General features: G+C 43.9%; 1 protein-coding gene across 2 annotated transcripts; it reads right to left on the bottom strand.

Annotated features, from left to right (window-relative positions):
- Nucleotides 1–37210: 37210 nt before the first annotated feature.
- On the bottom strand, nucleotides 37211–202147 carry ZC3H12C (zinc finger CCCH-type containing 12C). Of its 2 annotated transcripts, none has more exons than XM_073662437.1 (6): nucleotides 202018–202147; nucleotides 58369–59126; nucleotides 54021–54160; nucleotides 50652–50886; nucleotides 44387–44493; nucleotides 37211–43978 (listed from the first exon to the last, which is right to left on the bottom strand). In XM_073662437.1, the coding sequence occupies exons 2-6, from the start codon at nucleotides 59055–59057 to the stop codon at nucleotides 42600–42602; spliced, it is 2550 nt and encodes an 849-aa protein (XP_073518538.1). In that variant the 5' UTR covers nucleotides 59058–59126; nucleotides 202018–202147; the 3' UTR covers nucleotides 37211–42599. The 2 variants fall into 2 exon arrangements, with proteins under 2 accessions (XP_073518538.1, XP_073518537.1); XM_073662436.1 differs by lacking the exon at nucleotides 202018–202147 and adding an exon at nucleotides 108021–108141.
- Nucleotides 202148–243892: the final 41745 nt, after the last annotated feature.

Raw genomic sequence — 243892 nt, 5'->3', positions numbered from 1 at the left:
AGACATGATGTCCCAGATGTGCTCAATCGGATTCAGGTCTGGGGAACGGGCGGGCCAGTCCATAGCTTCAATGCCTTCATCTTGCAGGAACTGCTGACACACTCCAGCCACATGAGGTCTGGCATTGTCCTACATTAGGAGGAACCCAGGGCCAACCGCACCAGCATATGGTCTCACTAGGGGTCTGAGGATCTCATCTCGGTACCAAAGAAGTGCCACCCCACACCATTACTGATCCACTGCCAAACCGGACATGCTGAAGGATGTTGCAGGCAGCAGATCGCTCTTCACAGCGTCTCCAGACTCGTGTCACGTCTGTAACATGTGCTCAGTGTGAACCTGCTTTCATCTGTGAAGAGCCCAGGGCGCCAGTGGCGACTTTGCTAATCCTGGTGTTCTGTGGCAAATGCCAAGCGTCCTGCACGGTGTTGGGCTGTGAGCACAACATCCATCTGTGGACGTCGGGCCCTCATACCACCCTCATGGAGTCGGTTTCTAACCGTTTGTGCAGACACATGCACATTTGTGGCCTGCTGGAGGTCATTTTGCAGGGCTCTGACAGTGCTCCTCCTGTTCCTCCTTGCACAAAGGCGGAGGTAGCGGTCCGGCTGCTGGGTTGTTGCCCTCCTACGGCCCCCTCCACGTCTCCTGGTAGCGCCTCCAGCCTCTGGACACTACGCTGACAGACTCCGCAAACATTCTTGCCACAGCTCGCATTGATGTGCCATCCTGGATGAGCTGTACTACCTGAGCAACTTCTGGGGGTTGTAGAGTCCGTCTCATGCTACCACGAGTGTGAAAGCACAAACAACATTCAAAAGTGACCAAAACATCAGCCAGAAAGCATTGGTACTGAGATGTGGTCTGTGGTCCCCACCTGCAGAACCACTCCTTTATTGAGGGTGTCTTGATAATTGCCAATAAATTCCATCGATTGTCTATTCCATTTGCACAACAGCATGTGAAATTGATTGTCAATCAGTGTTGCTTCCTAAGTGGACAGTTTGATTTCACAGAAGTGTGATTTACTTGGAGTTATATTCTGTTGTTTAAGTGTTCCCTTAATTTTTTTGAGCAGTGTATTTCTGGATTGAAGTCCTAAAACTGGTAGATTGAAAAAAGTGGTGAGTTGGTTAAATATCCAGTCAAATACGCTTTTGGAGTGACAAAATGGCAACTGCAATAAACCTATAAGGTGCAGAATCAATGGATGAATTAAAATGTCCCCTTACCTGTCAAACACCACAGCGTCACTAGTCAAGACAAATGCCTTTGCACTGAGGTAAGACGGTTCTGATCATTGCCCAAGAACAGGATATTCATCCATAAGGTACATAGTTGAGAGGACGGGGTTCTAATACCTTGGTTTAAGACCATCTGAGCTTTGACCAATATATGAGGTCTAGATCTCTTTTTGACTGAGTCACTTCCTCTTGTGAAAAAAAAAAAAAAAGTGGTGTATCATAGGGATGATGGTTATCACTTGGTTTTCTTAGTTTCTTTGCTCGAAACCTAATCTGTTTGCATTTAACCATTTTAAACTAACAATCTTCATGGTTGGATTGTATTATTGTATTATCCATTTAAGTTGCGGAATTGATGCAATTTTAGAGAATGGGATAAATGCTATCATCTCTAAATGAATGATCATGGCTCTTCTTTATAGTGAATAGCTCAGACCTCTTTTTTTTTTTTTGCCTGTTCTAGTTGTTTCAGCTCTTAGTACTTGACTAGGATGCGGTAACCATAAATTCTCTAAGATGGAAATCTCAAACTACAGTTCTTTTCGGCTAAAATACATTTCTTTGGAGTCCTTAATGTTACGCCCTAAGGGACACTCCAAAACAAATGATTGGTGAAGTCGGATTGAAATAAAGTACTTGTGAAGATCTGAGGTTGTGGGTTGTACTGATCACCTAGACATGGTAACGATGCAATTAGTTTTATTCCTTCTGTCCATGGTAATACAGCAATTCCAGGTAAAGGGCCAAGATAAAATTCTCTCAGTGCTGAAGTTTCCAACCCGGGATCAGTAGTTTCACTGCCCCCGTACCAGGTGATATCTACTGTCTCCCAACTTTTGGTTGGCCCACAGCTTTTGGTATCTTCTGCCGGTATAGTCTGCAGTCACAGCCTATGCTCCTTCAGTCGACCGTTATCACGACCGCAGCACGTGAATTCCACTCCAGCCAACCTCTGACTAAAACATGTGGCTTCTTTCCTTTCTCCTTGGGATCAGCCCCCTGAATGGGCAGAAGTTTTCACTCTCCCCCTGTAAACATTTGGTTTTAGCTCAAAGAAAGAAGAATGTTCAAGAAGCCCAGCACCTGGGACTGTATGCGAGACCCCCTGTGGTGACTGCTCCACTGCGTCTGTCCCCATCCACACAATGCATGGGAGAACAATGGAAGGATGACTTTCCTGATTACTAAACTTGGGTCTGGCCTTATGTATGCATGAGATCCAGCCTGCACATCTTCCTCTGCTTACTGTCACTGAATGGAAACATTGATTCCTGAGGCTGAACTGACAAGCAAACAAATCTCTAATAAAACACAACAATAATATCGACGTAACTGATGATCCATGCTGGAAAAAGTCTGCATCCCTTAGAGCCGTAGACTTCGCTCTACGTGCATTGGTCCAATAGACTTAGAACAAAGCCATATCCTCACAGTACTAAATATTTCTTCTAGTTTCTGGGACCTCTTTGACATTCTGGGATGTTTAATCTACACATGATGGCATAGAGTTTGGTAGATAATTTATGGTCCAGATCTTACTTTAATGGGAAATGTCAACAATGTTGGATTTGATGTTCAGTAATATTTTAAGCAGGTGCAGTTGCTGGGACCATTGGCCACTAGGAAACCTACTCGCGGTCTTGTTAGGGTTACCAGTTTCGTTGAATCACTTGACTTAAGCTTCCATTAACATGCTAAGTCTAAGTACCAGTTCATATATATTTCAGGTGATTTAACAAGTACAGAATATGTAATTAAAACTGAGGAAGATAACCAATCATACATATAAGTGAAGTCTATAAATATAAACCCTATCTGGAAGGAAATGAAATCGTAACCAGTAAAAATGCTTTTTTGTTTCTCTTGGTGCTTTTTTGTTGGAACTGAAAATTGATCAAGACTGTATCTTGAATGTGAAAGTTTTTAGATGATATTCAATCTACCTTCCTTTAAGCGACTGTCAGCACAGAATGACTGTTGAAACCAAGTACAGGCGCTCGGTGCTTCATGGCGGGGGCAAATATTTATATACACCTTCCCACTTTACTGATACCCAAAATGGTATAAGTAAAAACGTCCTCTCTGGGTGCAAAAAATAAACCCTCACACAGCCCCATATCCTGAAAGATGTTATGGGTCTTGGAAAATGGCTACAAGCAAAATATCCTTTTTTTTTTTTTTTTACTAATTTCCATTTTTTTTTCACCATCTAAAAAATAATTATGCACACAGTGTATATATTTATTAGGCAAATGAGTATTTTGATCACATGATACTTTTTATACATGTTGTCCTACTCCAAGCTGCATAGGCTTGAGAGCCAAATACCAATTAAGTAAATCTGGTGATGTGCATCTCTGTAATGAGGAGGGCTGTTGACTAATGACATCAACATCCTATATAAGGTGTGCTTAATTATCATGCAACTTCCTTTCCTTTGGCAAAATGGGTCAGAAGATAGATTTGACTGGCTCTGAAAAGTCCAAAATTGTGAGATGTCTTGCAGAGGGACGCAACAGTCTTGAAATTTCCAAACTTTTGAAGCGTGATCACCGAACAATCAAGTGTTTCATGGCAAATAGCCAACAGGGTCGCAAGAAGCGTGTTGGCCAAAAAAGGCGCAAAATAACTGCCCATGAATTGAGGAAAATCAAGCGTGAAGCTGCCAAGATGCCATTCACCACCAGTTTTGCCATATTTCAGAGCTGAAACGTTACTGGAGTATCAAAAAGCACAAGGTGTGCGATACTCAGGGACATGGCCAAGGTAAGGCTGAAAAACGACCACCTTTGAACAAGAAACATAAGATATTTCTTGGCCCATTCTTGACGTTTTATCTTAAGACTGATTTTTCAAAGGTTTTATGGACTGATGAAATGAGAGCGACTCTTGATGGGCCAGATGGATAGGCCAGAGGCTGGATCAGTAAAGGGCAGAGAGCTCCACTCCGACGCCAGCAAGGTGGAGGTGGGGTACTGGTATGGGCTGGTATCATCAAAGATGAACTTGTGGGACCTTTTCGGTTTGAGGATGGAGTGAAGCTCAACTCCCAGACCTACTGCCAGTTTCTGGAAGACAACTTCTTCAAGCAGTGGTACAGGAAGAAGTCGGTATCGTTCAAGAAAAACATGATTTTCAAGCAGGACAATGCTCCTTCACATGCATCCAACTACTCCACAGCGTGGCTGGCCAGTAAAGGTCTAAGAGAAGAAAAAATGACATGGCCCCCTTGTTCACTTGATCTGAACCCCATAGAGAACCTGTGGTCCATCTTAAAATGTGAGATCTACAGGGAGGGAAAACAGTACATGCAATGTTAATCGACAACAGATCAAGCAACTGACAATCTATGGATGGAAGGCTGTTGAGTGTCATCATAAAGAAAGGTGGCTATATTGATCACTCATTTTTTTTGTTTTTGCATGTCAGAAATGTTTATTTCTAAATTTTGTGCACTGATATTGGTTTACCTGGTGAAAATAAACAAGTGAGATGGGATTATATTTGGTTTTTATTAAGTTGCCTAATAATTCGGCACAGTAATAGTTACCTGCACAAACAGATATCCTCCTAAGATAGCCAAATCTAAAAAAAACTCCACTCCAACTTCCAAAAATATTAAGCTTGGATATTTGAGTCTTTTCGGTTGATTGAGAACATAGTTGTTGATCAATAATAAAAATAATCCTCTAAAATACAACTTGCCTAATAATTCTGCGCACAGTGTACATAGCTGGTATCTGTGTACACGTACTGACCTGGGGAATCATGGGGGGTCAGTTTTACCATATAGTAAACATGGTAAATAAAATACACAAAAAACAATTGTGGATTTGCCCTTTTTTTGCAATTTCAACACGCTTTAAAAGTTTTCTCTTTTTTTCAGTACACTATATGGTAACATGAATGAATGTCATTCAAAAGTACAACTCATCCCACAAAAAATCAAGCCCTCATACGGCTATTTGGCCGGAAAAATAAAAATGTTCTGGCTCTTGGAAGAAGGGGATGAAAAAACAAAATGGAAAATTCCTGGGTAGTGAAGGTGTAAAGCACTATCTGTTGAACTAGGACATTCTTGGAATCTTTCTTAAGGTGTAAGATCTTACAGTGGTGCTCCCTCCCTATCAGAGGATTCCTTGGTCATCGTCTCTCAGGTGCGGTCGTGGGTGAGGGGAAAAATAATTTCTTACTGGTATTTTCCTGAAACCCATGACAACACCCCTATTTATTCCATCCCTCTGGTTTATGGTTGTGGAGGTTCTCAATCTTCTCACAATGAAGAATGGGTTTGAGTGAATGTATAAATAACAAGGATAAAGATTATAATTTGGGTGACTCCTACTTGCCTTCTTGGAAACCACATTGAAGGAGGAATTGTGAGTTTCCTTTTTATTTTGCGCTCTTGGCTTCCTGTCCAGCGATAGGGGCGGATCCCACTCAAGTACTGTCACGGGTTTCAGGAAAATCAAATTACTGGTAAGTAATTATCATTTTCATCAGACGACCCCTTTTTAAACATCTATTACTAGGACCTACCAGTGATGTAATCACACCTAGCCTGGTCACATGACCGGAGATTAGCTGTTAAAATAACATATTTGATATTGGAAGCTGCAATTATCACAAGCCCATTATAATAAGAAGTAAAAAGCAATTAAAAGTCCTATAATAGAGCGTAAAAACATACTGTATTTTGCAGACTATAAAATGCATCGGAACATAAGCTGCACCCCAAATTTTTGGGATGAAAATAGACCAACATTTTATTAAAAATAGTTTTCTCTATCTTATAGTCTGAATTTACGGAGGTGAGATCTCATTCTGCGCATGCGCCACCTCCGGCGGCCATTTTCCTGAAGTCCACCGCCGGGACATCAATGGGCAGTGCGGGGACTCTGCTCCTGCCTCAGAAATATTCTTGAAGCTCAGGGCCCGCACCCTTGCACCACCAGGACATCCCTTCCTCCCAGCCTGAGGCCTGCAGCATCGCCCCATTCCTGCCTCCACCGCTGGCTTCCTGCAGTAGCGACCTCCACTCCGCCACCCCCCTCCCTGGTAAGCTACGTTCGTATTATAAGACGCACCCCCATTTTCTTCCCAAATTCTGGGGAAAATACTCCTGATTTGGGGATGTTCCGGTAACATACAATTCCTTGTTGAAACAAAGTAACATCCGGAAGTCTCAAAACAAAAAACAATATTTCTAAAAAAAAAATTTAAAAAATTCATTGTAAACTAAACCTTTATAGTTATATAGGGATTGAACGTTAAAACTTCCTTAAAGGAAGAGTGTAATGTATCAATCCCAGTAAACAACACAGGTGACTTTAATTCTATAGTGGGAGAAAATGACACTCTGAATTCAGCTCCAATAGGGGAAATCTAATAATTCGTATTCTCTGTTGTCTCACTGAGAACCTCTGGTGCTAATGTACATAATCGAAATATCAATAAGACTCCCAATTAGGAAGTGTTCAGTATCTGGTAGAATATGAATGAGGATCCTTCTCCAGGAATTCTATTGTTTCCAGGTTTTTGCAGGTTTTATACACCTAAGGAAATGTTTATTTATTAGCTCTTCTAGAATTGTTCTATGACTTTGCAGAAACACTCCAATAAATAAACTACAAGTTGCAGTATGTAGGCAGAACAGTGCGATCAGTCTGATGTAGGATGAATAATCACAGGCGGAACATTGTCGAGTGTTCATTTCTCCCACTACAGAACGCCAGTGACATGGGTTATGTGCTGGGATTGATACGCTATAGTTTTTAGCCTTTTTAGAAGATTTGATCTTTGAATCTTTTATATAAAGATTTCATTTACAAGTAATTTTTTTTTTATTTTTATAAATACTGCTTTTTGTTTTGAGTCTTGTGGATTGATTACGCAATATTTTAACAAGGAATCACGTGTTACCAGAGTGGCCCCTGATTACAGTAGTTGTGTTTAGATATCTTAGAAATTTTTACTTTCTATAAAAGGGTGTTTTGATTGCTTTTTTTTTTTTTTTTTTACTTTTTTTATTTATTATAATGGGCTTGTCATAACTGCTGTCTCCAATTCTATGCATGGTTTAACATTTGATCTGTGGTTATGTGATCAGGCTAGGTGGGAGGTAACATCATTGGTAGGTCCCATTAAAGAAGTTGTCCAATACTTTAGCATTGATGACCTATTCAAAGGAATATCTGATCGGCCGGGGTTCAACACCCAGCACCCCCGCCGATCAGCTCTTATCGGTGTCGGCGGCCACCGGCCGGAAGTACTCACTTGCAGAGCTGACAGTCTTCTGATAGTGGCCGCCGCATGGTACTGTACATCCACCTCCTATTGATTTGAATAGGAGGTGGTGTGCAGTACCAAGCCTTGGCCCCAACAGAAGACTCTGCAAGTGAGTATTTCTGGTCGGTGGTCGCCGACACCGATAACAGCTGATCGGTGGGGGAGCCAGGTGTCAGACACCGGCCAATCAGTTATTCATGTCCTATCCTAAGGATAGGTCTTCACTGCTAAAGTAGTGGACAACTTCTTTTAATAGTTGTCTGTTTTTACGCCTGATGGACGTATCAAAAAGATTCCAAAATGCGTTGCACTGTTGAATACATTCAAATTTATACCTTCTTCCAGTACACCGGCATTGCCATTGGTATTGTTGAGATTCAGTCTTTGTCATGGTCTCATTCTATAGTGTCCGTTTTGGCTTTATAGTAGCTATAGGAGGGCAGCGATAGATGGAAAATAAGTTGTAAGGTGCATTGAGCTGCTTGGCCACGCCAAGAAAGCATCCAAGGCCTGTACTTGGACTGAACAGTATTTTGTGTTGACAGAGTCTCCTTAAACATCTGTCTTTTGCGCTCCATAACTGGATGGCGATGCACTTGTGGCCACGAAGCTACTGCCCCGAACTCGGCAGCCCCATACATTCCAATGAAGCTGTCGAGTTCGGTTCCCGAGAATACAACTCATTCCACAAAAAAAAAAAAACTAATAAATTTACGACAACTTCTTTTTCAGAGAGCTATGCCTTTTTTATTTTTCAGTTAAGAAACCTAAGCACCAGAATGGGCTTTATCCTAAACCCGTTTAACCAAAATGCCGGACATGCAGTCAGTGACTGCACAAGAGCGGGATGTACTCAACAGCCTATGTCCCACTACATAGAAAACTTCAATCCTATCCATTTAACCTTTTAGATGTCAGTTAAGAGTGACCATGATATCTATGTGGTTAGTGAAAGGACTCGCCTTATAATAATGGTACAATTACAGGGTGGAAATTGGATGCAAAGAAAACTTTTTCCCCTTAAAAATGGCTTTATCGTGTAAAAATGTGACAAGAAGAAAAATCAGTTAAAATTGCTGTATCTCTAACAACTAATAATCACCTACACAGTGAACTCTATAAAAAAAATAATTGAGAATTGCTGTTTTTTTTTCCCTTGGACCAACTCCCAAATTAAAAAAAAAAAAAAAGACCGAAAAACTATCAAAAAATGACACCAACAAGCATACCCCTCACACAGCTCCAATATAAAAATTATCGGATGGGTCTTTGAATGAAGAGACTCCAAAAAATTTAATTTAGTCTTCATATTGTGCAAAAGCAGTAAGACATATAAAATGATCCAAAAAGTCTTCTAGAATGAAAGAACAATTCATCCTGCAAAAAGAACCCCTCACACGGTTTAGTAGATAAATCAAAATAAAAGTTTCCAGACAATGGTTGAATATATGTTTGTTTTTTTAATCCATCCCCCCCCCCCCTAGAAAGACATGTCTGGTAGCAACAAATCGATGACCAACAAGTGGGATAGGTCTTCAGTATTGGATCAGCTGTCATTTGCTCCCAACAACCCCTTTAGTAGACGTTAAATAATAGGTTACATGTATCTCAAAAATGTGCCATTGAAAAATACAACTCATCCTGCAAAATAAAAAAAAACAAAAAAACAACCTAATATTCTATAGTAACATTGATGGAAAAAAACTTGTGACTATTGCAATGCAAAGATACAAAACAAGATAAAGTTTGGCCCTTACGGCCTCAAAGACTGGTCCTTAAGGGGTTAACAGTAAATCAGGAATTTGTGTTGATGACATGGTAATGACTATTGAGCAAACACTTGCACACAACTCTAAGAAAATGAGTAATTAAAAAGCCCATTATTGCTGTACAAGCAATTAGACGTGCAGAGAATATCAATGATGAGCTCCTGCCCTACATGTACAGACTCCGACACTGGGCCCTTGGGCTTTCCTCAAATACCTGATTTTTTTTCTAGCTTTTCACTCCTTGGCTACCATAGGTCACTAACTGGATTCAATTTAGTGTGATCTCTAATGGGAAGGATCCCATATAGGAAAGAAGAGTTAAAGTGAGCGTGTCATCAGAAAATGATGCTAAAATCAAATTGTTATACCAAATGTATTCTGAAAACATTTTTGATGCATTTTCCTAGTTTCCATATCACTATATACAAAAAAATGATTTTTCAATTTTTACACTGGATACTAGACATAAAATTAGACTCTTCCTGTTCTTCGCATGGACATTAGCAGCAATAGACTGACTCAGGGCCTATATATATAGAAGTGTTATCTGATCATGGTCTGATCTGGGCAAAGGTCATTGTGAATGGGGGAGGTGATCTGTGCTATTACCTGTTGTGAATGGTGGTTCCCTTGTTATTTACTGTATTGGGCCAATTCTAGCTTCCCTGAGATGAACATTGAAATGGTCCCCTATTGTGGCTGCTATGCAGTAACATATCCCACTTTGGGGCCCTCATACAGTATAATGTCCCCCATTCTCACCCCCACACAATAATTATGTTCCCCATTCTGACCCTCATACAGTACAGTAAAATGTCCCACATTCTGGCACCTATACAGTATATCCCCCCCCATTCTGACCCCCATACAGTACAGTATAATGTCCCACATACTGGTCCATACAGTATAATAGATCTTATTCTGACCCCATACAGTAATAATGTCCCCCATTCTGTCCCCTATACAATGCCTCCATTTGAGTTCTGCATATAGTATAAAATCCCCTACTATGGCCCCCATACAGTATAATGTTCCCCTCTATGGCCCCCATACAGTATAATGTCCCCCTCTATGGCCCCCATGCAGTAAGCTGTCCCCCCCCCCCCATGGCCCAATACAGTATAATGTCCACCTCTATGGTGAGTTTTACATAGAAATAAAAAACAAACAAAAAAAAAAAAGACTAGCTGCTTCTTCTTCCTCTTCCATCTCCGTTATAGGCGGCACAATGCCGGGACATCATTACTCCACCTGCAGCAGGATATCTGATGTCACCAGTTGATGCTGGCCTCTGATAAGTTGGTGGTGTATATACAGTTGTGCTCAAAAGTTTACATACCTCAGCAGAATTTTTCATTTCTTGGCCTTGTTTCAGCGAATAACAAAAAAAAAATTCTCCACTCATGGTTATTGGTTGGGTTAAGCCATTTATTGTCAAATTACCGTGTTTTCTCTTTTTAAATCTTAATGACAGCCAAAAACATCCAAATGACCCTGATCAAAAGTTCACATACCCCAGTTTTTAATACCGTGTATTGCCCCCTCTAACATCAATGACAGCTTGAAGTCTTTTGTGGTAGTTGTGGATGAGGTTCTTTATTTTCTTAGATTGTAAAACTGCCCATTCGTCTTTGCAAAAAGCCTCCAGTTCCTGTAAATTCCTGGGCTGTCTAGCATGAACTGCACACTTGACATCTCCCCAGAGTGGCTCAATGATATTGAGGTCAGGAGACTGATTTGGCCACTCCAGAACCTTCACTTTGTTCTGCTGTAGCCAATGACAGATCGACTTGGCCTTGTGTTTTGGATCGTTGTCATGTTGGAAGTACGTCCCATGCGCAGCTTGCGGGCTGATGAGTGCAAATTTGCCTCCAGTATTTGCTGATAACATGCTGCATTAATCTTTCCTTCAACTTTACCAAGTTTCCTGTGCCTTTGTAGCTCACACATCCCCAAAACATCAGCGATCCACCTCCGTGCTTTACTTTAGGAATGGTGTTCCTTTTATCATAGGCCTTGATGACCTCTCTCCAAATATAACGTTTATAGTTGTGGCCAAAAAGTTCAATGTTGGTCTCCTCTTTCCAAATTACGTTGTTCCAGAAGTTTTGAGGCTTGTCTCTGTGCTGTTTAGCGTATTGAAGGCGAGATACTTTGTGGCATTTGCGCAGTAATGGCTTTCTTTTGGTGACTCGACCATGCAGCCAATTTTTCTTCAAGTGCCTCCTTATTGTGCATCTTGAATCAGCCACACCGCTAGTTTTCAGAGAGACCTGAATTTCAGCTGATGTAGTTTGTGGGTTTTTCTTTGCATCCCGAACAATTTTCCTGGCAGTTGTGGCCGAAATTCTTGTTGGTCTACCTGACCATGGTTTGGTTTTTACAGAGCCCCTGATTTTCCATTTGTTAATCACAGTTTGAACGCTGCTGACTGGCATTATCAATTCCTTCGATATTTTTTTTGTACCCCTTTCCTGTGTTATACAGTTCAACTACCTTTTCCCGTAGATCCGTTGACAATTCTTTTGCTTTCCCCATGACTCACAATCCAGAAACGTCAGTGGCTGGATGAAAGAGTCTGTTTGGATTCCTGAAACTCACTCAGCTTTTATACACACACACTGATTACAAGCAAACAGGTCACAGGTGAGGATGTTCCCTTTAGTAGCCATTCAAACCCATGTGTGTCAAATTCTGTGCATGTTGTCAGGCCAAAATCACCAGGGTATGTGAACTTTTGATCAGTGTCATTTGGATGTTTTTGGTTGTCCTTAAGATTTAAAAAGAGAAAACACAGTAGTTTGACAATAAATGGCTTCACCCAACCAATAACCATGCGTGAAGAAAAAGTTTTTTTGTTATCATTCATATTCTCTGAAACAAGGCCAAGAAAGGAAAAATTCTGCCGGGGTATGTAAACTTTTGAGCACAACTGTAGGTGTTGCGGGGCAAGGAGCCAGTGACTCTCTGCTCTACAATAGTTTTCAACCAGATGTGCATCCAACTGAATAAAGAGCAGACACTGCCGGGTCTCCCTCCGCCATGGGCCTGCGATCATTACACTCCTGTCGGAGATTGAGACAGACTGCTCCCTGCTGATCAGTGTCTCAGTTTGAGAGGGGAGTAGCAACATTTTGCCAAAACCTGTAAGCCCACTCAGACTATTGCCTGAGACAAGATGCTCATTTTGACTCTTGGCAAGAGCAGCTGGTACTGACTATAGAGGTGTTATCAGTTACCGTACACAGCAATTATGAGACCATAGATTTTTATAATAAATCTGTGACCGCTGCAGCTTTTTAAGTACTGAAAATAGCAGCTGTACCAGACCTGCTTACTGGATCAAGTTTTATAATGGGGTGAAATGGTCACAAATATATCTAGCTGTTGTAGGAAATAATCACAATGCAACAATTGTTATCATAAAACACGGCGAATCCCAAACTGATCTCCAACCTGTTCTGGCTTTCAGCGTGAAGATACACTAGTGCATGCTGTGGTACAGATGCCAAGGCTGTTGTACAACACCTATAGGGTATAGGTCGTACTATTAAAATAGTAAATGTACCGTGCAAGGTATCATGTGCTGTCCTATGGCTGCTGTGGCAAGCACTAGAATATGTCAAATTGGTGGGAAATCAGACACGGCGGCTACTTTAACAATATAATTTGTCATGTTTTATGACAGCAGTTGTTGTATGAAAGAAAGCAAATATTTTCTTTTCAGAGACAGTAAAATATGTGCCAGAGTGAACCATATGTTCTGCGGCGTCTGTATCCATGATGTGTCAGATCCAGCACAACAGTGACACATCGTAATATATTCCGATATTCTGTTAGGGAATTCTGTGACTAGACGAGGTCATATGTTCAGGATCCTCATCTGTTAGTCTGCATGAAGAGCTTGAGATTAAGGGCGCAGTGGGACGGCCGTATAAATCGGAACGCAGTGCACAGACTGGCCGGCGGCTCTCCCGATACGAGCTTCACAGCTTCATGTAGTACTATGCAGCTGTCACGCTCCAATAGGGAGAGCCGTGGCCAGTCCGAGCACGGCGTTACGACCTCGGTTCAATTTATAAGGCCGTCTGACTGCGCCCTAAGAGTGAGGACTCCTGAACAAAAGAGACAAACGAACAGCAAATATAAGAATGGGTGCTAAATCAGAAACCAACCACAGGTATAAGAAACAAGAAAGCATCACATAATGGTAAGCACATCTGTGGTAAAAATAATAATTTTATTTGGAGAAAGAACCATAACAAATAAAGCCAATTAAAAGCAAAGTATCCCCAAAGACCACCGGCATGTATGGCAATGACCATAAAACACAAGGATCCAGTCTAAATACTGCACAACACAAAGAAGTAAATACAACCCTTCAAAAATACATACACTGCTCAAAAAAATAAAGGGAACACTTAAACAACACAATGTAACTCAAAGTCAATAATACTTCTGTGAAATCTACCTGTCCAGTTATGAAGTAACACTGATTGTGAAACAATTTCTCCTGCTGTTGTGCAAATGGAACAGACAACTGGTAGAAATGATCGGCAATTAGCATGACACCCCCTATAAAGGAGCGGTTCTGCAGGTGATGACCACAGACCATTTCTCTCTTCTCATCTTTTTTTGGCTGTTGTTTTGGTCACTTTTTCATTTTGCCATTGCTCTCACCCCTAGAGGTACAGTAGCATGAGGCGGTGTCTACAGTACAACCCACAGAAGTTGCTCAGGTAGTGCAGTTCATCCAGGATGTCACATCAGTGTGAGCTGTGGCAAGAAGGGTAGCTGTGTCTGTCAGCACAGTATCCAGAGCATGGAGCAGATACCAGGAGATGTGGAGGGAGCCATAGGAGGGAAACAACCCAGCAGCAGGACCGTTACCTCCTCCTTTATGCAAGGAGGAACAGGAGGAGCACTGCCAGAACCTTGCAAAATGACCGCCAGCAGGCCACAAATGTGCATGTGTCTATGACTCGTCCAGGGGAATGGGGATGACTCGGTACCCGGGCCTTTAGCCTGGCCTTTAGGGATGTCGCGGTGGTTGGCTCCCGGGCCCGTACCCTGCAGTCGCTCCTTTAAAAGGGTTGGTTTATTTGGTTTGTTTAGTTTATTAGAGTTCGTGACGCCACCTGTGGCTTCTGATGAGGATCACCAGCGCTACGCAGTCCACTGAGGCCGATGATAAGGCAGCTAGATGGTATGGCTCCCCACAGGTGGAGCTAGGCCTCAGGGCAGTGTATGAACAGGGAAAGCAGGACTAAGAGATCCCGCCGGGTCAGAGCAAGAACAGGAACAGACACGATAGTCACTTCAGTACCTTTTACTGATGGAAATTTAGGCACGTCCCGGAGCACTGTAGGGTGAAGGGTGCATATCAGGATCCTCCCCAATGAGCGGGTTTTGGGCCTCCTGTTTCTTGCCTCTGCGTAGTAAGTTTCTGACCTGCCTGGAGCTAGGCCTAACTTTGTCTCTGTCCTGCGCTGGCTGACCTTGTGGTAGGGCCTTTTCTTGGAGTACACGCTCCCGACTTATGGGGCCTATGTGTCTCCTGGCTCTGTTACGTATCAGCACCTTAGCGATCCTGGGACTTATAGTTCTCCAGGGATTCCGGTTTATCTTACTGGGTCGTGGAGATCCCGGTAAACTTCGGACCCGGTGTCCGGTAACTATTTCGGGGTGAGCCAGTTAAGCTCCTCTGCCCCCTATGTACTAACTCTCCTCTCGCCTTCGGCCTACTCGGGCCCACACTAGGCTACTCACACTAACGGCAGCTCGCCGCGCTTCACCGATCTTATGGCGCCGGCACACCTAAAGCTCACTGCTCTAAGCTACAACTGAGTCTGGACTGTGCTCCACTGCAGACTGACCTCTCTCAGGCTTTCTGACTGCAGGAATTCTCTCAACAGACCGAACTGCCTGGCTCCACCTTCCCTATTTATCTATCCCTAACGGGCTCCCTCTGGTGGTCTGAGGTGGAAGGTGGAGATGTGTGAATGGTTATGGGGGCCTCTTGTGGAGGAATCCATCAATACACCCTTCTAGGATTTGTGATACCAAGCACAACTGGGCGTCACATCTGCACAAACAGTTAGAAACCGACTCCATGAGGGTGGTATGAGGGCCCGACGTCCACAGATGGGGGTTGTGCTCACAGCCCAACACCGTGCAGAACGCTTGGCATTTGCCACTGAACACCAGGATTGGTAAAGTCGCCACTGGCACCCTGTGCTCTTCACAGATGAAAGCAGGTTCACACTGAGCACATGTGGCAGACGTGACAGAGTCTGGAGACACCGTGGAGAGTGATCTGCTGCCTGTAACATCCTTCAGCATGACCAGTTTGGCAGTGGGTCAGTAATGGTGTGGGGTGGCATTTCTTTGGAAGACCGCACAGCCCTCCATGTGCTTGCCAGAGGTAGCCTGACTGCCCTTAGGTACCGAAATTAGATCCTCAGACCCCTTGTGAGACCATATGCTGGTGCGGTTGGCCCTGGGTTCCTCCTAATGCAGGACAATGCCAGACCTCATGTGGCTGGCGTGTGTCAGCAGTTCCTGCAAGATGAAGGCATTGAAGCTATGGACTGGCCCGCCCATTCTCCAGACCTGAATCCGATTGAGCACATCTGGGACATCATGTCTCGCTCCATCCACCAACGTCACGTTGCACCACAGACTGTCCAGGAGTTGGCGGATGCTTTAGTCCAGGCCTGGGAGGAGATCCCACAGGAGACCATCCGCAACCTCATCAGGAGCATGCCCAGGCGTTGTAGGGAGGTCATACAGGCACGTGGAGGCCACACACAATACTGAGCCTCATTTTGAGTTGATTAAAGGACATTACATCAAAGTTGGATCAGCCTGTAGTGTGTTTTTCCACTTTCATTTTGGGGGTGACTCCAAGTCCAGGCCTCCATTGGTTAATAAATTTGATTTCCATTGATGATTTTTGGGTGATTTTGTTGTCAGCACATTCAACTTTGTACAGAACAAAGTATTCAATGAGAATATTTCATTCATTTCGATCTAGGATGTCTTATTTGAGTGTTCCCTTTATTTTTGTGAGCAGTGTACATGTACAAATAAAGATTCCTATAGAGAATTATAGCCTGTGTACACAATATAATAAAATCAATCCCAAGAAAAGGAACCAAGATACAGTCATGGCCGAAAGTCTTGGCACCCTTGAAATTGTTCCAGAAAATGAAGTATTTCTACCAGAAAATTATTGGTCTCATCTGTCCACAAGACTCTTTCGCAGAAGGACTTTGGCGTACTCGCGTACATTTTGGCAAACTGCAGTTTGTCTATGTTTCGGCAGTGGGGTCCTCCTGGGTCTCCTGCCATAGCGTTTCATTTCATTCAAAATCTTCAAATGAGAAGGTGTGTCCAAACTTTTGGTCTGTACTGTATGTATATATATGTGTGTCTATATATAAATATATGTCTATATATATAATATATTATATTCGATCGTTGTGGTCACATTTCACCTGATGTAGCTGCTCCACAGCAGCGATATTTGTGGGGTTTATTCCCACTGACATTACACTGCCTGGTATATTGGATCCCACATTCATGGACCCTATTCATTAGTGGTATACCCTCGCCACCTTTTTCTGCAGGTATTTTGTGTTATATATCCTTGTTTTTTTTCTTGGGATTAATTTTGATATGCAGTATTGTGTACACATGCTATATTTCTCTCTAGGCATCTTTATTTGCACATGTATATAGGGGACTTACAATACATTGCTATGTTAACCATTATTTGACAGCTTCTGTGATGTACTACCCAATTTGTATATTATAATTCTTGGTGAGATATTTATCTGTATATACTAGACCTTATTGAGAGTATTATCTGTTTATGCATTTTTGAAAGTTTGTTTTTACTTCCTTGTTGTCACACAGTGACAAGGGACTGTGGGCACCTATCCGATCCCTCAAATTAGGGGCACCATAGCCTATTCCTGTCCCCTGGATGGTGAAGACACCGGGGTCTCGTACCTTGCTTTGGTCCTATCTTAACCCTTATTTGTTCCTACCCCCAGCCAGGGAGGTGTGAGGCCAAAGTGTATTGGAAAACACTAAGCAGACAGACTGGGGTAAGCAAACATGGATAAAAGAAAACTACAATAATACAAATACACTCACAAATCAGCAGAGTGGAAATCACGGGAACAGTAGGAGGGGTAAACCAAATTGGGGAGGATTAGGATAAACACACAATACTAGATCCACGCAGATATCTCCTGTAAACTACATCAACCGCCTGCTGCTAGTTCAGAAGTCTCCTTTAACAGCAAACCAGGAAGTTGGAACTATCACTGGCACCCCACAAGTGCCAGTGGCAAGCATACATAACAGAGGGGAGTGGCCAACACAGAACAGCTGAGATAATTCAGGATGGAGAGCTTCAGGAGATCAACTGAACTGATTAACCCTTGCAATGACAGAGCAAGAAAAAACTACACAGTTTAATAGGATGGCAAAGCAGTTCTAATCAGTGTAGGAGTTTGTGTAACCAGACGCCGTGATCTTCTGGCTCCTCTCTGTCGTGGTATCCTTGTGACACTTGTATTCTGCAGTATTCAGTTTGTGGGTTAAGGATAACTGAAAGTTTGGTTTAATGATTTTGTATTTTCATCTGACCCATCTGGTACAGAGTAATCTCAGGCAATTTCTACAATAAAATCACAACCCAAAAAGGCTCGTACTAGAAGTTGATACTAGTGATGTCATTTAGGCCTCATTCAGACATCCATCTTTCGTGATCGATCAGTGACTTTCACGGATAGAAAAGAAACCCCTTATAGTCTATGGGACTATTCACTGTCCGTGTTTTTTCGTGGTCTGTGTGTCCGCAAAAAATTACGGAGACATGTCTGTTTTTGATCAGAGTCATGGATTAAAATCATCCATTCAAGACTAAGGGGCAGGGAAAATCACAAACGGCACACGGATCGCATAAGAAAAAAATCACTGATTAAAAAGGGACACACTGACTAAAGATGGGTGATAATCTGATCTATAACACTGGTGAATATGAAACCTTAAACTGCGAGGCTTAGCCAATCAAACCACATGATCGTGCAAATTTATCAGTGAAGTGAAGATTGCGTCCTTAGCAGGTTTTTGCTATTTAATCAGAGAGCAGTATAATATAGGGCAGGGTAGCCTGATTCCAGGGATGTGTCTCTTACTGGACTGTGTGCTGTAGTTTCAATACAATCAGTGTTTTATCAGCAGTAGATTAACACTGCAGGACTAGGTGTCATGTGCCAGGCAGTCCAGGTAATCTGTGTAATCTCAGCCCTCACCACTGATTGGCAGTTTGCTGACAACTCACAGTGTACATAAGAAGCGGCCAATCAGCATTCTGAGCACTGCTATATCCACAGCAGAGAAAACTGATTATATCACAACTGCACCAAGCAGCCCAGTAAGTGATACATCACTGGAATCAGGCTCTCTGCCCCTACATCATGCTGCTCTCAGATTACATAGGAAAAACCTGGTGACAGATTCCCTTTAACAACAGATGACAAGACAATTTTTTGCTGAAAACTTAACTGGCTTAAACCTTCAAGGGGCAGAAAGGGCCCTACAGCAGCTGCAATTGTAGTCATTTCGCACATGGATGTAATGTCCTAAAGTTGGGGATTGCAATAAATGTATCTAGTATTTTATATGTTACTTTGCCTCTTAGACCAGCTGTTGTACTGTACCCTGGTCACTTCATGTACCAGATCTCGACACATTACAGAGTTAAAGAAGCATCCCATTACAATTTTTATGGGCTAAATCTGTGTGAATGTACGAGTGTAGGTGCATTAATATACTCACCGATCACCATCTTTTATACTTTACAGCGCCATTTTGCTCCTTTTCTGCTTCATGTCACTGCAGTTACAACTCTCTGGATCACACAGGGCTCTATGTGAGAGCCGGAAGTAGCTTTTACAATTTAAAAGCTTTGCCCAGTCTTAAGATACAAATCTGAAGTCTATGACATGTGAATCCTCACATTGTGCACACTGCGCGCTGTGAGGATTCTCTGGTGTGAGCACTGTGAACAGCGGTCACTTGACTGAAAATATGCGACATGCATACTCCTGGCCACATTCCGACTAGATGTTCGCGGCCTTGCTCAATGCAAATGTACTGATTGAGGCTGGAAACAGTCTAGTTGGATTGTGGCTGGGAGTATGCATATCATTGTTCCTGGTGCTGACACTGGAGAATCCTCACAATGTGCAGTGTGTGCACTGGGGGGGATTCACTAGTCTGCAGTCACATAGTGACTTGTAGTTTAAGACTGGACAACCCATTTAAGTCTATCAGAACAAGGCTCCATAGACTTACCTTGTAAAGTCACTTCTGGCTCACACAATAACCCAAAATGTGAGCCGGCAAGTCAGAGTAGTCACCAAAGCGGCGCTGGCAATCTGCGCAGACAGTGATCAGTGAGTATATTCATGCACTTACTCTACATATACTGTACATTCACACAGATTTTGCCCATAAAAATTTTAATGGGAGTGCTTCTTTAACATCACCAGTTAGCTAATTAGTAAGCTGCAGAAGGATGGGAGTAGATAAGTTCATAAAAGGTTCTAGTTACTGGTTGTTGGGCAGACCAGCCGTGCAGCCAAGATCCGCCAGGAACCGATTATTAAGATGGCTGAAACGTCAACGAGTGAGAAAAAGCGAAGTCCACCATGGCTGTGCATCCAAGGAGGAGAAAGATAATAGTTTTGTCCTGGTCTCCCACTGCATCCATCTGTCATGGATACTGAGGAACACAAAGGGAAGGCTTCCTGTGAAGCTGATGAAAATTTTGCCCCAAAACACTTAAGGACCATATAACAAGGCAGCTGGGATTCTAGAGGCCCACTGTCATGGAGTGACTAGGGACTGCGGACACCTACCCAATCCCTCAAACTAGGACCATCCTAGTGTGTCACCCTACCTGGATGCCACAAGTGTAATAAAGCTGTGTCTGAGAGCAAGGGGGAGGTTCTCTAGTCAGGGGAACATTAGCATGCAATGCCTCCTGTCTCAGGCCAGTAGGGGGAGCTGGCTGCCCCTATAAAAGCTGGTACTGAGAGCAGGGTTAGAGAGAACTGGATGGCCTGTCTCAGCTTTGAGACGTGTCCCAGAGCAGGGACAGAAAGTTGATTGCACCTAAGAGGAAGTGTGGCAGTAGGAGAGAGCCACAAGCCAGAGACAAGAGGCGAAGAGAGCCTGTCTTGGCAGAGAAAGACTTAGCTTTACCAGACTTTGGTGCCTGAGGCTGGGAGGATTCCACATCCCCCAGCAGAGAACCAGTCCGCAAGGGACTGTACATTCCTTGGCCTAAGAAGCCTGGAGGCCCTGCCACAACCGAAGGGACCAGTAAAGCCGTACAAGGTTGGGAGCAGAAAGGAACCCACGTCGCAGGCCATACAGGCGAGAATACACGGAAAGCTCGGAAACGTGGGCTGTTACCCTATCAGGAGGAGATAGCCAGAAGGAGCGCAGAAAGCACGGTAGGCCCACACCCTCACCCTGACCAGGGCCAATTTCCCCGTTGCTCTCAGACATCCAGGTCCCCTCCTAGCTGGGACTGTTTATGGGTCAGTTTACCTGTTTCAGTAAAGACCCTGGACTGCAACCTGTTGTCTGTGTGCTCCTTGCTCCTCCAGCACTATCAGCACTGGGACTCTCACTACCATCACTCCCACCATCCACTACACTGCCCTGGGGCCGCACTCTTCCCGTGGGGAGTCACAATACCCTAGCTGCACACCTCATCAGCCCCAGCGGTCTGCATGCAGCGGCGGTTCCTAATAACCGCAATCCACGGGTGGCGTAGTCGGACATTATCAATAACACATAACGGACTACCACTGGCCTGACCACCCTGAGCCACGGAACCGGGTTGCCACTACTACTCCCATCGTTTCCCTAATTGCCCGGATCCGAGTGCCCCACGGCCCAGGGGGCGAGTCACTAGTCTATCCCTGTCCCCTGTGTTACTCCTGAAGGCAGAGACGTCGGGTTCACGTGCCTTGCTATACTCCTATATAGACCCTTATCTGTCCCCTCCCCCACCCAGAAAGGTGGGAGGCTGAAATGTAAAGGATTATACTAACCAGACAAACAAGGGAAGACTGACAGGGATAAATGAAAATAACAATCATAGAAAATACACTTACCAAACAACAGAGTGTAACACAGGGGAGTTATAGGAAGGAAAAACCAAATAGGAGAGGATGAGGATATACACACTAACAAACTCCAAACATCAATCTCCTGAACAAATCTCCAAACGCCAACTCCAAACACGAGCTTCACCCCGAACTCCTAATTCCCAAGTGCCAGTGGTGAGCGTATATAGCAGAGGGGAGTGGCCAACACTGAAGAGCTGAGACAATCCAGGTTGGAAAGCTTCAGGAGCTTTAACTGAACAGATTAAACCTTGCACTGCCAGAAAGGAAAAAAACTGCACTGTTTAATAAGATGGTGAAGCAATTCTAACCAGTGCAGAAGTTGTGAAACCAGACGCCGCAATCTTCTTGCCCCTCTCTATCACGGTATCCTCGTGACAGTACCCCCTCCTTCTAAGAGGGACCTCCAGAACCTCAGGGCCAGATTTATCTGGGTGTGCCGCATGAAAAGACCGGACCAACCTGATCGCATGAACGTCAGATGCTGGTACCCACACCAAATCCCAACACACAGTTCCGGACCCACTAAACATCTCCGATCAGCCATACTCTTATATTTGTTAAAATAGTTTTTATTGTGGGGATTTTTAACATGTAACAGGGGAAAAGGGGAAGACATAATAAATATACATAATGAGAAATACATATTAAGATTAATAACAATGTAAATTGTCATCCCAACTATCTAAGGGGGAAGGGAAAAACAAGGAAAAAAGGATTAAAGAGGGAGGAAAAAAGGGGAGAGAGAAAAAGGAGAGAAAGGAAATAGGAAAGGGGGAAGAACAAGGAAGGGAGGAATAAAAATAAACTGGAAAAGAGGGAGGTGGAAAAGAAATGGAAAAACAGGGAAAAGATTCATCTGAAAAAAAAAACAGAATGAAACCTCATAACCAAATCAATACCAAGCATACCTCATATAGAAAGTTTGAAATATGTATTCTACAAAGAAAAGATCATACTGGCTAACAATCAAGTTTTATCAAGAACATGGTAGTCCGCATTTGAAGGAAAATAGAGGTTCCATGAAGACCATCTGATCTCATATTTTGAAAGAGAGTTATTTTTAAGAGCAAATGCTAATTCAAAGGTGCTGTGAACTGAGATTCTGTCAATAATATCATCTATCGTAGGGATAACAGATGATTTCCACTCATATTTGGACCCCATCTTCTTCAAATTATCAAGAACACACTGATGCAATAGATGAAGAAAATTGTTCCTCCTGAAGAACGATTCCTATTGAAGGAGCAGAATTGAGGATGAAATCTGTATGCCCCGAAGAACAGTCGATGAGGGCCAGAAAGAGCATGTGCTCCAGTGGATGGCAAGCGCTGCATCAAGTGGCCTCTCCTCCTCTTCCGCCACGTCAACATCACACACAGTACAGTCCTCAGAGGTGGCACCCCAATTACCTTTGTTTTCCCCTGCGTCGCAACTCTCCAATCAGGGAAACTGACTGTGGGGAACCAGATAGGTGAGTCTGCAGAGCTGTTGACACATTCTATTCCATGGGCATCAGAGGTCTGCTCCAAAGATTCACAGACTCAAGAGGAGGAAAGCATCTGCACCGATGCCCAAAATTTTTTTCAGTTGGATCCGGGGCTGGACGAAGTAGGGTCCAAGCAGAATCCAGACCCTCGTCACCAGACGTTAACCTCTGGGGGTGGAGGTGATCCTGATGAAACTCAGATACCTGAGGCGCACGCAAACTTTACTGTGCTGTCAGGGCAGGAAGAGGAGGAGGGCGACTCTCAGGGCGAGGGGTGAGAGAACAGAGAGGATGACGATGAGGTTGTAGAAACCACTTGGTGTGAACCCACACGCACGCAGCTGAGTAGCTCAGCAGAGGAGGTGGAGGAGGAAGACGAGGAGGTTACGTTGCGGCCTCCCGCACAAACACGGAGTGATGCAACCACGACAAACACGGCATCCTCAGCCACAACTCTGGCAGCGGTCGCGGGTCTGCAGTTCGCAGGGGCGGCAAGGGTTGCCTAGTCTGGGCCTTTTTTGAGACCGCAAAGGATGACCCAACCCACGTTATCTGCCAACTTTGTAAAAAATGACTCAGTAAAGGCAAACATTTTAATAATTTGGCTACTGCATGCATGAATTGGCACATGCGCGATCAACATGTGTTAGTCTGGGAATCTCACTGCACTAAATTGCAGACTAGCGGGTCTTGCCAACCACTGGCCGCTCCACCAACCACATCTGCTACTTCTTCCTCCTCCGTCACCGTGGCAAGTGTTCTCACACAGGTCTCTAGCTGCAGAACCTCCACTTGTTTACCCACTACAGTTGGGGTGAGTGAGAGCCCATCAGCTGTTGCAGAAGTAGACATACCTGCTGTTTTTGTTTCACCAAGCACACCACATCTTTCTCAATCCACCATAACATCTCTGCCTGCACCTCACTCATGGTCCAGCAGTTTGTCGTGTTCACCCTACTCCACCCTCTCAGCACAGCAGCTAGCCTTCGGTCCCGCAGTTGGGGTCATCGACTTGCATCACTACAGAGGTCTTTGGGCCTCCCTTTTAACCAGTTTATATGCGATGTGCCGACACGTTGGACTTCCACGCTGCACATGTTGCAGCGACTGTGGCAGCAGCAATGAGCCCTAGCGCAGTATCTACTTTTGCATAGCCTGGGCTAACCCAGTACATTCGAGGTGTAAATCACATTTGCGGAGTGGGCACAGATTAAGGACCTCTTCACCCTTCTGCACTGTTTCGAAATGGCTGCTAAGATGGTTAGCGCTGACGATGCCGTCATCAGCATCACTATTCCGGTCATCTACATGCTGGTGCACACTATGAATAGTCTGCCGGAGGAGGTGGTGGTCCTGGAGGAAGAGGAGGAAGCAGAGGAGGATGCGGAAGGGATAACAATATCTCTAAGTTCCAGACTGTCGTCGCACAGGCGGGTGCCAAGGGAGGGTGGACTACAGCGATCAAGGGGAGTTCATGGTACCAGAGAAACTGTGAAGGTGCAGGAGCCGATGAACAAATGAAGGAGGACGAGGAAGAAGAGGTGATGGGCGCGCAACAATCGGGAGATGAAATGGATAATGATCCCCTCTATGTTGTTCGTGGTTGTCCGGAGGGGACGGAGGAAGCATGCTTCAGTGTTCAGTGTTACCCCGCCACCAATTCACCATGGACATGGACCTCATGGAAGAGCCAGACACATGAGCAGCTTCTTGCTGCACTATTTGCAACATGATGGCCATATTGTTAGGATTAGCAATAGTGCTTACTACTGTGTTGCCACTCTATTAGATCCACGGTACAAGAGTATATTTGCCAGATGCTTCTTCCCCTGGAAAGGGACACGGGCATGCTGCAGTATTGAAACACACTTGTAAACAATCTTAAGAATAGTTTTCCCCAAGACAGCAGTGAGGCATACAGTGTTCATTAAAGTTGTAGACTTCCAGCCCTGGGAACTTCGAGTCATCAACGCAAAAACATTAGCAGCAGAAGTGTAAGTGGCAGAAGCAATTTCTGTGAGTCGTTTCACACATTTTTTAGACCAGCCTGTGAACCAACAGAACAGAGGTACAAGTCTGACACATAGTAAACGACTGGACAGGATGGTGCAGAAGTATCTCAAGCTCAATATCAATGCCACCAGGGGGGTTGGACCCTTTTGGTATTTTGGTCTTCAGAAATGGAAGAGTGGCCTGAGCTCGCCTGTCACGCCTTGGAGGTTTTGTGATGCCCGGCAGCCAGCGTTCTCTCAGAATGTGTCTTCAGTGCTGTTGGTGGTGTCCTGACACATAAGCGCATCCGGCTGTCCCCTGAAAGTGTAGACCTCCTAACTTTCATCAAGATGAACAAGTCTTGGATCTCTAAGGACTTTTGCACTCCAATCGCAGACTGTGCAGACTAGGCGATGGTGCAGTTTTTAGTGTGCTGCATTGATTTCGTGTTATTGCAGTCTGTGACATCTTTGTCATGGCTTCTGAGCCTGCTGTTGCTACTACTGCTGATGTTATCAATAATTTTTTGAAATATGGAGACTCCTGATTGGGTCTCCATCTGTTGGGTTGGATGTAGTGGAAGGGATGTCAGTGCCCCATTATACTATTTCTACTCTGGTGAAATCGATGCCATTTTAGTGGTATGTGGCAATAATTTTTTGAAATGTGGAGACTCCAAGTTGGGTCTCCATCTGGTTGGTTGCCTGTAGTGGAAGGGGTGTCAGAGGCCCATTATACTATTTCTATTCTGGTGCAACTGATAACACCCCATGTTGGGTCTCCTTCATGTGTGTGGCCTGTAGCAGTAGGGCTCCCAGACCGGCAGGCCTGCACTTTCTTTCAGTCAACTACCTTTGTTACTATCCTTCAATTTTTCTAGCAATAGTAGTTTATAAAACTGATATTTGTGCCACCTGAGTGTGGCTGAGCAGAAAAGCAGCTTGAGCTGTTGCATGTGGTATCAGGGCTCCCAGCACAGCAGGCCTACACTGATCCCTCACCCAGCTCGTCTTAATTTGAACCTAAATTCAAAGCTGTAAATGCTGGCCCAGACCCTGATGTATGACCCATGGCTGACCGCTGCTGTACCATTGTAAAATTTTGACTGTGGGTCAATTAATGCCACTTTTTCTGGTGTCTACCCCTAATTTGAGCTGTTTTGGCAGCTTTTGCCCGCCCCTGAAGGTGTTGTCTATGCATTTGGTTTTGCCTCCCATTGAATTCAATGGGCTTTGGATATGTTCGATGAAACGCTCGACGAACTATTTGGGTAACATCGGGAAGTTCGCCGATCAGAACCAAACCGAACCTTGAAAGGTTCGCTCATCTCTGCTTGTCAGTAGATTCATGACAATGGTTATTCACAGCGAACTCAGCTAGAGGAAAGTAAGAAACCCAATCTTTCTGATTCTCGGACAAAAAACAACTAAGATGTGTCAAGCCCATTTTTTTTTCTTTAAACCAACAAAATTTCACACAAACCAAGTTTTAGAGTATATGTGACCATAGTCAATTTTTGAACAACCAAATTTCTACACTAGTAACAGGCCAATTTTGTTTTTTTGTTTCATACCAATGAAATTTCACCTGAACCAAGTTCAACAGTATATATCAGTAGCGATGAGCAAACCTATGGATGTTCAGGTTTGCCGGGTTCATTGAACATACAGTAAAAAGTTGAGCTTGGGTCCGAACTTGACCTCGAACTTACAAATTAACCACTTCTCAAATGAGTCAGCAACTGATATTGCAAGACAAAATAGCCATGCATGACAATATAGACGATCTATAATTGGAATGAGTAGTTAAATCCTTTAATGGGCTTTAGGCCCAGCCACAAAGTTAGAGTAAAATGTATTTTTTCGGCACGCTACTCGTACATACATGGCTGCAGAGTACACAGAGGCTTTTGGGTACAGTACCCCCACAGAAGGTAATAAAAAATTTCACCCATAGAGCATGTTTCCACATTTATCCCACAGAAACTGAGGATAATTTGCACACTCAGACAATGGCTCACAGTACCCCCACAGGCAGGGTTGCCGAGTACACACAGCGGCTTAAAGGCACATTATTCCCACAGATATGGATTCAAGAATACACAGTTTTCAAGAAATGAAACTTTTTTTATTGAAAATATTGTTCCTAAAGCAAACTGTGTGACAAAATATCTTTGTTGTAAAATACAAACAAAAAAACCCTTGATGGTAATAATACATTTTTGACCAAACAAATTTCTACACCTGTACCGGCACAATTTTTAGGTGTTTTTAAAACCAACGAAATTTCACACCAAACAAGTTTTAGAGTATATGTGACAATAGTAAATTTTTGGAACAAAAATATTCTAACTGTACCAGGACAAGCATTTTTTTTTTAAATTTGAAGCCACTGTAATTTTACACAAAGCACATTAAACTGTATGGTTGACTTATTGAATCCCTAAAAATGTTTGTAATTTTGTTTAAAACTTTTCTATACAACCATAATGAAGTAATAACCATGTTAGGCCCCCTTCACACGTCCGTTTTGTATGTTCACATGCGGTCCGTTTATAAAGACCACAAATACGGCCATACGCACACCAATTTTATTAAATAGGTGTGCCCACATGTTAGATTTTTCACACGGACTGCAGACATGTCAGGTTTTTTTTGTGCAGCACGCACAAAATGTGTGCTGCACGCATGCACAATGATGGCACATGGATGACATTGTACCGGCGCCTGGGAATCAGTGGGGTACACTGTTTCCCAGTGCTGGCTGCTGAAGGCTGCTCTCATCATTGTCCCCTGCTCTCGCTGAGATCAGCATGAGCTGTAGACAATGCGGGAAGTTGTATTCAGCACCCGCAGAATACATGCTGTGTAAAATAAAGAATGAAATAAAATAAATGGCGTGGGCTCCTGCCAATTATACATACCCAGCAGAAGTAAAGCCGCCCGCTGGGTGCTGGTATTACTAGCCAGGAAAGAGCCATTAGCCAAAAATGTTCCCTGGCTATTAATAACAGCTCACAGCTGTTTGATTAGCGTTTACTGGCTAGATTACAGGGGGACCCCAGAAAAAAAATTGAAGTAGGGTCCCCCTATAAAATCTACCCAGCAAAGGCTAAATAGACAGCTGCGGGCTGGTATTAATAGCCAGGGAAGGGCCCATGAATCCTGGTCCCCTCTGAGGCTAATAACATCAGCCCTCAGCGGCCCCAGAAATGGCGCATCAATAAGGTGCACCAAATCTGGCGCTTAGCCTCGGCTTTTCCCACTTGCCATGGTGTGGTCGCAAGTGGGTAATAGAGTTAGGGTTCATGTCTGCCTTGTATGAGGAGACTATGTGTGAGGAGAATATTGAGGATTATAATGTGAGGAGACAGTATGAGGGGAGAAAAGTGTGAGTGGGCACAGAATAGAGACTGATAGTGTAAGGGCACAGCCAGGAGGGAACAGTATGCCAAGGACGGGGCATGTGATGAGGGGGCAGAGTATAGAGACTGGGCCCTATAGGGTGGGCATAGTATGAGAGGACAGTGTGAAGAGGGGGCCCAGTATGGAAAGGAAGGGGCAGTGTGAATGGCATGTACCTTAAGAGGGACAGTGTGTGGGTCATATTTTGTGCAGAGAATATATTGAGGGGCAATTATATATTTAGGGGCTCAGCGTAGGGCAGATATTTTTATTCAGGAGCATTAAAATGACATTGCTATTTTTAAAGGCATCGCGTAGGGATGGGCTGCAAAAGACCGGAGAAGATGGAATTCTGCAGAGACAAGCTGTTGCTGTGAAACCTCATCATGGCGTCTGGAGAAGATGAAGAAGAAAAGAAAGAGAATGACTCCAGAAATGTCACCTATCAGGTACCTGCATGTAAATGTTTTTTTGTGATACTGACTAATTCTCTTGTTTTTATATATGCTAGGAGCATTAAAGGGGCTGTCCAAGTTTGTGATAAGTCTGCAGTCATTGTAAGTGACTGCAGACTTCTGAATTCTCACAGTGAGCACTGCGCGCTGTCAGGATTTTCTGGTGCTGGCGATTTGCATACATGTGGTCACGTCCCAACTAGACATGCGTGTCCTCAGTCAATGAAGGGGGGTGGGGGTGAGGGCGCCAAACTGAGTTCTTGTCCTGGGTACTGGAAAACCTAGATACACTTCTGATCATAATGATAATAGTAATTTAAGAGGGTTCTAGAGAAATGTGAATAATTTAGTGGAGATTTAGCAATACTGCTCTACATTGAGACATGATAAAATTACTCCAGACAGACAGAACTGCACCAGTCAGGGTCTTATCTATAATGGGTGCAGGGATTGCAGTCACACCCAGGCCCTGCAGCCCATGAGGGCCCAAAAAGTCCCTTTGGCCCATACGAGATGACCAATATTATTAAAGACCCATGATATTTGGAGATTTTGCATTACGGCCGATGAACTCTAAGTTACATCACAGATCACAGTGGTGCATGTATGATCAATTTAGCTAATCTTACCAGGCCTGTTAAGAACTTTTATCTTCCTTATGACATCACTCACGTCACTTGGTTTTTATACCTTAAGAAAGGCGCCGGTCCAGTGCAGAAACGCTTTGGTATTAACATAAACCGTTTTGGAATCCCAAGGCTATTCATTCCCGCAGCGCAGCCCACCTAAACGTTCCAGCCTCCATTTTTGTCATTATACCTCTGAAATAACCCTTTCCTCCAGCCACGAGGCAGCAGAAGAGGCTTTCCATGCCTTTATAGGTGTTGTACCCGCATACAACACCTTTAGGTGAGTGCTACCATTGATTTTACCTATCTCTTGCCAGACGGTGTTGCCCTATTTTGTGTGCGCTTCTGTCCCTCTCCAGAGCTTCCCCCTTATGACATCTCTCGGCATACTTTACCATTATTTTGAACCAGGATAATAGCGTTTTACTCCTACTAGTCATTTCCTATTTTTGAGATCCTTTTCTAAACTACTGTATCTAGAAAAGCATAAAAGTGTCAAAAGACTTTTTCATTTAACTGCATTTTTGCTTATTTTGGTTATACAAATAGCGTTTTCAGGAAGGAAGAGGATTTGGTTTGGAAATCTCTCCCTTGATCTTTTGTTTAGTGATAGAGAAAAAAAATTTGTTCTTTCTTGTAAATTGTCAGTGTTTAATTCTGTCTCAATTTGCAAAAAAACAAACCACAGCAAAAGTCCAGGGTACATGCCTTGCACTGTAGTCATTAGATCTTTTTGACACTTTTTGTGCCTTTCTAGATGGTTTTGAAAAGTGTCTTAAAAATCGCCTAGTTCTAAAATGCACAAAATTTGGGATAAAAAAAATGCCAACCAAGTGGTGGCACAAAGAAGAAAGGTCTCTAATTCAACAAGCAAGATGCCTGTATGAGAAACCAAAATGTACACCAGATCATAAGTTCTATCAATCGGGCCAAATCTTATGCCACGTATTACTGCTTGCTTTTACAATATAAATTAAAAATAAACACAAACACAAGAAAACCCATTGTTGTCTACCCTCACAATATTTAACACAGTTTGTAGCCTTGTCTGTCTTTGGTGTCCTCATATCATTAACAAAGCACCGGGAGTACCCAATTGAAAACCAGTGTGTTTAGTATAGCCATATTTATTTTACCTTTAACAGGTACCCTTCCCTTAGGACCTCCTGTAGGCACAAGCCTCTTGTGCCCGTCCATGTTCTTGTTCCTGATGGCACTTAATATATTTCTGATCACTGCATGTATAAATTAGGAGCACAATAAAATCAAATGACTTTTCCAGAAGGTGAATTTTAAAAGATTTAATAATTTGTTCATCCAATCAATAACAGTGGCGTCGGCATATAAGTTGTATGAAGGTACAGCACTATGCATTGTAATATACATAGAATTGGAAAAAATATATATTTATAAAAAGGTTTATTCAAAAATACTTTATAAAATGTCAACACTTAGGAATCTGTAAAATGGCAGCCTATCTACGGTTAGATATCAGTCACTTGATAGCTATAACATTGAGATTCAAGTTGATAAATACATTGTAAAAAGATAGTAAAACTGGGTCATATGGCAGTTTTACATTGGCAAATGTCTCATGAAGACATCTGCATATCTTTAGAAGTCCTGATGGCCAAAACTGTGGCACAACAAGCATCTCATCAGCTCATTATCATCCCTTTAGGAGGACCTACAAGGTTCACTTAAAGCAAGATTAGTTGTCTGTAGCCAACCCAGTAACAGATCCCATGTTGGGCAAATTGGGCGATAAGAATTGTTGAGGTCGATCTTGGCCAGCATCACATTCTCAATTTCCCTGTCTTTTTCTAGCTGGTCTCAACATAAATCTCTGCATTCATTCTATCTGACTGCAGATTGACAAATCCTGTCAGTCTGCAATATATACACTGTCAGGATTCCCATGTTTTTAGCTTGAGTGGTCAGTCTTGTGGCTGCAAATATGTGATTTGCAGGTCACATGCTGATTAGCAACTTTTCTTGCTTCTTACAATGTTCTATTGAGAGAAGCGGATGAAAAGCTAATTGGCTCAACCGCTCGAAAATAGAGAGGAATCCTGACTGTGTGCATATTGCACACTGGCAGGATTTGGCAAACTGCAGTCACATTAACTGCAGAAATTTATGTTGAGACCATGAAAACCCTTTAAAAGAGGCAAGTCAGTAGGTTTTTAGACACTAAACCAAGTCTATATATGTAAAGCATCTGAAAGGTTGACAATGCCTAAACCTTTGTGTAAAAAGGTCAGGAATCCATTTTCTAGAAATCCAAATGTTCATACAAATGAGGGTGGGCTTGGCCTGCACTTACAGCTCTATGGCATCTCTCCCTCTTCCCTGTTTCTCCTCCCACTGCTGGCCTCCTATTACTTTCTGACACGTCACTCTTCTTTGTGACCTGCTCCCCAACCCAAAAGCTCATAGGGCACCGTCATTCCCAGGGGCGACGCATGCACAGTAAGTCCTGATGACATTACGAGAGCCAGATTATAAATCTGTGCATGCGCCGCCCTTGGGAAAGACGGCTCTTCTGCGAGATCTTGGGTGGTGGAGCTCTCACGCAAGGTGTAGGAAAGACTAAGTGCAACACGAAGGAAAGGGGGAAAAGGGGGCCCAGACTCTAGGGAAAGGGGGTAGTGGAGACCTCCTACGCTGACCTATATCACCCTGTCTCCCCTAACGTCCTTATATTAGTTCCGCACCAATCGCCGCACAGGAACCTCGCCCTGTCTTTCCCTGGAGTTAGGCCCTGGCTAGGGATGGGAGGGGATGAATGCTCATCGATCCCAACTGACATCTAAAGACAATAAGGGGGAACAAACAAGGGGAGACAGCTTAGCTTTAGTCGACTTCAGAGAGATGAACACACGTCCTCTTAGCACCAGAGAGGAAGAGGTACTGCACTAGCTCCAAGCCTTCACAAGGGGTCATGTGAGTATTACCTCCCTCTAGCAAACATCAGGTATTTATACACCCAGGCCAGGGTGTTAATTAGCAAGAGGAAGGTAGCCGCTGGGTCCTAGAGAGACAGCTTCTAAGAAGGTGTCTGTAATGCCAAACAAAGAGATCTCCTGCAACCAACTGCAGGGCGACTGTCACTTCTGACACACCCGTGACAGGAGCAGGTCACAGAGAAGAATGATCTGTCAGTGACTGACAGGAGGCCGGTGGCAGAAGGGGAAAGAGAGAGAGAGGCTGGACAGCTGTAAGTGCAGGCCAAGCTCCCCTGTGTTTGGGAGATGACTTACATAAACATTTGTTGATGGATTTTTGGAAACGGAGGCACAGATTTATAATACAAAGGCATAGACATAACCAACACTTCAGATGCTTTGCATGAATGACATTAATTTAGGGTGTAAAAATCTACTGACAGGTTATCTTTAACTGAGCCAATATAATTTTACCAAGATATGTTGGAGAAGTGACATACGCAGTATCAAAACTCAACAAAGGCATTGCAGAAGTTTTTAAAAAGTTGCCTGGGGAGGTTCAGATTACTTGTTGGTTCCCGGAACTTGTTTATACTGCCAAAATGTGAATCTACTACACAGTTCTTATTTATGATTGAGGACCATTGAATTGGAGCTTTACTTCAAAAACAGTCCCAAAATTCTTAGTTGTGGGGTACAGCTCCTCATTTTGACATTCCATGTGGACCCAACCTAAACAATTATGTAGATGTTGACTTCTTACATATCTTTACATTTAGGTGAATTAACAAATTATACATTTTGCATGGACCAGAAAAAGGTGCCCAATAGGCAAAACAACATATATGGCCCATTCCAAATTTTGGCAAGGCTAAATTTAGATGTCTGTGTAAACAAGGTCCAAGTCCATGATGTCTGGATCCGAACTCAACATCATCACATATGCCCATAAGACTTTTGAGGTCGGGTCAGTAGTTCCGCGGCTGATCTGGACAACATGGTCCTTTCTCAGACCTGGTTTTACTGATGTCTGAATTCGGCTTTAGGAGTTAAATTGTAAGCAGTACTGCTATATAATAACCTTGAAATAAACCAAGATGATCTGCAATGAGAAACTCTATAGTTTATTCCAAGAGACGGAAGACATGGGCTGGTGTAGATTTCAAAAGTCCCGGAGAATTACTCCTTTTACCCATGTAATCATACAGTGTGGTCAGTAATTAATAACTAAGCTGTGTGAAAGCCATAGTTGGACCCCAATGAGCAAGATCCTCGAATTTTTGTAAAATAAGGATTTTTTTTTAATTTTTTTAAAAATGGCACCTCCATTGATTTCATCATAAATTACCTAAGCAGTAAAATTAGCCTCTGGATATATCAAAATATAACTGGGAGATATAAGAAAATCATCTACATTTTTTTTTCGATGCAACAACCATATATTTTATGTCATAGTAAAATTTCTTTATACGGGAGGAAAAATACCATTTTCGGTGTATTTACTAAATTTTTGGGGAAATGTTACCATTTTTTATTTATTCAATATTCTTTACCAATAAAGTTTTCCATATTTTCTAGCATTGTACTTTGGAATACTGGATTTAGCTAAAAAATATATAAAAAATAGCCAATATAAGCATATTTTACAGTAATTATTTCTTTGGAATGAATCCACACAAAAAAATATACTTTACGATGGTGCTCGTCATGTGGAAGAACTTTCTTGGACTTTTATGTATCTCTCAATCTCAGTTCTTATGATTAGTGATCCAATCTCTCAGACCTCAAGTCATCATAAATGGTTTATGGGAAAAATCCTATAATCTTTAGAATATATGGGTCTACAATTCTCACTCTATTTTTCCTTTGGCTCTACAAGTTAACATTTTCTTATAATCAACCTTGGACTCATCCATGTACCCGTTGCTTTCACAACCATTATACTCAGACTAAATTCGGTTAGTATGGGTTGACATTCTAACATGTATGGTGGACCTCCAAACAGATGATGTCAGGGTTAAGAAAAGGACCAACACTTTGGAATTTTAACAATCAATCCTTTTGTTCTTTCTGGAGCCTGGCAGTGGCTCTCTCATGGGAATGTTTAGCCGAAAGCTCCTGTGTTCTCAGTGTATGGGGGAGTCGGGAAAGATAGCTGTTGGCCGCAAGATCTTCGGCCGTCACCTATCCAATTCTTCACAGCTATTAAAAGGAGGGACAATAAGAGATTTATTGACCGAAAGGCACTTCAATCTATGTCTTAATTCTAAAGCCCCTTCAGTGAAGCAAAAAAATTGTTGTGTATTTTTTTTATCAGAGCACCATGGTTTTCTCCTAAGTCTATATGATCACTGTCTTTTCATGTTTCTTTTTAACCGTACATTCTTATTCAGTGAGTGTTAGGCATGGAAAATACCTTCTAACCATTTCAAAGTAATGTGTCATCAGAAAATGATCTAGTGTTTAAATCCGGTGTTTGCCAATTAAAAAAAAAAAAATACAGTTAACACAATGTATTTTTCATAGCACAATTTTTATCAAGAACCAAAATTAGTAATCTTACAATTTACACACTGGCCACTGGGGCTAATTTAGATTTATACTTCCTGTCAATTCAGAAATTGTTTTCAGCGGGCTCATAATCATCAGAGGCAGGCTTACAATGACAGGTAACTCCTCTATACACAGGATCCACCATTCAGAGTAGGTGATGTCACAGCTCACCTCCTCCCCTTCCCTTCACAGTGACCTTCGCTTATGCTCATTAGATGCTTTAATATAAAAGATAGGATAAGTCTGTCTATTTCCGCTAATGTACATGTGGATTCCTGAAACAACAGGATGTAAGTACGAGTGTAGAATAGCCTGAGTGAATATTGCAAGATTTTTATTTTTAATACTGACTGTGGTATGGAGAAAAAAACATATAAAAATAAAATACTTAAAGGGAATCTGTTAGCAAGTTATTCCTATTCAATACGAGAGCAGCATAATGTAGGGGCTGAGACCCTGATTCCAGCGATGTGTCATTTGCTGGTCTGCTTGCTGTCATTTTGGTATAATCATTATTTTCTCTGTTGCAGATATAGCAGTGCTCAGAATGCTGAGCCCTGTATAACCCCGCCCACAGCACTGATTGGCAGCTTCCTGTGTACACTGTATATTTAGAGATAGCTGCTAATCATTGGTGGGGGCGGGGTTACACAGAGCAGTTGACTAGGAGGCACAAGACACCTAGTCCTGTAGTGATAATCTCCTGCTGATAAAACACGGATTGTATTGAAACAGCAATAAGGACCACACGCTGCAAACGGGTTTAATTTTACTGCGCTTTGTGCAAAACTGCCCCAACATCCAGATCCTGATCTTATTAACAGCCTATGGTCCTAATGATATCATCAGGACATACTGGCTCAGGTCCCAATCGCATGACCAAAGGAAGCAAAAAAAATCCTTTTTATAATCTTGTCTACTGTCAAAATAAGATAGGGGAATGAAATGTTCTTTCAGGCTGGATTAACATACAATTGTCAAAAAGTCTTTTGCTATTAACCTGTCCGTCTTACTTTTAATTTACAGTCTAATGGTAGAGTCTTCACTAATTTGAAGTGCTCCATTTAATGGAACTGCTCACCATTGTGCACAGTCTTATCAACTGGTTCAGGCTTTAGTAAAGCTCCTGAAGATAACGATAAGGAAAAGAATCAATACAGCTATTTCATTCTAGAATTCGCCAATATGTTATATTACTTGTTACATGCCAGCTATATACTAACTTTATAAAATAATGTTTTCATAACTTCAGCTAAAGAAACCAGTTAGGCTCGTAGACATTCTTGGAATCTTCTATAAGATATTGTTTTCTAGATGAGATGTAGCACGTCTCGACATGTTCGAGATTCAGATGGAAGCAGGTCCTTCAAAACTATGACTTGCTTATTTTTGGTTTATGCAATCTGTTATTAGGGGGCTTTCACATTGCGTTTTGTCACACGCTCGTTGGCCCTGTTGGAGCTTTACGTCCGAACCCCCCGCAAAACGTGATTCCGGTGTATGCGCCGATGGGGCCATAGAATATCATGGTGCTGACAGAGTGAACGTGTGCTCTGTTGTGCATCATTTTCGGTTGTCTACGCCTACTGGAGGCGGATACTCAGATGTAGTAGACTCCAACAGGCGTATACGCCCAAAAATGATACACGACAGAGGACTTGTTCACTCTTTCAGCACCATGATAGTCTTTGGCCTCGTTGGCGCATATGCCCAAATCCTGTTTTGTCGGGGGAAGGTTCGGACGTAAGCCCCGACGGGGACACCAAGTGTGTAAAAGAAACACAATGTAAAAGCATTCTTACTAGTGTGCTATTTTTATGGTGCAAAAGACCAATGGCTGGGTGCCAGAACGTTTAGTTAAAGGGGTATTCCCATCTCCAAGATCCTATCCCAATATATGTAGTAGGTGTAATAATAATAATATTAGCAAATATATCCAATTAGAAATGTAGTATAGTATTTTTGATTCATTATCTCTCTTTCCTCATGTGCAGGCATCACAGGACCTTAGGCTTCCATTGTTACGACCACTGATATAGTGACAGTTAGTTAGCTAGTTGCTAGTGGTCGTAACCGTGGATACCTAAGGTCCTGCGATGCCTGCACATGAGGAAAGAGACACAGCGAATCAAAAATACTATGCTACTTTTCTAATTGGAGATATTTGTTAATATTACTATTATTACACCTAACACATATTGGGATAGGATCTTGGAGATGGGAATACCCCTTTAAATACTGCATCCTTTGGGGTACAAGTCAGACTTTTTATCACTATGGAATTGAGTCTCCGTGCACGTATTTCTTTTAGATCTTACCTTTATTTATCCCTTTTTAATTGTAACTTTTATTCTAAATAAATCTCCTTTTTATTCAAATCACCTGTGAAGACTGAATCTCTGGAAGCACAATTTTTCCATATCTGTATAGGTTTATTCTAAGGCAAATTAAAGCCTTCGAAGGGTTGTTGAGTCCTTTGGATGGGTCATCAATATTATATCAGATTGGTGGGAGTTCCACACCGGAGACCCCCACCAATCACCCGATATCACTCTCTGCGACGGCTGGCTTCATGTGAAGATTGATGGGAGCTACAAGAGCACAGCCACATACACTGTGCAGTGGTCATTGCTGAGAACGTGCAACATCCTGCCGACACTTTAAAGCACACATGCCAAACTCTGCCCATGGACCAAATCTGATCCGCAGGGTCATTATATTTAGCCCGCGACTGCAGAACCACCACCCCTATGTGGGGCCATAATTCTGTATGGAGGACTATGTGGGGCCCATTATTCTGTATGGAGGACTATGTGTGGCTCATTATTCTGTATAGAGGACTATGTGGGACACATTATTCTATATGAAGGACTGTGTGGGGCCCATTATTCTGTATGGAGGACTGTGTTGGGCCCATTATTCTGTATGGAGGACTATGTGGGTCCCATTATACTGTATATACTGTATGGAGGACTATGTGGGGCCCATAATTCTGTATGGAGGACTATTTGGGGCCCATTATTCTGTATGGAGGACTATGTGGGGCTATTATTCTGTATAGAGGACTATGTGGGGCCCATTATTCTGTATGGAGGACTATGTGGGGCCCATTATTCTATATGGAGGACTATGTGGGGCCCATTATACTGTATGAAAAGCTATGTGGGGCCATTATACTATTTGGAGGACTATGGGGGGCCCATTATTCTGTATGGAGGACTATGTGGGGCCCATTATTCTATATAGAGGACTGTGTGGGCCCATTATACTGTATACTGGTTGGCTCGCGAATTTGTCCAAGTTTTTCATTTTGGCCTTCTGTGTGTTTGAGTTTGACATCCCTGCTTTAAGGCAACTATATGCCCCCTTACTAACCTGGTCCAATGTAACTGCACTGGTTACACATTTGGTAGGTACCCTGTGTACATGTTCCCTATAGGGACAATAGGTGTAGAAGGCCAAAAGTTATTGACTGTAATTTAGGAATTTCATGGTAAAATTGCCCTCACACTAAGAAACACATCAAAAAGCCTAAATGTGCAAGCTGTTTTAGTCCAAAAGGCGATCCAGTAAAAGCAAAAAGCAGCTTCCTAATTCTATTTAAAAAAAAACCCCACAATAACTTAAAAAAAAAAACAGAAATCCCTTTGCCAACTTATAATCTCCCTCATAAACACGATTATTAATTTTGGAACAAAGTTTGTAATTGATAAAAGCTGAATTTTCTAAGAATTCAAATGCAAATTATTTGAATGTTTAGAATTTTCGTAAACACCTTTAACATTTATATATACAGCAATTAGGAATCAGTCACAGTCTCCACTAATGTCACTGAATGCTTCACATGCTAATTCAGCCTGAAATGTCAATCTTTAGAGCTCAGACGAGCGGCTGTCTATATAAATGTGATATTTACCCATTTCCAAAAAAAATTGCAAAGATGAGTATTTTGTCTTACTTTGGGAAACTTTTAGACTCTACAAAACAGAACTGTCCTGGAATTAAGACAGCTGGGAAGCCTTGGCCTATCTATGGCATCCACTATTTGTATATATCCATCCATTATTTTATAGATGTATTTCCAAAATTGTACCATGTCTGCCTTTGGGCACTGTCTGGTATTGTAGCTCATCCCTATTTTAGTGAATAGAGCCAAACTGACTGCCAGATACAGCCTATGGACAGGTGTGGCACCGTTTCTGGAAAAAAAAAATAAATCTAGTCATAGACAACCGGTTTAATCTCTCTCTTAAGAATATCCAATTTATAGTCTTGTCCTTACTTGACTCCCACAATGTCAACATACTCTTGTTCTGCTGCTACCATCATCACCATGATATAGCTACATGTTGTTTTATCCCAGTGTGAAAATTGCAAGATTTCAATTTTTTTTTCCAGAACAAATTGTGATATGAAAAAAAACATTGCCAAATTTATTAAAAAATACATTTAACAAATATCTTTAATGAAAGAGGACCTTTCACTGTTTTTTTTTTCATTTAAACTGAGTAGTTCCTAAAATTGGTGCAGCTCCACTGATTCTGGAACAGTGCTCTTTTCTCCGCCCCTTCATTTCAAAGTTATACCACCCAGTAATAAAGGTGCAAATTTTCCCTTCAATCAACTGGGCGTATACCACAGCACTTCTCTGTGGGCGTTTGCTTTTTCTCCTTTGCTGCTGGCCAATCAAAACACGGCCGCACCCACAGAGGAGCTGAAGAGTTGGTTGAAGAGAGAATTTCCATAACTTTGGAACCAAAGAGAAAAAGAAGAACTGTTCCAGAATCAGTGGAGCATCGCCAATTGGAGGAGGTACTCAGTATTTTTACCTGGATTTTTTTTAATTTAAACTGTTTAAATAATAGGTAATTTTCTGATGACACATTCCTTTCAATAATATGATGAGAATGAAGTTATAGGCCACCAGACACATCTGGTGACACATGTTAGGGGACCAACATGAAACTCCATGGAGAACAGTCAACAAGTCTCTACCGACATCTACAGAAATGTTTCGAATTTTCCCGTACAAAAATGAATGTGATAAAGAATATAAAATGTACAAGGAATGTTTAGCTGCTCTTGGAGAAGTTGAGTTTTAGTTAACCTGTCACATTTTAAACCTCCCCAGAAATATTTTGTGAAAACTGCTATGAGTATTAACAAGAAAATTCTATTAGTAAACCTAACAAATTGCATCAAAAAAGTGAAGTTTTGAAATTATTTACAGTCCCAAAAATATAAAAAAATAATGGTTTATCACGATAACACTTGGAAATGTTCTGTCACTGTCTCCAAAAAGACACAAATTCCACATTTTTAAAAATCTATATATCGAGTACATTTTAGGAATGATTTGATGCAGGATGGGTCACAGACTCACTTGAACCTATCAGACAGATGAGACTGAGATCCCACCATCTGGATAAACAGAACAGGTGGATGTCCTCTTAAATTGACTTTATGGTCCTTCAACATGCCAAAGTGTGGGACAACTGGAGGAACCTTATGTCCTCTGTTAGGCCAGTCCGATCCTGACCGTATGATAAATTTATGATAAACTCTGCCTTTAGAGTTGTGTAAATTTCCTACATTCCACACCTAAAACTCGCCATACATATTATAAAAAATATCAGCTGGAATATCATCAATCAATCTTATGCTGAATGATTCATACTTTCGAGTAGACCATTAATATTCCAACTTACGCAAACAGACCATTTTGGCTGACATTTATCTTACGTGTACGGGCTCCATAAAGTCGGTCTGTCAATAGAAAATAACTGTTCAAACCAAGCATAGGCACTGGATGCACAATTGGCATGGCCGAGCAGTTTTGTGATCCTTCCCATCTAATTCTTTTGCATGGATCTCCACCCTGCTCTTCCTTGGTTGACAACTCTGGCTTTACAGGAGCACAGAAGAGGGTGGAGATGGAGGAAAAATAAATACGTGGGAAAGTGTATCGAACTGCTCAGTTTTTCTAAGGGTGCACCGAGCTCATGTGCTTGGTTTGAACAGTCATTTTCTCCTGAACAACCTTTCATCCCAATATCTATCTTGTCTCCAATGGTTTGTAGATCAGAGGCCCTGTACAACATGATAACATGTGATAATCCCATCCCTATATAAAAAGTGGGGAGTCTGTCTAAAATAATTAAATATGTATGACATAATTAAGGGTGCGTTTATGATGATCAAAGACTCTCCACATGTGAAGAGCTCAAAAAAGCAGAGGGATACAATAAAACTGTGTATAACACAAATTCCTCTGTATTAGATAGAATTACACAGAAAAATGATTCAATTAGTGCCCATTTTACAAACTGGATTGTAAAAACATAGGTTTCTATAAAGCAGACTATGGTTTAATTTATCTACAATTGATCATGTAGCACAATATCCTGTGTAAAAAAATAAATGTTATGAAACAAACAAACAAAAAAACGCTAAAAAAAATCCAATAAAAGTGCCGTACATTGTGTGTACATCGTCAATATATCGTAAGCAAGGTTAATCGGTAAATTACAAATCAAAAAAGCATAAAAAATAAATAGGTAAAAAATTAAATCAGTGCTGTTTGGTCTTTGTTTTATACCAAAAAAATATATATAATCCTATAATTTGAAGAATCTAAAGTGTTATAATGCTTAGTTCATGTAATAAACTACGTGCGTGATCAACCCACTATCAAAAGAATGAAATTTTCACTTTGATCACAAGCTGAACACTAGTCCTTCTTTTCTGTGGATATACATAGATATCATTAAAAAAAACCTCTAATCTAGAGTGGAACATTGGGAAAAAAATTAATAATAAATAGAAAAAAAAATTTATTTGGAAGAACTAAAGGATAATGTTAGTGGAAGCAGTTAATTTCTTTTACATGATTAATGTATATAAATTGTCAATTGTAAAAAAAAAGGAAGAAAAACGCGGATGTACGGAGCCATAACATGGGACCAATAGAAGTTTATTGGGCTCTAATTTACACCGTATTACGGGGAGCATTTTGCCCTTAGAAGAGTGGCTTCTCTTTGAAGAACATCTCCGTAATATGGCACTATATGGCAACACATAAGAGTCTCCGTGGCTCCATTATGTGTGCATGAGGTCTTAGTAAAAAAAAAAAGACATTAAGCTGGTTCAGTAGCAAATGAGAAGAGGAATAAAAAGTGCTTCTCTGAAAACCCCTGATGCACCAAAAATATCACCAAAAATATCAAAATATAAATAAAATATCTATGTTTATAAAATTAATGTTTGGCCCAAGCCAAAGGTTGCTGGTTATGTAATGTGCCAAGGCAATTACCCCCCAAAAAATAAAAACAACCTTTGCTTTTAGTACAAATGCAATATAACCCTGTGCTGTAACTGAGCGATCACACCTCAATACAATACTTGAGCACTGCTAAAATGTGAGCATACTGGTGTACATTGGAGAGGCATGGCTCAGTAATTAACATACATGATTTACTATATAACCCCCTTGCTGGGAAGGAGATTACAAATGCTATTGTAGCAAACCTCCTTCAGCATTAGCTGAACAAAAGAAATAAACTTCACACCGCAAAAGGTGTATAGTCTTTTTTTTGTTGTTATTATCTTCAATATCCACACTGGGATTTTTCCACCAAAATAGCTGCCGCAAGCTGTTGGGCGTCAGTCACGTGCGGATTTCTTTTCATAACTATTCGCACAAGTTCTGCTGGAAAGATGTTGCACAAGTTCACAAAAATCTTTTCTCTAGTGTTCGAAAATCTTTGGGGTTCCTGAGGGATTCCACAATAGGGTACCCTCCAAGAGGGATCTTGGCTTTCTGGTGGGCTTTGGAAAGCAAACTGCTCATAACACGGTTGGGACGGGTTACCCGCCATTTGGTAATTTGGTCGATAACCATAAGCAGCATCCCCATAACTCATTCGATCCCAGCTTCTGGGACTTTCTTGACTTAAGTAGGTCTTGTGTTGACGCTGTGGTGGGCTTTCGTATAGTCTTGAATCTGAAATGCTTTCCATTCTTGTAGACACCAGAGATCTTCCCATAATTCCATTCTTTGTCACAGGGGATTTTTGGGTAACATGGTACTCATTTGGGCAACTTGAACGAGCTGCAACAGCATGGTGCTGCAAAGACATATAAGGTGGTAGCGTCTTGTGGTGAAGCTTCACTTCTTGTTCATGCCCAAAGCTTTGAACTCTCGTTAAAGAGTCATGGTAGCCTTGCATGAATGCCTGAGAACCTGAACGACTGTGTGGATGAATGTGCTGGCACTTCAGATTATCTTCCAGTTGTGGATCAGGAGAGCTAACATAGGAACGGTCATTGTATCCAGCATAAGAATCGCTGCTCCCACAGCTCAAACTACCATCACTACTACAGTCAGAAGCCACAGAACTGATCCTGTAATCCGTGTCCAGTGAAAAACGCCGTTCTGGACTCCGGGTTCCAGAGATGCTGAGGTTTGAGTAAGCATTCATCATGGAATAATATCCAATATCCACTGGGGATTCACATTTGGGATACTGTTCACATGAGATTGCCCCATGGCTCTTTGTGGACATTAGCATTGGAGAATAAAGTCCAGGTGGTACTTGGTCCTGAGATGGTAAATGCACAGTAGTAAGTAAGCCGTTTCTGGATGGAGTTGTACTTTGGGGTTTCATACTTGATATACTAACTAAAGATGGCACAGACCTCGTCTCCAACTTATTTTTGGAAGGAAGCTTCTCCTCCAAGTCATAAGCCTGAGTTCTAATACTGGGGTCTGATTGCCTCTTTGGGGCTGAGCGCTTTACATCCGAGATGGTGTCGATCTTGGTGTTTGATGGAACACTATTGCTCTTGACCAAACCAACTTCATTGGCAGACTTAGTAATGTTGCTCCGAGACATGGCACGAAGTTCATCTGCTACTGACCGCTGAGGCTGGTTTCCTCTTTCTGGGTGATAATACTTGCACTTATGCCCATAGGTACATTTCTTTCCTAAGACAGCAAAATAAAAAAAATACATAAGATCTTTAGGCATCGTGACCCCAGATGACGCGCCTGATCTTAGAAAAGATGGATGACACTAGGGAGTCTTTATGGTCTCCTTTAAGCTCTCTACTACCATTCCTGTTACTACTACTCCTACAACCTCTACTACTGCTATCACCTCTACTTGGTGATTTCTGTCTTTTGGCATTTACTGTATGACTGGGGATTATTTGGCCTTCAGTCTAGACAAACATAGACACACAGCACCTAGTGTAAAATGAGGTCTCCAAACTCAGCTCCAAAAATGGGATTATTCAGTGTTGGACGTTTGGAGTTCTCCTGGGGTCGATAGTTGTGTCTGAACCTGGGAAACCTTATCATCTGGGTTATTGCTGCATATAACCAGTTACTTACCATAAGGACATGGCTGCTTCTTGTACTCAGGCACTACAGGCTTCTTTCTTAAAAAATTGTCCAGACTTGGTCCATGGCGACCTAAGGGATCATCAGGTGGCATAAATCTACCAAAAAAATATTTTTTTCATTATTTGATTGATATATGATACCTAATAATAAACTTTATTAATCAAAGTGGACTTTTAGAACTAAAACATTCAGGACTTTTCTTCAGCATTGGAAATCAAGGTTTTGTTCGGGGGACCCACTTGAATGGGGCTGAGCTGCACTTCCAGACATGAATGCACATACAGGGGGGCCACTAAGCCTAAATAAAAATTGTAGCGACGCCGAAGCTCAAGTAAGTATCATTGCCCCTTTACTGCAATGATCGTTGAGGGTGCTGATCCTTGAGATGGACCATTTATGGTGATTTAGTTTAAAGGGTTTTCTGGTTACCACAGCTGCAATTTGTTTTAAAAGACACAAACTGCTTTTTCACCATTTAGAGACCAGTGCTGCGTCTCCACTGCTCATCCCAGTGTTTGTTATTGTCTGCAGTGCTGACGTTATTTAGACAGCACTGCAGGCAATCACTGAGCTCTGCAGCTCTGAGTGGCTTATGCTATCTACTCGGGCAGAGCCACTGAGCTCAGTGATCGGCTGCAGTGCTGTTGACATGATGTGAGCACTGCAGACAATAATAGACACCTGGAGCAACAGCGGAGACTGAGCGTTGGACATGAGTATTGTGAATAAAATACTGTTTGTTTTTTAAAACAAACTGCAGCCAGGGGACTTAGGGTATGTGCACACACTGCGTTTTTTCTGTGTGTTTTCATTGTGGGAAAAATGCTGTATTTTCTTGTCTACTGGTTATGTGAGGTATTGCAATGCAACCCTATTAATTTGTGTAATGTCAAATGCAACCCATGGACAGGAAAAGTTTTTTTTTTAATTCTGTACAACCCTTTTAAAAGGGTTTTCCATTTTCTTTTTCAGAAAACCTGGTTAGGGTATGTGCACACGTTAAGTATTTGCGGCAGGAATTTCTGCATCAAAAATGCATCTCTTGGCAGGAAAACACTACTTAAAATATCATCTTTACATACGCTTTTGGTGTATTCTTTTTTCCCTTCCATTTCAATGGGTAAATATGCTACATAAACACTGAAAGAATTGACATGCTGGAGATTTGAAACTGCTTCAGATCTGCAAGGAAAAATTAAGCGTATGTAAAGATGATATTTTAAGTAGTATTTTCCTGCCAAGAGATGCATTTTTGATGCAGAAATTCCTGCCGCAAATACTTAACGTGTGCACATACCCTAACCAGGTTTTCTGAAAATGAAAATGGAAAACCCTTTTAAAAGGGTTGTACAGAATTAAAAAAAAAACTTTTCCTGTCCATGGGTTGCATTTGACATTACACAAATTAATAGGGTAGCATTGCAATACCTCACCAAACCAGTAGACAAGAAAATACAATTCAATCTGCAGGCACCATGTTATAAAGCTGGACGAGCCGAGTAGATTGATATATAGTTTTTTGAGAAGATATTCAGTATTACCCTTATTTTAATCATTTAAACCTCTGCTCTTTGTGGGATTTTGGGTCCAGTGGGAGGTCCTATCAGCGATTGACCATCCTTAGTCCAGTGGGTGGTCCTATCAGTGATTGACCATCCTCAGTCCAGTAAGCGGTCCTATCAGTGATTGACCATCCTCAGTCCAGTAAGCGGTCCTATCAGTGATTGACCATCCTCAGTCCAGTAAGCGGTCCTATCAGTGATTGACCATCCTCAGTCCAGTAAGTGGTTCTATCAGTATTTGACCATCCTCAGTCCAGTAAGCGGTCCTATCAGTGATTGACCATCCTCAGTCCAGTAAGCAGTGCTATCAGTGATTGACCATCCTCAGTCCAGTGAGCGGTCCTATCAGTGATTGACCATCCTCAGTTCAGTGGGCGGTCCTATCAGTGATTGACCATCCTCAGTCCAGTGGGTGGTCCTATCAGTGATTAACCATCCTCAGTCCAGTGGGCGGTCCTATAAGTGATTGACCATCCTCAGTCCAGTGGGTGGTCCTATCAGTGATTGACCATGGTCAGTCCAGTGGGTGGTCCTATCAGTGATTGACCATCCTCAATCCAGTGGGAGGTCCTATCAGTGATTGATCATCCTCAGACCAGTGGGAGGTCCTATCAGTGATTGACCATCCTCAATCCAGTGGGAGGTCCTATCAGTGATTGACCATCCTCAATCCAGTGGGAGGTCCTATCAGTGATTGACATCTCTCTCTGTGTGCACACTTCTACAAAGACAGCTGTCAATCACTGATAGGACTGCCCTCTGGACTAAAAATTTCAGAGAGAGCAGAGGTTTAAATTATTAAAATACAGGTTATACTGAATCTTTTCTTACAAAACTATATATCAATCTTTTCACCTCCCCCTGCTCTATAACATGATAGATTGAACAGCATTTTTATGATGACAGGTTTCCATTAACATGATAAGGACGTAAATGAAATGATATGTGCTGGCATTTGTCTCTGAATGCGCACGCCTTATTCACTTATATTACATCTTATTTTTTAATCATGGACACTCCGGGTCATCATATTAACCTCTGACGCAGAACAGCTTGCCAGGCCATCGTCTGTGTAGGAGCGGAGACGATAGCAGCCTCCACGCTATTTATAAAAGACGACTTCTGTGTGACATGACGTCTTCTACTTCGCTGTTCTATTATATTTCCCCCGCCTAGATTTTTTTTTATTACTGAGCCTACGACAACATCGTTCTGAATCAGAAGTGATAACTAATATTAGAACATTGAAGGATGCGAGTTACGGGGTCTACCTTATTAATGAATAGTCAGTGTCTTTCACTGAATTTCGAATAACGGCGTGAACGAAAAGTCATTATTTTTTACATTAGAGTTTGCAGTGCAGCTTATTAGAGGATTCATCCGATCCATGTTCATTTCCTCCCCAGTGGGTCACACCATATGGGAATTTGTCATATTTGACAAGTACCAGAACTATTGTTATTACATTCATGTAATGATTATCTGGATGCGTCAGACTTGAGCCGACCATAGAGGCGATGATGGAAGACCACCCTCCATCTATACTGGACACGTACACATCCACTGGTAGGTGCACCATAATCAAAGTTATCATTGCGCCCACAGGACAGATCATCAGTAAAGGCCCATTTACACAGGCTGATTAATGCCCATAAGCAAGTGTTGATTAACTATAACATACTTTTATGTACGCTCGTTTACCAATTGGCCTGTGTAAATAAGTGTTATAGGGAAGATATCATCAGATAAAGACCTAGTAATTAAATCTTTTTTTTGTGTGTTAAATGTATTTCCCCTATATCACAATCTCTATTAAAATTAAAAACTAGAAATCTTGTAATTTTCACACTGACCATTTGTTTTTTTTTTAGACTTGTACATGTGTTGCTTCCTGAAACAACAGGAAGTTACCGTAATCAGCCACTATGAACAGACTCTGACCCTATAATTTCCATTGAAGCATCTAATGAGCGTGTACAAATGAAAGGAAGGGGAGCAGGGTCAGGTGTGATATTGCCTATTGTGATTAGTTGATCCTGTGTTATCAGCTGTGTATAGATGTTACCTGTCATTATAATTCTGCTTCTGATGATAAGGAACCTGCTGAAAGGACCCGGATGGGTGGCTACAGAGTTGTGACCCAAGTCCTGGATGTCTGCTGACACATAGTGAGGTGAACTACAAGAATTAGGTACTATCCAGGTTGGGGTACACCTTGTCTAGGTGGGATGGCTTTTATGCTTTTTCAATCAAAACAGTATTAACTAAGTACCCCATGTTATCTACATGTACTATTACTATTCACTTACTTATTAAAGGGTATTTGCTCCTTCTCTTTTTATCTTAGGTTCTGCTTGCTAAATGGCCACAGCGTGAATGCACACCTATACATTGCACTTATACCAACATATGCTCTGGCTCATTTTTTGGGTTTTGTGAATGGACAGGAAGTATGAATGTAAAAAAAGTCCCAGTGGCTAGGTGTGAAAATTGCAGGATTACTAATTTTTTTTTTAAATAAAGATTTTGATATGAAAAAAAAGCATTGTCAATTTCTCTCTCTTTTTTTTTCTCGTAAATACTTTTAATACAAAAACCTTAATTAAACTGTTGATCAAAGCTCGGCCTTTAATAAAAATTGAAGTGAGACAAGTGATCAAGGGAGTATAATTGCCCCATTGCTGCAATCATCATTCAGGATACTAAACTTTATACCTGATTTTAAACCAGGCCAGTTTATTTGGTCTGTGTGGTTTGGTATAAATTTACAGACAATACATGGACCCACACAAGTCAATAAAGCTATTCACACATCAGTTTTAATTGACCCAAGTGCCTGATCTGAGAAAAACTCTTTGCACGTCTTATTCTGGTCAGTTTTGGTGGATTAGACTCTGTTATTCAGTTATGTGGGAGCAAGAAAATTGTGGGTACTCAATCAGAAGTGTAATATCCATGTTTAGGAACAACGGTCATCCAAATCTAATGGTAATAATCCTACCAGATTACCCAGCAGTGGTGGCTCCACAGCATAACTTGCAAGTACAAAAACTTTTTTCTACACTGTATTGAGCACTACTACAACTAAATTTGTAAGAATGGTAAAAAAATATATATATTTTTCTGGTCCATTTTGTAAATTTACTTGCAGTTCACACCTAGATAACCTACATATGAAAAGGGTATGCACGCTTTGTATAATGAATCCTGAATAGATATTAAATTATAGCCTGTATGATAACTCTACTTACCAGTAGTTAGAATATTCTTAAGTGCCATGTTAATATTTGACTACTTTCCCTATAGGTTTATTTAACGAGGCCCTTAATAAGTCCCTTAGAGGGGCGCCAGTTTAGTTTGGCTGCATCCCTTATTTTAAAGAGGTTTTCTGGTCAATTTTATAAATTTACAGTGGGAAGTCCAGAAGAAAAGAAGATGTATTCATTCCTGGATTCTGCTCCAGCTCTTATGCTCCTGAAGCCATGACGTCATGATCACCAGTCACCTGACCGCTGCGGCCATTTATTGGTGGTCATGGTCTCCTAACTCTGCAGGCATTCACCTAACCGCTGAGGCCACTAAATGGCTGTAGAGTCAGGAGACCACAATCATCAGTCACCTAACCTCTATGGACATCAGTTGGTGGTCATATTTAACTAATAGAAGTGACTGGTGGGAATGGTCTCTTGGCTCTGCAGGCAGTCACCATAATCCTGCAACCACTGAAAGGCTGCAGATTCAGGAGACCACAACCACCAATCACATGGAGGCTATAGCCATTGGTTGCCTGCAGGTTCAGGAGATCAGGACCACCAGTAAGTCACCTGATCGTTGATGTCACAAATTGGTTGTAAGCTCAGGAGACCATGACCACCAATCACCTGACTGCTATGACCATTGGTTGCCTGCACGGTCAGGAGATCATGACCACCAGTCAGACACCTGTCCGTCGAGGCCACTGATTGGCTGTAAGGTCAGGAGACCATGACCACCAGTCACCCGACCGCTGAAGCCACTTATTGGCTATAAGGTTAGGGCTCTTAGGAGACTATTGGTCATGATGTCATCGCGTGATGTCAGTGCTGGAGCAGGAAGCTGATGACAGGGGAGAGCATAGTTTTTTTATCTTTTTTTTAATGGCATGACTCCCAAATGTGAATTTTAAAAATAGATTGGCATGTGGAGCGTATTTGTCAACAGTCTTTATGTTGTCAAGAAAATCCAACCCAAGAAGATGTGAACTTTACGCAAATCCACCTAAAAGTTGGAGTTCCTCTTTGCTTCAGAGATGTTCCCTGATGGGCCTTAAATGGCCCAGTTTGGGACACTGCAATATTACTATGTGTAAAAACCACTGCAGGGATTCCCCTTTTCATAAGCCCTTGAACATTAGCAAAGATGTGGAAAATTAACCTAAGGATCCTAGAAAATAGATGGGGCCGTACATCCTTCCAGTCCTTCTCTTCCAGGTAGAGATGTGGTTAAGCAACACCAAAAGGTGGCCCCATTTTAATCTTCACTCTGTAGCTACGTCATCTTTATTTATAACCATTTGTCCCAAAACTGAACCAGCAATGGGTCCTAGAAGACAGGAGCTCAGACACTGCCCAGATACATTCTTCTAAATCCTCAAAAAATGAAATATTTGTACAAAACAAATACTGCAATTTTTTTTAGGACAAATGACTTACTTGTCATTGACAAATGAATACATGAGCAGCCTTTCATCAATGAATTTCTTCCACTCGGGCTTCTCATTTGCCAGATCTCTATAGTTATCATTTGACACGATTATGCCATCTGACTCAAATGCCAACTTCACTATGAAGCGATCATCATAGCAGACCACTCTCCTGCCCTGCACACGCCGAGATGGGGTAAACACCAGGATCTTGCCCTTCTCTAATTTCCGTAGGATTTCTTGATCTGGAAAATAACATTGTATTTCAATGCAATTATCTGCAAGGATTCTAATTGTGCTAAGCAGATAAAAAAATTATGCATGATCTATTGATCTGATTCAGGGCACTGATGCGTCCTAGCACAAAATGCCCCCTGTTGGAATTCTATGACATGTCGGAACTTTGTAGACGGAATACCCTTTAAAGACTCAAGTATTTATATTCCACAGAAATAATGTTTGATCATCTTTGTTTGGAAATATGCATCCTCTTGTTCCTCTATTATTCTTCCTGGAAACATAAATGAATTGACAACTAGGTATTCACATTGTTACTGTCAGCACTGATTAGATAATTTCCAGAAGGCAAAATAGAGGAATGAGCCAAAGCACAGTTCTGAGATATTTTTCATAAAGTAATGATTCTGGAGAACAAGTATTTATTAAATCAGACATGACAAGAGACCATTTTTAAAAATGACTACACTTTATAAAACGACCTGTCACTTGCCAACAATATGTAATTTTTTTGCCCGGTGTAAATCCCGCTGTTCTCCTGAATCTGGAGTCTACTTTCTTTTGCTCCTGGGCCTCTCCGATCCTGAGATTTAGCCTGCTCTTCACTATATAAAAAGCTAGTCTTTTTAGCCAAATGGGTGTATTCCTTAAGAAGACGGCTATGGAGAAGAGTTAAGAACCACGCCCACTTGGATACAAAAAATGGAATTATATACAGGTAAGAGAGGTTCCTATCTCAGGAATGGAGAGGTAGAAAAACAAACAAAAACAATGTTGGATTCAGGAAAAAAGCTATATAAATATATTACATATTTATGGAAAGTGACTGGTCCTCTTTAAACATTTTTTGTTAGAGTGTCTGCTTAGAAGTGTTGATTGGAGGGGATCCAGATCATGAGATCCCCACTGATCGCTGAAATTAAGGGGATGAAATGCTTAGCTTATACTCAAATGTAAGCAGAGCATAGACCTTCTTCAGAACCACTACGCCTCTGTTCAAACTTGAATATAAATTGAGCTCTTTCTTTCAAAATTCGGCCCATCAGTGATCGACACTACTAAACAGGGTTTATACCATCAAAAAATGTTTACAAGAGTAGAAATTTAACTAAAATTACTAGTAGGCCATTTCCCAGAGGAGCATTGCATGACCTATAAAACTCCTTACTTTGACTTAAGACCCCCTTGTTAGAAGCCTTTCACCCAGCCAAAGAAATTCTTCTGCTTTGCACTGATTAGGGGCAAACACCATGAAATACGTGTCTGCAGATTGAGTTTCCGGTTTGGCTTATTATCCTAAAGCCCCCGTCTCACATAGCGAGATCGCTAGCGAGATCGCTGCTGTGTCACGGTTTTGGTGACGCAACAGCGACCTCACCAGCGATGTTGCTATGTGTGACACTTTGCAACGATCAGGCCCCTGCTGTGAGGTCGCTGATCGCTGCAAAGTGTCCTGGACCATTTTTTGGTCGTTGCTCTCCCGCTGGTCAGCACACATCGCTGTGTGTGACCAGCGGGAGCAGCGATCAGGCTGGTAACTATGGTAAACATCGGGTTACTAGGGGCACACGCGCACCTAGTAACCCGTTGTTTATCATGGTTACGAGCCTGCTAAAGTGAGCGGTAACCTCCCGCTCACTGTAGCAGAGTGGTAACCATGATAAACAACGGGTTACTAGGAGCGCGTGTGCCCCTAGTAACCCGATGTTTACCATAGTTACCAGCCTGCTCCTCCTTCAGCAGGCTCGTAACTAGGAGCAGGACATCGTGGAAAGATTCTTTCCACGATGTCGCTGCTCCCCTGATCGTTGGTGAGCCTGCCTGTTTGACAGCTCACCAGCGACCACATAGCGACGCAGCAACGATGCCTGACAGGTCGTATCGTTGTCGGGATCGTTGCAGCGTCGCTAAGTGTGACGGGGCCTTAAGTCATGTGGCAAGGCCTTTAAAGGGTTGATATTGACTTTTAGGATTGCTACTTCCATTCTTCTCTAAAAAGGCCATAGTCACTTTAAGGCTGTGTGCCCACGATGCGTTTTTAATGCGTTTCTGCAGCGTTTTTGCAGCTGCGGAAATGCATTAAAAACGCTTGGCAGAAGGGCAGCAATGTTCCCCAATGATAATCCGCATGTACTGTGCACATGCTGCGGAAATTTCCTCTGCAGATTATCATTGCGGAAAAAAACGCAGCACTACCAATTATTTTGCGGAAGTGCTTCGTTTTCGCCGCCATTGACTTGCAGTAGAACGCGCCAATTCCGCAAGACTGCATCTGTACTGGCGTAATTGGCGCGTTCTAATGTGCGGATGGTACCCGGGTGTAGAGGAGAGGAGAGTCTCATCCACACCCAGGTACCATTAACAAATCTGTAAAAAAAGAATAAAATAAAAAATAAATATATATTTACCTTCTGGCGGCCCGCGCTGCGCTTCTTGCTTCCCGGCACTTCGCAGTGGATTGAAGGACCTGCGCTGACGTCAGAGTCATGTGACGGGTCACGCGACTCTGACGTCGGCAGGTCTTTCAATCCACCGCTGCCGGCAAGGGAGAACGGAGTGAGCTGGACACCGGGGGCCATCGGAGGGTAAGTATACATTTATTTTTTTATTTTTAACCATTCTCTCGGGTCACACTATATAAATCTATGCTGTTTGCATGGATTTATATAATGTGACCTAGTTGTCACAAGCACTTTCCAAGTGATGCTAATCGCTTGGAAAGCGCTTGTCAATCCGCATGCGGAAATGTCAGTGAAGAACGCTCTATGTCCGCATGTCCCTGGCAGGAAAACGCATGTACAATCCGCATGTACAATCCGCATACGTTTTTTTCTGCCAGGGAGATGCAGAAAGGTTCAGGAAAAAATCCTGAGCATTTCTGCATTGTGGGCACATAGCCTAAGGCCATGTTCACATATTCAGTATTTTACACCAGTATTTGTAAGCAAAACTCAGGATTGGGTGAAAAATGTAGCAGTGGTGACGTGTTTCTATTATACTTTTCCTCTGATTGTTCCACTCCTGGTTTTGGCTTACAAATACTGAGGTAAAATACTGACCAAATACTGACCAAATACTGAACGTGTGAACGTCGCTAAAATGATCAGTTTTAAATTTGGTGGTATTGGACATTATCACTAACCTGTAATTAGAGCATCCGGTCGAGACTGTTCCTTTCTCCAGGCAGGTACAAACACAGTAATATCTTTATGGCCTCTATCTTGGAACCAGGTAACAGCAAGTTTGATCCCACGGCAAGAAAATACTTCTTTATTTCCATGACTAAAACAGAAAGAAACTAGTATTAATCAATGTGGTATATCAACTTTGGTCAGACTCGACTACACAAGGACAAGAGAGTCTTCTTTTGGGCCCAGATTCAGTTGTGACAATGAGGATCAAACATTTTAAGGCTCCTGAGGCCCATCAGGTGAAAACTCATAAAGGATTGTGTCTGGTATGACAATCCAGCTCCATAAAAAATCAATAGCAACCATGTTTTTCTAATCCTGGACAACCCCTTCAAATGTAGACATGTACCTGCTTGGTTACTGATGGACTGCAGAACCAGAGAGTTTCCAGTGCAAAACAATGTACCGTAATTGAAAAACTGTAACATGGCTTTATGAACGAATGAAAGAATTATTGTAGTAAAACTGTTTGTGTGTAAATGGATTCTGGACCCTCAGATTATTTGTCTGATTGAGGGCACATATTTATGGCAACAGCCATCCTTAAAATGTTTTAATCACTCCACCCAGGGTGGAGATAGATGGAAAACAAGTAGGTGGGAAGGTGTATATAAATGATTGGCCGCACCATGGAGCACCGAGTGCCTGTACTTGGTTTAAACAAGGGATGTCAAACTCAAAACACACAGAGGGCCAAAATGAAAAACTTGGACAAAGTCGGGGGCCAACCAGTATACAGTATAATGGGCCCCACATAGTCCTCCATACAGAGTAATGGGCCCCACATAGTCCTCCATACAAAATAATGGGTCCCATACAGTCCTCCATACAGAATAATAGGCCCCACATAGTCCTCCATACAGAATAATGGCCCCACATAGGGGTGGTGGTTCTGGTGTGAAGTGCCAAATATAATCTCCCTGAGGACCAGAGTTTGACATGTGTGGTTAATAACAGTCTGTACTGATGCTGAGCTGTAATATCAGCTCACAGAAAAAAGAGCATAAATTCAAAAAACATCACAGAAAAAGGAACAGCCTTACCCACACAAGGTCAGAATACCAATGAACTAACAGGATGCAGTAGACCCACATGATAAATGTGGGGGCAACACTGGCGCAAAATACTGATGAAACGACCACTCACAGACCTACCAATTCATGGAGGATGTGGCTGGCTAGTATTAAAAATGCACACGGATGGAGCTTGCATAGGGCACCAGTCACACAGATACGTTGTGTGATCCACAGTGTTTGGCTTACAACCTATTGATGACGCCTGTACTATTAGATCAGGCAGGCTGCTCAGTATATAAGTACAACCCACAAAGACAGACACCCCAATTCACCCAACCAACACTAAAGGGCCTGGCTACACCCTGCATAAAAATGGAAAAATGTGCAATAAAAAGATGAAAAATAGTGTATAAGATAAATACATTACATGAGGTATTGGTCGATATTTTGGCTAAAATACGCAAGCCCACAACCCACGTCAAGGATCTCTACACAACATTCATAAACGGTTCACAGAAGGGCAAGAACCATCACAGAAATAGAAACAACCTCATCAACTCCAGGCAGAATTACCAATGCATTAACAGGATGCAGCAGATGCTGTTTCTTGAACTGCAATACCAGACATAGTCATTGGCAAGGGTGGCAGTGTTCCCAGTAAAACAACCTTTTACCGAGGTGATAGTGGTGAGGTGATCATTAAAGAATTTGGTCACAGAGATGTCCAAAAAAAAAAATTAAATAGTGAAAACATGCCTGTCAATCAATGTCATTGTTATGAGTCATTCCTCCTTTCTATAAAACTCTCAACCATGTTAAAAACTTTCAGCAGAATCCTCATCTGCAATCACCTCTTGTAATCCAACATATGAAAAGGAAATTACAAGAGCAATTTCGATGTAATGATTTCTTGTCTGGAGTGGGATCTCTTTGAGAACATTAGCAATTATACCAATGACTACTTATCACATGCATTTCTATTCAGAGCTGCACAGGGAATTGCCACAATGGAAAATAATTAATTGAACACCATGCGGATATTTAACGACATTTTTCCCAATTCTAGAATTTCAGAATGTCAGACAATAAAGTGCTTTACACGTAGAACAATATTCGGTCTGGAGACTTCTAATTAATTTTCTGAGTTTTAAGATTCAGTAATTAATAACCCAACTGATAAGTGCATTTACACTTTCACGATTATCGCGATCGAGTTCCTAGGAACGCTCATTTCACGGTAATCTTGCATTCTAGCAGTGCAAACAAGCTCACCGAACAAATCACTGAGATCACCGAACAAATGAGAAAAATGCTTGTTCATTGGGTGAAATGATCTTTTGGTTTAGCCAAAAAAACTCATAATTCTCGGCAACGCATAGTCCTTTTAAACAATAACAGGAAGTGTTCTGTGATTAGTGCTGCCGTCATGGGTGAACTGCAAGAAAAGGAGACTAAGGGACAAGGAAATAGCAAGATCCTGAAGTGACCGACGAGACAGAGGGGCCTTCCAGAAAAGTAAAGATTGCGTTTTATTGTTCTCTGTATGTTGATATTATTTCTTTCTTAAAGAGACCCTCCAGGCTTCCAATTACCAGGCTTGATTTGTGGCAATTACCTGCTTATCATTGTATCTCACTAGTAATTTAGTCATCTGTATTTTCTAATCAATCGGCTCTTGCTGTAAGAAATCAACTCTAAATGCACCAACTTTCTGGTAAACCTTTGATAGACAGGAGCAGCAAAGACATGGAGCACAGTATAACAGTAGGACTAAGTAGTGTAGAAGTGAATCCAGCTCTGGGATTAGCTAGCTAGAATCTGCACCATCCGCTTTTCCCTCTCCTCTCCCCTCCGTTCTCCACAGAGTATAACAGGCTGTGTAAACTGAGACCTCACTGAGCTGGCAGTCTGTCTGGTGTTAAGCAAGACAGATTTTAAGCTGGATATTTATTTTCTTTTCAGGACGGATAACGTCATCCAATTCTGAGTGACATAATGTAATAACAAAGGGACGCCGCACCAAGTAAACCTTGTGTCATCTGTCAGGTCAAAAGTATAATACTCTCTAAGGACAGATCAAATGTACACCAGACTACCAGACCATGCCACACAGGAGGAATATCTCCAATGTCAAATATTCTGACCTGGAGACAAATCATTTGCATCCCGATATCATCAACGATATTAAAGAGTAATTAAAATATTTTTTTCACGTAATTATAATTATTGATTAGTCTTTGGAAAGTTGTGAATCTTTTTAATTTACTTCATTACCTTATCTTGCTTCCTTTTCGCGTGTTTCCATGCTGAAAGGACTGTTTATGCTGCCTTGTTCATGCAAGCATGTTGCTGTTTTGAACTGCAGGTTTAGCAATAATCTGTACTCCTTTGTGAGCTCCTCTGCTCCCCTCTTCTATTGCTCAGAGAGGGAGAGAGTTAGTCATTTCGTGCCTGAGGACTGAGGAGTGGAGCAGAGAAGCCCACTCAGGGGTACAGATAATTTGTTAGACCTGCAGGTCAAAACAGCTACTCTAAGTGCATGAACAAGACAGTTGAAACAGCCCTTTCATCATGGAGTTTGGAAGAAAAGGAAGCAAGATAATGGAATAGATTACAAAGATTCACGTCTTTGCAAAGACTGATCAATATTTAAATAAAAAAAAGAAACAAAACATTTATTTACTCTTTAATAACAAAAATTCCAACTATCTGAGCAGTCTAACAGTAGTTAAATCCATAGTCCATCAACTTGGGTGGTATTCTCTGGTCCAACATGCATAAGGCTATAAACATGTCTGTGTTTCAAGGTCTGAGAACTTGCCATGGGTCTCCTGACCTGAGCTTGACAGCCTTATAAGTATGTACGAGACTTTCGAGTATGGCTCAGGGGACCAGTGGCCAGTCCGTACATTGCTGTCAATGCGTAGACCATGAAACACGGATGTGTGAAACTGGCCTTAGACATAAGGGAATTGAGAATCTGCATAGATAAAGTGATGGTCCTATTAAAGAAGTGGGGTTTCAGAGATGTCCATTAAACAGGGATTAAACTTCCCTGTTATGCTGATCGAGGCACATCTCAGAGTTCAGATCCTCACTTATCAATAAGTTATCACCTATTCTATGGATGGGTGGTAACTTGCTTCACTGGTCCACCCCTTTAAGTCATATACCAAATAACATATGAAGTGGTTATTATCTAAACCGGTGTCCACACATCTGGTGACCTGTACCAGCATTTTTGATCTCGCACATTTTGTGTAGTGGTCACTGTATCACTCACCTCATAGCAACATTGCTCCCATCAATTACAATTGGTCTTAGGTTTTCACTGTCATCTACTCCCTCCTGATGAAATGGGGATTCGGGTCTTTGAGATTCGAAAGAAGATGCTTCCCGTACAACAGTGTTACTCACAGCCCCATTTTGTTCAGTCTCGCTCTTGCTGCCAAGTTTGACAAGTTCCCCCAAAATGTCATTAATTAAAGCATTTGTACCCAACTTGTTAAGGACAAGAAGAACCTGCTCTTCCGAGTATCCCAACTTAAGTGCAAAGTCCAATTTCGTTTGGTATTCTTTTATGTCGTCCGGTGGTTTCTTTATCTCTTTCGAGCCCGTTTGATCATGTTCAATCTTAAGGTCTTCTAGAATCTCGTTTCTTTTTAGTATGTATGGCTCAATGCAAGGAGAACGACAGAGCTGTCTATGCTTCTTGGTCACCCGGTAAGGTTCTGCTACAAGTCTACTGGTCCGCTCAGACTCGTTATCAGAATTTGTGCTTTCTTCCGAGTCACAACTCGAACTACAGGTCTCCTCAGAGGCTTCTTTATCTGAATCATCCTTTCTGGAATTAACTTTATCCATGGTTGGCTTCCGCAGAATAGTCCACGGCACAATTGCACTTAAGTGTGTATCACTGGTCTCTGTGTAAAGACGCCCAAAGCTATGGCCAAAGTCATCTTTCAAGCCCATGAAGCCGGTACATGTGTCCGACTCCACCTTGTTATTATTTCTGAAGCCTTGATAAAATGACCTGAATTCCTGAAAATTAAAGAAAGCATAAATTAGACAAATAGTAACAGGATATTTCATACTGTAGTTGGGTAGTGGTCATTGAGCTGGTATGGATGGCATGGATAAAAGCATAATAGCAGTTGTATCAGGGCTCTTCTGCTTGAGGGTGCTAAAGTTTCCTCCATCACATAAAAAGACACTAGTATTATAAATGGAAGATGGCAGACCCAGATACAGTTTTTGCATTGGGGTCATGATTTATAAGAACCAGCCAAAGCTATATGATGCCCCAACTAATTTATCTCTGAAAACCCATTCCAAATTTAGTCATACATTTTTAAAAGCCATCATGTCCATTACCAATTATTCTGTAGAATTAGCCATTTCATCATGTCAATTCATACAATCTCCTTTTTCATGAAGAAGACTGACAGGAGGCCATGACCTTGCCCCCGTGGCTATCTATCATTACAGAATAGTAAAACGATCATGCTTATGCACAGCATCCACAATGGCCTTCTTCCCCCCTGTAGGTGGCTAACGGTCGCATAGTCGAGGGGAGGTATGTATCACAGAGATGGCTGTCCTCTGTGATGTAACCCGGAGTGTTGCTCTAGTGCATGTAAGCACTAAGAGGACTAATTGGTGCACCTGGGACCGGGTTACAGGTAGTTTGGAGAGCTGGGCGGGTCCAGCTACTCACATGCCTCACCTCTGAGTGTGGCTAACAACCTATAAAATGGAGGCCGGTTGTTTGGCACATGGTCTGTGTGTTTGGAGGGAGAAGGCCTCCTGTGTGTTGTTGTCTCCAGACCATGCCAGGATACTGGACGCTACCCAGCCTGTGTGCCCACACGACTGGCTAACCAGAGACTTGCTTAAAGGACACTTTACTTGATTTGCCTTAACTGAAGGCTGTTTGTATTCTTTTTGTTTTTGGTTTATGAAATAATAAACCAACATGGACTTTTAAAGGAACATGCTTCCTGTTTGCCTCCCGTTGCGCCCAAGTGAGTACAACCCCTACACCCCCTATAGCCCTCCTCTACAACTGTCCTGTCATTTTTACAGTGATCCTCCCATCATGTTAAATTCATTAGAAAAGGAGCACAAGCGTTTTGAAAAGGGCTGGTGAGTTTGGTCAATCAATTTTGAATAAAAAAAAAGAAGCTGGTTGACTGATGTCCCACAACTGTGGGTCCCATGCATGCCTATTTTTACTGCACCCTCAAATGATTGGGGAAATTATTGGACACAGTGGGATTCCCATTTATTTCTAAAAAAAAAACATAAAGGGCAAAAGCACAGGCAACTTCTTACAAAAACGTAGTTGTTTCAGGAGAACTTGGAGCAGAATGTCTGATTCTGCCTCTAGCTCCTCCCTCCTCCATGGAATTTTAAAAGCATCAACTGCCATCTCCTATCTGAGTAATGGGAAAATCTGTTTTGACTGAATACACATTGTCATAGAATGTTAAGACTGGAAGGGACCTCCGGGGTCATCGTGGCCAACCCCCTCCTCAATGCAGGATTCACTAAACCATCTCAGACAGATGTCTGTCCAGCCTCTGGAGACTTCCAATGAAGAAGAACTCACCACCTCTCGTGGCCGCCTGTTCCACTCATTGATCACCCTCACTGTCAAAAAGTTTTTTGCTACTATCTAATCAGTATCTTCTCCCTTTCAGTTTCATCCCATTGCTTCTCTGTTTCCATGTGCAAATGAGAATAAGGATGATCCCTCTACACTGTGACATCTCTATACCCGTGAATTGAGAGTTCAAAATTAGTCCAGGAGATGAAATCAGCAGATTTCTCTGATAAGATATATTACAATTATTGCTTATTTTCATGTGTACTATTGATTTATGAAATATAGCTTTCAACGATGGTTACTCTTTAACTACAGGACATATACGTTGTATTGTGGCTGATAATTTTCCAATGTATATATCATTTTGCTTGTATAGGCTGGAGACAATGACACATCAGATATATTGTACAAACACAACGGTCTCTTGGGAAACATCCACTTGCATCCAAACCAGGGACTGCAACAACTAATTGTACCTAATTAGGAAGCTTCTCCTATTAGAATTATCCTGAGCTTCAGCAGATTGCAGACATTCCCACTGCCTCTATCAGTTATGGGAAGGCTGCAGATGGCCGGGATGCTATAGAATACGGTGTCCATTTGTAAATCTGACATCTGTGTGACGACCAATCACTACGGGACCTGATGAGACACCACCAATTTGATTAAGTCCATTTGCTGCAAAAATCAGTAGAGTGTGGCCATCGCGTTAATTAACTAATGGGTAAAATCGACTAAAATTTAGAAAAAACTCTTTGCATGTTTTTAAATATATTATCAGACTTTGCAATAACAAAAAATTTGATTTCAGATTTGATATTTTTTACCAAAATGCACAAATTTTACAAAACTAGCACGTGCATATATTTTTTTTAATGCACCCAAACGGAGCATTTAAAACTACTCCAATTCAGAAAATTAGGATTAGTAATTCCCATGGCTCCTATGGCAATGGTATGGCTATCACTATGGTTGTATATTACTGCAAAAATCCTTATCAGGTGGTAACACGTGTTCCTTGTCATCTTGAGATCTGGATGTATCTTGTAAAACCTATATTACTTTAAATGGAATGTGTCATCAGAAAATGACCTATAGTATACACCAGGTTTTTATGTGACATGTATTTTTTAAACATTTTTGCCAATATTTTTTTTTCATATCACAATCTGTATTAAAAAAAGCAAAATTGGCAATCTTTCAATTTTGGGTCTTTTTTAGACTTTTAACTTCCAATCCTTTCAGGAGAAGTTTTCAGCAGGTTCTTTATCATCAGAGTCAGTATTACAGTGACAGATCCCACTTCTATACACAGCTGATAACAGGATCCACCAATCACAATAGGCGATGTCACAGCTGACTCCCCTTCCCATCACAATGACATTTGCACATGCTCATTAGATGTTTCAATGCAAAAGACATGGTTGGGTTAAGTACATATGTTGTTTCCTGAAACACCAGGAAGTTATTGTGTTAAAAAAGCCCCAGTGGCCAGTGTGTAAATTGCAAGATTTCTATTTTTGTTTTTAATAAAGATTGTGATGATGTGTAAAAAACATTGTCATTTAAAAAGAAAAAATACAATTAACACAAACACCTTATTTAAACAATAGGTCATTCCCTTCAAATTGTGACTTTCAAGTAGGTACAACATCAAAGCCGTTTCTCCATGAGTAAAGTGGATAAACCTACAAGCATGTAAAACAACATTTTCCTACAGCATGCCTGGTTTTCTTTTGATATCAGGGATTATAGTGTTAAAATCTTGGGTTTTCAACATCTCCTCTCCATTAAACACTTGATCTAGCCTTTGATATAAGAAATGCTGTTAGAACAGAGTTCTCTAGGGAAGTATTGTAGCCTGCAGGCATAACGTGACTGTAAATCAACATTTATCAATACATCTCAACAATGGAGATGCAACATAAATCCAGGAGTGCATGTCAATGTGTATGGGGAGCTAGATGTGGTGGTATTTCTGTATCACAGTATTTGCTGCTATCGGAAGAATACAAAGTAGCGCAGTTTTCTACGTGTACTCAAAATTATATTATCCACACTTCTGTGGATACTTTATTGCATTTGTTCTTACACAAAACCAGAAATTCTCTATAAAATAGAAGTGAAACGACGACAGAGACAGACTAGAGGGAACTGAGGATCATCCTGCATATTACTTACTGGCTTGTTTGCTCTCTTGACATCTCTGTTTTATCAAATACAGTGGCTTGCAAAAGTATTCACCCCCCTTGGCTTTTTACCTATTTTTTTTACATTACAACCTGTATTTAAATATTTTTTAATCCGATTTGTGTGTGATGCATCAGCAGTCTAAATTGGTGAAGTGAAGTGACAAAAATATAGGAAAAAATTTAATTTTTGGTATAAAATAAATAAAAATTGGAATGTGCATATGTATTCACTCCTTTTGCTATGAAGCCCCTAAAAATTTCTGGAGCAAGCAATTATTTTAGTCACATGCTTAGTGAAAGGAAGCCCACCGGTGTACAATCTAAGTGTCACATGGTCTGTGTAACATCCCTGGCGGCGTGCTGGCATGGCTTACCACCTCCCACCATGCAAGACCGCCATCTTACCTATCAATCCAGTACCTGCTGTGTGCATGTCTCTCATCTGATTGCTTAGGGCAGCGGCGCAGCTACTGCTTGATTCTTATAGTTACTGTGTGCGCACTCCTAATGCCTCCCTAGCCTATTGCTGTGAGTCACTGGATACTTAAACCCCCTCCACCCAGTAGGGGGTGCCTGAGCAACACTTTCCTTCAGTGTGTTCTGTGCAACTGAGTTGCCAGGTCCCGTCCTGTATCTTGTCTGTTTCCGCCCCTGGGGGCTGTATACCCAGGCCTGTTACCTGTATCTGTGACTTCTAGTCTGTCTCCGCCACCCTGGGGGCTGAGATCCCAGGCTCGTTCCTGTATCTTGTTCCTGGTTCAGTCCTTGTCTGAACTGTGTCCTAGATCGTTACCTGTTTGTCTCTATGTCCGAACCTTCCCTTTTCTTGCAGTGTCTGAACCTGCACCTAACTCCAACTCATTGTCTCTGAACTTCTGTTTGTGAGTTTTGTGTACACTCACTACTCCATTGTAAGTACCTTGTGTGTATCTGGTTCTGCTTGTTCACCGCACCTGCGGTTTTGCTCTGCTCTGCTTGTTCACCGCACCTGCGGTTTTGCTCTGCTCTGCTTGTTCACCACACCTGTGGTTTTGCTCTGCTCTGCTTGTCCACCGCACCTGCGGTTTCGCTCCGCTCTGCTTGTCCGCCGCACCGGCGGTTTTGCTCTGCACCGCCCTGCTTGTTCACCGCACTGGCGGTTTCGCTCTGCTCTGCTTGTTCACCGCACCTGCGGTTTTGCTCTGCTCTGCTTGTTCACCACACCTGTGGTTTTGCTCTGCTCTGCTTGTCCACCGCACCTGCGGTTTCGCTCCGCTCTGCTTGTCTGCCGCACCGGCGGTTTTGCTCTGCTCCGCCCTGCTTGTTCACCTGCACTGGCGGTTTCGCTCTGCTCTGCTTGTTCACTGCACCTGCGGTTTTGCTCTGCTCTGCTTGTCCACCGCACCTGCGGTTTCACTCTGCTCTGCTTGTCCACCGCACCGGCGGTTTTGCTCTGCTCCGCTCTGCTTGTTCACCACACCTGCGGGTTTTGCTCTGCTCTGGTTGTTTACTTCACCTGCGGGTTTTGCTCTGCTCTGCTTGTCTACCGCACCTGCGGGGTTTTGCTCTGCTCTGCTTGTTTACCGCACCTGCAGGCTTTGCTCTGCTCTGCTTGTCTACCGCATCTGCGGATTTTGCTCTGCTCTGCTTGTCTACCGCATCTGCGGGTTTTGCTTTGCTCTGCTTGTCTACCGCATCTGCGGGTTTTGCTCTGCTCTGCTTGTCTACCGCATCTGTGGGTTTTGCTCTGCTCTGCTTGTCTACCGCACCTGCGGGTTTTGCTCTGCTCTGCTTGTCTACCGCACCTGCGGGTTTTGCTCTGCTCTGCTTGTCTACCGCACCTGCGGGTTTTGCTCTGCTCTGCTTGTCTACCGCATCTGCGGGTTTTGCTCTGCTCTGCTTGTCTACCGCACCTGCGGCTCCGTTCCTGTGTCCCAGTCTGTACTGGTCCCTATCCTGCCTGCGTTCCTACCTGCCAGTACTCGCCTGTCTGCATGCCAGCCGTGCCTGCCAGTGCCCACCTGTCTGCATGCCAGCCGCGCCTGACAGTGCCCACCTGTCTGCATACCAGCCGTGCCTGCCAATACCCACCTGTCTGCATACCAGCCGTGCTTGCCAGTACCCACCTGTCTGTATGCCAGCCTAACCTGCCTGTTCCTGCATTCCCTGGTGTGGGTCAACAGCTGTGTCCGGGATCTGACCGGGAGTAGCACCTGGTCCCTCTGCTCGGTTCCTCCCTGGTTCACGGAGTCGACTGAGCCGCAGTGTGACGTTGGTCGGACCGAGTTGATACTTAGTTAAGCCCCTCCAGGCACTCCTCGGTTCATGGTCCAGTGGGATCACTAATCATGCTCACGCCAGTCAGTCCGGGCGCGAGCGTAACAGTCTGCCAGTATATACACTTTACTTTTTTTGAGAGGCAACAGAGGCTGCAACACCATTAAGCAAGAGGCACCACTAACCAAACAACACCATGAAGACCAAGGAGATCTCCAAACAAGTCAGGAACAAAGTTGTTGAGAAGTACAAGTCAGAGTTGGGCTATAAAAAATATCCCAATCTCTGATGATCCTCCGGAGCACAATCAAATCCATTATCATCAAATGGAAAGAACATAGTATCACAACAAACCTGCCAAGGGAGGGCGGCCCACCAAAACTCTCAGCCCAGGCAAGGAGGGCATTAATCAGAGAGACAACACAGAGACCAAAGGTAACTGTGAAGGGGCTGCAGAGTTCCCAAGCAGAGACTGGAGTATCTGCCCATACGACCACAATAAGCAGTACACGCAATAGAGGTTACCTTTATGGAAGATTGGACAGAAAAAAGCCTTTACTTACACACAAAAATTCTAAGGCTCGTTTTGAGTTTGCCAAAAGACACGTGGTAGACTCCCCAAATGTATGGAGGAAGATGCTGTGGTCAGATGAGACCAAAATGTAACTTTTTGGCCACCAAGGAAAATGCTATGTCTGGCGCCAAACCAACTAAGTGTCACATGGTCTGTCAGTATATACACTTTACTTTTTCTGAGAGGCAATAGAGGCTACAACACCATTAAGCAAGAGGCACCACTAACCAAACAACACCATGAAGACCAAGGAGATCTCCAAACAAGTCAGGAACAAAGTTGTTGAGAAGTACAAGTCAGAGTTGGGATATAAAAATATCTCAATCTCTGCTGATCCCCCGGAGCACAATCAAATCCATTGAAAATCCTAAGTCTGGCACCAAACCAACACAGCTCATCACCCCAAGAACATCATCCCCACAGTGAAACATGATTGTGGCAGCATCATGCTGTGGAGATTTTGGCAGCAGGGAAGGGGAAAATAGTCCAAGTCAAGGGGAAGATGGATGATACGAAATACAGGAATATTCTTGAGAAAAACCTGTTTTAGTCAGTGATTTGAGACTGGGACGGAGGTTCACCTTCCAACAAGACAATGACCCAAAGCATACTGCTAAAGCGACACTCGAGTGGTTTAAGGGGAAATGTGTAAGTGTTTTAGAGTGGCCTAGTCAAAGTCTAGACCTTAATCCAATTGAGAATCTGGGGTCAGACTGTAAAATTGCTGTTCTCCAGAGGAAACCATCTAACTTGAAGGAGCTAGAGCAGTTTTGCCTTGAGGAATGGGCAAAATTCCCAGTGGCCAGATGTGGAAAGCTCATAGAGACTTATCCAAAGTGACTTGCAGTTGTAATTGCCGCAAAAGGAGTCTCTACAAAGTACTGATTTTAGGGGGGTGAATAGTTATGAATAGTGAAGTTTTCAGTTATTTTGTCCTATTTGTTGTTTGCTTCACAAAAATGTTCTTTACATGAACTGATGCAAGCCCTCAAAAAACAGTGAAATTCCAGGTTGTGAGGTAGAAAAACACGAAAAATGCCAATGGGGTGAATACTTTCACAAGCCACTGTACTTTTATCCCCCCACATCCCCAAAAAAATGCACAAAACACAATTCATTAGCATCTTTCTAACGACTTCTTGTTGCAACATCCTTCTGTTACTAATCCTAAAAATTATGAATAAATTTCTAACTAGGTGTTACCATTCTCCTTGTCAGAGGGGTGTGTCTCTATGCAGACTGCACCGATTGGATAGAGTCGGACTGTAAGGACAAACCTCTAACTGGTAGCACCCAATTTATTCATACATTTCAAGGAGTAATAATGGAGGAATGGCAAAATGTAGGGTTCCAAGAAAAGATTAATTATTTCATGATGTATACAAATATTTTATAAATCACACATGTCTGAAGCGTTTAAAGGTCCAAGAGTTGAAATGGTCAATGTAATATCAGATTACTGGATTTTTCCAAAGCATTGTACATTATTTTGACTCTCCATCAGCCAGATTTGGAAATGTCTTTCATGGGGTCTAACACATTTTAAAGCACCACTCCAGCGTTTTTTTCTTTTTATTTCACAGCTGGGATGGTGATGAAAATCCAAGTCCCCTGCCCCCTGTCTGATACTCATGTTCTGGAGTTTTCATCTGTTTTCGCTGCTGTCATCTCATGTGATGCGCCAATTTTTGGGCAGCTGTGGGCTGGTATTTTTAGGCTGGGAAGGGCACAATAGCCAGGGATTTTACCAGCCTGATAATATAAGCCCGCACCTGTCTGCTTTACCTTGACTGGTTATGAAAATAGGGGGGACCCTACATCATTTTTTTTTTAATTATTTATTTATTTATTTATTTAATAGGCTAAACACCCATTAGTGCCACATGTAAGACACTAAAGGGTGCAAGTTTATTATATGTTTAAATATCTACAGTACATCTATCTATTCTATATAGCTATCTATTCTATATATCTATTAATTCATTCTATTTATCTATTGTATCTGTCTATCCATCTATTTATCTATGTATCTATCTATTTATCTATGTATCTATCTATCTACCTATATCTGTATATAAGATTGCTTTATTAGTTTGAAAACTCGATTTAAATTACATAGAGAATTACAGTATGTAAAAGATGATATTACAAACTCATTGCATATGAATTGCATATGCATGTCATACGGATGTCATAAGGATGTCATACAGATGCTAGGTGAGGGAAAAAAATCGCACACTCGTATAGCACTCACATGACTTTTTATTAAAAAAACAGGCCTGTAGTTGCTAACAAAGGCAACTACCTGTCTGTTGTATCTGGCTCCGGTCATTGATGGCTACTGACAAAGATTCAGCTGATCCCGGTCAACAGAGCTGCTGTTTCTCTTCCTGTTGATGGGGCGGGACTACTGGCGTAATGCTGATTGACAGCTGGCTTCCCCCAATTAGGCAGGGGAGAGCCGGCTGTCGGAGAACAGCGCTGGGCACAACAGGCAGGTAGGGAGCAACTACCTGCCTGTTAGTGTTTATGCACAATTTTTTTTGTCAGAAGTCAATGATATCCCCTTGAACCATATGGATTCCACTCGTTCAACTTTTCAGCAGCAACATCGGATTATTTTTATATGCTAATGTGAGCAAGCCCTTATAAAAAGATACAATAGATCCAGGTAATCTGCTCACCTGGGCGAGTTGTATAGGCACAACTCCTGTGAAAGCTCAATAACATTTGCTGCTGCCCCGTGGCTGGGGATGCACTAAAGAATGCTGGACAAGAAGAGACAATTCATGGTTTACGAAATAAGGATCCTTGAACCAACGATAGAAATAAGCATTTTTTTATTCATCAATGTGCTTCGACGGCGAACTGGCGTAATTTTCAAGTGGAAAAACCAACAGCGTCGAAAAGCATAATGTAATAAAAACTGCTTAGTTATATCGTTGGATTAAGGATCTTTACTTTGCTAGCACGACCTAAAACCTTGAATTGTATCTTCTTGTCAAAAATAGTAACTGAGCATTCCTTACATTTCTTTGCTTCTATCTTGGGTATCATCAATAATGCGCCGATACATCGAATTGATGCAAAATGTGCATCCAACAAGTGATGGTCACACAGTACAGCTCTCATCTCATAGAGCTGTCATAATACGCTAACATTTCTTTGATTTACTCAAATTCTGTAAAAATCAATGAAAAAAAACACTTACATGAAGCAAAATAAATGTGTGTAGAGGTACAGTATGGATCCATAGACTTCTATGGTCTCTATATTATAGCTTCTTGCAATTTCTATGAAGCCATAATATGGTCACGTGAAAGGGGGCCTTAAGGCGCCTATACACCTTCAGTAGCTATCATCCAAACGACTTCTCTCCCCATACAACATCTGTTGGGAGAGTCGGGAGGCCCCTAAACACAAATCAGATAGTAGTCTGGTCCCACTGAATTTGCTGTAATATGTATTGGCGCTTTCACATGACATGGGCACAGATCACATAGTTGCCAACTGTCCCTGGTCGAAAAGGAGTGGGGTTGGAGTTTATGAATATGTAAGGGTGTGACATATGCCTCTCCCTCTCTAAACAGTGTTCATGTAAAATGCTGATTTGTGACTGTTATCATATGTGGAATGTATAGCATTCTATGAGCACTAATGTGCTCAGTTAATGTATTGTAATATAGTGAATGTATAATTATTATTATTATTTATCATTATAGTATAATGTTCTTTATGTATAACATATAGGGTTAAGTGTAGGACATAGGTATAGTATAGGGTTCATAGTTTAGGTTAGTAGTGGGAAAGGCACAGTGGAGGGCACTGTAGTTCAGGAAGTTAGTTAAGTTCAGTACAGAAGTAGTTATGCATAACACCCACACCACAAGGGAATTTCCCAGTTGCGAGGAGTTAGAGCAGTTTTATAGAAAACAATTTCCAGGTTGCAGACAGTGAGGGGGAGAGTCAGACAGAGTTGGGCAGAGAGTCTGCCAGGGTGTAGGTTCTGCCAAGAACACCCGAGTTCTGGGTACACGACCCCAACAGCACAGGACTGGTGCGGGTCCTGTTCCATACCATATCAGAGAGAGTGGAGTGTTGGAGGAAGACTAAATGGACACGAAGACAGATTCCAATAGCAGGTACAGCAGTGGAGAAAGTGTTTTAACAGTGCAGGTTGTCAGAACAGAATGAGGGCATATTTGATACTCGATCTGGATGCCGGCACAGTCCTGGGCGCACAGTCCTGGGCTTACAGCCCACCAGAGGTGTTCAGAGGAAGGCCTCTATATCCCTCATGGGAAGATTCTCAGCTGGGTCGAAGATGTTGGATCTCAGGACAGGAAGAGGACGAACACTGGAAAGGCACATAACCAAGGGTATTTCATTAACTATGTCTTATTCTGTATGCTGCAGCCGTGTTTAGAAGAATTGCACGGTAAAAGTGAGTCTGTTAATCCGGATCTAAGATCTCCTGTCTTGTTTGAAGTTGGTTCTGGTCCCATGGACGATGTAACAGTGAGTATAAAAATTCCTCCATCACACAATACACTCCACTCTCAGTCCTTTATAGAAGAGGGGATACAGGGCGAAGAGAACTCAGTTCTGGCCCACAGCGTGTTGTTACCGGCCATGTGACCCCTCTTCATATACCCCGCACAAAAGCAGCCATTCTAAGTTGGCTTGGGGGTGTTGACTGGAGGACTGTGGGTAGGATGGGGGGTGGAACATAAGCACCCCCAGAAATGTTAGTAACTATGATAAGAAAGGTTTGTGATCATGTTACTTTGGAGAATAAGACGCATAACAAGGCCAAGATTTGAAGAATGCCCCCATATATCAAGTCAAACTTAGATTCTCTAACATTCTTTTCTAGCTAAAGCGTTTCAAAACTTCAAGGGTAAAATGAAGATAAATATGGAAACTCTTCTGATTAGGTGCAGTCCTCAATTTATTCACTGGAGCCCTCGACCAATTATGACAGCTTCTTTTAAGTTGGAATGTGCTAGTTTTTAATATGTGCAGCCTTCATACAAGAAAAGTATCTGTACAAGGAAATTCTATTCGGAACTCTGTTGCCAGGCAACCAACCTCAGTTGCTAGGATGCAAGTCCTTTAACATACCATCATGAATGCTATCACAGAAAAAAAGATTAATTTGGTATGAACAAAAGACCTATGAAAGAGGCTGGGACATAAGTGCGTCTGGTCTACGCTTCAAGAACAATGAAGCTGCCAAACCAATCTGAAAGCACCAACATCATTGTTCAATAAGTCCAGCAATGCATCGCCCAGCCTGGAGGAAGTGTATTTAATAAGGGCGATTTTTTTTAAATTTTATTTAATCTGCTCTAGAAAGTTGAGGACAACTTTTCTTCGGCCTGGGTGATTATGTATCAGAATAGATAACAGATGTTTAAGCATGTAAATGAGGCAATCTCCATGCAAATCCTATTATGCAAGAAAAAAAAAAAAGCTAAATAACAGCTAAAACAAATTAAAATGATGTCTGGAAATGCAACCCAGCAGAATATAAATGAAAAAGTTTTGATTGAATGTTAAAATTAAATATTAAAATAGTTTAAAATTAGTTTAGAAAACTTTTATAAAGTTTTTGTTGAATTTTATTATTAGTTGATCACATATTAAAATTGTATATTTCTCACTGTAAAGGGGACCTGGGGGGGAGATGAACATTTACAAAACAGCAGATGTACTAATAGAATTGCATTTTAACAGCTCGCTGCCTGAATTAACTGCTGGAGCACACGTCTGTCTATTGGGGGTCAGGAAATTTCAATATGAAAGCCCATGAAATTTGAAACCATATCATTAAGTCTGCGACAAATGCATTGAGCTGCCGGGGCCCATGGTCATCTTGCAAATGTGAGGGTCCTGAATATATTAAGTAGCATCTGTGTCCTCCTGCTTATTCCCTGTGGATTTTGGACCAGGGATTTATCTGCAGCTGTCTTTAATGGAGGACGGTTTTGCTTTTCATAATGTTTATAAAAGCACAAATGGCCGGTATTTTATATACCAGTCAATAGGGAAAGGATAATCTGAATTAAAAAAAATAATAATCGCATTAATTAATTGTTGAATTTTAGGCAGATTTGGTCCAGGCACAGAGACTCGAAAATCTCTCAATTTCCTCCATCCTTGGCTCTGTACCAGGATTGGAATACACCATATGATCATGATGACATTATATGGATGTACTGTGTACATTGAGCTCAATGACAATATTGCATACATATTGGCTGCTACATCGACGACATCACCTGGATAGGGAACCTATAATCCCCATTTGATATGGCAAATATCTTGATGCTTTAAAGAATCATGGTAAATAAAAAAAAATATGGACTTCAAATTTCAAATATCCCTATTGAACCCCATCTCTGGAAGCCTTATATGCAGTACATGTGTCTAGTGGAGTTGGTGAGAATTAATTCCCAGGACCTGGTTGATCGGCCACGTTAGTAATCTGTGGTCACTGGACAGAGAGTCCTGAGCACCGCTTTCCACCTCCTGGCATCTGGGGCTCTTATTTTGATTAGCTGGCCATGTGCGATATCATTGTTACATCACACACCCATGTCATCGTGCCAGGACAGCTAATCAAAAGTAGAGCTGTCAGGTAAGAAGCAGTTTTCAGTGTTCCTGTCCAGTGGCAACAGATTAATGACGTGGCCAATGGACAAGGTCCTGCGAATCTTTTTGCACCAACTCTAGTGTGTTTCATTTCTCTTGTGCTACTGTCTGCTTCTAGCATTGCTTGGCAACTTTTAGTGTTCTTTCCCAGGACACAATTGGGTGTCATGCCGGCGTCTCTCATGCCCTCTCAGCACTGGTCTACTCACAACATTCATCACTTTGCTTCCCTAGCGTCAGACCATCTTCCTGTACTGGCCTCTGCTCCTAGAGAATCTACACCTGGCTATAGGGAAGTATGGCCACATCATACAGGAATTTAACCCTGCTGTGTCCTACAGGGTTTACCTTCCCCAACGTATCCCTAAGCTGCAGCTCCTCCCACCACTCCTTGCCCAATCATTGGTTCCCAGTTGCTTGTCTTTGGATCCTGTAAGTGCATGTTTGTTCAGTCTCCATTGCTATTGTGCTGGCTCGTTTATGTTTATTCTGACCTCGGCTATGTATACTGAACCAGTACTGCCTGCCCTGACCCTGGATTGTCTGACCACATCTTTGCCTCTGTCCTCCTGTACCTCATACTCTGTTTCTGACCTTCTGATCAGCTGCTGCGACCCAGGGACTGCCCTGGAATGGTACCTGGTGTCTACCGAGTCCCAGCCTATCCTCACCATCAGGGGCTCTAGTGAATACCCGGTAGACACCTAGTCATGCCCCTCCAGGGTAAGCTCGACCTGTGATGTAGTGGGTCCACACTCTCCAGGGTTACACGGAGAGCTCAGTTTTCAGATCACCCTCTCCTCTAATGCCCTATTTCCTGACCACTCAACGGGAATTTGAGCACTGGGCTCCATCTGATGTCAAAACACTTAGCGCTACGCACAAGAAATCTTCCGGAAGTGCACATTTTTGGGGGGTTTCAGGAGGTTAAGGTCTGCACCTGGGATACCAGCTAAGCTAATGAGAAGTTCAGAGCCTTCCAGATGCTTCACAAGAGTAGTTCTAACTGAAAGTTGCATGGACAGGAAATATCTGACAGCTATTGTTCCAAGTCATGTTACGAAGTGGTTGTTGGGCTATATTTATTTTACTGCCCACAGTAGGAGACAACAGCGAGGAAAGAGTTTGTGTAAAAGGCTGGCTGCAGACAGTCTTAGCTGGATCTGTTACACGATTAAAGTCTATGTCCCATCACAGACATGAGATGGCCTGCAGAGCCCACTAATGTTAGGCAGCTTAGACATTTATCACCTATTCGCAGGACAGGTGGTAAATGCCTGATTCCTGGGGGCCCACTGCTAGGACCCCCATAATTACTAAAACAGGGGAGTCTATGCTCCATTCCAGTTCACAATTCATTGTCTATGGAACTGATGGGGAAATCTGAGCTCTGTACATGGCTAGCTCTACCAGTCTCAGTCTCAATGACTGAATGGTGGGACATGCGTGTGAGACCAAGATGCTTCATTTAATCGCACTTAGTGTGAGGAGGAATGGGGGAACAGAACCCTAGGTTTAGCGACTGTGGTCCCGGCTGTCAGATATTAATTACTTATCCTGGTGATAGGTGATAAACACCTAATGTAAAAAAAAAAACTTTAAAGGATAGTTCTGCACTCCAGGTCCTATTTTATAATTTACTGCCTATAATGTCACTGGCTTACCACTTTTCCAATATAGCTGGTAGTCCAGTACATAACTGATAACTGATACAGTCAGCAGATTACTAGCCGGTAATGATGAGCGAGCATGCTCGTTACATGAGATTTATGAGCATGCTCGGGTGTTTTCCGAGTATCTGAGTATCTTCAGCGTGCTCTGGTGTTATATTTTCGTCACTCAGTGCTCATGATTTGTGACCGTTTGACAGCTTTAATACATGTGAGGAATGCCTGTTTCTTAGGCATTCCTCACAGGTATTAACCCCTTAATAACATCTGACGTACTAATACGCGTCTGTGCCCTGGGACTTAAGAGCCAGACCCGTATTAGTACGTCATCGCGATCGCGCGCGCACACAGGCTGTGCGGGCGCGATCGCCGCCGGGTGTCAGCTGATTGTCACAGCTGACACCCGGTACTATGTGCAGGGAGCGGTCCTGCACCGCTCCCAGCACATTAACCCCCGCGATGCTGTGATCGAAGTCGATCGCGGCATTGCGGGGGCAAGGGGAGGTGATCGGCGATACTCACCTCCTCTTCCGGCTTCCAGCGCAGTCTGCAAAGGCTTCCCGGGTGTTGCCATGACGACCCGATGTCGTCATGACAACATCCGGGTCACCAGAGAGCAGGAAGATTGCTTGGACATGCGCAGTGCATCTCCAAGCAATCTTCACACTGTGCACTTCTGACAGCCTTCATGGCATAGGGATGGTGCTCCATTCCTGTGCCATGCAGGCGATCAGAAAAAAAAAAGTGAAAGTCCCAGAGTGGGACAAAGTAATAAAGTGTATAAACTGTGTGAAAGTGGAAAAAAAAAAAAAAAAAAAAATGTGCAAAAATATTATAAAAAAATAAAAAAAATAATATACCAAAAATAAAAATATAATGTACCCATCAATAAATATTATTATAAAAAAAATAAAAAAAAAACAATAAAAGTACACATATTTGGTATCGCCGCGTCCGGAACAACCTGTCCTATAAAACTGTCCCACTAGTTAACCCCTTCAGTGAACACGGTAAAAAAAAAAAAAAAAAAACGAAGCAAAAAACAATGCTTTATCACCATACCGCCAAACAAAAAGTGGAATAACACGCGATCAAAAAGACGCATATAAATAAAAATGATACCGCTGAAAACGTCATCTCGTCCCGCAAAAAACAAGCCGCCATACAGCTCCATCAGCCGAAAAATAAAAAAGTTATAGCTCTCAGAATAAAGCGATACTAAAAAATATTTTTTTCTATAAAATAGCTTTTATTGTGTATAAGCGCCAAAACATAGAAAAATTATACAAATGTGGTACCGCTGTAAACGTACTGACCCGAAGAATAAAGCTACCTCATCAATTTTACCACACGCGGAACAGAATAAAAAAAAAAAAACAATTCCTGAATTGTTGGTTTTTGTTTATTCTGCCTCCCAAAAATCGGAATAGAAAGCAATCAAAAAATGTCACGTGCCTGAAAATGGCACCAATAACAACATCAAGTCATCCCGCAAAAAACGAGCCGTCACATGACTGTCTGCCAAAATCTGGAAAAATTATAGCTCTCAAAATATGGCGATGCAAAAACTAGATTTTACAAAAAATGCGTCTTTTAGTGTGTGACAGCTGTCAGTCATAAAAACCCCATATGATTCTGGCATTGCTGTAATCACACCGACCCGAAGAATAAAGTCGTCTAATCACTTATACCGCACAAGGAACGGCGTCAAAAATAAACTCTTGGGTTAGGATTGTGCTAGGGTTAGGGCTGGGTTTGGGGCTAGGGTTGTGCTGGGGCTAGAGTTGTGCTGGGGCTAGGGTTGTGCTGGGGCTAGGGTTGTGCTGGGTCTAGGGTTGTGCTGGGTCTAGGGTTGTGCTGGGGCTAGGGTTGTGCTGGGGCTAGGGTTGTGCTAGGGTTAGGGCTGGGATTTTTTTCAAAAGTAAGAAAAAAAGATGACGATATGGCGACTAGTGTTGAGAGCAAGTGCTCGCTACTTGAGTTTGCATCGGGTGCTCTGGTATGCATTGAGTATCGTGGGTATTTGAGTGACATGCTCGAGTCTCTGCCCCATATGCTTCGCGGCCAAAAAACTTTACGGGGATTGCCTGCCATGCACGAGCGATCCCCGCATGTTTTTTTTTGGGTGTCTAATAACCGTGAAACATGCGGAGCAGGGACTCGAGCATGTCACTCGAGCACACGCTGTACATGGTGCATACCTGAGTACCCGATGCAAACTCAAGTAGCGAGCGCTTGCGCTCAAGAATAATGACAACTTATTCAATATGATGACCTAATGTAAACAAATTCTGTGCCGTACCTCTGGGTTCAAAATGTTCACTATACACCTTAATAAAATCCTTGAGGGGTATAGTTTCCAAAATGGGGACACTTATGGGGGAGCTCCACTGTTTAGGCACATCACGGGCTCTCCAAACGCGACATGGTGTCCGCTAACAAATTGAATGGAAAATCGGCTCAAATTGTTAGCGGACGCCATGTTGCGTTTGGAGAGCCCCTGTGTGCCCAAACATTGGAGCTCCCCCACAAGTGACCCCATTTTGGAAACTAGACCCCCCAAGGCACCTATCTAGATGCATAGTGAGCACTTGGAACCCCCAGGTGCTTCACAAATTGATTCGTAAAAATGAAAAAGTGAAAAAAAAAACACTTTTTCATTTTTATGAATCAATTTGTGAAGCACCTGGGGTTCCAAGTGCTCACTATGAATCTAGATAGGTGCCTTGGGGAGTCTAGTTTCCAAAATGGGGTCACTTGTGGGGGAGCTCCAATGTTTGGGCACACAGGGACTCTCCAAATGCAACATGATATCCGCTAACAAATTGTCGGCTCAAATTGTTAGCGGATATCATGTTGCATTTGGACAGTCCCTGTGTGCCCAAACATTGGAGCTCCCCCACAAGTGACCCCATTTTGGAAACTAGACCCCCCAAGGCACCTATCTAGATGCATAGTGAGCACTTGAAACCCCAGGTGCTTCACAAATTGATTCATAAAAATTAAAAAGTGTTTTTTTTTTCACTTTTTCATTATTACGAATCAATTTGTGAAGCACCTGGGGGTTCCAAGTGCTCACTATCATCTAGAAAGGTGCCTTGGGGGGTCTAGTTTCCAAAATGGGGTCACTTGTGGGGGAGCTCCAAAGTTTGGGCACAGAGGGGCTCTCCAAACGCAATGTGGTGTCCGCTAACAATTTGAGCCGATTTTCCATTCAATTTGTTAGCGGATACCATGTTGCATTTAGAGAGTCCCTGTGTGCCCAAACATTGGAGCTCCCCCACAAGTGACCCCATTTTGGAAACTAGACCCCCCAAGGCACCTATCTAGATGCATAGTGAGCACTTGGAACCCCAGGTGCTTCACAAATTGATTCATAAAAATGAAAAAGTGTTTTTTTTTTCACTTTTTCATTATTACGAATCAATTTGTGAAGCACCTGGGGCTTCCAATTGCTCACTATGCATCTAGAAAGGTGCCTTGGGGGGTCTAGTTTCCAAAATGGGGTCACTTGTGGGGGAGCTCCAAAGTTTGGGCACAGAGGGGCTCTCCAAACGCAATGTGGTGTCCGCTAACAATTTGAGCCGATTTTCCATTCAATTTGTTAGCGGATACCATGTTGCATTTAGAGAGTCCCTGTGTGCCCAAACATTGGAGCTCCCCCACAAGTGACCCCATTTTGGAAACTAGACCCCCCAAGGCACCTATCTAGATGCATAGTGAGCAGTTGGAACCCCCAGGTGCTTCACAAATTGATTCGTAACAATGAAAAAGTGTTTTTTTTTTCACTTTTTCATTTTTACGAATCAATTTGTGAAGCACCTGGGGGTTGCAACTGCTCACTATGCATCTAGATAGGTGCCTTGGGGGGTCTAGTTTCCAAAATGGGGTCACTTGTGGGGGAGCTCCAATGCTTGGGCACACAGGGGCTCTCTAAACGCTACATGGTGTCCGCTAATTATTCAAGCAAATTTTACAATCAAAAAGTCAAATGGCGCTCCTTCCCTTCCGAGCCCTACAGTGCGCCCAAACAGTGTTTTTTCCCCAAATATTGGGTATCTGCGTGCCCAGGGGAAATTGCACAACAAATTTTGCGGTCCATTTTTTCTTGTTACCCCTGTGAAAATAAAAAAAATTGGGTCTAAAGTAACATTTTTGTGAAAAAAGTTAAATGTTCATTTTTTTCTTCCACATTCAAAAAATTCCTATGAAGCACCTAAAGGGTTAATAAAGTTCTTGAATGTGGTTTTGAGCACCTTGAGGGGTGCAGTTTTTATAATGGTGTCACTTTTGGGTATTTTCTGTCATAAAGACCCCTCAAAGTGACTTCAAATGTGATGTGGTCCCTAAAAAAATAGTTTTGTAAATTTTGTTAGAAAAATGAGAAATCGCTGATCAACTTTTAACCCTTATAGCTCCATAACAAAAAAAAATTTTGGTTCCAAAATTGTGCTGATGTAAAGTAGACATGTGGGAAATGTTATTTATTAACTCTTTTGTGTGACATATCGCTCTGATTTCAGGGCTTAAAAATTCAAATTTTGAAAATTGCAAAATGTTCAAAATTTTCGCCAAATTTCCGTTTTTTTCACAAATAAACGCAAGTGATATCGAAGAAATTTTTCCACAATCATGAAGTACAATATGTCATGAAAAAACAATCTCAGAATCAGGGGGATCCGTTGAAGCGTTCCAGAGTAATTACCTCATAAAGTGACAGTGGTTAGAATTGTAAAAATTGGCCCGGTCATTAACGTGCAAACCACCCGCGGGGCTTAAGGGGTTAAAGCTGTCAAACAGTCGCAAATTATGAGCACTGAGTGACTAAAACATAACACCGAGCACCGCTGAAGATACTCGACGAGCACCCGAGCATGCTCGCCGAAAGGGTTAACAGAACATACTCGCTCATCACTATTAGCCGGTATAATTTATTCAAGCCACAATATGAAAAGCCTAAGTACAAAGATGGCATCATGACACCGGATGTTCTACCACCGTCAGACTGCTGTTATAGGAGGCGCTGCAGACTGCACATCTAGACTGCTATTATAGGGGGCACTTCAGATCTAGACTGCTATTATAGCGGGTACTTCAGATCTAGACTGCTATTATAGGGGGCACTTCAGATCTAGACTGCTATTATAGCGGGTACTTCAGATCTAGACTGCTATTATAGCGGGTACTTCAGACTGCACATCCAGACTGCAGTTATAGGGGTACTCCAGACTATACAGCCAGACTACAGTTATAGGGGGAGCTCCAGATTATACAGCCATTCTGCTATTGTAGCTGGCGGTCTAGACTACAGATTTAGGCTGATATTATAGGGGTGCTCCAGACTACAAATCTAGACTGCTGTTATAGAAAGCGCTCCAGACTGTACATCCAGACTGCTGTATTAGAGGGCGCTCCAGAGCTGAATACTTTTTTCAACTGTATACTGCTGTACTACCTTTTAACATGTCTAAATAAACGTTGTATTTTAATAAGCAATTCAGGGATATGAACCTATGCTTACTTTTAGTGCTCTAGATTACATATTCAGATCGCTGTTATAAGTAGAGCTCCAGACTGGTCTGTCAGGCTGCTGATAAAGAGTGTATGTGAACAGTAAGTGGCTATTTTTAACACTACTATAAAAGTGGAGCGAGCCACACATGTGGCCCATTCATGGCGGCACCATTTATGTCCAAGATGGGAATACTCGTTAAATGGAAATAAAATAAAAATAAAAAAAAAGAGAAAACATCACTATAAATAAATTCCTAAATTGGCAAATCAAAATAGTTTTCTCTAAGGATCTTATCACTACAGAATTAAAATGGCCACCTTCTTGTTACACTATCACAAACGCTATGTATAGAATGATGTACTCCCAGTGGATGTTCTGTTCTAATATATAGATACTGGATGTGCTGAGCTAAGAAGAGGCTCCTCACACTGCTGTCCACCCTATCTGATCTAATACTGGAGATACCAGTGGTGCTGAGGTAAGAAGAGGCTGCTCACACTGTTGTCCACCCTATTTATCTGGTCTAATACTGGAGATACCAGTGGTGCTGAGGTAAGGAGAGGCTGCTCACACTGCTGTCCACCATGTCTATCTGATCTAATACTGGAGATACCATGGATGCTGAGGTAAGAAGAGGCTGCTCACACTGCTGCCCACCCTGTCTATCTGATCTAATACTGGAGATACCAGAAGTGCTGAGGTAAGACGAGGCCGTATAGACTGTATAGCAATGTATAGACCTAGATACAGTCATATAGATCCTTTTGGCTTGAAGAATCCATCTAATATATTTGTCTTGTACCTATGTTTCTGCTATGTCAGGTGAAATGTTACTAAAACATTTAATAACATAATAGTTTCCTCCTGGTAGCTGGTTCTCAATAACACACTTCCAAATGCTATAGAATTGTACTTGTGTGGGTTGATCAATCCTACAAACTAGCATTTACTAACTATTAGAATAAAGATCTATAAAGAATATTGCTAGTAATCTGGCACATTGGTTGTGGCATTTATGTAAAATATAGTAAAAGGGACATTTTTGGCCAAAAACTGTAACACTTTGAAAGCCATGGATGTGGGGAGTAGGTGCATAACATAGAAATTATCTTTGGATCCTGACGTCCGATCATATCCTGCACTGATCCGAGGCCTTGAAGACAAATACAGTTTATAGTTAGGTTTGGAGTAAATTAATTGCTCAGAGTCACACATGGAAGTAATGGCGTGGCAATGGTAAATATGGGCAGCCTTGCGGATCAATGGTTAACAGTAGAGATGAGTGAATCAATCTGTGGAGGATTGAGTTTGAGTCGAATTTCCTGAAATTCGCAGTTTTATGCTTATTTGAAAATTTTGAGGTTAGATTTGTAGTTCGCAAAAAAAAAGATCTTGCCTGGCACCATTTCCCACACTGCTGAAGCATCTAAGAGTGGGCTATTTTCATTTTGCGTTGCTATAAGAGCCTCCCCATAATGCCCTGCAGCTATGACATGTAGCGGATTATCGTACCTTGTACAGTGGTGTTCAGTAGCGGGGTCATCACAGATCACTGGTTCTCAGTTGAGCACAGTTTGTACTGCAGAGTCTTTTTCTATCTCCAGAGTCATTGGGTAAGTCTCTCTCTCCTCAGCTGAGTCCTCTCGCTCTCCTTTTTCTGTAGAGTGTAATCTCTTATGATCAGTGGGATCTTCTCTCTCCTGTAGAGTGTAAGCTCTTATGGTCATCGGGGTCCTCTCTCTCTCCCTGTAGAGTGTAAGCTCTTATGATCACTAGGATCCTCTCTCTCCTCTAGAATGTAAGCTCTTATGATCAGCGGGGTCCTCTCTCTCTCTTGTAGAGTGTAAGCGCTTATGATCAGCGGGATCCTCTCTGTCCTGTTGAGTGTGAGCTCTTATGATCAGCGGGATCCTCTCTCTCCTGTAGAGTGTAAGCTCTTATAATCAGTGGGATTCTCTCTCTCCTATAGAGTGTAAGCTCTTATGATCAGCGGGATCATCTCTGTCCTGTAGAGTTTAAGCTCTTATGATCAGCGGGGTCCTCTCTCTCTCCTGTAGAGTGTAAGTTCTTATGGTCAGCAGGATCCTCTCTCTTCTGTAGAGTGTAAGCTCTTATGATCAGTGGAATTCTCTCTCTCCTGTTGGGTGTAAGCTCTTATGATCAGCGGGATCCTCTCTGTCCTGTTGAGTGTGAGCTCTTATGATCAGCGGGATCCTCTTTCTCCTGTAGAGTGTAAGCTCTTATAATCAGTGGGATTCTCTCTCTCCTATAGAGTGTAAGCTCTTATGATCAGTGGGATCTTCTCTCTCCTGTAGAGTGTAAGCGCTTATGATCAGCGGGGTCCTCTCTCTCTCCTGTAGAGTGTAAGCTCTTATGGTCAGCAGGATCCTCTCTCTTCTGTAGAGTGTAAGCTCTTATGATCAGTGGGATTCTCTCTCTCCTGTTGGGTGTAAGCTCTTATGATCAGCGGGATCCTCTCTGTCCTATATAGTTTAAGCTCTTATGATCAGCGGGGTCCTCTCTCTGTCTTGTAGAGTGTAAGCTCTTATGGTCAAAGGGATCCTCTCTCTCCTGTAGAGTGTAAGTGACTCGCCCCCTGGGCCGTGGGGTACCCGGAGCCGGGCTTTAGTGCGATGATGGGGGTAGTAGTGGCAACTCGATCCCGTGGCTCAGGGTGGTCAGACCAAATGCTGTGGCAGTCTATTTGTAGCTTCTGTCCTTTCTCTGGCCTCTCGTGCCCCACCAGTGACCAAACTTCTGTCCAGCTGCCGCGGATCTTTGCGGGCAAACGTTGGCCCCCGTTTCCCGCTATCCTATATGGTGCCTTCCTAGCAGGTTTGGCGGGGGGTCGCACCAATAGATGATCACGACCTCCGGTTCTAGGCTGAGGGATAATTTACCTCCACCAACTTGGGAATCCGGTACCCTTCCACGACCTGACCCTTCACCCGATATCACGCGGGTTTGCAACGGTTACTGTCCGTTCTGCTCTCTCTTAGGGTCCCTTTTGCCTCCTTGTTTCTGGAGCCTTTCTACTCCTCTGTCTCTCCTCTTTCCTTCCTTCTCCTTCTCTTCTTCTCCTCTCTGGCCACGGCCTTTTCTCTAGGCCTGCCTTCTGAGCAGAGCTCCTACAGAGCCTCTGCTCCTTGTCACCTCTCCACTGTACTGAACCACTGAACTAAGATGGCTCCCACCTTTTATCTGCTTCGCTGTGTCTGAGCTCAGGTGACCTGCACCCAATGAGCTCCTTCCCAAGCTCTTATGGTCAGCAGGATCCCCTCTCTCCTGTAGAGTGTAAGCTCTTATGGTCAGCAGGATCCTCTCTCTCCTGTAGAGTATAAGCTCTTATGGTTAGCGGGATCTTTTCTCTCCTGTAGAGTGTAAGTTCTTATGGACAGCGGGATTCTCTCTGTCCTGTAGCGTATAATCTCTTTTGATTAGCGGGATCCTCTCTCCCCCCTGTAGAGTGTAATCTCTTATGGTCAGCAGAGTTCTCTCTCTCTTCTCTCCAAGCAATTACACGTTTTCCAGTATTCACGTGAATTTATTCACCACAATCAAATTTTTGGGGAAAATTCAGAGAAGTCGGAGAATTTGAATTTTTGTTAAGATCCACTCATCTCTAGTTAACAGTGTTGTCTTACAGGTTCCAAATCTGAAAGCATGCGCAAAGAATTTGTAAGTATTCTTCATGAATTTGTTTGTTTTTTTTTCCAGGTTCCCAAAAAACATACTGATCAGTTCACTGGCCACTTATGTATTTGGCCACTGGTACCATAAAAGGAACAAAAAGTAAATATACAAGACACATCAGATCCATCTGTGAAATCCTTTTGAAGATGCTGATGTTAAAGGGTTTTCTGGGATTTTTAAAAAGTGGGCACAGAGTACAGGCAGTGATGATGCCCCATTTATCATTTACATGCCCACTGTAGCCAGTCACTAGCCTTAGTGTTGATGTGTGCAAAAATCATCACAGAGGACGAGCTGCAGATAAAATTTAGGAGGAACGTCATCACTATCATTATCGACAGGGACTAATATTCTTTACAGACTTTCCATGCTCTTTCAGCACCTGAAAAGTCCTGGAAATCCCTGTCAATTTTGGAGAAGATGCCTTTTTGGTATTAAAAATCATAAAATCCTGCTACCGCCTGTAAGTATAATGAAAGGTTTTTTTTGTGTCTTGCATAGAAGATTGGGGACTTACATACAGCATATGAGAATGCTGTAAAGTTGGGTGTACAGGTGCTGGCCGTACTTTATATGGGGAAAACCTGGTGACAAGTTCCCTTTATTCGCTCAGTGTAAAAGTCATTTAACAGAGAACTTATTGCAAAATGTCCAGACCTTCATGAAACATTTACAACTCTACACTTTACCTTTACAGCTCTCAGGGATCTATTCTCCTGTCTCTAAACCATACCTATATAAGGAATCATTCATACGAGTATATACAGTCATATGAAAAAGTTTGGGCACCCCTATTAATCTTAAGCTTAATGTTCTATAAAAATTGGTGTTTTTGCAACAGCTATTTCAGTTTGATATATGTAATAACTGTTGGATACAGTAATGTTTCTGCCTTGAAATGAGGTTCATTGTACTAACAGAAAATGTGCAATCTGCATTCAAACTAAATTTGACAGGTGCATAAGTATGGGCACCTCACCAGAAAAGTGACATTAATAGTTAGTAGATCCTCCTTTTGCAAAAATAACAGCCTCTAGTCGCTTCCTGTAGCTTTTAATGAGTTCCTGGATCCTGGATGAAGGTATTTTTGACCATTCCTCTTTACAAAACAATTCCAGTTCAGTTAAGTTTGATGGTCGCCGAGCATGGACAGCCCTCTTCAAATGATCCCACAGATGTTCAATGATATTCAGGTCTGGGGACTGGGATGGCCATTCCAGAACATTGTAGTTGTTCCTCTGCATGAATGCCTGAGTAGATTTGGAGCGGTGTTTTGGATCATTGTCTTGCTGAAAGATCCATCCACTTTGTAACTTCATATTTATCACTGATTCTTGAACACTATTGTCAAGAATCTGCTGATACTGAGTGGAATCCATGCGTCCCTCAACTTTAACAAGATTCCCAGTGCCAGCATTGACCACACAGCCCCAAAGCATGATGGAACCTCCACCAAATTTTACTGTGGGTAGCAAGTGTTTTTCTTGGAATGCTGTGTTTTTTTGCCACCATGCATAACGCCTTTTTGTATGACCAAATAACTCAATCTTGATTTCATCAGTCCACAGGACCTTCTTCCAAAAAGAAATTGGCTTCTCCAAATGTGCTTTTGCATACCTCAGCCAACTCTGTTTGTGGCGTGCTTGCAGAAACGGCTTCTTTCGCATCACTCTCCCATACAGCTTCTCCTTGTGCAAAGTGCCTTGTATAGTTGACCGATGCACAGTGACACCATCTGCAGCAAGTTGATGCTGCAGCTCTCTGGAGGTGGTCTGAGGATTGTCCTTGACTGATCTCACCATTCTTCTTCTCTGCCTTTCTGATGTTTTTCTTGGCCTGCCACTTCTGGCCTTAACAAGAACTGTCCCTGTGTTCTTCCATTTCCTTACTATGTTCCTCACAGTGGAAACTGACAGGTTAAATCTCTGAGACAGCTTTTTGTATGCTTCCCCTGAACAACTATGTTGAATAATCTTTGTTTTCAGATCATTTGACAGTTGTTTTGAGGAGCACATGATGCCACTCTTCAGAGGAGATTCAAACAGGAGAACAACTTGCAAGTGGCCACTTTAAGTAGCTTTTCTCATGATTGCATACACCTGGCTATAAAGTTCAAAGCTCCATGAGGTTACAAAACCAAAAAAAGTGCTTTAGTAAGTCAGTAAAAAGTAGGTAGGAGTATTTAAAACAAGAAAATGATAAGGGTGCCCATACTTATGCACCTTTCAAATTTTGTTTGAATGCAGATTGCACATTTTCTGTTAGTACAATAAACCTCATTTCAAGGCAGAAACATTACTGTGTCCAACAGTTATTACATATATCAAACTGAAATAGCTGTTGCAAAAACACCAATTTTTATAAAACATTAAGCTTAAGATTAATAGGGGTGCCCAAACTTTTTCATATGACTGTAATTAAAGTAATTGAAGTTTGCTCTAACTTTGGTCCAATGTATGGACCAGAATAATGCATTCAATGTAAAGGCAGCTCCAGCTCCTGGCCACAATGCGAATGAGCATATGGGGCAAATCAAGGTCCAAAGTTTTCCGGACGTATCAAATCCAATTTTTCCATAATGCTGTCTGAACCCGACTTGATTTTAATAGCTAACCAACCAAGCAGAGTAGAAGAGATTAGGCTACAATTACACAAAGTTAGAAAGCGGCGCTCAGCTATGTACAAATTACATGCAGCATCTGGTTTAGGTCTCACAGGACATATTGAGACATTGCCCCCAATATAATCACTGCCACCATTAAGATCTGGGTCTGTGCAGAGGAATAAAGGACGAAGAAGAAATGCCGGGTGAAAAGGTATGTTATACAAAACAGACATATTTTAGCCCCTTCGCGACCTTGGGATTTTCAGTTTTTGCATTTTCGCTTTTTGCTCCCCTTGTTCCCAGAGCCATAGCGTTTTTACTTTTTGGTCAACATGGCGATGTGAGGGCTTATTTTTTGCGGGACGAGTTGTACTTTTAAACGCCATTACTGGTTTTACCATATCGTGTACTGGAAAACGGGAAAAAAATTCCAAGTGCGATGAAATTGCAAAAAAAATGCAATTCCACAGTTGTTTTTTTTTTTATTTTTCTTTCCACGTTCACTGGATGCTAAAACTGACCTGCCACTATTATTATCCATGTCATTACGAGTTCGTAGACACCAAACATGTATAGGTTCTTTTTTATTTAAGTGGGGAAAAAAAATCCAAAGTTTGCTAAAAAAAAATAAAAAAAATGTCGCCATTTTCTGAGACCCGTAGTGTCTCCATTTTTGGGGATCTGGGGCCGGGTGAGGGCTTATTTTTTGCGCGCCGAGCTGACGTTTTTTATTAATACCATTTTGGGGTAGATATGATGTTTTGATCGCCCATTATTGCATTTTATTGCAATATTGCGGCGAACAAAAAAACGTAATTCTGGCGTTAGGAATTTTTTTTTCATTATGCCGTTTACCACTAAGTGGCGCTCATAGTAATCTTTACATGACAACCACTGCTGCATACCCAGGGTTGTCATAACCACCCATCGGTGACCCGCGATCACGTGACGGGGTCACCGATGGGCGGGGCTAATGCCGCACTTCCGGCGCGGCGATGTTAACTGCCGCTGTCAGAGATTGACAGCGGCATTTAACATGTTAACAGCCGCGGGTGGATCGCGATTCCACCCGCGGCTGTTGCAGGCACATGTCAGCTGTAATAATCAGCTGACGTGTGCCCGGTTCAGTGCGGGCTCACAGCCGGAGCCCTCACTGAACCGGGGGTGATGGACTGGGGCGTACTAATATGCCCTGGGCCAGTAAGGCGTAAGCCTATAAACAAATATAAATAAATCATAGTTAAATAACTCAGTAGCTCATTATATTAAAAAAAATGCAACCCCATTTAGGCCTTAAAGAGTCTGACACCCCAACAGTGCTAATAAAACAGTTTATAAGGGGGAGCAGTATAGATTTTATTGCTATAATAACTTTTAAAACTTGTTTTACTCCATATGCAAATGTAGGGTCTTCAGTGTACCCTTGGTGTGGCTAAGAGCTCAGTGCATCTTTACGCCCCCCTAAATTTGCACAAGTTTCCTGTTCCGGATTAACATTGGCCAGAGCGAGCGCTGCCTTAACTATAACTGTGGTCAGGATTGCGTGCAAACTGAGTATGAAGGAGTTAGTGGTGTGAAAAGTGTGGGGGCAGGTCCAACTTTCAGCATCGCCTCCTGAAAGCAGCCGCCACTCACTACACCCAGAAGTATAGAGAGTGGCTTCACAGAGGAGGAGAGAGTGGAGAGGATCAGTTGCATGGTCATCCCGTGTTGTGTGCATCACAGACTTGGTGAATGTAAGAGGTGATATTCATCTGTTCTATGATGCACTGAAGACAGGAGGAGCACGAAACTGATCCTCTCCACTCTCTCCTCCTGTAGACTTCTGGGTGTATTAGTATAATGGTGCGACAGCCACTGACAGGACTCAATGATGAAAGGGGAACTCGCCCGTGTATAGTGTGCACCACTGACTCCTTCATAGTCAGCTCTGCTTTTAGGGTTCAGGCATTGCTTTCTCTGGCCAAGCAAGTGCTATCAATCAAAATCAGGCAATCTGCTCAGTTTACAAATTGAAGGGTTGCAGAAGTGCACCAATCTCTTGGCAACACCAAGGGTGCCCCACAGCCTTCACATTTGCATATGGAATAAAATAAGTTTTAAAAATAATTATACTAATAAAATATATATATTTCTTATATGATTCTTAGATACTAAGTCCCCTAGATAACTTTCTAAATAGTTTAATTTGCATTTAGAGGATGACAGACTCCATTTGAGCCAGAAATTCCTTAGGTAATATTAATGTCCTGCCTGTGACACAATATAGAAAATATTCCCTCGTATTGACCTAGTAGCTAATCTATAGATACAACTTTGTGACCTATTAATGTAGCTAAAAATATAAAATATTAAAAACTTATCAATCCTGCTAACTTTACAACCCCAGTGACTAAGTTATAGGAGACGTAGCAGTCGCATCCAGGTTCTAATGCCCAAAGGGCACAAAAAAGCTCATTTAAGAGGCACCAGTTTTAAAAATAACACACGTTTGGTGGGGGCCCTGTTCCAGAATTTGCGCTGGGGAACAGAAGCTTCGAGTTACGCCTCTAATAATGATTACAAGAGAAAATAGAATTCCAGAGCAAACCTTTCAACTGAAAATCTGTACAATGCATTGACCTAGACCAGAGATCTGAGGTCTAAATGGACATTGGCGGGAATCAAAAACATTCAAGAAGGTCTTGACCTTGTGGTCAATTCTTATGAAAAGTTCTAAAATAAGAGAAGCTTATTACATTGTATATATGTATACATACATCTCGTGTATATAATTTTAATGTCCCCAATATTTCCCAGCTGAATAGAAATGTCAAGGTCTGTGTTGCCAAGTCCAGGCTTGGCTTATCCCAAGAGCCAAGTAGCCAATACCTCTCAAAATCTGTCACTGGCATCTGGCCCTCTTTTTTTCTATGGAGGTCTATTAAAATACTTATTGCAGGGCAATAAATATCATCGAATTGGCCTAAATTGCTCTGGCGTTTTCCTGAGGGCAGGACGGGGTTGGACAACAAGGATGGCATCTGAATTCTTAACATGTTGGACTCATCATGTTACCGATGTCAATAACTACAATAAAAATTGCTACCCAGAATATTTTTGGTTTACCATGTACCAATTTTTCATGTACATGTTTAAATACTTTGTAGAAAGTAGATCACATAGTAAATATTCTCAATGTAAGATTCACAAAAAGGTCTTCATATTGGCCACACTCATTAAAGAAATCAATATCCTCCGTAACGTCTATGAGCCATCTGTAGGGCTCCCATATGTCTCAGACTTTCAGGAACAGTTTCATAGAATTGTCTTCACTTCATGATGCTTTTTTTTATCCCCCCTTCAAGGTAAACTCCTCATGAACCCAAATTAAACACAACAACTTGGAATAGCTCTCACTAAGTCTTTTAAATCACTTGAAAACTGAAAAAAGGGAAGGGGTGGATTTTATGACCTGATCAAGTTGCTCCAATTAACATAGCCAAAATAATGGAAGCCCTCGCCATATGTCCACAAAACCTCAAGCTACTCGTTTTGTAACATTACTGAAAGTAACTATCACAATTTTCAGAGAATCCATCCAAAAATATATGTGTATAAAATAATGGTGGTCTGGGCCCTCAGGTTCTTTAAGATCGTGGACGTTTACAACCACTTCATCCATAAACACTTGTCTTAAGAGATTTCTTTAGAAGATATTTTATTATCTTTCTGTTTTTTTGCAGGATGTGCACTTTAACAATAACCCCTTTCCTCCGCAGCCAATTTTCATTTTTACAATTTCATTTTTTCCTTATCTTTTTCCAAAAGCCATAACTCAATTTCATTTAATATTATTTTCACTCTAAGTAGCCGTATCAGGGTTTGTTTTTTGTGGGACGAGTTGTAGTTTTAAATAACAGCATTAATTTTACCGTATAGCAATGGTCCCCAACCTTTCTGACTTTGAGAGCCACATTCAACTCTGAAAGAAGGTTGCGAGCCACAGTAAGCTCTGAGAGAGGATCCCGAGCCACAATAAGCTCTGAGAGAGGGTTGTGAGCCACAGTAAGCTCTGAGAAAGGGTCACGAGCCACAGTAAGCTCTGAGAGAGGGTCACGAGCCACAGTAAGCTCTGATAGAGGGATGTGAGACTCAATAAACTCTGAGAGAGGGTCACGAGCCACAATAAGCTTTGAGAGAGGGTCGTGAGCCACAGTAAGCTCTGAGAGAGGGTCGCGAGCCTCGATAAGCTTTGAGAGAGGTTCGCGAGCCACAGTAAGCTCTGAGAGAGGGTCACGAGCTACAATAAGCTCTGAGAGAGGGTTGTGAGTCACAATAGGCTTTGAGAGAGGGTTGCGAGCCACAGTAAGCTCTGAGAGAGGGTCGCGAGCCTCAATAAGCTTTGAGAGAGGTTCGCGAGCCACAGTAAGCTCTGAGAGAGGGTTGTGAGTCACAATAGGCTTTGAGAGAGGGTCGCGAGCCACAGTAAGCTCTGAGAGAGGGTCGTGAGCCACAATAAGATTTGAGAATGGGTCGGGAGCCACATCCAGCCCCTGCCCCCTCACAGAGGTGATACCCAAAGCCCCTATTGCCAGTATAATGACAGTCAAAACTTTTCCACAGAAATCACAATGAGGCAGTATACCAAAAATCTAGGGGTTCCCACCTTGCCCACCTGCAACAAGCACCCCACCACGCTGTCCCATCCAGCTTGAAGAACTTCCTCTGACTGGCAGTATCATCCTATCTCCAGCTTGCAAGACTTAAATTATTTCTGTACCCCCAAGGCCAGTATATGTGCATCCAGATTTGCTCTTCTGTGCTGGGCTGGACTCATAAGTCACCATCTGGAGACTAGCTCTTCATAGCTGTTTGCTAGACCTGGTGGTAGTGCACCAAGCTACAGACAGCCACAAGCCACATATCATGGGCCCACGAGCCACATGTGTCTCCTCAGCCACTGGTTGAGGATCCTTGCCATATAGTCTACTTTCCACTAGAAAACAGAAAAAAAATGCGGTGAATTTGTGAAAAAAAAAACAGCAATTCCATCATTGTTTTTTTTTTTACGATATTATTGTGCACAAAAAAATTATCTGGCAATGTAATTCTTCAAGTCAGTACGATTACAGTTATATCAAACATATAGCAACGCAAACCAAAAAGAATTAGTTCATGTTGAACTTGATGGACCTAGGTCTTTTTTTAACCTATGTAACTATGTGTCACTATTTCTGAGACCTTTTTTAATTTCCAGTCGCTTTTGAGCTGTGTGAGATCTTGTTTTAAGTGTGTGAGCTGATGTTTTTACGTATACCATTTTGGAGTAAATACGGTGGTTTGATCATCTTTTATTGCATTTTATGCAGAGGTGTGGCAACTGAAAATCAGAAAATCTGTCATTTCTAAAAAAAAATTTTTCTTTACGGCACTTACCATGCAGGTTAATTAATTTCATGTATTGATAGATCTGACCTTTAAAGGACACGGCAATAACAGATATGTCTTTTTAATATCTTTACTTTTAATGATGGAAGAGGGAGATGATTTGACTTTTTTTTTTTTTTTTTACATTTTTTAATAACTTATTTTTTAACTTTTTTTTATCACCTTTGGGGACTTGAACCTGTGATCATCTCATCAGTGGTTTTATATATATATATATATATATATATATATATATATATATATATATATATATATATATATATAGCAATACAACTGTTTTGAAGTATAAAGAGAAAATCATAGTCTCTTATGAAGCTCAGCCCCAGGTTGCTAAGGCAGCCCTTCAGTGCCCCACATTTGTGTTGAGGGGAAAAAACGACAGGCGCATGAAACATCTTGCCCACTGAGATTGACAGCGACATTTAAGCTTTTAAAAGCAGCGATGAGACCTCAGCTCCAATCACTGCTGCTAGAGGCAGATGCCGGCTGTGTAACATACCGACCATCTGCCGGGTATGATGCAGGCTCAGCTCCTGAGCCCGCGTCATACATAAGAACCCAACATGCGCCATTTATATACGATGGATGTTGGTAAGGGATTAAGGATAGATTTTGATCACCCAGGTCACTTACCCTGCAGTAAAATTGCTATATATTTCACTGGCAGCCAGTGAATAAGAATTTTGCAAGTCTCTTCATTTCACTCCAATAGAGCTGAACTGCAATACCAGACAAAGCTCACAGACATGTGAGGTGCTGTTTCTGGTAAGAAGCATCCATGTTTTTTCTAATCCTGGACAATGACTTTAGCATTGTTGCATGTAGAGTCTATTTGAGGAGTGGATTCAAAAGAAATGGGAATTACTTTATATATTAAAGAAGTTGTCCACTACTTTTACATTGATGCCCTATCCGTATGATGCCCTATCAATGTATGATCGGCCGGGGTCCCGCACGCGGCACCCCCGCCGATCGGCTTTTATCGGTGCTGGTCGGAAGTGCTCACCTGCGGGGCTCCACCGTCAAGTGGTAGTGGCCACCGCGGTGTGCTGCACATCAGCCTCCTATTCAATTGAATGGGAGGCGGATCTACAGTACACTGCGGTGGCCACTACCACTTGACGGCGGAGCCCCTCAGGTGAGCACTTCCAGCCGGCGGCCGCCGCCGGAGCTGATAACAGCTGATCGCACGCGGCACCCCGGCCGATCATACATTGATCAATGTAAAAGTAGTGGACAACCCCGTTAAGAAAGGAAGGACTATTACTTCTTCCGGAATCCACTTCTGACTTTCCAAAACTGTTTTGTGCTTGACCACCCATTACTTGGACATCAGCTACATAAACAAAACAGCGCCCCCTTGTAAAATAAGAACATCATGTACTCATTTCCCAGACAGGCAATGTTACAGTGATGTCATCGCTTTGGGAGGTGAGTATATGCTATTTTTATTTTACAAGGGGCACTGTTTATTTTAAGAAGGGGATGTTCATGTGGTGTATTTTAACATTAATGGCTTCTCCTTAGGATAGGTCGTCAAGGTCTAATCGGTGGGGATGCGACACTCGGCACCCCTGCCGATCAGTTGGTGTCGGAGGCGGCTGGAATTGTTCAGTTTTGGAGCTGCACAGTACAGCTCCGTCAACTGTATAGTGGCCGTGGCACATCTGCCCCCCTATTCAAATCAATAAATGACAGATGTGCAGTACCGGGCAGAGGCCACTATTCCGTCAACGGAGCTGTACAGTGCAGCTCCAAAACGGAACAGTTCCGGCTGCCTCCAACACTGGGAACAGCTGATCGGCCAGAGTGCCAGGTGTTGCACCCCCCGATATTAAAGTCCAGTCCTAAGGAGAGGCCATCAATGTTAAAGTAGTGAACAATCTCTTTAAGGAGTTTTGTAACGGACTTAAGGCTTATGGTTTTCAGTTTTCAGCACTGCCCTGGAAACTCAATAGTTAGTCTGCCCCATTTCTAAAAGATGCGAAACACCAAAATGTTATCAACAGCAATCTAAAATTTCACCAGAACCTTGATCAAATTGTGTATAGAAGTCTCATCATCTGGACTCTGATGTGAAAATACATCAGAGCATGAAGACAACTATGTTCTGAAGAATTGTGGGAAAGAGGAGGATAATCTGCAGCAACATGGTTGGTGACATTTACAGAAACTATGAGCCTCCAACACATTCTCATCAATGGAGCTGAGATGAAATTCCAAACACAACGCTGTGTTGTTTCTAGAAGAAAGTTTCCAGGTATTTCTAGTCATGGACAACCCCTTTAATTAACATGGTCAACAAACTATATGTATGGCAAACTTCTACTTTGTTGCAAAGTAGGCATCTAAAGAGGACCTGTCATCAGGTCAAAAATCATAGAATCACAGAATTTTAGAGTTGGAAATGACCTCCAGGGTCATCATGTCCAACCCCCTACTCAATGCAGGATTCACTAAACCATCTCAGACAGATGTCTGTCCAGTCTCTGTGTAGGGGGCTGCTGGGTGATGAAGACATCGGGTCAAGAAGTGGTTGTCAATTGTTTTTATATTTGTTATATGTTTATGTGATTTATGATAAAGTGTTTGCTGTGAAACCCCTACGGCCGATTATTGTATGCCGGGTCTCCTATGCAAGTTATCAGAACAGAATGAGGACACATTTGAGACGGAATCTGGACGCTGGCACAGTCCTAGGCTCATGGCCTATCAGAGGTGCTCAAGGCGAGGCCTCTATATCCCTAGAGGGGAGATTCTCAGCTGGGTTGCAGAAGAAGTGGATTATGTTGAGTCTGAGGAAGGGACGAGAACAAACATTGGAAAGGCACATTACCAAGGGGACTTCACTAACCTAAGAACTTCTCTTTATCTGTATACTGCAGCCGTGTATGGAAGAATTGCATATTAAAAGTGAGTCTGTTAACCCGGATCTACGATCTCCTGTCTTGATTGAAGTCGGTGTCGGTTCCATGAATGGTGTAACAGTGAGTACAGCAAATCCTCCATTGCAGCACACACTCCGGTCTCAGTCCTTAATAGTAGAGGGGGCATTGGGCGAAGAAAAGATAGTTTCGACACACAGCGTGATGGTAGCGGCCCCGTGTGCTCCCCTCTACATCTGTGTGAAGATTTCCATTGAAGGAGAACTCACAACCTCTTGTGGAGGCCTGTTCCACTCATTGATCACTCTCACTGTCAAAAATATGTAATCTGTATCTTCTCCCTTTCAGTTTCATTCCATTGCTTCTCGTGTTCCCATGTGCAAATGAGAATTGGAATGATCCCTCTACAGTGTGACATCCTTTCAGATATTTGTGGTTAACTGTTAAGTCTCCTCTTAGCCTTCTTTTTTTGCAAGCTAAACATTCCCAGATCCTCTAACCGTTCCTCATATGACATAGTTTGCAGTCCGCTCACCATCCTGGTCGCTCTTCTCTGAACTTGCTCCAGTTTTTCGATGTCTTATGGTGAAATGTTTCTCTTACGTTATTCCCTATATTCTCAGTCAGATTTTTCTCTTATGGTTATGATCTTATAATTTTTCTCAAATGGTCATATTTTTCTCTTACTTTATTCCCACCGCCCCCCTGAGTCTTTTTTTTTTTTTTTTTAAATATGCCATACAGTTCCAGGAATATGGGTTTGTTTTTTTAGTGATAAGTTTTATGATCTTTACAAGGGGGCATGGCTCACAGGGTAATTATGTAGAACAACATAAAAATACCCCCCCCTAAAGAATCCTGTGAGCCACGTCCCCTTGGTAAAGGCCATAAATATTAGTACTATTTTAAAAGGCCCATATCTCTGGAACCATTTGAGGGATTTCAAAGATACAAAGACTAATACTCAGGAGAGCAGAGGGAATACAGTAATAACAAGAATTGCGCCATTTTGACATGGTGATCGGTCATCCTTAAAAGGAATCTGTCACCAGGTTTTTGCTATCCCATTTGAGAGCAGCATGATGTAGGTAGGGGCAGAGACCCTGATTCCACCCATGTCACTTACTGGACTGCTGGTCATTTTGATAAAATGAATGGTTTCTCTGCTGCAGATCTAGCAGTTCTCAGAATGCTGAGCTGTGTATAACCCCGCCCACACCACTGATTAGCAGCTTTCTGTGTACACTGTACATGGACAGAAAGATACCAATCAATGGTAGAGGCGTGGCTCGACTACCTGACAGCAGGGTTGCTAGTCCTCTTTCACGATAATCTCCTGCTGATAAAACAGTGATTTTGTCAAAACTACACCAAGCAGCCCAGTATATTTCTGGAATCAGGGTCTCTGTCTCTACATTGTGCTGCTCTTAGATTAGGGGGCAAAAATCTGGTGATTCCCTTTAAAGAAGTGTCTTCCACTGCTAAAAATCTGATGACATGTTTACATAAGGATTGAAAAGTGAACCCTTTTGATCTCCTTTACTGTAGTAGACTTCAACAACTTTTTCAGGCTCACTGTAGTACAAATGATTGATTCTGAGATCTGATCAGCAACGCTGAATCCTGGGTTCCCATCCCACCAAGGACAACATCTGCAAGGAGTTTGTATGTTCTCCCCGTGTTTTCGAGGATTTCCTCCTTCACACCAAAGACATCCTGATAGGGAATTTATCTAATGGGGACAGTGATGATGATGATGTCTGTAAAGTTCTGTGGAATATGTTGGTGCTATATAAGCACAACAGAAATAAATGTAGACCATCTAAATATATCATGTAGGTTTTTGACCGAAGTTTATTCTGATTTCCCCATTCGCTATGTTGGTTTCGGTATTATTCCTTAAATAATGTACTTGTCAAGTGCAACATAAATGCTGTTACAGTATATCACTCGCAACTATGCAATTCCAAGAATGTCCCATAATATGAAGAGTTTGACGGCTCAATATCAGCTCGTACTTTACCGTGATGACTCACACTACTCAAAAGCCGTGAAGAAATAATTATGTATATCTATGTGTATGTGCAATAAGAGAAAATCCAGGCAATCCAGCACAAGGACAGACAATTATCTACACCCTGGTCAGTTGCAAATGTTGAGAAGTGTCACAAAAATAATTAAGGGAAATAAAATTCTGCAATGGAAAATCAGTAGCATTCATCCTAATAGAGTTGTTTTGGAATAAAGCTCAGGCAGATTAGTAGGACAGTCGCGGCAAATTCTGGAACTGAACTGTTGGGTTCACCCTTGTTCACACAGGTCAGATACGATACACACTGCAGAGAAAATTGGTGTAAATTGTCCAGGGCTGTACGGTAAGGTCCGGACTGCGACCCAAAGGGGCTAAAAGGTAGGTCCCCATGACTCGGAAGCATGCGTAGGCCGGGGGGGGTTCATTTTCTAAAATGCCATTTTATGGCACAGGATATGAGGGATCCTAAGATGGCGTTTGTCATAAGGTATGGGGCAGGTTTATTGGTGGTGGGGGGGCAGATATGAGGAGTGGAATAAACGAAGCCATATCCGATTGGTGGAGGGAACTGTGGTATATAGGGTGTAGGGGCAGTCCGTTGGTGGAGCAGCACCCCACCCTTTCTCCCTTCAATAGGAGTGTCTGCCATTGGTTTGTGGTTTTTTGGCCTTGATGTGGGTGTAGTGTGGCCCCTCGGTATGTCATAGCAGCTGGCAGGATCGGAAAGCCAAAGGGTGGTATGATGAAAGGGAGGGAAAGGACCCATTTGGGAGGGTCACCTTCTTTCCTCTGGTAAATGGTAAGGAATACTCAGGGTCCCTACAGGGCCAATGTCTCTGAGGGAAAATTGTATGGGGCCATATTTAGCAGGAAGGCCCCCGAATTGGCATGTTGCAGTTGGGGGCAAAGAGGGGCAGCTGATAGCACCAGGGTTTTATTGGTTGGTTTACAAAGACTCCTTTCCTTATATTCAGGTCAAGTTGATAAGAATACATTACTAATATGGTAATAAATATTAAGATGGTTAATGTTATAAAATAAAGGCTGCTGAGGCCATTGATCCAAATCCACAGTTGCCTGTAGTTATTGTTAGGGGGAGGGCAAGGGTAAAGGTAGGATGAAAAGGGGGAGAAGAGAGGTAGTTGGATGGGTAAGAAGAGGCCAAACAGATCAGCCTTTCCTCAGTCAAGTATGTCAATTTATGCTACAGAAATTGTCCAGTAGATTTCATCCCTTCCCATTGCTGGATGTTCATAGTTGGGCAGGGTTGGACTAGTCCACCAGAGAACCGGAGAATCCTCCGGTGGGCCCTGGCTTCTCCTTCAGGAGAGTTCATAGTGCAAACCTTGCAGCTGCTATGGGCTCTTGAGTGGGGGAGAAAGGTGGGCCCTCAAAATCAAATCCTCTGGTGAGCCCAATGTTCTTCAGTCTGACACTGTAGTTGGGTCCCGGTTCTGCTAGGCCCTTATTCACATTGAGGCCATTTTTGACACATGGTAAAGTTTTAATACTAGAGGCTAGGACCATCCTGATTGGGTACACCTTGGCGCTGGTGGGATGGTTTTTACGCTTTTTTTTTTAAATCAAAAACAGTGTTCACTAAGTTCCCTATGTGATTTATATTCACTATATCTATACTTAGAATTCACCATTTGCAAAGCAATAAACGAAGTTTGTGGTCGGTCTGAGCAGTGGATGGATTTGAATGATAGATAAAAGTGTCTAAAGATGCACTAATTTTAAGTTTACAGCACTTCTTAGTTAGTTTAGGAGCAATGTCGCACATGCCCCCTTTAAATCACGCACCTTTTTTATCACTCACTCTCCTGTCAAATGAGCAGCAAAAAATGTGTGAAACATCCAATAAATAAGTCTAAAACTTGATGAGACATAATGAGCACCCCACCCCACCAAAAAAAAAATTGTAATTGGGCTTCATGAAAAATTTTGCCTCGTTTGCCTTTGACGGCCTATTACTGACTGCAGAATGAGTTAACTTAGAATGAGCCAGCAAGCTCATTCTAGGAAGAGATGTTATAACTCTTATCTTTGTTCTTCCGAGCTCTTCTATAAAACACAATAGCAAAAATTATTTTTAGCCAAAAATATATAAACTTTATAAAAAAATGCCTGTGTCTCTTACTCATGAGTAAATCTACCACAGTGTTTTTCCCATAAACTGTTTGTCTCATGACAACAACTATTGTATTATATTGTGTGTGCATATATACACACTGTATATATATATATATATATATTATATACACTGCTCAAAAAAATAAAGGGAACACTCAAATAACACATCCTAGATCTGAATGAATGAAATATTCTCATTGAATACTTTGTTCTGTACAAAGTTGAATGTGTTGACAACAAAATCACCCAAAAATCATCAATGGAAATCACATTTATTAACCAATGGAGGCCTGGATTTGGAGTCACCCCCAAAACTAAAGTGGAAAAACACACTACAGGCTGATCCAACTTTGATGTAATGTCCTTAAAACAAGTCAAAATGAGGCTCAGTATTGTGTGTGTGGCCTCCATGTGCCTGTATGACCTCTCTACAACGCCTGGGCATGCTCCTGATGAGGTTGCAGATGGTCTCCTGTGGGATCTCCTCCCAGACCTGGACTAAAGCATCCGCCAACTCCTGGTGGTGCAACGTGACGTTGGTGGATGGAGAGAGACATGATGTCCCAGATATGCTCAATCGGATTCAGGTCTGGGGAACGGGCGGGCCAGTCCATAGCTTCAATGCCTTCATCTTGCAGAAACTGCTGACACACTCCAGCCACATGAGGTCTGGCATTGTCCTACATTAGGAGGAACCCAGGGCCAACCGCACCAGCATATGGTCTCACAAGGGGTCTGAGGATCTCATCTCGGTACCTAATGACAGTCAGGCTACCTCTGGCGAGCACATGGAGGGCTGTGCGGCCCTCCAAAGAAATGCCACCCCACACCATTACTGACCCACTGCCAAACCAGTCATGCAGAAGGATGTTGCAGGCAGCAGATCGCTCTCCACGGCGTCTCCAGACTCGTGTCACGTCTGTAACATGTGCTCAGTGTGAACCTGCCTTCATCTGTGAAGAGCACAGGGAGCCAGTGGTGACTTTGCCAATCCTGGTGTTCTGTGGCAAATGCCAAGTGTCCTACACGGTGTTGGGCTGTGAGCACAACCCCCATCTGTGGATGTCGGGCCCTCATACCACCCTCATGGAGTCAGTTTCTAACTGTTTGTGCAGACACATGCACATTTGTGGCCTGCTGGAGGTCATTTTGCAGGACTCTGAGAGTGCTTCTCCTGTTCCTCCTTGCACAAAGGCGGAGGTAGCGGTCCTGCTGCTGGGTTGTTGCCCTCCTACGGCCCCCTCCACGTCTCCTGGTGTACTGGCCTGTCTCCTGGTAGCGCCGCCAGCCTCTGGACACTACGCTGACAGACACAGCAAACCTTCTTGCCACAGATCGCATTGATGTGCCATCCTCGATGAGCTGCACTACCTGAGCAACTTCTGTGGGTTGTAGAGTCCATATCATGCTACCACGTATGTGAAAGCACAACCAACATTCAAAAGTGACCAAAACATCAGCCAGAAAGCATTGGTACTGAGATGTGGTCTGTGGCCCCCACCTGCAGAACCACTCCTTTATTGAGGGTGTCTTGATAATTGCCAATAATTTCCATCTATTCTCTGTTCCATTTGCACAGCAGCATGTGAAATTGATTGTCAATCAGTGTTGCTTCCTAAGTGGACAGTTTGATTTCACAGAAGTTTGATTTACTTGGAGTTATATTCTGTTATTTGAGTGTTCCCTTTATTTTTTTGAGCAGTACATATACAGTACAGACCAAAAGTTTGGACACACCTTCTCATTTAAAGATTTTTCTGTATTTTCATGACTATGAAAATTGTACATTCACACTGAAGGCATCAAAACTATGAATTAACACATGTGGAATTATATACTTAACAAAAAAGTGTGAAACAGCTGAAAATATGTCTTATATTCTAGGTTCTTCAAAGTAGCCACCTTTTGCTTTGATGACTGCTTTGCACAATCTTGGGATTCTCTTGATGAGCTTCAAGAGGTAGTCACCGGAAATGGTTTTCACTTCACCGGTGTGCCCTGTCAGGTTTAATAAGTGGGATTTCTTGCCTTATAACTGGGGTTGGGACCATCAGTTGTATTGTGCAGAAGTCTGGGGGATACACAGCTGATAGTCCTACTGAATAGACTGTTAGAATTTGTATTATGGCAAGAAAAAAGCAGTTAAGTAAAGAAAAACGAGTGGCCATCATTACTTTAAGAAATGAAGGTCAGTCAGTGCAAAAAATTGGGAAAAGTTTGAAAGTGTCCCCAAGTGCAGTTGCAAAAACCATCAAGCGTTACAAAGAAACTGGGTCACATGAGGACCGCCGCAGGAAAGGAAGACCAAGAGTCACCTCTGCTTCTGAGGATAAGTTTATCCGAGTCACCAGCCTCAGAAATCGCAGGTTAACAGCAGCTCAGATTAGAGACCAGGTCAATGCCACACAGAGTTCTAGCAGCAGACACATCTCTACAACAACTGTTAAGAGGAGACTGTGCAGCAGGCCTCCATGGTAAAATAGCTACTTGGAAACCACTGCTAAGGACAGGCAACAAGCAGAAGAGACTTGTTTGGGCTAAAGAACACAAGGAAAGGACATTAGACGAGTGGAAATCTGTGCTTTCGTCTGATGAGTACAAATTTAATATCTTTGGTTCCAACCACCGTGTCTTTGTGCGACGCAGAAAAGGTGAACAGATGGACTCTACATACCTGGTTCCCACCGTGAAGCATGGAGAAGGAGGTGTGATGGTGTGGGGGTGCTTTGCTGGTGACACTGTTGGGGATTTATTCAAAATTGAAGGCATACTGAACCAGCATGGCTACCACAGCATCTTGCAGCGGCATGCTATTCCATCCGGTTTGCGTTTAGTTGGACCATCATTTAATTTTCAACAGGACAATGACCCCAAACACACCTCCAGGCTGTGTAAGGGCTATTTGACCAAGAGGGAGAGTGATGGGGTGCTACGCCAGATGACCTGGCCTCCACAGTCACCAGACCTGAACCCAATCGAGATGGTTTGGGGTGAGCTGGACCATAGAGTGAAGGCAAAAGGGCCAACAAGTGCTAAGCATCTCTGGGAACTCCTTCAAGATTGTTGGAAGACCATTTCCGGTGACTACCTCTTGAATCTCATCAAGAGAATGCCAAGAGTGTGCAAAGCAGTCATCAAAGCAAAAGGTGGCTACTTTGAAGAACCTAGAATATAAGACATATTTTCAGTTGTTTCACACTTTTTTGTTAAGTATATAATTCCACATGTGTTAATTCATAGTTTTGATGCCTTCAGTGTGAATGTACAATTTTCATAGTCATGAAAATACAGAAAAATCTTTAAATGAGAAGGTGTGTCCAAACTTTAGGTCTGTACTGTATATATATATAATCTACTGTATATTGGTAAGTATATGCCTATGGTAAGTATAAATATACTGAGATTTTCAATAATTAATTCATTTACAAATATAAGTATATAAATTAATAATACAAATAAATTAATTATATTTATTTAATTAATTAAAAAATAATTAAAAATCATACAAATATTAGTAATTCTCACTTGCTAGTTGTTCCTGTAATGAAGGCAGTATACCGGCTTTGATACAAGATGCAGGAAATATAATGAATATGTAATAAAAAGCGGTGGTGCTGGATTCCCCCTATTTAATACCCATTGTGTGGCCCCGAGTGCTGTTGTCTGCTAACCTCCAGCTCACAAAGAAAAGATGTCCCATTGAACAGATTGGTTAATACTCAGAGGCAACAGATGTCTACTGGAGCTGCAGGAGATCGGCAACTGGTGGTCTGCCCATCTCCTGAAAACTCTCAATAGCCTGATGCATATGTTGGAATAATAGGGGCATGTGGCACGAGTGCAGCCTTTATGTTAACCCTTCATGCACCTGCCTCTACACCACTCATCTACAAAGACCTTTAAGAGTGTGGCGTGCTCCCTAACACAAATCATAGCCCCCTGCTGAAAGAGGGTCTTTTCATTGGACATCCCATACAAGCAGAACTCCCACTCCACTCCTACCAACCCCTCAACATATACATATGTAGCAGAGCTGAATTTGTCATTAAAAGCTACCTGGAGTCCAGAAAAAAACACATTCTATTACAATTTAGGCTTTGGCCACAACACAAAGATTTAGATTTGCCTCTGCTATATTGAGGTATAGTGCAAGAAAATGGGGTTGCATTGTGACCTGCAAGGTACCACGGATGAGACATGGAAGTTGAAAACAATCCAACTTATTCCAACCTTTTGTAACTTGCTTGTCACGTTTCTGGGTTGCAATGTGACCCCCTTCACTTGCAATCTTTGGAATAGTGACCTCTACTGCTACCAAAGTCGCTGTGTAGCCACAGCGTCCGTGGCAAATACAGTGGCACTGTATACACATGCACAAATATAAATGGTAACAGAAAAAAGAAGACATGGGACAAAAAAGGCACCAAACACACCGAATAATTAAATATGTAAGCAATATCGTGCAAAATTCATACAAAATTTTATTGTTCTCAGGACATTAGACACCACCATTAAAAAAACATGATTAAAAAACATATGAGACAAAAAAGGACAAACAGAAAAAAATCCCCTTGCAGAAAATAGCATATCAATGTAATATAATCTGAAATAGTGAGTGATTGATCTGTGCAAGATAGTCAATAATTGTGGTACAGAATTTAAATCCACCTAGTATAAGTATAATAACATGATTTAAATAAATCAATCAATAAAAAAGCACGATTTGCAAATAACCTCCAGACCCACTCTGTATCTAGTGATTCATACACAATTCTCACAAGGAGAATATCCAATATATAGAGTATATCCTAGAAAATGATACAAAAAAAAAAGAAAGAAAGGGAGAAGAGTGGTACCAGAATAGGGAATAAATATGAAAGTACCAACAATATATATGCACAGATAAAAAGAAGGAGATGTCCTTTCATATTCATATGGGGAAGATTCAGCACCTGCTCTGGGATCCATGTCCTCCTGTGCTCTGGGATCCATGTCCTCCCTGTATGGGGAAGATTCAGCATCTGCTCTGGAATCCATGTCCTCCCTGAATGGGAAGATTCAGCACTTGCTCTGGGATCCATGTCCTCCTTAATGGGGAAGATACAGCACCTGCTCTGAGATCCATGCCCACCTGTATGGGGAAGATTCAGCACCTGCTCTGGGATCCATGTCCTCCTGTATGGGGAAGATTCAGAACCTGCTCTGAGATCCATGTCCTCCTGTATGGGTAAGATTCAGCACCTGCTCTGGGATCCATGTCCTCCCTGTACGGGAAGATTCGGCACCTGCTCTGAGATCCATGTCCACCTGTATGGGGAAGATTCAGCACCTGCTCTGGGATCCATGTCCTCCTGCATGGGGAAGATTCAGAACCTGCTCTGAGATCCATGTCCACCTGTATGGGGAAGATTCAGCACCTGCTCTAGGATCCATGTCCTCCCTGTATGGGGGAAGATTCAGCACCTGCTCTGGGATCCATGTCCTCCTGTATGGGGTAGATTCAGCACCTGCTCTGGGATCCATGGTCTCCTGTATGGGGAAGATTCAGCACCTGCTCTGGGATCCATAGTCTCCTGTATGGGGAAGATTCAGAACCTGCTCTGAGATCCATGTCTCCCTGTATGAGGAAGATGCAACACCTGCTCTGGGATCCATGTCCTCCTGTATGGGGAAGATTCAGAACCTGCTCTGGGATCCATGGTCTCCTGTATGGGGAAGATTCAGAACCTGCTCTGGGATCCATGGTCTCCTGTATGGGGAAGATTCAGAACCTGCTCTCAGATCCATGGTCTCCTGTATGGGGAAGATTCAGAACCTGCTCTGAGATCCATTTCTCTCTGTATGAGGAAGATTCAACACCTGCTCTGGGATCCATGTCCTCCTGTATGGGGAAGATTCAGCACCTGCTCTGGGATCCATATCCTCCTGTATGGGAAGATTCAGCACCTGCTCTGAGATCCATGTCCTCCTGTATGGGGAAGATTCAGAACCTGCTCTGGGATCCATGTCCTCCTGTATGGGGAAGATTCAGCACCTGCTCTGAGATCCATGTCATCCCTGTACGGGAAGATTCAGTACCTGCTCTGGGATCCATGTCCTCCCTGAATGGGAAGATTCAGCATCTGCTCTGGCATCCATGTCCTCCTGTATGGGGAAGATTCAGAACCTGCTCTGAGATCCATGTCCTCCTGTATGGGGAAGATTCAGAACCTGCTCTGGGATCCATGTCCTCCCTGAAAGGAGAAGATTCAGAACCTGCTCTGGGATCCATGTCCTCCTGTATGGGGAAGATTCAGCACCTGCTCTGTGATCCATGTCCTCCCTGTACGGGAAGATTCAGCACCTGCTCTGGGATCCATGTCCTCCCTGTACGGGAAGATTCGGCACCTGCTCTGAGATCCATGTCCACCTGTATGGGGAAGATTCAGCACCTGCTCTGGGATCCATGTCCTCCCTGTACGGGAAGATTCGGCACCTGCTCTGAGATCCATGTCCACCTGTATGGGGAAGATTCAGAACCTGCTCTGGGATCCATGTCCTCCTGTATGGGGAAGATTCAGAACCTGCTCTGAGATCCATGTCCTCCTGTATGGGGAAGATTCAGCACCTGCTCTGAGATCCATGTCCACCTGTATGGGGAAGATTCAGCACCTGCTCTGAGATCCATGTCCTTCTGTATGGGGAAGATTCAGAACCTGCTCTGGGATTCATGTCCTCCCTGAAAGGAGAAGATTCAGAACCTGCTCTGGGATCCATGTCTTCCTGTATGGGGAAGATTCAGCATCTGCTCTGGGATCCATGTCCTCCTGTATGGGTAAGATTCAGCACCTGCTCTGGGATCCATGTCCTCCCTGTACGGGAAGATTCGGCACCTGCTCTGAGATCCATGTCCACCTGTATGGGGAAGATTCAGCACCTGCTCTGGGATCCATGTCCTCCTGTATGCGGAAGATTCAGAACCTGCTCTGGGATCCATGTCCTCCTGTATGGGTAAGATTCAGCACCTGCTCTGGGATCCATGTCCTCCCTGTACGGGAAGATTCGGCACCTGCTCTGAGATCCATGCCCACCTGTATGGGGAAGTTCAGCACCTGCTCTGGGATCCATGTCCTCCTGTATGGGGAAGATTCAGAACCTGCTCTGAGATCCATGTCCTCCTGTATGGGGAAGATTCAGCACCTGCTCTGGGATCCATGTCCTCCCTGTACGGGAAGATTCGGCACCTGCTCTGAGATCCATGTCCACCTGTATGGTTGAAGATTCAGCACCTGCTCTGGGATCCATGTCCTCCTGTATGGGGAAGATTCAGAACCTGCTCTGGGATCCATGTCCTCCCTGTATGGGAAGATTCAGCACCTGCTCTGGGATCCATGTCCTCCCTGTATGGGAAGATTCAGCACCTGCTCCGAGATCCATGTCTTCCTGTATGGGGAAGATTCAGAACCTGCTCTGGGATCCATGTCCTTCTGTATGGGGAAGATTCAGAAACTGCTCTGGGATCCATGTCCTCCCTGAAAGGGGAAGATTCAGAACCTGCTCTGGGATCCATGTCCTCCCTGTACGGGAAGATTCGGCACCTGCTCTGAGATCCATGCCCACCTGTATGGGGAAGATTCAGCACCTGCTCTGGGATCCATGTCCTCCTGTATGGGGAAGATTCAGAACCTGCTCTGAGATCCATGTCCTCCTGTATGGGTAAGATTCAGCACCTGCTCTGGGATCCATGTCCTCCCTGTACGGGAAGATTCGGCACCTGCTCTGAGATCCATGTCCACCTGTATGGGGAAGATTCAGCACCTGCTCTGGGATCCATGTCCTCCTGCATGGGGAAGATTCAGAACCTGCTCTGAGATCCATGTCCACCTGTATGGGGAAGATTCAGCACCTGCTCTGGGATCCATGTCCTCCTGTATGGGGAAGATTCAGCACCTGCTCTGAGATCCATGTCCACCTGTATGGGGAAGATTCAGCACCTGCTCTGGGATCCATGTCCTCCTGCATGGGGAAGATTCAGAACCTGCTCTGAGATCCATGTCTTCCTGTATGGGGAAGATTCAGAACCTGCTCTGGGATCCATGTCCTCCTGTATGGGGAAGATTCAGCACGTGCTCTGGGATCCATGTCCTCCCTGTATGGGAAGATTCAGCACCTGCTCCGAGATCCATGTCTTCCTGTATGGGGAAGATTCAGCACCTGCTCTGGCATCCATGTCCTCCTGTATGGGGAAGATTCAGAACCTGCTCTGGGATCCATGTCCTTCTGTATGGGGAAGATTCAGAACCTGCTCTGGGATCCATGTCCTCCCTGAAAGGGGAAGATTCAGAACCTGCTCTGGGATCCATGTCCTCCCTGTATGGGGAAGATTCAGCACCTGCTCTGGGATCCATGTCTTCCTGTATGGGGAAGATTCAGCACCTGCTCTGGGATCCATGTCCTCCTGTATGGGGAAGATTCAGCATCTGCTCTGGGATCCATATCCTCCTGTATGGGAAGATTCAGAACCTGCTCTGTGATCCATGTCCTCCTGTACAGGAAGATTCAGCACCTGCTCTGGGATCCATGTCCTCCTGTATGGGGAAGATTCAGCACCTGCTCTGGGATCCATGTCCTCCTGTATGGGGAAGATTCATAACCTGCTCTGTGATCCATGTCCTCCTGTACAGGAAGATTCAGCACCTGCTCTGGGATCCATGTCCTCCTGTATGGGGAAGATTCAGCACCTGCTCTGAGATCCATGTCCGCCTTGTATAGGGAATATCCAGCATCATGACCAATCATAGCAGCATGTAAACACAGCAATAAATGCCTTACAGTACATAACTATAACATGCAGGACGGAGGAGGCTAGCCATAAATACCAGTAAGAATTGAAAATGTATCTTTAGGATCCCCCCTTCATTATACAGTGATACATGCAGAGATAATGTTGCACATTAGACTACAGTGGTAAGTTTACCTGCCGTGACAACCACTCTCAGATGCAGCAGAGCTGAGGTTGCAGCTGCAATTTTTGCATCCTTCTAACACAATTAAGATAAGGGTTAATTCAGATGTTGCTGCGCGACTATAGCTGAACACTTTTACCATGGTTCTGCAGCTAGCAAAGGTAAAGCTCTTTAAGGGCTTATTCATACATAGCACATTTTTCAGCCATGTTTGCAAACCAATATCTTGCAATGTATTACAGTAGTAGCAAAGTTAATGAGATTTAATGATACGTGGTTCTTGGCCACACAGCAAGAACGACACTGAGCAAATCCTAAGGCTGGGGCAATATGGTGACTTTGGCCATGACATTGGCTGTACAGCTAAAAATTGCTCTGTACCACTGCTACAATGCAATGTAGTTCAAGGTATTGCAATAGCGGCAAGCAAGTTACAAATAATCGGACTAGTTTTGACACTTTGCACCTTGCTTGCTGTGGCGTGGTTGCAGTACTGCCCTGCGGGTCGCAATATTACTCCATTCATTTGCATTATGCTGCGAGGCAGCAGCGGCACATAGAGAATTTTTTTTGCGTTGTTGCCGTGTATCCCAAGCCTAAAGCAGAACATTTTAACCATACAATACATACCCCCGATGAGTTGGACCAAATGACAAACTCAGCTCTGCTACATCCAAATGAGAAAAAAAAATAAAATCCATAAATCCAGCAATTGTAATAATCCAGCGTGTACTCACTTTAGCCGGTGAACACACAGACATTGGTTTCCAGAGTGGTTTTAGCAGCAAAGTCCTTAACACAGTGCCAGCACCAGGATCGCAGGCAGAGTGAACAATGAAGAAGGGAACAGATGGGAAAGGAGTGAATCTGCTGAACCTATTACTGAGTAGACATGCAACCAATGAGGGAACAGCAGGCACACAATGACTGGCCAGGCAGATGCAAAGCAAAAAAAAAAATCCTCCCTTGCTCTGTGTCAGGTTTGGAGGCTTCTAAGTTGATTTCATTCCCAGGGTCTGCCCCCGGGCAGCATGTGCATTAACGAGGGGCGTGCTGCAACAATGGCCCATACAAAGGAGGCAGCAAGGCAGCTGCTCTCTGAGAGTTGGAGTCATTAGCAAACAAGCTGCCAACAAAAAGCACCTGGCTCTGGACGGGCCTCACGTTCCCACATTGTTTCCGAAATCACGAAACAAAGAAGGAAATTATTTGGTGGCAAAAGTTTATTATTTGTAGGGGACGGACAGACAACGTACAGGACTAAGGGCGATGTTCATTACGGAGGCTGCGCTAGTTATATACTGTTTTAAAACAAGTGTGGAAAATGAAAACTTCAGTAGTTAGCAGGGTGATAATGGGGAGGTAGAAGATAGTGATAGAAAGGGTGTGAATATCGTGTCCCGTATTGTCTCGGAGGTGTAACATATACAGAGACATTAATGGTGTATCAGATTATCTATGACCTTGTACATTTTCAAAAATGTTCTCTGCTTTTAAAAACTTTGCATAATTCTCCATTAGACCTAATTCACATCACATCTGTTTCCATTCATGATTCTTCCTAAACGGCACAAAAAAATGCCTCTGACGAAGCTGTTGACGTTAAAGGGTGTTTCCAGTAGTTTTATATGATGACTGATACTTAGCATAGATTATCAATATAATATTGGTAAAGTCTGACACCTGGCACCTCCACAATCAGCTGTTAATATGACCTCCACCAGTATCCCGGGTTTAAACTGGTATATCCAGTATTAGATCAGATAGACAGGGTGGACAGCAGTGTGAACAGCATGTTCTTAGTTCTTATCTCAGCACCACTGGTATCTCCAGTAGAAAAACAGATTAACAGATTGATATTGTGGACAGCAGTGTAAGCAGCCTCTTATCTCAGCACCCCTGGTATCTCTGGTATCCAGATTTAGATTAGAAAGACAGGGTCTACAGCAGTGTGAGCAGCCTCTTCTTACCTCAGCGCCCCTGGTATCTTCAGTATTCTATTAAATAGACAGGGTGAATAGCAGTGTGAGCAGCCTCTTATTTTATTTATTTATTTTACTCACTTATACAGCAACATTAATTTCAAAGCGCTTTACATTACATTATCAGCACTGTTAGCCCAATGGGGCTAACAATCTAGATTCCCTACCTGTATGTCTTTGGAGTGTGAGAGGAAACTGGAGGAAACCCATGCAAACATGTGGAGAACATACAAACTCCTTGCAGATGTTCTTGGTGGGATTTGAACCCAGGACCCCAGCATTGCTAACCTATTCTTACCTCAACACCACTGGTATCTCCAGTATTAGATCGGATAGACAGGGTGGACAGCAGTGTGATCAGCTTCTTCTTACCTCAGCACCACTGGTATCTCCATTATTAGATCAGATAGACAGGGTGGACAGCAGTGTAAGCAGCCTCTTCTTACCTCAGCACCACTGGTATCTCCAGTATTGGATCAGATAGACAGGGTGGACAGCTGTGTAAGCAGCCTCTTCTTACCTCAGCACCCCTGGTATCTCCAGTATTAGATCAGATAGACAGGATGGGCAACAGTGTGAGCAGCCTCTTCTTACCTCAGCATCCATGGTATCTCCAGTATTAGATCAGATAGACAGACAGGGTAGACAGCAGTGTAAGCAGCCTCTTCTTACCTCAGCACAACTGGTATCTCCAGTATTAGATTAGACAGAAAGGGTGGACAGCAGTATGAGCAGCCTCTTCTTACCTCAGCACCACTAGTATCACCAGAATCAGATCAGATAGACAAAATGGACAGCAGTGTGAGCAGCTTCTTATCTCAGCACTCCTAGTATCTCCAGTATTAGATTAGAAACACAGAGTGTGTAGCAATGTCAATGGCCTCTCCTTACCCCAGCACCTCTGATAACGCCAGAATTAGATCAGATAGACAGGGTGAACAGCAATGTGAGCAGACACTTTTAGCGCTGGATTTGGCACATTAACGCATTTGGAGCGGTCACATTTCTGACATACCATTATTTTTAGATTATCTTAACAAAAAAAACAATGTAATGTCCGTTTCACAAGCTTTTGTCACCCTGAATCCGTTACTTTTCTGTATCTGCGGTTAACTGGTAAACATGGCTTTTTTATTACCAGTAAAATTTATAGAAAACCAATGACGGGCAATACAATTCTACATGCCCTTAGTTTCCATACAACAGATATTATTAAATTGATTCCTGTCGGAAAATTACTTAGAGCTAAAAGAAACTGCTTTATTTTAAAAGGAGTCGCGTCAAATAGAACAGCAGTTAAAAACAGGAGTTCTCCTTCTTGGTCACTAAATCTAGCAACTAATATTGTGGATTCTAAATCCAGATTGGATTTAATCAATAAAAGCTCCATTGAATCCAAATGCATCAAATCTCACTAAACCACTTTAGTACTTGCCTATAACACACATTTTAAATCTATTACAGATATTGTTAATCGTAAAATATATAATGACATAGATGATGAGATTATGGATTCGATTTGGGAGGCGGGCGTTAGGATTGTTTCTCGAAGAGCCCCTACCATCAGAAACATTTTATCGCCCAGTTTGTATTGTCCACAGAGTAACCATTCTCATAACTGGTTTTCTACTAATGGTTTCTATAGATGTGGTCAGTCCCCATGTAAAACATACTTACATTCGATTAAAGCGCAAATGTTTTCCAATTTCGAAAGCAATAAAACTTGTGCCATAAAAAGTTTTCTGAATTGCAATTCAGACCATGTGGTTTATATTATCGAATGCCGGGGATGTAATTTGAAATACATCGGCTCTACCATCAGAAAATTAAAATTGAGTTTAAGGGAACACCTGTATGATATTGTTCAACCCACAAACTGCAATATTTCTAAGGCCTCAAAACATTTGATTACAAAATATAACAGGAAAACTTCTGGTTTTGTCACTTATACAATAGAGTTTATCCCCAAAGATGTACGTGGTGGTGATTGCAAACGAACCCTTCGCAATAGAGAGGCTTTTGGGATTTTTTCATTAAACACTCAAGTCCCAACAGGGTTAAGTGTCAGGTGTTAGGGGGAGAATATGTTTCATTATTGATATGATACTTTCATTTATCATTTTTATAAGATTTTTTTTTACATTATTTGGTCTATTTTTGTTTTCCTTTATATGTTGTTTTTATAATTATCTGTTTATTGTTTACCATAGATTTCAATATGCCATGCTCTTTTTATTGCCCATTGCATTTGTCCATGTTATTTCTGATGTGTATATTAAAGAGGTTGTCCACTACTTTTACATTGATGATCTATCCTTAGGATAGGTCATCAATGTCTGATCAGTGGCGGTCAGACACCCAGCACCCCCGCCGATCAGTTGTTACCGGTGACGGCGGCGGCCGCCGGCTGGAAGTGCTCACTTGCCGAGCTGCTCCGTCTATTTGTAGAGGCCGAGACTTGGTACTTTTTACGATACTGGCATAGTACTGCTGGAAACCAGTGGCTGAAGAAGCACGAGCAGGAACAGCAAGCGGTAGCAGAAGTTCTGGGAGTTAGCAAAAGGAGTTGCAGGAAACAATCCGTAGGTAGCTGAGAACAGTCTGGGTAAGAATGTTCAGGAGCTGGAGATTGGAACTAGGCTAACCGCTAAACACAATACTCAAACAATGAGTGAGAGAGCCATGCGGCTTTAAGTAGGCCCAAACAGGAAAAAAGATGGATCCCACAGGTTCAGAATCTGCCATCTTAGTAAAGGGCAACACAAAAGCAGCCTCTAGTGGTAAGGAGTGGGATTGCAGCACAATTATTAAGGTGAACAATAGCAGCCACTAGTGGTCAAACTGTAGAAGGATAACAGGAATTCTGATAGTACTGCACATCCACCTCCTATTCAAATAAATTTGAGGCGGATGTGCAGTACTCTGCAGCAGCTCCACAAGTGAGTACATCCAGCAGGCGGCTGCCACCGCCGACAACGATAACAGCTGATCGGCGGGGATGCCGGGTGTCGGACCCTGGCGGATCAGATATTGATGACCTATCCTAAGGATAGATCATCAATGTAAACGTAGTGGACAACCTCTTTAAGGCTATGTGCCCACGATGCAGAAATGAAGCAGAAAATTTCTGCAGCATTTTTGCATCTCCCTGGCAGAAAAAACGCATGCAGATTGTGCATGCGTTTTTCCTGCAGAATACATGCGGAATACATGCGGATTCACATGCGTTTCCGCATGCGGACTGACAAGCACTTTCCAGGCGATTAGCATCACTTGGAAAGTGCTTGTCAACTAGGTCACACTGTATAAATCCATGCAAACAGCATGGATTTATACAGTGTGAACCGTAAAACAATGCTTAAAATAAAGCTATACTAACCCCCGATGCCCCGGCGTGTGCTGCAGCGCTCGTTCCTGTCTGGTTCCTGGCTGCCGGCATATCGCGAGACACAGCGGTGAAGGGCCTGCGATCACATGACTGTGACGTCACCGAAGGTCCTTCAGCGCTGCCGGCATGCAGAGAGAGCCGTCGGAAAGGTGAATATAAACTTTATTTGTTATTTTATTCTTTTTTTCACAGGTACAATGGTACCCAGGTCTGGATGAGAGTCTTCTCTCCTCCAGAACTGGGTATCATCCGCACACTGAATTGCATATTATCCGCGTGTACAAATGTACAGACGCGCATTCTATGCGTCTCAATGCAAGTCAATGGCGGCGCTTCCGCAAAATTAATGAACATGCTGCGGATTTATGAGATCTGCAGAAACGCTGCGGAAAAATCCGCAGCATGTGCATTGACATTGCGGAATGCCATTGGGGACCAAGGGGTGCGGATTACCAAGCGTATTTGATGCGTTTCCGCTGCGGAAATTCCGCAGCGGAAACGCATGAAAAACGCATCGTGGGCACGCAGCCTTACTATTGAACTTTGTGGGTGTTTAGGGATCCACCTATCCTGTCTTCTTTTCATTCAAGCTAAGTCTAAGAACACACAGACCATGTGAAACACTTTTGTTTTTTTAATAAGTTTTTTCCCAATATCCCCAGTCACTCCCATACCCGGTGTGTTTCCAGTGTGCCTTCATTTTTTAACTATTTGAATAAAGTCTTATTTTATGAATTTCTACATCAGAAGCTGGATCTCTCCTTTCTCACATAAACTGACAGCATACAGACCCGATTGACCCCCAAGTTTGTTACTCTTTCATCTCCGATATTGTTTGTGCAGAAACAATCCAGCAGGAATGAGAAATATATTATATTTATCATTCATTCTGAATTCATTCCTGGCTTGTACTGCATTAAAAACTGCATGTCTAATACCAGCCTAATGGTACATGGCCGTGGTCGTGGGGCATTTCAGCTGCGAAATCTTAAGCAAATACCATTGCAGATATTGGGTGGTAAATCTGAGATATCATCCACAGCATAAATTGTGGATTTTAAATCCATAGCGCTGGTTAATATATGCTGCACATATTCTCCACAGTATGTGCATAAGATTTCTTAAAATCTCCGGCACAGTGTGGATACTGTAATACAGACGGACGAGGAGGAAATCTACTGCTCATTACAGTAGCAGCGCTTGTATATGAGATTTTAAGAACTCTCATGCTCACGCCGCAGAAAATTTCTGCATTGTAAATTGACCAGCGCTGTGGATGTTACTACAGCTTTCAATTTTTGTAAAGGGTTAAATGACTGACTTTACCACTCCATATCTGCAGCAATATTTACCACTGCGGATGTTACTGTGGCGTATTCTTGTGTAGACATACCCTAAATGAAATACTGCTACTTCTCCTCTCTTTTGTATCCACCTCTGGTTCCAAAAATTGCATCAACTTCATTAATTCCCATTCACTACACATAGACGCCTTTCGAAATGTGATGCTGGAGAAGGGTGCTATCAATACCATGGATGTCAAGAAGAAGAAACAAATCAATTTTGGAACAAATTAAGCAGGACATGTCACTAGAAGCAATGATCACCAAGCTACGACTTGCCTACTTTGGACATACAAAGAGAGCAATCACTGGAGAAGGACATCATGGTCGGAAGAATAGAAGGAACGAGGCGAAGAGGAAGACCAGAAACCCAATGGCTTGATACAATCAAGATAATGGCGGAGGAGACCCTGGTGGACCTATCTAGGCTTGCACAAGATCGATCTTCCTTCGAGTCGCCATGGCTCAAGATGGAACCGAAAGCTGTTAAAAAACGTTAAAAAAACCCCCCAAAAAACAAAAAATAAACACTTCTAGTCAATGCAAGAGAAAAAAGCAAACAAAAAAAAACAGAAAAAAGTCTTAAAACTTTTTTTTTTTTAATATTCAGCTGCATTTACTATGTCTTCCTATATACTATTTTTAGATGTTTTATTGTTTTAGCAGGATTTGTTTAATGGCAAAATATAATGCAATTAGAAAAAAGCGGCAGACACTTCCCTAGCGCACTATACTAACATATCCAAGTAGTGTACGCATGATACAACCTGACCCCTGGAGCACCACAACTCACAGCAGCATGCTATGTTTGCACAGTTTGTACATGATGTACTTTTTTGCATATGAAATCCTGCTTTACCATGAATTTTAAATAGTAAAGCTCAGATAATGGGAACAGATGGTAACTAACGTGCAGAACAAGGGGAGTTTTATTGTGTGCTCAGTCAATAGTCACAACTAAAAACGAGACCTTTCCTAGAGCAAATCTGGACATTAGGGACAGTTGGCTGCAGTGAAAGCTTTTTATCTATTGGAAAACTGTGTCCAAGCAAATTCCATTCTCCTTGTACAACATTTATTGATAGTACGGTATGGTGTCCTCATATGTTGCTGCAATTTTTGATTCTTTTCAGGAGTTTATAGTTATAGTATATTTGGATAAATTAAGAAGCACAGATGCCAATTCCAAATTATAAAATCCAAAATGAATATGCATGGTCACAGCGTTTAATATGGATGACATCAGGGGTGTACCACGGCAGACCACATAGTCATTATGGGGTCTGTGAGTCGCGGGGTGACCTGGTGCCGAGTGGCACCGATCCACATCCCCGCCCGTTGTCACAATTTCATCAGTATATACGGAAGATGTCGACGGTTAATACCTGAGCATTGTTATCTCAATAGTAGGGATGAGTGGACCCGTGGATGTTCGGGTTTGTTGGGTTCAGTCGAACTGTAGTCCAAAGTTCGTATTCGGTAGCAGAACTTGACCCGAGTTTGACTCTGAATCCGAACCCCTTAGAAGCCAATAGGGACCCGAACTTTTGTGCTGCAAAATTGTTGTAGAATGGTTGTAGTAAGGGCTAGGGGGCTGAAAAAGGAAGAAAAATGGGGGAAAGAGCAGGGCAATTGCCCTGAAATCAAGTGTGGATAGGAAAATGACTTAAAATAACATTGAATAAAAATTAAAAATAACAATCTTGAACCAGGAGGCGGAGGTCCAAGTGGAGGAGGTGGAGGTGGACGTGGTGGTGTAGGTGGAAGAGGCGAAGGAGGAGGTAGCCAACTCTGCTTTTTATTTTTTTTATTTAAATGGGAACGACAAATAAAATGAACAAACTGCAGTGGCGTATAACAATGGCTGGGTGCAGCTGATATACTTCTCTAGTCAGCCAAAGGTACCGACAAGTCCTGTGGGATCCATGCATGGTTCATTTTAAGGAATGTGCGCTTGTCCACGTTGGCTGTGGACAGGTGGATGCACCTGTCTGTGGTTACACCCCCTGTCATACTAAACACACATTCTGACAGTACACTTGCCACAGGGCAGGCCAGCACCTCCAAGGCGTAAAGGGCAAGCTCAGGCCATGTGTCCAATTTGGAGACCCAGAAGTTAAATGGAATAGGCCTATCACTCAGTACGTGAAGACAAGTAGACACAAACTCTTCCACCATGTTGTTAAAATGCTGCCTCCTGCTAATACGGAATGCATCAGATGGTGGTTCCAGATGTTGTGGAGTGCAAAGGAAGGTTTTCCATATTTTGGCCATGCTAACCCTACCCTCCAAGGTGGTGCCGGTGCCCCAGCTGCGTTGGCGACTCCCAACTCCTCCTCTGCCTTGTTCTTCCACTAAGCCACCGCTGTCAGGTGGGAATGTCATCAGTAGTGCATCTACCAATGTGTGCTTGTATTCCCCCATTTTATGATCCCACTCCAGTGAAGGAAGTAAGGATCGTACGTTGCCTTGTAGCGAGGATCCAGCAGGGTGGCCCCACCAGTAATCAGCACTGGTAACAATCCGGGCATCTTGGCGGTTTTTGCACAAACACAGCAGTATGTATTGGCTCATGTGTGCCAGGCTGCCCTGAGGCATCGACAAGCTGTCCTTGGTGGGAGATGTATCGTCTGGGTCGTCTGTATCCCCCCAGCCACGCTTCAGTGATGCCCATGAGCTGCTTTGAGTGCCACCCTGCTGTGAAAAAGGTTCCTCCTTCTCCACCTCCTCATCCTCCAAAACTGTCCCCTGGCTGGACAGTTGTGTACCTGGCAATTGTTGGTACAGGAACCCACCCTCCAAGCCATGGGTGGATGACTGGCCCGATGATGGTGTCAATGGTCCCTGTTCCTCCTCCTCTTCCTCCTGTGCCACCACCTCATCCATCATCGCCTGAAGCATTTCAAGAAGGCATAGAAGTGGGATAGTAACACTGATGATGGCATCATCAGTGCTGGCCATGTTGGTGGAGTACTCGAAGGAACACAACACTGCACACACGTCCCGCATGGAGGTCCACTCAGTGGTGGTGGAGTGGTGTTGTTCCACAGAACAACTGCAGCTGAAACTCCACTATTGCCTGCTGCTGCTCGCACAGGCTCTCTAGCATATGCAGAACGACCAAATCCTCTCCCTGCTGCAGATACACCATCACCAGCAGCACCATGGCCACGATAACATCTCTTATTTGATGCTCTCCTTTTTTTTGCAACCCAAAAAAGTGCACAGTAGAAAAGAGAAAGTGCCCAGCAGATCATTACACTCTTAGGCTATGTGCACACTGTGCGTTTTTTTTGCGTTTTTTTTCCTCCCAGAATTGGCCCCAAAAACGCATGTTAGTCCTTATGCCAGCATTGCCAATCAGAATTTTGAAGATCTGTGCACATGATCAGGAATTTTCCTGACAGAATTTCATGTGTGTTTAATCTGCAGCATGTCAATTCTTTGTGCGTTTTTCCTGTTATGCATTGGCAAAAACGCATGCTAAAAACGGCTGTATTAGGTCACTGTGCACAAGGCTGTATTATGGGTACTCTGCACCAGGCTGTATTAGGTCACTGTGCACCAGGTTGTATTAGGTCACTGTGCACCAGACTGTATTAGGTCACTGTGCACCAGACTGTATTAGGTCACTGTGCACCATACTGTATTAGGTCACTGTGCACCATACTGTATTAGGTCACTGTGCACCAGGCTGTATTAGGTCACTGTGCACCAGGCTGTATTAGGTCACTGTGCACCAGGCTGTATTAGGTCACTGTGCACCATACTGTATTAGGTCACTGTGCACCAGGCTGTATTAGGTCACTGTGCACCAGGCTGTGTTAGGTCACTGTGCACCAGGCTGTGTTAGGTCACTGTGCACCAGGCTGTATTATGGGTACTCTGCACCAGGCTGTATTAGGTCACTGTGCACCAGGCTGTATTAGGTCACTGTGCACCATACTGTATTAGGTCACTGTGCACCAGGCTGTATTAGGTCACTGTGCACCAGGCTGTGTTAGGTCACTGTGCACCAGGCTGTGTTAGGTCACTGTGCACCAGGCTGTATTATGGGTACTCTGCACCAGGCTGTATTAGGTCACTGTGCACCAGGCTGTATTAGGTCACTGTGCACCAGGCTGTGTTAGGTCACTGTGCACCAGGCTGTATTATGGGTACTCTGCACCAGGCTGTATTAGGTCACTGTGTACAAGGTTGTATTATGGGTACTCTGCACCAGGCTGTATTAGGTCACTGTGTACAAGGCTGTATTATGGGTACTCTGCACCAGGCTGTATTAGGGTACTCTGCACCAGGCTGTATTTGGGTACTCTGCACCAGGCTGTATTAGGGTACTCTGCACCAGGCTGTATTAGGTCACTGTGCACCAGGCTGTATTATGGGTACTCTGAACCAGGCTGTATTTGGGTACTCTGCACCAGGCTGTATTAGGTCACTGTGTACAAGGCTGTATTATGGGTACTCTGCACCAGGCTGTATTTGGGTACTCTGCACCAGGCTGTATTAGGTCACTGTGCACCAGGCTGTATTATGGGTACACTGCACCAGGCTGTATTAGGTCACTGTGCACAAGGCTGTATTAGGTCATTGTGTACCAGGCTGTATTAGGTCACTGTGCACAAGGCTGTATTATGGGTACTCTGCACCAGGCTGTATTAGACCACTGTGCACCAGGCTGTGTTAGGTCACTGTGTACCAGGTTGTATTAGAGTACTCTGCCAATACTTGGCATGGCTGTGATGGCTCCAGAAGTGCCTCAGCTTGAAAGCTTGCTGATTGGCTGCGCTACAGCCTTTCAACAAACTTTATTTGGCATCCAAACCTGAACAGTACAACGGATTTACAGAAAAAAGTCTGTGTTCGAAGTTCGGCACCGGACACTAGGTGTCTAGTATGAACCCCGAACTTTATAGTTCAGGTTCGTTCATCTCTACTTATTATCTCTCAGCTGTGAGCTTTCGGTGGGGCCACACTATTTAAAACCTCTAGTATTATGCTTCCCAGCTCTGACTCAGCCTGTTTTTTTGTGTTCCCTGACTTGGGCTTGTGTTTTGACTACCTATTCGGACTTCATAACTAGGATGAGTGTGTGGGGCACTTGAGAGACCGTTTCTGTGGCTCTCGATGTACCATTACTCACAAAGTGATTTCATCAGATAGCTTGACTCGACTGTAGAGGCATGTATGAAGATTCCAGAAGAAGGTTTATTTTCCAGATGAATTCATCTAGTTATGCACAATTACAGTAGGTAGACATAACTTATTCTGAACCAGAGATGCAGACATGTGTGCTTCTTAAAATGGCTGACATTCAGAATGAGGAAGAAGAAGGGAGGGGTTACTAACATTAGAGTCACATGGAGAGAGGGAAGGCAACTTCTAATAGGGACAAACCCTATTGCAAGGCAGCATAACAACAACACAATGATAATACAATACTGTCTGTATGATTCCTGAATCATAGGACATGACACTACCTGTCTGCCTCTCAATTTTTGTTCCTGACCTTGACTTCCTGATTCTGACTTGGCACTCTATTCTCTGCAAGCCAGCTCCACTAGCAAGCAGCCTTTCTATGGCCTCAACCCAGGGGTCTCTGTGTAATTCAAGATCCCTGTATAAGGGTTAATGAGTGAAAGGTTTTCCTGGAAACCTACTAGATGGAGTTTCTTGTGTAAGGAGGTGGAGGCATTGCCCCACTCCCCCTTGAAGACACCAGTATTGTTACAATGTGTTTGGATGTGTAATGTGTTTAGTGATGTGTGTTATTAGCAGTAGAGCTTTGTTCTGTCCAGCCAGAGGTAGTTGATAGGGACAGGTAGCGTTAACGGTTGGGACTAGCCCAGGGTGGGAGGGGAAAAGTGAAGGACAAGGAGAATTTCCTGTCAGGAAGGCAGATAGGGAACTTGCTTGCTGCTAGAGCAGACATTGGTCTGATTAGTCAGCAGAGCGGCATGAATTGGGTGTCCCTAAAGTGAGTGGAGACGGAGGCAACGGATAGCGTGATCCAGAGTGGAGACAAGGAAAAGTGTTAGAAGGAGTGAGTGATTCTCCGGAGACGAGGTCTTGGGGCTGGAAGCCCAGCGGAGTGGTATGGAGTTATCTGACAGTCAAATGATGGAGCACTGATGAGAAGGAAAGCAGGATAAAGAGAGAATGCTGTTGTTGGAGACTAGGGAAGCTCCCGAAGTGCTGTGCTGGGTGGTGATGTAGCTAGAGAGAGGCTAATGGACAGGGAGTTGAGCGAGCACAGGAAGGAACAAAATGCGTATGGAAATGTCATATGTTCTAAGAGAAGCGTCCACAAAATTTTGCACCCACTACCCACTGTACATACAGTACTTCTCCCTACATTATTGTTCAGTAAAAGACAGTTTATTTTTGTGTGGTGGTCTCCCTCATTGAACTCTACAACATCTGGTCCTTGCCAGCCGAAGTCAACAGCATCATGCGGCCAGCAAGGGTGTAGCGCCCCTATAGCCAAGCATTAATGAGTTTTCAACTGGGAAAGGAGAGAAAGCTGCTGTCAAACAGCTCTTATATCCACTGAAAACAAAAGGATTGGTTGAGAAGTCCCCATACAAGTGAGATTGTTGGGCTGTCCTACCGAAATGGCGGATTGAACTGAATTTATTCTAATGTGTATATGGGGCTTTTGAATAAATAAATGCAGTTATTAGACAATGCAAATGGCATTGCCTCCTCCTGTCATACAGAGACAGGATGGCTTGTCTGTAGAAAACTCCAGCTGCCTGCTGACACCCACAGATATTATTGGTGGATTATAAGGCTGGTCCTTTTAGGCTGTGTGCCCACTATGTGTTTTTTAAGTGTTTCCGCAGCGGCAATTCCACCGCAGAAACGCTTAAAAAATGCTTGGTAGAAGGTCTGCAATGTTACCCAATGATAATCCGCATGTGCTGTGCACATGCTGCGGAGATTTCCGCTGCGGAATATTATTGCAGGAAAATCCGCAGCACTAGCAATTATTTTATGTAATCGCGGCGTTTTCGCCGCCATTGACTTGAATTGAATCGCATAATATCCGCATCACTACATGTACACATGCGGATATTAAGCGATTCAATGTGCGGATGGTACCCGAGTTTGGAGAAGAGGAGACTCTCCTCCAGACCTGGGTACCATAGTACCTGTAAAAAAAAAAGAAGTAAAATAAAAAATATACATTATACTTACCTTCTGATAGCCCCCAGTCTCCTCAGCGATGCGTCCTGGATTCCCGGCAACTCGCGATGGTCTAAAATGACTTGCTATGACGTCATTTAGTCATGTGACGGGTCATGCGACCGCTGACGTCGGTGGTCACGTGACCAGTCAAATGACTAAATGACGTTGTCAAGGTAAAATACATATATTATACAAAATCAATTAGTTTATTTTAATAGATTACCTTATCAGTGTGAATTAATATAGGGATGATGGAATAATCTATGTGTATGTATGTATGCAAATGTGTATATGCACATGGATTATGTTAATAGTTAATGAATATGTAACTAACAGTTTCTATTCTTATTGTAGAAATGATATTCTGGGAATGACGTATGCATGTGCATGGCTGATAACAGAGAGATTCATGTCGAGTTGGCAAAGATGGCGCAGAGAGACAAACTCACCCCCTCCCATCGGAATTCCTAAGGCGTTACTAAGGCCAAAAGATACATGGATGAACAAATTTCAGTGTGCCGATTTATCAGAAAAAGCAAGGAATTTTACTATTCCCACCTAGAAGGAGAAGACTATTTAACCCCATGTCTACGTAATTTTCAACCAGATTAGCAGATTTGGTTAATTAGCTTCTCTGCATGCACTTGGACATCTTTAATATGGAGGAGAGCAGTTACCTGGTGTATCTTAAATTGGTGAAACCTCCACAACGTCATGGCAGGTCCTTTTACACAACCGCGAGACACCGGGAAGACCAAACGCATCGGATAAGGAGACCGGGGGCCATCAGAAGGTAAGTATAATATTTATTTTTTATTTTTTACCATTCTTTTACGGTCACACTATATAAATCCATGCCAGTTGCATGGATTTATATAGTGTGACCAAGTTGTCAAGCACTTTCCAAGTGATGCTAAAATCGCTTGGAAAGCGCTTGACAACCTGCATGCGAAATCGCATGATCAAAATGCTTCTATTACGCTTGTCCCTGGCAGGAAAACACATGTACAATCTGCATGTACAATCCGCATGTACAATCCGCATGCACAATCCGCATGTGTTTTTTCTGCCAGGGAGATGCAGAAACGCTCAGGAAAAATCCGGAGCATTTCTGCATCGTGGGCACTTAGCCTAAGACAGTGAAAATTGTGGCTAATCCTCCTTTTTGACAAAAACACATTCTAGGAGCTTGTAATAAAGAAGACAGACTTGTAGGTGGTAGATAGTTACACTAAAATGTATTTTATGGTTAATGACATGATTACTACATTTACGATGTCATTTTAAACTTCAGTGGAGTTGAGATACTATACTGATCATAGTCTATGGAGTGGCACTGTTTCTGGAAGAAAAAAATTGAAATCTTTTGCAGCAATCGCTTGATTGAGAGGGTTCTTAATAGAAGGAAAAAGGGGAGAAAATAATTTACAGCTTTACTTTAATTAGTAATACAATGGGGCTTGAAACTACGTGATTTGTGCTGTGTCTTACCATGTCAAGGTCTTGATGACTACCATTATGTAGTTACTGACCAACATAATCATATTGAGAAGTTATAGGACTTCTCCAGCTTCTAGCTTTTCACTTCCTTTAGTACAGTTGTCAAGTTTTTGTGCACTTATTCAGACCCCATTTTACCATTAGACCACAAATGTCAAACTGTCAAACTCTGGCCCGTGGGCCAAATCTGGCCTGCAGGATTTTTATATTTGGCTTACGACATCAGAACAGCCACCGCTATGTGGGGCCATTACACTGTATGGAGGACTATGTGGGGCTATTATTCTGTATGGAGGACTATGTGGGGCCCATTATTCTGTATGGAGGACTATGTGGGGCCATTATTCTGTATGGAGCACTATGTGGGGCCCATTATTCTGTATGGAGGACTATGTGGGGCCATTATTCTGTATGGAAGACTATGTGGGGCCATTATTCTGTATGGAGGACTATGTGAAGCCATTATTCTGTCTGGAGGACTATGTGGGGCCCTTTATTCTGTAATGAGGACTATGTGGGGCCCATTATACTGTATGGAGGACTATGTGGGGCCCATTATTCTGTTTACAGGACTATGTGAGGCCCATCATTCTGTATGGAGGACTATGTGGGGCACATTATGCTGTATGGAGGACTATGTGGAGCCCATTATATTGTATGGAGGACTATGTGGGGCCCATTATTCTGTAATGAGGACTATGTGGGGCCCATTATTCTGTATGGAGGACTATGTGGGGCCCATTATTCTGTAATGAGGACTATGTGGGGCCCATTATTCTGTATGGAGGACTATATAGAGCCCATCATTCTGTATGGAGGACTATGTGGGGCCCATTATTCTGTATGGAGGACTATATAGGGCCCATCATTCTGTATGGAGGACTATGTGGGGCCCGTTATTCTGTAATGAGGACTATGTGGGGCCCATTATACTGTATGCAGGACTATGTGGGGCCCATTATTCTGTTTACAGGACTATGTGGGGCCCATCATTCTGTATGGAGGACTATGTGGGGCCCATTATTCTGTATGGAGGACTATGTGGGGCCCATTATTCTGTATGGAGGACTATGTGAGGCCCATTATTCTGTATGGAGGACTATGTGGGGCTCATTATTCTGTAATGAGGACTATGTGGGGCCCATTATTCTGTATGGAGGACTATATAGGGCCCATCATTCTGTATGGAGGACTATGTGGGGCCCATTATTCTGTATGGGGGACTATGTGAGGCCCATTATGCTGTATGGAGGACTATGTGGGGCCCATTATTCTGTATGGAGGACTATCTGGGGCCCATCATTCTGTATGGAGGACTATGTGGGGCCCATTATGCTGTATTGAGGACTATGTTGGGCCATTATTCTGTATGGAGGACTCTGTTGGGCCCATTATTCTGTATGGAGGACTATGTGGGGCCCATTATTCTGTATGGAGGACTATGTGGGGCCCATTATTCTGTATGAAGGACTATGTGGGGCCCATTATTCTGTATGGAGGACTATGTGGGGCCCATTATTCTGTATGGAGGACTATGTGGGGCCCATTATTCTGTATGGAGGACTATATAGGGCCCATCATTCTGTATGGAGGACTATGTGGAGCCCATTATTCTGTATGGAGGACTATGTGGGGCCCATTATTCTGTATGGACGACTATCTGGGGCCCATTATTCTGTATGGAGGACTATCTGGGGCCCATCATTCTGTATGGAGGACTATGTGGGGCCCATTATGCTGTATGGAGGACTATGTTGGGCCATTATTCTGTATGGAGGACTATGTGGGGCCCATTATTCTGTATGGAGGACTATGTGGGGCCCATTATATTGTATGGAGGACTATGTGGGGCCCATTATTCTGTATGGAGGACTATCTGGGGCCCATTATTCTGTATGGAGGACTATGTTGTGCCATTATTCTTTATGAAGGACTATGTGGGGCTTATTATTCTGTATGGAAGACTATGTTGTGCCATTATTTCGTATGGAGGACTGTGTTGGGCCCATTATTCTGTATACTGGTTGGCCCCCGACTTTGTCCAAGTTTTTCATTTTGGCCCTCTGTGTGTTTGAGTTTGACATCTCTGCATTAGACCATTCTGCAGAGATGAGGTTCTCCAAAACATCCATCACTGATGTGCCAATTCACCCATAATTACTAGATACGACTGGGAATGAGCCTGATCCCTTACGTATCATTCATCAGATACAGTGGTGGCCAAAAGTATTGGCACCCCTGCAATCCTGTCAGATAATACTCAGTTTCTTTCTGAAAATGATTGCAATCACAAATTCTTTGGTATTATTATCTTCATTTAATTTGTCTTCAATGAAAAAACACAAAAAGAATTGTCCTAAAGCCAAATTGGATATAATTCCACGCCAAACCTAAAAAAGGGGGTGGACAAAAGTATTGGCACTGTTGGAAAAATCATGTGATGCTTCTCTAATTTGTGTAATTAACAGCACCTGTAACTTACCTGTGGCACCTAACAGGTGTTGGCAATAACTAAATCACACTTGCAGCCAGTTAACATGGATTAAAGTTGACTCAACCTCTGTCCTGTGTCCTTGTGTGTACCACATTGAGCATGGAGAAAGGAAAGAAGACCAAAGAACTGTCTGAGGACTTGAGAAACCAAATTGTGAGGAAGCATGAGCAATCTCAAGGCTACAAGTCCATCTCCAAAGACCTGAATGTTCCTGTGTCTTCCGTGCGCAGTGTCATCAAGAAGTTTAAAGCCCATGGCACTGTGGCTAACCTCCCTAGATGTGGACGGAAAAGAAAAATTGACGAGAGATTTCAACGCAAGATTGTGCGGATGGTGGATAAAGAACCTCGACTAACATCCAAACAAGTTCAAGCTGCCCTGCAGTCCGAGGGTACAACAGTGTCAACCCGTACTATCCGTCGGCGTCTGAATGAAAAGGGACTGTATAGTAGGATACCCAGGAAGACCCCACTTCTTACCCCGAGACATAAAAAAGCCAGGCTGGAGTTTGCCAAAACTTACCTGAGAAAGCCTAAAATGTTTTGGAAGAATGTTCTCTGGTCAGATGAGACAAAAGTAGAGCTTTTTTGGAAAAAGCATCAACATAGAGTGTACAGGAAAAAAAAAGAGGCATTCAAAGAAAAGAACACGGTCCCTACAGTCAAACATGGCGGAGGTTCCCTGATGTTTTGGGGTTGCTTTGCTGCCTCTGGCACTGGACTGCTTGACCGTGTGCATGGCATTATGAAGTCTGAAGACTACCAACAAATTTTGCAGACTAATGTAGGGCCCAGTGTGAGAAAGCTGGGTCTCCCTCAGAGGTCATGGGTCTTCCAGCAGGACAATGACCCAAAACACACTTCCAAAAGCACTATAAAATGGTTTGAGAGAAAGCAATGGAGACTTCTAAGGTGGCCAGCTATGAGTCCAGACCTGAATCCCATAGAACACCTGTGGAGAGATCTCAAAATGGCAGTTTGGAGAAGGCACCCTTCAAATATCAGGGACCTGGAGCAGTTTGCCAAAGAAGAATGGTCTACAATTCCAGCAGAGCATTGTAAGAAACTCATTGATGGTTACTGGAAGCGGTTGTTCGCAGTTATTTTGGCTAAAGGTTGTGCAACCAAGTATTAGGCTGAGGGTGCCAATACTTTTGTCTGGCCCATTTTTGTGTGAAATGATCAATGATTTGATTTTTGCTTCATTCTCTTTTGTGTTTTTTTCCTTGCAAGCAAATTAAATGAAGAGAATAATACCAAAGAATTTGTGATTGCAATCATTTTCAGGAAGAAACTGAGTATTATCTGACAGAATTGCAGGGGTGCCAATACTTTTGGCCACCACTGTATACAGTAGAGAGCTGTAGTTTTTAGGTAGCAGAGGGTCCCCTTACAGCCAACTCTCTTAGTAAGAGAGGACAACTCCAAAACTCCTAAAACAGTTGACAAATCTCCCTGGCACTGACTAATATTCTAGAAACCCCACAAGGTTTCTTCCATGGAGGGGTCCTAGCCTGTAACAGGAGGTTCGTTATGTGTATCTTGCAAATGTGCTTTGTACTTTCCTTTCCTGGAAAGATTTCACAATAGTTGGCAAGAATGGTGATATTTTTTTCTCCTACTTTATACAGCAGGAGATGGTGAATGGGACTTCCACAATGTATTGCTGTACTGTTGTAGAAGCTAGCTGCTATTTTAGAACAGGAAAAGGTCACGATTTGACTGGCAATAAAGTGAAGGTTGTATCTGGAGAATTGGTGAGTGCTGCAGAAAATAGCAACAGCCTAAATAATTCAGGACAATTTTGCTTGCTAAAATGAATTAGTGTAAAAACAGCACTTCACAACGTAGAATTACGCCGTGCACCTACTCCATGAGTAACACATGTGCCAAGCCATGACCTATCACCCCGGTGTCTTCGTTGCCTTACTTGCTATTGTTATATGTTCCCTGGGTGTGCAGTCTCTCATGGTGACTTTATATTGCTTTCTTATGATTAGTCAATGACTATGAATTATCATACGTGACTATAATTCTACTAAAATATCTATATCCAGTTTCATACAACTTTAGGAGATTAAATATATTCTAAGTCATGTTTCTCCAAGACTGCTGATGTAGGGTCTGGTATTCAGGATCTACTAGAAGTCATTGTATGCCCATCATTGATCCTATGATTGCCATACAACATGTGGTCACTGAGAAAAATATGGCTGATCAGTAGAGGAATAGGTACAAAAGATATTACTGGTGTCAGAAAGTGCAGATAGGACATTAGGTATTATTATAATTTTTGAGGGCTTTGATCTTATTTTTCTAATTTTGCTTTTACTTTCTGCATATTTTGTCCATTAACATTATTTTTTGGAAGTATCTAACAGTGTTGTGTCTTCTGTGCCTATGTAGCACAGATCTACCACTAATAATACTCCTTTAAGGCCTCATTCAGACGTCAGTATTTTCCACAGACCAATTATTTTGATCACAGTTTCATCAGCGTGTGTTCCGAGTGTCATCGGTTTTTTTTTTGTACATGGAGAAAAAAAAAAATACTCCACCATCTCCTAACAGTCCGAGAAAATCAGACAGAACTTGGATGGCATCTGAGTGCAGTACGATTTTTACACTAGGCCACCGCTCCACTATCAGTATGTGGTCAGTATTTTTTCTCAGGAGTGGGAGACAAAACAAGGTGAGGAACAATCAGTCAGTAAATGACCTGCTGATGGGGATTTAAAACCTGTAACTTATCATAGAATCATAGAATCATAGAATGGTAGAGTTGGAAGGGACCTCCTGGGTCATCTGGTCCAACCCCCTGCTCAAAGCAGGATTCACTAGATCATCTCAGACAGATGTCTGTCCAGCCTCTGTTTGAAGACGTCCATTGAAGGGGAACTCACCACCTCTCGTGGCAGCCTGTTCCACTCATTAATCACCCTAACTGTCAAAAAGTTTTTTCTAATATCTAATCTGTGTCTCCTCCCATTTAGTTTCATCCCATTGCTTCTAGTCTTTCCTTGTGCAAATGAGAATAAAGATGATCCTTCTACAATGTGACAGCCCTTGACATATTTGTAGACAGCTATTAAGTCTCCTCTCAGTCTTCTTTTTTGCAAGCTAAACATTCCCAAATCCTGCAACCGTTCCTCATAGGACATGGTTTGCAGACCAGTCACCATTCTGGTCGCTCTTCTCTGAACTTGCTCCAGTTTGTCTATGTCTTTTTTAAAATGTGGTGCCCAAAACTGTACACAGTATTCCAGATGAGGTCTGACCAAAGAGGAGTAAAGACCGATAATGACTTCACGTGATCTAGACTGTATGCTTCTGTTAATACATCCCAGAATTGTATTTGCCTTTTTTGCTGCTGCATCACACTGTTGACTCATGTTCAGTCTATGATCTATTAGTATACCTAAGTCTTTTTCACATGTACTGTTGCTTAGCTCTATTCCTCCCATTCTGTATATGCTTTTTTCATTTTTATTGCCCAGATGTAGTACTTTGCATTTTTCCCTGTTAAAAACCATTCTGTTGGTTGCTGCCCACTGCTCCAGTTTATTTAGGTCTTTTTGAATCCTCTCTCTCTCTTCTCTAGTATTAGCTATCCCTCCTAGCTTTGTGTCATCAGCAAATTTAATCAGTTTACCCTCAATTCCTTCATCTAAATCATTGATAAAGATGTTGAACAATACAGGTCCCAGGACGGAGCCCTGTGGTACCCCACTTGAGACATTCATCCAGCTGGATGTGAAGCCATTTACAACCACCCTTTGAGTCCGATCACTAAGCCAGTTATGAATCCACCTAACAGTTGCCTGGTCCATTGCATACTTGGTCATTTTTTCAATAAGGATGGTGTGAGATACTTTGTCAAATGCTTTGCTGAAGTCAAGATATACTATATCTACAGCATTTCCCTGATCCACCCAGTCAGTGATTCTGTCATAGAAGGAAATTAAGTTAGTCTGACATGACTTGTTAGTTACAAACCCATGCTGGCTCTGGTTAATCACTTCATTCTTATCCATGTACTTACATACATGTTGTTTAATAATTTGTTCAAAGATCTTTCCTGGTATAGAAGTCAGACTCACCGGCCTATAGTTCCCTGGGTCCACCTTCTTCCCCTTTTTGAAGATAGGAACAACATTTGCTCTTCTCCAGTCTTCTGGGACTTCTCCTGTTCTCCAAGAATTTTCAAAGATTATGGAGAGTGGTTCTAAAATTTCTTCTACGATCTCCTTCAGTACTCTGGGGTGTAATTCATCTGGACCTGGTGACTTGAACTCATTTATGTTAGCTAAATATTCCCTCACAATCTTTCTGTTTACAGATAACTTGGATTCCTCTATTCCTTTAAAAGGACAGTGAAGATCAGTTGATGTTACATTTTCTTTCTGAGAGAAAACAGATGCAAAATAGGAATTAAAAAGTTCGGCCTTCTCAACATCCTCTCTTACCATTTCTCCATTTTCATCCTGTAAAAATCCTATAGCATCTTTGACTTTTCTTTTACTTTTGACATACCCCCAAAATCCTTTTTTATTGCTTTTGACATCTCTTGCAAGCCTTAATTCATTGTCAGCTTTAGCTAACCTGATACGTGCCCTGCAGGATCTGCAGACTGCATTATAATCTTCTTTAGATATGCCTCCCTCTTTCCATTTAATAAACATTTCTTTCTTTCTTTTTAGCATGTGTTTAAGTTCTGTGTTCATCCATCCTGGTTTCCTTAAATGCTTCCCATTCTTCCTACTTTTCGGGATTGTTAACGATTGTGCTTTGAGAATCTCATTTTTAAAAATTTCCCATCCTTCCTGGACATTTTTGTCCTTAAGGACATCCAGCCATTGGATCCCTCCTATTCTCTTTCTGAGTCTCTTAAAATCTGCCTTTCTAAAATCTAACCTTGAAGTTTGAGTCTTCACATGTCTTCCTCCTCTAGTTATCCAAAATTCTATAATAGCATGATCGCTGCCTCCTAGGGTCCCAGCCACCTTTACCTCCTCAACCATTTCCTCCCTGTTTATAAGGATTAGATCCAAAGTAGCAGATCCCCTTGTTTTCTCCCCTACCTTTTGGAAGATAAAGTTGTCAGCAAGAGAGGATAAGAATTTGCTTGACCTGTTAGTTTTACTTGAGAGAGATTCCCAACAAATGTCTGGATAGTTGAAATCTCCCATGACCACTACGTCATATTTTTTGGAGAACTTGGTCATTTGATACATAAAGAGTTCATCCATATCTTCAGCTTGCCCAGGTGGCCTGTAGTAAATGCCTACAATGGTGTCCTTTCCGTTGTTCTCTCCTTGTATTCTTACCCAAACAGTTTCCACAGAACTCCCAGTCTCTGAAGCTTCAATCTCTATCAATTCTTTGCATGGATACAATATGGATTTTATTCAATGGAAAAAGTGAAATCTACACCAGATCCAAAGTAAAATCTGCATGTACTCTAGCATACAAAGATTTTGCTGCATAAAAGCTGTGGAAAAATCCACACCAAATATGCAGCTTGTGAACCTTAGTCATACACTTCCAACAGGATACAAACTTCACGGGAACTGAACCATTGAATTAATGATCGTTAAGCCTCACAGAGTTTGCACTGGCTAATGTACTGGCCCTTTAAGGGGTTGGCATATGCAACAGATTAGGACTTATTATAAGTGAAAGGAGGACTTTATACTAACCAGACAGCAGATGGCGATAGTGTGTAAAGTTATATGCTTGCTGTAATGTGGGGAGGGAAGCTCTCAATTGTTGGTTGTTTTTTTACTTCCTGTGTTTCTTTTCTTTTTTTTCCTGAATGTGTTATGTCAGCAGCACACGGACTGTGTGACACTGAATTGTATCTCATGTTTATTCAGTATGAAGTAAATACTGTTTACTCAAGATATCTTGCTGATTGAAGCTCTCGTAAGTACAGTGGTGACTGTAAGAAGATGCACTCTGCGACATAAGGTTCACACATTCAGTATTTGGTCAGTATTTTGCATCAGTATTTCTAACCAAAACCAGGAGAGGAACAATCAGAGGAAAAGTATAATAGAAACACGTCACCACTTCCGTATTTATCACCCATTCCTGGTTTTGGCTTACAAATACGGATGTAAAATACTGACCAAATACTGAACATGTGAACGTGGCCTAAGGCTGAGTTCACATATTGAGAATTTAGTCATTCAATTTTACATGCAGATTTCTAAACTAAAATCCACAGAATTTCTGTATGGAAAATACAGGTAGATTTTCCATAATTATTCATGCATTTTAAGACCATTTTTTTGTTGTTGAAATGCACCAAAAACTCCCAACTAAACAATGCTAGGCCATCAGTTTTTATCTGTGGCTTTAAGGTTTTCATTGAAATTAATGAGTAAAATCCACACCAAAAAGCTGCGATTCCACAGAAAAAATAATAATAGCAAAAATGTATTTCTGCGGGGATTTCTCTGTTTCCCCAACAAAAGAAAAATTGCAGCATATGTATGAAATCATGAAATTCAGCTGAAACTCATAATTTTTGGGGGGGACTGTAAAATACTGCAGATTTTATTTTGCAGAAAGCTCGCATATAAAATCTGCACCAAATACACACCATATGAATCTGACCTAATACAGACTGATAATTGACCAAACGAGTGTTTAAAAGAACGTTCCTTCATTAGAGCAATACATGACCCCAAAACTTCAGCCTGACCATGTGCCATTAAAAGGGGTTCCAAGTATTGCCAAACCAAAGAAATCAGTTCCCAAACTGGGCCCCCAAGACTGGGAAGCAAAGTGGGCAGAGGAGATGCTACTTCAGACGAAACTTAGTTTTGGCTTTGAATTAACCCCTTTAAGAATATACTTAAATGGTTATTCCCACAATAGCAATCATAGCTCAGTGGCTTAAAATCTTAAAATAAATGAACTTGTAAAATATAATCAATTTCCAAAAGTGTCCTGTGCTCCGGATATCAATCCCTGAAAGTCTGCATGTCAGATGTATTTGCTTATCTGGTTGCCCGTGGATATGTCCTTTAGCTCTTTTATGACAGGTCGCACATGCTCAGTAGATACCTGCTATTCTTCTAGCAGTTTTAGGCTATGTTCACACATCATTGTTTTTTTCTGCATTCATTTTCTGCAGCAAAACCTGATCTCTTGCCAGGAGGTTGTTCAGGATTTTTGTTGCTGCTTTCTTCCTTTTTTTGGTGCATTTTTGGTGCGTTTTTTTCACTGTCCCTTTGTGTCTTTTATGCATATACATAAAGTTCAGTGAAAAAAAAAATCTCATTCTGGTTTAGGCTCAAAAAACGCTGAAAAACTTGACACCTTCGTATTTGGTTCGTTTTTTTAGTGTTTTTTTCACCACCCATTACTTCCAATGGGTAAAAAAACGCTGAAAGAAGTGACATGCTCTATTTTGCAAAAAAAAAACATGCAAAGCACAAAATACAGATAAAAAAAAAACATGATGTGTGCATGAGATTTCTGGAATCTCATAGACTTTGATGGTACTGTAAAACGCAGCTGAAATTTGCAACAAACCAACACATCAAAAAACGCTGAAAAAAACATGATGTGTGAACATAGCCTAACTGTGCAGTGAGACAGTGCATGCATGGTCACGATATCCTGCACAGGGTGTACATGGGTACTGTGTGCCCACTGCTGTCAAAGGTGGATCCACTATCCTCCTCTCTGACTGTGCTGCTCGGCTCTGTGACAGACGCTGTAGAGCGTGCACTGAAGGACCCGTCACTAAACCACTAATGTTTTTCCTCATTTGAAGCAAGAATATTCATGTCCATATTTGTTATAATGGTCGCCTCATCCCCACAAACACACTAAAAATACAACTGGGCCTTTATCTGTAATGTCTGAAACTATTTTTGATCCAACCAATCAAAGCACAGCTTTCATTATTTAAACAGCTATGGTGAATTTAAATTTAAATGGATGCCATACAGTTAAAAATCGGACAATTTTTTATAATGGTGGTGTGAGCGTAGACTAAACTGTATGGCCATTTTTACTGTACTTTAGGGTAGATTTCGCACACACAAGAAGATGATCTTGCCAATAGAGGACGAGCAAAATTTCTGGACTGTTGGGAAGCAGATTATTAGACTTTTACTCTCTTTAAGTAAATACCTAGCCTAACTTCTAATTATGTATGTAGGATTGAAAATCCGCCCATTATCTCAGCCGGCAGCTACAAGCAAGTGACTCTCCACACAAGTGATTATTTTAAATTCCGTTTCCTAAGAGAGAGGCCGTATTTGCATAGCGTGCTCAGGATAAGACTCCTCCGCGGCCTCACTCTCCATTATTAATATTATGTGCATTTCATATGCAAAACACTGGACTGTCTAGAAATGGGAGACACAAGCGCAGAATTTGTATGTGACCAGAAAAGCGAAGGGGAGATAGTGACGTGAACAGCAGGCCCTCTGATCTGTAGCACTGGATTAGAGGTCTTTGGACGCAGCAAATAAAAGGCCACAATCCCAAATAGCTAATCAGTGCCCGCTGTGACATTCAGCTCAGATTAGTCACTGGCATCAGATAATGTTAAGCACATTACAACATCTGTAAAGGAAATACTGAGCAAGTCAGGATTACTCGGTCACATCCACTGACTTCTTCAGGATGAAAATGCAAGTGTTAGCTCAGAGAATTAAGTCCATTAACCAGCTGCCGGACTAGGACTGACTATTCAGATCCATTCATACGTACCATTTATTTTATTTGTGAAGGCAGCAATGCACATGAATATGTGCAATGTCCTGAAAAAAATTGTGAAAAATTCCTAGTTGCATAGGAAGGTGGATCTTTCACTGTGTTTTACAATAGCTGGAGTCTTGCAGCCAACTGCACCTCCTGAATTAAAATGGGAAGTTGCACCATTTATTTTTAAAAGAGAAAAGTCTGACTTCGGGCACAGTCAGACAGCCGTATAAATTGGAAAGCATTGCACAGACTGGCGGCTCTCTCTTTCGACCCCAGTGTGACTGCTTCATTTTGGGAGAGCCGCGGACCGTCTATGCATTCCATTCCGATCTCAGAATTTATACAGCCGTCTGACTGTGTGGCGCCCCTGAGGGTTCGACCGCCACAGGGATGCTGCACCTCTTCAATGGGGTGTGGTGTTCCTCCTTCGAGGTAAGAACGGTGCAATGGTCAGGACCCCACCTCCACATCCAACATCACACTTCTCCCACCAGAGGGGGCTAGTAGGCACTAGTGTGCTGCCCCTACTGGAAAATGGGAGACTGGGGAACCAAAAGATAGGGGAAACCATGTAGTGGGTGAGGGTGGAGGACGCACATTTAGTTTACACTTAATATTTCATATTTAATAAACAGCCATCTTGGGCTCATGGTTCTTTGATTGTGATCTCTATCCCTGAACGTGGCTTCTGGGTGAACCTGCAGCGGATGGAGACACGGCCCTCGTACCCTGGCCTTGAGTCGAGGGGCAGGTTGGAGTTAATGTATGTCTCAACCCGGTTAAGGACCATATCCAAGAGGGCCTGGAGCTTAGGAGTGTAGCTCCACCGCAAAAGGATCCCAGGGGGATGCAGACGGAGCGGTATACGCCACCTGTCCTCGCTATTCTGGCTTAGTCAGAGGGGTACCGGCCCCCGACACCTGACTTTGCTACTCTACGTCCTAGTCAGGGAAGCCCGGCAGGCCCAGAGGATCCCACCGGGTAACGGAAGGAGCGGAGCTGCCACCCGTACCCTTTTTCTGAGCGTAGTCCAGAGGGAGACCTGGCCTATCTACACACACACAGACAGGAGAGGACTCGGTCTGAAGTCTAGGAACACTCTGGTGCGGGGTCCTGATTAAGCACTTGAATTACTCGGAGGTTGTCGGACCCCCGTCCCTGATGACCGCAGAACTCCGTGAGGAGCAGGGAGAAGCCTTGCAGCTGTACTCTCCACCGTGAGTAAAAACCCTGGAAGTCAACCCCTATGGCCTCCGGACTCTTTATTTCTGCACTGCACCGCACCACGTAGCACCAGACCTCCTACACTACTACTCCCTCCATCCTCGTCTCTGCCCTGAGGCCCTGCTCTGCCTGTGGGGAGTAGTATCAACGTCGGTTGCCACAACATCCCGCCTCAGAGGACTACAGCAGCGCTGGTGGCCTTCACCAGGTACCACAGGTGGCGTAGTCGATAAGAACCACTCAACCCTGTAAGCCCATTACTTTTATGTGACAGACCTGGGCACGGAGCGGGTCCAGGCCACGACTGCTCCCCCAACATCTGACCCGGCTCCGAGTACCCCATTTCCCAGGGAGGGCTGTGAGCGTCACTTGGCGTAGTCGGCAGGATAGCGTGCCCGCAGCAACGGAAGGAAATTGCCCTTTGCTACCGGGTACTGTGCGCCTTACACCTTAGACTGTCGTTTCCACTTAAAATGGTGCCCGCCCAAGAAGATCAGACGCCATAGTGCACCAAAAAGACAGTCTCCTAGCACCTCCTATCGTGGGCCAGGCTCCACTATGGCGCCAAAAGAGCAGACCGCCCCTTCCATCAGAGACTATCCGCGGAGTAATGCCCGTCAAAATGGATAGGATGTACGAAGGCGTGCCTGTCAGCCGACCGCCCTGGAGCCGCCCTAAAAAGAGGAGGGAATGTAAAAACAACAAGATGCGGCCACAGCAGTTGGAGACTTGCAATCCTCAGGAGCGGACATGGACGCTGCTGAAGCGAGTCAATCGGAGCCTTCCGAACCCGGCCCAGGTTCTTCTCCCGTCAGTGAGCAAAGTGGCATTACCCTAACAGCGGGAGATATGGAGTTTCTCCGCCAGGAAACCCCGGACCCCGCTCGGAGAGTGGCTGAGGCCCAGCAAGCGGCATCCGCTGCGTGGCGGGAAGAAATACGGCAACGCATCTGGGCCCGCCACCAAGGAGCAGCAGCTCAGGAGGAGGCAGCAACAGAGGTAGCGTGTAGCCCAGGAGCGGGTGAGTGTGATACCCCTGTCCCGGCTGCTGAGCCCACCGTGCCCCTCCTGGACCTCATGACCGAGTACCTGCTGCCCGGCGCGGTCACCTGGGAGCAGGTCTTTGCCCCAGAGCTTGAAGCCTCTGCTATCGGCGGGGACCTGCACTGCCTCCCAACTCCCGACTCGGAAGAACCTGAGTCTGCTGGGGTATCTACCGACCCCAACCCGGACTGGTCCGCACTTCTTGAGGACCTGCAGCAGCCCCTGCTGTCACCGCTGCCCGCACCTACAGTCACCTGGCCGGCGGCTGAAGAGTGGGCCTGGGACAACCAGGGGGGGGGACCTTATGGGCTTCCCCCGGGAGACCCGGGCTGAAGCGCGTAGGAGGAGAGAGCTGTGCCGTCAGCAGATCCTCCAACTCGGCCGGGAGCAACGCCAGAGGGAAGTTCGCTGCGAGCGCCTCGAGGTGCGCGCCAAGGCTGCAAAGTCCAGGGCCCGCCAGGAGGAGGCAACCCGTCCAAGCCCCCGTGTGAGGGGCAAGTTGTCCGCTTCCACCATGAGGCGGGGTGGGGATTCATCCGGAGTTCCCAGCATGAGCACGACGTCTTCGTCAGCCGGCGGGACGTCGAGCTGCGGCTGAAAAATGGACACCGTGGCCGGAACCTCTTTCCGGGTGACATAGTTACATACACCCGCCACCACGGGGTGCAGAGGTGGTACGCCCTGGATGTCCACAAGGTGTCCGGGAGTGATGCCCCCTCGCGCTCGGCCATGGGGGACCGGTCAGCCTCCGTCGGGAGGAATGAGCCTTTTCCCCGGTGGGGACCCCTGGATTAAGCAGCCCCGGCGGCTGTAACCTGTTTAAAGTTGTTACGTTTATATTAATGTTTGCCATGTTTTCCTCCCGGTTTATCTGGAAACATTTGTCCCTGCGGACTTGCAGTAGGCAGACTCTTTAACTGTAAATAGTTTGCATCTCTTTAGGTGCTCCTTATTGGTTTTATGTAAAACCGCGGCTATTTCTACCTCAGACCTCAGAAGAAAAACCTGTCTGGAGTGGCTCTCCTGGAGGTCCAACTCGGGATCTTCATGCCCTGCAGCCACCCCAGGGCCTACGTTGGGGGTTTGGGACAGGTCCCTCGTGCTTCTGAACTGACTCTTCGTCCTTGCACTTTTGCCCGTCTGTCTATGCATAATGTCTCTTGATGGTTTTATACTTTTATACCTTTATATTATGTGCAGTTTGTAACGTTAAAGGAGAAGTGCCTCCCATATTGGGAAGATTGTTTACTGTTATCAAAAATATAAAAAGACTGTACCAGGTTTTGCTCTCTTTGCAGCCCATGGACGTGCTGTGTTTCACCAGGGGGGAATGTGGCGCCCCTGAGGGTTCGACCGCCAGAGGGATGCTGCATCTCTTCAATGGGGTGTGGTGTTCCTCCTTCGAGGTAAGAGCGGTGCAATGGTCAGGACCCCACCTCCACATCCAACACCACACTTCTCCCACCAGAGGGGGCTAGTAGGCACTAGTGTACTGCCCCTACTGGAAAATGGGAGACTGGGGAACCAAAAGATAGGGGGAACCATGTAGTGGGTGAGGGTGGAGGACGCACATTTAGTTTACACTTAATATTTCATATTTAATAAACAGCCATCTTGGGCTCATGGTTCTTTGATTGTGATCTCCATCCCTGAACGTGGCTTCTGGGTGAACCTGCAGTGGATGGAGACACGTCCCTCGTACCCTGGTCTTGAGTCGAGGGGCAGGTTGGAGTTAACGTATGTCTCAACCCGGTCAAGGACCATATCCAAGAAGGCCTGGAGCTTAGGAGTGTAGCTCCACCGCAAAAGGATCCCAGGGGGATGCAGACGGAGCGGTATACGCCACCTGTCCTCGCTATTCTGGCTTAGTCAGAGGGATTCCGGCTGGAAGAGGGGTACCGGCCTCCGACACCTGACTTTGCTACTCTACGTCCTAGTCAGGGAAGCCCGGCAGCCCCAGAGGATCCCACCGGGTAACAGAAGGAGCGGAGCTGCCACCCTTTTTCTGAGCGTAGTCCAGAGGGAGACCCGGCCTATCTACACACACACAGACAGGAAAGGACTCGGTCTGAAGTCTAGGAACACTCTGGTGCGGGGTCCTGATTAAGCACTTGAATTACTCGGAGGTTGTCGGACCCCCGTCCCTGGTGACCGCAGAACTCCGTGAGGAGCAGGGAGAAGCCTTGCAGCTGTATTCTCCACCGTGAGTAAAAACCCTGGAAGTCAACCCCTATGGCCTCCAGACTCTTTATTTCTGCACTGCACCGCACCACGTAGCACCAGACCTCCTACACTACAACTCCCTCCATCCTCGTCTCTGCCCTGAGGCCCTGCTCCGCCTGTGGGGAGTAGTATCAACGTCGGCTGCCACAACATCCCGCCTCAGAGGACTGCAGCAGCGTTGGTGGCCTTCACCAGGTACCACAGGTGGCGTAGTCGATAAGAACCACTCAACCCTGTAAGCCCATTACTTTTATGTGACGGCTCTGGGCACGGAGCGGGTCCAGGCCATGACTGCTCCCCCAACATCTGACCCGGCTCCGAGTACCCCATTTCCCAGGGAGGGCTGTGAGCATCACAACTGCGCCCTTTGTGACACAACCATTTAAAAAAATCCTAAATCATACCTGTAAGGTAACTTTTCAGCATTATCTATCCTGTGTGTGTTCATGAGGAATAACACTATTTCTGGCCATTATATGACTTGTATCTTACATTTGTCATCGATTTCCCCTTTGCACGCTCTAATTTTCAGTTCTATCTTTGGTAGTGCGTGGAGATTAGCTGGTGTAATGTCTGCACACACAGACATAAGGGATTCATGCTCTCCTGTATCTATGTAGCACATATTCAGAAGCATCAGCAGCATGAAGGACATTATACAGAGGTACTGAGCAGTGTAGCTGTGAATCTAGGGCTGCAGTGAGATAAAATACAGAAAAGCAGCAGCACCTTCTCTCTGCATCCCTCAGTATGCTCCTAACTCTTCCCTGTCCCCTCTTTTTAGACTTCAAAAGGCAGCTGTAATATGATGTCTAAGTGAGATAGCAGTTTCTCAAATTTTAGCTGTTTGTGTGAGTAAACCATAAGTTTACATGATAGGTGAAGAGAAGAAGTGGATCATAAATGGAGAAAGAATAGATTTATTTGATAAGATATATTACAAAGTTGCTTATGTCCATTTGCACTATTAATGTATGGAAATGTTGTTGAAACAGCAGTCACCATTTAAAGGGGACCTGTCAGGTCTGATAACTCTATTACCTGCCGATATAGGGTTAATCCGCAGGTTAATAGCATTATGAGGGTGCCTGACAGAAGTACTGAAAGTGCAGCACCCGGGAGAAAATGTCTGGCTTTCAGTCATACAGACTGAAGCCATTACAGTCAACCCTCACAGCACTGAGAGCGGTGGCTGTATGCACATCCTGGCACTGACTGACAGCCGGCTCTGTATTGATGCACTGCAGCGCCAGCTGTCAATCCATGCCGGGACATGTTTATAGCCGCCACTCTCAGTGCTGTGAGGGGTTACTGTAATTTCTCTGGGCATGCCTGTATGACTGAAAGCCGGCGGCTCCCAGGAGAAACAAAGTTAATGTTCTCCCAGGTGCTGCACTTTTAGTATTGTCTGCAGGCACCATGATAACGCCACTAACCTGCCGATTAACTGTGTACCTGCAGGTAATAGAGTTATCAGACCTAAAAGGTTCCTTTTAATTGATACGTTAATTTTTGCAACCAAATTTTATTCCACTCATGCATCAAAATTAAGAAGATTAAGGAAGTTTTGAAATAGTCTTGACTAAAAATGCCTACAGTTACAGCTATATTCCAGGCCTATGTTCCTCCGTAGTTACAGACTACAAACAAATCCTGTGTAATTTAATTCTGCACTGCAGCCATGTGTGAGTCCGTGCCCTCTACACGCATTTATGTGTAGTCTGCAACTGTAAGGAGGAACATAGATTTGCGGAGGACCTGTATACACAACTAGTATTTTATCGGTCAACCCCACAGGCGTATACTCAATGTGGGCATAGTGTCACGGGTGTGTCAGGTTTGACAGACAGTCATACTGGGTCCGGCTGTAGAAGGTTGCTGCGTTTGGCCTTGCAAACATCTTCATGATCCCCCTTCCTTTAGGACCCAGTAGTGATCCTCACCTTGCTTGGGGATTCTACCTTTAGGTCCCCGCGGTGATCCTCACCTTCTGCTGCTAATTAGCACACCCTTGCTGTATCCTTAAATACACTCAGTTTCTCCAGAGAGTTGCTGGTGATGATAGATTGTTCTGATTCTATTTAGGCCTGGAATTCTAGTAGTCATCTAGAATTTTCTTGGAGTTTCTCGTGGATTGTTGCATTGTTGCCGAGTGCTCTCAGGTGTCATCTTGATGTTAAATATATTCCCTTGTTTGTTTCCCTTGTGTGTAAATTAGTTTGCAGTGGGGCTGACTAGTGCTCACCCCTCCCTCTCCCTACTTAGTGCCTAGCTTTAGCGTTAGCTAGGGCCAGGTTTCCTGCTCAGTGATAGGTGTGAACTTTCCATGTGGCTTAATACTTTAGTGAAATGCATGATATACTACAGAAAATAGGGAAACTAAAAGTTAGCGGGGTTCCAATATAATGTCTTCTTGTGTAGGCGACTGCTATTTCTCCCGATTTTCCTGGACGCGCTTCTTCCATGCAATGGTGCATGGTCTAATCCAGACCATCCAGAAATGTAACTATATTATATTAAGCTGTGCTGTTAAAGCTCTGTTCCGGGTGCCAGACCCCGGCCGATCAGTCATTGAAGCCCTATCTTACGGATAGGGCATCAATGTATAAGTCATGGACAACTTCTTTAACTGTGGTGTCCCGGCTCTTGTCAGTGTTTATAGCCGGCTGTCGATGATCAGTGAGGTAAACGGGGAAAGACCTCCAACAATCTGATACTGATAACCTATCTCATGGATAGGTCATCAATTTTGAAGTAGTGGTCAACGTAAGATTTATTTATATACATTGCTAGGAGCTATGCCATCACTTCACGATTCATGGGAGTCCAACTTCTGCCAATCCTATAAATGATGCTCTTATTTGGCAGGTTCTTTGAACAGCCGAGTCAGGTCCTATCTATGCAGGATACTGAATGTTAGCTCCATCCAAGTGAATAGGCTGTGTTGCATCTTCCTACCCAACCGAGGGAAAAACATGTGAATTAGTAGTAAAACCCTAGTTATGAAATGACAACCCCTTTGCCCGGACCCCTGGGAATTACTGGGGGTCTAGGCCCTTAGAGCCCCACTTGCATTCATACGGACTTCCATCTGTCTGCTGCTTCCTTCTAACATACTGTGCAGTTGGTAGCATAGCACGAAGCAGATGGAGGAGAATGTGACTGCACGATCAGACTACACAGGGTTTGATTGTAGTCTGTAATCATGGAGAATATTTGTCTTGCATAGGAGCTGTATACAAAAAAAAGGAGATCTTCAATCAATCCTTTCTGTAGTTGATTCATTTTTCATTGGAAGCATTGGAACGATACAAATATTGGTTGCAAATCTGAGTATCGCCTTTACATTTTAGGATACAAAAATATAGGAAAGCAGCAGCTAATGTAGTGCTGGGGGAAAAAGTGCTCATTGCTTGTATTCTTAGGTGACAGTTATTATTCATGATGCTAAAAATACACTGATGTGATGTATGTATGTAATTTTTTCTCTTTTTACAATGCGATGAGTGTAAAGTGGAGATATTCTTTGTTCTCTAAACAAGATGTTCTCACTGTACCTGAAAATAGTGAGACATGGAAATCAGCCCTCCGCTCGTAACATGCACAGCACCCTGCTATTTTGACATAGTATTTTGCATAGTCTTTACCAGCATACACGTGATGCTTTTGTATTCTATGTTTTCAATGCAATTTTAAAAATTGTACATAGTGCTGAAATTCTTATAAAAAGTTCCAAATGTGTTCCCCTGGGTCTGATGTTAGGTATATAGTTTCTTCTCACATTGATTTATTATTAGAAACTCTCAGTATATTTTTATAAGTATAGTTTATAGTTAAAGAAGCCCTCCTCCTCCCATCAAAGTTTTTATCCTCTTAATATATTGCAATCATCATATTATATAGCACTGTGCACTTACAATTGCTCATTTTGCCCTTCTACCCAGCTAATTCTTCTCTTTTCCATTAGGTCTATGAGATCACATGGTTAAAAACTGACTAGCTGAATCCTTCTAAGCTCTATGTAGAAACATGAATTATCTTTTTCCTGCATGAGTCATCATCAGAACTACAATGCTATGTCACTGCAAAGTCACTGATGAAACGTTTAATGGTACTATGCTTTTCAGGGACGGCCCCGGTGCTCCTGATGAAGGGCACGGACCGTCCCTGAAACGTGTAGTGCCATTAAACGTCTCATCCTGGGAATAGGCTGGGCTCCTCCATCGCAGAGCTCGGAATATATAAAACAATAATAATAATATATACAGTATATAATTTTCCTTTTTCATCCTGAATTATAGTTCTGCTAAAAGCATAATAAAAAATAATAGGTAAAGTAATAAAGTATCAATAACAGATAATTTAGGAAACAACCCCAAACACTTTTGGCAAATGATCACCTCCAGAGATAGGTTGTCTAGAGCTGGCCATGCACATGAGATAACTGTTGGTTGAACATTTGTTCAGTGGACCTCTATCTCTCCAGTCTCCCTAATACAACTGAGCCCTCGGTTGAGGGGAAGAGGAGACAGTCACTGCCAGAATCCACTGGCAGTGGCTTGCCTCCTCTTGAAAAAAAAATGATCGCTGTCGAAATTCCAATGGCCTGATCATCTGTGGGGAGAGTCTCCATACGCATCAAATGGTTGACCGGTCCTACTGAAATTGGCGGGTTTGGACGACTTTCATCTAATGTGTACAGGTTCCTTTACACTGGGTGCACAAGGAACAATGGAGGACCCACCCACAATGGAGGACCCACCAAACTGACCCTTTCTTTCGACAAGACTGCAGACTGTTATACTGCCATTTACATTGGAGGATTACCGAGACTGAAATGCACTTCTTCTGTGCTCCGATCCCATAGCAGTGGTGTGTCACGTGTGTGGAAACTGAATAGAATGGCTGGCTGACCTACATAGTGACTTTCTTTAACCACAATCATCTGGCCCCTTTCAATGTTTAGTGAATCAGACTTGGCCTAAATCTATTTTTGCTGCCATTGAAACACATATAAACTGTCCAAATCTATCTCTTACTGTGAAACAAACCCAAGAAAGGAGCCATGGCTTGTTAATTACCACTAATGGCACTGATGACCCATGTAATTGTCACAATTAGCCAGATACATTTAGCAAACAGTTATTGGCCTATATTTATGAACCCGGCATATAAAAATAACTGCGTGCGTACTGCGTTAGTGTCATTAATCAATATAAGAATCTCGGTCAGTAGGTTTGCGCTCTCCCTTTCTTCTGTAAATAGATGCACATTGCATGGTTTACTTTCTGGAGTCACGTGGTCATATGTGGGATAAATTAGAACAAATATACAATTCCTGGCATTATGTTACCTTACACTGATGAATCAAGGTTAATTATATGAATCTCTGATGAATCTGAACATTTCAGCTGAACCTTGCAATATCATATAGCAAATATCATCACTGCACTCTTAAAGGGAAAGTATCATTAGAAAAATACATATTATTTAAATCAGGTTTTTACATTTACGCACAGTATAAGTACTTTATGTACCTATTGTAGGGGTTTCAGCTCTCTGGTAGCTGCTTGGATACTCACAGGCTTTTTATATAAAAACAGAATAAAGTTTATTCGCTTTCATAAACTTTACAGCTCCAAAATGAAACAGCCTTTTTTTTTTAGCACAAATGAATAACCAAACAATCATTTCTTCAGCACAACTAAACAGTCCTCTCTCTGGGTAAGTCAAAGTCAATCAAACAGTCTCACCAACTTGGAATTACAGGAACCTCTCAGGCTGCAGGACAGACTGTTCACCAACTCTGTCTTTCTCCAGCCTCAGCACACTACTACAACCTGAGATAGACTAGATTAATTTTACTAGGTCAGTAAGACCTTTCCCACCCAGGCTCTTTTGGTCGCTCCTAAATCCCAGACCCAAAATCCAGTCAAAATAAAAACCATCTCCTGTCGATAGACCTGCCATCTAGGACCTGACATCCTATCTTCTTACACTATCCAAATAAAAAATCTTGAAATATTACAGTTTTCACACTGATCTTACATTAAAATTAGATTTCCTGTTTTCTCCAGCTTGCTTTTCAGCTTTACTGTGTAGACTGGGGCAAGATCAGCAAAGGGTGTTGGGGATTTAATGTCAATTCTATGATATTGCTGGAATCCTAATTAAGGCAGGGTTGTAACACTATCCACACAAACACCACAAAATTTAAATTACAGCACCAAGAATGGACAAGCCGTAAGATTATGCAAATCAAGAAGGTAGATCTGCAAATGATCAAATTTTCAAGCAATAGCTCCAATCTGTAGCATGTGGATGTGACGCGCCCCCTGGGCCGTGGGGTACTCGGCAGCCGGGCCTCTGTGTATGCCGGTGGGGGATATCACGGTGGCTGGCCCGGTCCGTGACCCAGGGCGGTCAGTAAAAAGGGGAATATATATGGGATTTGGAAAGTTCGTGACGCCACCTGTGGAATGCGGCAAAGGGGTGCCGCCGCTGCGGAGCAGTCCTCTGGAGCTGGTGGTATGGCAGCAGGGATGGTGTGGCTCTCCACAGGTAGAGCTAGCTCCAGGGCAGCGTGGGGTGTAATGGATGGTGGTGCAGGGGAGAGAGACGGCAGGATGGTCCCGGAGGAAAGACGGACACTCACATGGGGGTAAGCTTCAGTACCTTTACTGGTGATATTGCAGGCACGGTCCAGGGTACTCCGGGTGAAGGGCGCACTTTTGGACTCTCCCCAGTGAGCGGGTATAGGGCCTCCTGATCTGTGGCTTTACTTGCTAAGCTTCTGACTTGCTTGGAGCTAGGCCTAGCTTGGTTACTGTCTCTCCTTGCACCTACTGACCTGGTGGTAGGGCCTTCTCTTTGGAGATCACTCTCCCTGGACGCTGGGGCCTCCGTGACTCCTAGCCCTGGTACTGTAATCAGCGTTTGGTGAACCAGGGACCTGTAGTCCTCCAGGGGTTCCGGTGGTTCCTACTGGGTGTAAAGAGTCCCTGTAGGCGCGGACCCAGTGTCCGGTATATATCTGGGGTGAGCCTGGTATGCTCCTCTGCCCCCTTGCTACTTCTTCCTTCTCCTCTCGCCTTCGGCCACACTCAGAGCCCTCACTAGGCCTTCACACGTGCTGTAGGCCTTGGCTCGCCTAAGCACAGCAGCCAGCTTGCTGCTCTCTTCGCTGCTTTCTGAGCATCAGCACGCTCTCTGCTCAACTCTGAGCTCTGTCCCTCTCTGTGTCTAAGCAGGAACTAATCTCTAGACTCTAACGGAGCTGCTTGGCTCCACCCTCCCTATATATGTCCCTATCGGGCTCCCTCTGCTGGTCTGAGGTGGTAGGATGGAGGTGTGTGAATGTGTGAGGGCCTCTTGTGGAGAAGTCCATCCATGCACCCTTCTGGGTTCTGTGGCACCAATGCGCAGCAGGGCGCCACAGATGCGGCATTAAGGCTACATTGAAAGCTATTTTTTTAGCCACATCAAACCTCAAACATTGGATCAAGTCTAGTGGGATGATTGCATGATATTTCCTGTTCGTCGACGTGCAACTTGTTGCAAATTGAGAGGGACTGAATCCTTGAACAGAGAGACTTTGGTTTATCACTTTGGCAGATCACAATGTACTGTATCCTATTCAGTGATGAGTCCCAATTTTGTTTTGGACACAATGATATCTGGAGGTTGGTATGAAGACCACAAGGGGAACGCTATGAATAGGCCATCACGAGGAACGTCACACTGGACCCCTCTAGTCTTCATGGCAGGTTCACTAACAGCTCTGCGTTACATTGATTTGGTTGTGGAACGAACCAGTGGTATGGCCATTTCTCCAGTTTCCCAGCAACCATTTCTCAACACAACAACACCAGGCCATATGTTGGTCGTGCTACTGTGAGTAACCTGTGTAGCCTAAGCACGCTACCATGGCCTGCAGCGTCTCCGAACTTATCTTCCATCGAGCACATCTGTGATGTCATTGGTCACCAATTGAAGAGGGAGCTGCCATCAGCCGATCTTGATGATTTCCTTAAGTGCATTCAATGTAGAAGAACATTCCTTAGACAATCATTAATAGTCTCACTGGTCGAAGCCAAGGCTGTAAGTGCGGGGATTTCTACACATGGTGCTCATACTCGACAATGAATAAATTGAGATGTTTTAAAAATTTTGTTTCCATTTTTTCATCATTTGCATATCAGTAACATGTCTATCCATCTTGTAATTTCCATAAGTCCACAACTTTTCCTTCTTATTGTTGCAATTTCAATGTTGAAGAGTGTATATGGCTTTGTATGCAGCTCCCCTGTCTCTTCCTGATCTCTGTGGAGGAGGATGTACTACGTTATCTGAAATAATCTGTGACATTTCTCTGTCAATTTTTTCACACTCACTGAAGCTGCAATAAAATACACACAGCCCACCTATTACAAGAAAAGGAATACAAATCCCCTTTATGGAGTGATCGTTAGTGCACATACATGACTGTCACTTAATTCACTATTTGAATAGAAATTGCAAAGCCTGTGAATGGTAAGTGTCCCAGCAGTTGGAACCCCAGTGATCATATATATCCACAAGATAGGTGAGAAATGTATTTTGTAGGATCAGTGGTGTAGTTTGGGTTGCCAGCCTACCTGGCAAGGCAAGTATATTGCTCCCCAAAATTGTGGACTATTATCATTTGTCTTTTTCCCACACCTCACATGTATTGTAGTTGAAGAAAATAATGATGTAATTATAGCTTTCGCATTCTCCTTTTTTTTTTCCTAGAATCAGACCTAAAATCTAAAAAAAAAGAAACTTATATATATATATATATATATATATATATATATAAATATATATATACTGTATTTTTTTTTTATTATGGTACATTATTTGTGGTTCTTGTGCAACTATGGTATTTCCTGTACTCTACTCATAAGCCTAGTCATAACATTACGGTTAGACAAAGGTGTAAAAAAAAAATATTACAATATTGGTGTAAAATTTCCAATTTGGGATATCAGATCTCTCCTCTCACAAAACTCTAAGTGAGGAGAGGCAGAGAGCTGTGGGAGAGCAAAGTGCAGCAAATATACAGTGAGCATGATTCAATACTGCCTTCACTCAGCTGCTCATCTTAGTCGCTGTTTATGCAGAGTGCAGCAAATAAGATGAGTTTATCGGCTGCTGCACTCTACATAGGCAGCATCTGAAATTACAAAGCTAACTTCATTATATTGAGAGCGTTGTGATTTTGGTCGCTAACAAGTTTATCTTGATTGATGTGCTCTACATAAGACACAGGAACTGGTGAAAGCAACCTAAAAGGCAAAGCAGCTGCCGGCTGCGTTACCGATGGAGCTTGCTGGCCGCCAGGCGGTCACTCACTGCTCCCGAGCACTGCTTCAAAAATAAGATTCCCCACCATTGGATAATTTGACAGTTGAGGCGTGGGGAAATAGTAGAGGGGATTATGTGCACTACCCATATAATTTGACATCAGGACAAAAGAGCCTGTTGCCCCCAACGGTATGCGATTGAGTAGTGTAATTTCCTTAATAAGGCGATATGGGGAAGTGGTGATATTCAAGCTGAGCCCTGCACCTGTATTTAAAGAGAATATCAAAACTGATACCTAGAAGAATTGAGAGCTGCTGCTGCTCTGTGATGTCTTCTGAATATCAGTTATGCACAAAGAAAGTTAGAGTGAAGTGGCCACTGATTGACTGCAAGGCTCACGTGACATAACAACGTTACGCAAGCCCCAGTGCACTCATTGCTGGAACGGTGACAGCACTAGAGGTGAGTATTTGTTACACACACACCACTAGGTTCAGATAGGGGCGAGACAGGCTACATGGATTCTTTGGAATCCTGGGGGAACCATTACTCACGGGGACCATAGACCATGTGCTGCAACTTCTTTCAGGTATTGACCCATAGGCGCAGACACGTAGGTTGTTTCACTTGCTGACCAGACACACTTGACAAGAGTCCTCATAAACGGTAGAACAGTAGCATTTAGTAAGAAGCCGCACAGCCAGTGCAAGTTAAGTCTTATGAGCAACAGGCTCCAGTGACAAACAGTACAGTTTCCTTAGCAGCACAAGCAGATCACAATCTTCCCAGTAGCACAGGACAGCACAGTTCTAATGCAAAGGCACATTAACGAACAGTGAGATGGAGGAGGGGGAAGGGTTTGCTGAGGGAGATAATCCCTGTGACACCATTTCTTCCAGTCCTTATCTTTCTGCCTGACAATACTCTGCACTGCTAGTTCAGGAACTCTACCTGACTTGTGCTTAGCTTCACTCCTGACTTGAATCCTTTTCACTTGCAGAGGCGCTTCTGTGAGATACAGAACACACACCACCTTTCTCTTCGGCTCTAGCCAGACAGTAAACAACTTCCCCACAATACCCCTGGGGCTCTGCTAAAACACTCCCCTTCTCCTGTGACTGTGTAAACCCCTCTAGTTGCTGGATGCTTTTGGAGCACAACACTTCCTGTCTCCTGTGCTTGTGTTACTTCTAATAGTTGCTGAATGCTTTTAAAGCAACAGCACTACTTCTGCATGTCACACTCTGCCCTCCTTTTTGAATGCCGTCCTCGACATTCATCTTAATTGGTCAATCTGACCAATTCTAAGACAGTGGTGAAATTTGGATAACTTTATATACAAATTGGCATTGTGAAATTGGTATAAAGTTCATAAACATTGATAACAACTTAATCTTACGACCTTTCTCTTGTAGGATGCCTGTAAGAAATAAACAATTAACACAATTAAAACAATCAGCATCTCTTCAGCTGGAGCTTTTCATACGTCTTCAACCAGCTCTCACTTTAACAGTTCTTTGTTTCTACAAAGTCTTTTAAGGAAAATCAAAGCATGAAAACAAGTCTTTCCAGTAGGCAACATCTTCCATACTGCCTCTCGGTGGTGAATACCACTCAAGTGAGCTTACCTGGTCTGCAGGCAGAGATACCTGTTTCCAGTCAACAGTCCTTGGCACTTGACTCGGTTCACCAAGTGTCTCATACGTCAGCATCACGGGCCTCCTCACTTCTCGAGTCGAAATCCTCCTGGTAGGTTGTTCCTCAGAGACCGCGGGTTCTTCGGTCACAGAAGTTTCTTCTGCCGCACTCATTACCTGTGCCTCCTCAGATGCTCTTGGAGCTGCCTCTGTAAGTTCCTGTACTTCTCCTGAGTCGCTTGTTTCCGCACGGTCTGGTAATTCTGCTCCTCCTGAGTGTCGATCGTTCTCTTCAGGGGCCAGTGTTCAATCATCAGATCTGAATTGGACTTCATCTGTACTCCTTGGTACGAACTCTGGAACCTCAGGACTTAGTTCACTCTCCTGAGGATGGTACATCCCTCTCCTTGCCGGTCCGAGAAATACAGCGGTGTGTTCTGCTCCATCGGAACTTTCAAAGTCACTATCCTCCTCCGGAGCTTCAGTCTGTGGTGGTCCCTTAGTCAAGCTCGGACAATGTCGGTCTTGTTGTGGTTGGAGATAATCACAGGGTAGTAGTAAATTCCGATGAACTATTCTGGTTATCTTGTCTCCCGTTTCCAATCGGATTTCATACACTGGGCTGTCATCAGCTTTCCTCCTTAAGACCACATACACCTTGTCTTCCCAGTATGAAAGAAGTTTTCCTAGACTGCCTTTCTCACGTACGTTCTTGACTAGCACCCGGCTTCCCGGTGCCAATTCTGCTCCATAACATTTTCAATTATAGTACTCCTTACTCTTGCTCTGTCCTTGCGTAACCACTTTGGACGCTATGTTGTATGCCTCTGCCATCCGTTCCTTCCATTTTCGAACGTACTCCGGATACATTCTGTAAGTCTCTGACACCAGAGTATCGAACATGATGTCGATTGGCAGTCTTGGCAATCGTCCATACAATAGGAAAAAGGGTGAGTAACCCGTTGCATCGCTCTTTGCACAGTTATAGGCATGTACCACTTTTGACAGAGAACTCTTCCAGTCTTTCTTCTGATCAGCTGTTAAAGTGCGCAACATCGACAATAATGTCCGGTTAAACCGTTCCACTTGTCCATTACCCTCTGGGTGATAGGGCATTGTGTGGAATCTCTGAATTCTACAGTACTTTCCTACCTTGGCAAAGAGCTGGTTCTAAAATTCTCTTCCTTGGTCGTGGTGTAACCTTGTAGTTAACCCAAACCTCATAGCAAAACCATTGAAGATCTTCTCTGCCGCTGTTCGACCCGATTTATTGGTGCCGGCATATGCTTGAGCAAATCGAGTGAAATCGTCCATCACCACCAAGATGTATTCGTAACCACCCTTGCATGTCTCGAGATGTAGAAAGTCTATTGAGACCATCTCAAACGGATACGTAGTTTGGATGTTGCCCATAGGTGCCCAAGTTGATGTGTTGGGACGTTTATCTTTCAGACACCCACACTCCCTGGTCACGTACCTCTCAATATCTCTCTGCATGTACGGCCAGAAGAAACGTTCACCGATCAAATTTTTGTCCTTTCTACTCCCAGGTGTCCCATGTTTTCATGGAGTTCTTTGAAGACCAACCTACGGAATACTCTGGGTAGTACTAACAGCCGGTTTTGTGTCCTCCTTTACGATACAGGATACCGTCTTCACTGAGGTAGAGCTTCGTCCATTTTTTAATTAAAACAGATACTGCTGGTGACTCATTGTCTCTCTCCCGTTTACTTGGAAACCGATTTTGGTCCACATAAAGTAGTATTCTACCAATTATCTGATCTTCCCGTTGTGCTCTATGGATTTTCCCTTTTGGTAGTTGTTGAATAGACCGGGGGTGATCTTTTTCTCTCACTTTTATGGTGGTTTCCACCATCAACGGACACCATAATGGTGTGTCTTCCTCTTGATAAGCTTGTACTGCTTGGGTAGTGCTCTCAATTGCTTCCAGACTGACTTCCTCCGAGCATTCTTTCATAAACTCCTCAGGCTCTAGTGGCATTCTTGATCATCCATCAGCATGCGCATTGCATTTTCCTGACCTGTACTTGATACTGAAATTGAAGTCAGCTAGTTCAGAGACCCATCTCTGACCTGTTGCATTCAGTTTGGCTGTAGTAAGGACATAGGTCAAAAGGTTGTTGTCAGTGTATACCTCAAACTCTTTGCTGTAGTAGAGATAATCTCTAAATCATTCACAGATAGCCCATTTCAATGCTAGGAACTCCAGTTTTCCAGAATGTAGATGGTAATTCTTCTCGGCGTCTGTCAACGTTCTAGAACCGTAACTGATGACTCTCATTTTTCCATCTTGATGCTGATACAGGGCAGCTCCCAGTCCAACTTGAGAAGCGTCACAATCAAGAACAGTTGGTAAATTGAAATCAGGATATCCCCAGATGGGTGGTTTTACCAGGTAGTCCACTAGTTCTTCCAATATCTCCTGGTGGTCTGCTGTCCAGAGAATGGGCTGTTGGGATGAAACGGCGTTGTTTCTTTTAAGCCCGGTCTTACCCGCATTCTTCTTTTTCTCCGCGGCTGTTGTTGTCTCTGTCGTCCCCCCCAAGAGGAGGTATAGTGGGGCGGCAATCCTGTAGAAGTTCTGAATGTAAGTACAATAGTAGGAGAGGAATCCTAAGATCTGCCTCAACTCCCCGACAATAGAGGGCCGCTTGTCTATTAAGGCCAGTACCGGAGCAATTTCTGCTGGGTCCATGGCATATCCTTCTCTGGACACAATTTTCCCTAGAAATTGGACTTGCCTTTTGAACAGTTCACACTTCTTTGGGGTCAACTTAACTCCATGTTGTTGATACCGCTGTAATACGGTCCTCACGTGTTCAACATGCTCCCAGAAGGGTTTGCTGTGTACCACATTGTCATCCAAGAACGGCTGGCAGATATCGTCCCTCAATCCTTCTAAACATGTCTCCATGCTCCTCTGGAATTCTGCTGGAGCTGAACTGAGCCCAAATGGTATGTGGATCCACTCGTATAACCCCCACGGTGTGATGAATGCTGTCAAAGGTCTACTGGACTCTTCAACAAACCCTTGATGGTATGCTTTACTCTGATCGAGGACAGAGAACCAGGTACTTCGTGATAGGCTATCCAGCATATCTTGAATCTTTGGTATCGGGTGCCCATCAGGTACTGACTTTTAGTTTAATTCCCGGTAATCACAGCAGAGTCTCAACATACCGTCCTTCTTCCTAACACAAACAATAGGAGAGGAATAAGACGACTTCGACTTTTGGACCCAACCTCTGTTGATTAGGTCTTGTAAATACTCTTTCACTTCACGGTGTAATGGTTTCGGCACAGACATGTAACTTCTGGTTACTGAGGTCGTGTCTTTCAAATTGATTTTCAACTGCAATGACAGGATACAGCCTATATCAAAGTCATCTTTGGAGAATGCATGACACTCTTCTCTCAGCATCTGTTTTGCTACCGCTTGATCTTCAGCACACAAGTGTTCCAGGGGTACTGGGGGATCCCAGGACCCCGAGGTGGGTCGTGCAATTTCCTCCCCTGGGCAACTCCTGTTCCTTGGTGGGGAGACTGAATTCACGGTAGACCCCTGGGTGGGTCTCACACTGGCTGGATATACAGTTTTAACGGTTTCAATGTGACCTAACACAGTCTTTGGATACAGTCTAATTTCGTGTTTCGTAGTATTCATCACCGGTACTGTCACTCGAGCAAACTCACCAGTAGGAATTGTAAGCACAGTTTCACCTTAAGCTAGGCCTTCCGGAAGTTCTGAGGAGTCTTTTGTCACGAACAGTCTTTTCTGGACTTTTCTTCCCGGTTTTACCCGGACTCCACACTTCACTCCCACCATTTGGTTTGCAGGGATGATGATTGGGCACCAGCCTACCTTGACTTCTTTTAGGTCCATTGTATTCTGTGCTTTCTTTACTCTATGAATCACATTTTCTGCCACGGCGTCGGGTATGGCAAGTGATGTGGCAAATGCATCCACCACCAGCGTCCCTGACTTGTGTTTCATGATGACCTCACTGATTACATTATAACCCAGGATAGGATCCTCTTCCACGTTCTGATCACTGGTCATGAGAAAAGGTACCAAAAGCTCAATGGTGTTGCTGTTCTTCGTGGCCCTCAGTTGGAAAGTCACTTCCATCCAGCCTATGAAAGGGATTTCGGTCTGGTTGACAGCTTTGCCGTGGAGTTCCACTGGTCCTAAGAGTTCTTTTAGCGACCGAAGGCTGGTCTGGGGCAGGTAGCGCCTTCTCCATTCTTCATTTAAAAGGCTCGCTTGGGCTCCTGTGTCCCACAGTGCTTTTATTAGGAGTCCATCTAGCTGGCACTGTATAAAGCATCTTTCACCGATTAGGCTGATGAGGCTATCTTTACTGACCGAGGAATCCTCCTCCCAGGAGTACATTGTTTGACCTCTGCACTGTGCATTAAGTAACTGATGCCCCTGTCTCTCTTGCAGCTGTTGTAGACGGGAGCACACTTGGTGATAGTACTGATGCAGCTGTTTTACCTCATGTGCCATTCTGGGGTTTGGTGAGATTTGGATTTGCTTCTGGAGCCTCCTCCGTGTCGCGGTTACCAGTCGCCCCGCACTGGCAACCTCCTGTCTTTTAACCCAAACGACCATGACCATTGGCACTCCTTGGCATAATGTCCTTCCTCACCACATCTTATACAGTGGACACACACCGTACTCTGATTTGATGAACGGCATGCTTCACAAGCCAGGTATTTTCTGTTTTGGAACCCATTCCTGGGTCTGATGGATACAGATTCTGGCCTGGAACGAATCAACTTTTTCACCTCAATCAACTCAGCTCGCAGTTCTCCTATTACTTCTTCCCAGTCAGCACTGGCGGTCCTCTCTTTTGTTGGTGCTTTATGGTTCCCTCTTGGAGGTGTCACTGGAGGGTCTCCATGATTATCTTCCGACTGGCCACCGGGGGTCTCCAACTTCAGCTGACTCATTTTAGTGATTTTAGGAGCAGAGCTTTTCTTTAAGTTTTGTTCTCGCTCTAACTCCAAACTAGCTGCCTCATTCACTTTTTCAATTAGGACTTCGTCCAGAATGCCAGGATCTTCTAGGTCCTATTTCAGCTGCAACTTGATGTCTTTGCTGATTAACCCCGTTCGGTGGAACAATTCTGAACTACTCTCTTCTTTATAGTGCCCTTTTAAAATCATCGTCAGCTGTTGCAAGGTCAATTGACTCTTCATTTCTAGTATAATACGGAGGTTCAATCCTGGGCTGATCGCTTTCACCACCTCCTCAACGTTCTCATCTGGCTTGTAGCCTTTCTGTAAGCCTGCATCGATCTGGTGCAACAAGTTCATATAAGACAGTTTCTTTTTCTGTTCACACTCTCCAATCTGTCCCAGGATCTTGAATTCTTTCCTTATGGTGATTTGTGGTGTTAGAGAGGACTGTCTTCCTGATTTATCTAACCCAAGCAGGTTAAAGGTTCTGTCTGAGTCTGTCACCCGTTCAGAGGTTTTGGTCGATTCCTGCAGGGCTGCTGTTAGGGCTTTGAGTTGTTCGTTCAATTCCTGTAGTTCAGTCTGCGGACGGAGATTCCCGCTTTTGGTAATTGGTGCCGCCCCTCCATCCTCCAACTTCAACCTGTTTAGAAACTGTGTTAGTTCCTGGTGGACTGTCCCCATGTCGTCTTCAGCTTTTTTCTCCCCCAGCTCATCCATTTTTGCATTAATGGCAGCTAACAGTTGTCTGCGGTTGTGTGCTTTAGAAATCTCTTCTTCTGACATCTTTATATGTATATATACAGGTTAACAGAAGAAGCAGCTCACTAATTCTGTCCATTTGTATTTCCACATTGCTGCTAGTGAGTTTTCTTTACGGCTGGTCCCCTTTAACTGGTGTAGCAGAGTTGAGCTGAGGTGCTGTGCTGCTGTGTTTTTACAGACACTTTTCCACTTCTCCCTCTACATGCTAATTTCCGCTCAGTACTTCCCGTATGGGCCACCAATGTTACACGCACGCCACTAGGTTCAGATAGGGGCGAGACAGGTTACATGAATTCTTTAGAATCCTGGGGGAACCGTTACTCAGGGCGACCATAGACCATATGCTGTAGCTTCTCTCAGGCACACAGGGGTATTGACCCTCAGTCACAGAAATGTAGGTTGTTTCACTTGCTGACCAGACACACTTGACAAGAGTCCTCATAAACGGTAGAACAGTAGCATTTAATAAGAAGCTGCACAGCCAGTGCAAGTTAAGTCTTAAGAGCAACAGGCTCCAGTGACAAACAGTACAGATTCCTTAGCAGCACAGCAGATCACAATCTTCCCAGTAGTAAAGGACTGCACAGTTCTGATGCAAAGGCACATTAATGAACACAGCATTCCTTACAGGACAGTGAGATGGAGGAGGGGGGAGGGTTTGCTGAGGGAGATGATCTCTGTGACACCATTTCTTCCAGTCCTTACCTTTCCGCCTGACAATACTCTGCACTGCTAGTTCAGGTACTCTACCTGACTTGTGCTTAGCTTCACTCCTGACTTGAATCCTTTTCACTTGCAGGGGCGCTTCTGTGAGATACAGAACACACACACCACCTTTCTCTTTGGCTCTAGCCAGACAGTAAACAACTTCCACACAATCCCCCTGGGGCTCTGCTAAAACACTCCCCTTCTCCTGTGACTGTGTTAACCCCTCTAGTTGCTGGATGCTTTTGGAGCACAACACTTCCTGTCTCCTGTGCTTGTGTTACTTCTAATAGTTACTGAATGTTTTTAAAGCAACAGTACTACTTCTGCATGTCACATATTGGCTATTTTAATTTTACACGGAGGGATATAGCAATTTATAAGGGACTGTCCGATTAGTGGACAATGCCTGTAAGTATCACCTCTCAATTGTGAGCCAAAGGTTTCATGCCGAATACTGTATTTTCAGTCCAAGTCCGATCCTACAAAACATCGACCAATGTTATTCTATGGTACCGTGCACATGTCCGATTTTTTTAATTGGACCAAGTCTGTCCGAGAAGAAAAATTGAAGCATGTGCAATTTGCATCCATGAATCGGATTGCACTATGATCACACTCTGACCAAACTCTGATTAGAGTATTAATTCATATACAAGTAAGTGGACCGATTTTCCCGGATGGAAGAAAATACGGTCATGTGACCCTAGCCACAGAAAAAGTGATTGAGAACATTTTGTCTTCTACAGTTTACTTCTGGAATTTAAAAAAAAAAATTCCAACCTCTAAAAAATTGGGCATTTAGTATTCATTTAATAGATTGTTATTGATAAAAGGGAAATTTATGGGCTTGTCTGTGATGTTTGCTGCACAGCATACAGTTTACATGTATGTCACGGACTATCCGATAATGATATTATCTATCATGGAAATTCCATTACAGTAAAGACAGGATGGGCACCCAGCTGGGGCGCCAAGAAATAGAAGAGGAAAGTGTGGATACAGAAGATCTGGCCAGCCAGCAGGTTAATGTCGAAAGAGAGAAACAAATAAACAGAGACAAGGCTTGTGGGTATGGAGAGCAGTGAGCGGCATATCATCACATCACAGACTATGCAAGAAAAGAAAAAGGCAGCAACTGCATGTAACTGAAATAACAACATCAAGAAAACAAGAAAAAATATGGATTTTTTTAAACTCTTAGGCCCGATTTACTGTATCAAGACCGGCGTCTTTCACGTCAGACGCTCCTAATTCATTAGGAGGTGTCTGAAAAGTGGCGTGAGTCTCTGTGTGCGCCTCACCACAAATCCTACTCCAGAACAGGTACTCGAGTGTAAGGAATGCCACTGCTCACCATGAATTTCACTAATGGGGGTTGCCATGCCCTCGTTCCGCCACATCTCCACCCACTCTGTTGGGGAGAATGGTGTGTGACTGCCAAAAGACGCAAAATTTTAGTGCTGTCTCATATTGTGCATATTGTGAATTCTGGTGTAAAACAAATCGGGTCCTTAATTGTATACTCACCCTCCCTGGGTCTAACGCTGAGTCTCTGCCACGGCTCCCATTGTCTGCTATTGTTTGCAGTGCTGATGTCATGGCAACCATGTAAAAGATGGGTGGGCAAACCAGTTGTCACTGCACCCTCTGTAGTCTGTAGTCAGCAAACACTGACTTTCCAAAAAAGACTAAACAATAGGAAAAGATCAATTTGGCTTTATTTACAGTCATCCACTATGGAGGCACTAGTATTCATACAGATGGACAACAGCAGAACTTTCCCCCAAATTTGTACAGTCACTGGTCTCATCACCTTTCCTGGCACACCTGAACTGGTGTTGCCACGGGTCATTACATTAACTCTGACATAGGCAGTCCAGTTCCAATTGAGTCCCACACTCTCAATAGTATTTTCAACTGCTCTTCGCAATAGCTACCCTCTCTGTCTCTGCCCTCACCCTCACAGTGCCCACTTGCACAACCAGGTGGTCCTCTCAAGACATGTACTCCAGGTGCTTGACCTCACAGTGCCCACTTGCATAACCAGGTAGTCCTCTCAAGACATGCACTCCAGGCCCACAACCTCACAGTGCTCACTTGCACAACCAGGTGGTCCTCTCCAGACATGTACTCCAGGCCAACAACCTCACTTGCACAACTAGGTGGCCCTCTCCGGACATGCACTCCAAACCAACAACCTCACAGTGCTCACTTGTACAACCAGGTGGTCTTCTCTAGACATGCACTCCAGACCCACAACTTCACAGTGCTCACTTGCACAACCAGGTGATCTTTTCCAGACATGCACTCCAGCCACCCAACCTCATAGTGCTTACTTGCACAATTAGGTGGTCCACTCCGAACATGCACGCCAACATAACAACCTCACAGTGCTTACTTGCACAATTAGGTGGTCCTCTCCGAACATGCACTCCAACCCAACAACCTCGCAGTGCTCACTTGCACAACCAGGTGGTTCTCTCCAAGCATGCACTCCAGGCATACAATATCGCAGTGTTTACTTACACAACCAGGTGGTCCTCTCCAGACATGCAATCCAGGCCCACAACCTCACAGTGCTCACTTGGACAACCAGGTGGTCCTCTCCAGACATGCACTCCAGGCCGACAACTGCTCAGTGCCCACTTGCACACCCGAGTGGTTCACTTGTAGACTCTAATGTGTACCTCAGGCTCTCATCTCTGCAGCATCTCTCTCCGTATTCACAGTATGGTCTTTTTTTCTGGGCTTCAGTCTTTTCCACCTGGTTTTGGCTGTTGCAGCTACTTCCCATGGTATGCACTTGCTCTCTCTTTCAGCTCTGCTCATCTGGACTGGGTTCTACTGACAGCATGTACTCAAGGCAGTCACAGAGGCAATCTCCCCTCAGTAGCCTGGTGTACCACACAGTTGAAGATGTTTCCACTGCTTATCTGCTAGCCAGGAACATGGCTCATGCTCATTCAATAGGCACTACTCAATGGGGCACTTGTATTAAATGAATGGGCTCCATTAAATTGACAACATTCCCACAGATCACTACCTTTTTTGCCCAATGTGTCTATCTCCCTAACACCCTACCTTCAGATTTCCCCCAAATGTGTATTATAGATTACATATAGGAGCACTTGGAGGGCATTTCTGACGTTTTGACTGTGCTGATAATTTGAGTGGTGGTCCGGTTTACTAGAAAATTTTTCTTTTAGGCAAAATTATATATAGAATATTCAGAGAGTAATTAAATGAGAAATTTGGTTCTTCTACATGGGCCGGGAAGACTCAGATCCCTTTAGTCCCTTAGCGTGGATTGTCAATATTAATGTGATGCATTAGATGAAATTGTGAGTTCTTCAATAAATGCAAATTAAAACACTTTCACAGATGAATGTGCTTTTTTACCCGGTGGCTTGTGCATGTAAACGCCTTATGTAACAAGCTTTACTCTACGTACAAGCTCTTTTCCTGGTGCGCTCATGCACAGCGCATCTTTGTAATACTGATAATAGATACAGTAGCAAGTAAATAAGCTCAGAACCACACAGAACTGATAAGGCCGGGAACATTCCCAGGGGAGCAGAAGGGAAATTAATTTAAGCAAACCTGAACTGCATGTGAACTGAAGGGCAGATTACAGCACAACAAAGAGCAGAGTGGTACAGTAGATTTGTTGGCAGAGGAAAACAGGTTAAAGTACATTACCCTGCAGCGAGACTGGTACGCTGCCAAAACAGTCATATTCAGGCTTCCTCTTTGAAATCACAATGATATATAAATACACTTACCACACTCTAAATAGACTGATATTTATAAATACAGTATATATATAAAAACTACTAAATAGTAACATCTTACCTGGTTCCACCAGAACAAACAATCATATTTCCATTTTTCGCTGGTTTATTATAATATCGTTTTCGGTCCTAAATTCTGTGATGATTAGAGTTATTATACACATATATATAGCTTCAACTCTATAGCTTCAACTCTTCTGCATTCACTTGGATTCATAAACATAACGCTCTAGCTTTTCTGCTTCCTCTGGGATTAGGATTCTGCCTTTAGGCTGTGTGCCCACTATGCGTTGGTAGAAGGTCTTCCATGTTCCCCAATGATAATCCGCATGTGCTGTGTACATGCTGCGGAAAAATCCGCAGCACTACCAATTATTTTGCGTAAACGCGGTGTTTTCGCCGCCATTGACGTGCATTGGAACGCATGTCATCCGCATCACTGAATCTGAACTTGCGGATTCCATGCGTTTCAGTGTGCGGATGGTACCCGGGTTTGGAGAAGAGGAGACTCTCCTCCGGACCCGGGTACCATAGTACCTGTAAAAAAAAGAATAAAATAAAAAATAAATATTATACTTACCTTCTGATGGCCTCCGGTGTCCTTGTCTCGGCTTGCCGGCAGCTCGCGGTGGACTCAAGGACCTGCGGTGACGTCATTTAGTCATAAGACGGGTCACGTGACCGCTGACGTCGACAGGTCCTTTAATCTACCGCGAGCTGCCGGCAAGCCAAGTCAAGGACACCGGGGGCCATCAGAAGGTAAGTATATATATATATTTTTTTTTTTACCATTCTTTCGGTCACACTATTTAAATCCATGCTGGTTGTATGGATTTATATAGTGTGACCAAGTTGTCAAGCACTTTCCAAGTCATGCTAAAATCGCTTGGAAAGCGCTTGACAACCCGCATGCGGCAATGTATGTGAAGAACGCTTCACATCCGCTTGTCCCTGGCAAGAAAAATGCATGTACAATAAGCATGCATTTTTTCTGCCAGGGAGATGCAGAAACACTCAGGAAAAATCCGGTGCATTTCTGCAGCGTGGGCACATAGCCTTAAGGAAACCTGTCATCAGGATTTTGCTAAATAAATTACACGCATTGGCAGGTTGGCGCCGTTATACTGATTAAAATTATACCTGGGTTGAAGAAATCTTTCTTGTGGTTCTTGTTTAATCTGTGTTTGCAGTTTTGAGTTAATGAGATGCTCATGCTCTGGGGTGTGCCTGTGGGTGGGTCTTTTTTTGGTGCTCTAGCCTCATCGTCATTATTTTGGGTTTAAATGACAAGTCACTGAACCTTCAGTGACCTCCTGGAGCAAAAAGTATTTGGCTCCAACAAAATGGCGGTGGCACATGCGCAGTAGCATCTATCAGCAAGCGATGCTCTCAATCTGCACAAGCGCCACCCACCAAACTATACTGGATCTTGTCCTAAAAAACTATATGTCAGTCTTCTAATTGATCCTGTTCTACAAGATGTTTCCCTCCGACTCAACAGCATTTTAAATGTGACAGGTTCCTTTTATGAGCATGCCACTTTATTATTGAGTTTATTACTGAAAGCTCATGGATAGTGTGTGAGGAGGGAAACAAACATGGGTCATTTAGTTCTAAATGGCAAAATAGAGTGGTTCAATATTGATCAGACGATTGCTGACAGTGTGGCAACTTCAGAGAGATACATGTACAAATGTATGACTCCCAGGCAGATTCCCTGACCATGCTCCATGTGACCTGTAGCCGCTGACTGTGCCAGCATAATAGCCTCTTATGGTCGATATGCTGTGGCCTGAAACCATAAAAAACAACAGTGGCCTGTACTGTTGAGCTATGTTGTGGCTTAAGACAGTAAATGTAACTGTGACCTGTATCATGGCTTGTACCATTAGGCTTTTTTGTGGCATGAGACAACTAGGAAGATGGTACCCTGGGTCGCTGAGTTCCACCATGACCTGCATCATTTATTACAACTGTGTCCTGCATCAGTGAGTAAAACTGCAGACTGTTCTTAGTGAGAAACTGTGGACCGTATCAATTGTGATAAACTGTAAGGTGTGTCAAGCACATAACCTTGAATTCAAAATTGTTGTGATGTTTCAATTATTAGTAGCAAATTTCTACTGTAAAATGTATCTTGATCTTAATCACAAAAATTCCCTAATCTGGAGATATTAATGTCGTGCTCTGTGCTTCAATCCAGAACTGTAACTACCAGGCTCTGTGCCTCAATCCTGAGCTGTAACTACCAAGCTCTGTGCCTCAATCCTAAAGTGCAACTGCTAAGCTCCGTGCCTGAAAACTGAAGTGCAACTACCAAGCTCTGTGCCTCAATACTGAAGTGCAACTGCTAAGCTCCGTGCCTCAATACTGAAGTGCAACTACCAAGCTCCGTGCCTCAATACTGAAGTGCAACTACCAAGCTCTGTGCCTCAATCCTGAACTATAACTACCAAGCTCTCTGCCTCAATACTGAAGTGCAACTGCTAAGCTCCATGACTCAATACTGCAGTGCAACTACCAAGCTCTGTGCCTGAATCTAGATCTGTAACTACCAAGCTCCGTACCTCAATATTGAAATGCAACTGCTAAGCTCAGTGACTCAATACTGAAGTGCAACTACCAAGTTCTGTGCCTCAATCCTGAACTGTAACTACCAAGCTATGTGCCTCAATCCTGAAGTGCAACTACCAAGCTCTGTGCCTCAATCCTGAACTGTAACTACCAAGCTCTGTGCCTCAATACTGAAGTGCAACCACCAAGCTCTGTGCCTCAATACTGAAGTGCAACAACCACTTCAAGCTCTGTGCCTCAATTTTGACCTGTAACTACCAAGATTTGTCCCAAAACATAGCTCCCCACACAACTGTTAGTGTTAACCTGATAAATGCAGCTGTCAAACTCTGACAGTGGCATTTAACAGCGCATTGGCATGGACGCCTGTGGTTGGGCTTCAAAGGAGACTGTGATTTTTACTATATGCAACAATATTGTGGTATTGCTGTATATAGCAGATGTGATCAGACAAACACAGATTCAAGTCCCCCAAGGGTACTAACAAATACGGTAAAAACGTAAAAAAAAATAATAAAATAAAAAAATGTAAAAGTTTAACTCACCCCCATTTAAAATAAAGATAATAACAAAAAAGACACTTATGTGGTATCATCGTGTCCAGAAAAGTCTGATCTATCAAAAACTAGAAATCATTAACCCATTCAGTTAACTCCATAAACAGATAAAATTGTTGCCACAATACAGCAAAAAATGCTGCAAGAAGCGATCAAAATGTTGTATCTATCCTAAAATAGTATCAAGAAAAATGTTGTCTCATCCCACAAAAATTAAGCCCTCACACAGTTATGTTGATTGAAAAATAAAAACATTACGGGTCTCAGAAAAGGAAGACACAATCCTAATTTTTTTTTTTACACATTTCAGAATTTTTTTCACCGCTAAAATAATAAAAAAAAAACTGGACATCGTACTGATGAGAATTATATTGGCAGGTCATTTGTAACATACAATGTACACCGTAATAAAAAATAATTCCCCAAAAACAATGTCAGAATTGCATTTTTTTTTTTCAGTTTCACTGCACTTGGAATTTTTTTTCCCGTTTTCCAGTACACTATGTAGTAAAATAAAAGGTGTGATTCAAAAGTACAACTCGTCCTGCAAAAAAACAAACAAATCCTCATATGGATATGTGGATAGAAAAATAAGAATTATGGCTCTTGGAAGAAGGGGAGGAAAAAACAAAGATGCAAAAATGGAAATTGGCCGTGTTGGGAAGGGGTTACACTTGTACCCTCTTTGAGAGACTGTTTGAAACTGTTTCCGTTTAACCCTGCTTTGTCTGTATCTGTCACTGCACCATTTTCGAGTGGGTAGCTATTTTTGAAGACAAGGGTCATGCGCTAAAATCTGAAATATATGACAAAAACTTCTGCAAATTATTTTAGATAGAAGTAATAGAACCCAAAGCAATTCTACATTACTCAATAATAATTCTGAGCTCCATGATTAGAACTTAGTAAAAATCCAGTTGTATAAAAATTCTCTAGTTATTTTCCTGCTATTTTGATAAGTGGCGGATCAGCAGGGATGCATATAGTCAGGGCAGTCTGCTAATCAACAACGACATAAAGCTAAACCTACAAAGTGCAATTCTTCAGTTAATACACTGCACACAAATGCAGAATTTTCTGGTAAAATCTGTAATTTTAACAGAGAGACCTTTTCCGCGGCTTTTCCAATACTAGGTGACCACAGAGTATAATTACATGTAATGTTGTGCTTTTACCAATCTCTTAAAGGTGAAATGGCAGCACAGTGATCGTAAAGCCATTGTTATAGCCTCTGCTGTGGGTATAATGGGGGAGAGCATGACTAAATGAACAGTTACATTTCATCTGAGACCCACATTACTAAGTACAAAAAAAGTGAATAGAGTTGTTCTGTGTTCACATCTATGTCATAGTGTTAATTTTTAACTGAATCTACTTGAATCCATCTCATTGACATCTAATGGGGGTCTGTCTACCGTCCATCACGGCGTTCATTATTCTGACCGGAAAAATAGGCCAGGGAGCAGTTTCTATTGACCCAAAAATGCGGTCCGTCTGAATTCATGATGTTGCCCATCATTTTTAGAGGCAGAATAGGTCGACTGACAGATTCCATTGATTTATAGTGGTGTCTCCCAGGAACCGTTGTGGTGTCCATCATTTTGACAAGAAGAATAGATTTTTGTAGATCTCTAAACAAAAAAATTAATGGGGGCACCCATCCAGGCTTTGGAACCTAGATTACACCTGACCCACAAGCACAGTCATATACAAGAGTGGTGGTCACATACATGGATGGGCCTCTCTGCTATAGGAAATTTAAAGGAAACCAAACCAATGACTCTCAAATTTCACCAGAGAGAGACACATGCATGGATAATCCTCTCTACCTCTTTTTCATGATAAAAAGAGTCATCAGTTGAGATCCACCAACATACAAAAGGTAGTGGAGGCCACAGAGGACATGAACTGTGTGCCCTACATACAATCCAGTCAAAATGATGAGGTTAAGTTGTAACACTAAATATATGCGCCATGATATAGTCAATGAAAGCAAACAAAGCATCCAATGATATTACAAAGACATGTAATGTTCTAAGACCTCTAATATGAGATGTCAACACTATCGCAGCATTATAAGCTGGTAAGAAAATTATAGCAAGGGCTTCAAAAATAATGGAGCTCTAGGTTTGGATCAGTGCATATAACTTGCCAAACTGAATTGTAATTTGGGCACAGATGATAATACAGATTTGGAGAAAAGTGGTAATTGCATCTCCCCATATAGGCAAGTCACGTTATGCAATAGTTGGGTGTACAAATTAGATCAATTTCAGCTGATTCTATCAATTGGATTGGCCAACAATGTATAGAGGACAGTGCCGCTTTTTCCCAACATCTCCCACCGAGAGAAACAAGGCCATTGAGCTCAACATGGTCAAACAGATGTCACCTCTCCACTGATCCTTATGTACTAAAACCTCATATCCTGTCCAGAATACGCTCATAGCCACTAACCTGATACAAATAGCAATGAAAAACTAGTAGCGCCCATAACAACATGATTCTTCTTGGTCAAATAGCCCTTACACAGCCTCGAGGTGTGTTTGGGGTCATTGTCCTGTTGAAAAATAAATGATGGTCCAACTAAACGCAAACCGGATGGAATAGCATGCCGCTGCAAGATGCTGTGGTAGCCATGCTGGTTCAGTATGCCTTCAATTTTGAATAAATCCCCAACAGTGTCACCAGCAAAGCATCCTCCCCCATGCTTCACGGTGGGAACCAGGCATGTAGAGTCCATCCGTTCACCTTTTCTGCGTCGCACAAAGACACGGTGGTTGGAACCAAAGATCTCAAATTTGGACTCATCAGACCAAAACACAGATTTCCACTGGTCTAATGTCCATTCCTTGTGTTCTTTAGCCCAAACAAGTCTCTTCTGCTTGTTGCCTGTCCTTAGCAGTGGTTTCCTAGCAGCTATTTTACAATGAAGGCCTGCTGCACAAAGTCTCCTCTTAACAGTTGTAGAGATGTGTCTGCTGCTAGAACTCTGTGTGGCATTGACCTGGTCTCTAATCTGAGCTGCTGTTAACCTGCGATTTCTGAGGCTGGTGACTCGGATAAACTTATCCTCAGAAGCAGAGGTGACTCTTGGTCTTCCTTTCCTTGGGCGGTCCTCATGTGAGCCAGTTTCTTTGTAGCACTTGATGGTTTTTGCAACTGCGCTTGGGGACACTTTCAAAGTTTGCCCAATTTTTCAGACTGACTGACCTTCATTTCTTAAAGTAATGATGGCCACTTGTTTTTCTTTAGTTAGTTGCTTTTTTCTTGCCATAATACAGATTCTAACAGTCTATTCAGTAGGACTATCAGCTGTGTATCCACCAGAGTTCTGCACAACACAACTGATGGTCCCAACCCCATTTATTAAGCAAGAAATCCCACTTATTAAACCTGACAGGGCACACCTGTGAAGTGAAAACCATTTTCCAGTGACTACCTCTTGAAGCTCATCAAGAGAATGCCAAGAGTGTGCAAAGCAGTTATCAAAGCAAAAGTTGGCTACTTTGAAGAACCTAGAATATAAGATATATTTTCAGTTGTTTCACACTTTTTTGTTAAGTATATAATTCCACATGTGTTAATTCATAGTTTTGATGCCTTCAGTGTGAATGTACAATTTTCAAAGTCATGAAAATACAGAAAAATCTTTAAATGAGAAGGTGTGTCCAAACTTTTGGTCTGTACTGTACATAAATGTATAAACAATTTACAGAAATGTGATATTGTGTTGTCCCTGCTGCTGGTATCGGTCTTGTAGAGTACACAGAGTATTTCCTTCAACCAGACCAAAGATTCAGCATGTCGACTTGTACTGTATCTACATACTAGCTTTCTCAAGATACAATGATACGTCCCCCTGGTCCCAGTACTTGCTGCACATAAGGCCCCTCTAATAGTGTCCTTGCACAATAATTAAACATCTTCTGAGCCTGGCACAATTGACTGTCCATCTTAGGGTGCAGTCAGACGGCTGTATAAATTGGACTGAGATAGAACCGCAGTGCTCGGACTGGTCGGCAGCTGTCCAGACATGAGCGTGACAGCTGCACAGAAATACACGAAGATGTCATGCTCAGGTCGGAAGAGCCGCCGGCCCGTCCGTGCACTGCGTTCCGATCTTGGTCCGATTTATATGGCCGTCTGACTTCGGCTTTATGTGTACTGGGATTTCCTGACTTTCCCTTGACTGCAATTCTGTCGGTTAGTAAAGATTGGCTTGCTCACTTGTTTTCAGGGAAAATCATCTGGGAGTGGCTTATTACCTTCTGCTTTTTGAAAGCACATTATTTTTTTATTATTATTGTTATTATTATTTCTTTTTAGAGCACCATTGATTCCATGGTGCTGTACATGAAAAGGGGTTACATACAAATATAAATAACGGTGAACAAACTAACAATGACAAACTAGTACAGAGGGGAGAAGGCCGTGGCCTTGCAGGTTTACAGTCTACCAGATAATGGGGAAGGAGACAGTAGGTTGGGGGGGACGTTGCAGCAGCTCACATGGTTGTGAGATTGCAGGGGGTTATTGCAGGCTATAAGCTTGCTTGAAGAGATGCGTTTTCAAGTTCCATCTGAAAGTTCCAAAACTGGCGGATAATCAGATGTGTTGGAACACAGAATTCCAGAGTATGGGGGATACTCGGGAGAATTCTTGGAGGCAATTGGGTGAGGAACGTATAAGTGTGGAGGAGAGAAGAAGGTCTTGAGTGGACCGGAGATTACGTGTTGGAAGATAACAGGAGATATTTGGAGGAGACAGATTATGGATAGCTTTGTAGTTCAATGTTGATAGTTTGAACTGGATACGTTGGGGAATTGGGAGCCAATGAAGGGGATCTGCAGAGGCGAGAACCGGAATAGCGACGCGAGAGATGGATTAGTCATGCAGCAGAGTTAAGTATGGACTAGAGAGAGCGATAGTGTTAGCAGGAAGGCCACAGAGAAGGATGTTGCAGTAGTCGAGGCGGGAGATTATGATGGCATGCTTTAGAGGGAATCTGTAACCCCCTGAAGAAATCCCGCCTCCTTGTTTAATTAAAATATTTCTCCCCTCCCCTGCACATCACAGTGCCCTGTGATGTGCAGTTCCCATGGCCGGATCCCGCGCCTGTGCACTTCACCTTCTTCCGTAAGGCGCATTTCCCTGCCCGACTCTGTACAAGTGTAGAGCAGGGATCTAGTGCGCATGTTTAATGCAACAACTCCATTCCTGTGTATGTAAATGTTCTATTGCTAGGTTTGTGTATTGTCTATAAAGTTAAAACAAACAAACAAAAAAAACTCCCAGAGGCTCACCCACAGAAAAGACCATGTGACTGTGTTCAGTTTCCTGTGTCTGTGCCTGAGAGGAGAAGCAGCCTGCTGATGCTGCAGAGACACTTAAGATATTTGATAAAGCTTTGTTCTGTTGTCAACACGCTTTGAGAGTATCCTGAATGATCCGCTGCCAACAGGTTATGGGCCCAGTGTGACACAGAACCCCAGGAGTGACACAGAAGAGTAATACAGCAACATAAGTCCAAAGCAAAAGCAGCACAGAGCAAAAGAGAAGATGTCCACAAGCAGGGATCACTGCAAGTTCTCAGTGCAAAGTCTCACCAATCAGAATTATCAATCTTGGAAATGTAAGGTGAACATGCTGCTCATAAGAGAAGGTACGTGGAAAAATACGCAGGAACAAGTGCCTCATCCATTACCAGATGATTGGCTAGAGAAGGATCAGAAAGCACAAAGCACTATCTCCCTCAGTGTAGATGATGATCAGATAGTGCATATATGCAAATGTGCAACTGCAAAACAGATGTGGGATGAATTACAGAAAGTGCATGAAAGATCAAATCTCAGCAATAAACTTTATCTCATGAGAAAACTGTATCAGTCTAAGCTAAGTGATGGGCAGAATATGCAGCACTATATAAGAAACACCCTAGAGATTGTGGAGCGTCTCAGGGGCATTGGAGAAGAAATTAAAGACTTTCATGTTGCTGCACTACTATTAAGTGGTCTTCCAGAAAATTATGACACACTTGTCACTGCACTAGATGCACGGCCAGATGATGAGCTCACACTAAAATATGTCAAAGGCAAGCTTGTAGATGAATTCAAGCAAAAAACACACAATGTAAGCAGCAGTAATGAATCTAGAGCAGAAACAGCATTAAAGACACAGGACTTTCCTAAAATTAAGAGCAATCTGAATCCTGAATGTTTTGTCTGTAGAAAGCCCGGCCACCTTAAAGCAGACTGCAGAATTTGGAAAGCAAGAATGAGTCAGCTTAAAAAGCAGAACAGTGATCAAAAAGTGAAAACAGCTGTAGAGGAAAAGTCTGTGTGGCGCCCCTGAGGGTTCGACCGCCACAGGGATGCTGCACTTCTTTAATGGAGTGTGGTGTTCCTCCTCTGAGGTAAGACCAGTGTGATAGTCGTGACCCAACCTCTTGCATCCAACACCACACTTCTCCACCAGAGGGAGCTAGTAAGCACTAGGTGCTGCTCCCCTGGTTACAGGGAGCCTGGAGAACACAAAGTGGTAGGAACCAGTTAGTGGGTGAGGGTGGAGGACTTACAAGTTAGTTGCACTTTAAATTTAATATTTAATAGATTGCCATCTTGGCTCGTGGTCTTTTGCTGGTCCTTGTTAGTCAAGTTTACTGGCTGTCATGTACTGTGATCTCCTACCCTGAAAGTGGATCCTGTGTGGGCCTGCAGGGGATGGAGACACGGCCCTAGTCCCTAGGCCTTGGGATGATGGGCAGGCGTGAGATAAGGACTATCTCAGCCCGGTCGAGGACCATGAGTAAGAAGGCCCGGGAGCTCTAGAGTGTGGCTCCACAGCAAATGGATCCCAGGCAGGATGCAGACGGAGCGGTGTACGCCACCTGTCCTCGCCAACCTGATATATTCTGAGGGAGTCCGGCTGCAAAAGGGGTACCGGCCCCCGACACCCGACCTTGCTACTCCAAGTCCTGGTCGGGAAAGCCCGGTAGGCCCTGAGGATCCCACCGGGTATCGGACGGAGGGAGTTGCCACCCGTGCCCTTGATCTGAGAGGAGTTCAGAGGGAGTCCCGGCCTATTTGTACACACACGGACAGGAAAGGATTCGGTCTGTAGTTCAGGAACACTCTGCAGTAGGGTCCCGACTGAATGCTGGACTTACTCGGAGGTTGTCGGACCCCCGTCCCTGGTGACCGCAGGACTCTGCGGGGAGCAGGGAGTTGCCTTCCTTCTGCCATCTCTGAAGTGAGTAAAGCCTTGGAAGTTCACCCCTATGGCCTCCGGACTGTTTATTCTGTGCTACACCGCACGACTCGGCATCCGTTCTCCTCAACTACTACCCCCTCCATCCTGTCCCTCTGCCCTGAGGCCTTGCTCCGCCTGTGGGGAGTAGTAAGAACTTTGGCCGCCATGACACCAGGCCTCAGCGGACTGCAGCGGCGCTGGTGTCTCTTCACCAGGCACAACAGGTGGCGTAGTCGTTAATCAGCCACTCAACCCGGACAAGCCCATACCATCTCTTTCTAATGTGACGGCCCTGAGCACGGGTCGGGTCCGGGCCACGGCTGCATCCCACCTCTCCATCACGGGGCCCGACACCGAGTCCCCCAACACCCAGGGTAAAACACGGGCTTTACGAGTAGAGGCGTCACAACCGCATGTGTTGAAACTGCATTTAATGCCAGTACAGGCTCATCTGCAAAGCATATGTGGTGTATAGTGTCACGGGTGTGTTGCCACGAAGATCGTCACGATTACACAGCCTGACTTCTCGCAGCTGACTTTTTGGTGCTTTGTGTTTTTCGGCAGTGAGGGAGTTAATTCTCTCTCTCTCTGTGCTAGACGAGGTCCAGCCTCGCCCAGCTGCAATCAATGCTGCTGTAGTGAGACTCCTTCAAATGCCTGCTGGTCTGTTAGGGAAGTGTCGGTGAAAGCATTTCATGCAGACTAACAGAGCGGATCGTGGTATTTGGAGTTTCAGAGCTAAGTGCATTTGGAGTGTTTTTTCCCTTCATCGCTTTATCATTTATCTCCTTTCCCGTTGGTGTTCCCTCTGTTGTAGTTGTGTAGTTTTTGTATGCAAGGTGGTTTTGGTTTTTCCCTTGTACTGTCTCGTTCGTCTAAGTACTGTGTGTGGACATATTATTACTTGTCCCCTTTTGTTGTGATTGGGGTCCTTCTCAGGACTAGATTACTTAGGTGCAGGGATCCTCAGGAGGTAGGGGTTACGCTGGCGGCCTGGACCTCTGTACCTTTAACAGTACCTCCAGGTTGAGGGATTAGTCAGGGCCCCAGCTTAGGCCCCCTACCTCCAGTATACAGAGACAGCGTGACATTTTCACCGACCACTTAGTTTTTCTCCAGCTACCATGGATCCAGTAGCCGGTCTAGCTCGGCAGTTGCAGAGTTTGTCCATGGAGCTGGCGGACGTTAGGTCCAAGGTTTTGTATCCTCAGGAGCAAGCCGGACCAGAACCTAAAGTAGCTCTCCCTGACAGGTTCACTGGGGGGCGGGACAAGTTTTTTGTTTTCCGGGAGGCATGCAAGTTGTACTTTCGGCTGCGGCCTCGGTCATCGGGGAGTGAAGAACAAAGGGTGGGAATTGTCATCTCGCTCCTACAAGGGGACCCACAATCTTGGGCGTTCTCTCTTCCCCCCGGGCTCCCCGGCTCTCCAGTCAGTGGATAGGTTTTTCGCTGCTCTGGGACTCGTATATGATGACCCAGATCGGATCTCCCTTGCTGAGTCTAAGTTACGTAGGATCCAGCAGGGAGATCGTCCGGCGGAGGAATTCTGTTCGGAGTTCCGTAGGTGGGCCACGGACACCCAGTGGAATGACCCGGCTCTTAGGAGCCAGTTTTGTCAAGGTTTATCCGACAAATTACAGGATGTGTTGGCACAGTATGACTCTCCCGCGTCACTGGAAGCCGCTATGGCCCTTGCTATTCGCGTTGACAGACGGCTTCGGGAGAGGTGCGGGATAACTCTACCCCCTGTGATGACTCCACCTCCTACAAGGTCCCCTCATATGGTGGTTCCCCTGGTCAGTCCAGAGGAGCCTATGCAATTAGGAGGGACATCATTTCGGGGGAGGGGACCGGTGGTGCGCCATAAGACGGGAAGGTGTTTCTTCTGCGGGAGAAAGGGACATTTTATTGGGGGGTGTCCATCCCGTCCCTTGCAGAGTGAAGAGTCGTCGGAAAACTGTTGATCCCAGGTTGTGTGGTGGACGGCAATCTGGGAGTAGGTATTTCGTCCCTAGGTTCGTCTCAGTTTCTCGTACCGGCGGAGGTGGTGGTGGGTACGAGAACTGAGAGGATATCTGTTCTTCTGGATAGTGGGGCCGGGGCTAATCTGGTTGATGCTCGGTTTGCCCGGGTTCAAGGTATGCGATTGAGTGAGTTGGCTAAACCCATCCCCATATTCTCGATCGATGCCAGGCCTCTCGGTCAGGGAAGTTTTTTGCAAGCTGTGCATGACGTAAAACTTCAAGTGGGGGCGATACATAAAGAACTGTTGTCTTGCTACGTGTTGGAGGGTCTTCCCACTCCTATAGTGTTGGGCCTTCCTTGGTTAACTAAGCATAACCCGGTTATTAATTGGCAAACCAGAGAGATAAGCCAATGGAGTAAATTCTGTAATAAAAACTGCATGAACACGGTCATCGGTGCGGTTACTCCTTGGGTCTTACCTCCATTTCTGGCGGACTTTGAGGATGTATTCTCGGAGAAAGGGTGTCAGGAACTACCTCCTCATCGCGAGTATGACTGTTCTGTAAAACTGCTCCCTGAGGCCAAGTTACCTAAAGCTAGGTTGTATAACCTTTCTGGTCCTGAGAGGCAGGCCATGAAGGATTATATTTCAGAAAGTCTGGCTAAGGGGCATATTAGACCTTCATCTTCACCGGTGGCTGCAGGGTTCTTCTTTGTTAAGAAGAAAGATGGAGGCCTACGCCCTTGCCTGGATTTCCGTGAACTTAATCGGATTACGGTCCGAGATCCGTATCCGCTCCCACTTATTCCCGATCTCTTTAATCAGATCGTGGGCGCCAAATGGTTCTCTAAGTTGGATCTCAGGGGGGCGTACAATCTGATTAGGATGAAGGAGGGGGATGAGTGGAAGACGGCGTTTAACACTCCGGAGGGGCATTATGAGAACCTTGTCATGCCATTTGGTCTGACTAATGCCCCGGCGGTGTTCCAACACTTTGTTAATGACATTTTTCGCCGCCTGGTGGGACAGTTTGTTGTCATATATCTGGATGATATCTTAATTTACTCGCCGGATCTGGTGTCTCATCAGGAGCACGTTAGGCAGGTGTTACAGATCTTGCGGGATAATAAACTGTATGCCAAATGGGAAAAGTGTGTGTTCGCCGTACAGGAACTCCAGTTTTTAGGCTTCCTGGTTTCAGCGTCCGGTTTTCGTATGGACCCTGGGAAAGTGCGGGCAGTTCTTGAGTGGGATCGGCCAGAGAATCTTAAGGCACTACAACGTTTCCTGGGGTTTGCTAATTATTACCGGAAGTTCATTCGTAATTTCTCGTCCATGGTTAAGCCTCTCACAGACATGACTAAAAAGGGGACGGATTTTTCTAGGTGGTCTGACAAGGCTTGTCAAGCATTCTCCTCCTTGAAAAAATGTTTTGCCTCGGCACCCATACTCATTCAACCCGATGCGTCACAGCCATTCATTGTAGAGGTAGACGCTTCCGAGGTAGGGGTGGGAGCAGTATTGTCACAAGGTTCGTCCCCTGGTAAGTGGCATCCGTGCGCCTTTTTCTCTAAAAAATTGTCGTCCGCTGAGAGGAATTACGATGTCGGCAATAGGGAACTCTTGGCCATTAAGTTAGCTTTTGAGGAGTGGCGCCATTTTTTGGAGGGGGCAGTCCATCCGGTCACCGTCATCATCGATCACAAGAACCTGCTATATCTGGAGTCCGCGAAACGTCTGAATCCCAGACAAGCTAGGTGGTCATTGTTTTTTACCAGGTTTAATTTTGTCGTTACATATCGTCCTGGGTCAAAAAATGTAAAGGCGGATGCCTTATCTCGTAGTTTCCCTGGGGCCGGGAATACGGACAACCCGATTCCTATCCTTCAGGAGGGGGTGGTGGTTTCGGCAGTATGCTCTGAGCTGGAGGAGGAGGTATTGGAGGCTCAGGGGGACGCCCCTGTTGGACCTCCGGGGAGACTGTTTGTTCCAGATCAGTTGCGACAAAAGGTGATCGAGGCACACCATAACTCAGTTTTTGCAGGACACCCGGGGAGTAGAGCAACTGTGGATCTCCTCTCGCGTCGGTTTTGGTGGCCTAACTTACATAAGGAGGTGATAACTTTTGTCGCGTCCTGTGGGGTTTGTGCGCGCTCTAAGACCTCACATACCCGTCCGTCTGGGGCCCTCTTACCTTTGAAGATCCCGGAGCGTCCTTGGACTCATCTGTCTATGGACTTTATTACGGACCTCCCTCCGTCTTCGGGTAAAACGGTCATACTCGTTGTAGTGGACAGGTTCAGCAAGATGGCACATTTTATCGCTCTTCCGGCTCTCCCTAATGCTAAAACTCTTGCGCAAGTGTTCATTGGGGAGATTGTGAGGCTTCACGGGGTACCCTCCGAGGTGGTGTCTGATCGGGGTCTCAGTTTGTGTCCAAGTTCTGGAAGGCGTTTTGTGCACGGCGGGGTATGCATTTGTAGTTCTCATCGGCTTTTCATCCTCAGACCAATGGTCAGACGGAACGTATGAACCAGAGCTTGGAGACATATCTCCGGTGTTTTGTGTCAGAGAACCAGGAGGACTGGGCTTCTTTCTTACCTCTGGCAGAGTTTGCTCTTAATAATAGGCGGAGCGAGTCCACTGGTAAGTCCCTGTTTTTTGGGGCATATGGTTTTCACCCCCAGTTTTGTACTTTCAGTAGGGGGGGCTCTTCGGGGGTTCCTGAGGAGGAACGATTTTCCTCATCACTCGCTTCAGTATGGAGAGGGGTGCTGAAGAATCTGAATACTATGGGGAACCGATACAAACGTATGGCTGATAGGAGGAGAGTGTCTGGTCCGGACCTAAGTGTGAACGATCGGGTATGGTTGTCTACCAGGAATATAAAACTTAAGGTTCCCTCCTGGAAACTGGGTCCCAGGTTCATCGGGCCGTACAGAATCAGTTCTATTATTAATCCGGTGGCATTCCGTCTTGACCTCCCCCCTACGTTTAAAATTCACAACGTGTTCCACAGATCATTGCTTAAGAGGTATGTGGCGCCGGTGGTACCGTCACCTTTACCTCCCCCTCCAGTGGTGGTCAAGGGTAACTTGGAGTTCCAGGTATCGAGGGTCATCGATTCACGCTTTAATCGCCGGTCCCTTCAGTACCTGGTTCATTGGAAAGGGTATGGTCCTGAGGAGAGGATGTGGGTTCCTGCGTCGGATATTAACGCAGACCGATTAGTTCGGGCCTTCCACACGACTCACCCGGATAAACCTGGCCCTGAGGGTCCGGAGGCCCCTCGTAGAAGGGGGGGTACTGTCACGGGTGTGTCGCCACGAAGATCGTCACGATTACACAGCCTGACTTCTCGCAGCTGAATTTTTGGTGCTTTGTGTTTTTCGGCAGTGAGGGAGTTAATTCTCTCTCTCTCTGTGCTAGACGAGGTCCAGCCTCGCCCAGCTGCAATCAATGCTGCTGTAGTGAGACTCCTTCAAATGCCTGCTGGTCTGTTAGGGAAGTGTCGGTGAAAGCATTTCATGCAGACTAACAGAGCGGATCGTGGTATTTGGAGTTTCAGAGCTAAGTGCATTTGGAGTGTTTTTTCCCTTCATCGCTTTATCATTTATCTCCTTTCCCGTTGGTGTTCCCTCTGTTGTAGTTGTGTAGTTTTTGTATGCAAGGTGGTTTTGTTTTTTCCCTTGTACTGTCTCGTTCGTCTAAGTACTGTGTGTGGGCATATTATTACTTGTCCCCTTTTGTTGTGATTGGGGTCCTTCTCAGGACTAGATTACTTAGGTGCAGGGATCCTCAGGAGGTAGGGGTTACGCTGGCGGCCTGGACCTCTGTACCTTTAACAGTACCTCCAGGTTGAGGGATTAGTCAGGGCCCCTGCTTAGGGTCAGCTTAGGCCCCCTACCTCCAGTATACAGAGACAGCGTGACATATAGACTCTGGTGCTAGCAGCCATATGACGAATAACAAGGATTTCTTCACTGACCTTGATGAAAGCAAGTCAGAAAAGGTCATCTTAGCTAATGATCAATATATGACTTCAGAAGGAGTAGGAGACGACTACCTCCACTGTCCAGTTTCCTCAGCACAAAGCAGAAAGATCCCAGTAAAGGATGTTGTAAAGATCTGAGGTTGTAGGTTGTGAGTAATCACCTAGGCAGGTTAACGATGCAACAATATTGTATTAATCACAGCCATGGTAATAAAGCAATTCCAGGTAAATGGCCAAAATACAGTTCTCTCAGTCCTCAAGTTCCCAATCTGGGTTCAGTAGTTCCACTGTCTTTGTATAAGGCCATACTCACTTTCTCCCAACTTTTGGTTGGCCCACAGATTTCGTATCTCCAGCCAGTATAGTCTGTAGCCACAGTCCATGATCCAATCCTCTAGACGGCAGATAAAACGATGAAAGCACAGGTATCCAGTAGCAGCAGTCCTTTTAAGAAAGGTTAAATCCAAATGACATAATCCATAATGGTAACATGGTTATCCATTCATCCTTCCAAGTCCACGGTCTCCATCCTCTTCCTTCAATCCTTCCACACAACTCTAGACTAAAACATGTCTCTCCTCTACTTCCCTGGGGTCAGCCCCCTCCAAGCTCAGAAGTGCTGACACCCTTCCCCTTAAGCATTTACTGGTCGCTAAAACAATGAAGAATATTCTAGAAGCCTTCATCTGAGACTGCCTGTAAGACCCCCTGTGGTGATGGCTCCACTGTGTCTACAATCTACACTCACTTAATGAGATTATTGGCTGTTGAGACAATGGACTTCTGAGATAAAGATGAGATTAGTGGAATGCTGGACATTTTACAAGTGTATCTTACATACTGACAAGTAAGCAGAACTATATAAAACATAACAAGTAAATCACTAATAACACACAATAATAATATTGACAAAAATGGTGGTCTGTTGCTGGAAAAGTATCATAGTCTTTAGTAAGTGGGCATCTCCTCACAGATGTTCTTTATTTCCCAGTCTTGAAAGCAATCTTCTGTCAGTAAAGAAGCTTACACAAGAAAAGGGAATGTAGTTACTTATAAAGACAACAGCTGCATTATATCAAAGAAGGGTCACACTTAGTGTTGAGCGAGTATGTTCTATTCTGAGTATGCTCAGGCCGAGCTCCGAGTATTTACAGCTGCTCGGTGATATGTTTGAATCGCTCCCGTGTGCATGATTTGCAACTGTTTGACAGATTTATTACATGTGAGGAATGTGTAAGAAATAGACATTCCTCACATGTAGTAAAACTGTCAAACAGTCGCAAATCATCCACACGGGAGCGATTCAAACATATCACCGAGCAGCTGTAAATACTTGGAGCTCGGCCCGAGCATACTCAGCGAAAAGGTTAATAGAACATACTCGCTCAACACTAGTCACACTCTTGGAGAAGGAAAAATCCAAAATGAACTTTATCAGCTAAAATGCAAAGAAAGAGTGTACAGTGCTAGACAAGATCTGAATAAGAACTGTATCCATATATGGCACAGACGTCTTGGGAACAGAGACCTAGAAGCAATAAGAAAGCAAGGTCAACTTGCAAATGGTGTGGAAATCAAGCAATGTAGTCAAATGATGAAGTGCACTAGCTGTCTTAAAGGGAAGATGTCCAGAAAATCCTTTCCTAAAGTAAGCACCACTAGATCTGCACAGCCACTGGATTTGATACACACAGATGTTTGCGGTCCAATGAGTGTTCAAACTCCAAGCAAGAAGAGATGTTTTCTCACATTTATTGATGATTACTCCACATATACAGTCGCCTACCTGCTTCACAGTAAGGATGAAGTTCCACAGAAACTTGAAGAATATCTTGCCGTAGTATTTAACAAATTTGGAAGAATAAAAAAAAATAAAAAATTTGGAAGAATGCCAAAAGCCCTGCGTGCAGATAATGGGACTGAATATACAAGTGGTAAGGTGCAAACCATTTTGAAAAATAATGGAATTGTGTTCCAGACTACCATACCATACAACCCAGAACAGAATGGCATTGCAGAGAGAAATAACCGCACCCTCTGTGAAAGTGGAAGAAGTATGTTGTTTGATGCGAATCTACCTACAACATATTGGGGAGAAGCCACCACGACAGCTTGCTATCTTCAAAACAGACTGCCAGGTAAAGCCACAAATAAAACTCCATATGAGCTATGGAATTGTGAGAAGCCTAACCTGAAGCACCTAAGGATATTTGGAAGCAAAACGTTTATGTTCCCAAAAAAAAATGTTCCAAGTGGGAATCACATGCAAAGCAAGGAGTCCTGGTGGGCTATAGCGAAACTCAAAAAGGATACAGAATCTTGCACCCAGAGACCAACACAGTAACAATCAGCAGAGACATAGTGATTGATGAGAACTCAGTTTCACTCAAATTCCATGAAGTTACATCAGTCACTCAAGCCAAGAAACAAGAACAAGAATCTCAATCACCAAACCCAGAGACTGAAAAAGAAAACACTGAAGTCTGGATAAGCTCTGAAGCCAGCAAAAAAGAAACAGAAGAACCAAGTCAACCTCCAGTCAGGAGATCAGAAAGACCAAACAAAGGTATCCCAGCTCGATGGCTTTCTTATATGGTCAGAACACTTCCTGAGCCAGAACCACAGTCATGGCAAGAGATGCAAAAACTGCCTGTCCACGAGAAACAGAAGTGGATAAATGCCGCTCATGAAGAGATGGAGTCCCTTCACCAACTCCAGACATGGGAGCTTACGGAGCTACCACAAGGAAAAAGAGCTATCAGATGTAAGTGGGTCTTCAAAAACAAATATGACTCAGAAGGTAAAGTTCACTGGTTTAAGGCAAGATTGGTCGCAAAAGGGTACCTGCAAAAATATGGTGAAGATTATGATGCTACATTTTCTTCAGTTGCGAAGCAAACCACATTCAGAACTTTAATGTCCGTAGCTGCAGTTTAACAGATGACAGTGAAACATTTTGACATCAAAACAGCCTTCCTACATGGTGATATTGAAGAAGAGTTGTACATGAGCAAACCCGAGGGATATATTAAAAAGGGTGAAGAGCACCTTGTTTGTAGAATGCAAAAATCTCTCTATGGACTTAAGTAGTTGGCAAGAACATGGAACTCAAAAATGAAAAAAGTTTTGATGGATGAAGGATTTAAAGGGTTGCTGATCCATGTTTGTATATGGAAATTGTAGCAAAGGAGTGGATGTATGTTCTCCTATATGTAGACAATGTAATCATGTCTCATCAAGATGAAAAAGAAATTACAAAGCTAGGTGAAATTCTCAACCAGCACTTTGAGACCAAGGACCATGGAAATGTGACGTATTATTTGGGAATCCAAATCCAGAGAGAGGAAGATGGGAGTTTTCTTCTCAATCAAAGTTCTAAAATGTCCACAATCCTGAACCAATTTGGACTGTCAGAAGCAAAAGGTGCGTCAACACCAATGGGTCCATCCTACTTAAAGTTGGAAGGAGAAGATCTGCTACCCACCAATGAGAGTTACACACAAGCAGTGGGGGTACTTCTTTATATAGCAACCACAACTCGTCCATATATTATAGCCGCAGTTGGAATTCTCTGCTGACGTGTAAGCAAGCCACGCCAAAGAGACTGGAACGCAGCTAAGAGAATTCTACAATATCTTAAGGAAACTCAAAGGCTAAATCTTAAGATATCTGCATCAGGAGACCTCACTCTCAGAGGTTATGTGGATGCAGATTGGGCTGGAGATATAAGTGATCGGAAATCAACAAGTGGTTACTTGTTCAAGTTAGGAGAAAATTCAATTTCTTGGTCCAGCAGAAAACAAGTGTCAGTCGCATTGTCTTCTACAGAAGCAGAATATGTGTCAGCTGCTTATGCAAGTCAAGAAGTTATTTGGTTGAAACAACTTTTGGAAGATTTCGGCAAGCCACTAGCTCAGCCAACAGTTATCTATGGGGAGAACCAAGGATGTATTAAACTTGAGAGCAGTGAGAAGATTAGTGCAAGGACTAAACACATCGATGTTAAACATCACCACTTACGTGACTTAGTAGAACGTGGTGTACTAGAGTTTGTTTATTGCGAGTCTGACAAGATGTTAGCTGATGGTATAACAAAACCATTGCCAAGAGCCAAGTTTGAGGACTTCAGAACCGCAATGGGACTAACAGGATAAGTAGTTGTTGAGTGGGGGTGTTAGAATATGTTTAATGCAACAACTCCATTCCTGTGTATGTAAATGTTCTATTGCTAGGTTTGTGCATTGTCTATAAAGCTAAAAAAAAAAAAACTCCCAGAGGATCTCACATAGAAAAGACCATGTGACTGTGTTCAGCTTCCTGTGTCTGTGCATGAGAGGAGAAGCAGCCTGCTGATGCTGCACAGAGACACTTAAGATATGTATATTCCTGATTCCACAAAGCCTATCATATCTGTACCTGTTTATAGCTAATTAAAGCTTTGTTCTGTTGTCAATACACTTTGAGAGTATCCTGAATGATCCGCTGCCAACAGCGCAGGCGTTAGGAAATCAGATTGACTCACCGGCGCCTGCGCACAAGTTTCCTGCTCTACAAGGATACACAGAAGGCAGGGAAATGCACCTTGCAAAAGAAGATGAAGTGTGCAGGATCCGGCCATGGGAACTGCACATCACAGGGCACTGTGATGTGCAGCTGAGGGGAGAAATATTTTAATTACACAAGTAGGCGGGATTTCTTCCCTTTCCCCGGACGGAAACACATTGTAAGCCACAAGAAATAAAAAGCAATTTCACAGCCAATAGACCTCTAATATGGGCCATACAGGTAAATATAGATTCACTATATATCACCTGTATGCCCATATTAGAGGTCTGAAAAGTCTCAGGGGGTGACAAATTCCCTTTAACATTTTAGTAGATTCAGAGTTGAGGAATGGACGGATTCTGGAAATATTTTTGAATTGGAGGTGGCGAGAGCTTGGATGTGCAGTTTGAAGGACAGGGCAGAGTCGAGGGTTACTCCGAGGCAGCGGATTTCTGGTACAGAGGAAAGAGTGATGTCATTTATTTTGAAACTGTAGATAGATCAGGTAAGGGAGATAGGTGAGATGGAGGAAAAATGATGAGTTCAATTTAGTCCACATTGAGCTTTAGTAAGTGTGATGAGAAAAAGGAGGATATGGCTGATAGACACTCAGGGATTTTGGAGAGCAGAAAGGTGACGTCTGGGCCAGAGTAGTAGATCTGAGTATGATCAGCGTATACATGATACTGGAAGCCATGGGACTATATGAGTTGTCCCAGGCAAAAGGTATAGATTGAGAAGAGTAAGGGTCCCAGAACAGAGCCTTGAGGGACACTAACAGAGAGATGGCGGAATGAGTAGGTGGTGTGGGAGTGGGAGACGCTAAATTTGTGGTTGGAGAGGAATGGGTGATCCAGTAGAGGGCGAGGTCTATGACGCCATGGGAAGAGAGGATTTGTAGTAGGAGGGAGTGGTTGACTGTGTCGAAGGTAGAGGACAAATCTAGAAGTAGGAGAATAGAGAATTGTCTGTTAGCTTTGGCAGTAAGTAAGTCATTATTAATTTTGATCAGGGCAGTTTCAGTGGAGTGGTAGGGACAGCACACTGATTGAAGCAAAGCATGCATGTGTATAGGAGTTTCATTCATCTAACAGCTATTGAAACAGATTTTCCAAGATTTACATATTGATGACCTAGCCTTTGGGTATGTCACCAATATCAAATTGGTGAGGGTCTGACACCCAGAAGTCCTAACTAATAGCTCTTTGCATCTTTGCAGGTACCGCAATGTACACACTGTATAGCAGAACTCCATACACTGTATAGTGCCATTCGCAGGTACTGCTCAGCGTCACTGAAGTGAATGGAAGCTAAGATGTAGCACATGAGAATGTAAAGTGTGCAGAGCTGGGGTGTTCGGCAGACCTTTCACTTACCGCTTTGTTTGCTTTTCTATGATGATAGCAACGATTGAGTTGCATTATTCAGTGAGCAATTTAAACAGATTAGTTTATTATCCATCAATGTTTTGAATCAAGAAAACATTCCTATTAGTAGAGTAAATGAATAAATATTTTTAAATGTAAAACCTGCATCGCTGTCCAGAACTATTCAGAATTACATTTAAGGTTTACAAACTGCAGCTATCCTCTCATTCCCAGTTATCAGCTGGTGTAAGCCTGCTGCCGATCACAGGACAAATGAGCAAATCACTTTTTAATTGAGTGATTTGATCAGTTGTGTCTGCCTAAAAATCATCATTATCGGCAGCACATCACCCCATATAAACAGGGGAATGTGCTGCCGATAACGTGATGCTGTATCATGACATTAATGTATAATCATTAATGATCGTTTTTCCCCATTAAGTTTATGTCAGCCTGTGTGAATGGGCCAATGATTAACTTGTACAGTATGTAGCTCCATAATGACCTTCCCCATATCTGAATTTGTAAATAACTGTTTACTTTGTTATTCTGCACATTATATTGCTGTTTTGCACTGTATGTTGATTGTGCACCCCACAAATTCTGACCACCGCTTATTGCATAAAGTAAGAACTGGTACAATGTAGTCCTAGCAGCAAGAACAAATTTTTTGGTGCCTTGTGCTGACTTGACAGTGGATGCTTTGGTACCAGAAACATTTTTGCTGCAGCATCAGTGGTTAAGTTAAGGTAGGGGTGTGTGCATATTGAGTCATACTTGACAACTTTCCGAGGTAGGCATCCTGGAGATATCTAACTAGATAGCTTAAGCCTTTAATTTGTGACTTTTCAGCTCCCTTATGCTCACTGTACTTATGGTTTAATAGTTTATTCCTTTTTATCTATGTATTCTGAGTGAGCTGAGTGTCTATGAGGAATGTTGAGTCACACTGACTGACAGGAGACTAGTCAGCTAGGAGTTAAGTTTATTGCCTGAGTGACGCTAGGAGGAACCAATGTTATTCCATCCTGGGTCAGTTGCAGAGGGCATGTGAAGTGGCTAGGAGCAATGCTGCATGTTAGAGCCTCAGACATGTAAATGGGAAGAGGGCACATCCAAAGTGGTGTGATGCCCCAGCTTCCGGAGAGTAGATTGCCTCTGTGACGTCCTGGGGGGAGGCAGCCATGTCTCCTGTTAAGGAGAGGAGGAAGACACCACCCAGAGACTGTGGACAGTGAAGAGTTGCCACCAAGATTGCATATTATGGGCTCAGCTGGTGTACTGGATTCTCTAAGCCATGGTTCAGGATGAGAAACATGGGCCAAAGTCGATGGCACAGTGGGCAAGGCTTGTTGGATGGCACATAGATCAGCACAGGTACCAAGCTGACTTTTAAATGTAATTGGAAGAGGAAGACAGGGCTCTCAACCATACACTGCAACAAATTATGATTTCCCAGAAGACTCTGAATCTGAATTGTTGTGGGCGAATTAATGGATGGGAATTGGAGAAATTCCATAGATATCGTTCCATGGATTGATTGTATCTCTTAGTTTGCCCATTACTTTGGGGGTGACAAACTGAGAAGACTAAGAAGATTATTTGATTTGCCCTCCAGAACTGGTGTGTTGTAGTAGTATACGGCACTCCCTGGTTCGGAGGTCAGGTGCTCAAATAGGGTTCCAAACGGTATATAAGCAAGTAAGGAACTTGGCACTCAAATTGCAGTGAATGAAACAAATTATTTTTAATGGCAATCCAATTAGTTAATGATTCGGTCTTAGCAATTAGACCTTCATCAGAACTGTACAAAAAATATAAGACAATAACTGTTATCACTTGTTATTGTTAAAGTCTTATATTTTTGTACAGTTCTGATGAAGATCTAATTGCTAAGACCGAAACGTTAACTAATTAGATAGCCATTAAAAAGAATTTGCTTCATTCACTGCAGTTTGATTGCCGAGTTCCTTACTTGCCCTCCAGAACCTGAAAATAAAATTCACACCACAATCAGACCCTATACAAGACCATGGAACCAGAAAATCTCTTTGAAAATTACTGGGTTCAGCTGAGTAGATAGTAGAAGTCTTTGTAATGAAACAAAACAAGACACCTTTTAGAAACTATCCAGTGCAACATTTGTGCCTCAGGAAGATCTGTAACATAGTCCATAGGAATCTTAGCGCAGGAATAAGCTGAAATCTTAGTGTAGGAAGAATCTGAAAAGAACCAAGAGGTGCCCGATGAGAGGTTTTGATTCTGAACTGTGCACACTGAGGAAAAGTTGCCACAAATTGTTTGACATCTTGTTTCCATTTAGGCGATTAGTAGAAAAGAGAAAGGAGTTCAGCTAATTTTATAGCTAAGAGATCATGGCCACCAGTATATTAATTCTATTCTGCATAAGAAAATTTATTGGAAAATAATCTGGGATGATTTCTTGATTTAGAGGAATTTTGTGACAGAACTGCTCCTACACTAATTGCAGAGGCATCCACTTCAAGCAAGAATGGACAGTCAACATCAGGGTGGTGTAGGACTTGGGCAGTGAAAAAACAAGATATTGTATAAGTTCCTGGAAGGCTTAAACAGTGGAATTTGACCACTTGTGAGAATTAGCACCTTGCTGCGTCAGAGCTGTAGAAGGAGATACCACTTGGCAGTAATTTTTAATGAACAGTCGGTAATAATTTGCCTAGAAATCTTTGGAGGACATGGAGACCAATGGGTTATGGCTAATCCAAAACAGCAGAAACTTTCTCGGGATGCATACACAGACCTCTAGACGAGATGACCTATCTGCGAAACAGCAGTTCATGCCGCTCAAAGAGACATTTTTACAGTTTCGCATGAAAATATTTTTGTTGCAATCTCTTCAAAATGGAACAGACATGAAGACCATGTGAATCTAAGCGTCTGGAGAAGATTAGAATGTCATCAAGATGGACTAGGAGGATATACTGGTACAAGACATCATGAAATATCTAATTAACGATGTGATGAAACACAGCCAGTGCATGACAAGATATTCATAGTGACTATCACACGTGATAAACGCTGTCTTTCACTCGCCGCCCTCTAGCGTATTTGGGAATAAGTTCCACCAATAGCCGAATTGGGTGACCTATAATTCCCAACTTGGGGAGTAATGGATAATAGTCATTTAATGTGATTTTATTCATTTACCCATAGTCTATGCACTGTCTCAGAGACCTGTATTTCTTTTTTACAATGAAGAAGCCATTGCTAGAGATGAAGATTTTTTGAATGTAGGCAGATTTTCTTTAATGTAGGCAAACATTGCCTCAGTCTTTGAGAGAGTTAAAGGATAAACTCTTCCTCTGGGTGGATCAGTACTTGGAAAAAGTGGAATAGCACAGTCAAACGGCTGATGAGGAGATGGTAGTGTCTTGGCCTTCCGCTTAGAGAAGACACCTACAAAGTCCTGGTATAGGGCGCGCAATTTAGGCAATGGAGGCAAATCAGAGTTACAGAGAAGATTTCTGAAGTAGAGCTTTAAGGCAATTTTGAAAGCAAGATAACCCCCACTGGGTGATTTGGATGGGTAAGAGATCGTGAAACCTGCTGACAAAAGTGACATGTGAGAGCCAGCAGAAGCATCTGTCAGGGATTTTGTGATGGAAAAGTGGATGAACATAGAAGTGTGTCCTGTTAAGATGTGGCCAAGACAGGGACTGACTTCTGGAGAAGAGACTGTGTCCTGTTTGCCCTTCCACGTCGCTCGCCCTGAGATGGAAAATCCCTACCAGTGCTGTCCCGTAAATGATAATGAGGTTTCAGCCTATTACGCAAGTTTGGCAAACCTCTTACAAGCAACTGGGTGTGCTGAAGCAAAGACAAGGGGACAAAGGGTGGTTGAACCATGAGGAAGTATAGAACCCCTGTAATAATTGCTCTATACCAGAGTGAGAGAGTTAAAGTTTATCACTTGAAGTTAAAAAGCCCACAGAGCAGTCACATTAGAGAGAAAGCCATAGAGATTTGTGAGCCCATTGATACTGATATATACCTGGAAGTCATTGGCTCCTTGCTTGTTTGGAAGATAGGAGTGATGATCTGCGCTGCCGAGGCGATATTCCCTATAAGGATCCAGAGGACAGGATGTAGGAATAGCAAAGCGATTTATTCTCAATGCATTTCGAAGGCGCCACACATGGGTGGTTGATTCCATTTTAATTGGCGCCTTTTGTGAAATTGTAAACTATTTAAGTTTAGTCTGTTGAATGCTGTATTTTACTGTGGTTCTCCTGATGAAGATGGTAGTCCAACTTTGAAACGCATTGAGAATAAACCGCTTTGCTATCCTACATCATGTCCTCTGGATCCTTATTGGGAATATCTCCTTGGAAGAGCAGATCACCACTCCTATCCTCCAAAAAAACGCTAATATGGCAGGTTTTATGTCCTGAGGGTACTGGAGTAGCTTGTTCTTGTTTCACAACCCCAAAAGGTGAGCAGTTACCTGTTCCTGCACCTGTAATTCCCTACCGGATAAGACCCTATTGCACTTGTTGTCTCCCCTTTTATGCATTGGCCCCTTGCTGTTATAGGTAGACCCTAAACAAGTTCAACAATAGGAGTGGCTTCCCCTATGGCCAGGACTATGACTCAAATAGTACCGGGTCAGAGGGAGTGTGGTTATGTTGTAGAAAATAAAGCGGACACAATACATCTACAGGAGGGGAATCAATTGAAAACTAAATTGCAAATCAATATCTGTAGTGCTCTTAAATAGGTAGTAATTCCTACAAAGGACTTTGGCTCCAAACTGTGTTGGCCACATGCTGATGGTGAACTGCTTTTCAGTTGTAATGCAGAGTGTTTTCAGTGTAGATACAAGGTACAGTTAACTATAGGGCAAAAGTTGCCCCTGCTCTGGGCCTTTAGTTACAGAAGCCACTGGTGTCATCAGGCACAGGTTATGCAGTATGAGCCTCATAGAGGCACACTAAGGCTAGGGTTAAAACCTTGGCCAAATTACGTCTTCAGTGTCATGCAGCTTACTGACAACCACTGATTGTGAATGCGGTTGAATTGCAACTGCAACACGACAACATTCACTATTATTAGATGCATTTCTATCAATGCAATTTTTATGCCTCCTGGCCAAACTCATTGTCTATCCCTTGTTTAGGAGACAAGAGGGGCTAATCCTATATAATATATAATAACTCCTTTTAACTTAGTAATGAGCGAGCACTAAAATGCTCGGGTAATCGTTGCTCGGGTCGAGCAAATTGGAATGTTCGAGTGCTCAGTTCAAGTAACGAGGCCAATATAAGTCTATGGGAAACTCGAGCATTTTTCAGGCGGCTCCCCCCGGCGGTCTGCAGAGGGCCTAAAAATTGCCCAAATATATGGGAACAGTGCTCAAATGACATGGGAACAGCATGGGGAAGACCCCTGGAAGCATCTCTGACTCCAAGTTGTCAGAAGTATTACACTACTTTTACGGACTCACAATAAAACATACAAAAACGAAACCAAAATGTATTTTCCTGGGAAAAATGTTAAGGAACATCCGTTCCAGGGTAATGACTTGTATATAAGGCAAAATAAATATGCAAAAAAAAAAAAATGCTCCTCCACACCTTGGTCTATGTTCACACGTAGCGTTTTGATTCATTTTTGCACTTTTGCATTGCTTTCAACGGTGAAAAATACATTCACCGGTAAATGTCATTTTAATATTTTACTACCTTATCTTGCCATGTGGTGTGTGAGACATGATCAGACACATCCTGTTTCATTTATGAAGGAGGAGGGACTCTGAAAATCACAAAGACTACTTTTATAGGGCCATCAGGCGGCACTTACTATTACTATGCTTTGTTGTTCCCATTATTAAAGAGTGTGTCTCCTATACTGTTATTGGGCATGCAGTGACTGGACGCACCCCAATCCCACTTTGAAGAGACATAGAGGTGGGCCTCATTAGAAAAATGTTTCCATTATAAAGGAGTGGGTCTCCTATAGTGGTAATGCCCATGCTGTGACTGCAAGAAATGCCAAAATTTGGGAAAAACCCCAATAACAATTTAAAGACACATAGAGGTGGACCTCAGTAATGACATGTTCCTATTTGAAAGGAGCGGGTCTGCTATCCAGTTATAGGGTATGCAGTAAGTTCAACAGCTGCCAAAATTTAGGAAAAACCCCAATACCGATTTAAAGACACATAGAGCTGGGCCTCAGTAACGACATGTTCCCATTAGAAAGGAGCGGGTCTGCTATCAAGTTATAGGGTATGCAGTGAGTCCAACGGCTGCCAAAATTTAGGAAAAACCCCAATACCACCTTAAAGACACACAGAGCTGGGCCACAGTAACGACATGTTCCCATTAGAAAGGAGCGGGTCTGCTATACAGTTATAGGGTATTTGTAAACACTTTGGCCAACATGATAAAAATCACAGGTAGGAGGTGTGGAAGGAACACAGCTCACGCCCCATAGCCGTGAAATATTGCCTACTCAAGGATAAATTTATAAACGCTATGAAAAAAAAGTTATAGGGTATGCAGTGAGTCCAATGGCTGCCAAAATTTAGGAAATACCCCAATAACACTTTAAAGACACATAGAGCTGTGACTCAGTAATGACATGTTCCCATTAGAAAGGAGTGGGTCTCCCATACTGTTCTTGCTTATGCAGTGAATGCAATGGCTGCCAAAAATTTTGAATAACTCCAATGCCTCTTGCAAGAGACTTAGAGGTCGGAGGGCCTCCTGAAAACAATGTTCCCATTATTAGGAAGTGGGTCTCCCATACTGTTTGGCTATGCAGTGAATGCAACAGCTACCAAAAATTTGGAGGAACTCCAATGCCTCTTGCAAGAGACGTAGAGGTCGGAAAGCCTCCTGAAAACAATGTTCCCAATATTAGGAAGTGGGTCTCCCATACTGTTTGGCTATGCAGTGAATGCAACAGCTGCCAAAAATTTGGACGAACTCCAATGCCTCTTGCAAGAGACGTAGAGGTCGGAAAGCCTGCTGAAAACAATGTTCCCATTATTAGGAAGTGGGTCTCCCATACTGTTTGCTTATGCAGTGAATGCAACGACTGCCAAAAATTTGAAGGAACGCCAATGCCCCTTGCAAGAGACGTAGATATGGTGATATGGTAGGTGTGGTGATATAGGGGTGGAGGATGAGGATGAGGAGAAGGAGGAGGACAAGCCATGTCTGGGTGTGAAGACTGTGGTGCATGGGAATAGAGTTAGACCCCCCAAAAAAAAGACACTGTATTTGAGTTTATGTTACGCTGCTATCATTCGGTGGTGTTGAGAAGTCTGGCCCAATCCAGCCCTTGTTCATTTATATAAGAGTCAGCCTGTCAGCATTTTCAGTTGACAGGCGGATGCGCCTATCAGTTATAATTCCACCAGTGGCACTAAAAACCCGCTTTAACAAAACGCTAGTGGCAGGGCAGGCCAGGACCTCCAAGGCGTAGAGAGCCAGTTCATGCCACGTGTCCAACTTGGATACCCAATAATTATAAGGCACAGAGGAATCAAGGAGAACGTTGGTACGGTCGTCAAGGTATTCCCTCAGAATCTTCCTAAACTTTTCCCTCCTTGTGAGAGTACCCTGCGCCTCAGGGCCCGTGTGATGGGAGGGTCTGAGAAAACTGTCCCAGAACTTTGACAGTGTTCCCCTGCTTCTGCTGGATTGCATTTGTGTCTCTCTTGCCTGCAATCCTTGGTTGTCCAACGAACTGTGACCTCTGCCGCCAGCGTTTTCAGATGGGAGTTTTTTTTAATAATTCCGCAACAAGGGCATTCTGGTACTGCCTCATTTTATTAGGCCTGTCCGGCGTGGGAATAAGAGACAAAAAGTTCTCCTTGTAGCGTGGGTCTAGAAGTGTCACCAATCAGTAATGACTGTCACCCAAAATTTGAACAACGCGAGGGTCACTGGAAAAGCAGCGCAATATAAACTCAGCCATGTGTGCCAGACTGCTAACAGGCAAGACTTCTGTGTCCTCACCAAGAGAAAGACTAACCATGCTCTCTTCCTCCTCCTCCAGTGCAGGTAGTACCGTCTATAGTGCAAGAAAATAGCTCCTGTTTTTCCTCCTCTTCCTCATTGTCACCCAATCCATGTTGGGATGAGATGAGGCTGGGCTGTGTGGAATCACCCTGTATGGTTCCTTGCTCCATCTCATCGTGATTCGCCTGCAATGCATCCTCTTTAGTTGTGAGAAGAGAGTGTTTCAGAAGACAGAGAATCGGGATGGTGACGCTAATTATGGCATAATCACCGCTCATCATCTTTGTGGAGTCCTCAAAGTTTTGGAGGATGGTACAGATGTCTGACATCCATGTCCACTCCTGAGGTCTTATGTGTGGAGTCTGTTCTGAATACTGACGGCCTTGTTGATGCTGGTAGTCAACAACTGCCCTCTTTTGCTCACAAATCCTTCCCAACATCTGCAATGTAGTGTTCCAACGCGTCGGGACATAGCACACCAGTCAGTGAGCTGGAAGCTGCAAACGCCGCAGAAGCACGGCAAGGGCAGTGGAAGCTGTGGTTGACTTTCTAAAATGGGCACATACACAGCGTGCTTTGACAAGCAGATCTGGCAGATCCAGGTAGGTTTTGAGAAACCGCTGAACCACCAGGTTAAGCACATGGGCCAGGCATGGTACGTGTGAGAGCTTGCCTTGCCTCAGAGCCGCCACCAGATTCCTGCCATTGTCACACACGACCATGCCTGGCTGTAAGGTCAGTGGTGTCAGTCACAGATCTGCCTGTTCTTTCAGAGCTGTCCACAACTCTTTAGCATGGTGCGGTTTGTCACCTAAGCATATTAGCTTCAGCACAGCCTGTTGCCGCTTGGCCGGGGCAGTGCTGCAGTGCTTTCAGCTTCTGACTGATGTGGTCATTTCGGAGATGAAGGCTGAAGAGGAGGAGGAGGTGCAAGAGCTGTAGAATGTAGCGGCAACCCTGACTGACCCAGGGCCCGCAATCCTCGGCGTCGCAATCCAAGGTCCGACTGGGTCCCGGCTTCCACTATATTAACCCAGTGTGCCATCTGCGAGATGTATTGTCCCTGCCCACAAGCACTTGTCCACATGTCCGTGGTTAGGTGGACTTTCCCAGTAACTGTTTTGTTGAGGGCACAGCTAATGTTGTGGGATACGTGCTTGTGTAATGCGGGGACGACACACCGGGAGAAATAGTGGCTGGGGAATGAGTACTGAGGGACAGCCGCTACCATCAGGTTCTGGAAAGCTTCCGTCTCCACGAGCCTAAAAGGCAACATTTCAAGCGCAAGCATTCGCGAAATGTGTGAATTTAGTAGTGTGGCCTGTGGGTCATTGACTGCGTATTTGCACTTGCATTCCAAGGACTGGGGTAGGGACAACTGAATGCTGCCCTGGGACAAGGATGTGGACGTGCTTGCTGATGGTGCTAGTTGAGAGTGTGCAACGAGAGCAGGAGGCATCTTCGCATGCGCCATGGACAGGGGATTGGCGTGCATGCACAACAGCGGAAGAAGCACTGTTGTCACCCACAGACACTGTTTCTGGACCCTGGGGTTCTGCCTACTTAGTCGGGTGCTTTGCTGCCATGTGCCTGATTATGCTGGTGGTGGTCAGGCTGCTAGTTTTGCTACCCCTGCTGATGCTGGCCTGGCAGGTGGTGCAAATGGCCTTTTTGAGGTTATCTGCAGAGTCTTTAAAAAACAACCAGACTCGGGAAGACCTAACAGTTGGACTGGCAACTTCCGTTGTGCTGGCGTTATGGGAAACGCTTTCCAGCCTTGTGTCTACGGCCACCACACTGCTTCTTCCTGCCTGTTGTGGTGCTACACCTCCCTCCCCCTGTGTGCTGCTGTCCTCGCTCTGCATGTCCCCCTGCCAGGTTGGATCAGTTACTATATCATCCACCACCTCATCTTCCACTTTCGCACCCAGGTCCTCCTCCTGACTTTCTGGCAATTGTGTCTCATCATCATCATCTACCTCTTGCGACAGTAATTGCACTTTCCCACCGTTGCCTTTGTGTGACCGTGGCTGCTCAAATATTTGGGCATCGCTACACGCGTTCTCCTCTTGACTCTCTTGAAGCTGGCCGGGCAAGAGGCCCGAATGTACAAATGGAAAAGTGAACAGCTCTTCTGAGTGTCCAAGTGTGGGATCAGTCGTCTTTGGGCACTTGGCATGGTGGGAGGAAGGAGGATCAGGGTGAGGAATATGCGGTCCAGACTCACGGCTACTGAGATTTGACCGTGTGGAAGATAGGGAGGTGGTGGCAAATTGACTGGAAGCATTATCTGCTATTCAACCAACCACCTTTTGACACTGCTCTCTGTTCAATAGTGGTGTTGTGCAGTCCCCTAGTAATTGGGACAGGAAGGTCGAGCGACAAGATGTGGGTGTTTGTTATGGCACAATTTCAGCTTGCCCAGGCCATGGCCTCGGCCTCTGCATGCACTATCACCATCACGCCCACTTCCCCGTCCTTTGCCACGCACTTTGCCCATTTTAAATGGAGGACAATATTTTCCACGTTCACTAGAAATGGCTGATTTTGGAACGCAGTTATATGTGATACGTCTGACAGAGAACCACGGTTTTAAATAGCAGGCTTGTAGTTTACTAATACTATTCTTCACAGAGACCTAGTGTGACTAGCTTGACTGACACACTGCAACAAAATGAAAGTGGAAGCCAGAAATGGCGGATTTTGGAACACAGTTATATGTGATACGTCTGACAGAGAACCACGGTTTTAAATAGCAGGCCTGTAGTTTACTAATACTATTCTTCACAGAGACCTAGTGTGACTAGCTTGACCGACACACTGCAACAAAATGAAAATGGGGGCCAATATTTTCCACATTCAGTTCAAATTTCTGGATTTTTATCGCTGTAACATGTAAAAGATCTGGCTGTATTCTGCAGTGCAAACAAGCAAATGGAGCAGAAAATGGTGTACTCTGGGTTGATTTTTAAGCAAATAACCAGGATTAAGTAAAAAAAAACTAGCCCTGACCCCTGATACCTGGGGCTATGTCTACAAATATTTGTCACAGCAGGATCAGTCAGAAGTAGTGTTGAGCGATACCTTCCGATATCAGGAAATATCGTATCGGATTGGATCGGGCCGATACCCAAAAAGTATCGGATATCGCCGATTCCGATACCGGAAACCAATGCAAGTCAATGGGACACAAATATCGGAATGAAAATAAACCCTTTCTTTCCTTGTAGGTTAATTCTACATGAAGTAAAACAACTAAGAATAATGTAGAATGACATGAAAAGCCGGCAATTCAGCAGCGGCATTCACCGGTACCCGACAATTTACAACAGAAAGAATAGAGCATCACACATAGATTAGATAGATAGAAACATGTCAGTCACATATATATGAAATACAGTGACAGTGTTGCTTACTGTACTTGTCATTTAGTGTAAAGGATTTATTAAAAAAAATATTAGTGTTTTCGTGCACCGTCTCTTTAAAAAAGCCGGCCGGCAATTCAGCAGCGGTACCCGACAATTTATAACAGACAGAATAGAGCTTCACACATAGATTAGATAGATAGAAACATGTCAGCCACATATATAAGAAGTACAGTGACAGTGTTGCTTACTGTACTTGTCATTTAGTGTAAAGGATTTATTTAAAAAAATAATAGTGTTTTCATGCACCGTCTCTTTAAGAAAGCCGGCCGGCAATTCAGCATCTGTACCCGACAATTTAGAATAGAAAGAATAGAGAATCACACATAGATTAGATAGATAGAAACATGTCAGTCACATATATATGAAGTACAGTGATAGTGTTGATTACTGTACTTGTCATTTAGTGTTAAAATAAAGGATTTATTTAAAAAAAAATTGGCGTGGGGTTCCCCTTAATTTTAGGCTCTAGCGGAGGTTAAGCAGACAGCTGGGGCAAATGTTTGAAGCCTGGGAAGGGGGTAATACCCACGGAGCTTCCCAGGCTACTAATATCAGCCCCCAGCTGAATACCTAGCCTTTACTAGCTATTAAAATGGGGGAACCCCCCCAAAAAAATAACGTGGGGTCCCCCCTAATTTAATAGCTAGCACAGGCTAGGCAGACAGCTGGGGGCTGATATTAATAGCCCAGGAAGGGTGCCATGAATATTGGCCCCCTCCCAGGCTAGAAACACCAGCCGTCAGCCGCCCCAGAAATGGCGCATCCATAGGATGCGCCAATTCTGGCACTTAGCCTCGCTCTTCCACACTGCCCTGGTGCGGTGGCAGGGGGTAATAGGGTTGGGGTTGATGTCAGCTTATAATGCCAGCTGACATCAAGCCCAGGTTAGTAATGGAGAGGCGTCTATAAGACACCCCCATTACTAACCCCATAGTCAAAGTTTAAGAAAAACACAAACACCCAGAATAAAGTCCTTTAATTGAAATAAAGACACAATCCTTTATTGTTCTAAATTAAACCATACTTACCATCACGCCCATTCCAGCTGAAGCCAACGATCTCCTGCAATAAAAGTAAAATAATAAAGCAACCTCATCCTTACCTTTCCATGGTTCCCACGACAGCTTCAGCTCTGCTACATCGAGATGACAGGCTGGACCGCAGCAGAACGCTGCCATCCAGCCTGTCATCCCGCAGACACTGAGAAGCGCAGGCATGCTTGCGCTCCTCAGTGTCTCTCTGTGACGTCATCCAGATGAGCCGAGTTCATGTCCAATGAACTCAGCTCACCTCATGCACGTCACTGACAGCGTGGGAAAATTCTCACGCTGAAGTGCTGAGTGTAGGAGAATTTTCCCACGCTGTCAGTGACGTACATGAGGTGAGCTGAGTTCATTGGACATGACCTCGGCTCATCTGGATGCCGTCACAGCCAGACACTGAGGAGTGGAAGTATGCCTGCGCTTCTCAGTGTCTGCGGGATGACAGGATGGATGGCAGCGTTCTGCTGCGGTCCAGCCTGTCATCTCGATGTAGCAGAGCTGAAGCTGTCGTGGGAGCCATGGAAAGGTAAGGATGATGTTGCTTTATTATTTTACTTTTATTGCAGGAGATCGTTGGCTTCAGCTGGAATGGGCGTGATGGTAAGTATGGTTTAATTTAGAACAATAAAGAATTGTGTGTTTATTTCAATTAAAGGACTTTTTTCTGGGTGTTGTGTTTTTTTAAATACTTTACTAGAAATTCATGGTGGTCATGTCTAATATTGGCGTGACCCCATGAATTTCGGGCTTAGGGCCAGCTGATAATGCCAAGCTGGCCTTAACCCCTTTATTACCCAGTGAGCCACCGCACCAGGGCCCTGGATGAGTTGGGTACAGCGCCAGAAGATGGCGCTTCTATGAACGCGCCATTTTCTGGGGCGGCTGCGGACTGCAATTTGCAGCGGGGGTGGCCCAGAAAGCTTGGGCCTCCCTGCGCTGCGGATTCCAGCCCCCAGCTGCCTAGTTGTATCTGGCTGGGCACAAAAATAGGGCGAAGCCCCACGCATTTTTTTTTTAAATTATTTCATGAAATTCATGGAATAATTAAGAAAAAAAGGGCTTCCCTATATTGTTGTGTCCAACCAGGTACAAATAGGCAGCTGGTGGTTGGGGGCAGCCCATTCCTGCCTGCTGTACCTGGCTGGACACAAATATAGTGCGAAGCCCCACGTCAATTTTTTTTTAATTATTTCAGGAAATTCATGAAATAATTAAAAAAAATTGATGTGGGGCTTCGCCCTATATTTGTGTCCAGTCAGGTACAGCAGGCAGGAACGGGCTGCCCCCAACCACCAGCTGCCTATTTGTACCTAGCCGGACACAACAATATAGGGAAGCCCTTTTTTTCTTAATTATTCCATGAATTTCATGAATTTAAAAAAAAAAAACGTGGAGCTTCGCCCTATTTTTGTGTCCAGCCAGGTACAACTAGGCAGCTGGGGGCTGGAATCTGCAGCGCAGGGAGGCCCAAGCTTTCTGGGCCCCACCCGCTGCAAATTGCAGTCCGCAGCCGCCCCGGAAAATGGCGCGTTCATAGAAGCGCCATCTTCTGGCGCTGTACCCAACTCATCCAGGGCCCTGGTGCGGTGGCTCACTGGGTAATAAAGGGGTTAAGGCCAGCTTGGCATTATCAGCTGGCCCTAAGCCCGAAATTCATGGGGTCACGCCAATATTAGACATGACCACCATGAATTTCTAGTAAAGTATTTAAAAAAAACACAAACACCCAGAAAAAAGTCCTTTAATTGAAATAAACACACAATTCTTTATTGTTCTAAATTAAACCATACTTACCATCACGCCCATTCCAGCTGAAGCCAACGATCTCCTGCAATAAAAGAAAAATAATAAACCAACCTCATCCTTACCTTTCCATGGCTCCCACGACGGCTCCAGCTCTGCTACATCGAGATGACAGGCTGGACCGCAGCAGAACGCTGCCATCCAGCCTGTCATCCCGCAGACACTGAGAAGCGCAGGCATACTTCCACTCCTCAGTGTCTGGCTGTGACGGCATCCAGATGAGCCGACAATGAACTCGGCTCACCTCATGTACGTCACTGACAGCGTGGGAGAATTCTCCTGCACTCATCGCTTCAGCGTGAGAATTTTCCCACGCTGTCAGTGACGTGCATGAGGTGAGGTCATGTCCAATGAACTCGGCGCACCTCATGCACGTCACTGACAGCGTGGGAAAATTCTCACGCTGAAGCGCTGAGTGCAGGAGAATTTTCCCACGCTGTCAGTGACGTGCATGAGGTGAGCTGAGTTCATTGGACATGACCTCCGCTCATCTGGATGCCGTCACAGCGAGACACTGAGGAGCGCAAGCATGCCTGCGCTTCTCAGTGTCTGCGGGATGACAGGCTGGATGGCAGCGTTCTGCTGCGGTCCAGCCTATCATCTCGATGTAGCAGAGCTGAAGCTGTCCTGGGAACCATGGAAAGGTAAGGATGAGGTTGCTTTATTATTTTACTTTTATTGCAGGAGATCGTTGGCTTCAGCTGGAATGGGCGTGACTGTAAGTATGGTTTAATTTAGAACAATAAAGAATTGTGTCTTTATTTCAATTAAAGGACTTTTTTCTGGGTGTTTGTGTTTTTTTTAAATACTTTACTAGAAATTCATGGTGGTCATGTCTAATATTGGCGTGACCCCATGAATTTCGGGCTTAGGGCCAGCTGATAATGCCAAGCTGGCCTTAACCCCTTTATTACCCAGTGAGCCACCGCACCAGGGCCCTGGATGAGTTGGGTACAGCGCCAGAAGATGGCGCTTCTATGAACGCGCCATTTTCCGGGGCGGCTGCGGACTGCAATTTGCAGCGGGTGGGGCCCAGAAAGCTTGGGCCTCCCTGCGCTGCGGATTCCAGCCCCCAGCTGCCTTGTTGTACCTGGCTGGACACAAAAATAGGGCGAAGCCCCACGTATTTTTTTTTTTAATTATTTCATGAAATTCATGGAATAATTAAGAAAAAAAGGGCTTCCCTATATTGTTGTGTCCGGCTAGGTACAAATAGGCAGCTGGTGGTTGGGGGCAGCCCGTTCCTGCCTGCTGTACCTGACTGGACACAAATATAGGGCGAAGCCCCACATAATTTTTTTTTAATTATTTCATGAATTTCCTGAAATAATTTAAAAAAAATTGACGTGGGGCTTTGCACTATATTTGGGTCCAGCCAGGTACAGCAGGCAGGAACGGGCTGCCCCCAACCACCAGCTGCCTATTTGTACCTGGTTGGACACAACAATATAGGGAAGCCCTTTTTTTCTTAATTATTCCATGAATTTCATGAAATAATTAAAAAAAAAAAAACGTGGAGCTTCTCCCTATTTTTGTGCCCAGCCAGGTACAACTAGGCAGCTGGGGGATGGAATCTGCAGCGCAGGGAGGCCCAAGCTTTCTGCCCCCCGCTGAAAATTGCAGTCCGCAGCCGCCCCGGAAAATGGCGCGTTCATAGAAGCTGGATGCTGTACCTGGCTGGCATACAAAAATATGGCGAAGCCCACGTCAAAAGTTTTGGGAAAAATTAATTAAAAAATAAATAATAATTTAGGGACTGCATCTTTATTAACTCCTCAAATGTCATTTAGTGTTAAAATAATGGATTTATTTAAAAAAAAAATGGCGTGGGATCCCCCATAATTTTAGTCTCTAGCGGAGGTTAAGCAGACGGCTGGGGCAGATGTTTGAAGCCTGGGAAGGGGGTAAAACCCACGGAGCTTCCCAGGCTACTAATATCAGCCCCCAGCTGAATACCTAGCCTTTACTAGCTATTAAAATGGGGGACCCCCCCAAAAAAAATGACGTGGGGTCCCCCCTATTTTAATAGCTAGCAAAGGCTAGGCAGACAGCTGGGGGCTGATATTAATAGCCCAGGAAGGGTGCCATGAATATTGGCCCCCTCCCAGGCTAGAAACACCAGTCGTCAGCCGCCCCAGAAATGGCGCATCCATAGGATGCGCCAACTCTGGCACTTAGCCTCGCTCTTCCACGCTGCCCTGGTGCGGTGGCAGGGGGTAATAGTGGTGGGGTTCATGTCAGCGCCAGCTGCCATGAAGCCCAGGTTAGTAATGATGGGCGTCTATAAGACACCCCCATTACTAACCTACAAAGTGTTAAAAAGAAAAAACACACACTACACCCAGAAAAAAATAATTTATTTGAAATAAAACACACAATTTTATTTAATTCTTAGTTTACTAAAAATAATAGTTACCTGTCCACGTTCCTGCGCTGATCTCCCATGCACAGCTGTCACATCTGGAGATGGTGACAGCTGTGCATGGCTGCTGTAAGCTCACGCTGCCGGGAACACGTCCGCTCCCGGCAGCGGGAGCCACTGACTGAGGTCACCGGAGTGCATTCAGTCAGCGCAGCTCCGGAGACCTCCTTTACGGCACTGCTGTACCGTGGGAATTTCTCACTATACAGCAGGGCCGTAAAGCAGCTAACCGGAGCAGCGCTGCCTGAACTCCGGTGAACCCGCTTATGCTGTCATTCTAGCGGCGGCAGCGGTTCAGAGCGGTCACATTCTATGTGGCTGCTCTGAACTGGAGATCTTCGTGGGACACTCTTGGACTACTACGGAGGGGTAAGGATAAGGTTGTGGTTTATTATTTTATATTTTATTACAGGAGATCGATGGCTTCGGGGAATTAGGTGTCTTGGTGAGTATAGGTGTAGTTTTTTATTTTTTACTTTATTTTAGGTGGCGATCGGCGGGGACAGGTAATGTATGAACTAATTTCTTTTAGGTAACCACTGGCCACCAATGACATGTATTTAACATTTATTGGGGACACAGTAGGGCAATTTAAATAGCAGGATCAGTCTGATGGGAACTACTGCTCCCATCGAGCTGATCCTGCTGGCAGGAGTGGACGGGGGACAGACATAGGCCGATGGGAGTAGTAGTGTCACATCGGCCTATGTCTGCCTGCACGCACACACACCGCACACACCCGCACACATCGCACAGACACCCCGCACACACACCCCGCACACACACCCCGCACACATCGCACAGACACCGCGCACACCCGCACAAACATCGCGCACACACCCCGCACACACACTAATCATGACGGGTCTGGGAGGTGAGGCTGACCTGTGCGGCCGTGGGAAAGTTCATGTGAGTTCATGCAGTCAAGCATGAACTCACATGAACCCTCTGAGGGCACCGCAGCGACTTCAAATGAACAGCTGATCAGCATCACCTGATACCTCAGCTGTTCATTTGAAATAACCGGCGGGAAAGCGCAGCACAGAACGGGAAAGCCGGCGGTGAAGTCTTTTCACTGCCGGCTTCCCCGCCCGGGTCCTTCACTCCCCGCTCCTTGGAGCTGCGCTCCCCGCCCGGTCCTAACTTACGATCAGGATGGGAGGTGGCGAGGGGAGCGGAGGATCGGGGTGGGAGGCTGCGGGGAAGCAGTATGGGGCTGTGTGATTGTTTAAAAGCCGGCGGCTTTATACCGCCCGTCGGCTTTTAAACAATCAGGAGAATTCTCCCCCGCTGGGATGGCATTCTGATGACAGGCTGGATCGCGCTGCCATCCAACTTGTCATCCTTCACAGACACTGCAGAGCGCAGGCATTATGGGAACTTCCGATTCCGGTATCCGATATTGTAAAAGTATCGGAATTAAGTATCGGAATTCCGATACCGCGAATATCGGCCGATACCCGATATTACAGTATCGGAATGCTCAACACTAGTCAGAAGTTGAACATGCAATGGACCCTCTTGTGCTGTATCATGCGCTGCAGTCGGTCACATACCCTGCCTGCCTTGGTTTTTAAGCAAATAACCAGGATTAAGATAAAAAATTGCCCTGGTCCCTGATACCTGGGGCTATGTCTACAAATATTTGACACAACAAGATCATTCAGAAGTTGAATGTGCAATGGACCCTCTTGTGCCGTATCATGCACTGCAGTCTGTCTTGATGTACTATTACTGAATCCACTCCACACAGGGCAGATGCCCGCCGTGTTATATAGCCAACACAGCCCTCTAACAGCAGCAACCAGTGCTAGCTCCGATTGCTGTTTTTTAATCACTTAAATATCACTGTCAATCACAGATAGAGGCATTTAAGTTGCGCCAAGCTACATTCCTTCAGGCACCCATTACCTATGCTACTTGCATCGTGTTTGCAGGGTGCCAATGGTTTGCCATGGCTGATGGGTGCTTCATTGGAGATCATGATTTGTACTATATACTGCAGTACTGAAGTAACAAACAACTAGTCACTTAAAAATGTTGAAAATCTAAAATTGATTACCTCCCCTTTTTTCCCCAATTAGTATAAATATATATATATATATATATATATAAAATAAATAAAGATATTTTGATATTGCAAAGTTCATTCTATAAAAATATAACAGTATTGCAATAAAAGCCATGTCTCTGTTGACAAATTTCTGCCGAAAATACAATAAAAAGCAATCAAAATGTATTATGTATTCCCTAATGATACCTTTAAAAACTACAGCTTGAAACACAAAAAAACAATCCCTTGCACAGCGCCATTAACAAAACATTAAAAAAGTTACGAATTTAAAAAAATAGAGGCACAAACCAAATTTTTTTTTTACAAAGTTCAGTTTTTTTTAATCCGCTAATATAGAGACCGTGAGAATCATATTGCCAGGTCAATTGTATCAAATAATGAATAATGTAAAAATGAAACACAAAAAAATAAGGGTGGAATTGTGTTTTTGTCACTGTTTTGCTGTACGTGGATTTTTTTTCAGTTTCCTAGTACATTCTAAGGTAAAGTGGATGGTGTCTTTCATAACTACAACTCGACTTGCAAAAAATAAGCCCCTAATATGCTTATCTCAACAAAGAAATAAAAAAGTCTTTGAAGAAGAGTAAAAAAAAAATAGTTTGCTGCAAAATGGGATTAAGAATTTGATCAGCATAGATTGAATGATTTATGAAATATCTGATGATAAAAGGAGTAAAGTAAAATAAGACCTAAATACAAGCCCATACTACATAGTAGTACCATTAACATTGCAACATGTGTGTCCATGCTGGGTAACAACCACATATACATGCCTGTGTATACACAAATAATCCGATTATTAGCTTCTGTACACACTTGCATAAATGGAGTCTGTATCAGTTTAAAAAGCATCTAGTATACCTGTCATGGAAGCCATGATGCTAATGAAAACAAAGCTTAATTTTGGCATTCATGCACCAGGAAGATTTGGATGAACACACATACGTAATAGGTATAGGTCATTGGTGGATATTTAAGGGGTCAGATTAGATGCAAAATTCATGGGAGTAAAATCTGTAAATAACCTGTGATGCAATTCTGCACTGCTGGCTACAGACTTACTCCTGTAATATTCCCTGCACACAGAATAGCAATACAGTCTGCTTCTCCCTATTTGTGGATTTTGGATACATGTGCACATCTCTAGACAACAATTACAATTTCCATCTTCATCCTCTTGCAGCCAGGTAATAATGCTGCACTGGAAATGTCTGCACTGCAACAAGTTCCACAATGCTATCACTTTGTAGTATGTATTCCTGGCAATCACTGGCATCTAATTATTCCCAGGAAATCATTCCTGCACATGCCGCACAGCTCAGAGAAGGATCATCCATTGCTCATTCTGCTATTCCCTGCACTTACCTTTCAGCAGCACATCTGTCCAGAGATTCCTCCTGCGCCTTGCCTCATTGGTATGATAACCAGGATAATCCTGAGCACCACATTCCCTCCATTATCATCCAGCAGGACAGTAGCAGTACAGGGCACAGGCAGCATCTGACGCGCCCCCTGGGACATATTCCTTTTTGAGGGGAATACCCGGCACCGGATCAGATGGGGGGGTTGTAGTCTCCGAGCGGCTGTGACCCGGTCCCGTGCCCAGGGCGTCAAGCTAAGTGTTATGTGGCAGTCTTTACTGATGTTTTTAAAGTTCGTTTTGTCGACTACGCCACCCGTTGTGATGCGGTCACTGTGGCCGCCGCTGCTGCAGGGTCCGCTGAGGCTGATGGTGGGTGCGCAGCCTGGTGGGATAACCCCCAACGGGAGGGGTATAGCCTCAGAGGGGACAGGCGCAGAGGATGGGGGTTGTGGTGGTGCGGTGCAGCCGGTAATGATGACAGACTCGGGTAGTGCAGTTAAGGGTCTTTACTTACTGCAGATGTTCCTGGTCACTCTAGCTCCAAGTGACCTCCCGAGCCGTGCTGCGTCCACCAGGTCCTGGATCCGGCCAACCCCCAAACAAGTCCGGAGCGTGGCCCTGAGCTCTCCCTCTGTCCTTCCTTCAGCCGTCCCCACCAGTGATTCACCTAAATCCAGCTCCCTCGGGCCTTCTGTTGGGCAACCTTTGGCCTCAGGTTCCCTGACCCTCCATGTGGTGTGCCTTCAGGGTGAATGTAGTGGGTGACCGTGACAGACTCTGCCCACGGTCTCCGGTCTCTGGCTGGGGAATGTCTTTACCCCCACCAGCTTGGGTTCCGGTACCCTTCTGCTGACTCCTCACCCGGTGTTCTTATTTGGGTTCTTGGGTCCCTTCTTTGTCCCCCTCTGGGTCTTTCTGTACTCCACTCTCTCACTCTTCAGGCTCAGGTCTGTTCTGCTCCCTTGCTGCAGGCTGACTTCCTCTGCAGCAGACTTGTTCTCTGCACTGACTGACTTGTGCTCAGCGTCTGACAGGCTCCTCTGCGTCTGACCCTGATCTTTGATGGTGCCCACCTTATATAGCCCTCTATGTGTGAGCTCAGGTGACCAGCACCCAATGAGCTCCTAACACTACCCAGACTGCTCCCCCTATCTGCCCCTACACTACATGGGATGTTCCTCCCCCCTCCCACTCCAGCCAGGAACAGGCTCGGTCGCACCTGCACATTTCTAAGTGGGAGTGCCGTCGGCCTGCTCCTCTGGAATGGGATGTATGTAGTGCATGCAGTCTATCTGAGCTCAGTTCCACACTCCTTCCTTACCCGGGAGTGGAATATCACACCTCTGGGTTGAGGTGCAATACTCCTGTAGCAGCCGAATCCTCAGGGTGCTACATTCCCCCCTGGTAAATCACAGCACGTCCTCGGGCTGCAAAGACAAAAAACACCAAAACATACAACATTTTTATAAACATGTAAAACATATTAAATATTATACGAAATACTATATAAATATATATATAAACTTTTTCAGGTAAACAACATTCTCGTCGTCTCTTTCTCTCTTCTGTTCCTCTGGTCACCGTGCAACTCGTGACCAGGTAGAGTGCGACAGTCTTTTGGAAAAATGGTTTTTCCTATAAACCGGTAGGGGGCGCTTTAGCAAGCGCAACTATGTACAGGGAAATTTTGGCCGTTCTCAGTCCCCGGCCAGGTAAAGGGAAAGGGATGGCTGCTCACAGTCCTCAGCCTGGTATGGAAAGGGTTACAGGTAACAGTTCGCTGGTCCCAACGGGGACTATTTTAGCAGCAACAACAGTTCCAGTTTCAGTTCCTTTATACCCCGATTGGGTAACTATTTACAACTCCTGCTCTGCCGCACTCAACGGCGTCTTCCTCCTGCTCTTTCTTGATATGATGTTTCTTCAGACCCGTCCGGGTCCTCTGACTCCTCCCAGATGCGGCACTCTTGGTATTACGGGCGCGGGCGCGGTGATGGTGGCGCCCGGGTTGCCCGGGCCTTGCGGCCAGGCCTGGGGTATCTGGAAGGTGAAGGGCACCGTAAATACGGCGGCGCCCTGTGCTACCTGGCCTTGCGACCAGGCCGGAGGCTCCGCGGAGGTAGGGGGCGCTGTTGGTGATGCGGCGCCCGGGGGTACTAGGCCTTGCGACCAGGCTGGTGGTATTTCCTGCTTTGTCACGCTCCGGGTCGAGGCGCGTGACGTCACAGGGGTCGCTGCGGCGACTTCCGGTCGGGGCCTAGTCCATGGCGGTGACCTGGCGGTTACGGGCACAGCAGGGGGACTTTCGGGCTCTGCGACGGGGAGCTGGGGCAGGTGAGCGGTGTCACGGCTTGGGGTATAGGCGTCCCCTTTACCTGCCTCCATGCGTTCGGCTCCCTCCTCGGCGCCGTCTCCGGCCTTGGGTCCTCCTGCGCCATCCTCAGAGGCGGTCTGCTTCCTCTTCCAGGGTAGCGTGCTCCGCTGACTGGTCTCTGCGTGCTGAGCCATCTCCCGGCTCCACTCCGCCAGTATCTCCCGCTGTACCCGGGCCATCCTCCGTGCGAGGCCCTCCAGGGCAGTTTGTGCACACTCCCGGTCTCGGGGGAGCTGTGCTAAGATCTCCGCTAGACCTAGCGGGGTTGTGGACTCTAGCAGGCTCCTGACCATCGGGTCGGTGCTGCTCTGCTCGGCTTCCGGCAGGCTCCTGGCCAGCGGGCCGGTGCTGCTCTGCCCTCCTTCCTCGGTCTCTAGCAGACTCCTGGCCAGCGGGCCGGTGCTGTTCTGCTTTCTCTCCATCTCCGGGTGAGCTTCTCCGCTACTCCTTGTTAGACCTCTTGCCTCCGGGTGCGCTCGCTCCAGACTGCTCCAAGCGACACCCATCTTTTCTCTTCTCTTTCGTCTCCTCCCACTTCGAGGGCGGTCCCGGGGCAACTCGGTGACTGTCAGCTCCAGGGGGAGTTCTTTCACGCTGACAGACACCTCCAGCATCACAGTCTCTGTTGGTGGGGGCGGTTTCCACTTTTGGCGCCATTTTCTGTCCTGGCCCACGATGGGAGGTGGCCTCTTGCCCTCCTTTGGCACGCCCATAATGGCGTCCGCTGCTCTTCCAAGGCGGGAAATCTGCGGTTTTGGCGGGAAGCGTCGCCCAGTGGCGGGAAACTCTGCAGATGGCGGGAACAAGCTGGAAATGGCGGACAATCGGCGGGAAACGACTGGTGATGGAGTCCGATGGCGTGGACCCTCCGGAACCGGCGGGAGACTTCTTTCTGAGGTAAACTTGCACTTTTCTTCAGGCACGCAGTACCCGGGTGTTGCGGGCACGTAATCCTGCCGACTACGCCAAAGTTGACGCGCCCCCTGGGACATATTCCTTTTTGAGGGGAATACCCGGCACCGGATCAGATGGGGGGGTTGTAGTCTCCGAGCGGCTGTGACCCGGTCCCGTGCCCAGGGCGTCAAGCTAAGTGTTATGTGGCAGTCTTTACTGATGTTTTTAAAGTTCGTTTTGTCGACTACGCCACCCGTTGTGATGCGGTCACTGTGGCCGCCGCTGCTGCAGGGTCCGCTGAGGCTGATGGTGGGTGCGCAGCCTGGTGGGATAACCCCCAACGGGAGGGGTATAGCCTCAGAGGGGACAGGCGCAGAGGATGGGGGTTGTGGTGGTGCGGTGCAGCCGGTAATGATGACAGACTCGGGTAGTGCAGTTAAGGGTCTTTACTTACTGCAGATGTTCCTGGTCACTCTAGCTCCAAGTGACCTCCCGAGCCGTGCTGCGTCCACCAGGTCCTGGATCCGGCCAACCCCCAAACAAGTCCGGAGCGTGGCCCTGAGCTCTCCCTCTGTCCTTCCTTCAGCCGTCCCCACCAGTGATTCACCTAAATCCAGCTCCCTCGGGCCTTCTGTTGGGCAACCTTTGGCCTCAGGTTCCCTGACCCTCCATGTGGTGTGCCTTCAGGGTGAATGTAGTGGGTGACCGTGACAGACTCTGCCCACGGTCTCCGGTCTCTGGCTGGGGAATGTCTTTACCCCCACCAGCTTGGGTTCCGGTACCCTTCTGCTGACTCCTCACCCGGTGTTCTTATTTGGGTTCTTGGGTCCCTTCTTTGTCCCCCTCTGGGTCTTTCTGTACTCCACTCTCTCACTCTTCAGGCTCAGGTCTGTTCTGCTCCCTTGCTGCAGGCTGACTTCCTCTGCAGCAGACTTGTTCTCTGCACTGACTGACTTGTGCTCAGCGTCTGACAGGCTCCTCTGCGTCTGACCCTGATCTTTGATGGTGCCCACCTTATATAGCCCTCTATGTGTGAGCTCAGGTGACCAGCACCCAATGAGCTCCTAACACTACCCAGACTGCTCCCCCTATCTGCCCCTACACTACATGGGATGTTCCTCCCCCCTCCCACTCCAGCCAGGAACAGGCTCGGTCGCACCTGCACATTTCTAAGTGGGAGTGCCGTCGGCCTGCTCCTCTGGAATGGGATGTATGTAGTGCATGCAGTCTATCTGAGCTCAGTTCCACACTCCTTCCTTACCCGGGAGTGGAATATCACACCTCTGGGTTGAGGTGCAATACTCCTGTAGCAGCCGAATCCTCAGGGTGCTACACATCCACATCAGGAGCTGGGCACACCTCCGGTGATATCATGTGTCATTCACACAGGCTGCAGGAAGCTGCGGAGCGGATCCCACTGTGATCTGTGCGGCTTGTAGGATTATCTGCCAGTGCATAATTCATTATGCTGGAAACACTACAATGTGTGGTATCGCATCGCTACAAGCTGGGGAAAATGGTTTTTTTAAAGCATACATCCATCCATCCATCTATCCATCCATCCTAAAGTTTCCTATCTATCTCTCTCATATCTATTTGCCTGTCACAAAGTGACCTACTTCTCTATTTATCTATCTAATCATGTTTGATAAATATTAGGTTAGGGTCCCATCAAAGGAAGGTACGAGACACTGTGGCGAATGGGCTGTCATGAATTGGCCAATTTGTACGTTAAGTGCCTTCTTTTTATAAGTATATTCTATAACTGTAATGCAGTCCAAATTTCATATAGTCAATGTTTGCATACATCTTAGCTCTTACAGATTCTCAGGTATTCTTTTGTTTATATCTATTTATTATTATTATCAGCCTCCAGCTCGATCTCAACCCATGGTGACTTGATAGATGAACGCTCGGTAGGAAGATCGATCTTGTGCAAGCCTAGATAGGTCCACCAGGGTCTTCTCCGCAGTTATCTTGATAGTATCAAGCCATCAGGTTTCTGGTCTTCCTCTTCGCCTCGTTCCTTCTATTCTTCAGACTATGATATCCTTCTCCAGTGATTGCTCTCCTTGTATGATGTGTCCAAAGTAGGCAAGTCGTAGCTTGGTGATCATTGCTTCGAGTGACATTTCTGGCTTGATTTGTTTCAAAATTGATTTGTTTGTTCTTCTTGCCATCCAAGGTGTTGATTTCATTCTTCTCCAGCACCACATTTCTTTATCATCCTAGTTTCGCATACATATGTTACTACAGCTCCTCCTAGAGTACACTTCTCATCAGCCCACTCTAAATAGCCCCTTCAGCAGTATATCGCTCCTCAGCCTCTGTGTACAGCCCCTTCTCCAGTACACCGCTTCTCAGTCCCTGCATATAGCTCCTACAGTAGAATATCACTCCTCAGCCCCTGTATACAGGCCACTCCAGCAGTACACCACTCCTCAGCCCCAATATAGCCACTTCAGCAGTATATCACTTTGTAGCCCCTGTGTACAGTCCCTCCTGCAGTACACCGCTCCTCAGCCCCCATATATAGCCCCTCAGCAGTATAATACTCCCCAGGCCCTGTATGAACCCCTCCTGCAGTACATCTCTTCTGAGCCCAGCCCTTCCTGCAGTTCATTGCTCTTTAGCCCCATATATACAGACCCATTCTGAAGTACAATGCTTCTCAGCCCTTTTAGATACATACCCATAATGCCTCTGTCTCTCCAGCAGGTAGTAGATGGTGTGTCTTCGGCCATGCACACTTTGCATGGGTGCGCACACTTTGCATTAAAGGGGTATTCCCATCTCCAAGATCCTATCCCAATATGTGTTAGGTGTAATAATAATAATATTAGCAAATATATCCAATTAGAAATGTAGTGTAGTATTTTTGATTCGCTATGTCACTTACTTCATGTGCAGGTATTACGGGACCTTAGGTATCCACGGTTACAGCCACTGGCAGCTAGATAACTAACTATCATTATATCAGTGGACGTAACCATGGATACCTAAGGCCCTGGAATGCCTGCACATGAGGTAAGAGAGATAGCGAATCAGAAAAACTATACTACATTTCTAATTGGAGATATTTGCTAATATTATTATTATTACGCCTACTACATATTGGGATAGGATCTTGGAGATGGGAATACCCCTTTAGGCTGTGTGCCCACGTAGCATTTTTCAAGCGTATATGCTGCGGAATTTCCGCAACGTAAACGCTTGAAAAACGCATGTATATCCGCACCCCATGGTCCCCAATGGGATTCCGCAAGTTCTATGCACATGTTGCGGATTTTTCCGCAGCGTTTATGCCGCGTTCAAAAATCCGCAGTATGTCATTTAATTTTGCGTTTCCGCAAGCGGAATTGCCTTAGTCCAATGCATAAAAAACGCAAGGCAATTCCACATGTGGAAAACGCGTGATAAACGCGCAAAAAATGCGCGATAAACGCGTGCGGAATTCCGCATGCGTTTTTCCGGGAGAGGACTTGCATTTATGCAGCAGAAATTTTCTGCTTCATAAATGCAACGTGGGCACATAGCCTTAGGGTATGTGCACACGATGCAGAAATGAAGCAGAAAATTTCTGCATCATTTCTGCATCTCCCTGGCAGAAAAAACGCATGCAGATTGTGCATGCGTTTTTCCTGCAGAATACATGCGGATCCACATGCAGATTCACATGCGTTTCCGCATGCAGATTGACAAGCGCTTTCCAGGCGATTTTAGCATCACCTGGAAAGTGCTTGACAACTAGGTCACACTATATAAATCCATGCAAACAGCATGGATTTATATAGTGTGACCCGAGAGAATGTATATACTTACCTCCGATGGCCCGCGCTGTCCTGCTCACTCCGTTCTCCCTCGCCGGCAACTTTGAATTGAAAGACCTGCCGACGTCAGCGTCACGTGACCCGTCACATGACTCTGACGTCACCGCAGGTCCTACAACTCACTGCAAGTGCCGGGAACCAAGCAGGAGCGCTGCGCGGGCCGACAGATGGTAAGAATACATTTATTTTTTATTTTATTCTTTTTTTTACAGCTTTTTTAATGGTACCTGGGTGTGGATGAGACTCTCCTCTCCTCCACACCCGGGTACGATCCGCACATTAGAACGCGCCAATAACGCAAGTACAAATGCTGTCTTGCGGAATTGGCGCGTTCTAATGCAAGTCAATGGCGGCGAAATCGCCGCGTTTCCGCAAAATTAATTGACATGCTGCGGATTTTTGACCGCAGCGTTAACGCTGCGGAAAAATCCGCATCATGGGCACAGCACATGCGGATTTCCATTGGGGAACATTGCTTCCCTTCTACCATGCGTTTTTCATGCGTTTCCGCGGCGTTTACACAACTGCAAAAACGCCGCGGAAACGCATGAAATACGCATCGTGTGAACTCAGCCTTAAGTTTCTGCATGGGTGTGCATTACAACCTCTGATTTAAAGTTCCAGTGCCACTAAAACACATGGCTGTCAGGAGCTTTAGCGGTGCTATACCTTGCTATAAATCCTCTGAGGCAGCATTAGAAAGTGTCAGATGCGCCGTTCCTGCTACCGATTATAATATGGCCGCAGTGACTTAAATGTACAACATCACTATAGCAACCTGGGGGCTGGGCGGCACTAAACAATTACTAGCGGACCACCCATGAAGTTACCTGCTAACCAACTTGTTTTAGTTATGCTGATGGTGTCCAACTGTGCTGTGACAAGTACCCTGGTAACCAACTTGTCTCAGTTATTTTGGTGCTTTAGCACTCCAAACTCTTCTGTTCCTGTGTGTCACTGCATTCATGCCACAAGGTTGTCTACACAAGTCTGCTTTTTGTTCTGTCTGCAGATTTTGTTCTGCTACATCCAGTACTTCCAACTGTCCTGATCCACCTGTTATTCTGCATATCCAGCTCTACTGTTTCTTACTGATTCATGTGCCATCTGGCAAGTACAGCTCCGCTGCAACATCACCTCAGGTCCGTGCTGCTCAGCCTGATATATGACTTAGCAAATCTGTGGCGCCCCTGAGGGTTCGGTCGCCACAGAGTTATTGCATCTCATCCAGAGATGTGGTACCTCACTCTCAGGTAAGGAAGGAGTATGGCTCAGGACCCTAACACCTGCATTCACTACACCACATTTCCGGGGGACAGGGCGAGATTGCTCCTACGGGAGAGCACAGTCCCTGATCCCTGGCTGGAGTGGGGGGAACCACCTAGAGAGGGGGAACCACGTAGTGCATGGGGTGGAGGACGTAGATCAAGGGAGCACTTCAGAAGGAGGTATAAAATAGAGACACCATCTTAGATCAGAGTAGAGTCCAGTCAGAGGAGGAGAAGTGACAGGAGCAGAGGCTCTGTATGAGCTCTGCTCCAGAGGCGGGCCTAGCCTTTGAGGCCCAGGACTGAAGGAGAGAAGAGAGGAGTGGGAGCAGGAAGGCTCCAGGAACAGAAGGGACCCTAGGGGGCCCTGAAGCTGCACTCTTCCTGTGGGGAGTAATAATACCCTTGCTGCAATACCACCAGCTTCAGAGGACTGTTCCGCAGCGGCGGCCTCATTAGCCACACTCCACAGGTGGCGTAGTCGGACATTTACACCTATACATAAACTACCCTTGGATTGACCACCTGGGTCACGGACCGGGTCACCGCCACAGTAACTACAACCCCCAGCATCTACAGGCCTGGCTCCGGGTACCCCACGGCCCAGGGGGCGCGTCAAATCCACCTCACCAGGTGAGCCCATAACATCCAGAATATGCAGCAGAAGTTACTTCCTGTAGTGTTAACAGTCTTTGGCATACAAAGAACCTTGAAAACTTGTATTTGTAATACTTTAGTGAAAGATTTAGCTGCCCTGGTAGAGTATGTTGCATAACTCTAGTACAGTGCCGGCTCCAGGTTTTGTGGGCCCTGGGCAAAAGAGTCTCAGTGGACCCCTTTAACGCATACCAACATACCACGATTCATGATGCACAGATACCGCAGAGAAATATATATCTAGTACAATGCCGAAGATTTCACTTCTTACATTACACGAGTGATATCTATTGTAAATTCTACAATAGCTCAGAAACCGGCGAATCGCTTCACACAGTATACTGGCCCCTATTAAATGCTCCATACAGGATACTGGCCCCTATATAACGCTGTATACAGGATACTGGCCCCCATATAACTCTCCATACAGAATACTGGCCCCCATATAACGTTCCACGCAGGCTGTTCCCCCCACATAATGCCTTATGCAGGCTGTTCCCCCCACATAATGCCCCACGCAGGCTATTTCCCCCTTATAATGCCCCATGCAGGCTATTCCCCCCATATAATGCCCCATGCAGGATGTCACCCCCCTTATAATGCCCCATGCAGGATGTCACCCCCCTTATAATGCCCCATGCAGGATTTCACTCCCCCCCTTTTAATGCCCCATGCAGTATGTCACTCCCCCCCTTCTAATGCCCCATGCAGTATGTCACTCATCACCCCCCCTTATAATGCCCCATGCATTATGTCACCGCCCCTCATAATGCCCCATGCAGGATGTCACTCCCCCCCTCCCTTATAATGCCCCATGCAGTATGTCACTCCCCCCTCCCTTATAATGCCCCATGCAGTATGTCACTCCCCCCCTTATAATGTCCCATGCAGGATGTCACTTCCCCCCCTTTTAATGCCCCATGCAGGATGTCACACACCCCCCATATAATGACCCATGCCTCCATACATTAAAAAATGTCATCTGACCTGAGACGTCACAGTCAGAGGACGCGGAAGAGACCGGAGCTGCTGCGGAGGCACGGGGAGGGGTAAGTATTGTTTAGCCGGCTGCCGAGGCCCTGAGCAAGCAGAGGGGAGCGGGCACTGACACTGCTCTCCTCCGCTCACGGGTCCCATAGCGCGGCGGGGAGCCCGACGGTGAGTGTGCCCCCCCGCCTGCTCAGGGCCCCGGCACTTGCCCGTGTGTGCCGGGTGCTGACGCCGGCCCTGCTCTAGTAGATATGTTTTACCAAGGCTACTTTCCTACGATGAGCTGTTGGTGCGTTTTTGACGCTGCATATTTTTGCTACAGTTCCAGAAAAGTGGATGGGAGTTATAGAAATCTTATGCCCACTGTGCTTTTATTTGACTTATCATAAACTGACCTGCGGTCTAGACTTGCCTTAGATGCAGAAAATCCATAGGTAATAAATGCACGTGGGATTTTAGTGCGTCCCCGCTGCGTAAACGCATCAAAACACATTTAATATGCACCTAAGTATATCATAAGTTTTGCCAAAGCCAAATACCAGAAAGTATCAAAAATATAGTATCTTTATTTAAAGCATGACACACCAAGAGATAAAAAATGCAGAGTCAAAAATGCAATGAAAAAACGTAAGTAACCTAATTTTTCATAATAGGTGCAGAAATGGTGCAGAAAGTCTGCGGTGTCAAAAATTCACCAAAAGCTCATAGTGGGAATGTAGCCCAACTGTGAAAATTTGCTCTAAGTTTTACTTTAAAACAATAAAAATATTGTGACACCAAAACCATAAAAGGGTTATTCCAGTGGCAATCGCTTTCGAATGCAGAGTTGAGCATCGCCGATAACGTTACGTCTACAATACCTGCAGGAACATGCACAGAATCAGCAGATATTATGCGCCTCGTCTAATTCATCCTCAACAATTTAACTCACGCTCATCAGATAAATGGGTCCTCAAAAAAAAATGGACAGCTCACAGATGCCTTTTTGTTGTATTCTAGTGCTGTCCGTTTTTCTCTGATAAGATACTGAGAAATCTCCATAATTTGTTTTTGCATACGAGAAAAAAAGATGGTACGTGAATGGTAAAAATGGTTGCAAAGATGAAAACTGGATCCACGCCACTAATGAAAGATGGTGCAGGCGGTGCAGATTTGTTTCATTTTTGTTTTTTTTAAAAAGAAAAATCACCGATGTGGTAACCAAAAGACTCGTAACCCAAATAACAGCATAACGCAGATTGTATTTGCATAAAAAACAAGTGTGCTTTTCTCTGTCCAAAGACACAAAGGCACAAAGACACAAAGGCACAAAGACACAAAGACACAGACATATCTGTGAGGTACAAAACACCACATTTGTCAAAATAAGTGTCAGAAATACGACCTTTTCTATGTAATTACTTATTCTAATTCCCCATAAATAAAATTAGAGGATCTCCTCTTCTATGAATGATATTGTAGATTGTTTCACTTCAGCCATGAAATAAAATATATTATGTTGCGTTTTTTTCAAGGAGGATGTCATGATTCCACCACTCACGGAGTCCTATGGATGCTGTGAATGACAGCTCTGCCAGCCTATGGGATCGAGCACTTGGTGATCTGTCAGGATTGTGAGTGACAGCTCTACTGCCCAATCTCAGGCAAAGGTGTGAGTATTGTGAATGACAGCTCAGTCATCCTATCTGGCTGGGTCTGTGGAATCTCCTCCAGGTGTCATCTGTTCTGGGTGATTACAGAGCTATTTAGCACTCTGATAATGGTCAGAACATTGCCAATTGTATTTTTGCTCAAATGGTGTGTGTTTTTTCTCTGTGCTGAGCTGTATTCTGATCTCCGATGCCAACATTGGACTTAGCTTTAACAATCCATTTGACTTACCCCTTTGTCTTGATCCGCTACCTTCCTGATACTCTGACCTCGGACTCTGACCTGACTATGCTTTTGTCTTTTCCCTTTGTCTATTAAGAGCCCTCTTGGTACTGACCTCGGACCTCTTGACTATCCTGTTCATTTAAATTAGCCAAGTGTTTCCTCACCATCTCTCTGTTTATAGATAGTGTGGATTCTTTTATTGATTCGATAGCACAGTGAAGATCAATTGATGTTACATTTGCTTTCTTAGGGAACACAGATGCAAAATAGGAATTTAAAAGTTCTGCCTTAATAATAATAATAATAATAATAATAATTTTTATTTATATAGTGCCATCATATTCCACAGAAATTTACAATTAAGCGGGGACATATACAGACAATAAATTCAATATAAGGTAAGACAGTTTAAATAGTTACATTAGGAGTGAGGGTCCTGCTCGCAAGCTTACAATCTACAAGGGCAAAGGGGGACACAATAGGTGAAAAGTGCTTGTTATTTTAGGTCTAGCAATTATAATAAATAGGGATTTTCATATAAAGCTGCATGATCCGGTCATCAGCCAGTGTGTTTAAGTGCAATAATCAAGTGCAGTTATTGTATGTGTGGAGGGTGTGGAGACAGATGAATAGGAAGGAACAGATTCTGAATAATATTTAGAGAAAAGGAACGGGGAAAGTGAGTTTACCGAGTTGAGGTGGTAGGCTTGTTTAAAGAGATGGGTTTTTAAAGCGCGGTTGAAAACGTCGGGGCTAGGTATCAGTCGGATCGTCTGGGGTAGTACATTCTAGAGAACTGCCGCAGCACGAGAGAAGTCTTGGAGATGGAGGTGCGAGGTTCGGATTATGGGGGATTTTAGTCTTCGGTCATTTGTAGAACGAAGGACACATGTAGGGCGATAGACAGAGATGAGAGATGCGCTATTAAGGAAAATGAATATTCACTGCTCTCCACGCCCATGGGCGTGGGGAGCAGTGAATGTTCATTTTCTTTAGTAGCGGCACAGTGTAGGCTGCAGCAGGCGGCTGGTGCCTCCTGTGCCACGCTCATCCCCTGCTGCTGCTCCCCCCCACCACCCACAACCACAGTATACATTTATATTCGGACTATAAGACGCACCCCCCACTTTCCTCCAAAATTTTGGAGAAAAAAGTGCGTTTTATAGTCCAAAAAATATGGTATGTTCCTTTCAGACAATGTCTCTTACAGGGAAGACTTTGCATATTTCAGCAAGACACTTCTAAACCACATACTGAATCCATCACAGCAGCATGGCTCCGCAGAAGAAGAGTTCGGGTGATGATCTGGCCACCTGCAGTCCAAACCTTTTGTGACATGCAGAAGTAGTGCTGTTGCAGAGTGTGACATGCAGAAGTAGTGCTGTTGCTTTAAAAGCATTCAGCAACTATTAGAAGTAACACAAGCACAGGAGACAGGAAGTGTTGTACTCCAGAAGCATCCAGCAACTAGAGGGGTTAACACAGACACAGGAGAAGGGGAGTGTTTTAGCAGAGCCCCAGGGGTATTGTAGGGAAGTAGTTTACTGTCTGTCTGGTACCGAAGAGAAAGGTGGTGTGTGTTTTCTACATCTGACAGAAGTGCCCCTGCAAGTGAAAAGGATTCAAGTCAGGAATGAAGCTAAGCACAGGTCAGGTAGAGTTCCTGAACTAGCAGTGCAGAGTACTGTCAAGCCGAAAGATAAGGACTGTAAGAAATGGTGTCAGAGGGATCATTTCCCTCAGCAAACCCCCCCCCCTCCATCTCACTGTACTGTAAGGAATGCTGTGTTCATTAATGTGCCTTTGCATTAGAACTGTGCTGTCCTGTACTACTGGGAAGACTGTGAACTGCTTTTCTGCTAAGGAAACTCTACTGTTTGTCACTGGAGCCTGTTGCTCATAAGACTTAACTTGCACTGGCTGTGCGGATTCTTATTAAATGCCACTGTTCTGCCTTTTATGAGGACTCTTGTGTAGTGTGTCTGGTCAGCAAGTGAAACAATCTACGTGTCTGTGCCTGAGGGTAAATACCCCTGTGTGCCTGAGAGAAGCTGCAGCACATGGTCTATGGTCGCCCTGAGTAACGGTTCCCCCAGAATTCCAAAGAATTCATGTAACCTGTCTTGCCCCTATCTGAACCTAGCGACGTGCGTGTAACACTTTCAACAATAGAAAATGTTTGGTGCGTTATGAAATGAAAAGTCCAGCAACAACCCCTAACTGTGGAGCAGCGAGAATCCTACATCACACAAGAATGGGATAATAGTCTTCTCCCAAAACTCTAGAAATTGTCTTCTCACTTCCCAGACGTTTACAGACTACGCAATGGTAGATATGGTCTTGTCCCAACATTTTTTGAGAAGTGTTGCTGCCATCAATTTCTAAATGAGTTTGCTTTTTTTCAAATGAAATGGAGAAATGTCTAATGTTCAACTTACGATCTGAGTTCTAAATTCTGCTGTGAATAAAATATGGCTATAAGAGATTTCCAAATAATTACCGGTAATGACTAAACCAATAATATTGAAGACTGGAATACACCTTGAAGGATTTTCAACTTTTGGACTTTTTTTTGCTGTTGGTAGTCATTATGTATTTTTTTTTACATTGAGGCAGATGTATGAGATTTTGCTTTTTTTGGGAAGCAAGTTGTGATTTCTATGCTATTACTTTTGGAATATATACTGTTTATATAATTTAGCGTCAAGCTTAGCAAAGCAAGGAGAAGAGATCCAGCTCCACGGACAAAAAATCTATTTTATTGATACACGTTAAAAATTCCAAATAACATCCAAATCGGCTTAGAGCAATGGTGTTTTTTTATTGTTCTAAGCCGAAATAGATGTTATTTAGAATTTTTAACATGTATCAGTGCAGAAGATTTTTTTGTCCGTGGAGCTGGATCTCTTCTCCTTGCTTTCATTTTTGAGTGTTTTGGCAGAAACACTATCTGTGCTCTGGACATGACTGGAATCAGGCATTACTTGTGAGCTGGACGTTGTTTCATCAGCATCAAACTCATGCAATTTAATAATGCAATAAAATAAAACAAATGTGATTAAATAAAGAAACCCAATTAAATATTGTCTCAGGTTCTCCCTGGATGGCCCGGTATAACTAAAGCCATCTCTTTTTGCCTCTAAAGGCCCCCATACCCATTAGACTAATGTCGGCTCAACCAGCCGATATTGATGGTTTAATGTTCATGGGGGCGCCAGCTGCCTGATGGTCGAGAGAGATGTCGATCGGACATGTCCAGTTTCGGACTGCTGATTGCATTGTTCTTCTTGAGACACTTTGCTGGCCAAGCGAGCACTCCTGTGTATGGGAGAGTCGACTGAGATGAATGCTGACCAAACAATAGGCAGAAGCATTGTTCAGCCGACAGCCATCTAATGTTTATGGCCAGCATAAGATTCTCCGCACACAGGTAGTTCTGATGACGGTCTACCGCATATGTCTGTTTGAGGAGAAACATATGGTCCAAGACCTGTCAATGATCAACCACGGTCATCATAATGCTGTGACTGACGGAGTAACTAGGAGAGCCACCGTCATTATTTATCATGGACATTGAAAACAGAGGACCCCTTCTTTCTGACAACTAGCGAAGTGCTCGCAATCTGACCGATATGAATCACAAAAAGAAAAAGGTAAAGATAGACCATCAATATTTTATCCCCAAAACACCTTTATTAATAAGTAAATGGAGCTCCAAGGGAAGCAATGGATTTCTAACAAGCCATCTTTCCTTTCCTGCCTGTTTGACAGGTTACATACTTAACACGACTTTAGGATTAAAAAAAAATAAAAATAAAATCAATGAAACAATTCACCAAGGGAATGTGATGACCCGTACCGTGCTTGGGAAGAATATTCCAGCAATTAATATTCTATGGACTATACTTCTGAAAATGCCCGGCAACAGCCAGATTGTGGCTGCAAGCGGAGATACAGGTTAAGCCTTCACATCCTTATCCTTAGTTTACCCAGGCTCAATAATATAGGGGGTCTGTAATTAAACGACAGCTCTGGAACCACTTTAAAGGACAATATCATACAGGTATTATCTGATGACCGTTGTCAATGGGGGGCTACCAAATATTAGGGGCACTTGGCCTAAGTGAACTATATTAGTAACAGAAATGAAGAATCAATTTAAAGCGTTTTACTGAATTCTTTTTAGGACTGGCAAGGGGTTAAAAATAAATAAAAATATTACCGTCACCTCATATCTCATATGCCTCGACGCCATAGCTCCCCACCCGCATGTCTCATGGCTCCAGTCAGTGTTCTTCTCATCTGACTTCAGTGCCTCCGGTGATGACTATGCCTCGCGTGATATCTTAACGGTGTGTGTTGACGCAATATGTCAACTGAAGAGAAGACTATAGCCAGAAGGAAGGAGCCAGTAGAAGATGGGCGGAGAGCTGTGGTGGCAGGACAGGTGAGGTGCAAGGTGAGTATCATATTTTTTTATTTTTAAACATCTTTCACCAACAATCAGTGCTAACTATATTTTCACTGAATAAATTTGATGCAAATTGAATTTTGATGCTGAATTTAATTGAATCTTGTCAAATTTTGGTAGCTTCTCTTCTCTCATTGTTACGTTACATCATTTTCCATTTAAACATGTTTATGTGTGTTTTTTTTGGGGGGTAAAATCCCTTTTCAGGGTTCCCATATATCTAATGTAGCTATTAGTAAAATGCTCATTTGACAGACAGTTATCTCTTCCACCTTCCCAATAGAATCATAGAATCATAGAATGGTAGAGTTGGAAGGGACCTCCTGGGTCATCTGGTCCAACCCCCTGCTCAAAGCAGGTTTCACTAAATCATCTCGGACAGATGTCTGTCCAGCCTCTGTTTGAAGACGTCCATTGAAGGGGAACTCACCACCTCTCGTGGCAGCCTGTTCCACTCATTAATCACCCTAACTGTCAAAAAGTTTTTTCTAATATCTAATCTGTGTCTCCTCCCATTTAGTTTCATCCCATTGCTTCTAGTCTTTCCTTGTGCAAATGAGAATAAAGATGATCCTTCTACAATGTGACAGCCCTTGACATATTTGTATACAGCTATTAAGTCTCCTCTCAGTCTTCTTTTTTGGAAGCTAAACATTCCCAAATCCTGCAACCGTTCCTCATAGGACATGGTTTGCAGACCAGTCACCATTCTGGTCGCTCTTCTCTGAACTTGCTCCAGTTTGTCTATGTCTTTTTTAAAATGTGGTGCCCAAAACTGTACACAGTATTCCAGATGAGGTCTGACCAAAGTGGAGTAAAGACCGATAATGACTTCACGTGATCTAGACTGTATGCTTCTGTTAATACATCCCAGAATTGTATTTGCCTTTTTTGCTGCTGCATCACACTGTTGACTCATGTTCAGTCTATGATCTATTAGTATACCTAAGTCTTTTTCACATGTACTGTTGCTTAGCTCTATTCCTCCCATTCTGTATATGCTTTTTTCATTTTTATTGCCCAGATGTAGTACTTTGCATTTTTCCCTGTTAAAAACCATTCTGTTGGTTGCTGCCTACTGCTCCAGTTTATTTAGGTCTTTTTGAATCCTCTCTCTCTCTTCTCTAGTATTAGCTATCCCTCCTAGCTTTATGTCATCAGCAAATTTAATCAGTTTACCCTCAATTCCTTCATCTAAATCATTGATAAAGATGTTGAACAATACAGGTCCCAGGACGGAGCCCTGTGGTACCCCACTTGAGACATTCATCCAGCTGGATGTGAAGCCATTTACAACCACCCTTTGAGTCCGATCACTAAGCCAGTTATGAATCCACCTAACAGTTGCCTGGTCCATTGCATACTTGGTCATTTTTTCAATAAGGATGGTGTGAGATACTTTGTCAAATGCTTTGCTGAAGTCAAGATATACTATATCTACAGCATTTCCCTGATCCACCCAGTCAGTGATTCTGTCATAGAAGGAAATTAAGTTAGTCTGACATGACTTGTTAGTTACAAACCTATGCTGACTCTGGTTAATCACTTCATTCTTATCCAGGTACTTACATACATGTTGTTTAATAATTTGTTCAAAGATCTTTCCTGGTATAGAAGTCAGACTCACCGGCCTATAGTTCCCTGGGTCCACCTTCTTCCCCTTTTTGAAGATAGGAACAACATTTGCTCTTCTCCAGTCTTCTGGGACTTCTCCTGTTCTCCAAGAATTTTCAAAGATTATGGAGAGTGGTTCTAAAATTTCTTCTACGATCTCCTTCAGTACTCTGGGGTGTAATTCATCTGGACCTGGAGACTTGAACTCATTTATGTTAGCTAAATATTCCCTCACAATCTTTCTGTTTACAGATAACTTGGATTCCTCTATTCCTTTAAAAGGACAGTCAAGATCAGTTGATGTTACATTTTCTTTCTGAGAGAAAACAGATGCAAAATAGGAATTAAAAAGTTCGGCCTTCTCAACATCCTCTCTTACCATTTCTCCATTTTCATCCTGTAAAAATCCTATAGCATCTTTGACTTTTCTTTTACTTTTGACATACCTCCAAAATCCTTTTTTATTGCTTTTGACATCTCTTGCAAGCCTTAATTCATTGTCAGCTTTAGCTAACCTGATACGTGCCCTGCAGGATCTGCAGACTGCATTATAATCTTCTTTAGATATGCTTCCCTCTTTCCATTTAATAAACATTTCTTTCTTTCTTTTTAGCATGTGTTTAAGTTCTGTGTTCATCCATCCTGGTTTCTTTAAATGCTTCCCATTCTTCCTACTTTTCGGGATTGTTAACGATATATATACATGCACGTTGAGTTTGGCTGAGCATGTGTGGCACCCTGCTACCACAGGTACCACAGGACCCAAAAGGGTGCATGGATGGACTTCTCCACAAGAGGCCCTCACTACAAACAGACACCTCCACCCTTCCACCTCAGACCACCAGAGGGAGCCCTGTTAGGGATATATATATGGAGGGTGGAGTCAGGCAGTTCAGTTCAGTCAGTAGTTCAGTCGGAGAGTGTGCTGGCACTTAGACCAGTGAAGAAGCAGCACGTGAGCTGCTGTGTACTGAGGGCCCCGAGTGTGGCCGGAGGCAAAGAGGAGAGGAGAAAGGCGTTGAGGGGGCAGAGGAGCATCACAGGCTCACCCCAGAATACAAACCGGACACCGGGTCCGCGCCTACAGGGTCCTTCCTCTACACCCAGTAGGGATTACCGGCATACCAGGAGGATTACAGATCCCTGCTTGACCTGAAGCTAAACACTTAAAAGGACTAGGAACCACGAAGGCCCCAGCGTCCAGGGATAGTGGTTGCCAGAGAAAGGTCCTACTACCAAGCGACAGGTGAGAGACCAACGCAACACAGAAGCTAGGCACAGTTGCAGGCTGGCCAGGAGCTTAGAGAGGGAGAAACGGACCAGGAGGCCTTATACCCGCTCACTGGGGAGAGTCCTGAAGTGCACCCTTCCTACTGAGTACCCTGGACCGTACCTGACATCTGCACCAGTAAAGGTACTGAAGTGAATCTCCTGTCTCTGTCAGTTACTCCTGCTGCGCCATCTCTTCTGCACTACAACGCCCAGCATCACCATCTGCACCTACACTGCCCCGGGGGCCCACTCCGCCTGTGGGGAGCAGAAACATCCCAGCTGCCATCCCATCACCCCTGGAGGTCTGCAGCAGCGCCGGTAACCGTTACCGGGAACCACAGGTGGCGTCACGAAACAAACTGTACACTAAAACCCCTTTTTCAAGAGAGACCCCAGAGTATGGGCCCGGGAGCTGACTGCCGTGACATCCTAAACAAGGTAAAAGGCCCGGGTACCGAGTCCCCTATATCCCCCTGGGCCAGACATATGCATGTGTCCTAATTAAGGAGAGGGGAGTAGGGCACCACTAAATACTTCTGTACCCTCCAGACAAGGAACAAAAGCATCTGGTGTTGTAATTTTCACATGCTTTTATCATTCTCTCCCTTGATATCATCTGTAGAAGAAGAAGGTTCACTTTAGATAGCAGCCCAGCACTGATGACATTAATGGGTTCAGTCTAAATTAATCATCATATACATTAATTAAGGAGCGGAAAAATGTGGCTGCTTTCCTTCAGAAACAGCCTAATCTCTGACCATGAGTTTTGCATGGCATTGCCCCTGAATTACATTAACGTTTCGGGGGCTGAGTTTCAATACCAGACATAAACCATAGCCAGGTGTGGCACTTTTTTTTTAAAGAAAGCAGTCACGTTTTTCGAATTCTGGGCAACAAATATAACTGCTATATCTGCAGCTCTACAGTTCAGCTCCTGTTACGGAAGCTAACAAAATCTCTATGTGCCTTGATCATCTGTGGGAAAATCCAGCTCCACTTCTTATAGGGATTGATTATTTACCATCAATGCATAATTCATCAGAAAACCCCAGCTCAGCCGCGTGTCACAATATTGTCTGATAGATATCTTATTAATGTGATAGTCATTAAATACTTGTTATACTCGTCCTCCAATTGCGGAGTCAAAGATCCTCGTATTTCTCACTTTCTCTTCTAGGCTGGGTCTCATCATTGTCTAGTGCCGTTTTTAGAGGGAAACACCATGGAGGACTTAACTGTACACTTGGGCGCTGTTTCAAGACCACTAATATTGTCTTAATCCCATCTATTGAAATATAATCATATTTTTAATAAATTCAAAATGAAAATTGTTATTTTTATATAGTTTGTGGAGTTCAAGTTCTTACTTTTTTGTTTAATCAGAGTGTTTCAGCCAAAAAGCCCAGATCAGCGCTCACGTGATGCCTCCTTCTGGGAAAGCGGCACTCACTAAGAACAGAAGAGTGGCGTTTTTTTCCAATTCCCTGGACCCAACAATAAGATGTCCAGTAATGGACATCTCCTTTTAAGGGAGTGGCTAGGACTAAGATATTTATGGACTATTTTTAGGATAGGTCATCCATATTAAATCAAAAGGGTCTGATACCTGCCACTTCCACTGATCAGCTGCCAGCAGGTCTCATGGCCACTGGAAGTACACAGTATACAGAGCTTGATCACCACATCTCTGTACACTTTGAAGTGGCCTTTCTCAGGTAATGCAGTTCAGTTCTAGTTCCCTGAATGGGAGCTGAGCTGCAGTACCTGAGATCAGTCACTGCTCAGTGTACAGAGCTGTGGTATTCCAGCTACGTACAATGTGTACTTTTAGCTACAGGCATGTGTGCCGTATAGGACCCGTACCGATCTGATGTTGATGGCTTAACTAAAAGATATGTCATTAAAGGGGCTTTCCAAGAATATAATAAAATGGCTTCCATCACGTAATTCAAATCACAGTTCGTCCTACTGATGTATCAGGATGGGCTGTAGTCTGGAGAAACACTGCTCCTGAGACCTGTGTCTCAACCAACAAAGGAGCTGTATTGTAATTACAAGTACCTCCATGAGCTAAGGAGAAGGGCTGTGACATCAGAAGAAATAAATCTACTTGGCTAATAGAGCACAAAGGATTTTTTCTCCAGGGGCAGTGAGCCCAGCAGAAGATTTATTTATACTGTTGTCACAGCCCTTCTCCTAAGCAAATAGAGGTATGTGTGCTTACAATACAGCTTCTCTGTCAGCTGAGTCACAGGTCTGGGGATCTGTGTTTGTTTACAGTGCTACTCGTCCCGACACATGACAGGACAGGCTGCTGTTTGAATTACGTGATGGGGGCCTTTTCATTACATTTTTGGCAAATCCCTTTAATATCTTAATATTAGTCAAACTGTAACTGCCTTTAACTCCTGGAGGGCAAAACAGTTGTAATAGAGCTGTTTTTGTTTGAGGAGGAAAGTCAAGTTTGTTATTTTTGCTCAGTTTTTGGTGATTTATCTGTAGTTTCTCACAGAACTTTAAAAAACCTACTTATTTTAAAGTGTATGTATTATTGAAAAAGTATAAATTATGTAAAAATGCTTGTGTTTTTAATTCTTATTTGATTGTCAATCCACAACAATCCTGAAATATTCAAATTTTTGACTGGATATGCCTAGTTGCCCAGTTGTGGTCTATGCGTGCATCTTCTCAAGTGCAGCTTTTAAGTACACATTAGAAACATACCAGAAATGACCAGAAGGTAGGAGCAACAACTGTTTATTAACGGTTCTTACCTCTTTATCTGCCACACTTACTTTTCACCCTGCTTATGTCCTTACAGTTTTTGCGCCACTAATCCTTAATTTCCTTCACTACTCCCAAACCCCAGCACTCTCCAACCAAATGTTTATCTCACCTTCCCACTTACCTCTCCACCTGAATTCATCTGCAAACCTACTCCTTAACCGCAGATCACTCCTACTAAAATGAAAAACAAGCCAGCCACTCTCCTTCTCCCATCTTCTTTCCCTCTATCTGCTTCTCCTCACTGCTGGCAATATATCTCTGAACCCTGGACCTCCACAACTGATACCCCCAGTAATTCTCTCTTCTATCACCCACCACCTGCTACAAAATATCACAATCTCAACAACATTAAACCCGTTCCTTTGACCCACATTCCCTTTCTTTGGAGCGTTTTGGAACTACCGTTCTGTCTGCAATAAGCTCCACATCTTCACAACCTCTTTACCTTTTGTAACCTATACTTCGTGGACTTCACTGAAACATGGCTGACTCTCTCCAACATGGCATCTCCCACTGCATTGTTACGGTGGCCTTTACTTCACCCACACTCCTTCGCCCTGGCAATAGACATGGGGGAAGAGTGGATCTTCTTCTTTCTAACAACTGCTCCTTCAACCCAATCTCACCTCTACCCTCCCTCATCCTTCCTTCGTTTGAAGTACATTCTGTCCATATCTACTCTCCCTCCAACCTCCAAGTGGCCATCATATACCGAAACCCAGGCCCGGCCACTGCCTTTATTGACCACTTCTCCACCTGGCTTCTACACTTCCTCTCTGCATTCCCACCATCATCATGGGTAACTTCAACATCCTCACTGACATCCACTAGCCTGCAGCCTCCAAACTCCTGTCACTTGCTTCATCCTTTGGTCACGGACATACATTAGACCTTATCTGCTCCCTATCTAACCTCACAACCTCACCTCTCCCCCTGTCATTATTTACTCACTTTCTCATCCCTATCCTCCTTGCCCGCCCACATGTCCAGCAACTAGCACACCCCAGCTGAAACCTTGCAGGTTTAGACACTCACACATTCTCTGACTCTTTTCTACCGCTGTCCTCCATATCTTCACTCGATGACACAGACAGTGCCACTGTTTTCTACAACGCCAAACTCAGCTATTGACTCGGTTGTCCCTCTTGTGCATAGCAGAGTGCGACGAATCAATAGACAACCCTGGCACAACAACCACACTTAAAAGCTTTGGCAAGTGTCCAGGGTTGCGGAGTGGTGCTGGAAGAAAATACATTCACAGGAAGACTTCACTGCATTCAAAAAAGCACACTTTCACATTCAAGTGTGCCCTCAGCTCTGCTAAACATGACTACTTCACCATCCTTGTATCTTATTTATCATATGAACCCAAACAGTTATTCAACACTTTTAACTCCCTTCTCTGCCCACCACCACACCCTCCAACCTCCCTCATCTCTGCAGATGACTTTTCTGCATATTTTAAAAATATGATTGACCAAACAAGACAAGTCTTTACTGCACATCATCTGCAAGTTGTAGATCACACAAGTCATGCGTTTCTTTTTCTACAAAAGTGCCTCTGCAGGAGCGAAAACTTACTTCAGCCTATTTATAATATTTACAGTCCTTATGGTTAGTAGGGATGAAGTCATAGAAAAAAAAGCACAGGGTGAATGTATACCATTACAGCAGTATACAAGACAAAGTGATGATAACTATCGTCTGGACTTATGTCTGTGCTGTGTTGGTCGGAAAGCGCCATCTTTTGGTCATTTTGCTTTATTACACTGACTTTTTTTTAATTACAAAGACTTCATTACCCAGTGAGATAAAAAAAACAAACAAGAGGCGCTCCTTGTGTAACACTGTGGGCAACACAGCCCCATACACTAATAATAATAATAATAAATCATGCCTCCTAGTAGCTGGAACACATTTATTGGCCATCTTTCCAATGCAACATTGCTTCCATGCAGTCTTTCCATAAACATTAGATGGTTGTTGGTCGAACAATTGTCCAGCCAGCAGCCATTTCGGCCTAACCTCCCATACATAGGAGCGCTTGTCCAGCTAAACAAATGGATTAGGAGTCCAAAATCAAACATGCCAGATCCTTCATTTCCCCGACTATCAGTTGTCCTTTGACCCATTACATAGTCAGCTGAATGGGACATGTAATCTGCTGTGATGCAGCAAGAATATACAAAAGCCACAGAGGCCAGGGCAGGGGATTATTCATCACCCAGACTTGTATTAAGTCACCTGTGAAGCAAGGTCTGCACTGGCTTACAGCCAAAGCCTAGAGAATTGGTTGGAAATGCCTAACCATCATTGGAGGTGCAAGAACTGAGATGTGCAGAGCCTCACCGGAGTAAAGGGATCTGATTATGGAGGCACGGTTAAAGGGACAGAATCTCGGTCGTGTGAGTGGAGGTCTGGTTAAAGGAATTTGACTTTGAATGAGCGGAAAGGGACGTGATCTGTCTCCTAGCAGTTGAAGACAAGGGAACAGGTCAGTGACAGAAGGAACTGTCTGCGACCTACAATATGAGACTTGCGTCCTAGCAGGAATGTGTAGTGTGGCTCCTGTTAGGGCCTAGAGCGGTATCCATTATCAGAAGTTAAAGCGGCCAGGAGAAGGTCTCTACAGCTTCAGCGCAGACTCTGATGGTTGGCAGTCCTGTGTATCCTTGATATTATTGTTTGGTGTATAGTAAATAATAAAGTTTGTAAATCGGTTTATGTTCTGTATGCCATTTGTGAATTCTGATAGACTGTGGCGATCTGTTTTAGGGAAAGTTATGGATTTCTAGTCAATGACCAGCTTATCGGTGGTGCACTTCTTAGTGCAGTAGCATATAGAACAGTGGTCAGGGCAACAGGGACAGAATTAGGGACAGACGGTAACCACTAGGCCAAGAGAGATTGCAGGAATTAGACTGTATTGTTTGTATTGTTGTTAATATGCGAACTGGCATTTTCCTGTTATTGCACCCTATTTTGTTAAACATGTATATAGTTAATAAATAACAACTTGTTTGATAGTACCACTGAGTCTGCGTTCTTTGTGCCTCTGCATTCCTGTACATTTGTAATGAGACAAAAAACAGTTCTGTTGAGTATGTTTATAACCATCAGTCATTACATGTCTCACACTGGTAACGCCCCCTTTCAATGTAAGAATTAAAATAAGCTCTGAAGGCAGATTTTCAGGAAGATCTATGTCCAGCCCATAGATCTTAACAGCTCATTTACATATTAAGAAAAACGTGGATTACTCTGGAATAAGAAATCGGATCACAGATATCAAGGTATCATTTTATTCTACTTTCTATGACCTGCATGTCCATACAGACGGCTTTGGACGGTTGAACCTACTGACAGATTCCCTTTCAGTAAGGGACAGTTTTAAGCAAGAAGATAGCAAAATTGCTAATTTTTTATGGATTTGAGCATTAAAATGTGTGAAAATTGTGTATGCTTCCTTTAAGGTGATAAGAAGAAAATAGTGAAATACTAACCTTAAATAGGCAGCAGAAAACACATGAATAAATGTATTTTATGAACTTCCAAAACTAAGACTAAGTAGCAATGAATTGAATGGGGACAGCACTTTACCCAGCATTCCCTTTTATCCCTGACAAAGGTGCTATTGTGTGTAAACATGAAAGACTGGATGGATAGTGACCTAGGATTTCTATGTAGGGCACCTGTTACAGGACCGGATTATCGCATCACGTGACCTCAGCTTTTATTCATCCTCAATGCTCATACATGGCTTGTGTTGCTACTTTTCTCTTTGATGTATCACACTCTATTCAAGTCTCCATTAACAGGTCTGTACCTCAGCAGGCTGGGTGGAAAGTGAGAGTGCCAACACTTAATCTATGTACTCTAGGAGGCCGCAAGCACATTATATAGTACAGAACTTCACATCTGAATTAAAGACAGTTACCTTGAGATTTTTGTGATGGCTGGTGAAGAGGACCTACATGTCTCACACTGGTAACGCCTACTTTTATTTAAAATAATCCCTGGAGGCAGATTTTCGGAGAAATCTATGTGTGACCCACAAATCTTAACAGCTTATTTACATACTAAGAAAAATGTGGAATAAAACATCAGATCCCAGATATCAACGTATCATTTTATCCAACTTTCTATGACCCATGTGCCCAGTGCACAGTTTCTCTTCCTGTCGCTATTCTTGAGCTGTGAGCTCTTATGTTCTTTCACTATCCTAAAATCACCAAAAAATGGCTGATGCGTTCCCTGCCTCGGCTTTTATATAAGCAATGGTACTCAATTGAATTGCACACTATTTGAATTTGCATGGACCTGCCAATTTCATAAATTTCTACTCAAATTCAATTTTCATCCAATCAATTTGATAATCTCTATTGATGACCTTTCCTATCCAAGTAGTGAGAACCTCTTTAAAGGAAATGTTAGTGGGATCAACCCTCCTAAGCCATCCGTAAGGGTATGTAGGTCATGGGAAGCTGGATATACTTTGATATCTGCAATCAGATGTTTTATTCCAGATAAATCCACATTTTTTTTAATATGTAAATAAGCTGTTAAGATTCATGGGCTGGACAAACAGTACAGACCAAAAGTTTGGACACACCTTCTCATTTAAAGATTTTTCTGCATTTTCATGACTATGAAAATTGTACATTCACACTGAAGGCATCAAAACTATGAATTAACACATGTGGAATTATATACTTAACAAAAAAGTGTGAAACAACTGAAATTATGTCTTATATTCTAGGTTCTTCAAAGTAGCCACCTTTTGCTTTGTTGACTGCTTTGCACACTCTTGGCATTCTCTTGATGAGCTTCAAGAGGTAGTCACCGGAAATGGTCTTCCAACAATCTTGAAGGAGTTCCCAGAGATGCTTAGCACTTGTTTGCCCTTTTGCCTTCACTCTGCGGTCCAGCTCACCCCAAACCATCTCGTTTGGGGTCAGGTCTGGTGACTGTGGAGGCCAGGTCATCTAGCGTAGCAACCCATCACTCTCCTTCTTGGTCAAATAGCCCTTACACAGCCTGGAGGTGTGTTTGGGGTCACTGTCCTGTTGAAAAATAAATGATGGTCCAACTAAACGCAAACCGGATGGAAAAGCATGCCGCTGCAAGATGCTGTGGTAGCCATGCTGGTTCAGTATGCCTTCAATTTTGAATAAATCCCCAACAGTGTCACCAGCAAAGCACCCCCACACCATCAGACCTCCTCCTCCATGCTTCACGGTGGGAACCAGGCATGTAGAGTCCATCCGTTCACCTTTTCTGCGTCGCACAAAGACACGGTGGTTGGAACCAAAGATCTCAAATTTGGACTCATCAGACCAAAGCACAGATTTCCACTGGTCTAATGTCCATTCCTTGTGTTCTTTAGCCCAAACAAGTCTCTTCTGCTTGTTGCCTGTCCTTAGCAGCGGTTTCCTAGCAGCTATTTTACCATGAAGGCCTGCTGCACAAAGTCTCCTCTTAACAGTTGTTGAGAGATGTGTCTGCTGCTAGAACGCTGTGTGGCATTGACTTGGTCTCTAATCTGAGCTGCTGTTAACCTGCGATTTCTGAGGCTGGTGACTCGGATAAACATCCTCAGAAGCAGAGGTGACTCTTGGTCTTCCTTTCCTGGGGCGGTCCTCATGTGAGCCAGTTTCTTTGTAGCGCTTGATGGTTTTTGCAACTGCACTTGGGGACACTTTCAAAGTTTGCCCAGTTTTTCAGACTGACTGACCTTCATTTATTAAAGTAATGATGGCCACTCATTTTTCTTTACTTAGCTGCTTTTTTCTTGCCATAATACAAATTCTAACAGTCTATTCAGTAGGACTATCAGCTGTGTATTCACCAGACTTCTGCACAACACAACTGATGATCCCAACCCCATTTATAAGGCAAGAAATCCCACTTATTAAACCTGACAGGGCACACCTGTGAAGTGAAAACCATTTCCGGTGACTACCTCTTGAAGCTCATCAAGAGAATGCCAAGAGTGTGCAAAGCAGTCATGAAAGCAAAAGGTGGCTACTTTGAAGAACCTAGAATATAAGACATATTTTCAGTTGTTTCACACTTTTTTGTTAAGTATATCAGTCCACATGTGTTAATTCATAGTTTTGATGCCTTCAGTGTGAATATACAATTTTCATAGTCATGAAAATGCAGAAAAATCTTTAAATGAGAAGGTGTGTCCAAACTTTTGGTCTGTACTGTAGATCTCAATTGCAAAAAGAACTTCGGCACTCCATACATGAAAATATAAGAAATATTGTATCTAGACTAATGTCACTTTGAAAAATGAAGGTTTTTTGCGCATAATTTGGCCAATTTATGTGTGCCCATCAACCACGACAAGGTCACCTTCGTATGATGGGAAACTACGCTACGCTACCACTGGATATGCCACTCTTGGGCTGTAAGCCTGTATGGACAATATGTCTATGCTTGGGCTTTTAACCTACAATGTATGGGCTGGTAGAGCTAGTTAAAACCACCTGTGACTGAATGGGAGGGACACATGGTCAGAAAAAAGGCTGTCAAACTTCTAATAGTGTGAACACGTACCTGCTGCAATGCTCCAGGAGCGGGATCCCAAAAATGATTCATAGAAAAAAGAGAGGGGTCGCTCACTGGTCTATTCGGGTGCTCTGAAGAAAAGAGTAATCTCAATTGCAAAAAGAACTTCGGCACTCCATACATGAAAATATAAGAAATATTGTATCTAGACTAATGTCACTTTGAAAAATGAAGTTTTTTTGCGCATAATTTGGCCAATTTATGTGTGCCCATCAACCACGACAAGGTCACCTTCGTATGATGGGAAACTACGCTACGCTACCACTGGATATGCCACTCTTGGGCTGTAAGCCTGTATGGACAATATGTCTATGCTTGGGCTTTTAACCTACAATGTATGGGCTGGTAGAGCTAGTTAAAACCACCTGTGACTGAATGGGAGGGACACATGGTCAGAAAAAAGGCTGTCAAACTTCTAATAGTGTGAACACGTACCTGCTGCAATGCTCCAGGAGCGGGATCCCAAAAATGATTCATAGAAAAAAGAGAGGGGTCGCTCACTGGTCTATTCGGGTGCTCTGAAGAAAAGAGTAATCTCAATTGCAAAAAGAACTTCGGCACTCCATACATGAAAATATAAGAAATATTGTATCTAGACTAATGTCACTTTGAAAAATGAAGGTTTTTTGCGCATAATTTGGCCAATTTGCGCAAAAAACCTTCATTTTTCAAAGTGACATTAGTCTAGATACAATATTTCTTATATTTTCATGTATGGAGTGCCGAAGTTCTTTTTGCAATTGAGATTACTCTTTTCTTCAGAGCACCCGAATAGACCAGTGAGCGACCCCTCTCTTTTTTCTATGTACTGTAGATCTGTCTGAGAATCTGCCTCCAGAGCTAATTTTAAATGAAAGGGGGAGTTACCAGTGTGAGACATGTAATGACTGACAGTCTACTCTCCTGATCTATATGTTTACACTGGTAATGCCCCCTGTTATTTAAAATAATCTGTGGAGGCATATACTCAAGGAGATCTATATATGGCACCTAGATCTTAACAGATCATTTATATATGAAGAAAAATGTTAATTTCTCTAGAATAAGTCATTGGATCGCAGATATCAAGTTATAATTTTATTAAACTTTTTATGACCTACATGCCCATATAGACTGCTTTGCAGGGGGATTCGACTGACAAATTAACTCTAACTCCTCTATAGGGTCATCTTCTTGAGGAGCATGCCCAGAAGTACTTAGCAGAAGCCCTCTTGCTGTTATGACTTGCTGCCAATGTGATGCATAGCCAGACACCAGCTTCTGGAAGCGTTCCTGAGAAATCTTACCCCATTTATGGGCAATGGTCTCTAGCTCACTAATATTCTTGGGCTGTCCACAAATAAGATAAAGAACACAAAAATATATAAAGGCATTGAATATTTTTAGAGATACAGTTGGAACCAGGGTTCTAAAATTCAAAGGTAAAGTAACACTGGCTACACAATCTGCATGTGGCAGAAAGGTGTCACCGGTGGCCACCAGATTCCTGAAGAAGAAGCAGGTGGTCAAAACCCCTCGAGTGACTGCAAAAAGACCTGCAGCAAGATTAGGTGGCAGCAGGCACTGAGGTTTAAATTTGCATTGTAAGGTGCATGCAAAACACTGCAGGTCTGCATATCATAATTCCCAGATGTGCATCTTTACTAACACAAAAACATAACAAATAACCGCTCTAATATGCTCAAAACCATTTAAATAAGCCACAGACGTTTGATGTTTTGTCATGCAATGAAACATAACTAGGACTTCATTCCGATGGATAACTGGTATGTATAGAGGAAAAAATAGAGCATTTCAGAGTAAAGCATGGTGGTGGCTTGGTGATGTCTACAGTGAAGCATGGAGGTGGCTCAGTGATGTCTATAGTGAAAAAACGTGGTTACTTGGTGATGTCTACAATGAAGGTTGTCAGTGGCTCAGTGATGTCTATATTGACCCATGGTGGTGGCTCTGTAATGTCAACAGAGAAACATGGTGGTGGCTTCGTGATACCTATAGTGATGCATGGCGGTGGTTCAGTGATGCCTACAGTAAAGTATGTCAGTGATTTGGTGATGTATATGACTCGCCCCCTGGGCCGTGGGGCACCCGGAACCGGGCTTCTATGCGATGCTGGGAGTAGTAGTGGCAACCCGGTCCGTGGCTCAGGGTGGTCAGACCAAACGTTGTGGCAGTCTATTTATAGGGTTTTGAATGTCCGACTACGCCACCCGTGGATTGCGGTCAGGGAGGACCGCCGCTGCAAGGCAGACCGCTGAGGCTGATGTAGATATGCAGCACAGGGATAGGATAACTCCCCACGGGAAGAGTGTAGCCTCAGGGCAGTGTAATAGGATGCTGGGGGTGATGGTGCAGGCGCAGCATAAATCACACAGAGTCAGTGATGCAGTCCAGGGTCTTTTACTCACAGTTGTTATCCGAGTCACTTCCGCCGGTAATGACTGCCCAAGCCGTGCTGCGTCCACCAGGTGAGGGGCTCGGTCAACCCTCAGGCAATTCAGGAGTATGGCACAGGACTCCCTTCTGTCCTTTCTCTGGCTCATGCCCCACCAGTGACCACACTTCTGTCCAGCTGCCTCGGGCCTTCTCTTGGTGAAACCTGTCGCCGGTTTCCCTGACCCTATGTGGTGCCTTCCTAGTGGGTGTAGCAGGGGGTCGCACCAATAGATGATCACGACCTCCGGTCTTTGGCTGAGGGATGATTTACCTCCACCAACTTGGGAATCTGGTACCCTTATTCTGCCCGACTCTTCACCCGTTATCTTGTGAGTTCTTAGGGTCCCTTCTGCCTTCTTGTTTCTGGAGCCTTTCTACTCCTCTTTCTCTCCACCTTTCTTCCTTCTCCTCTTCTCCCTTCAGGCTCCGGCCTTCACCCTAGGCCTGCCTCGTGGAGCTGAGCTCAGCTGAGCCTCAGCTCCCTGTCAGCCCTCTCTGGCTGAACTCCTTCTCTCTCTCTACTCACTGAACTCCCTTCTAAGATGGCCCCCACCTTTTATCTGCTTCACTGTGTCTGAGCTCAGGTGACCTGCAACCAATGAGCTCCTTCCTATGCTCCAGAAACCGTCCCCTTCTGATCCTACATCACTGGGTTCTCTCCCCCCTCCCCACTCCAGCCAGGGACATAGTCAGTTGTGCCTGCATATATATCAATGGGAGCACCGTCAAGCTGTCCCCCGGAAATGGGGTGTGTGTGGTGTATGCAGCTATCTGAGCCCTGGTCCATACTCCATCCTTACCCGGGAATGGAATATCACACCTCTGGTTGAGGTGCAATACCCCTGTAGCGGCCGAACCCTCGGGGCGCTACATTCCCCCCCGATAAACCACAGCACGTCCTCGGGCTGGAAAAGAGCAAAAACATTTGATTTATAAGACATGCAAAACTTTTTCAAAACTTTTTACATTTAGAAAACAACCGACATTATTCAATTCCCTTTATGGGAAACACTTCCTCTCTGTCAACACTTTTCTTTATAAGACTTTGATAATACTACCGGAACTCTTTTGTCATATAAAACATTCTCATTATCATGTAGCAGCCTATAAAACTTTTCATATAAAACATTTTTAAGTAAAACATTTTCTTGTGCACTGGCCGTGGTGCAACTTGCGACCAGTTGTTCATTCTTCTTAAGGGTGCAAAAGTCTAGCAAACTTCTCCTGAGGTAGACGTTGCAGTCCCCTTTTTTTTTTTTTTTTATAAACCAATAGGGGGTGCTTTAGGAAGCGCAATTATTTACAGGGTTGGCCGCTCTCAGTCCCCTGCCAGGTTTGGGAAGGGGAATGGCTGCTCTCAGTCCTCAGCCAGGTAACAGTTCAATCAGGATCAATTCTGTATCACACAAACAGTTCCTTTTGCCCTGACGGGCAACTATGTACATTTGTGCGCTGCCACTTTTCAGTAGCGGTGTCCTCCTTGCGCACCTTCTTCCTCCTCGCCATATTCTTCAGACCCGTCCGGGTCCTCTGAAGTGTGACTCTCCGCGCCCACCCGGTGGATGTTGAGGGCATACCAGCCCCTTTGCTCCGCGGTGCAGTGGGCCTTGTGGTGGGGCCTGGAGAGGGCCGCGGTTGATGACGCCCGGGATCGGCGGCTCCACCAGGGGGCCCGGGAGCAGGCTGACGCTGGCAGCATCCGGGACAGGGAGACTCCTCTTACCTGCTCCCGCGACCGCTCCTGTGTCACGCGTCTTCTCCTGGCGCTGGTCGGGGCCCACGACGGCTGGGGCACTGCCGATGCTGGGCAGCTTAGTCTGCTGCCGGTCCGCCATCTTGCACTCCATTCCTGATGTCTTCCTCCCCCCTGCTTATCCGTGGCCTACCTTCCGGCGATCCTCTTCTGTAGGCCGCGGCTCCCCTGACGATGGTCTGCGTTGAGGACCTGGCGTCGCGCGCTGCTGACGTCAGCGCTCGCTGGGCTCCTTCCAGGACCTTGTGCGGCGTCAGTGCGTGGGGTAGTGCTTCGGACTTCGCGCGTTTTTGACGTCCACGCCCCTCTTCTTCCCGCGCGGCGTCCCAAAGATGGTGTCCGATGGCGGGAAAACGGCTGAAGATGGCGGGAAACGGCTCCGGATGGCGGGAAATGCCCCCGAATGGCGGGAAATCTCTTTTTAAGGTTCGTATACAGTCTTTTCAGGCATGCAATACCCGTTTGTGGCGGGTTGGTCACAATCCTGCCGACTGTGCCAAAAGCTGACTCGCCCCCTGGGCCGTGGGGCACCCGGAACCGGGCTTCTATGCGATGCTGGGAGTAGTAGTGGCAACCCGGTCCGTGGCTCAGGGTGGTCAGACCAAACGTTGTGGCAGTCTATTTATAGGGTTTTGAATGTCCGACTACGCCACCCGTGGATTGCGGTCAGGGAGGACCGCCGCTGCAAGGCAGACCGCTGAGGCTGATGTAGATATGCAGCACAGGGATAGGATAACTCCCCACGGGAAGAGTGCAGCCTCAGGGCAGTGTAATAGGATGCTGGGGGTGATGGTGCAGGTGCAGCATAAATCACACAGAGTCAGTGATGCAGTCCAGGGTCTTTTACTCACAGTTGTTATCTGAGTCACTTCCGCCGGTAATGACTGCCCAAGCCGTGCTGCGTCCACCAGGTGAGGGGCTCGGTCAACCCTCAGGCAATTCAGGAGTATGGCACAGGACTCCCTTCTGTCCTTTCTCTGGCTCATGCCCCACCAGTGACCACACTTCTGTCCAGCTGCCTCGGGCCTTCTCTTGGTGAAACCTGTCGCCGGTTTCCCTGACCCTATGTGGTGCCTTCCTAGTGGGTGTAGCAGGGGGTCGCACCAATAGATGATCACGACCTCCGGTCTTTGGCTGAGGGATGATTTACCTCCACCAACTTGGGAATCCGGTACCCTTATTCTGCCCGACCCTTCACCCGTTATCTCGTGAGTTCTTAGGCTCCCTTCTGCCTTCTTGTTTCTGGAGCCTTTCTACTCCTCTTTCTCTCCACCTTTCTTCCTTCTCCTTCTCCTCTTCTCCCTTCAGGCTCCGGCCTTCACCCTAGGCCTGCCTCGTGGAGCTGAGCTCAGCTGAGCCTCAGCTCCCTGTCAGCCCTCTCTGGCTGAACTCCTTCTCTCTCTCTACTCACTGAACTCCCTCCTAAGATGGCCCCCACCTTTTATCTGCTTCACTGTGTCTGAGCTCAGGTGACCTGCAACCAATGAGCTCCTTCCTATGCTCCAGAAACCGTCCCCTTCTGATTCTACATCACTGGGTTCTCTCCCCACTCCCCACTCCAGCCAGGGACATAGTCAGTTGTGCCTGCATATATATCAATGGGAGCACCGTCAAGCTGTCCCCCGGAAATGGGGTGTGTGTGGTGTATGCAGCTATCTGAGCCCTGGTCCATACTCCATCCTTACCCGGGAGTGGAATATCACACCTTTGGTTGAGGTGCAATACCCCTGTAGCGGCCGAACCCTCGGGGCGCTACATATACAGTGTAGCATGATGGTGGCTCAATGATGCTCTGGGGCTGATGTACTTCCTTTGACTCTAGCAACTATGCAGAGCATGGAAGGCAAGATGAATGCAATGAAGTATCAGGAAGTCCTAAGTTAAATCAATTTGCGTTCTGTAAGTAAACTTAGTTTGTGGGTCATAAGATCTTCCAAAAGAACGATGATCCCAAGCATACCTTGAAGTACATCAACACTTGGTTTCAGAAGTCCTAGAAGAATCTGGAGTGGCTATCACAGTCGCCTGATTTGAACCACATTGAAAATCTTTGGTGGGATTTAAATAAGGTGCTTGCGGCATGCAGACCCAGATATATTAGTGAACTGGAGGCCATTGTCCATTAGGGGTGAACTATGATTCCTGAGGAACATTGCGAAAAGCTGGCATCACATTTGAAACAGGTGATAACAGCCAAGTAGTTCCCGATTACATGTAGGGTAGTGGAGCACTCAGGAAAAATTGCACAACAAACTAAGCACTGTTTTTTCCATTAGCCCTTATAAAAATTAAAAACTTGGGGCTGAAACAACATTTTTGTGGTAAAAATGTAATTATTCTTTCTTCACTGCCCAATGGTATAAAATTATGTGAGGCACATGTGGTGTCAACATGCTCACTGCACTCCTAGATGAATTCATTGGGGGTGTAGTTTGCAAAATTAGGTCACTTATGGGGCGTTTCTGCTGTTCTGGCACCTCAGGGGCACTGCCAATGTGACATGGCACTCTCAAGCCAGTCCAGAAAAATCTGAACTCCAATATGGCTCTCTTTCCCTTCAGAGCTTTGCACTGTGCCTCAAAAGTAGTTTTTGACCACATATGCGGTATCAATGCATTCAATAGAAACTGCACAACAAAATTTGGGGTCCCTTTTCTCCTGCTATCCTTTTGAAAATGAAAAAAATGGAGCTGAAACATTTTTGTCGGAAAAATAAATGTTTTTCTTTTTTTTCACAGTTCAACGTTGTAAAATTCTGTGAAGCACCTGTGGGATAAAGGTGTTCACCACATGTCTAGATAAATTCCTTGAGGGTCTAGTTTCCAAAATGGGATAATTTCTCCAAATGCAACATGGTGTCCACTCTCGATCCCAGCCAATTTTGTGTTCAAATAGTCAAACAGTGCTTCTTCCCTTCTGAGCCCTGCCATGCGCTCAAACAGTAGTTTTCCCCCACATATGGGGAATCGGTGTACTCAGGAGATATTACACAAGAAATTTTGGGGTCTATTTTTTCCTGTTACACTTGTGAAAATGAAAAATTTGGGAGCTAAAGTAACATTTTTGAGCAAAAAAGTAAAATGTTAATTTTTTCCTTCCACATTGCTATAATTCCTGTGAAACTCCTGAAGGGTTAATAAACTTCTTGAATGTGGTTTTGAGAACTATGAATGGTGTAGTTTTTAGAATTGTGTCACTTTTGGGTATTTTCTGTCATATAAGCCCTCCAAAGTCACTTAAAATGTGATATGGTCCCTCATAAAATGGTTTTGTAAATTTTGTTGGAAAAATGAGAAATTGCTGATCAAATTTTAACCCTTCTAACTTCCTAAGAATTTAAAAAAAACAATATGCAGATGTAAAGTAGACATATGGGAAATGTTATTTATTAACTCTTTTCTGTGACATACCTCTATACTTCTCTGGTTTAAGGGCATAAGAATTAAAAGTTTCAAAAATTTCACCAAATTTCCAATTTTTCACAAATAAATGCAAGTCATATTGATTAAATTTTACCACTACCATGAAGTACAATATGTCATGATAACAACTGTCTTAGGGCACACCTGTGAAGTGAAAACTATTTCCAGTGACTACCTTTTGAAGCTCATCAAGAGAATGCCAAGAGTGTGCAAAGCAGTCATCAAAGCAAAAGGTGGCTACTTTGAAGGACCTAGAATATAAGACATATTTTCAGTTGTTTCACACTTTTTTTGTTAAGTATATAATTCCACATGTGTTAATTCATAGTTTTGATGCCTTCAGTGTGAATGTACAATTTTCATAGTCATGAAAATACAGAAAAATCTTTAAATGAGAAGGTGTGTCCAAACTTTTGGTCTGTACTGTATATATATATATATATATATATATATATATATATATATATATATATATATATATGTATATATATATATACCGTATTTTTCGGACCATAAGACGCACCTAGGTTTTAGAAGAGGAAAATAGGAAAAAAAAAATTTAAGCAAAAAATGTGGTCATGATGCCTTGTTATAGGGGAGGGAGTCTGCTGCTGACACTGGTATTGGGGTAATGTCCCCCAATTCTGTTAATATCCTCCATCCTGGTATGTATGGCCCCTCCTTCCTGGTGTACGTGGCCCCCATCCCATCTTGGTATACGTGGCCCTCATCCCCATCCTGGAATGCATGGCACCCCTTGATCCCCCATCCTGGTATTCATGGCACCCCTTGATCACCCATCCTGGTATGCATGGCACCCCTTCATCACCCATCCAGGTATGTATGGCACCCCTTGAGCCCCCATCCTGGTATGTATGGCACCCCTTGAGCCCCCATCCTGGTATGCTTGGCACCCCTTGAGCCCCCAACCTGGTATGCATGGCACCCCTTGAGCCCCCATCATGGTATGCATGGCATGGCACCCCTTGATCACCCATCCTGGTATTCATGGCACCCCTTGATTCCCCCATCCTGGTATTCATGGCACCCCTTGAGCCCCCATCCTGGCATGCATGGCACCCCTTGAGCCCCCATCCTGGTATGCATGGCATGGCACCCCTTGATCACCCATCCTGGTATTCATGGCACCCCTTGATTCCCCCATCCTTGTATTCATGGCACCCCTTGAGCCCTCATCCTGGTATGCTTGGCACCTCTTGAGCCCCCATCCTGGTATGCTTGGCACCCCTTGATCCCCCATGCTGGTGTGCATGGCACCCCTTGAGCCCCCATCCTGGTATGCTTGGCACCGCTTGAGCCCCCATCCTGGTATGCTTGGCATCCCTTGAGCCCCCATCCTGCTACCCACAAAAAAAAACCAAACAATCATACTCACCTCCTCTCTCCTCCAGCGCTGTCCCGCTCTGCTGCTGACACTCTCACTGTGTGAGCCATGCATGGCAGGGCGCGCATGGCATCCGTGTGAGAGCGCGCACACTGTACTGCAGCGCGGCTCCTACTGCCGCTCTGCGGTCAGTGTGCCTGCTATTAAAGACCATGGATATTCACTACAACCCATGGGAGTAGGTTGTAGGGAATATTCATGAGCTTTAACAGCGGACACAGATCACAGAGCGCAGCAGGAGCCGCGCTGCGGTACAGTGTGCCGGCTTTAAGGAAAATGAATATTCCCTGCTCCCCATGCCCATAGGCGTAGGGAGCAAGGAATATTAATTTTCTTAAGTAGCAGGCGCAGCGCAGGCTGCAGCGGTTGGCTGCTGCCTCCTGTGCCCCGCTGATCCCCCGCTGCTGCTCCCCCAGACCTCCTATCACTCAGAGCCACATTATATACAGGGAGATAGTATTCGGACTATAAGACGCACCCCCCACTTTCCGCCAAAATTTTTGGAGGAAAAAAGTGTGTCTTATAGTCCAAAAAATACGGTGTGTATATATATATATATATATATATATATATATATATATATATAATGTATAATTAAAGAAATAAAATATTGTTTTATCCATAAAATTCTGATCTATGAAGATATTACTTTAATTTTACTGTAGTTAAACGCCATTGATTGAAAAAGATTGAAATAAAAGAATTACATCTTTTCGGTCTCTACAATTCACCTAAACAAAATGTAATGAAAAGAGATCATAACATTGTTTGTACCCAAAAATGTTATTAGTGAACACATCTGTTTACCACGCAAAAAAATAAATTGGCATCTCCATAATTGTACTGACCTGGTGAATCTTGCCGCTATGTCATTTTTACCTCACAATGATGCTGTAATTCTGTTTTTTCATAAATTCACTACATTTGGAATTTTTTTCCACATTTTTAGTGCATTATGTGACAACATGAATGGTATATTGAGCTTCAACTCACCTTGTGAAAAACAATCTTTAATACGACTAAGTTGATGGAAAAATTTTAAAAAATTTGGCTGTTAGATGAAGGGGAGATAAAAACAAAAACACTAAAGTGAAAATCCATGTGTTGCGAAGGGGTTAAAAGTGTCATTTTGTATTCAATTTGGAGAATCCATTTTGTTATATTAGCTGTGTTCAGCTATTTATATTTTCTTGTTTGATTGGTTTATTGTAAACCGATAAGTTTGCACATTCTGCTAATAAAATTAATTTGCAGTGGGGTTGGATAGTTTTGATTGCAACTGTATCTGTATATCCACTGTCAACCATAAGATGGCGCTGATGTCTAGCTGTGAAAAATTAGATAATTCAGAAAAAAATGTAAAACATTACCTGTAGAAATGTCAAACTGGATTTGCAAATGCCCCTTATTGATGTATTCATAAACATCAAATGGTTTGGAATCACTGTAAAGTGAAGTGAGGCTTCATATCAACGGAGGTAGGGCCTAGGGCTGATGTTGACTTGAGGATGGAAGAAGATGAGCAATTGTTTCTGGCATCTTATGGAGCAGCTGGAGTGGGATTTGGAGAGTGTTACCATGCGGGAGCTGCTCGACCAGATAACTTCACCCCTCAGTCTAGCCAGTATTGAGGCTGGAAGGGCTTGGGGCCAGCTGCCCAGTGCTGAAAATCCGACCGGGTGGCTTGTCCTTAGACGAATGGATCGCTGAAGTGGTGGAAGAAAAGAAGTCTGCGGAAGTATTTGTGAAATACTGCCTCAAGAGGGATGAGCACTGACCCAGAAATAACCAGGGGGCTAGTGTTATTGTTTGACAAGGTACGGATTCATCAAGGAAGAGCACCCCCGGCATACGGGATATGTGAATCACCGCTCTGTTAAATGGAAGTATCTGCATTCCCACCTTTACAACTTACAGCCAGGGGAGAGGATTGGGTTCTTGGAGATTGACGGCCCCAGGGAATGGTAAGCCATGGTTGTTTCCCGCCTGGTGGTTGAGGCTGACAGAGAAGATTGCAAGAAAGGACTCAGAAGTCCATGATATCAATGAGAAGGGATGTACCCTACTCTAGAACGATACGATTGTGGGCCTCTACCCCCATCCCACTCAGGATATCAAGTGGGTCTGCCTGTTCATGTGGAATCAGATCCCTAAAACCACACCAATATACCGGGAGCCACAGGAAGAGTCAAGACAAGCATGTTGCTGGTCATCACCAGTCCATCCGTCATGTATATGGCCCTAGGGGCCTACTCAACGATCTATGTGAAGAAAGATGCTTATAAGAATACCAGGGTCTGAAGGACGTCGATGAGGTTGTTACACCTGCATTTACAGGGGAACAAGTTCCGGGTAGCACCATCTTCTGGTGACTGTTCCAGGACCAGTCAGGTCCCAGCATAAGTTTGTGAAATACAGCAGGGGAAACTTTAGTTAAGTTTCTAGCATCACTGTTGTGGGCCAACCTGGACCTTTGTGATTTGCGGGAATGTTTACGTTTGGCTGAACCCTCGTGGGCCTGAAGAAGCCGATAGGCTGGGTTTTTCTTTCGGTTTTATTTTTTTTGCTGCTCCTGTTGTGCCATTTTCTGCTGGATTAAGTGCGCTTAGGTGGCTGGAGGGTCCTATACTCTCAATTATCGACTGAGCCATATCTAGAGCTATTGTTGCACTTTATGGACTGTTGTCGAATTCAAGGACAGTGTATGTTTCTGTTATGGGATCCTTACCAAGAAGGACCAGATCAATTCAAGGAACTGTTAAGGCACCTTAAGGGAGAAGATTTTCCAGATCCTCCCAAGTTCAAGATTGCATTATATTGTATTTTATCGTGTGGCTGCTTTTATTGTCTTTCACATCCTGTATGGCTGAGGATGGTCATCATTAAATAGGGGGGGGGGGGGGTGTAAAGGAGTGGTGATGCTGTTGACACCCCAGGTTGGGACACTCAGGTCACCTGGCCACATATCTCACTGCTCTACTTCCGGGTCAGGGGAAGGGTGAGACTCTATAACTTGCACCATCTTGTGTATTTGCTATTACTGTTCTATGTTTATTGTCTGTTTGGTGGTTCAATAAAGTATTGCCACACTGTTTTACCATCAGCCTGTGTTGTCTGAGTTATATTACACCCACGGGAGACCCCGTGTCTTCACAGGGGCCTACGGCAGGCTTTATCTATACTAGATAAGAAGTTGGAGTGTAGCCAGACCTGAGGGTCATAGTGAAGATTGACCAGGCTGGGACACCTGTTCTCCTAAGGGGAACTGCTAAAAGTGTGAATAGCTATGAAGATGCAGTAGCACACCAAGAGGCATGTGGCCCATATCAATTGGAAGATGAGAATAGCTATGAGGGTCCGTAGTGACTTATCTCGGCCCAAGCGGTCCTCACAAGGAAAGATGGAGGCTATCATGATGATTAGCTAGTTTAGTACAACATGTAACAGAAGAAATGCACCACACGTGTAACCATAAAGTTCATGCCTCTGAATTGTGTAGAAGATGTATTCTCTAAGTGTCATGTCTGCTATCGAATGTATACATGTTCCGTCAGTTCGTTTAGTAAGGAAAAATTTATTTTTGCACATTGGTCTCTATCATTCATCCCTACATCGTCGAGTCCTGGCCTGCCATGTCATATGGCAGCATGCGGTCTACAATGGCATATCTTAAAGGTAACAGCTCACACACCCAGCCAGGAGACCACTTTTTCTGCAGTGTCCAGGAAGCAGAAACGATCTCAGCAGGGTACCTGCCACCATTACATCAATACACCAAAAATTATATTAGGCAATAACAGTAACGAGTAAACATTTTCATGATTTTATACATGCAGTCCAGCAATACTATATACATAGTGAAGACGGGAGCACACTGGGCCGTTACTCTATTTTCTTCGCCCAACGCCCCCTCTTTTATAAAGGACTGAGACAGAAGTGTGTGCTGCACTGAAGGATTCTCTGTACCTACAGTTACACCATCCATGGGAAGGGAACCGACTTCAAACAAGCCAGGAGATCGTAGATCCGGGTTAACAGACTCACTTTTACTGTGCAATTCTTCCATACACGGCTGCAGTATACAGATCAAATCAAGTTCTTTAGTTAGTGAAGTACCCTTGGTTTTGTGCCTTTCTAGTGTTCTTTCTTGTCCTGTCCTGAGACCCAACATCATCCACTTTATCTGTGACCCAGCTAAGAATCTCCCCTGAAGGGATATGGAGGCCTCGCCTTGAGCACCTCTAACAGGCTGT

This window comes from Phyllobates terribilis, unplaced genomic scaffold (assembly GCF_046119375.1).
Source record: "Phyllobates terribilis strain yellow unplaced genomic scaffold, ASM4611937v1 Scaffold_2__4_contigs__length_985480577, whole genome shotgun sequence".
NCBI lineage: Eukaryota > Metazoa > Chordata > Amphibia > Anura > Dendrobatidae > Phyllobates > Phyllobates terribilis.
This window is presented reverse-complemented; position numbering and strand designations above follow the sequence as displayed.

Bases quoted from the DNA above. Each gene is read 5' to 3' on its own strand.
- ZC3H12C (XM_073662436.1), bottom strand. From the start codon at position 108,044: ATGTCTGTGTGTTCACCGGCTAAA. The intron at 50,887-54,020 runs GTTAGTGATAAT...GTTATTTTCCAG, and splicing joins ACCGGATGCTCTAATTACAG to ATCAAGAAATCCTACGGAAA. The intron at 44,494-50,651 runs GTAAGTCATTTG...TTTTTTTGGTAG, and splicing joins TATTCATTTGTCAATGACAA to ATTTATGCCACCTGATGATC.